Consider the following 288,358-nt stretch of genomic DNA (forward strand, 5'->3'; position numbering starts at 1 on the left):
TAATATAATATCCTATTAATAGGCATATTAGACTTAATCTACAGGGCAGGCCGCGAAGGACGATGGCCAACAGGAACGGTCCCTGTTAAATTGTAATTCTGGGCGAAAAACGAATCAGACAATAAGAATTAAAGGAAAGAGAATATTATTTTAAAATGAAAAGATAAATTAGGATAATAAGATTACAAATAAGATTTAAAATTAATCATTTTTTCCTGGAAAAAGCAAGGCGAGAAAATTGTGAATATGTTAATAATGTTATAAGTGTTTGAAATAAGTTTTCCCAAGTAGGTCTTTAAAATACTGAACAGATTTTCACTGAGTATTCGAAGATTCATACGATTAAGAAAATCAAAGGAGCCATAAAGCCTCCAGTCAAATAGATAACAATGACTTCAAACTTATTACATTGTTCTATATTACTTATATGTTTGCCTGCAATAACGGTCATAAGTTTGACAACTTCATTCATTATTATACTAGCTGTTACCCGCAACTTTACTCGGGTGTAAATTGATTACAAAATATTTAACAGACTAGTTTATAATATTATGTTTTTGTAAGACCTCTTTGTACACCATATTGTTTTAATAAAGTTTCGTGTTTCTAATATAAAAAATGATGGACTTAAAAAAACGTATAACCCCTATTTCAACACTTTAGGGGTGGAATTTTAAAAAATCCTTCCCTAAAAAGACCCTACTCACCAAGTTTCATGGTTCTTACTTTAATAGATTATCAGTCAGTCAGGACATGTTATCTATATATATATATAGAATTCTATCGAAAATACGATTTTATTTTGTTATTCAAAAACATGTTGAAAATTCCACTAAGAATCATATTGGCTGTAAAACCGTAAAAATTTAATACATATTTGTGCTAAAAGTTTGTTGGGAAACACAATTCTGAATCGCGCTAACGTTTGGTTCACCGCAATATATATAGGCTCTCGACTTTGGAAATATTGTATTGGTATTCTGGGAAAATTTGTTTTAATTCAATTACCGGTTACCACGCAGTACTAACAAGTGAGGGTGTAGAGCGTATGTGTGTTGTGTGTGTGCGAATGTGGCGGATGTGTTTTAATTTGATTCGTTAGTATACAATGGCACTTCTGTCGCTTCTTATTGCCATATCCCCTGTGATAGCAATAGGAAATGGTAGGTATACTAAAATAATAAGTGTTATTTGGCGTTAGAATCTATACTAATATTATAAATATGAAAGTAACTCTGTCTGACTGTTTGTCGTTCTTTCACCAAATTTCATGAAATTTGGTATGATGCCAAATTCAAGTTCAAGGAAGGGCATAGGCTTTTCTTGCCTAACACATGACAACCAATCCCCCAAAACGCGAGCGAACCCGCGAGTGATAACTAGTATCTGATAAATACGGACAAACGGAGAAATACAATTTAATTTATAGAATTTAACCGGCCTAAAAGTAATTCAAGGCTTAGGTAATCTTGTATTGAGTAATATGTCTTATTTCTTCATGTGTTCTTAACAAACTATGCATAGTATATAATTGTTATAGTACAAGTGTTTGCACGAACACGAGAGCACTATCTGTTTCCATAGTCATGATCCAAATGGCAAATCCAATGTGAACATAAAGTAAAAAGTAAAATAAAGTAACAGCCTGTAAATTTCCCACTGCTGGAATAAGGCAGAATTGGGATGAAATTAGACACATGCGGGTTTCCTCACGATGTTTTCCTTTACCGCCGAGCACGATATGCAACACAAATTAAGCACATATATATAGTGCTGCTTGCCTGGATTTGAACCCGCAATCATCGGTTAAGATGCACGCGTTCTAACCACTGCGCTATCTCAGCTATTGATGATTAATTGGAGTATAAATACCTTCCAATCTCACTTTAAGCTTTACATAGAGAAACCGAATTGATATACATATAATTGACATGGGCAGGAATGTGATTATTTTTACATAACATATGTACAAATATGCGGTCACAGCATTGAAGTACTTGACTATAAATGGTGACCCCATTGCCCATAAATATTGGTGCTTCATCACATCAACAATATACCACGAGTTTTGGGAACTAAGAGTTAATCTAGTAATTTTAGTTACACTGGCTCATTCACCCTTCAATTCAGAATATTGTGTTCTGGTTCATACTAAGTATTGCTGCGTAGTGTAGGCAATCTAACCAGAAAGCAAAAAGGCAAATAAAAATTATTTATATATAGGTATTTTTGACATGAGTCAAAAAACCTAGCCTCGCTTCGCAGCCAAAAAATGTATTTTAATTATAGCGACAAATGTGATCCAGTTTTTTAAAAAGTGGTCATTGTATTCCAGTGTCTTTTAAAAAATCTAAAGTTAAGAGTAATATTTTGATAAAAGCAGTTTGTAGTAATTTTTATTCATTACAAGAGACAGCTACATTATCCAGACTTTTTTAGTTTAGACTCAAGCGTAGTAAATCCACATTTAGTAAATTTAACCGATTAAAAAAATATATGGCTTCTCTAAAGGTTGTTAACTCTGTCATTTATCAAACGATTTGGGAAAATCTCTTTTCATTGGTTTTTTTCTTTATATTATATACTTTTGGCTTAGTCTTATTTATTTGAAGAAAACATACTACATCTAAAACCAAATAAGAGATGATTTTTATGGACTCCAATTTTATATACAATTCATTTTTGCTGACTATTATTTCGTAACAGCCCGTAAATTTCCCACTGCCAGGAAAGGCCTCCTCTTCCGTTAAAGAGAGGGTTTGGAACATATTCCACCACGCTGTTCAAATGCGGGTTGGTGGAATGCACATGTGGCAGAATTTCGATGAAATTAGACACATGCAGGTTTCCTCACGATGTTTTCCTTCACCGCCGAGCACGAGATGAATTATAAACACAAATTAAGCACATATATATAGTGGTGCTTGCCTGGATTTGAACTCGCGATCATCGGTTAAGATGCACGCGTTCTAACCACTGGGCCATCTCAGCTCAATTATTCACTATTATTTGATCTACCTATATATATTTTGTTCAACAACATTCAATCAACATTAATTTATTACATTTAAGTAAAGCATTAAAGACCCAGTAGTTACATCACGTGAATTTTAAGAAAGGCTTGAAACGAATAATAAAATTATTTACAAAACAAAAGCATTTGTTTTTATTTGCGGCAAAGGAAAAGTGTCATGCACATCTTGGGTGAACATCTGGCATATTCATATTTAAAAATTAGCCTTGAGGTCGTTTTGTGAGATAAATTTCAAGCATTCTTCTCAAAAAACAGGAGAGCAAGGGCAAATTAAGTGCAGATGATTAGTTAACATTTATTATATATTTAAATCATATATATTTAACTTTTAAAAGGTTGACTAATATTAGTTCGCCGCTGCATACACTTTGAATAAATTAAAATATAACTTTCATAGAAGGCATAAAACTTGCAAGAAAAAATATATAAATTTACCTGAAAAACTTTGTATCTCAAATATTGTAAAAGACTAATTACTGAATTCCTTACCTGCTCTTCTCGATGGATAATAATTAAATTTCTGTATTCCGGTTTCAAGCAAGAATGAGCTTGTGTTTCACACAATGGTAGGGCCGGATTTAGGGCAGGGCATCCAGGGCTACAAGTCGGAACTACAAGGCTGTCCCCCACACTAGAAATTTATAAAACAAACAAAATTCAGTTCTGACGAGAAAATACAATTTAATCTATTACATACATGTATTCTCGTATGTGATTATAGTGAATGGAACATTATGAACAAAAAGAGTGATATTTCTTTAAGAACTTTCGTACAAAACTTACAAAAAATAAATCCTCTAGTAAGGAGGTCTACAGAAAAAATAACCTATCTTAGTATAACACTTATATTACGTGTATGTATATCTTTATATCTCCAATGTTGGAAAAGAGTAAGTATTGACTTTAGTCTTGTTACTAATACTACTTTCAATTTTGGATTAATATTTTAATAAAAATAAATAATATATAAAAATATTCAAATATTTACCAAAAAATTAAACATTACATACGAAAACTCTATATTAGGTTCTACGAATTAATACGTAATTCAATATTTACATTTAGAATACATCCTGCATACTACAAATATCGTCGTAAACCAAGTAAATTACTTTATTTTATCTAAACAAACGTTTATTTAATACAGTTTTTTGTTTATTATGTAATTCTGAATACAAATGGACTGTATTATATGGTATCTGGACACAAAGTTAATTATTTACTACTCTATTTTAAGCTCTATGTAATTATTTGTTTATATTATAGGCAATGCAATATTCAATTTATGCCACATATAACGTTAAGTTATTAATTATTCTTATGAAATTTCATCAATATGTTTCTGTATTGGTTTTATACCGGTTATCGCTACACCATTGTGTATTTTGATAAAGGAATACAAAACAATAACGGTAATAAAACGTACGTTTAACGCACGTTCATAATACAATACGATCAGTAATTGTTTTTTGATGGAAATTATTGATACTAATCTGTGCTTACGGTTCAACGATTTTAGATACTCATCCGTTTACACGCTTATATTACGCCGGTGATTACAAACGGCTGTATTAAATGTCTACGAAATTGTGTAAGACATATTTATGAACGTAATATCTCAAAAGAAAAACATGACGAATTATAAAATTTAATTTGAATTTCGAATAATCAAGACGGGAAAAATAAGTCGGGGTAAACTTCGGGCGCTTTTGCCGTCAGTAGTAGTCGGGCGTTGGAGCCGTTCGCACGTGTTATTTACGATGCGGACACTAATATTCATATACTTCGCGTCTTTAGTGCACTGTGAATTTAAAAGTGATGTGAAACATTTAAGACATGCTCGAACTTTGATCAGGCATGGGAGGTCCAGGGTTCATTTCACGCGGCTACACACGAGGGCAAGAGATCTGGTCGCTCAGGTCATAGAAGCGGAAACCAGCAGCGAATTAGGTAAAATATTTTGAAATTTCGTTTAACGAAAATAAATTACTTCGGCTATTCATAAACTTTCTCATTTTCAAAGTAATTTTAAGAGCAAATTTTCCTCAACACGACAAAGCCTTATCTAAGAGAAGATAAATTGTCTCATAAAAAGTGGGTAGGTGTAAATAATTATACTATTTTGAAATTTTTGTGCTGTCTTGAAAAGTGTTAGAATTAATTTTTCCTGTCGCAAAGAATTACCATTTTAAAAAGTACTATACTTAAAATTCTAAATGTTAAAGATATTACACATTAAGTTAATAGCGATAATATTAATATAATTTTTCTAACGTATATTTATTTTAGTAAAATGAATTTGTTCAATTTGAATTAAAGTTGCAATATACTAGAGCAATTGTTATGATTTTTAAATAATACCTTATACACACAGATATTTAAAATAATTATATAAAACCTTTTTTGTAACTAAGTATTATTTGACGAAGTCATCAATACCTAATGGATCAGTGTAATGGTTCCGTTCATCAGATAAGGACTTTTGTTTTAGCCAAACCGATACCGGAAATGGAACAATAACAAAACGTAATTCGTCCCGAAATATTTTAATGTAAATACTCAAGGAAGCGTAGAATGTTTAAGATGAATTTCGTTGTATCTTATTTCAAGCAGCTAAGTGTAGACTTACTTACTACAAATATAATAATAAATATGTATAATTTTTTAATTCCTACCGTTTTATAAACTTCGATTGTTTGATGCTTTATTCTTAACCAATATCGAAGTGCACATTTACAGTGTTTGCTTGTGATTTCAAAATAGACTACAAATTTATATAGATAATATGCATTCTAAAGTTTCTACGGTGCCTAATATATCTTATGAAATTAATCCATTCATACTTATATCTTTAGAAAGTAGGAAACAAATTGTCACTTTTCGAATCTTGAGTACCGATATCTCGAAAAGAAGGCAAGTTGTCGAAAAATAACATTATCACTTGCGCATCCGAATTTTAAGATTTCTCAGATATATATTAATGATTACTATTTAGTTGAGATTTATAACTTTTATTAACCTCTTTTCGCGTTATTCGAAGATATTTTTCAAATGATAGCATTTAATTTTTTTTATGATTTTACAATAGAATCAAATAATACATTTGAATCGTCTTTGTTGCTACATTTAGAAAATAGTACAATGATGTTTGCATGCAAAATGGTTATTATACGAATTTAGGGTAACACGATATCTTCTAGTTGAAATAGCTTCACCAAAAAATTTAACTTCTTAGAAAATAAATGGGTACATCTTTCAAGCCGGTCGCAGTTCAAATCAATGAAAAAATATACGGCCTTATTAAAAATGTGAGGCCGTCACAGATTACTCAGCGAGCTGGAAATATGGGTTTTGGTTTCTGATAAATGATAATTGGTCTATTCAATAAAATTTTAAAATGACTGACTGTAAAACAGCGCATAAAATTCTACAAAAAATCGGTTGGTCTAACTAGATAAAATTTTGTAGTGAATTTTCTTTTTGAAAGTAGGTGAGTGCAAAGAAAGATTTCTGAAAAAATCGTCTTCTACGAAGGTTATATGGGGAAGAGGTTTTTTATCGAAAATTGCATAATATTGGTTATGTTTATAAGTGATTAAATTTTGTATTGAAGTTTGCCTTTATTTCAAAGTTTGAAATATATAAATCAGTGATTTTTCCTTATAATTTACTCACTTAAAGTTAAGTTTCATACTTAATTTAAGAGGGTAAATTAAGCCGACGTATTATAATATTATATAAAATATACGTATATCAAATGGTTTTTTTATGTTCTCATTTTGGAATTATTTTTTTATAAAAAAGTTAAAGTTTTGTAAGTCTAATAAACTTCATTAACATGTACAAAAATTTCAAATTATTGTACATATTAATGAAGTATAGTATAGTATACGCTACATGCTCATAAACTCTTTTCCAATCACACGAGGAGAAAAGCCAACGAAACAAAAATTGACATCGAATTGACACCTTATCAAAAATTTGAATTTTATTATTAAAGTTATTAATTTTGGAATATTTACCATGTTTTTAATTTTTATTCGGTGGAAATATTCCGAAATTAATAACTTTAATAATAAAAATAACCATGTTTATTTTAAATTTTGAATTTTCTCACGTTTTCGCTTATAACTTTTTAAATTTTAAGTTTATATGCTTATCACGAACTGACAGTAGTGTTGTGTGAGTGCTATGAGAAACTGTGTAGCCTAAAGCTAACGCTTGTTTATCTTCATTCTTCAATTATAATTCGAACAGCAGTGCGATTCTGTAAAAATTCTAATAAAGACCTTTGTATCTCACTTATGAAACGTTGACTAATGACTCGTAATGATATGCAACTTTGATACGTGTATCGCAAAAAAAAATATAATTCGTATACTCGATGATCTAGAGCCGAGGTGGCCCAGCCCTTAGCCCAGCAGTGGGAAATTTTGGAGCTGTTATTGTTGGTGTATACTCGATCAATATCTCTATTATATGTGTTATACCTACTTAAAACGCACCAACAGATGTTACAAATCTAAAATAAATTTTATTTTATTTTATTATTGTTACAAATATTTGAAATAGAATCATAAAATAAAATATATTTTTTAATACAATAAAACTAAACAGTCCACAAGATTAAATTAAATTTAGTATCATCCAAAAATAAAGTTACCATCGATTCGAAGTGCATATTTCGAATTGTTATAAACAGTTGTAAATTTCAAGTTACGCTTGCCTAAATTAATTAAGCTTATGAAAAAATTAATGGTACATTTCCGAACGATTCGCAATGTTGACAAACGGATAAAGCCGCTGTATTTTTCGTTTATAATAACCAATAAGCTATAAATAACTTGGCGTCTTAGGGGTAGCGTATTTTTTCACTTGAGGGATGATTTAATGGGCGTTCATTTCAAGAGGTTCCAGCGTTATATAAAAATATTGATTAAAATGTTTTTATTTTAAGCAATGTTATCACAAAAGTATATTTATATTATATAAATGTTTCTTTTTTTATATCTGATTTTAGTCCGATAATTGTCAGTATATGTGGTTATACGTGAACACTATCAAAACCGCTTGAAAGTTTAATTATTACGTAATACTAAAATTTATTATATAAATAAGATTAGATTCGTGTATAGAAATTGTACCTTTGTAGTGATTGCATTAACTTAATTTTATTATTACTTAACATACATTAATTATTTAACATTTTATGTGGTATTTCTTTAGTGTTCTATTTTCGAAATCGATAGTATCAGGCCAAAAATTATGTAGTTGTTTATATTTGCTAAACAAAACTAACATTTAAAATACAGTCAAGTAGACTCTTACATTCATTTTCAAATCACTGGTAAGGCGTTAAATAGTTTCTAAAGGTTTCTTTATTATAAACAACAGAACGCAGTATCGTTGTGTTCCGGTTTGAAGGGTGAGTGAGCCAGTGTAACTACAGGCACAAGAGACATATCATCTTAGTTCCCAAGGTTGGTGGCGCATTGACGATGTAGGGAATAGTTAATATTTCTTCCAGCGTCATTGTCTATGGGTGATGGTGACCATTCACCATCAGGTAGCCCATATGCTCGTCGATCATAAAAAAAAACAAAGCAAAAATAAATTTAAAAAAATAGTATTTGCAGCGGATTCGGAAATAGGCCACATAATATAGTCTAATCTTAAAATCACCAATGCGCTACCAATTAGTATCTAAAATGTTATATCCTTTATGCTTGTAGTTTTATTAGCCCATTTACCCTTCAAACCTGAACAAAACAACATTAACTATTACCCAGACAGACACAAACCTCAACCACCAAGTAAAGAAAGGTGAAGTGCAAAGAATAATTAAGGTGTTAAAAATAAACTAATCGATGTACCACTGTAAATAAAATATAAATCGTTTAAAATAAAACAAGACATTAGTATTGAGTATTGTCATAGAATATCTTGTATTTAAAACGAGATATTTATTATGTCTTTTATTTTAATTTGGTGGAGACTAGCCTCGTGAACAAGCTATTCATAGATAATATCGAGTTCCACCAAATGAAAATAAAAAACATTTTAAAAATACCGTGTTAAATATTTGTAGTAATAAAAATAACCATGTTACCTCAGCGAAAGCAATCCGTTTCGAATTAATAAAAAGAAATATGAATATTTTGAAATTTTACAAATTATTCTAACATCTACATTGTATTATGTTCGTGCCTTTATAAATGAAACAAATGTAATAATTGTTAATATGTAATAAAGCATCTGTAAGCGAAGTCTCTTATCCAATGTTACTCGTCGTTTGATTCTCGCTTGAAACAAATATTTATTTAGGTCTGGGATCTTATCCTTGTAGATGTAATATCTTTAAAGGCGGAACTCTTGATTGTTATCCCATATGTATGTTAATTTCATTTCATTCCAACGAGGAGATAGATTGAATTTAACGTTTATTGATTCACTAATAAACAATCAATTACAGCAAATAAAAATTATTCGAAGTAAAACTAGTTATAACCAGTTCAATCTGGATTAGAACAATTTTTACCGAATCCGTTTCGTTATTACAAGAGTTATTGTATTACACAGAAGTAATGAACAGTGGATAAATGTTTCTCTTACTCTTATGTTAAATGGCCGAGCCACATATTTTGACTAAAGTATAGAGTTTGCTAAGTTAGGCCTTGTAGAGTTAGGGCGTGTAGAATTAGAAGCTTGGCTCTACATTTGTAATTTGGTCTCGTTTTGGCAACATTTTACATGAAAGTGTCTATGTTGGGATTTTCTATATCGCTAACCGTCAATGTTATTTATTGCTATGTTCTTTTTTTATATTGGGAGAGTTAACCAGTATTGTTTATTAACAAGACGCATAATTAAAATATTGTTCCAATACTGGATAGTTTAGTTCCATAAAAAGTGAGATCTGAAAATGTCGAACGACTGGGGTAAGGGGTCTTTTTCCGTTGAGGACAAGGTTGGAAGCTAATTCTACAACGCTCACCTCAATGCGCATTGGTTACACATGGGTGGATTAAATACACATACAGGTTTCTTCGCGACATTTTACTTCACTGAAGACAATGAGGGGAAATATAAAAAAGCGGATGGAAATTCAGTGGTGCTTGCGTGGGTTTGAAACCTACAATCATAGGTTAAGATGCAAGCATTAACCTCTGGGTGTCAATAAACAACACACTGGCCCTATGGATACATAAATCTTTTCTTTTTTTCAAATGTCATACTGAATAATAACGTCGCGAATTGTGGAGAGATTAACGATTTTAACGTAATAAAAAACAGTTGAGCGGAAATGGTCATTATTTTACTCGGAACCATTGTCTACAAGCAACGGTAACGTAACGTTTTAAAATTGAAAACGTGATCGAGGTACCGCTCATTCAAGAAGTAACCCTTTTACAAGTAACTTGCATCATCATTTTACTAGAAAAAACCTACCAGATACTATTTACTGGCAACTAGTAATCTATACATTTTTGTATTATGCGATATTACGTATCTTTTAAGGGGTTGGCTGTCATGAGATAGGTAAAAAGAGTAGCCTATGTCTTTTCATAGAGTTCAAGGTTGCTTCACAACAAATTTTATCAAAGGTTCATTGGTTTGGTTGTAAAAGAGCAACAGGCAGATTTACTTTTACATTTATAATATTAGTATAGATTTTTTTTTCAAAATTATATACATTTTGAAATATTTTAACCAACATAGTTAAAAATATTTGCGATTTTAGAAATGTAAACCTGGCCCCAGGGAAACTGTATTGGTTTGAAAAATTAGAGACTTGGTGTTAAATAAATTTGCCTATAATATTCTTTAATCATTAATACAATGGTGGTCAGTGCTTTTTAAATTATCTTTGTAACTTATAAATAAAATAAATAAAATGAACAAAATTAAAATGATCAGCATACGATAACCTCTGTGGTCGAGGTGTGTGCACCAGTTTTCATGGGTACGCCACTCCGAGGTTCCGGGTTCGATACCGCATTTCTACTTTGAAAAAGTGAATTAGTTTTCTATGTTGTCTTGAATCTGGTTATGTAGTACCGTCGTTACTCCTGATTTTCTGATAACACAAGTGCTTTAGCTATTTACATCGGGATCAGAGTAACGTATGTGATGTTGTCCAATATTTATTTATTTAAAATAATATTTAAGCTCCTAAATATATTTATTACTCTAGGAAGCTTGCGGCTTCACTCGCCGTTCACGGGTTCTAAGGTTAGTTATAAAAGAATCATAATAATCATACTCGTATATTCTTTGTTAGGGTTCAATTTTGTTCCTTGAAATCTAATCACATCTGATTGAGGCATAGACTTGAAAGAGTAATAGATAAATGTTTTCGCATTTATATTGATGTAGATTTAAAACGACTGACGATCGTGTCGATTGACAAAGATGTAATACTCCACTTGAATTGAAATCTGTCTGCGGAAAATGAACTAGCCCTCAACGAAAGAGATCAGACGATATTCGTTTTTCATTATGTTTTTTTTTTCTTTGATACACAGCCTAAGCATTTCGATTGAGATGCGAGAACAAAAGAGCAATTCTAAGAGAGACTCAGGAAATAATCAGCTTAATTTAAAATGCTGTTGATCGATCTTACAGTTAAGATATTTTTAAACGATTGATGAATTGACAACAATTACGTACAGCCAGTATTGTTTGCTTAAATGGATTACATGAATGGAAATTGTGACTTTGTGAATATTTTTAAGATTTATATTTCGAACGAATTCGTCATTTATTTGGAAAGGTATTTTTATGATAAAGTTTTACAATTACTTTAAGATTATTCGATTAATAAATTAAAATCTCATTGATGAATTAACATTTTTAAAAGAACATTTGAATCGTAATATTTCACCATTAAAGTAACTGGTGCTTTAACATTATGATTTAATGACTTTGATTTTTAATTTTAAGTGACGTCAATGCGTATTTATATAAAAACGAAATTGTAGAAAATATTAAACGTTTATAGTAACAACCTGTAAATTTCCCGCTGCTGGGCTACGGCCTTCTCCCCCTTTGATGAGAAGGTTTGGAGCATATTCCACCACGCTGTTCCAATGCAAGTTAGTGTTACCACAGTTGTGGTTGAATTTCAATGAAAGTAGTCACATACAGGTTTCCTTGCGATGTTTTCACCGCCAAGCACGAGATGAATTATAAACACAAATTAAGCATACGGAAATTCAGTTACACTTGGATAGATTTGAACCCACAGCTATCGGTATATATGCACGCGTTCTAACAACTTGCCGTCTAAGCTCTTCCACGTTTATATTATTATTAATATTCAATTATTAGTTGAGAGAAATACATCATTAAATTGGACTTAAAACTAATAATTGCTAAGAGGTTCTATGAAGAGAACTCATACGTCACGTTCTCAACAATGTCCTCGAAACTTCATTATAATGTTCACTGTAATTAAATGCTATGAATTTAAGAAGCACGTGTATTCATGCTTCTCAAAATATGTATTTGTTAAGTAACAGTCTTATTGTTTGGATGCATTAGACGTATTCAGTAATAATTTCCCAATACTAAAAGACATTGTAAAGTATATTATATCTATGATTCAATGACTAATTCAATTACTAAGTATTCACAGTATGAACGCGCAAGAGATACATATTTGTCGCAGAACCGATAATCGTTGGGGAAGACGTGTTCTAGAGTGGAGATCGCGTTCCGGTAAACGTAGCGTAGGACGTCCTCGGGCACGGTGGAGTGATGATTTACGCAAGACGGCTGACAGGAGCTGGATGCGAGTAGCCCAAGAACGATCACAGTGGCCTGCAATTGGAGAGGCCTATGTTGCCAGCAGTTGAAGAATATGGGCTCTTGATCATGATGATGATGATGACGTGAGAGATTAGTGGACTGTATAATGTTGAATGAAAAGGGAGATCATTCACTTTCAAATCCGGGTTCTTGGTCTAGAAGACACTTTCTTCTTGGGAGCGCTCTCTTGATCTTCACACACTTGAAGAACATACGCTAAGGGATAGGTGATGTTATTGTAGGGCAGGAAAAGGATAAAGTTCGTTACACTAGCAAACTTTAAACGTGAGCAGCTTCAAGCAGGCACTAATTAATTTTTATATTTATAATTCATCCTATACAGAGGTAAACACTATGATAAGACTCACAAGTGTCAAATTTCAAAGTAATACTGCAAAATATATGTATATCTGCCAACCTGCATTGGAGCAGCTTAGTGGAATAAGTTCCAAACGTTATAAAAAGGGAGAGGAGACCTTAGTCCAAAAGTGGGGCATTGATGGTTATTTACTTTACTAATAACTATAATACAAAAGGAAAAATAGAAATAGTATTCTATATAAATTATGACTTATTATAGACTCTAGAAAAATAATTACTTAGCTTCTAAGCAAACGTCACGCCTTTGCCAATGTTGCATACAATATTATGGCATTTTACATTATGGATTGGATTTACATAAGCTATCGTATGACATAATATTCAAAATTATGAAAACTGTATCAAATTTGATACTTTAAAAAGGTCTTAAGTCACATCTTCCAAAATTTATTATTTATAATTATTATATCCAGTATTTACGATAGATATTAAGCGTATAAAATACCCTACTTTACAGCATTTACTTAACATATCTTGAAAACCCCGAACCCTGATAGATCCGAATCTTTATATGTTTTTCAAATAACAAATTTGATTAAAAGAATACTCGTACTACATTTCCAAGGTAAAATCTCTCAAATAAATAGTTACTCTATTAAATAGTTACTTTTATTTCATCAGCTTAGTAAATGGTGATTTCTTTATAGATAACTTTTCTTTATTTGATAAGTAACGCAGTGTGCGTACAGGCACATAGTAATGCACACCGAATAAAACAGCTTAAGTTAATTGATGTTAAACAAAACGCATCCATATTTGTACGTCGGCATTCTAAATAAACAAAAACTTTTTCCCCGTCAATACACTTTAAACGATTAATCTGACTAATCCCTATGAGTAAGAATCAAAGAAAAACATAGTGGTCGACAAATATTATGCAACATTTGAGGTTTGATTTGAAAAAAACTGCTTTTATTTTATTTCTTACATGACAGTTTACTCAAGATTTAATATAGTGAAATATTAAATTTACAATATATTAAGGGAAGGGATTGTAATTATTTCGTTTTTATAAAAAGCTTATCGACTAATTATAGCATTACTACAATATTTTTACGAGCTTATCTTGGGATCAATTCTATTCGAAAATATCACACCCTTTCAGAATTAAAACGTATTTATTTTATAAGTTTCCTTACGCTATTTCACGCAATGCCCGCTATGATTGACTTATAACATATAATAAATACTCTCAGATGTTCAACTTACGTTTGGTTTACTCTTTTGAATTATATACATACACCAACGTATATATTTGGGTTTAATAATGAGGTCAGTGTAATAATACTTTTTATATTGTGAATATTGATTGAATCTACTTTCGTTTTACGATCTATAGCGACATTATAATTAATCTGCTGAAATTAAGATTCTAAAGCTTATTCATTAGATATTTTATCCATGTTTAATGTTATATTATAAAACACATATGAAACCAGAAAAAAATAATTATTAAAGCTAAAACACTCGAAAATATTAAAAAGTTGTCAAATATAATTTAATTTCAATGAGTTTCACACAGTTACGTTCCGTTCAGTGAAATTACACTAAACAGTTTTTATTCCTAATAACCATCCATCCATTATATTTAAATTGTAAAAAAGCTTTAAATTATAAAGTGAGGTCTCAAAAAATTACTAGCTATTCAATTAATATACATTTGGACTAGGTGCGCTCTTAAGCTAAGCTTACAAGCTCACGTGTGTGGCTGTAGCCTTACATTCCGCCTCGCTTGATTCACGCACTACCTAAGGTTTCCATGTCGTATCGGTTCGGTAAAACCGCCAGCGAAGGCTGGTTCGACAAAGTGATTAGGCGAGGCAGAAAATGTCTAAGACATTGTTGTGGATCTTCGGATATCAAGGTGGTGCGGGTGAAACTTCAAATTTTGACGAGATGTCCGAAGGTTAATTTCAGCAGCCGGGATTAATCCGAACAATTCCTCGGAACATTCCCCTTGAAAATTCGATAGAACTTTATAATCTGACAAGATATATCACAAATCACTGTAAGTACTTTTTGCTAGCCTATTGTATACCTAATTATATGAAACGTGATTTCGCTGTCAACTAACGTCTGGGCGAAATGGATCGTGTAATGATATCTTTGTTTTTTTTCCTTTGATACTTTATCAGTCTTATTGTCCTTCTATTAGCGAATCAGATTCCATTATTTTTATTACGTAGATAAATTATTAAGAATAAAAAAATATGTATTCAGGAAAGACATGTATCATACAAGGTTAAAAGTACCTACGAGAAAAACTAAAAGAAAATATTTAGAGCAAAGAAAACAAAGGAAGTATAATATGATACAGATATAAATGCAATCTTATTATTCATGTGTATGCATTTGATGTGTCTTGAAAAAGTGTAACATTAAGCTTTTGTATGCTTGTGTATGTTGAGTTAGACCGTATTTAGACTGTCATTGATACAATTTGTGACTGAAGGTTTTACGAGCAGAAAATTAATTAATTAATGTTACTTTAATTTACACATTAATATTATACTCAAATTTTAATTATAATCCTGTCTGGTAATAAAATGATGCAGGAACACAAAAAAAACAACAATTCAAATTAAAAGTACACCAAGGCATGGACAACATAACCTTGGAGGAAAATGTGTTAATTTTTTTTATGAACAAATAATTTGAAAATTTACTTAAATTTATTAACAATAAGCCCATCAAACTTCTTCCGCTTAAAAGTAGTTAGCGTAACGTCTTATTTTGTATATAAGCCCTTCCCCTAATCGGATTTAACGTGAGAAGTTAAACATCTGCCCGTTGTTCTTTACTTAAAGGGATCAACATGAGCCGTAGTTTTAATCGACAATCTCGAGGTTTACGTACGTCCGATGAATACGTGATGACAATGTTAGTGTTACAATAAGTGCGTATGTGTGGGTAAACGTTCGAATACAGTATCAAAAACAATGAAGATTTATTTATAGTACGACACAACTTAGATGTAGCATCGGGAATATTCGTAAAACCGATAACATCCGAATCAAGTACGCTATCCCAAATTATCAACATTTATTTCTTATTTGAATATGATCGTTACACAAACGTTATAACTTATAATATCATATGACCTTCATCAATTTGACGGATTTCTCGGGTTATACTGACGCGAGAATCTATAGCGACGAATATCGTCGAATGGCGCGATGCAATTAAGAAGCGTGGTGGAATATGACCCAATCCTTCTCCTCAAAGGGAGAAAAGGCTTTAGCCTAGCTGTGGGAAATTGACGAGCTGTTGTTGAGCATGGATGTTAGCAATTTTCACGCTCTTACCCGAAAAGTTCGTAAATCCGTTCCTCGTACGCGGCCGACAATCTATCCAAACAGCCTTAACTCTTACAGACATGTCAGATTCCTCACTTTCATAATCCGTTGGTTTCACGTTTAAACTGTCTAGTAGCTATGAAATGCCGTCCTATGCAAGCTAGAACTATAACAACAAAGATATAGAGAGTGTAATTGTGTTTCGCATACATATTCTATCTAAGTCATGTTATGAAATTCTGTATGATTTTTATTTGTGATAAATATCAGTAAATTATTTAATATTGTCTTTGTTTTATGTTTTGTCAATTGTAAATGTGTTATATGTGTCAGTAGTGCAATGATACGGACTGTCTCATTATGCAAATAGAGATTCAATCCTGATCCCTTGAACTATTATCGTCTTTATTCCTACGAACGTTAACCTTTAATGATCGGATTAAAAGGAATATTAGTAATTCGTTAAAATGGAGCTGTACGAAAATTCTTTAAAGAAAATTATATGTTTTTTTTTTATATTTTGTGCGTGTAATATCGACGGAATGTCGATATTTGTTAACAGCATTTCTGCGTTTTAACGGCTGGATTCCATCCTTTTAAAACTTACGCTTTAAAAGCGGAAAAAGTTGAAGTATTTGAGCGTTCTATAAATTGTTTACAATTTATTTATACACCATAGATTTATAACATTTACTGTACATAGGCTTTTGAATATTCATTTTTATTTAGTGTTTTAATAGTAGAAATAAATTCGTAGCAAAATGTTCCATACTATTTCTTCGCGGTAAAATATAATCAATCAAAATAAACTTTATTCAAATAGACTTTTACAAGCACTTTTGAATCGTCATTTTACAATTAAGTGAAGCTACCACCGGTTCGGTACCACCGGAATCTACCAAAGTAGATTCTACCGAGAAGAACCGGCAAGAAACTCGGTAGTTAGTTAGTTAATTTTTTAAAGTTATTTAAATACAATTATTTAAATTAATATATCCTGCTTGGAAGTCAACAGGTAGTATGCCTTTTTTACCAATGTATTTTTATAAACAATTTGAATTTACAAAATGGCAGAGTTAAAAATGTCTGCGGATTTATATTATATATGTTATATATTTAATTTATGTCATATACATAATTTAAAAGTAAAGTAAGTAATGTACATATTCCAAATTCAAGTACACGAAATGTACTTCATTGAAGATTTTTCTGTGTCATCAAAGTTGTTCATCAATAAAGTATTTTCCATATTTTCCTGACCATTCGATAGACAGTCAAATTGTGGATGTAAATGGCTGTAAGTGTTCTAACCTCTGAAATATCAAGTTACCAAATATTAGTACGAATTATTTGCTTCAGCAACTAAAACGCTACACAAAGGAATTTATTCGTAGTCAATTTCTTAAATAAATGTAAGGAAAATTTATTCTAATGGCCCATCTGACAATAATAGAAGAGATTTTATCTAGAAATCTTGGAATTTTGCGAATGAAGGTTTTTGTTAGAATACTTACTTATTATAATGTACCGTGATAAGATCGTTTGCAGAAAGTTGAATGAGATACAACTGTCTGTATCTTTTAGTACTAGATTATAAACATTTGTAACGGTTAGCATTTATGTTCTAAATTTGAAAACTAAGTTTTTTTTTACGGAATAGTTTGGCGGACGAGCATATGGGCCACCTGATGGTAAGTGGTCGCCATCTTCCATAGACAATGACGCTGTTATAAACTATTACTTACAACGTCAATGCGCCACCAACCTTGGGAGCTAAGATGCTATGTCCCTTGTGCCTGTAGTTAGACTGGATAACTCACCATTCAAACCGGAACGCAACAATACTGTTGTTTAGCGGTAGAATATCTGATGAGTGGACGGTACCTACACCGGCGGGCTTGCAAAAAGCCTTGCCACCAAGTAAGATAAGATTTTGTTATGAATTTCACTCCTTTAATAATATATACATACATTGGATGGTAAGATATCGCTACCTACCTGCATTGGTGCTGTGAGAATATTTTACTATATTTTTCATCGCCAATGCCACCAATCTCGGAAACTAATATGTTATGTACCATGTGCCTGTAGTAGCCCTGACTCACTCATTCTTAAAACTGGAACAACAATGCTCAGTATGTATTTCAGCGTGGCAGTAAAAGTTATATGACTGGGTGGGTGGTCCTAGGCGGGCTTGCAAAGATATTTAATACCGTATTATGAACGTTCTTTTGCCATTTACGAGTCACGGTGTCTTATTTCGAAAACCAGTGACCCGCCCGGCTTCGCACGGGTGCGATGTTGATACTAAATATACTGCAGAATGTACAAAATTCATATTTAGCTTTGTTTCATTAGACAATACAAACACCTTATAATATTATCACTATGATAAATCCTGTAAGATTAGAAACTTCTAAAATTATACCCAAAAATCTTTCTCTGGAATCAATGTATTAAAAAACCACATCAAAATCTGTTTCGCAATTTTAAAGATCTAAGTACACAGACTATAAACTAAGTTTTATAATAAATTACAATATATCAAATATCTTTATTCATTCAATATACATCATAACACTTACTTATTTATTGTCAAATTAAAAGCTAGACTACCTCTAGCACTGGTTCGGTTTGTAAATGCTCTGACCAGAGAAGTACCGATGAAAAGAGATGGGTTAGTTTTTTACGTTTATCTATGTTGAAAAAGAGTAAACACTGAGTTTCTTGCCGGTTCTTCTCGGTAGAATCTACTTTCCGAACCGGTGGTAGCTTCACTTAATTGTTCATTGACGATTCAAAAGTGCTTGTAAAAGCCCACTTGAATAAAGTTTATTTTGACTTTATTCTTAATGGTTTATTATAATAAAACATCCTGTAAATTTCCCACTGCTCGGCTAATGGCCTCCTCTCCCATTAAGGTGAGGGCTTGGAACATATTCCACCACGATTTTCCAATGCGGGTTGGTGGAATGCACATGTGGCAGAATTTCGTTGAAATTAGATACATGCAGGTTTCCTCACGAAGTTTTCCTTCACCGCCGAGCACGAGATGAATTATAAACACAAATTAAGCACATACATATATATAGTGGTGCTTGCCTGGGTTTGAACACGAAATCATCGGTTAATATGCACGTGTTCTAACCACTGGGATATCTCAGCTCATTATAATGTAAGATATTCAATATAACAAAGAGATAGCCAAGATCGTTTCATTCGAGGTGTGTCACGAACAAAAGCATTCCCCCTATTTGCTAATAGCTACGCTGCGCGATTGTACTTCTTGGCTCTCGAACGGCGTAAGATGTTCGTTTACGATCTTGCATCGTTATTGGATGTCTTTGAGGAACATTTTCATGAAAGAATTTTCTAGATTAAAAAACGAAATAGACATTTGTTAATAGTAGTTTAAATTCATTGTTTTTTTTTATAATCTAATTTTTATTTATTTAAATGATGTTTTAAAAAAATCTTTTTTTTTTTAATTAAATTTGAAATTCGTATTTATCGAAATTTTAATTAGAAGGTGCTTTTTAGAATCTTCGCAATATATATTTTTTTTGATAGTTTTGGGTAGATTTACTAGCAAGTACATTGTAAGAAACATTGGCCATCCTTCATAGCAAGTTGCTACTAGCCTCGGGAACTAATCATTTATCATACTTTATGCATTAGTTACACTAAACTCACTTGATCTGGTCTTAATCGTATATATTAATAGCGTAAGCCGATTTTTGTCCAGTGTTATGGGACGACAACTGCTCATAGAAGATTGGCTATAGTCTCATTTTGAAGAGGTCCAACCGTAGATGTGCTGAAATAAAGAGGATTCTTGATTGACATGTATTAATTGTTATGATTTAACAGATAATTAATTTTCGAGAGCGGAAAAAAAGTTACTGGCCGAGTTGGGAGCGGAGCTATGGCTGTTTATAAAAAAAAAAACAAATGAAAATCGTGTGAACAGATGCCGCCAGTTTACAATAAAAATAAAAGCTGTCATAGGTTTTGAAATTTATAAAAATCTGTTGAATAAACGTGTTGTGATAACCATTAGTACAACATTGTTCCATAACACTGATTTATTATATGATACAAGCGGTGCCCGCGACCTTGTACGCGTTTGAATATAAGAAAAAAGAAATATTGTTGCCTAAGTTACTCCCTATAATATCAGGTATCTTCCAGTGAAAAACCCGTCAAAATCGGTCCAGTCGTTCAAGAGATTATTTTGGTATATGTACCATGTACAAATACATATGCATTGAGTAAAAAGGGTTATTTTAATATTACAACAGACACTCCAATATTATTATATGTATAAATTAATCAAAAATATTTTTCAGTTGTCTTCTCTAACTTTATTGTTAACTCTGCTTATCTTATGTATCAACTTAGCTCTTCAATTGTACTACCGATTGCACGATCAAGAGATCTTTAACGGGTGAATAATTTTACAAATTTTACGTGATCTAAGCGGAGCTAAAGATGGAAAGGCGAAATCGATATCACTCGAGTCAGGGACAAGGTGTAATATAACCGATTAACATAAATGTGTTCTGTCATATCCACAATTTTATGTAATCGTTTAATTTTAAAGGTCATATTATTATATCTTAGTTTTAAAAATAAGTACGAAGCAGCCGTTACTCAATGTATAGTAGTGTAAAGTATTTGATAGCTTTTTCATTAGCTGACGCCCGCGGCTTTGCTTGCGTTTTATCAGTTCCTCATCAAGTGCTAGCAAATGTCCCATCTGATGGTCAGTGGTCACCACCGCCAATGGACAATGATGCTGTAAGAAATATTAACCATTACGTACGTTGCAAATGCGCCACCAAACTTGGAAAATAAAAAGTTATGTTTCTTGTGCCTGTTGTTACACTGACTTGCTCACCGGAACACAATAGTACTGAGTACTGTGGTTCAAACTTGCACCATAACATTTTTCATCTAATTTAGTTTGAGAGTTCTGCCGTGGAAGAGTAACTGTAAGATACACAAAGAGAGACAGTTATACTCTCATTTATAAAATTAGTACAGAATAAAAATAAACTGTGAACTGTGACTTTTACTCTTTTACGCGAAACAAAAAAGTTGTGTGCGATAAGTGTAAAATTTTAATGTAGGATTTACGTGCGAGGAGCGTTGCATATTTCACCTTTTAGTGGAACTTTTGTCACGTCTGCCGGTTTGAACGTGCTTCGCTTGTTTATATCACAGTATAAGTATCCCAAAATAATCTGATATATTCGCCCAATACAACTTTAAAATCTAATATACTGTCGTAGTAATAAACCAATTATTATATTAAGACTTCTATTAAAAATTATTGTATGTTGTTGTAAGGTAACGATAAAATAGACATTGAAAGTAATTTTAAGCGAATAGTCTTCGTAAAAAAATCAAATTGCTTTATTAAAAAGACAAAAAGAGTTTGTTAGCCTGCAGCGAAGGATACGATTGCTGTACTATTATAATATTACGGTTTTTATTAATAATAATGAAACACTAAATGAGACAGTCATTCACAATTATCGAATTTATCGCGATTATTAAATACTCTAAAGGAAACCATAAAGGTACGACCATATATGTGTATTTAGATTATATTGAGATATATTTTCACCATTGTCTAATTTATTCTTGTTCTAACAATATTCCAAGCTAGAGTTTTCTTAAAAATTCGATTTCAAATCATCATAGTAATCGCAGTACCAGAAAAGAATTAAATATTTGCTACAATTATAGAGGATTCAACATTATTTGGAAAGGTTTATTTTATTTTTACTTATACGATGGAGTGTCAAAAATTCTACATGAAAACATTGTCTTGAGAAAATTATTATTATTAGAGTTTTCCATTTGTTTTCTTTCGCTTAGCCTTTATACTTGAATATATGGTTATTGGATTATCCCCCGGAATACATTTAGGGTGTCGTGCCCTAAGGAACCTTATCACTAAGCCCATGTTGGAAGTCTGCCTGTATGTCACAAGGAATCTTAATAATGCTAAAAGTGTAACTTTATGCTTAAACTAATATTACTGGCAAATGATTGAAGTTCAGTTACAATATTTTTTTAATCGACACTCACCTATCCTAAACTATTTAAGCAATAGTTCACCATTAATTATAAATACAATAAAATTGGAGTGTCTGTTTGTAATATTAAAATAATCGTTTTTTACTAAATCCATATGAAAATCTAACGCCAAGACAAGCAAGTGAATATCTGGAATCTTATATTTTCTGAAGTGGTAGTGCCACGCTGTATACCTTCGGGTTACAGCCGAATGGGCCGGCACGCCCGGGGAAGTACCACTCTCTCACTTAAAATCGGCGTAAAGTGGTAGCTATGCTACCGCGTTTCGTCCGGTAAGTGAGAGTTCCGGAGGCCCAATCCCCCTCCCCCCAAAAACTTGATGGTTGTGCAGAATATGGTTAAATTACCCCAGGAGGGTACCATCAGCGACAGCGGTGGAGAATCCCTCTCTGGGCATCCATGCTCAGGACGTACACCACCTGAGCAGGGATGCCCAGGCTGCCCTCCGAATTCTGGGGGGGGGGGGCAATTTTGCGCTCGCCACTGTTCGAGGCAAGCGGAGCAGGCATCATAAGGCAACCCCTACCACCCTCGCTGTGGGCTTCTGCAACATAAGGGGACTCAACTCTAACCTCAACGAGACCCAGATATCTTCTCCTGCCGATACGACTTTTCTTTCGTACCCTGGGTACAAATTGGAACATTCCTTTGTACCACGAGCTGGGGTATGCGTTTACGTCAGAGATGATATCTGTTCTCGACGCCTCGGCAGCCTTGAAGGACAGGACCTATCGATTATCTGGCTGCGTGTAGACTGCGATGACCATCCGCGAATTTATGCGTGCCTTTATAGGTCCCATAGCGGTAATGCCGAAACCGACCGACTGGTTGAGCACGTCCAATTGGCTACAGATTCCGTGCTACAGCAGATTCCATCCGCAGAGATCATTATTCTGGGCGACTTTAATGCCCACCACGCTGAATGGCTCGGCTCACGCACCACCGATCATGCGGGTAGATCTGTTCTGGACTTCGCTCTAGCATATGATCTGACACAACTGGTCAATTCGCCAACGCGAATACCGGATGTGGAGGATCATACACCTTCCCTGTTGGACCTTCTGCTGACTTCGCATCCGGATGGCTATCAGGTTACCGTCGATCCCCCTCTGGGCTCGTCGGACCACTGTCTCGTCCGGAGTACAGTGCCGGTTATGCGGTACTCTCGGGCTCGCTTTGTTGGTTGCCGCCGAGTATGGCACTACAAGTCAGCAGATTGGGATGGGATGCGGTCTTTTTTTGCATCTTACCCATGGGGGCAGATTTATTTCTCGCCGGATGATCCGAACGCTGCTGCTGACTCTGTTGCCGATGTGGTGCTTCAGGGTATGGAACTATTCATTCCTTACTTTGCAGTACCCATCGGTGGCAAGTCCCAGCCTTGGTTTGGTCGCTTCTGCAAAACGGCATCACGCCGAAAGTGGGAACGCTATCAAACCTGGGCTAATGCATCTGCGTCTCGTGATGTAAATACCAGCGCATTCAAAAAGGAATATAACTCTGCCTCTAGGTCCCTCAAAAACGTGATTGCTAGGGCAAAGACGGAGTACATTGGCAGAATTGGCGAAAGACTGGTGCGCCTCCCTTCAGGAACACGTGCGTTCTGGTCTCTCGCTAAGGCTGTCTTAGGGAATTTCTGTCAGCCTTCGTTTCCATCTCTGCACAGGGACGGTGAGTCATTGGCCCATACCGCGAAAGAGAAAGCTGATCTTTTAGGCTCTCTCTTCGCGTCGAACTCGACTCTGGATGACCAAGGAAAGTCTCCACCAACAATTCCGCGGTGTGATACCATGATGCCGGAGGTTAAATTCCGGCAAAGTGCAGTTCGCAAAGCACTTCTTTCCTTGGATATTCATAAGTCGAGTGGACCTGATGGCATCCCTCCAATCGTGCTACGGACATGTGCTCCCGAGTTGGCACCGGTCTTAACGCGTCTTTTCTGGCAATCCTACACATTAGGCGTCGTCCCGAACTCCTGGAAGACAGCTTTGGTGTACCCGATCCCTAAAAAAGGCAACCGCTCAGATCCGTCCAATTATAGGCCTATAGCCATCACCTCTTTGCTCTCCAAGGTAATGGAGTCCCTTATTAACTGCCAGCTCCTGCGGTATCTATAGGAGAACCAGCTGATTAGCGACCGCCAGTACGGTTTCCGTCGGGGGCGGTCGGCCGGTGATCTTCTAGTTTACCTTACTCATAGATGGGCTGAAGCAGTTGAGAGCAAGGGGGAGGCATTAGCAGCCAGCTTGGATATAGCGAAGGCCTTCGATCGTGTATGGCACAAAGCGCTTCTTTCGAAGCTTCCTTCCTATGGGCTTCCCGGGAAATTATGCAATTGGATTACCAGCTTTTTGGCAGATCGGAGCATCAAGGTCGTTGTCGCCGGTGCATGCTCCGACTTAAAATTCGTCATTGCTGGTGTTCCACAAGGCTGCGTTCTATCACCTACTCTGTTTCTTCTGCATATCAATGATTTGTTGCAGATCGGGAACATTCATTGCTATGCAGACGACAGTACCGTTGACACCTTATACACCGGCCGCGCTAATATCTCTCGGGAAAACGTCGAAGAGAACCGGAACAAACTTGTGTCTGAAATCGAATCTTCGTTAAACGAAGTCTCGAATTGGGGCCGACTAAATCTAGTCCATTTCAACCCCAAAAAGACGCAAGTTTGCGCGTTAACCGCTAAAAAAACACCATTTGTCGTATCTCCACAATTTGAGAACATATATATAGATAGCCGCTACAGGTAGTATCGGAATACTTGGCGTTGATATTTCGAGCCTCGTTCAGTTCCGCGGTTAATTGGAAGGCAAAGCCAAATTGGCTTCAAAAAAGCTGGGTGTGCTCAGCAAGGCGAGACAGTATTTCACGTCGGCCCATCGCCTAAAACTTTACAAGGCGCAAATTCGGCCTCACATGGAGTATTGCTCTCACCTCTGGGCGGGTGCTCCCCAGTACCAGCTCCTTCCATTTGACCGCATTCAACGTAGAGCGGCCCGAGTTATCGACGATCAAGCCCTTTCCGATCTCCTTGATCATTTGGCTTTGCGTAGGGATGTTGGATCACTCTGCATCTTCTACCGAATTTTTCACGGGGAATGTTCCGAGGAATTGTTCGGATTAATCCCGGCTGCTGGATTTCACCTTCGGACATCTCGCCAAAATTCTAAGTTTCACCCGCACCACCTTGATGTCCGAAAATCCACAACAGCGCGATTTCTCAGACATTTTCTGCCTCGCACAACTACTTTGTGGAACCAGCATTCGCCGGCGGTTTTTCCGAACCTATACGACATGGGAACCTTCAAGAAAAGAGCGTACTCCTTTCTTAAAGGCCGGCAACGCACCTGCAAGCCCCCTGGTGTTGCAGATGTCCATGGGCGGTGGTAGTCACTTTCCATCAGGTGAGCCTCCTGCTCGTTTGCCACCTATGCCATAAAAAAAAAGAAAAAATTAATTAAATCATTGTGTGATTATTTTGAGTTTATTATTTATAGCGTGTGTAGTATTACGGCAGATTTTCAATTCAACCCGCATGCATTAGATAAAAATCTGCTACATGCATATCCGTACTAGTTCCGTATAGTGGCTTAGGTTACAATTTCTCTTTGAGAAAGAAGTTAGCCTTTTTAAATGGCGCATGATAAGGCACCCGGTCAGATTACATGGTTTACATTTATCATGTTTACATATCATTTATCATTTAAAATATAAAAGTAGAATACTATAAAAGTCTGAGATGTTACTTAGAGTTTCTTAAATTTCGTACTAATTTTTAACTGATTGAATCCAGTAACTGAATATCTACAGCTTTAAGAAGTAGCTACTGAACTACCGGGGCAGTTAATACTCTACAGAGATTAACTGAGTCATTAGCTAAGCTGGTATAAAACTAAATGCTTTTAAGCGATTTTATAGTAAAGTGAACACTGATTTGTATTTCCACTTAAAATATTACGATCTTCCGGTCAATACATTTTATTTAACGATCGAATAATTTTTGACAAATATTGTAAAACAGTATCACAAACTCGAGATTAGTGGCAACTTCGGAGTAAAAATAAAACGAGTTACATCTACAAGAAATTATAACCATCTTTCTTTTTTAAAGCTAATATATTATTTTTACGATATAGTTTAGCGGACGAGCATATGGGCCAACTAATGGTAAGTGGTCACCATCACCCATAGACAATGACGCTGTAAGAAATATTATAATTCCTTACATCGTCAATGTGCCACCAACCTTGGGAACTAAGATGTCATGTCCCTTGTGCTTGTAGTTACACAGACTCACTTACCCTTCAAACCCGAATACAACAATACTGAGTACTGTTATTTGGCGGTAAAATAACTGATAAGTGGGTGGTACCTACCCAGACGGTCTTGCACAAAGCCCTACCAACAAATAAATACAATTAATTAAGTTATTAAATATAGATATGCAATTACTCTGAACATTCACTGGATATAATATCATCTTCGAATAATATTCAACAATTATATACAATATAAAATGATTTAAGAATGGCACATGTGAAATATATTTAACAAATGAGATACCTACAAGGCGTCACATTTGCTGAAAGCAAAGACACCCAATCAATAACATATGATCAGTGTATATATTCAATTGAATGAATAGCACACCTTTATAAAAGTCGCGTATTGAAGAATTTTTGAATCCTTTGGACTCTTCGCTTATTGCTTTAATAATTACTAATTTAATAAGGCTTTGGTACTAAACATTTATGAATTTTAACTGTATTAAATTTTGACCTAGCGCATAAGGTATTCAGGTTAAGGTATACGTGGACTTTTTCTGGCTCCTTACATTCTGTTTACGCATCTTTGATCAGATTGTCCCTCTAATCTTCTTAAGATCGTGTAACCATCTTTAATCTGTCTACATCTTGCTGTGTGGTTAACACTTTGATAAAATTTGTATCCATTTCGTTCTACTATCCCTTATCGTGATTTTATCCATTACTTGCACAACGAGAAATAGGACTATTTGTAAAAATTGGTATTTCTTAGATATAAAAATTAAGAATACTAACTAATAACCTTAATCATAAGTACACAAACAAAAGTAAAGTAACAGCCTGTAAATTTCCCACTGCTGGGTTACTTGCCTCCTCTCCCATAAAGGAGAGGGCTTGGAACATATTCCACCAAACTGTTCCAATGCGTGTTGCTGGAATGTACATATGGTAAAATTTCAATGAAATTAGACACATGCAGGTTTTCTCACGATGTTTTCCTTCACCGCCAAGCACGAGATGAATTACAAACACAAATTAAGCACATATATGTGTTACATAAATAACAAAGTATTATAAAATAGTGGTGCTTGCCTGGGTTTGAACCCGAAATCATCGGTTAAGATGCACGTGTTCTAACCACTGGGCCATCTTGTCTTTCCAAATAAATATTCTACAAAACTTTCCAATGACAATTTTATTGTTTCACTTTTAAAACTAATGTAACATACTTCTGATTGATTTGTCTCTATGTTACGATTTGTTAAAGGCTTCAAGCTACCTACTGTAAATCTCAAGCGTAAGTGCGAACGTAAGTGCATTCTCAATTCCCGATCTTATAATCCGATGAGACGACAAATCCAACATGGCCGGTTCAAGTGGAAGACCCATGACCTTATATATATATAGTCTCAGCACGGGAATGATAGCATCAATTTACAGATTCGTGGCTGCAGTGAATATCCGAAGTCCCAAGAAAGAAATTCTAATAATGTGATCAATGAAATCGACCATCAAATAACAGTACTGTACTGTACAGTATTGTTGTGTTCCAGTTTAAACGGTGAGTGAGTCAGAGTAACTACAGGCACAAAGGACATAACATATTAGTTCTCATGGTTGGTGGCAAATTAGTGGTTTAAGGAATTGTTAATGTTTCTTATATTGTCATATATATCAGTGTCTATATGCCGTGGTTACCACTTACCAGAATGTGGCTTATATGCTCGTCATATCACATCTAGCATAAAAGCTATTGCATGTATATCTCACCTATTACATATCATTGCTTACGTTAGAATATATGATGAGGGAAGAAATGAGGGAAGGGCCAAAACGTACCTACCTAACCAGGTGTACCACACCATACTATAAGAACACATAATATACGAACAGATCGAAATCAAAATATACCTTTAATCAAGTAGGGTCTTTACAAGCACCGTTGAGTCGTCATTTCATAGGATTAAATCTTTTGTAAAGCTTCCGGTTCGGAGTGTAGATTATAACCAAAAGGACTAATTAAATTAATTAATTAATTTTGATAGAATAAACGAAATGTTTTTCTAAACGAATATTACTATATATTATTACAGGATGTGGAAAGAATTAGGCACCGGAATACAATACGATGTGTATATTTTTAATTACATCACAAATAAAACAAATACTCGACCGTTACAAATAAATAAGATATTAATTAATTCCAGAGGATTTAAAGGCAGATTCCAGTTTCCAAATTTCGTTGTGGTAAATATAAATTTAATGACTGAGATTCTAGTTATATTAATTAAAAAAATATGAATTTTGAGACATTTAAATAACTACAAGAGCTCATATTTGACATGTAATAAATATATTTACAATCACATACCTATAATAAAATTGGAGTGTCTTGTTGTGGCATTAGAAAAGCCCTTTTTGACTCAATGTGTATACACGGTACATATACCAAAATAACATTTTTTACAATTTTCGTCTGTCTGCTTTTTCCGCCTTATCTCTGAAATGGACCGATTTTGACTGGATTTTCACTGGCAGATAACTGATAGAATAAGGAGTTACTTAGGCTGTTTTTTTATTAAATTCAAACGCGTACGATGTCGCGGGCACAGCTATGTTTTAAATAATTCTTTAATTGTCATATATGTTTCTTAAAGACCCGCTAGCGTTCTACAACTGTGTTATAGGTTTGGAGCTTACTCCAACATGTTCGAATACTTGTTGGTGCTGAATGTTAGATTATATTAATATTTAAACAAGCAAATATAAACTAAGATAAAAGTGGTAAAATACAAAATATTACATTCCGAAATACTAAACGAACTAATGTCTATATGACTAGAATATAATATATGTTGAAAACGATGATTACGGATAAAATGCTATCCATCTCATCTTTCTAATAATATTAGTCACCACTCCATTAAGTAGTTCCTCACCCATGATTTCAATTGACGTGCTAACGTAGTAAGTTAAGTAGATGCCATTATTAAATTTTGTAAATAGCTCGGTACTCAGGCTTACTTAATATAATTGTCGCAGAAATTATTAATTGTGCAGTGATACTGACAGTGTGTCCTGAGGTTATACATTATCTGGAAAATAATAAGCCAAATACAAAAAAGTAAGCCCTCCTTGATGACGACCTCCGTGATCCAGTAGTGTATACACCGGTTTTCATTGGTCACGCCACTCCAAGGTCCCGGTTTCGATTCCCGGCGACTGAATGTAGCAAAGTTCATCAGTTTTCTATGTCTTGGGTCTGAGTGTGTGTGTGGTACCGTCGTTACTTCAGATTTTAATAATACAAGTGCTTTAGTTACCTATATTGGAATCAGAGTAGAGTAGAATGTATGTGATGTTGTCCAATATTTATTTATTTACCTCAAACTCAAATTCCTTTATTAAACATAAAAACATCACTTACCTCACACAAGTTCAATGTAATCTCTGAATGGACAATATTTGGATTAAAAAAAATATAAGTAAAAGCATATTTTTTTTAGCTGTAGGGCGACACACAATTAATTGTTTTTATATACATGTAGACGTTATGAGTCATAGTTTGTATCAAGTTTATTGATACTAGGTGCATTTTAATGTATTTTAAATAATGTAAAGAAAAAATCTCATTTTTCATGGAAAGAAAATCGATTTGTTTTCAACTTACTCGTATTAAATATACATTCGGTACCAAATAATTCACACTCGAGTGGGTTTTCCTTCCCAAATGCCATTAAAACTTCTAACATTGAAGTGACATTCTGATTGGAAAATCGTGGCGAAGAAATTCTGATAATACGTACATAATATATTTGGATTTTAATCATATTCTCGATTTTTTATACTTTCTAATTATATTTTAGATATCATTTTCATTTAGTTGTTGTATGCCAATTTCGTTTACACAAATCAATTAAAAAATAATTCAAGCCATCTTCAAATTATAAACTTCCGCCGCTCTACCACTTTACTTGGTGGTAGGGCTTTGTGCAAGCCCGTCTGGGTAGGTACCACCCACTCATCAGTTATTGTACCGCCAAACAACAGTAGGTACTCAGTATTGTTGTGTTCCGGTTTGAAGGGCTGAGCCAGTGTAACTACAGACACAAGGGACATAATATCTTAGTTCCCAAGGTTGGTGGTGCATTGACGATTTAAGGAATAATTATATATTTCTTATAGCGTCATTGTCTTTGAGTAATGGTGACCACTTACCATCAGGTGGCCCATATGCTCGTCCTTCAACCTATACCATAAAAAAAACCACGACCAAACCGCTGAACCGAATTTAAAGAAATTTGGTATGAAGCAAACCAAAAATCCAAGAAAGGACATATGCTACTTTTTTGCGTAGCACATGAAGACCAACACCCTAAAGTGTGAGCAAAGCCGTGGGCGATTGCTAGTATTGTATATATTTCTGTATTATATTTGTGTTTTCATGTAAAGGTAATAAAATAATAATAAACACATATAAGCGATTAGTAGTGTGGTTTAATAAATTTGTTTTACCTGAAACTTAATAAAAGTTCAAGTATACAGATCACCAAGGTTTAACACAGTTAGTGCCTAACACAAAACACTAGGCTTAAAAGATACTCATACAGTAGCATCTACTTATTATTTAGTATATTACCATTTAAATTTATAAATAACCTCAGTGCTTCATAAATCTGATTCATGGCAGACAATTTCGCTCACTAGTAAAAGTTTCGGTGAACAGATATACCCATTGTCTTACAAATTCCTAATGTAAGTATGTAATATACTTACCCTGAAAGCATAACACTTTTTCCTTCGTAAGTTCAACGCGTGAGGCGAATATTAGTTGTGTTACGTAAAACAAAGTGTACATTAAAGTAATCACATCGTATAACGGGCTTACAACATAAATAATACTTCACACTAGAAATAAATTATACACATTTTCATTGTATTCGTTGGAACGAGGATTGTAATTTGTTTGAAACAAAACAATATTGTTTGACATCATTTCTCATGCAATTTATTTAAAAGGTACACCTGACAGTAAGTAGTATTTTTACCCTATAATTTTTAGCTGCTATACTTAACTTAGCACCTAGCGGCCTTATTTAGAAGACACAGTTGGTATAGATTTGTCTCTTTCCGTCATCATTAATTTGTGATATAAACGACAAAGATGGAATTTTGTTTGACTAATAATCTACTTAATTTTTTTTTAATTCGTTAGTTAATAAAAAATCCTTTTATAAAACGTTCCTGTTTGAAAAATAATGTACGCTGTTTTCAAGGCAGCAAGGTTCCTAAGGATAGTGGTGCGTTAGCGATGTAAAAATAGTTAACAGTATTTCTTTCAGCCCGGTGAGTGAGAAGTAAATAAATAAATAAAATAAATATGAGACAACATCACATACATTACTCTGATCCCAAAGTAAGTAGCTAAAGCACTTGTGTTATGGAAAATCAGAAGTAACGACGGTACCACAAACACCCAAACCCAAGACAACGTAGAAAACTAATGATAATCTACATTGACTCGGCCGGGAATCGAACCCGGGACCTCGGAGTGGCGAAACCATGAAAACCGGTGTAAGCACCACTCGACCACGGAGGTCGTCGAAGAAGAGGTGATTTCGTTTATAATATGGCCTGGTTTATAACGAAAAATAAATATCAGTTTCTTGGACTCATGTTCTATGTATGTGTTGGATATACAGACATAGAAGACATTTTCACATTCTTCAAATTAATTTATATTTTACGTCACATTCTGCAAACAAAATTTAAAATAAAAAGAAAAATTAAAATTGAACAATGTACCTATACAATTTTTAAAATTACAATGAATTATTATTGATAGTAAAACTAAAAATATTTAAAAGTTAAGTAAAAACTTTGGAAACCATCCAGGCGTGAGAAGAACAGACGAAACTCAGCGAAGACTTTTTGTCTATTTTTGTGATTGTTTACAATGTTCAATATCATAAAGAAATAGCAAAGAGGCATTACCCTCGTTTTTTATATTTATATAATAAACTTTAGCACACAAATATTTAATAGCCGAAATGGCTCAGTGGTTAGAGCGAGTACATCGTAACCGATGATTGCGGTTTCAAACCCAGGCAAGTGCCACTGAATTTTCATGTGCATTTGTATTACTTTTTATAATTCATCGCGGTGGCGAAGAAAAACATCGTTTGGAAACCTGCATGTGACTAATTTCAACGAAATTCTTCCACGTATGAATCCACCAACCCGCACTGGAGCAGTTTATGCTCCTAAACTTCTCCTCTAAGAGACAGGAAGTCTTAGCCCAGCAGTGTGAAAATTAACAGTCTGCTACTATTACACTAACAAATTTGTCAGATATATTTTGACCTTTACCTTGGACGCTTTCTTGTATTCTTACAGATCATACAACAATAGTTAACATTTCGTATGTTCTTTAATACTTGACAAGACTACTAACTATACTCAATCTTATTCAAATCAGTTCATAGATAGGAGATGGTCGTAAACTTCTACGGCATTGACGCTTTGATTAATTAGTCGTTATGATTGGATTAAATCTTAAAGCTTGAATTAAAGTTTAGCTCATCAACTATTATTTTGCGCTTAATTAGGCAAATACGGAGTATTTAATTTCAACACATCTAATTACTATTAGGCACGCGTTAAAATCAGTGTCTAAATTGTGCTTTGAAATTGTTAATAGGCATAATTAATTGTAATATACTCGTGTGTTCTCGTACGTGTGTAATGAATATAAAATATAAGTCGACATATGTTACACAATTATAGTAATTCTGTGGTATGGTTTTGTGAAAACCGACTCTTACTATATCTAATAATCCAATTATCATATATTCTATCGCTAAACAGCAATAATGTTGATCAGTTTCAGTTTAAATAGTCATGTAGCCAGTGAAACTTAGGTTTTAAAACGATTGATGATTCAAGAAATTATCCAGTTGGTGGCTCGCGTTGGATAATTATCATTTCCTTCAGAAATTTTTCAGTCAAGGGGAAAATTTTAAGAGAAAATCAAAATATGGAGGAAAGTTCTAGTGTCCAATTGTCCAAATCCTCATAGTCCGAATTGAAGACGATTTTATTAGGCGACACAATTACAAAGTCAGAGATAATATGATAGGTGGTTGGTGTTTTCTAACGTATGAGATTATAATGTTATCGACTTTCTAATTTCGAACGTATATAAGTTATAAAGGATTTTGAACAGAAAAATACAGAGTTTTGAATTTAGAACCTCTGCACCCAAACACACCAGTTTGATTAGATCAACAAGGTATACATCTATAATATCATTTACATGTATCATGGGAGTGTATATTATGGACATAGAAAAAACGCATCAAGGACTAACCCTTTTTTTAAATATATTCTGTAACTTATAATAAAGTGTTAAGTGATTAATATGCTGGCTGCATTGAACAAATATATTGTAGTTTATATAACTTAACGTAGAACACAAAGTGTAAGTAAGTCTGACTAAGTAAATAACGACTTTGACATAAATTTAACTTAGACACACGCGTTCCATTAGATGGATTATCTTAGTACATACTATAATTAATATTAGCACTATAGTGTAAGACTTTGACTTATAAGTAGTGAAACTTCTGTAATTACTGAGTGTATAATAATAGTATCTATATTTATTTATAGCAGATAAATTGAACGCGGTAATGTTTACAAAATAAGTTTTTGCAATTCAATTTAAATCAGATAGATGAAGTTCCGTAGTGTTGGCTAAGTTAGCATTTTGTTGACAAATTTAAATTGCCACGAGGTAGAGTTCTGTGCAAGCCCGGCTGGGTAAGTACAACTCATTAGACAATCAAACAGAAACACTTATTTTTGTTCTGTTTCGGTTTGAAGAGAGAGTAAGCCAGTGTAACTACTATCTCAAGAGATATAACATTTTGGTTCCAAGGTTGGTGGCGCATTGGCGATATAAGGAAACTAAACGATCAATTGTGCTGAAAATTGACGTTTTCTCTTAATGCAGATCTAATGTGGTTTAGTACAAATTATCACTACGCTATATAAACATTAAATAATTAGGATCAATTATTCTTTCTTAACTCGAAAAGCAGAAGTCCATTGGTACCACATTTTTCTACCAAGATAATTCAACGCCATCCTACTCTACACGACAGCAACAGGAGCAAAGAAAGTGCACTTATGTTTGCGAGCTCACACACAAATTAAAAACAGCTGCCATAGCTGATATAACAGAAGCACTTCGTCCTCAAATAAAACAAAACTTGTAAAGTATTACAGGAAGAAAAGCGTAAATTTATATTCTGAAGTATCATAAAGCCTGCGATAATTAATCCCTGTCGACGAAATGATTAACATAAAAAATTAGGTGGTTGAAAAACTCGTTAAAACGTTTTAACTTTATTTTAGAATACTCAGCAATTATCAAATTTGTTTATGTATGTTTTGATATAACAGCTATTTAATTATATGTTTAATAACTCGATTGAGTATAAAATTCTATAAGTCTAAAAGGAATTATGAATAGTTAAAGAAGAAGCGCAATTCCTCCGCAAATATGAAAGTGGAGTTCAAATACGTCTATGACTTAAAAGTGAAATAAAACATTTTCTAAACATTAAGGTAAACTAAGAATAATACTGGACTGGTTATATAATTAAATCTCAATCAATATTTATTCACGTAGTCCCATAAGAGCTATTAGAATCGTCAATTATAGTATAATTAAAAATAGGTTTATATTTAAAACTGATGGTTCTGAAAATAGATTCTTACGAGAAGAACTTACCTCTAGAACTAACTCTTTCAAATTTTCCAATGAGCAAATACTACGCTATTTTGTCTATGATATTAGCTTGTATAGAGTAATATGTCTTATTTATTTATTTTTTTACATAAATATTAAATGTATTAATAAACGAAGCTGGGGAATCTACTAGGTATTATTAGAAGACCTTAAATCCTCGTTCAACACAAAGACTGTTACTGGTTCCTTCAAAGATATATGTATTGTGAACATACATAATATTATTGTAAACATACTGTGAAGCAACTGTAAAGACGGGCACTTTATTAAAATCATTCTGAAGGATGGGAGTCGAGCTCCAAGATTATATGTAGACCGGTAAGCTCTTCTAATATATAATATACATAACTTTTGATGGATCTTCGTGTCTCTGAAGTTAGCAACTAATTTCTTTACATTATTCTTAAAACAGAAGCAATTGATAAATAATCAGATCACAAGGTATAATAAAGTCTTTTGTTCCACATTAAGATTTACATAAGAATTATTAACATTAAGTCTTTAAATATATATATTTCTGGAGTAGCAGTGCAAAAAGCTTCATTAACAGTATAATATAGCCTTATTGCCTTCTCTGTTTATAGTTGTGTTAATTTTTTGCCCAGAGGATCGTAATTGCGATTCAACGGGAAAATGTTGCTAGCATTCTTGCCACCATTTCACGCAGTCATGATTTATAGGGTAAATATTTTTGATTCATATCACTAAAATTAATTAAATGGCTTAAATTTTCTATTACGAATATATGCTAACCTAATCTGCAACTGCTTAACTTCAGTTTTAAAAGTATTAGTCGCATATATTGTTTTGTCGTTCTACATCCGTCTAACACTACTGGAACACTACTGTAAATTCCTGGCGCAAATATGTGCGTTTCCCTGCGTGGTAAAGCGTAGAGAAAAAAATTTAACTGCATATCAAATAACAATATATAATTTAATCAAAATATATTATTTAAACAAAATATAATTGATTAAGTAATATGACGGAAGCACGAATAATATAAATCCAAGCGAGTGGATCTGAATCTGAATCTTCTAAATGACGTTAAGTTTTAAAATTTCGAAATATTCAAATTACTTTAAATATAAATAAAAACTAAAATTATAAATTATTTTGTTTCAATAATAATAATATCTGTGTTTAAATTATATTTTCGATAGACGTCAATAATTTTTACTTCGAAATTGAGTATTATTATTGAAACATTTTACATCTTAATATACCAAGTGAAAAACGATTTTATTTTAACATTAATATTAAAATAACTTATTGTATATCACAAAGTTTTTCAACGGAAAATTGATTATCAAATCAAAATCTCAATTGAACTCAAAGAAAAAATTATGTATTTATAAAATAATAAAAAATAATGATCGTTTTTCGCAAGCGGGTCTAAAGCCTGAAGCCGGATACCATTCTATCGAATATAACATTCATATATAGTGCCCACAAGAGACATCTTCTAAAAATAACGAACCTAAGTCGCAGACACTCCCTAACCGGGACCCTCATTATTTCAAACTTTGAACGCCTTATCTTTTATATTTAGGAAAATAAGCGTAATATAAATATCTATAAGTCTTATGGGCGGTTTTTCTTTTACCGCCTCGTTGCGCCTCAACGCCTCATTTAGCTTTGAAAATATACAAAACAGGTTGTAGCATACATTTTTTTTTATCAGATAAATCTTTAATAATCTCATTTAAAATTTTGCTCGGACCTTCAACGGTTTAATCTTATCACATATGAACTCATATACAGATTTAATTTAAAGATATACATTTAGTTTACATATTAGTATAATTTATCTTGAAAAGAATTGGCCTGTAAATATTATATCACCGAGGAAAGTGCTCAGCTCTCTTCACTAGAGAGACTTTATGTAGAGCTTCATTCATATTACTGGATTAACACGAAAAAAATATTCAGTAATGATAAAGTGCACTTTTGTTTGATAAATAGTTAAATACAGATGCAAGATTTTATAATAAAAATTTATAACTGTACTTTACTTCAAAAATATTACAATTATTGGATGCTATTATGTTGTAATTTTCTTCAGATAGTTATTTGTAAAGAAAAGTAAAGTAACAGCCAGTAAATTTCCCACTGCTGGGATAAGGCCTCCTCTTCCATTAAGGAGAGGGTTTGGAACATATCCCTCCACGCTGTTCCAATGCAGGTTGGTGGAATACAAATGTGGCAGAATTTCGATGAAATTAGACACATACAGTTTTCCACACGATGTTTTCCTTCACCGCTGAGCACGAGATGAATTATAAACACAAATTTAGTACATATATAATATAGTGGTGCTTGCCTAGGTTTGAAGCCGCAATCATCGGTTAAGATGCACGCGTTGTAACCACTAGGCCATCTCAGCTCATAATTATTTGTACTCAATAATAATATATTCTTAAACATCAAAAAGGTTATTCGTGCCGTCTGCTCGTTGGTGACATTGATTCTTAAAAACCAGTTTTATCAGGTTTACGAATCAATAATAAATATTATTATTATAGTGTATTGTGTGTTTATCAGCATACGGAACCCTGAAAACTAGAGCAAATACATTCAATTGAAAATCATCCGACCACACTTCTGAAAAGTAAGTGGAAAACAAGAATCGTTTGAAAACGTATGAAGTTTCTGTTCATGACACATGGAGCGAGAAACTACTGTTACTCGTTTTAAAGAAACGTAAATATGAAACTCCTTGAGACGACGCTTAAACAAATCTTGATCTAGTTTCAAATGCAAAATAAGTACAATAGTGGAATATGGATTTGTGGAATGCAAAAATAGCGAGTTATGATAGAAAAAAAAAAACAAAAAATCTTAAGTGCATGTCAGACCCAAAACGTCACAAATTCAAACAGTGCAGCACCTGATATTTACTATTTCACAATCGAATAAATTTTACTTATACTAAATTAAGTAATACTTATAAAATTAATATTTTCATTTAATCATTATTAATTAAGGATTTAATTAAAGTTGAAGATTTTCCTCATTCAAATGGATTTCAATTATTTGGTCAAAATAATACAAGTTCTCCTGACAGCAGTAAGGCTACACGAAAAGGTGTTTTTCTCTTGAGCATATTTTTGCATGAGTAATAACTCCAAGGTCTATGAATTTCAATCGCAATTCCAAAAGGATGAATAGTGGCGCTGCTCGTTCGTTTCAGCATTGTCCGCGGCGAGAACGCAACGAGACGGGGCCAATATGAATATAGTGCTCTACAATAGAGCCCGTCTCCATTCCCCAGGAAAAATAGCTCAAAACATTTAGTGACAAAACTTTTTACGGCCATAACACGATGTAATATTCTAAATATTGATTGGTACACCGGTTTTAATGGGTAGGTCACTCCGAGATCCTGGGTTCGATTCTCAGCAAAGTCGATGAAGAAAAGTCATTAGTTTTGTATGTTGCCTTGTGTCTGGGTATTTGTGGTATCGTCGTTTCTTCTGATTTTCCATAACACAAGTGCTTTAGCTACTTACATCGGGATCAGAGTAATGTATGTGATGTTCCAATATTTATTATTTAAAGATTTGCAGCAGTTTCTTGGTAAATTAAACTTAGGAATTTTAAACGATCGATTGTTCCTATAAATAAAACAGAGACGGAGCTGATAACTTAGATAAGTTATTGAAATTCAAGATATGACTTTTACTTGATCTTGGTCGTTAGGTCTCAATTCTTTTACAACTACGTATATTAATATTGAACTCAGTCCCTTTGTATTCCCTTGCGTTCCCTTGTATTCCCATTTTTATTTTTGAACTTGTGTGGCAAAGTCTCACCAATCCTTGAGAAATTGTTCTTTTAGCTCATACTATTAGCAATAATCGACATTTGGTTTAACCTTTAGTTGAGGCAACATTTAAGCTGATAAAAACAATGTTAGGATTCTCTTTCACACTAATTTCTATGCTCTTCTAGTAATATTTTAAATAAATAAATAAAAAAATGGAAAGAGCTGAATCAGTAGTCGTATATTATCATCCTCCTCATCCTCCTGCCCTTATCCCAATTTTATTTGGGGTCGGCGCAGCATGTCATCTCATTCCATACTTCTCTGTCAGACGTCATCACAAGTAACATTCTTTCTAACCATATCGTCTTTCACATAATTCATCCATAGTTTCCTTGGTCGGAATTTGTAACGGAATTTCAACATAAGAAAATTAGCTAAGTTTGGAATTTAGAAACTACTGGAAAGCAACAACTTACTGTTAAGATCAAGAATAATAATTTATTAAATGGCAAATTAAGTGATTAGATGAGAAAACTTAGAGTTAATTGCCCGGAAACCGTATCCTTCGTTTAGATATCGCTACGAACGTTACTTAATGTTTTGCAAGACGTTTTTTACATAAGCTTCCCTTGGACGGCACGCACTCACTCGGACGCAGACGTGAGACCCTAATCACAGTATATTCCCCATACGTACAACGTATTCATTTATTTCTCTGTGTTGTGGATATTCCCATAGCATTCCCAAGGTCAAATACAAGAAGTAAGCATATAAATTCACCTTAAATATTTAGATCGGATTTCAGAACAATATAAATTACCAATGAATTCGCACGTTGCAAAAATTAAGTAAGATAGGTTGCAGTTTTTGAACGTGAATGGAATAGCATGTAACAAGCCCTAGTTATACGTTTCATTGGCAGTCAGTTGATTTATTTCAATATGTAGGTAGGCAGACTTGTAAATGGACTACCTGAAGGTAAGTGCATCTACAAACATTTGAGCTGTAAGAAAGATCACTCATCCTTCAATACTCAACCCAAAGTAAGCATTGCTGTTCAACGGTAGAATGTGATGAGTTGTCATTATTTCTCATATTCATGGTTATTTATAAATTATTATTTATATGAAAATACAAGTTCGCATTGAACGCTACGACCAATTATTCCTCATTGGTTTAGCGTTAGACATTTCTTGTTTTATTAATTATCTCTCTTGTCTTCGTGATATTTTGTTTCTATAAGATTAAGCTAAAAAAATCATAGTCATATAATGTTTTTTTTTTTTTTTTTGGTATAGGTTGGCGGACGAGCATATGGGCCACCTGATGGTAAGTGGTCACCATCACCCATAGACAATGACGCTGTGAGAAATATTAACTATTCCTTACATCGTCACTGCGCCACTAACCTTGGGAACTAAGATGTTATGTCCCTTGTGCCTGAAGTTACACTGGCTCACTCACCCTTCAAACCGGAACACAACAATACTGACTACTGTTATTTGGCGGTAGAATAACTGATGAGTGGGTGGTACCTACCCATTTGTGTGAATTTTATCGATTAAAATAACTTTATAAATCCCCCGAGAAGGGTTTTATAGAAATAAAGAATAATCCCCTAGTGGGAGAGAATAAGGGTTCAAAAGTTAAAAGGAACTTCGAAATTAGAATTACGTGACTCCAAGATTTTGGTAATGCGTTTGAATAGAAAACAAAAGCCGAAAATTTTATACGAAACTTTCGATAATAATATTAAGACAATGAAATGTAAAAATATAAATGTATTTTAATGGAAGAAAAAGTTGCCTATGTATATACAGTCGGGGTAAGAAGAGTTTCGTCACCTTAAGGAGTATTTTCATGTGCTCAGTATGAGTGATAATCTGCTTTACCGATCAAAAATGACATATTGCGTCACAATGATTTGATATTTAGATTCAAAAGGTTCTAAGAGCTTAAGACTAGGTAAAGGAATTAATTTGAAAACTGACGAAGGTTTTCTAACTCTGACTGTACTTATTTTCGTATATGAAAATAATTCCCTTTTTGGTTTGGTCACGCCAGAATTTGAGAATGACTTTATCCATTTTATTCATCTTCTTTTTAAAGTTATCTAATACTTTGTAGGAGGTTATTACGGGAAGAAAAGTGCGCAGAAAATTGGAAGTTTTCAGAAAGCTTAAGAGCGTTTGCGCCGCATTAGCAGCTTACATAGTTTTCTTTTTACGATTATTTATTCCAGTTCGAATCATAAGTCAATAAGTCAAAGCTAAGGCTGGGCCTATCAGGTCAGCTAGTATACATAATTATTGTATATAAATAGCAACATGAATATGAGATAAAATAGATTAACAGAACTGAAACGCGCCGTGCTTTCTGGGAAATGATTTTATTCTACTGGAATTACACAATAATACTATCTGATTACGTGTTTCAGAGGCAGATTATATGACTTGTTTAATACAAAATGCAACCATCAATCATCCCTGCTCCTCTCCATTACTTGGGGTTTGTGCAGCATGTCTTCTCCTTCCATACTCTGTCGGGCGTCATCTCACAAGAAACATTTTTTCTAATCATATCTTCTTTCACACAACCCATCCATCATCTTTGGTCATCCTCCACCTTTATATCTATCCTCAGCCATACTCAAGACCTTTCTTATAGTATGATCCTCATTCCTCCTTATAATATGTCCAAAGCATGACATCCAGTTTTGTCCATACCATGACAGCCAGTTTCCACATAGCTTCTCGATTAGCCGTTTCACTTTCAAACTGCCTCTTATCTACTCCTATTCGTTACTCTATTACTATTAAATGTAAACATCAATATTATGGTCAATTAACTTCTTAATAACTATTCAAAGTATTCCCCAAAGTAGTTATAGCTACATATTAATCATTAAAAAAAACAATTGAAAACAGACAAATTCGAAATGAGCCACCTAATGATAAGTGACAAACCGGGCACTGTAAGAAATGTTAGCCATTCTTTACATCATCAACTGCGCCATCAACTTTGGGTACTAAGATGTCATGTCCTTTGTGCCTGTTATACTTGTTTCTTCAACGTTGGAATCGGAATACAAAGCATTGTTTGACTGTACAAAATGTAAAGTACCTAAATAAATGTTTAACAGAGTTTAACTCAAATATATTTTTCTCGTCTTAATTGCGAATTTTCGAGACTTAAATAACAAGTAACAGGGAATGCAAATATAAATAAATCTCGATGTAGCTATTTTGTAAGCAAACTCAGATCTTAATTGTCATATATGTGTTTACTCGTGAATAACGAAATGACAAGTGAGCTTAATCTGAGAGCTCTTTAAACATCCCGTATACAGCGTGTCCTATATTCTATAGTGAATAATATATTTGTACAATAGCTGTCTTTTCTGATACATCGTGTTTGTGTAAACTTAATTCATATTCTTAGCGTGAAATAAATTTTACTTGAATTATTGTCCTATATTTAAAATGAATTGTACTGTAGCTAATACTTTACTTAATATAACATCTACGTGTATTTATGAGTTTGCGTATGATTATATTTATGAAATCGTATGTAGGTGTCGAGCATTTTCTTTTCTTTTTTGTAAAACGTTCTTATCTGTATATATTAATTTTTTATAAGCTTTTATTTAGATTTTATTGACAGTAAGTTAATATATATTATGTAGTTATGAAATTACTTTAATTTGATTTTTTTATTGTTTTTGATTTTTTTTTGTAGTTGTCTGGCATCAAATCATTTAATGATCAAGGTTTATAAATTACTTAAAACATAAGCAGAAAGTGAAATTATGGACAAACGTAAGAAAACAGTGCACTTGGTTTTCTTTGCAAACCCATTTGGATAAATACCACTCATGTACCAAACAATAATAGTACAGTATTGTTATGTTCCGGTTTGAGGATGAGTAACTCTAGTGTAATTACATAAGGGGACATAACATCTCAGCTCACAACGCTGGCAGTGCTTATCGGGAATGGGTTACGGTACTCACACTACAAATACATCTATGGGATGTAGTGACAATCACTATCAGGTGTCATATTTACCATTTATTGGTAAATATGACACCTGATACGATGGGTATCATTATGGCTACAAAATGGATATATTAGAAATATAATTTGTACAATGTAGGTAGTACTGTCTACAATACCTCAGAACGTAAACAATCGCCGAAAGCAAGCCAAAAATATTTAATCGAAAATTTGAACTACAATAATTTTTTTTTTTCTGGAGGCGATCATTTTATCTCCAAATGTTTTTATGTATATTATATTACTATAAAGTTAGTGATTGATAGAGTTGGCAAATTATTTATCAATAACATTAAAAAAAAAAATCGAATGCTTCGGGTTTTCAAAAAAGAAAATTATAATTTGAAATAAATTTCCCACTTTCTAATTTCCGTTTAAAAATTAATTCTGCATTAACCGTGAATCGTAGATTTGCATATTTAATTTATATCGAAAGAAAACATTTATCCTGCTCAGAATTGTTTCACTTCCCTTTAGTTATTATAATATCACCTTTCTTAAATGTGAAGTTTTATACAAAAAGGGAAATATAAATATACCTTCGTGTGTTCCAAAAGTTCACAGCTTTATTACTTCCCCGCTCTATTACAGAACGCGATATGCCGTGAGCAATGGTCCCTTTATGTAGTTGACATTCATTCTACTTACACGAAACGCTTCCGATCTACGTTCCTGATAAGAAGCGCAAAGATGTGGAAAGCTCTCTCTGTAACCTGCCGCGTATAGTTTCGGTATCTTCAAGATAAGAATGAATAACTGAATTGGTATTATATTACACAGATATACGTCGGTGAATGTGTTCAGTAACTTTATAACCATGTTTATTTACATGTTATTCAAATTTAAAGGATAATTTTGTTTATGCAGATTATTTGTATGTTTTTAAGACTTGTTATTCTATGACGTTTTTCTGTTTTGCAGTATATATGAAAATATGTCTATCTCTTTTCTTTCTACCAAGAAAGATAGTGCCGTGAATAGAAGCATATTTATGGAATTGTGGTCCAATATACTTGCATATAACGTTTTTAATCGATATAGAAATATCCAACTAATAAGTACAATGATATTATATATCGGTTTATAATTTATTTGCCGTTAAGATAAGGGTATCCGCTAAAACGTATGAAGCGGTTGTTCGCTCCAGACGTCAGAATCAGATCTTGGATCTGATGTCGCGGCGGCATTCAATAGATTTAGCTAAACAAGCCACTCGTCGCGCGTATGTAATCCCGTTTTGCACCCGTGCTATTTAGTGCTGCCTAAACTATTTCTCAATACAGACATGCGAGCTCAATATGCTATAGGAACCCATGCTAGTTATGTTTTAGAGCAATTATCTATACTAGCTTATTTACAAACAGCAACTTCCTTAATTGTTTATAGGTTTTTATTTCTAGTTTAAGTTGCAAACGAGAAGAGGCTCACCTGATGAAAATCGACTACCACCACTTATGGACATTTGGAACACCGGGGAGCTTACAGGTGCGTTGCTGGCTTACCTAAGGAAGATTATCATGAAGCATATCTTAAAGTGATGAATTTATATCGGATATGATACTATAGAGTATGAAATATGGATTATCTGAAAACAGCAGACTGCAGCTATCCACGAACCTTCTCTGCAACTGAATTGTGTAAAACAAATAATATGAAAGTGTAATATTTATTAAACCAATAGATTGCTTAGTATATACTTGTTAGTATAGTAGCTTTAACTCATTTAATTTAATATTAACATGAAGCGAATGGCGGGAAGTTAAAACCTTGTGTAAGAGAGTGACCCTAGCCTCCAATACGGTATTATGTCATTTAACTTTATATTATTAATTATATGACATTGTGAATTTATTATGAATATAACAGAAACTAATTAAATTATTTTATAACATATACAATTATTATTGTAAGTAATTGTATCAATACAATTGTACAAACAAAATAAACAGCCTGTAAAATTTCCCACTACTACTAAGCTAAGGCCTTCTCTCCCTTTGAGTAGAAGGTTCAGAATATAATATGATACAAATATAATTTGTACAACTTTAATAAGTATTATTTTATATGGCACAGTATTTAATACAGGCATATAACACTATTTCATACTTTAAAAATGATCGAGCTGTTATTAGAAAATAATTGGATGATTGCGGGGCACTGTAACAAAATACAGATAGATTGGAGCATCATTATAAAACGTAATTTTATTTTGCCATCCCGAACTACTGAAATTACAGCTGTTATACTTGAATTTTTTGGACTAAGCGAGCCTTAAATTTAAATGTTTTTCAATTCCCTTCGGCTTATATTATTAGTAGTGACAAATATATGTTACAAAAAACAACTAATACAAATTTCAATTTTTTTTTAATAATTTAAACACTGAAACTTTAAGTGGCAAGGAAAATGTCCGCGATTTAAAAAAAGTGTGTCGTAGTATCGATAACTGTCCCAAGTGACATGATATACGATCGCGATGACGTCATAAAATCGGACTACAGAATCGCATATGCTGTAAATTTATTTAAAAAATTGTTAACCGAAAATAATCTTCAATCGCGGAATCTTTATAGTTTTTTTTGTTTTCTTTTATTTTTTTATGATATAGTTTGGCGGACGAGCATATGGACCACCTGATTGTAAGTGGACATCATCACCCACAGACAATGACGCTGTAAGAAATATTACAATTCCTTACATCGTCAATGTGCCACCAACCTTGGGAACTAAGGTGTCATGTCCCTTGTGCCTGTAGTTACACTGGCTCACTCACCCTTCAAATCGGAACACAACAATACTGAGTACTGTTATTTGGCGGTAGAAGAACTGATGAGTGGGTGATACCTACCTTGACGGGCTTGCACAAAGCCCTACCACCAAGGAAATAGTTTAGAGGTTCTAAATTCAATCTTCCTGATGGACATGTAATAGGAACAATGATAATTCCAACAGTCTTTTTAAGCTGTTACGATGAATGTTATTTTTTTGTGTAATAAATCTGATTATTTATAAAGCTGCATCTGTTGTGGATACGAACCAAATGGGACCTGACAGGAAGACATTATTTTAAACCCACTCCACTTAACTTAGTTCATATATCCAAGCTTTCTAATACATGTACATACATGAAGCCTCGCAAAGGATATAAATTATTATCAATAAAAAATAAGATTATAACACATCGGATGGTATACTCTAGAATATTTGTCGATTTTATTTTTCGTTCTTATCATATCAATTTAACGAACTGATAATTGATTAATTACAATACAAAACATTGCGTGATTCTCTTATGCGATTACTGTGATAAACTTATTCTTCCAATAGAAGCAGTTACCCAAACTACTTATACTTGTCGAAGGATTATGCAAAGCCGTATTATTAGTGAACTGACCTTAAGCTCTTACTTTATGATTTTCCCGGACATGTTATTAATATTTCATTATCGTTACACTTAAAAGACGTATCATTTCGAATCAACACATCATTTTAAAAGTTAAAAGTAAGTTCTAACTTATCACAACTTGATGTAACTTTTTCAATAAATAAATAAATAACAATAATAATAACATTATGAGAATAAAATATTTGTAATATTTTGTAAGTGATCTACGCTATCAACGCCACAGAGATTACAATATCAAATTTATAAAGTGTAATCATTGACGGATACATTCCGAATGAACTGCGTGCAAACAATGATTACTATCGGGCGTTTGCGATGATTGCATCCGTAACGGAAACATGTTTCATGTTTAAATGTAAACTTTACGGTTGTATTAAAGGTGATGGTAGTAATGTTTGTAATAAAGTAACGTAGCGTGGGTTGACTCATCGTCAAACTTCTATGAACACAGGCTTTTTGCAATGGATTTTATTATAAGATGTGCTCGCGATTTGGGGCGCGTTTCAATTTGAAAAAAAGTGATTTTTGTAGCCTAAATTACGGGTTCTTACATCAGCGCGTTCCAGAGATTAGACAGACAGACAACTTTGTAAAAAATCTTATTTTGTAATATGCGCCGTATATACATACATATGAAGTCAGTTAAAAGCTTATTTTAATATTACAAATAGACACTACAATTTTATAACATGTATAAATTGAAAAAATTAAACCCAAAGAAATTTGCATGGTAATAGGTCTGCGTGCTAGCCAATCTTGGTAAGTATCACCAACACGTTTTCTACCGCCAAGCAACAATACTTAGGATAGTTGCAATCGGGTTTGAAGGGGGAGTGAGTCAGTGTAACTATAGACCCAATAAAACAACAACAACAGCCTGTAAATTCCCACAGCTGGGCTAAAGGCCTCCTCTCGCTCTCGAGGAGAAGGTTTTGGAACATATTCCACCACGCTGTTCCAATGCGATAGACCCAATATCACATCTCAATTCCGAGATTAAGGTTGGTGGCGATGTAAGGAAGCTCTAAAATTATATGCGGCGCAATTGCCTACGGAAAACAGTGACCACTTATCATCAGACCCATACCTATGCAATAGAAATAAAGTTATGGAGAAAAATACATCATCCCTCGGCTTATTAGCATCACATTTTACTAGCTACCCGTCCCGACTTCACGCGCATATATTGGGTCAACATAAAACGTTTATGTATTAATAGAAACAACGCTATTTCTATGCGCGACGCACGCTAATAATAATAATAATAATAAATACTCTTTATTGTACACCAATAATAAAAAACAAGGCAAATGGGTAAGATGTTGAGTAGATGTACAAAGGCGGTCTTATCGCTACGGTAGCAATTTCTTCCAGACAACCTTTGGGCATAGGACTGAAAAAATAAATGGAAGCGGTTTGGAGGCGTACAAAAGTTATAAATTAATTGACTAAAATATATTACATGCGAATCAATATATATCAATATGGAAAAAATATATAAATATATAATAATAGATATAAATGAAATATATACATACATACACATGCACATACATACACATACACATATATACATATACATATACATATACATATACATATACATATACATATACATATACATATACATATACATATACATATACATATACATATACATATACATCCATATTAACAAAAGTGTAAAATAAGTTATGACGTATTAAGCGACAAGTAATGTTCTTTTAAGTATTTTTTGAAACAGGTGTGGGATTGGGCTTTTCTAATGCTAATAGGAAGGGAGTTCCAAAGGCGTACTGCTTTTACTGTGAAGGAATTGGAATAGAAGGAAGATGAGTGAGAGGGGGTTTTTAAGGTAAGGGTATTGTTTGATCGGAGGGAACGTTCGTGGGTATCACAGAGGAACTCAAAGCGCTCTTTAAGGTAAAAAGGTGTGTCAGGATGAAAAAGTACACAGTAAAGTAAGGAAAGGATATGCGTATTCCTGCGAAAGCGAATTGGAAGCCACTTGAGCTTATTACGAAGTTCGGAGATGTGGTCATATTTGCGAAGACCAAATATGAACCGAATGCAAAGATTTTGAAGGCGCTCAAGTTTATTTAATTGCTTCTCTTTAAGATCGAGAAAGCAAGTATCAGCATAGTCAAGAATGGGTAATAGGAGAGTTTGTGCCAGTGCAATTTTAGTAGGCAATGGAAGAAAATACTGCAGCCGGCGAAGAGAACCCATGGCTGCAAATATTTTCCGACTAAGCTCGCCTACCTGCGGCGACCAAGAGAGATACCGGTCAAAGACGACGCCAAGGTTTTTTACCTTATCGCTAAAATTAATAGTCGTGTTGTTAAGTCTAACTGGTGGAACAAGTGACCAATCTATACGACAGACCATTTTGGGACTTCCAATTATTATGGCTTGACTTTTTGATGGGTTGATATTTAAACCAAAGGAGATACTCCATTTGTAGATGCCTTGCAAGTCATTGTTTAAATTTGTTATGGCCGTTGGTAAGTCAGTTAGTTTTGTGTGGGAGTAAATTTGGAGATCGTCTGCATACAAGTGGTAGGGAGAAGAGATATGTTGACTTATTGAATTGATAAAAATAGAAAACAGGAGGGGAGACAACACGCCACCTTGTGGGACGCCAGCAGTTACGTAAGACCAGTTTGAATATGAATCCTGGACACGCAACCGCTGCCGGCGCCCGTACAAGTAACTACGAAACCAATCAAATACTGATGGAGATATGTTAAGAGAACGTAGGATGGCCAAGAGAATATCAATGTCCACTGTGTTAAAGGCATTGCTAAAGTCAAGCAATGTTAACACCGTAAGCCTTTGATTATCCATTGCAAGTCTAATGTCATCTGTAATTTTAACAAGAGCAGTGGTCGTACTATGACCCTTGCGGAAGCCGGATTGGAGTGGATTTAGGAGATTATTCGATGAAAGGAACAAGGATAATTGTTGATGGACAAGACGCTCCAGTACTTTGGACAGGAAAGGAAGAATTGAAATAGGACGAAGATCAGTAAAGGCTAATGGATTAGACTTCTTAGGGAGAGGAATAATTTGGGCGTCTTTCCAACAGGAGGGAAAAGTACCGGATGAGAAGGAATGATTAAAAATGTGGGTTAAAATAGGAATAATAAGATCACAAATGGGAACGATCATGTTACGACTGAGGCAGTCACAGCCCACTGCATTAGAATTGACAGCAAGTAAGTTCTTCTTAACATCACATTCAGATAATTGAGAGAAATTAAAAGGGGAATATGTCATAGGAGTATTTATGGCTGAAAGAAAACTAAGAGTATTAGATTTTGTAGTATTATCAATAGTAGATGATGAGATGAAATATTTATTGAGTTCGTTAAGGTCGAACGTGCTTAGATTAAGGTTCTGTTTAACCTTGCCAACTCCCAAAGACTTAAGGAATTTCCACACTTTAGCGGAATCTTCTTCCTCAGTGACAGATTTGTGAATATGGCGTCGTTGTGCATCTCTACATGCCTTGTTGCAGCGATTCCGAATTTTTTTATAAATCTCCCTGTTACTTGAAGTCGGATCTCGTTTGTACTTTGCTCGAGCTTTATTTTTTAGGTCTTGTAACAACTTGATATCAGCGGTCAGCCAAGGAGCAGGCAAATGCTTAACACGCACAGGTCGTATCGGAGCATGTTTATCAAATAGCTGTGTCAAAAGCGAATTAAATATAGCTACCTTTTCATCCACCGCAGACGTGCTGAACACCACTGACCAGTCAATCTTAGCCGCATCATCACGTAAGCGGTTCAGATCCATGCCACCAAAATTGCGCTGCAGAAGAATTCTTGACTTTGCTTTTGGGGGTCTAATTTTGTAAGAAAGGAAAATTAAGTCGTGATATGAAAAAGCATCGGCAGAACATTGTCCATGTTTCTCAACATGATCGGGCGAGGAAACAAGAATAAGGTCAAGAAGGGAAGGAGTTGAGTTAGGAAAGGAATGCGTAGCATTTAGGGGGAGGATATGCATATTGGCCGAGTTTACAAGAGAGCAGAGGCGTGAAGACCTGCTGTCTTGCTTGAGCAGGCAAGTATTAAAATCGCCCATCAACACTGTATGACTATATTGGGGAGTATATAATTCCAGAAGATTTTCAAAGGAACCAAAATAGTCAACAGTTAGTGATGGGCTATAATAAACACCTAATAAAAGTTTTGTGTGAGAGAATATGATCTCAATGAAAAGATGTTCGGGGCCATGACCGTCACAAGAGACGGAAGTGTTAATAATGGTAAAGGGGATATGGGGTCGCAAGTAAATTGCAACACCACCCCCTGTTCGGCCAGTACGATCATTGCGGATAAGATGGAAACCAGGAAGAGAGTAGGAAGTTGAGGGTAGACAAGGTTTCAGCCAAGATTCTGATACTAAAATAGCGTGAATGTTTTTATTATGGAATGAAGATAACATATCGGGATAATGAGCAGGGATACTTTGCGCATTGATATGGATGATGTTAAAGGTTTTTGGTAGATCATGGAATTGGGAATCAAGAGTTTCGGAGAGGGAAGGAATACTGTGAAAACTTAAATCATCACTGATCACACCAGTCGAAGAAGAAAAAGAATGATAGATGTCGTTATTGTCGCTTGTCATAATAAATATAAATATATATATATATATATATAAAGAAAAGTATATAATATGTATGTAAAAAATAAAAAAAAAATGAATAAATAAATATAAATGTAATTAAAACGAAAATAAACTAAGATTAATATAAATGAGGTCTAATCTATATGTCGTCCATACACCCGCCAGCGTATGAAAAAAGAAAGCTTTACACTTTATACCCTAAAAAACCAACAATTTATAATAAGACAATGACAGCAAATACATCTTACAAAAATCTAGTAATACTCCTAGTCAGCGTAATTTCATTCCGAAATCATCATCATCATATGTAGAAGTGCTCCTCGGCAACTCTCGGATATATCTGTATGAAAATTCTTTTGATAGTTTTTGAGTTAGGTTTTACTTTATACTTATTAAACATCCGTATACATATAACATATTTACTTTATACTATACAAACCAAGAGAAATAAATACCACATGGATGTACCCTAAATAATAGAGGTGTAGAATTTTGATGACCTTATCGCTATATAGCGATCTCTTCCAGTTGTGGTTTTTTTGAAACTGGGGCAGTTGGAAAGAAAAATAAGGAAAAAAAGTAAAAGTAACAGCCTGTAAATTTCTCACTGCTGGGATAAGGCCTCCTCTTCCATTAAGGAGATTTTTTGGAACATATTCCACCACGCTGTTAAAATGCGGGTTGGTGGAATGCACATGTGGCAGAATTTCGATGAAATTAGATACATGCAGTTTTCCTCACGATGTTTTCCTTCACCGCCGAGCACGAAATGAATTATAAACACAAATTAAGCACATATGTATAGTGGTGCTCAGCCATCTCAGCTCTTAAAAATCATATCGCTCAGGAAAATAGGTACATGATGATAAATAAAGACCAAGTAACAACACTAAGTAAGGTGTCTGACAATCTATATTAATATTATAAATGTGAAAGTAAAAGTCTGTCGGTCGCTCTTTTACGACCAAACCACATAATCGATTTTGATTAAAATTTGGAATAAAGAAAACTTGAACTCTAAGAAAGGACATGACACAGGCTACTTTTTTGCCTAACACAACGAACACCAATCATTGTACGCCTTCTAACCACAATTTCATTACAACATACACACATGTATATATTGCACTCACAGCGAAATTATAAATATATATTTGGATAAAGTTTTCAAGTCATTATTTATTTTATCATATCTTGGATTTACTTCTGACGGTGTGGTTACGCTTCATATTAAAACTTTATCACACCGACGTAAAACGAATCTAATTTTCTTCGCTAACTTAAATGTTGTTTTAAAACCCATTAAATTATAAACGTTTCGTATGGTACGGAAATATATATTGGATATTATAATTATGTATATGTAATGTATATTTCTTCGATTTGATTTTATGGTGACAAAATATTTTTTAAGCTAAAAATTTATTACAAAACCTTTTTTTTATTGCTGGAAAAACGCTTTACGCGCTTCCCCCACGTGGTGGAAAATGGGGGGAGGGGGAATTCCCCGGAGCCCTGGACGCCGAGTGCGGCCAAGCACACCGGGTTTACCCACTAACAAACCAGCGGTACCCTCTCCGTCTTTCGGTGGACGCCACGGGATCGCTTACGCATGTTACCGCAACGCACGTAAATTTATTACAAAACCTGGACAATTGTAGAATTTTTAATTACATTTTTTTACAATTCTAAAATATCATCCTATCCATTGGTTGTAAAGCTTTATTTCGTATTAAAGTAAAATTGCTTATAATTATTTATAAATAATAAAATATAGTCTGATTATAATTATTGTAAATATAAAACGAAAGATAGAGTACACGAAACATTATAGTTAGTAATAAAAGCAAATACGAATTCCCGGTAGAGGGAAACGACGCCTTTTTTTCTTAGTAAATATATGAAAAGTGCTTTTATAATTATTAATTATTATTGATAAATAAAAAGACTCAAATTTCTATTCGCTTCAGTATAACCTTTCACGCGTTCCACCTGGCTTTAGTTTTATAAACTAATATTGTAATGTAAAGATAGTATATGTTTATGCTATAACTTTTTTTCTACACTATAAGCATGTGAATTGGTAGTACTCCATAATATCGTAAAGGTGAAAGAGCATGAGATCTGATCATAATATCTCTTATGGTTTACACTGATTCGTTCACTGAAGCTGAGATGGCAAGGACCATAGAGTACTCATGTGCTTAATTTGTGTTCATAGTTCATCTCGTGGTCGGCGGTAAAGGAAAACATCGTGAAGAAACCTGCATGTGTCTAATTACATAGAAATTCTGCTACATGTGTATTCCACCAACCCGCATTGGAACAGCGTGGTGGAATATGTTTCAAACCTTCTCCTCAAAGGGGAGAGGAGGCCTTAGCCCAACAGTGGGAAATTTACAGGCTGTTGTTGTTCACTTTACAAACCAGTAAGAAGTATTGATGCTCAATATAGAATGAAGATTAATTATTTTAAATAATCTAGCGTTCATTTTATTTAAATACTAGATTTTGTGGTCATTTAAACAAACGCAGCAAAATGAACGCTTTTGTGTAGCGTCCTAACCATCATCCAACGTCATATGTCTTATCTGATTCTCTACACGCGGCGCAATATACTACTCACTCATCCATAATACGCACTCATTACATCCATTGTACACTTGTTTAATAAATTTCCATTCATTTCATTAGGAGCAAAAAAGTAAATCTTTTCAAAATAAGTCACGTTGTAGGCAATCTTACTTTTTCATAATTTTTTGTAGAATTTTTACATCAATATTTTAATGAGAAATATGAGTGTTCAAAAACTTCTCTGATTCACCTTATTCATGTATATGACGTTTGTTAGATTTTTTTTTAATATCAAAGTTAAGAGGTCATCTTATAAATTCGGTTTTTTTTCATTTGAAACTTTCGACGACGTTTCTGGGAAATATATTAAGAGATGTTCTGACTTTGAATTAAATCGTTTTAGTACTTTTTAATTCTTTCTCGTTATTGACTTTAGAGCGTTACATATTATTTTAGAAACTTTTTTATTTGGAACGCAAGTAAGAGCTATGGTATAATTTATAAGTTTCCTGAATTATTCAATATCTTAGTATGAATTGTGAAATGTATGGATGAGTTTAATTGTTTGTAGTATGTTTTATATTGTTAAGTTTTTGACATTCTTACAAATGTAATAAATTAACTTTCGTATATCCGACGCAGTGATAACGAATGAGACAAGCGAAAAAGTTGCGTAGAACTGGCAAGTGAAAAAAGGCATCGGTGACTTCTCAACAATCGTTCTGAGGTCTTATAGAAAAATTATAATAATTTTGATGACGACTTCCGTGGTCGAGTAATGTTTTCATGGGTACGCCACTCCGAGGTTCCGGGTTCGATTCGATTCAATAGTTTTCTATGTTGTCTTGGATTTGGGTGCATGTGGTACTGTCGTTACTTCTGATTTTCCATAAAACAAGTGCTTTAGCTACTTACATTGAGATCAGAGTGATGTATGTGATGTTGTCCAATATTTGTTTATTTATATTTAATATTATGGAATCATACGTGGACAATGGAAGCTAATTCAATAATAGTCGGAAAAACTCTTTAGTTCGTCAGTGCAGAATCACACAAACTGGATTACACACACACATACATACATATAAACACACACATTAACAATAACAAGGTTCCTTTTAAAAATCTTTTAAACATAGAACGGCATATACACACTTATCTATTTCATATAATTGATTATTCCTGCTAAAATTAAAGCACTACACTTTTATGATTGTGTTAGTTCTACTTGCCCTTTAACTTTTCGGGTTCTGAATGAAGTCTACCCCGAGTGTATCTCCAATGAGATCGTGACGCCCAGGGCGTGACCGGGAGCGATGCACGCGCCTCTCTTCGCAGCACTTCGTACTAAACTTTTTCTGATGTTTTAAACGTTGTTTAACTTACCGGCCTTACATTTGGTACAGACGAGTAGTCAGGTACTTAATTACTCCTTGATATTTGAGATTCTTCAAAATAGATCTTAAGGTGACGAACAGTTTCTTACCCCGACTGTACATTAATAACAAATTAATAATTCAGTTTAAGTTCGGTTTTTCCGAACCGATATGACATGGGAACCTTCAAGAAAAGAACGTACTCCTTTCTTAAAGGCCGGCAACGCACCTGCAAGCCCCCTGGTGTTTCAGATGTCCATGGGCGGTGGTAGTCACTTTCCATCAGGTGAGCCTCCTGCTCGTTTGCCACCTATGTCAGAAAAAAAAACGAATTACAAGCTATCTTTAAAAGTACAAACGATATTTATTGATAAAATATTAAATATTTTTTTGTGCAAAGCTTTTAAAAACTAATTTATTTAACCTTTAAGTACCGACGTGCATTTTTTGTAACGTTAGTACCGACGTGAGGTCTGAGAGGCCGCCTATATAATATCAGTTTTTTATAACAAAAGTATGAGCTCGAAAATTTTCCTTAGCGTATGTTGAAAACTAAAGGGTTTTACGAAAAAATAAGAGTAGAAATAAATTCTATAAAATTGAAACATGTAATTATAACACAAAAATATTATTTGGCTTCAATTTCGGAAAAAATTTAGATCATTCGATATAAAAATCAAAACACAAAAAATACTCCTTTCAGAATAGCAAAAAATAGCATTTCTCACTTACGACTAATATAACTCTCAGATAAAAAATATTATATTGACATAAACCTTCTGAATAAAAAAACATCCACAGTCCAACTACTCCTTAAATTTTAAGCCCTGCCAGGTCACACTTGTTTAGCGCGCTACAAACAAACGCATTGATTATGCGAATAATATGTAAAGATCGATTTTCTTTTGAATTTAGGTTGGTGTGAAATATGTGTAAATATGAATCTGAGGAGACACAATTCTTGTCTTCCACAGCTTCAAGTACTCTTGCCATACTCATTCTACGCTTACGTGCAACCTTAGGCTACAAAATCTTTGCTTTATATGCTCTAATACTAACTTTTGACTTTCTTACAAATGTCTCTCTATCTCAATGTTTTCCCATATTAATATTATTTAAAAGATGAGAATTGACGAAACTAATATCTAAAATTCGATGAAAATTGTCATAGGCCACTGTCTTGCTCGGCGACTGCATGTTTATACTGTATAAAATTATTCATCTAAACCGCCTTACATAGAATTAGGAAAACTTATAATTTCTGGCTTTACTGTTTGTTTTGTCGTTATGAAGCATTAATTAAGTTAAAATGACTGCTTTTCCCTTATTCGGAAGACGAGACCAGATCGTTGAATCCTTTGTAAAAACCAAATAAAGTTTATTCTTATGTTAGTAGTCAAATACCCTGGGGGGTATTTTTATTTTTATTGAATTAGTTGCAAAGCTATTTACTTAATAGACGGAAGTCCCTATTGTATCTATAGTTCATAATATCTTTAAAAATAACATATTATTTAGAAAATAAATTAATACAAAAACTTACGTTAGTACCGACGTGAGGCCTGTGAGATCGCGTTGGAATTTCAAAAGGTGATTACTCACCAAATATGCCCGCTACAACAACATTGCCTGTTCCAATATCAATCAAGGTGCTAACCATGCAGCTACTGAAAAGCTGGATTCGATATTGTGCAGGGAAAGGGGTAAACTAGCAATTCGTATACCTGTCGGGGCCTGTGAGACCGCACGTCGGTACTTAAAGGTTAAAATGCCAATCTTACTAATATTATAAATGCGATAATTTTGATGAAAATATGTCTATTATTCAATCACACCGGAACGGATCTAAATGACAGAGAAATAGATTAAAGTATAGATTAGTACACGAGTTATTTCTTGTCCCGAGAAATGTATCTAACACCTGCGCATCCCTCCCACGTGGGCGGAGTCGTAGGCGGAAATAAGTTGAAGGAGAGATTAGTAAAAAGAGATTTGACATCAATCAACCAATGATCATGGTATTATGAAAATGTCATAAAACTAAAGTGCTTTCAATAACGTCAGTATGGCACGTTCACGGTAATCGTCATCATTACCATTACATAGTATAAAACAAAGTCGCTTACCGCTGTCTGTCCCTATGTATGCTTAGATCTTTAAAATTACGCTTTGAATTTTGATGCGGTTTTTTTTAATAGATAGACTGATTCGAGACAACTGTTTTTGTATGTCTTGCATAGACAATACGGTAAAGAAACAATACCAGAACCACCAAGTACCAGAATACCAGAATTGCACCCGTGCGAAGTCGGGGTGGGTCGCTAGTTTATTAAAAAAAAAATAGCGTAATGAAGGTAAACGAGGAAGCCCCGTCTAATCGACATCCGTAGGCGTAGGCTAACTCATATCACAATCGAGGAAAATAATAATAAAAAGGTATGATCATAACAACATTACAACAATTATTGTAACATAAATTTAGTAGCATCTACGAACGAAAACACATTTACTAATTCCTCAAGGAAAGATACTTGCAATAAAAATTCCGATAACAACGTAATTACCAAAATTCATGCAAATTTATATAAAATAAACTTCGAAATCGTTGTCGAAAAATCATAAAACGTTTTTTCCAAATCGACCAATTTGCCTTGAAAACAATACGTCTTTGATTTCACAACATTACCAGATACTTAGGGTCGTAAAACCGGTGCGTTTTACGACGGGAATTTATGACACCTGCCTTACATTCTTTTTTATTCGTCGAATTCTTGACAATATCTGATCTGGAATACGTTTTATCTAAATCGATTTCGGTAGGCTATATTTATTTTGTTACAAAAACATAGACTTGATATTTAAATAAAAAAAATCTTTGTGGCAAATGTTACTAACTAAAGATTAATAATAACGTCAAATAAATATAAGCCTAATAAAACGATAGCCTTCAGGCAGTCAGTCAGTAAATAATAAAATTTAATTTTAGATAACATTAAAACGATAAAATTTTGCTAAGTTGCTCTCGGCTATTCTTTTTAAGCCTTAGAGGTATTGTGTACAATAACTATGTACATCGTATACGTATTTGACATTCCTCATATATTTTTATATATTTAGTAGAAAGTCATATGGGCAAATATCAGCAATATTTGATGGATGTTGCTACCATATCCCATAGATATTCGTTCTAAAATAGATGTTGACTATTCCCTACACCAACAATGCCCCACCAACTGTGAAGGTGATATGTCTCTCGTGGTTCGGAACATATTCCACCACACTGTTCCAATGCGAGTTGGTAGAGTACCACTGTGGCAGAATTTCTTGAAATTAAACACATTCATTTTTCTTACGATGTTTTCCTTCACCGCCGAGCTCTAGATTAATTATAAACACAAAAGTTGCTTGGAGCTAGCAGATACTTATGGGGAAGTTTGCATATGTCCAGCAATTGACAAAAATGGGCTGATGATGTGATTGTACAACGCTCATCATCGTCTATATTTTTCATAGTATATTTTTATTTTGATTTATGTGAGTTGTAACCAAACAAATGGTTCTACAAGGCCCACCAGCACCAGTTAACTTGCAAAAATTACGTACGTATATTAGCTTTAGCTTGTTGACATAAGCAGTATGGTTTTAACGCTTAAAGTAAATTTAATTTTGTATCCATCTATGTATACTAATTCCTAAGACATCGCAAAACATCTGTTACGTATATGAAAGATTTTATCAGTTATTCCTAGTGGAAGGGAAGGGGGAAGGGATTAATAGTCGCGTATCTAAGGTGGTTTGTTTGTAATTTATTAGCTGTTTTCTACAATATCTTTCAAATTGTAATTTAAAACGATACTTTGTGTGATATAAAAACTTTCCTCATAAAAAATATGTGTGCACTGCATGTTTTTTTTTTTAAGTATTGCACAACATCACATAGTTTACTCTGCTTCCAGTGCACTATAGCACTTGTATTATGGAAAGTCAGAGACTACGAAGGTACCACAAACACCGAGACCCAAGACAAAATAGAAAACTAATTAACTTTTTCTACATCGACTCGGCCGGAGATCGAATCCGGGACCTCAGAGTGGCGTACCCATGAAAACCGGTATACATACTCCTTGACCATGGAGGTCGTCAATATGTCATATTATTATTGAATTCCATTAATATTAAACATCTATGTAATTAATTTATATACATTTTTATAAATAAGTAATTAATTGTTAGCCCATATCAATCCAATTCAGCAAACAGGAATTCCATCAAACCGCTCCGCAACTATTTTGCCTTCCATTTTCCTGTCTGGCCAAAAGTTTAGCTGATTTACATTTTATAATACGCATATTTAAGTCATCGTCCTTTCTTTCCTTCCTTTACGTGAATTTTGATAAAATAAAGGACGTCAAATGGGCTACCTGTTGGTAAGTGTTCATCACTGTCTATTGAAATTGACGCTGTAAGAAATATTAATCCTTCCTTTTGTCCCTTTTGGTTACGCTGACTCTCTCTAACTGGTAGAATAAGTTATGCGTGGATGGTACTTACCCAAAAAGGCTACCACAAAGTATTAAATTCCAACCAAATAAACATGAAAAGAAAGAAGCTCAGCACAGAACTATTATTTGACGTGAAACTTATATCATGTGTTACGTTCAATATAAATAAATATTGGACAACATCACATACATTACTCTGATCCCAAAGTAAGTGGCTAAACCTAAGTTATGGAAAATCATTAGTAACGACGGTACCACAAACACCCAAATCCCAGACAACATAGAAAACTACTTAACTTTTTCTATATCGACTCGGCCGAGAATCGAACCCATGAAAACCGGTGTACACACTACTCGACCGTGGAGGTCGTTAATGTGAAGCAAATATAATCAAGTATAAAATAATGGCGATAATTTTAATACAATATTAATGTAATAAAGGCTCTACAGGTGTTGCAGGATGATTACAGATAATTAAACTATACCTACATGTTACACCCCTTATCACTTGGGCTTGGATTATATCAATAGTTTGTCTCTGACGAACTAATTAATCACTCACACTTTAGATAGTTTAAATGTTGCTTGGTAACAACCAAGTGAGAGTGAGTGATTTTGTACAAACGCAACAGCGTTTGTACAAAAACTATTGTAATATTTGTAACAGAAAAGTAATGAACAATGGATAATTTTATCACCTTACGACTATGAATGTAGAGAAATGACCAAGCCACATATTTTGACTAAGTTTTACAGTTCGAGTTGGCCGTCCAGAGTTTTGGCGTGTAGAGCTAGACTCTACTTGAGATTTGATAACTTTCCGATAGTACGCGTCATATGGTCTCATTTTGGCTACATTTTACATGTTATGTTTTAGGTGGGATTGTATTTTTTAAATACAAGTATACTTCACAACGAACCCAAAGAGAATTGCCCATTGCTGTCAGCTTGAGGTCTTAGAAACTTTTTTTAGTCAAACCTACAAACATAACGCTAAGTACAAATTAATGAATCATATGCGAAAATGAGTTTCTAATTGTACACGACATATGCAGCAAAAATAAATTATTCATTTTTAAATTATACGCCATTGTTATGAAAAAATGCTCACTGATTTAAAATAAATAAATTTAAATGTTACTTCAGAGAAACGTGCTCCTACTCAATCCTTATCATAACAGCATTAAATTATATCTAAGATCTTTATTTTCCTTAAAATATCTTCTCGAAAGTATTTTCTGAAAGGCCTTATCCAAGATTAAAGTTTAATCGTAGTTTATTTGAGATTCAGATACGAAATGAATCTTTAAATCGGTCAAATTTCGACAAGTCAGAATTGTCACTCTTCGAGATAGCATTTTTAAAAGGAAAAAATAGTAATCATTTCAAATTTTAAACGAATTTTCTTATAAATAAATCATGATATATATTTAAACGAGCGACCCACCCGGGCTTCGCATGGATGCAATGCTGATAGTAAATAGTAAATACTACAGACAGACAGTTTTTCAGTCATTAGACAATACAATCCGCTACGTCATACTACAGCACTTTAGAATATAAATAATATGAGACAACATCACATACATTACTCTGATCCCAATGTAAGTAGCTGAAGCACTTGTGATGTGGAAATCAGAAGTAACGACGGTACCACAAACACCCAGACCCAAGACAAGATAGAAAACTAATGGTAATCTACATCGACTCGGCCAGGAATTGAACCCGGGACCTCAGAGTAGCGTTCCTATGAAAACCGGTGTGCACACCACTCGACCATGGAGGTCGTCAGAAACTCAGATTATCTGTTTTTCTCAATATATTGTGCATGTATTAAATATATAAACCATTCTTGAATCAATCTATGTATTAAAAATTGCTTCGAATTCCTTATGTATTGAATATAAGCATACCTAGGCACAGACAGCGGTAAGCGACTTTGTTTTACTTTGTTTTTTTATACTATGTAGCGATTAGACCTGTGTCACTTTTGTAATTAACTAGAGCATATTTATGATAGTGTATCTTTCAAGGGGCAAGAAAGCGATTAAATAGGTTTTGTAATTAATAATTTAAATTTGAAGTCTAAATATCCAGAGTTGAAAGCAAATACGTCTATGCTATCTCGACCGAAGATCGCAAACTCAATATTTATAACAAAAGAATGATTAATAGTAGCGGAGACAGGAGCTACGAGGAACGTTAAAGGTGGGAACGCGATTTGGAAATAATTACATTCGGGAATAAACGTACTAATGCTATAAATGCGGAAGTCACTTTTTTTTAAATGATATTTGACGTGGAGATAATTTGTGGCCCGGGAACTAAGGCCACTTTTTTTTAATTCTCTCCCTCGAGGGGGTAAAATGAGTGACGATTTGTGTTCTACTAGTAAAATTTTATAAATTTTGCACGAGAAAGGTAACTATATAAAATTGTAAATACCGTTAGATCATAATCTGTCTCGTGAGATAGATTATGATCTACAACCACTTTGTGGAACCAGCTTTTGCCGGCGGTTTTTCCGAACTGATTCGACATACCTACTCCTTTCTTAACGGCAGGCAACGCACCTGCAAGTCTCCTGGTGTTGCAGATGTCCATAGGCGGTGGTAGTCACTTTCCATCAGGTGAGCCTCCTGCTAGTTTGCCACCTATGTCATAAAAAAAGAGATGGCGAACTGTTAAAAAATTGTGAATCATAACATACTGCTTACAATCTAAGGTATATCGTAGATGTAATTTTTGTGTCACGCTATTTTATTCGAGTGAATATTTTATTTACGAAGGATATCAGCGATTCGAAATTACGTGCAATCAAATAAAAATGTTCATTGCAAAACGGTCCTTAGATTTATAAGTATACACTCTACACATTTTGATATACATATATTTGTAACAATATTATGAATAAATACAGTTTGTTTGTTCGTTTGTACGTAGGAAATAATCCTCGAAACTAATGAAGAAATTAAAAAGACTTCATTTAATGACAAAAGCTACATTAATCGAGATTTCATTAGGATGTAATATCAACCATACAGTGTTCTTTATTAGCAAATTTTGAAATAGAGGTGGTTCTTTAGAAGTACAATAAACATAGGATTTTAAACTAACATGGTTATTTTTATTATTAAAGTTATTAATTTCGGGATATTTACCATGTTTTTTATTTTTGTTCGGTGGAGCTCGATATTTCGACATTGTCTACGAAAGTCTCGTGAACAAGACATTCGTAGACAATGTCGAAATATCGAGCTCCACCGAACAAAAATAAAAAACATGGTAAATATCCCGAAATTAATAACTTTAATAATACAATAAACATATCGTAAATTAACGTAATTAACGTAAATTATTCGCTTATTTATAACACATTTAGGTATGAGCTGAGAAGGCCCAGTGGTCAGAACGCGTGCATCTTAACCGATGATTGAGGGTTCAAACCCGAAAGCACCACTATATATATGTATGTGCTTAATTTGTGTTTTTAAATCATCTCGTGTTCGGCGGTGAAGGAAAACATCGTGAGGAAACCTGCATGTGTCTAATTTCATCGAAATTCTGCCACCCTCTCCTTAATGGAAGAGGAGTCCTTATCCCAGCAATGGGAATTTTACAGACTGTTACTTTTTTTTACTTTAGATATGAATATTAATTAATACATGCAGCAAAACTTGCCATCACTTGTTACGAAAGTTGGGAGTATGAAATTTGGTACTGTTAAAGTTTGTAAGAAGGAGTTCAGAAAGTAAATATTTTATATAATATGAATTATATGATATTATGATATATGATATGGATGTACATGAAATAAAAATATTGATTGACATGACTGTTACATACACTACCATGATGACACGCACATATAAACAACTTTTTTAATTCACACTGGAATTGAAAAAATGGGGTTGGCATAGAAAAACAAAAGTCAGTCATTATATTAATTATTTTAATAAGATAACGAAAAATACGATACTATTATTATAAAAGAAAATGTAGACTTTTAATGAAAAATAATATAATTTTACTTTTACAAAATAAAATCAAAAATATATTTTAGATAATAAAACTTCATATTAAAAAAAAAAACACAAGAAACATAACAACAACAATGTATTGTTATTTTATAATTATTACGGAAGCTACTTTATATGTAAAAATTAATAAATTTAATGAACCTCAAGTAAAACGCATATAACAAATGACCGTTTTAAAGAGCAGTCATTAAAACGAACGGCTCCACGGAGCGTCACTGCGAAATAATTTCCAATTAAACATGTATTTATCTGAAAAGTCGATTTAAGCGATCAAAGTTATAATGATATGATAATCTGAAGAATTTTCTTACCGAGAATAAAATGTGAATTATTAATAATTTACTCATAACTTTTAAGTTTTCGGACTATTATGCTGAAAACTCGAGATAATAAAGTCAGTTTCGGAATAAATTTATACTGAGAAATGGTTGTCTGGCGCAGACTTGGGTTGCCGCTTGAAATAAACTGCTATAAAATTTATATTAGTGTATAATAATTGCAGATAATTACATTTGTGATGATAAATTACTTGACAATTTTTTGTATTATTTACTATAATTTTTAGGTGGTGTTATTGCGATATAGTACGACACAACTTAGGAGTAGCATCGGCAAAATTCGTAAAACCGATCATATCCGAATTAAGTACATTATCCCAAATTGTCAATATTTATATCTTCTGTGAATATGATCTTTTCGCAAACGTAATAACTAGTAATATCATCTCCTTATATATTCGTCAATTAGAAACGTCAATTTCACGAGAATCTATAGCGACGAATAGCGTCGACAGTTATTTCTGTTGATTGTATAAATAGGCAGTAATCGGTTTTATTGAATTTGCCGATGCTACATCTAAGTTGTGTAGTACTGTACCTGGTACTCTTGGTAAATTATTTTTAATGTATCCAGAGTATCAGGCGTACATCCTGTCTAGTATGTGATGGTAGCCGTGGTCGAAACTTAGTCCGGATATAACTACATTTTTACAAGCCGGATAATCTTCTTTAAACTAATTTTTAATTACATAACAAAAAAAATTATGTATACAATTATATTATCCTAAAAAAAACTAAAGTACCTAAAGGCCGGTAACGCAATGGCAAGCCCCTGTGTTGCAGATGACCAAAGGCGGTGGTAATCACTTTTTTCTAACAGGTGAGTCTCCAGCTCGTTTGCCACCTATAACATAAAAAGACGCTCGGAGCGCAATTTAAATTTTATCCGTCGCGTAAAAATATATGTGAATATTTTGATGTCGAACTAAGATTGGAAAATATTAAACACTTTTGGAACATCGATGCAGATGTCGCACTTGATATGAGAGTGTAGGTTGAATTACAATCTTATCTTTCTTTCAAGAATATTATTTTTACTGGCAGCTCGAGACAAAATTTCATTCAAATTTTAGAATAAAATAATATGAATTCCAATGGTCTTTCAGATTCTTGCTAGTATCCAAATATATCCTTTTATTTTATTTATTTGAAATTATTTTTTAAACAACCGTTTTTTAAGTGAATAAGCTATATTTACTTCAGATATATTATTTTATAAAAAATCCACAACTGAAATATTATGTATTATTCTTGCTTAAAAAAAATCTTGTAACTTTAATAACTTAAATGATTTTGATTGGATGATTTAATAGAAAATTTACGTAATCCTATCCTAACAAGCGACCTACCCCGGCTTTACACGGGTGCAATACTGATACTAATTCTACTACAACATTTGTTTATTTGCAACTCTTAAAGAATTTTTTTACCGTTTCTTTACTACATTGTACATGTATTATATATAAAAACCCTCCTCTCGAATAACTCTACCTAGTATAAAAACCGCATCTAAATCCTTTGCGTAATTTTAGAGATATAACACATAGGGACAGACAACGTAAGCGACTTTGTTGTGTACATAATATAAATGTACGGATTTAAATGCAATATTTATAAAATATGAATCAATAATCACAGCTTGTTTTTGTCATTTTAATTACGCAAATGACCTGAAAGCGAAGACTTAGAAACTAATAATGTACAAGATTAAACGTCACATCCAAGACTTGGACGAAGCCGGTAATCAAACAATATTACTTCTGGAAAACAAAAGGTAAAAACTTGATCCTTGCAACTTCTTCCACATTCAATATACTTGGTAAGTTTGTGCGATGGAATTGATTATACCGAAACATTTCGGAGTGGATCTCGTCATTAATTTGGAAGTTCTGCAACGGAAAGTCGAAGGGAAGTAAAATATAACCTTTAGTAAACAAGAGCAAGGTGGTCTGAACTAATTCTGATTGAGCTGTTAGTGAGGTTAATTGATTACTGTTGATATATACGTAGTGATAGATATATACGCTCTATTTTTTCATAATTTAGCAATAAGAAAGCAACTATAGCCAATAGCAAGAATACATTTATGATTCGGTCAATTTTAATGACACTTACACTGTTCCCTAAGTTAAATTAAAAATGATCGCCTCAATGCGATTTTGATTTATCTACAAATTCGTGCACAAACATACACTTATGAAATTAAGCACACGTGCTCAGAAGCCTGGATCATTATTCTCAATTATTTTTCAAATCTAACAATGTTATACGTACATGTCGAACGGATAACCTCCTTTTTATAGAAGTCGGTTAAAAAATTAAAATCCAATGCTATTTCCCGATACTGATTTGTATTTAAGAAATCTTTAAAAAGTCGATAATTACTTATTTAAGTGACAATACTTTCGAATGAATAACAAAAAGATACGGAAATTTGAATCCGCTTTTAATTTTGTATTCGTTATTGTTCTTGATAATATTTTCCGGAATTTATAAGATTCATCCTTTTTTGTTTTATAATCTGAGCGTATAATTTGACATTTTAAAAAGGTCATGTCTATATTTATTAATTGGTGGAAATAAGTACCTGCTAATTTTAAAGCAGATGGTGGCTTTACATTTAATATAATCCTGTAAAATGTTGATTCAAAAGTACTTTCAAGAGCCTACTTCAGCCAAGTGCGAGTATATTTTAATTTACGTGTCTAACATTGAATAAAATAAATATAATTTTATAAACAGGATAAATAAAAACACCTAATTAAGAAGCGGATTTGAGCTCAGAATCAGTAGGATTATTAATATAATCTTCGCTTTTAAAATGATTTTTCTTTTTAAAAAAGTTATAATTAAGAGAGATCGTCGATAAACACACCTTATTAACGTTCCTGAATTTCATTTTCATCGCTAATTTCATGAATTATTTTCTTCCTTTAATGAATTCATTACAACTAAATATATCTTTATTTATATTTGATGATTAATTACCTTGACTTCGTACATATTTTGAAAATATATATGAAATCAAAGGTGAATTTAAAACAGTACTTACGGAGAGCCTTTTCACTTTTATATTATAAGATGAAAATGAAGAATGATGACGCTGTAGTATTAAAACATTCGATTTTGTTCTTCAATTCTTCAAGAATTGCCTATTATTGATCACAATGACATTGAAAATAACGTTTATTGACACATTACAGATACAAGCAAAAATATTGTTGGTATTTGTGACATTGTTAAGAAATAATCGCAAGACCTCCCGAACATCGAGCGCTACCAAGAATTACCATACCGTGAGAAATAATCACACCATGCATTCCTTGAAGCTACCACCTGTTGCCAGCGTCGCTGCTTTGTTTCGCAAGACCTCCCGAACATCGAGCGCTACCAAGAATCACCATACCGTGGGGACCATTCAGTGATTTACCGATTTCGTATATAAATATGTAATTCAGACTACAGAACTTCACTTTTTGTTCTAACATCGAACAGACTGTCACGTATATTATAAATTAGAAATAATTAATTGTTAAATTAAATTATTCAAATAAACGTATAAGTTAAATTCGTTCGGTTTCATTCTGCATCCTCAACGGCAGCCCTACGTAATTGGCGCAGTCGGTAGGATGCTCGCGGAACGTTTCGCGTAGAAGATTTCCGTAATCGCGTGAAGCCCCGCCGTAGCTTGTCTAGCTGCTGCATCCGTAGCATCCGAATCTACGAGTAGTGCTGCACGAGAGGTATCCAGACATCGATAACGCAGAGAGACCGAAACATGTTCATGTGAGTACACTAGATTCTTTTTAGTGGTTGCTCAATCCTAGCCTAACTAACCTGTGTGTTAATAAAATTTGCCAAGATTTTTCATTTAAGAAAATCGAAGGAACCTAGGATAGTTATTAGTAGTAGGCAAACTTTCGTAGATAATAGAAGAGATATTAGTTTAAGTAGTATAGAAGAACAAACGGAAATGTCTGAGTTAGACACCATTTATAAAGCCTTAAGGTTGGTACCCGAGTTCGACGGGAACCCAAATGTACTTACTAGATTTTTAAAATTATGTGATCAATTGGTAGGACAGTTTTGTAGTGATAGTAGTAGTGAATTAAGTAGGTGTGCTCTTCTCAACGGAATTCTTAACAAAGTAACAGGCTCTGCTGCTCGCTTAATTAATTCTAATGGGATTCCATCCGACTGGCAAGGCATTCGAACTGCTTTAGTGAACAACTTCGCGGACCAACGAGATGAGACCGCTCTATATAACGATTTAGCTATTTTATCGCAAGGTTCAAAATCCGGGAACCCACCCCCTACGAACTACTTTAAATCTAAAGAAGTAAATTACAATAGTTTCATTGACAATTCTATATACGATGAATATGCCGATTATTACGATCCTTATTTAACAGAGCACCTATTGCAGGAATATATACTAGATCACCGTAAGCGAATGTTAAAGGTATACGAAATCATTAATGAAACCGCCCTTCAGCGTCGTACTGAAATAACCGAGAACATTAATAGAAATGGCATAAAAAATAAAACATATGCACCTGATCAACGAATCTATGTCAGAAATCCCCTAGCTAATAGACAGAAATTAGCTGCCCGCTATACGAACGATACGGTTGTAACAGATTTACCTATACATATTTATACAAAGAGAAAGAGAGGACCCGTACCCAAGTCGCGCCTGAAACGGGTACCTAATCTCCGGAAATTTAGATTATACGGACGCACTAAAGTACGAAAATGCCATTGCTATTCTACAAAAGAACGAAAATAACTTAGCCATTGAAATAAATCATCAAATAAGTTTAAGCAAGCAGTGGGCATCTCAGAGTTCAAATGTTACAGATAGGATAGTAGAAAACCAGAGGAAAATAGAGAACATTATTAAAACCATCTTAGATAATGATGTTAGGAAAGAAGAAGATGCAATTAAGTATTTTCATTTAGCCCAGCTACTTACAATACTAGGTGATGACATAGACAATTTGTCACAAGAGTTGTCAAAACTACAGAATCTATTGGCATTCATAAGAGCTAAAAGCATCCATTATTCCGTTCTCGATTACGACACTTATATAGTTATGTTAAATAAACTAAAAGGTTTATACAATTCAAATGTAGTGCTAGATATTAATTTTAGGGAATATTTAGATCTATTAAGATTAGGATATTATTATAAAGATAATGATATAATCTTGGTAATTAAGTTTCCAATCATGAATCCCAATAACTACATCCTTTACAAACTGTCCTTAGCCCCTAATAGTAATGATAAAATTATAATCCCTACCTATCCATACGTAGCAATTCACGAGAAAGATCTACTGTATATAGAGACAGAATGTCCGAAGTACAGTCACGGTCATCTTTGCGAGGACAACTTAAACCGACACTATGGAGAGCAAACGAGCTGCATTCAACATCTTATACTCCAGCAACATATCCATGAAACCTGTCGGGTTACTCCAGTAATCTTATCTTCTCAAGCCATGGAACAATTGGATGATCGTCACTATGTTCTGAGCTTTCCCAACTTAACGAAAGTTCATTTAACCTGTTCTCAAGATCAATACAAAAACCTTCTCGGAAGCTATCTAGCTGAAATACCTAAAGGGTGTGCTCTACAAACGTCCATCTTCACCATCACTAACCACCATGATCAAGTAAAAGGACAAGTTTTGAAAATGTTGAATATAGAATATAGTAATGAAGATCCATACAAAGCGACAGCGAAGAACATCTTGAAATTGAACAGTATAGATTTGACTCACTTACATTCAACCAATACCAGGATTGCCTCTCAAGAACCAGTGACTTTGGAATTGTCGAACTTAGACACGCTCTATCACACGACTATACCTGTCTACCTACTCATCGGTGCATCAGTACTCACTATTAGCATCGTCCTCATTCGTCGCAAATGTATGCATTTAAGAAATACCAACCAGAAGGACAATGAGGCAACCAGAACACAAGAAGTCCAGGACAGCCCCAGAGATCCTATGTCTCTATCAGCACTATTTTCGACAAAAGTCTCCAAATAGCTGCTGATCCTGCGGAGGGAGTTGTTAAGAAATAATCGCAAGACCTCCCGAACATCGAGCGCTACCAAGAATTACCATACCGTGAGAAATAATCACACCATGCATTCCTTGAAGCTACCACCTGTTGCCAGCGTCGCTGCTTTGTTTCGCAAGACCTCCCGAACATCGAGCGCTACCAAGAATCACCATACCGTGGGGACCATTCAGTGATTTACCGATTTCGTATATAAATATGTAATTCAGACTACAGAACTTCACTTTTTGTTCTAACATCGAACAGACTGTCACGTATATTATAAATTAGAAATAATTAATTGTTAAATTAAATTATTCAAATAAACGTATAAGTTAAATTCGTTCGGTTTCATTCTGCATCCTCAACGGCAGCCCTACGTAATTACATCGATTGCCAAATGATTACAATCGCTTATTTTTTCCGGATGAATAGAATATAAATAATGTCTAATATGTTATTCTTTATGGTACGGAATCTAACGAACAAAAAAACATTATAAGATCTCTTTTTCGTTCGTTCGATCGTCGTGTTGTCTTTCCGTTTTTTATGTGTTTGGCGTAGTCAACGTAACGGATACGTGAAACATCAAAATCCTTTGCGTAATTATTGTGTGAATTAAATATTATTCATGTATAAAGTATTAAAAAAGAGTCTAGATGGCCCAGTGGTTAGGCGTGCATCTTAATCGATGATTGCGGGTTTAAGTTCACCACTAAATATTCATGAGCTTTATTTATGTTTATAATTCATCTCGTACTCGGTGGTGAAGGAAGTGTTAGGAAACCTGCATGTGTTTAATTTCATAAAAATTCTACCACATGTGTATTCCACCAATGGCAGTTGTTATTGTTGTTGGTTTATATTTAACTTTTTTAGTAACTATACTAAAAAATATATATAAAACTTGAATACAAACAATCCGAATCAGAGCAGCGCAATATTTACCTCCAAGACTTTTTCTATAATTGAGGATCCCCAGCAGTGGGATTGTCATGTGCTGTTAATTTACCTTACGAATAAAAAACTATCAATGTCATTGACCTCTTCGAACCTGAACATTAAATATTAATTCAAAACTTAAAGTAAACATAAACAAAGTTCAAAACTCCAAGAATTTATTTCATCGTCGGCGAATGTATAAAAATAATTAATTGTTTACTTTGTAATTTATATAAAGAAAATAAAGTTATATTTGTTTATCCACAGTCTGCTTTAGTTTGTTTAACAGATCGTAGCTCTTAAAATATAAAGTACTGGCTTTTATTATCTTATTAATGTTATGAACGTGAAAGTTTTTATGTACGTTTGTAACTCAATCACGACTGAACAGCTGAACGGATTTCAACAAACTTTGGCGCAGGAATAGATTACCGCCAGGCGAGGCTGAGGCGGAAACAATTTACTAAAAAACTTTACAAAAGATATAAAAACTAAATTGACTGAAAAAAGTTATTACTTTGCTGTATTACTTGACAAATATGCTCTTGTTTCATTGACAAATGAGGGATAGACTGGCGAATGGGCCATCTGATAGGAACTTGTCACCCATAGAGATTGGCATTTCGAGATTAAATTTACATACCAATATGCCACTGACCTTGGGAATAATAAAAATAAACAAAACATACTAAATAACTTATACTATTACTATAAGTAACTATACTAACTATATTATATACTGAACTATACTAACTATATTATATACTGAACTATACTAACTCCCTTTAGAAATCATGCTCATTCACCATTTAGAACTGAACACAACAATTCCAAGAATTCGTATTTAATTGTAGAATTGATGAAGGTTAGTTAATTGCCCAGACGGGCTTACACAATACAATTATTTTGACATTACACTTATTTTATAATTAAAATTATTTCTCTGGTCTAGACGCTATCTTTTGAATAATAATCATGCGGAAAAAAGTATTGGCTAGCTTACAAAATTTAAATATCGAGCTAAGATCGAGTCATTAAAAAGTAATCGAGTTTTCTCTAAAGAATTTTTCAGTAGCGTTTCTGTTACAACTTTGGCAAACTAATGTCTGTAGTATTACGCTCGAACTCTTTCTAATGTGCCTGAGCTGTTTTTGGACATGTCCAACTGCCTCCCGATGTTAAGGCTTCTAAAAATAAATTCTTGTGTCTGCGTGTATCTTGCATGATGCACCATATAGCATAACTCAGGAAATACGTTTTGCGTTGTTGAATACAAGGCTGATGAAATGACAGATTTATTTTCGACCAAGTTTACTCACGATTTCCTTCACTGCCGAGTTTAGCACACGAAAACTCAGTAGATCTTATCCTGGATACTGGACCTTCTAACTTCTGCTATTGCTAGCAATACATAGGTTTAGCAATAGCATCGTTATGAGAAAACGTAAAACTAAGTTAGCTCAATACCTCCATTTAAAATAGCTAGTATAGAAATCATAGCCACGTGAAATGCTGGCAAGAATGCAAGTAACATTTTACCTTTGAATCGCAATCGTTATTATCTGGATGAAAAAGGAACCAGCCCTCCTGTCACCAGTTTTCAATGTATAAGAAAAGAACGTTCATGCCGTTTATTTAGTATTTACCAGTTTATATCGGCGCCTTGACGGTTCAATACAAAACATTATGTTATTTATGTTTAACAAGCTGTGCCCGCGACCTATTGATGATATTTTGGTATTTGTACCGTGTATACATATACATTGAGTAAAAAAGGGCTATTTTAATATTACAAAGAGACACTCCAATTTTATTATATTATGTATAGATGGTAAAATAAACGTCAGTTATAGTTGCGCAAAAAAATCAGGTTTATTACTTCAGAATATAACTGATAATTAAGGCAGGGTTTGACTTTATGTATATCAAAGATGTATCGTAATAAATAGATCCGATATCCCATGACTTGAGTTATGTTTAAGTTTCCATCAAATTCAATTTTAGTACGTACCCTTGATATTGAATATTATTACAAAAGCATATCAGCGAAACCAATACCCCGATAAGTGTTAGTTCAATTACGATAGCCTGTAAAAAATTTTGACCCGATTGACAAATTTTATACAACCTTATAAATCTAAGCATCCAATGCAATATCTTACAATAACTCTTTGTATTTTATTTTTTATTTTTATTTATAATTCTTTATTGCACACCACAAACAGAAACAAAAAAGTAACATAAAATTAATAAAATACAAAAAAAAGGATTAAAAAAAAAACAAAACAAAAGAAGTACATTAAAAGTGTTGTACAATGGGCGGACTTATGGCTTTTTAGCCATCTCTTCCAGACAACCCAATCAAAGGGAGAATCCAAAACCATCGGCGTAGGCGGTGCAGTCATAAACTTACATACAAATAGTTACACACTAATACTTATACTTCTTATATATATATAAATATATATACATATATATTATATATAAATAATATATATCTCTATCATACACTAATACATACTTAAGATAATAAAATGATATAAAAATACATAAAATTACATAATAAATGTTATATAAAATAATTAATTAAAGTCGTCTGAATTATTATTTAGGTAATAGTTTTTAACGGCTCTTTTAAAAACTGAAATAGATGGAGCCTTTTTAATGTTTACTGGAAGGGCATTCCATAACCTTATGGCCTGTACAGTAAACGATTTGTTTAGAAATTTAGTTTTGTGTACAGGCATTTTAAGTGTTAGGTACCGCTTAGATCTTAAAGACAAAGGATCACCAAGAAATTCAAATTTATCTTTTAAATATGTAGGAAAACTATAGTTAAATAGCGCACAGTACAGAAGAGAAAGAATATGTAAGTTCCGGCGAAGACGTATAGGAAGCCACTTGAGTTTTGAACGATATTCGGAGACATGGTCATATTTTCGTAGGCAAAATATGAATCGAATAGCAATATTTTGAAGTCGCTCAAGTTTATTCAGTTGGTCCTCGGTGAGATCAGGATAGCTTGCATCTGCGTAATCTAGAATTGATAAAAGGAGAGAGTTTGCTAGCATAATTTTGGTAGGAATTGGAAGTACAGATTGGAGTCGTCGCAATGAGCTCAACGCAGCGAATATTTTCCTACTGACCTCTTTTATTTGTACTGACCATGATAGCGTCTGGTCTAAATACACACCGAGATCTCTAACGTTAGAGTAGTAGGCTATTGTAGTACCTCTGTATTCCACAGATGGTAAATTTAATAAATCTACCCTAGAGATCATGCCTGGACTACCAATTATGATTGCCTGCGATTTACTTGGATTGATGTTAAGTCCGTATCGCTTGCTCCACTCAGAGATTGAAACAAGATCGTCATTAATAGCATCAATCGCTGCAGGAAGATCTTGAAGTGATGCATGTCGATAAATCTGGATATCGTCTGCATACATATGGTAGAGAGAAGAAATGCTTGAAGTGATAGAATTAATAAAAATTGAAAAGAGTAAAGGAGATAAGACGCCACCTTGAGGAACCCCTGCCTGAACATCACACCATGAGGAGAAAGACTCATTATGGCGAATACGATGTCGTCGGCCTTTGAGGTAACTTTGAAACCAATCTACCACTGATGGAGATATGTTAATAGAACTTAACAAACTCAAAAGGATGTCATGATCAACACAATTAAATGCGTTGCTAAAATCCAATAAAATTAAAATTGTGAGTTGTTTATTATCCATGGCTGCACGAATGTCATCAGTAACCTTCACCAGAGCAGAGACCGTACTATGACCCGCGCGGAAGCCCGATTGGAGAGAGTTGAGGATGGAGTGATTGTTAAGGAAAGTGTTTATTTGTTGAAAAACTATTTTTTCTAAAATTTTGGAAAGAAATGGAAGAATGGAAATCGGTCTGTAATCGGAGTTGTTAATAGGATTAGGTTTTTTGGGAAGTGGTATGATATGAGCACCTTTCCAAGCATCAGGGAATGTGCCACGGGTGATGGAGTAATTTAGGATGTGCACTAAAGTAGGAGCAATAATGTCAAGGATGGGAATAATCATTTTACGGCTTATGCAGTCAGTACCAACGGCATTCGAAGACGTGGATAATATGTTCTTCTTAACATCACATTCAGTGATAGAGGAAAATGTAAACGGTGGAAATATAGAAGTTGGTTGCGAGGAAAGAATATTAAGCGTGCAATGCTTATCAATACTATCAAGTACAGAATGTGAAGAGAAATGCTTATTTAAAAGCTCAACGTCAATTTTAATGGGAGAGTTATGTGCTGATTTATTTTAAAATATTGAAAAAGTAACTTCAGAGGTACTTGCCGGTGTTTGTTTCACTTAATATAGTTTGTTAAATGAGGATTCAAAAGTGCTTGTAAAAAAAGCTTTCTTGTTTAAATATAAATTTATTTTTATTTAGATTTGATATATTTTATTTAATTATCGTAATCGCTTCCAAACGCTTAGTTGAATAAATTTTATTTTGATTTTGATTTTATCGTATCAAGATCATCAATCGGATGCTATACGTCACTAGACAGCTAATATTATCAAATCAAATCAACGAAGAGAACATTGTTAACTTTTAGGTTATGAATATTTGATTATATAATTAACACGGCCGTTACGAAACAATTACCTACAATCTCTATAGAAAAAGAAATCATTTATAATCAAAAGAATCAATTTATCATCATCTGCGCGTGACTGTGGTTCATTTTTTCGGTATAGTAACGGTATGATGTATTGAAATGAGTCTAATTTCCATCTTTGCAATAAAGTTTATGTGTATGTATTGGATGTCGAGCGCGGCTGCGCTCGCGTTGATTGTTATGTGTTAGGCAAAAACATAGCCTTGTTCTTCCTTGAAGTTCAAGTTTGCTTCACACCAAATTTCATCAAATTCGGTTTATTGATTTGGTTGTGAAAAACCGATAGAGAGTAACTAACTAAACTAAAAATCTCTGCTCTATTATGCACTGTAAACAGTTCTTGATTAATATGTCTGTATTTTCAAAACAACACTATTATACTTAATCCCAACATAGTATAAAATGTTTGTCCCTGTGTATGCATAGATCTTTGAAATTACACAACGGAGTTTGATACGGTTTCTTCTAAATAGATAATGTATTTTAAATGAAACGCATATATGTATAAAACATGCTTAATATAGTAGGGAAATACTGATAAATTTAAGATCTAATGCACTTACATTGTACATGCATGCTGACCTCTACGAGACAGATCAAAATAGTATACTACAGTATTTTAAACCATTCATACTGAATGCAGCATTGCACCCGTGCGGAGCCGGGACGGGCGCTAGTTATTCAATAACATTAATTCTTCTTCCAAAATTCCGATATCAAATTATCTGTTATTCAAATTTTTTTCACAATAATATAATGAATACCATAAATTATTCAGGATGTCCTATTATATCGCGTCAATTCCATGTAAGTTAATTTGCTTTCGCTTCTCTTGTGATTGGAATGGGCCATAGATAATTTAATTTATATTCATGGCCACGCTTCATTGTGCAATAAACTGTATTGCTGCTAAAAGTATGGACCATTGTCACTTTCATCAAAGAAATATAGCTATTTTTAGAATTTTTCTGTATAAATTCCTTGACTGCCTATTTTTGGTCCTCCGGTGAACAGTCTACCTGTCGCCCACGTAATATATTCAAGCCTGGGACGGAAAACGGAACTCGTTTTATTTCCCAATTTAAATGCTTAATCAGGTGAATTTTCTTAATAAAAGTATCTTTATTCTAACTTTTTTTTATACAATTATTTATCATGAGTATAATTCATTTTATTAATTGTCATTTGAAGATTGCAATGCGCCAACAACGTTTAGAATTATACTTATAGATTTTCTGGCTCACTCATCTTCTAAACCGAAACACAATGAAAAATAATACGACTATTTATGTGAGAAGTACCCCCATCTTCAAACCAGACCGTATAACACTAAGGCGTATCATCAAGACTATTAATATAATAGTTTTCTGTAATTCTTAAATGATCTTACGATTCGACGACTCTTTATATAAATTTTTACACATCCAGCAGTATGCTACATTTCTATTGTTATTATTTTGACTGACATTTCTTCTCAATACAGGGGACGACTAAAGAAACGATGGATGGATTGTGTGAGAGGCGATATGGCTGGATGTTACTTATGAGACGATGTCAGACAGAGAAGTATGGAAAAATGCAGGCTACGGAGACTCCAAAAAAATTGTGAAAGGCGATAATGCCTGACATTACTACATATTTTCTTCTGTCGTATCGAGAGCTGACTGTGTATTCTTTATACTTATATACCAATAAGTCCGCGGAGATTTTTCTTGCATTTGTAACATAACTGAAAAGCTATTAGGACTAAATACGTACAAAAATATTTTACTAGAAAATACAGCGCGTTTCAGAGTTTCTCTTATATAAGACGTTTTAGACACCGTCTGGTAACTGTTTTGCTTTTATATTGACCTCCGTGGTCGAGTAGTGTGAACACCGTTTTTCATAGATACGCTATTCCGAGGTCCCGGAATAGATACCTTGCCGAATCTCTGTAGAAAAAAATCATTAGTGTTCTATTTTGTCTTGGGTCTGAATGTTCGTGTAACCGTCGTTACTTCTGAATTTCCAAAGCACAAGTGCTTTATCTACTAAGATTGGGATCAGAGTAATGTATGTGATATTGTCCAATATTGATATTTATATTGCATAACATAATATGAGTTAGTATGAAGCCCTTTTATGTTAAAATACAACATTTTAGTAAGACTATTATATGTATGTGTTTTAATTTCATTGTCACGACTCGTACGTGCATTAAATAAATGAAATGAAGCGTGAATTTGAAAATAGCGCTAGAAATATCTCCTTCGTATATTTGAAATTTATGTGACGAATGATCGTTCCTTTCGAAATTGCAAATTATGATAAATATGTTGAAATATAAAATCGAAATTGCTCAGTCCGCTCTGATAGAAAATTTAAATATAATTTTCACGTTAGGTGACTAGCATTTGAAAAATGTAGTTGTATTTTTTTAAAATTAAATGTTATTTACAATTACGTTTAAAAAATTACCTTAACTACACTTGATAGTATATACTTATAAGTATTTATTGTTATCCCATTTTAACCTTTCTTGTTTCCAGAATAAAACTACAATAATACTACCCGGTAAATACAACGAAGCCTTAAATCCACTGCAATTTATTTAATTTATGTTATTTTATTTTATAGATTTATGATTTCACATTGTAGATATTGACTGATTATTATGAGACTTCGCCGATATTTATTTTCATATTCTTTTTTTGTTTTTTTTAATGCAGTAAAATTATTTTTATACTATAAAAATATTATATTTATCACATACCACCACATTTACAAATAATCTGAAAAGTTATTACAGATATTATTACAATTGTTATTATTAAATAAATCAAAACTTTAAACAGCCCTTATATTGTATTGAAAAATATTTTTTATTGGGATCGTTAGACATTGATGCCTCAGTTACACAGCCGATCAGAAAATTTTGTATATACATCGGCAATAGTAAAAAAAAGGATCCAGGGTACCGGTATAATACATATACCATATCCTCCTTATTCAAATCACACTTGGGCAAGCTCATGGTCGAAAATTAGTTTTAATATAACAATTTCGTGTAAATTAATAAAATGTACACACGTTCCGTTTTAAATTTTGTAAACGAGTAAATCGCTCCTAACTACAATTTATTTTTAAATATAAAGACTTCGATGATGACTAGAATATACTGTAAGTTAATAATCCACAAATAGAAAACATAGTCAAATAACTACGTTGGCGAAATTAGAGAAATAATCGTTGTTATCTACATAACTTCGCGCTATATTAATACAAGCAAATTGTGTTTGTAATAAATGGTCGTAATTGTTGTTCACAAGCTTTAATTACTCATTGCAGTATATTATTAATATTAGTTATAGGTGAGATACCGATGGTTGCGGGTTCAAATCGAGCAAGTACAATCGAGTAGAATTTCAACGAGCTTTTTGTGTTTATAATTCTCAGCGGCGGTGAAAGAAAACATCGTAAGGAAAACAGCATGTGAATCCACTAATTCGCATTCCTTCTTTTCGCTTTAGTGAGATGTATGTATTGGATAAAATATGGGCACGTAAGAAATCATAATTTCTTACGTGCCCATATTTTATATTTATTTACAAAATATATTAAACCAATCCATACCAACGTTGAGGTCTACATTAATAAATTGCTTGTAAGTTTTAAGAGCTTGTTTTATCAAAATATTTATAACCCTCAATATGAAGAACAATAAATCTCATTGCATATGATATGTACAATTACCAGTTTTAATTTTTATTTCTTTATAATTGTCGCCTTAATACTTCTATTTTGCAAAAAAATAATGAAAGTTTCTTTGTAAATATATTTGAGTATCAGAAAGTTGACCAAACTGTTTTGGAGCCACGTGGTCAAGTGATTTTACAAGTTCTCCTAAGAAAAATAAAAGGATTTATCAAAGATATAAAAACTAAATATCAATTTCATGTACTTGAAGTTATGAACAAATAATTCGAACTTTTTAACTCAATTAGATATATGAATACAACAAAGTAAGTATCTACTTTAATACACAATCCATCACAAGTGTCAATACAAACTCAACATCTAGCAGATATTGCAAATTAGAGACAAGGGAAATCGAACTTTAACAACATAAAGTAAGATCGAATTTTCAATAATTTACTATAAAAGCAAAACGAAAGTCCAAGAAAACTTTCCAGTGGAATACTTGCAATACTGTGAACTAACGTAATAGGAATCAGAAGTTTTAGAACATGTGGCCGAAGCAGAAAGCAAGAAGTAAAATATCGCGGAATTTCAATCGAGAAATTGCAATAATCTCATATTTGAAAGGAAGTAGGTATATAAATTATGACAGAAACTAATATCTAGAAAATGTACGAAGTTTATATTTGGTTAACTTCCAAGCATATTGTGATATTGATCTTTTTTAAACATTTGGAGCCCGCAATATTAAGTTCGACATCAGGGTAGAATTTTTTCTATCGAAGTATTTATTGGGGAAATCTTACCACGATGCATTTATTATTCTACCTATATTTATATATTGAACCTTTTAGGTATCGTCTAATTAATATCATAATTGAGCTGGATTGTGGAGATAACAATTATTTCGAACCAAATCGTACACTATTTGGCTCGGATAACTTCAAATCCAATTGAAATTCCGTACATCGAATGACAAATGGCCGTCGGAAAACCATTGACTACAAGCTTCCGATTTCGAAGATTCGTATCTAAACGATTTTTCTCACCACTTCTGACACTGATCGATTTTTCACGTCTTTCAATTCGTACCGAACTTTTTTCATAAGACACTCAATATTTTACGTTCTACCCAATATTGAGTGTATTGATAAAATAAGCTATAAAGGGACAGGGTTTATTGACATCGTTTATCACTGGTGTTAGTATTTTAACTGGCTGTTTGATTTCGCGGTTAGATTTTATAGCTGCAGAACATAAGGTTCCAAGTTCTAATCCCAGATCGGGTCGATAATATGAATTGGGTTTTTTATTGACAAATTCACGTGGATTGCGATCCCATTGACTGATACACTAAGGAAATAGAGAATCCACCTGTGTGTTTGATATCTCTTTAGAGAATGACCACAGTCGGAACTTAATACTAAAAAACAGCACGTAAATATGCTGACAAATTATTATACGTCAAGCTTTAATATAAAAAAGGATAACGAGTAATTATATAGTTATAAAATAGGATTCATTTCTAATAAAACTGTCTGTAAAAATGTAAATCATGTGAAGACATTCTGTACATGTACTCTTTCAAAATGAATAAAAACATCTGATGAACACAATAAAACACATATTGATGTCAACTCGCAATATTATGAAGAATTTATACACTTTTATTGTAAAATAATCTAAAACCTTTATAATATATTTCCGTTTTTATAACTCGAGCGCTATTTAACTCGAAAATCAGATTCCATCGAACGATAGATATGATAGAGATGTATATTTCGCCTTTCAAGCATATGGAATACATCTTCACAATCCTTACCATATCCAGAAAATGAAACGTCACGAGCAGGAAAATACAGCATCCTGTGTGTACCGGAAGAAATTATGAAACGCGTACAACCCGGAAAGGAGTTCGGTGAATAGCGCATCTTCTCCTATTCTTTTGTAGAAAATATCAACCAATTGTTACAGTGTGGTATGTTCTCGAACTATTATTGGAAAACCACTTTACTTTAAAAATAGTACTTATCATCAATCATTCTCTTTCCGATACGAGAAGGGGCAATATCTTATTTTTATCAAAGAATATTGAAATATATATGTATCGTATCGAATATATGTATTGCCTTTATTCTATTTATAAAAGAAAAGATATAATCTGTAGAAGTAATTGAAATTTAACATTCAAAATGTATTCAACAACAACTTCTTTCGCCACAGGATAAACTGAGCGCGGATACACCCGCGTCATTGAAATTCCACCCATGAAATACGCTTTCAGAATTTCTCATGCGCGTTGCCAAAAATTGGGATATCGTTTCGGTGACTGTGTATTCTGAGTATAATAATCCGGGTACCTTGTAGGCAAGAGCGTCTCGATATTGTATGGTCCATGATAAAATATGTATCAATATCTTGTAACGCGTATATGTATATTGTGCGTTCGCGCACCGGTCGTCTGATTTCATTCGAATTTTTGTACCGTAGTGATTGTCTCTTTGGCATATTTTGCATAGTATGAACATATTAGTTGGTGTTGATGAATTCATATCTCAGTGTACAATTTCGGGCTAGTCTACACTAACACTTCTATTAAAAAGAGATAAAGTTTGTTTATATGTATATTGCAGTATCCTCAACTAACGATCTAATTCAAAAATTGAAATTCTGTGTACTAAAAAACGTATGTGTACTATGCTACTTTTTATTAATAAAATGCACCCGTGCGTCGCCGAGTTGGATCGCACGGGTGAATATTACCCAAATAAACCAAGAAACCAAGAATATATTTTTCATAAGGATATTCTGTTTGTATATCCTTATGAGGTGGTGTCGCTTTGAATACACTTTTCTTGGTTATATTATGTTGACGCTCGTGACTTCACTTACGTTTTAGAATTTGGTTGTCAGGTAATAGGTTTGTTTTCATACCAAATTTAATTAAACTCCATTGTGTGTTCGTAAAAAAGCAATACACAGACAAAGAGAGTTACTTTCGCATTAATAATATTAGTATTGATTCAAAGTCAAAAATCTTTATTCAAAATAGATGTGATGATACTTTCTTATTGAAAGTCAAAAATCTACCACCGGTTTGGAATTTTAAACCCCAGACCTGAGAAGAACCGGTGAAAGAAACTAAGCGGGATCATTTTTTTTTTTTCAATATCATGTTACATACAATATATATATATTTTAATAATATTGTTGTTTTTTTATATTAAAATATTTGCAATCGTAATTATGGATTTTTATTATTGTTATTACTCAACAGCGTACAGATAGAAATACTAATTATTTTGAAGGGCAATGTAGTTAATTCAACAAAAAAGATCTCAGAAAGCATAAAAAAGTCTCTGTTGTTAAATTAAAAAAAAAATGCAAAGGAACGCTTGTTTAGAAAATGTTATACAATTAGTGAGTTCATGGATGAGTTGACCTTTTGAATCAACCGATCGTTCCCTGGTTATTTCTTTGTTCTATTGGAAATTGTTGAAAAAAAAATTGACAAATAAAATCCGCTGAGTTTCGTTAGTCGTTTCTTCTCATGACGCCATTTCATTTTCCGAACCGGTCTTAGTGTGTACCTTGACTCATATAATTGAATTTGAAATTTGAATTTGTGGACCGGAAATTTACGATAATGTGATTTTTAAGGCATTTCTACCTCGCACAATCACGTTGTGTAAACAATTTTTCGAGTGGTTTTTCCAAAGGGAAATAAATTTGTAACCATCAAAAAAATGACACGCCCAAGTAGCCGGAAATGTACCTGCAAGACAAGTACTGCAGATGACGATGGGTGGTGATTGCGACTTTCCATTGAGTGAACCTATCAGATGCATTCATACGACCTTTAAAAAAATATAAAGTCGAATGTCACGAGTGTAATATAACTTGCAAAGATAAGGAATGTAATAAATGCAATGTACGAACGAGGAGCAACAAAGCCGAAGGAAAACCGACAAAGAGACGGATGAACTGAATGAAAAATGATACGCTCATATAAGTGAGGATCATATGACTATGAATAAAAGTGAAGGTAAGAAAAAAAAGGTATCAAAACAAATGATATAGGTACTAATATAATAACTATCATAGTAGAAATTTCATTTAAAGTAACAAAATCGTTTAAAGAAAACGAAGAAGTTTTACAAATCGACCAAGAAAAAAAGGAATTTCAAAAGTTTAGAGCAAACTTAGCAAACAAGTTGAGGCGGAACAAATAAGTTTTCGAATAAGTAGTTAAATTTTTTATCTTATCGCGTGCTCGTTTGGTGCCTTCTCAACTTGAAATTGTTTTACTCGACGAAATGTAAATCATATCGTTAATCTGGTAAAGCACATTCAAACTCTCGAACAGCTTCAAACCTCATTACGCTGGATTAAATGTATGAAATTTAAAGATAGGCGCGTATTAAATTAGCTCACTGTATTACCTTATATGAAAATTTAAACGTGACTTAACCTGATCGTGAAATTGAATTATTTCGTCCAGTTTGTCAGATCACGTTGACACTGTGTGATAATACGAGACATTGTTTATTCAATTATGACTTGGATTTGTATTTATGTATACAGAATTGCGTGTGGTCGGTAACAATGTAATATTAGAAGAGGAGTTAGAAGCCAATATCTGATTACAGATGGTGTAAAGCCGACTTAGGTAAACTGATGAAAGCAGGTTTCAGTAAAAGACAACCAAATCCTGCAATACGCTACCTATTAACTTGGTAGTATGGCTTTATTCAAGAAATATTATTCCTATGTTGCGGTTTGAAAGGTGAGTGAGCACTGTAACTAAAAGTACAAGGGACATAACATCTCAGGTCCCAGGAATGGTGGCTCATTGACAAGTAAGGGATGATATCTAACTATCTGTGGACGACATTCACGGTGACGGTCATTTAATACCTATACTATAAAAATAATTTTCTTTCTATAACACCATAATATATTTAATAACTATTTAAATAAAAACTAGTCAAACTTTTAAGCAAAAGTAATTACATCTGATCATAATATCGGGATTTAAATAGATTAGATCTGATCTCTGAGATGGAGGCGTAATGTCTGAAGCCATAAGCGGGAATAGGTTTAAGTCAGAAATGATTGATGTAAATTGAATGAATGTATGTTGGAAATTTAGGTAGAATCTTTTGCAATATTTAATTTTTTAAAAACAATGAATAAAATGGAATCTCTGTATGTTTGTCCTCTATACATTCCTAAACTATTCAAGCAATAGTTAATGAACAATTGGTGAGATATTTTTCGTACGCCAAAGAACAACTTGACTTATAAGTTTCGATATATTTTGGTTTCATCAATCGTATACAATAATATAGTCAACCGTATAAAATATTATTAACGACTCTTTATATCATGCCCATGTGAAGCCGGATCTGTTATAATTAATTCATAAAATAATTAGTTATAGAGTCAATTTCACTACCCATTTCTTAAAGTCGAATCTCACTACGTCCGAGATTGCTGTAAGAAATCACTATTAGTGGCAAGGCCTTTCCATTCTGCCAAGCAATCCCATTTTGCCGTAAAACTCGTTATTTTTGTAATTGGATGAATGGATTTAATTATAATTTTATTGCACTAAAATTTATAATTAAATTAATCCATCATATTCGATTTGGTGATGATCATTAGCGTTCTAAGCATAATCATCTCAAACCAACCTTTGCTTTCTTTTAAATTCAATATTGTAGCACTAAACAGCAGAAATAACATTAAATAACTTCTCCCATGGTGCATTGATGGTTTCGGTACCAATGACATCACTTGGGTTGGATTGGTCAGGTGACCTATATGCAATCAATTAATACTGGTCAGTGCTAATGACATCACCAAATTTGAGCAGAGTAGGAAATAACAATTCCCTCTCAATATATGAAAAAACCCGCCAAAAACAGTTATATTAAGCCCACTGTTTAATAATACAAATACTTAGCAATGCCAAAATAATGATACAAGGAAAAAATCGCAAAAGCAAAAGCATCCTCATCTCTCATTAGGCAAAATTCCCAGTCGAATATCTGCGGAATAATTTTTCTTGCTTGGTATGAGCAAGCGAGTGATAATACCGAATATTTGAAAGTTATAAGGAAGTTAAGCTACTATTCCTCGCTCATTCTTCTCTGACTGAATATTCCAAACTGGAAAACTTGGAATTCCGAGCTTTAAATATAATTAATTTTATTAAATTTAACGAAAAGTGCATTTAGTTCCTTTATGCTATTTGAATAAGAGTTTGACGCATTGTCATTAATAACGACATTTTGAGGCATCTTCAATGTATGTGAACGGGCAAATGAGCCAGCTGATGGTAAGTGGTCACCATCGCTCATGGACATTGGCGCTGTAAGAAATATTATCCATTACTTACATCTTAAAAGGGTCATCAAGTTTAGGAGTTATGATGTGTTTGCAGTTACACCGGTTTACTTAACCTTCAAACCGGAATGGACCAATACAAGTGTGAAAAACTGGTCAGCTCGCTCTTCGACTGCGATACGAATTTTTTAAGGAACTACTCAGAATTTCCGGCTTTTAATGAACAATATTGACTTATGACTATTTTAAAACAGATTTTCGTGTAGGTTACAGTTGAAAGCATAGATCTATCATAGAATAAGATTTTGACCAAAATCCTATAATATAATATGTATGTTTGATTTGTCTTTCGTTTGATAGGTCGGTATTTCGTATCAAGTTCTATACAGTATCACAGTCTTGTACAAGTTAAATTTAATTTGTAAATATTTGTATATCGAGGTCAATCCTATCTTGAGTTATCAAACTTCAAAGGAAACTAATCTAATTAATTCGATTACTATATCAACATGAAAATTGTCTGAGTGCGAATATATTATAATCAATTCAATACAGTGAAAATGTTATTTTTTTAATGTTTCCAGCGTTGCTATTCTGTAAAGGCTCACTTCGTATCCTAAGAAATGTTGAAATACGACTTACGATGACTTGTCATTTCGATGCGTGTAACCAGTTGAAATATTATAGTCAATTTCGCAATCATATAAAAGTCATCTTTTGAATGTTTTACTTGTTCTACAAATTGATACATATGAACCATAATGTAAACTTGTCATCTTCTTAGCTTCGAGCTATTACTGAGAATTCCTTCAACGTAAACTAAATATATTTTATCGTAATATAATCGCCTGCAGCTTCGTAAGATGGCTTCCGAAACTACGAGACAAGCTTTTTAATAGTATTCTACAGCGTAGACAGAATACTATAGAAATTGAAGGAAATAAAATTAGCGCTTAGTTTAATACTTCCGAGTTAACACTGTTTCTGAGGAATGCGCATCGGTAGCTAGCAAACTGAACACAACGAGTTAGCCGGAACAATTCTATTGAAAGCCGGATGCTGCTTAAGTGTTTGAACAAACGATAGCATTAGCGTATTTATAGTCAACTGCAAGGATTTATTTAAACTTGGACTGCATTTGTTTACAAATTGGCCTTTTATCCGGTTTTATTCAGCTAATTATTATTCGTATTCGCTTTTGTTTTACCGAAAATTCATTCCTTAGAATAGTTACCTATTTTATGCAGTGATGTTCCAAAGAAAGACTCTTTGAAAGAATTTAAAACACTTTGTTTTGAATAGTTATTTATTTCAACTTTCCCTGTGACAGTAAAACTTATAGGCCCTATTGTTATAAAGTTTAGTAGATGTGTGTTACTACACTTATGCCAAGAGACATTATAATCTTAATTGGAAGCTGAACACGCCATTTGATATTTTACGCAGAATCAATTACACCCAAAGGCGTTGTCAGATGTTCATAAACATATATTTATGGCTGAAATAATTTATAAATTAAATAATATACGATCGACTCTAGCCTAATATATCGTATTAAATTGTAACGTAACTTGGTATTATATTCATAAAATAAATTTTAATTTCAAGGCAAAATGACTTTGAAATTAATTATCTTAAGAGAACACATTGAAAAATAAAAAGTAAAGAATAAGATGGTTCATTAGTGAGAACAATACATTTCTATATTCTTCGGTAAATTCGAGTCAGACATCACAATTATGTTTTCTCCAATATTAGTAATAAAACAAAAGTAATTAAAGAAATTGATGTTTGTGACGGTTATTATATTCCATTTCTACACAAAAAGCCATCTTATTTCGGGTAAAACAAATAAAGTTTATCATTTGCCTTTATATAACTCTTAAAATTTAAACGAATATAAATTTTTTTTTTTAAATTTTGGACAATATCACATACATTACTCTGATCCCAATGTAAGAATCTAAAGCACTTGAGTTATGGAAAATCAGAAGTAGCGAAGGTACCACAAACACCCAAACCCAAGACGATATAAAAAACTAATAAATCTTCTACATCGACTCGGCCGGGAACGGAACCCGGGACGTCAGAGTGGCGTACCGTAAAACCGGTGTACATAAAATTGTTATCAAATATCTATATTTTCTATTTAAGGTTTTGAAGACATTATGATTCTTTACACATCATTTCTGGACGCACACGTAAATTTCAAACATGGCCGCCTATTGAGCTGTCATTGACTTTCATGGATTTGTAATCGAAAAATCTTGTTTATACGAATTATGCGGATATAATGTTGTCGAATAAAAAATCATTATTTTTTTAACGATCTTCAGTCGTGAATAGGTTTAAATTATAATATTTTATTCAATTTGATTTTGTTTATCGTCTTCTATGGCACTGATTCAGAGTCAATTTTATTAATTTAATTGCTGAGCACATTCGTTAGAATATTTGTCTGTTGCTTCCATCTTATCATTCGCGAATACGAGATGAATTTAATTTTTTATATCCGAAGACTCTCGAATCTTTACTGTATACTGTATACAAACTTTTTTTTTTTAATAAATAACCTTCTTTCTTCGTGATATGGATTTGCACAATCCCATTCGAATTCCTGTCGTCTACTTATCGCATACTTTCAATTAGCAGTATTTGTTATTATGGTTTGATGGATAAGTGAGTCAGTGTATATACGGTCGGTAGTGTAAAGATAACTGATGGATCACTTACAATCAAGGGACACCTGCGTATTTTATAGAATATTAATCGTATTTTATATAATAATAATTAATCTTTATTAATATTATAAATGTGCAATTAACTCTGTCTGCCTGTCTGATCAAACCTTACTTGGTGGTAGGGCTTAGTGCAAGCCCGTCTGGGTAGGTACCACCCACTTATCAGTTATTCTACCGCCAAATAATCGTATTCAGTATTGTTGTGTTGTTGTTTGAAGGGTGAGTGAACCAGTGTAACTACAGGCACAAAGGACAAAACATCTTAGTTCCTAAGGTTGGTGGCACATTGACGATGTAAGGAATAGTTAATATTACTTACAGCTTCATTATTAGTGGTCCATATGCTCGTCCGCCAACCTATAACATAAAAAAAGAAAGAAAGAAAACACCGCTGAAACGAATTTGATGATATATTTGGTATGAAACAAACTTGAACTTTAAGAAAGGGAGGCTTCTTTTTTGCCCACCACATGACAACCAACACCCTAAAACGCAACTGAAACCGCAGGCGAAAACGAATAATAGTATACATCTTTTCGAAGTAAATATAAGTGTTTTTGCTTCAAAGTCCGTGATAGTAGATGCAATTCAGGTTTTCAATCAAATCCATCTATTTCTGAATAATATAATTAAATATAATTACGAAGCAATTATGTTAAAGGTGTGCGGTATTTATTTGCATTATTGGAACACGTGTCGGCTGTCCGTGACAGCCATTTATATATAATTATTAATATTTGTCAAATTGTTAAATCATTATTAAAATAAAATATGACGATTTCATTAGGAAATCATCATTTCATGTTATAACATGCATATCGATATTAAAATATTAAACTAAAGCTTTGTCTACCTCGTATAAAAGCAAACCAGTAAAGAGAGAATAATAAAAATCTGAGTTTAACTAAAAATTGTGATATAATCACATCGAACGGACGATGTAACTTTTATATGTTGAAGGATTTATGACAAAAAAATCAATTAGTGTTTAGGTATCGCCCATTCATTATATATATGTACACTGCTAAATAGCAATACATAATATCTAAGCTCCGTAAGTTGGCGGCGTATTACTAAAACGAGAAATCATTTTTGGGAATTTTTTTTACTATCATTACTGCGTTACTATAAGCGTATTTTAATAGTTTTTGAGATAAAGCTTTTTGATACATGTCCCAACGAAATGCAATCTCCTAGTGATCGAATTAAAAAAAAAACAAATGTCAAAGCCTTTCATCAAAATTAAAATCAAAATAAACTTTATTCAAGTATGCAGTTATTATAAGTATGAAGTTACCACCGGTTCTGGCAACCAGCAAGAAACTTAGTAGTTACTCTTTTTCAACACTTAAAAATACAAAGTCATGTTAGTTAATACAATTATTTAAATTAATATATCCTGGAAATGAACACGTATTAATTCCACGCTTTTTTATCATCTACAAAATCTTGTATCGAATAATATGCCTTTTTTACCGATGTATTTTTTATAAACGATATGAATTTACGAAACGGCAAAGTTAAAAATGAAATTAACAACCGCTAAACAACAGCATGCAGTATTGTGGTGTTCCGGTTTGAAGGGTGAGTGAGCCAGTGAAATTACAGGCACGAGGGACATAGCATCTTAGTTCCCAAGATTGGTAGCGCATTGACGATTTAAGGAATAGTTAATATTTCTTACAGCGTCATTGTCTATGTGTAATGGTGACCATTTACCATCAGGTGGCCCATATGCTCGTCCACCAAACTATTCCATAAAAAATTTAAACTTGAGCTCATTTATCACCAAAGTTAATTACTACTTCATATCACACAGTGCAGCCATATATTACGTTGATATTTAATAGAACCACAAACTCGATAATAACAACAGCCCTGTTAACATTTAAGATATAGATCTCATGTATCGACAAGTTGCTAAAATATATTATAATGAACCAGCTGAATAATAGGCAAGCTATATAATGCGTCATTGAGCCGATAACAAATACATCTGCAGCAATAGCGCAGCGACCGCATCCATTTTAAACCTTCTCCAAATATTGCCAAGGATTTCTTGGTAATGACATGATAATCAAGTTTCATTATATTCTATTTATAAAAGTATTTTATTAACATAATAATTAATAACATTTAATGCTTAAATATATAAATATATGAACGAAAACTAGTTACTGTATAATTCTTTATAAAATATAATTTCTTGGTGGTAGGGTAGTAGTGCAAGCCCGCCTGGGTAGGTATCACCCACTCACCAGTTATTCTACCGCAAAATAATAGTACTCAGTATTGTTGTGTTCCGGTTTGAAGGGTGAGTGAGCAAGTGTAACTACAGGCACAAGGGACATAACATCTTAGTTCCCAAGGTTGGTGGCACACTGACGATGTAAGGAATAGTTAATATTTCTTACAGCGTCATTGTCCATGGGTGATGGTGACCACTTACCATCAGGTGGCCCGTATGCTCGTCGGTCAGCCTATACCATAAGTCAAGATAAGACAAAAATCTAGACCGCGTGGAATGGTGACAAGAATGCTAGCAGCATTTCCCCTTTGAATCGCAATTCCGATCCTCTGAGCAAAAAACGAACCAGCCTGTCACCAGTGGAGGTAATGAGACGAAATATATCATGTATTCTATTGAAAAACATGATATACAATAATATTTAGATAACAGTATGGACTGCTTTCCATAATGAGTATATCAATTATAATTTAAATCAATAATAATAATAGGTTTAATTTAAGTCGTGTGAATGTGACGCGTCTAATTATAATGATTAAAAGCTAATGACTTTCAGTAGCCTATTATTAATTTAATTATATATACATACCTATTTATAATTAAATTATTATTGTGTGTTGATAACAATATCATTAAATATATACGCGTGTATATAATTAGATGAATAAATGAAAATTCAGAATTTACTACTGAGATAAATCCAATGCACTAAATTATGACTTATAATACATTTTCTGAGATTCTGATAGAATATTCCACAAGATCAGAAACAACAATATATATTTTCTTCATGAGACGAAAATTTTCTAAAGATATTATATCCACTACAGATTATCTCCAATTCATTGTAGGAGGAAAATCTTCCACGACACCAGCGCTCCGGGATTCTTGTGTGAGTGCCGAAACTATTGCCATTTTCGTCTCGCAGTCATCTTCCGGCTCCCGAAAAACATGCCATTACGCTTCTTTCGACTATTCTTCTCAGTTCCGAGATGTAAATGAAGGCTAGGAGGGTGTCTTTGAGGATACTATGTACTTATACCGCATTGATAACAACAACAACTACAGCCTGTAAGTTCCCGCTGCTAGGCTAAACACCTCCTCTCCCTTTGAGGACAAGGTTTGGAACATATGCCACCACGCTGTTCCAATGGGGGTTGGTGGAATACACATGTGGCAGAATTTCTATGGAGTTTGTCACATGCAGGTTTCCTCACGATATTTTCCTTCACCGCTGAGCACATGATGAATTATAAAGACAAACTAAGCAGAGGAATCAGCGATGCTTGCCTGGGTTTGAACCCGCAATCATCGGTTAAGATGCACGCGTTCTAACTACTGGGCCATCTCGAACTTTATTGATAACGCCATGTCACTAACACTCTTGTCACCGTTGGCGCATTTAAAGCACACATTTTCACCACGCTGATTGAGGATACACGTCCGACACAAACCATAGCGTACGATTCACCCAAATTCCCAAAAGTATGCCATCTACTGTCTCATAAAATAGCATGTGATATTCCCGCAATATGCGGTTGGCCACTCTCCGGCTCCGCATTGAGCTATCCAATTTCAACCCATGAATATTCAAGTCCCGGTTGGGGAGACTTTTTGTTGAGCGCGTCCAACAATTGAACTCATAAGCGCCTTAACTACACCTATGATTTTGACACCCCAATCCTCTGAATAGTATTTAATCCTCAAAAAAAGTCGGTTGGCCGTAAATCTGTTAATCCTAATTTCATACAGTTACAGAAGACTACGTCGAAGTAAACAATTATATGAAAAAGTTGAAGAGTTTAAAAACTCTCTAAGCCCGAAAAAAATACTCTTAAAAATCCTAACTCAATATCGAAGTTAACACCGGTTCGGAACGTGGATTCGACTGAGAAAAACCGGCAATAAACTCAATAGACACTCTTTTTCTATGTTGTTGCTTTTTGTTATTAAGTAGCTCTACGTATATAATAAATACGGAGTTACACGAGCATAATTTTATCATTGATAGAATTAATATATTGCTTAAAATTAAGCAATATTGCATCTAAGGTTATGTACAATAGGTGCTTTTGTATTTATACTGGAATCTTGTTTACATTCGACCAAGCCAACGTCTAGTGATTAATTGATCGAGCTCTACGCTTCATGTAACTGAGACAAACAGATGAGGGAACAGATAGGAAGTATTATAAATGATCTTAAAAGGTTTTCCGGATACTGTTTGTGGTTAAATTATTGTTACTGAATAAATAACATCTGTTTAATCGAAGGGTGTATTCAATTCGTCATTCATTTGTTTTTGAATTTTGTACGTCGACATTGTCAATACACTTTCAGATGATGACTTTGATGATGATGTCATCATAAATTATTTAAGTTACAGTCGCCAATCTCAAGGGACGAGCCAACTTGGTAAGACATAATAGGGTGCAAATACAGGTACACTTATCCATTTCTTCACTCTTTATTGTTAAGAAGGCAAATCCTACACAATTGTTTTTAAATTTCGAACGTTAACATTGTCAATACTCTACACTTTAAGATTATGACTTTGATGATGGTGTCATCTTGAATTATTTAGGTTACAGTCGCCAATTTCAAGGGACGAGCCAGTTACGTAAGACATAATAGGGTGCAAACACAGGTACACTATCTATTTCTTCACTCTTCATTGATGAGAAGGCAAATCCAACACAATTGGAAAGGTTGCGTGCTTTAGATACGGATACACTCTTCCAACTTCCTGGAAGTTCGGAGCTGAGGATCGTTAGAAGGGATTTATGCAAGCCGCTTGTCATCAATTATTCTACCGTCAAACAGCAGGACGCAACATTGACGTGTTCTTGTTTGAAGGCTGAGTGAGCCAATATAACTACAGGCAGAGTAGCTACAGGCAGAGTAGCTTCCAAATTTGATGGTACATTGGCGATATTTCTTATTACGCAGCGGCAATTAATACCGTCAGGGTACCCCTCTTACATGTCCACCTGTCAAATCAAAATCAAATCAAAATAAACTTTATTCAAGTAGGCTTTTACAAGCAATCTTGAATCGTCATTTTACAATTAAGTGAAGCTATCACCGGTTCGGAAAATAGATTCTACCGAGAAGAACCGGCAAGAAACTCAGTAGTTAATCTTTTTTAACATTTAAAAAATACAAAGTCATGTTAGTTAAATACAATTATATAAATAAATCAAATCCAGCTTGGAAGTCAACAACTCCATGCTTATTTATCATCTATAAAATCTTGTGTCAAATAATATGCTATTTCTACCAATGTATTTTTAAATTAAATTATAATTAATGTAAGTAATTATGTACATAAAATTTAATTAATGTAAATGTAAATTTTTAAATTATAATTAAAATAATACTTAACATTACTATAACCCGGTTTGAAGAGTGAGTCCGCCAAAGTTTAGCTAATTCTCATGGTAAGTCTTGCGTGTGGGACAACAAAACAACAACTATAGATGCGCAATGAAACTTAGTAATCACTCAATCTAATAGTAATATTCAAATTTTATAGACAATGAATAAAAACGTATTCAAATTAATTTAAGTGGTTTACATTTATGAACTATGAATAAATGTAGTCCATCGCACGACTATGAAATATTTGAAAATAGAACAGAAAAATTGAGTCATGAAGATAAGACTTTTTTAAATATAATTCAAATGCAGATTAAAAATAAAGGATTATAGCAATTCTAAAATAAATCAGGTAAAAGGATCTCATCAGTTTCAACTAATCCCGAATTATATTAAACTAAAAGTATCGAACGCACTTGTCGAGGTAAATTATCAACCTTGAAAGGGAAAACTTTTTTAGAATTTCAGAATTCATTTAATCAAATTAACCTCTAATAAAAGTTTAAGGATAGATTAAAATGCGAGTAAAGCTGTCACGACGCGTCACTCTGCTAGCGTGACAATAATCCCATCGGACTATGGGAGCAAAAAATCAAGAGTGCTTCTTGTATTTTTGTCACTGTTAAGTAAAATTTTATAATAAAATCTACTCAGTTAACTGTCCTTTAAATTGATCACAATATCAGAATTCGATTAAGATTGTTATTGATGTGAAATATCAATTAGCTCACCTTGGAGATGAGGTCTACTCGTAAGTCGTGACGGCAAATGATATGATTTTATCTTTAGTGTTATCTATAATGTGAGCCGAGAAGGCCCAGTGGTTAGAACACACGTATCTTAACCGCTGATTTCGGGTTCAAACCCAGGCAAGCACCGCTACATATATATGTGTGCTTAATTTGTTTTTATAATTCATCTCGTGCTCGGCGGTGAAGGAAAACATCGTGAGGAATTCTACATGTGTCTAATTTCATCGAAATTCTGCCATATGTGTATTCCACTAACCCGCATTGGAACAGCCTGGTGGAATGTGTTCCAAAACCTCTCCTTAATGGCAGAGGAGACCTTAGCCCAGCAGTGGGAAATTTACAGGCCGTTACTTTTTACTTTTATCTATAATGTAATTATTATTAAAAATCCAGTTGAAAAAGAAAGTAATAAAAAAGGTCAATGTGCTTTCAACCTTTGGTTACAAGAAACTATCAAACAAAGGGCATCTAAAATGTTTCAAATATACGAGTATATAAATATGCCAATAAAACCAGTGTAATGAATCATTTCAAGTAATATGTTATAAATGAGATGAGAATGCCTTGAGGGTATATTGCACCAAACGTAAAAAGACCATCAAAATTAGTTGATTAGGAAAAAAAAACAGTATGTACATAATGATAATTTCGTATTCCATCAACCCGTATTGGAACAGCGTTGTGGAATATATTCCCAACCTTCTCCTCAGAGGGAAAGGAGGCCTTAACCTAGTAGTGTGATTTTTCCAGGCTGATGTTGTTACATAAAGTCTTATGAAACATTTCCTTGATTTATACAATACTCCTGTCATGAACGAGATGACGCATAATTTTATATTCTAATATATTATATATTCTGAAGACCTCCGTGGTCGAATTGTGTGTACACCGGTTTTCAGGGGAACGCCACTCCGAGGTCTCGGGTTCGATTCCCGGTCGAGTCGATGTAGAAAATTCATTAGTTTTCTATGTTTTCTTGGGTCTGGGTGTTTGTGGTACCATCATTACTTCTGATCTTCCATAAAACAACATTGGGATCAGAGTAATGTATGTGATGTCTAATATCATTAAAAAAAACCCACCACAGCATTGTGTTCTAATTTCAAATTAATATATTCTTCATAGTTAATGCCTCAGTCAAAGCTATTTTTTCAATAATTGAAATTAGAACTTTAAAAGTGATTTGGGGCCAATCATTTAAATTGCTCCCAAAACGAGTCTTTCATTACTAATTTACTACCAATTTCGTAATTTGAGGAATAATTTATATTTATACTGGCAGTCACACGCAGCTTCGCTCATATTTAAGGTATTGGTTGTCATGTTTTGGGCGAAAAAAGTAGCCTATGTCCTTTCTTGGAGTATAAGTTTGCTTCATACCAAATTTAATCAAATTCGGTTCAGAGGTTTGGTCGTGCAATAGCGACAGACAGACAAAGTTACTTTAACATTTACAATATTAATATAGATATAAGCAATTTAAAAATTCAACAACAAATAATAAAACATATCCAATCTCTATGTAATCTGACAGTTAATTGCGTTACATCGCAATTATGCTGTCAATCGCACCGCCTTCGTGGTTTATGAGTCCTTGAGTGCGTCGAAGTGTCGGCCGTTATGCGAAAATCGATTAAGGATTTCATTAGTTTTCGAGTTGTTAAATTAATTACTACTAATAACAGCTAAGAATAGTCGCATATTAAATCAACGATAAAAGCCCTGAAGTTGAGATCCATAATCCATAACTACCCTCGTCCAAGGACAGAGGAAAAACATTTCAAGAGTTTCTTGATTTTGGTTTTATTCATCAAAATTATTTGTCTGAACTGAAATTGTCTGAAAAAAAAATGTGTCTTGTTTTAATCAGACAGGCGAATGAGCCAGCGGTTAGTAAAGGGTCATGACTGCCCATAGGGATTGGTGCCGTAACTAATACTAACAATTCCTTAAATCACCAATGCGCTACCAAACCGGGAACTGAGATGTTATGTCCCTTGCGTCTGCTTGATGTAGTTACACTAGCTTACTTAAACTTTACACCGGATTACAAAAGCACTAAGATATTTGGTAATTTTGGTACTAAGCAAAAGCCTTACCACCATGTAACTATATTAAATATACAATCTTATTTATGGTTAGCTTTCGTTATCTTTACACAAGCTTTAATTTAGGTATATTGTTTTTGTTTACTATACCGTCTAGATACCATAAAATATACAACGTACTCTGATTTGCATATTAGTTTCTGTTGTTTCAATAAACTGCTCTGCTTAGAATACATATGTTCTGCCGAAATTATAATTATAATGTAAAGGACGCTTTTTTGTATAATTTAAAGTTTAGTGCAATAATGTACTGAAAATAAAAATTCTAATTAACTAAAACCTGTACATCTCCCACGTTTGGGCTAATATCTCCTCTTTTGAAGGAGGTCGTTGAACTTCACTATGCTGTTCCGATGTGGGTTCTGAATTGATGTTTCATGTCCCTGTTTGTTTCATGATTATGTCAACTAAAAAATAAGGTATAAACAAAAATAAGTGATATTAACACTTTCTAGTGCTTGCCCGGGTTCGAACCCAAAATCATTGATCCAGGTGTTTTTATCTTGGCGCTATAATTACTGGGCAACTTCGCCAATAAAATAAGTTTCGTTTACGCTAAGTTTCTTCCAACGCGTTTTAATTTCCTCAAAGAAGATAGCTGAACAAAGTCAGCTTCCCATTAAAACAAGTAAGAAGTACGAATCACTCGTAATTTCTGTCCGTCTGTCAATTCACTTTGGAATTTAAGGATTTAAGTTCCTTTGGACCAATTTTGTACAGACTAACACTATCTCACATTAAGCCGGAAAACAGCTAGATGAGTTAATGTTTAAAGGTACAATAAATCACATAAAAATTAAATGCGGAACTCATCGGAAACTATTCGGCATGTCTGTATTAGGTTTCCTTTAATAACATCGTTTCTGGTTATAAGCAGAAATAATTGTGTAGTCTAATTTATATGAGAACATTTGTCAGAGATACGACTAACATTTTCAAGTTCGCTTATAATATCGTCCTGACCGATTTCGGTAACGGCCGTCAATCTCATGAGAGTCCACCGCAAGACCTAAATATGTGCAGCAATCCAGATCCAGATATGTCGGCAAATCTTTTACGGCTGGAATAGAACACAAGAACAGGATCAAAAGCTCTACGTGCTTTTCGAGGCACAGGAATTTATACACTTCCAACTTCGAGACTCTGTGCAGATACCAAATTTTCTACGATAGAAAAACCCAATAACTTTTCTGTAGGATCTTGAACCTCAAACCTTGAGATTTGGAGTCAATTTACCTAATATATCCACTACACCAACAAAAACGTCCAGCATGTGTTATTACACTCAATTTAAAGTACACATTTTGCGCTGGCGTGTAACTTACTAATATTGCTTTAGTTTATAAAAAGGAACAAAGCAGATTGCGTTTAACTTCCCCCTAAATTACTTTAAAAGTTGATTGTGAACACGATAGTGAACGAAGAATTAGCATGTTACTCGTATATTGTTAGTGTTGTACGAACTTACTTTAATGAAGTACTTCCCGTTGTTTATATTTGCGGAAATTTCGACTGTGGTTTTTCTCTTAATTATTGTTAAATAATTTCCACTTTTGTTTTAGGGGTTGGTTATCAGGTATTATTTACATAAACTCTTTATAAATTATAGCTTTTGTGTTATTATGATGTATATATATTTAAAGGTTCCTTAATACATAGGGGCTAAGTAAGATCCAAATTGGTAATATATTCCTGGACATAATCTTCATCTAGGTCAAAAAACTTGAATAGCTCTAGTTTTAGTCTCTGATTTTATTGAACATAAGGCAGATGGTGCGCGTGGTACATAAAAGCGAATACAAATAATCCAAGGAGACCTGCAAAATACAACCAATGCCAGTGTAACAGTGTTTTGTTTTTCTTTTTTTCTTACGTAATAGGTATGCAGACAAGCAAATGACCCAGGCACCTATTGATAAATGGTCAGCACCACAGACATTGGCGTTATAAAAAACTAATATATCTTTCTTACATCATACTATTACACTACCAACCTTTAGAGCTAAGATATTATGATACACTTGTTTACTCCTCCTTTATACCAGAACACAACAATGTACTGGCTGTTTGGCGGTAGGATTTTTGATGAGTGGATGATACCTACCCAGACTGCGTTCACAGCCCTACCGATAAGTCCATGTTCTAATCAGTGAGTGTCGATTATTTTAGGTGTACGCAAAGAGCTCAAAGACTATATTGACTATATACTGCACTTGTAATTACTGAAGGAATACATCAAGACCCAATTGAATGGCTTTGATAGAAATTGCGACTTGGTGTTTGCTCAAACGCCCTCAGCGGCCAATTCCATGTTGGAGATATATTTGGATTAATCCTATTGCAGCCTTAGAATACAGTTAATCATATTTGTGAAATATTTTCTATTTTTATTCGTGCCTAGTGCACACAGCTAATCTAAAATAAAATAGTATACAGGTGTATTTATACTGTGCTATCATAATCAAATAAGATGGTATAACAGACATGGCTAAAAAAAATCAGGTGCGGAACCCACAGTTTAACGTGCTTTCTGAGGCACGTAAAAATATACGCTCCTAGATACAGATTGTCGCTGAGACATTTTTGACAAAAAATTCGGCCAGTTTTTTTATCTGCCCGATGCCTTGAATCTAGAACCGGGGGATCTGTAGCCTTATATATAACCACTTAACCAACGAGGCAATCTATTAACATAAAAAACACATGAAAATACTGAACGTTGAACCGCTTAAATGCGGAAATGTGAACGAGAAATTTTATTTGCAAATTTGGTTTGAAAATCATGTGTACTTCGAAATTGAACGACTTGTACAAACTAAAAGAATTCGTATGAATGTCATTATTTTGCAAGTTCGAACAAGCTGGAAAAGTGTTTTATATCTACCGATTAATTAAAGTAAATTAAAACATAGTGAAAAAAAAGCGTGAGTAAATTAATTGGAAAAGAGTGAAAGAGAGAGAGAGAGAGAACTATTAAGTATCTTACCAATTCTTCTAGCAATGTTGGTAAAACTTCTTCAGTTTTATTGTGATTTAAAACGCGTTGAAATCAAAATGAAGCACCAAATAAATTTACATTATCTTTTTCTTCTACCAATGTGTCTGTGAATTGCATACACATGAATTATTTCAAATATCTATACACACGGCGAGAAAATTTTGAAATTACCAAGTGTTGACACTTAAATTATCAAGTTTAATTTCATAGAGACTTAGCTACGACCTAAAATCCAAGCGGCTAAACCAACTAACATTATTCAGTATGGAAGAAAATTGCAAATCGCGTTTCACCCTAATGGAAGGTACTTCAAAATGCATTACGCTGGGAACGTGTTAATATTCTCATGATCATCCTGTGAGCCTTTGAGGGTTAAAGATATCATATATAATTCAGGATACCACTTAATAAGTAACGTATACGGCTTAACTGTTCGCTCTCGATGTATCAACGCAATAGGTCATTATTAATGCATTTTTTAATCATGGAATATAATATTACAGTTGAATCGAATTGTCGCTATTCGAATTACTTAATCTATACTATATTATAAATGTGAAAGTAGCTCTGTCTGTCTGTCTGACGCTCTTTCACAATCAAACCAATGAACCAAATTTGATGAAATTTAATGTGATTAAACATTAACTCCAAGGAAGGACATAGGATAGTCTTTTTGCCTGATTTATAACAATCAACCCTATTAAACGCGAACTAAGCCGCGGGCGGCAACTAGTATTTTTATATAGTAATATTATATTTGTATAAAAAATACTTAAATATCATACATACTTTTCTATGTATTGTGAGCCAAAACATCATAGAAATTTGACAACCTGTATTAGTCTTAAACTAAATTCGCAATGAAGGTTAAGAAACCTGCATATTGTTTCTGTCAAATATATATCGTATACGCTTTTTTTATGGTATAGGTTGGCATATTGGTCACCTGATGATAAGTGGTCACCATCACCCATAGACAATGACGCTGTAAGAAATATTAACTATTCCTTACATCGCCAATGCACCACCAACCTTGGGAACTAAAATGTCATGTCCCTTGTGACTTTATTTACACTGGCACTGGAAGCATTATAAATGTTGTCATAAGAAATAATAAGCGAAAAATTAAAAGTTATGGTTTCAGCTTTCTCCAGGAGAAAAAGTGGCCGTTTTTTAGCCCGGGTTCAATTTAAATCTAACATATGCCTTATTCATACTCGTAATGAGTTCAATTTGATCCTCTCCCTCATAACGTCTCATCAACGAAATGTTACTACAGCATGCAAAATTGGTTCACGTTTATGGTTAATTTTCTGCTCTCGGGTCTCTTTGGTTTAAGTAATAAAGTCTGTAATCTTCATCTAGGAACGATCCAACGCCAAAAGCATTATTCAAATTTGGCTGCTCGTTAGATTAATGCATACTTACAAACGTTCCACAAATAAAGCACACTCGACGTTATATGCATATAACAATAACAATGACGAGAGTCGTGAAAATATTTATTTTTATGTGATAAACAGTATTCAACAAAACTACAAAGGTTACTTTATATTACTTATAGTATATCATTTCAGAAATGAGAATATTAGATTATGATCCATATTACTACTACTTAGAATTATTTTTGCGAGTCACGATACTATAGGAGCTTAGGTGGCGCAGTGGTCATCTTAACTGATGATTTTTAGTTCAAACCAGAGCAAGCGACACTAAATTATCTTGTACTTCATTTGTGGAAAAATTTCAGTAAGTACTCGGTGGTAAAAGAAAATATCGGGAGAAAAACGGCATGTGTCTAATGTCATAGAAAACCTGCCACATACGATCTATGTATCCGAATTATCAGCGTGGTATGTGCTGCAAACCTTTTCCTCAAAGGTACGATAGGCTTTTCCCAGCAATCTTTTTCATTTTTTATCTTTTTAATTTGAATTACAAGACATTTGAGTGTCAAAATAATGAACCTAATTGCTTAAGCTTTCAGGAAAGATAAATGTTTTTATAGCAAACATTTTGTCTGAATTAAAACATACCTTTCGGTATAACCATGGCTATAGACGATGAAGGATTCGAAATTGTATAGACCGAGTAATTCCTTTAATATAGGGAATTGATTGAGGATAGGCGAATGGTCCACCTGATGCTAATAAGTCACCGTTTCTATTTACGCTGGAAGGTTGGCATGGACTTGATGAACTTGCACAAACCCCCCCCCCCCATACCACCAAATGATTAGTCCGCGACATAAAGAATAAAACAATTAGTAGTAGCAATTAAAACGTACGGCACGTTTTAATTGCTACTACGCAAAATTTGCGTGAGATTTCTTCGTAAATTTAAACCATACTGTGTTTTAAATAAAAAATCACAAAATTGTTCGATCTTAATTAGTTATGTAACACGCAATCCTATTTAATGGTTTTCGGTCGCAGCGATTAATCATTCGAATAGCTCAATCGATTCTCACATCGAATGTATGAATTGCTCTCGTTTGATTAACTCAAAAGTCTTAAAATAAGTACATCATTATGTATTCGAAATTTAAATTGAATTTATTACATTTAAGCTTAATGGTGTAGTGATGTAAACTGCCGCACAAATCCGGGTCTGCATGGAGTTTTAATGTACTTAATTTGTATTTATAATTCATCTCGTGGTAATGAAGGAAAATTCACATACAAATACGCACACATACGCATACACGCACACAGACTGTTGACATTTCAGTATCATCATATGTTAACTTCTGGTGTTAATCTATTAATAGAGGTTAACAAGTTTATCTATATTTAATTCATATAGTCATTATCATTGAATAATATAAAACAGAGTCGCTTACCGCCGTCTGTCGATATGTATGCTGAGATCTTTTAAATTAGACAGCGGATTTTGATCCGATATTTTTAGTACGGTTTTATTCTTAGTTCGTGGTTACGGGTAGTACCCGTGACCACGAACGCTGTAAAGTGCTCGAAACGTCGGGATGCCAAAAATAATTAATATACGCGATTCAAATCCGGTATAACAAGTTTTATTTAAATGTGTAATAATCGCGAAAATTTAAGACAATCTCTAGTATATTTAGTACCGACATTGGACCAGGGCGAAGCCGGGGCCGGGACGCTAGTTTACTATTAATCATATATATTTAAAGATAACACAGACTTCTAATATACCTTTTAAGAATGAAAACTTATATTTATTTATACAACAAGAAATATTTGATCTAAAATAAATTCTTAGACCTCGAAAAAAAGTTTTTACATCAATTCATTTACCTAAAAAAGTAATTTGTAAGTTTTACTGAACGGCAATATACGCCGCGTAAAATACATAAATAACTACTGTTAAGGTAAATTATTATTTCTACGACAAATGACACTTAGTAAATTACACTTTTTTTTGTTTAGTACAATGACGCAATTATTTTAGAACTAACAACAACTATTTTTTTAAACTTTTGTTATTTTTTACGTCTCCAATACGTCACCACGATTAGAGTCTAAATCATTACCCCTTATCTCTTATGCCAGTAGTTACACTGGCTCACTCACCCTTCAAACCGGAAACAGCACTACAAAGTATTTCTGTTTGGTAGAATAGGCGTATGATGCGTGGATGGCACTTACCCAGACAGGCTTGCGTACAGCTCGACCACCAACTATACATTTTTTGCAAAAGTTCAATTTTTTATTAAAGAAAATAATATAGACTTAAAAAGTAATAAGAATAAGGTAGCGATTTACTATTGTTTTTTTTATATAAGTTGTTCATCGTTCGTAGTTCCGATGGTTACCCTCTATATACAACAACAACAGCCTGTAAATTCCCACTGCTGGACTAAAAGTCTCCTCTCCCTCCCTACCATGCTGTTCCAATGCGGGTTGGTGGAACACTCATGTGGCAGATTTTTTATGAAATTTGTCACATGCAGGTTGTCTCACAATGTTTTCCTTCACCGCTGAGCACGAGATGAATTATAAAGACAAATTAAGCACATGAATCAGCGGTGCTTGCCTGGGTTTGAACCCGCAATTATCGGTAAAGATGCACGCGTCCTAAACACTGGGCCATCTTGACTCACTCCACCTCTATATACAAACAAACGAATTGGACAAATTTATAATATTAGTTTATACAGATTTTTATTTTATATTAGTTTATTAAAAATGAAGTTATATACATAAACATATTTATCTAATCTGGTATTATCTCATCACTAATTTGACACCTAATATCAATCCATCTAGATTGCTAATAGCCGCAGTCATATAAATACTGCTAATTGATTTGTTCCTTATAATTATTGTCACAAGACACACAACATCTTCGATACTCTGAATTACAACGCGCTGATAGTTCAAGAAGACACAAACTCTTGGTATATGTCTGAAAATCTCATAGAATACAATAATAATAATAATAATGGAATATTCTTTATTGTATATCAAAAGACTAAAGGAAACATTCATAGATTAATACATATTACAATTGATAATAATATATACAAAATGGGACAGGCCTTATCGCTAAGAGAGCCATCTCTTCCCGACAACCTTTGGATAAGGGACACGTGATTAATAAAATACCAAGGAGGTTTACATTTCGAAGGATACATACATATATTGTTTCCATATCACCTACATAAAGTTTCTCCTTATCTGGTTTAGTTTTGACAGAGTAATGCCCAGATGGGTTCACGCGATTGTATTGCTGTGATAAGCGAAAACATGAATACCTGAGAGACGAATTCTCCTTAAAGGGTGAACATAAGCTAACAATTTAATGTCATTGGTTTGAAGCATGGTTTTGCCGAGATGATCCAGTGGTTAGAACGCGTGCATGATGATTGCGGGTTCAAATCCAGGCAAGCACCACTATATATATGTGCTTAATTTGTGTTTATAATTCATCTCTTGCTCGGCAGTGGAGGAAAACATCATGAGGAAACCGGCATGTGTCTAATTTCATTGAAATTCTGCCAGATGTGAATTCCACCAACCCGCATTGGAACAGTGTCGTGGAATATATTCCAAAACCCTCTTCTTAATGGAAGAGGAGGCCCCAGCAGTGGGAAATTTACAGGCTGTTACATTACTTTATTTAATGGTTTTACCTACCTGATATACCTGCGAGCAATCGTATTGGCAATGTTCCACAACTCGGGTTCGATTTCTTTTGTGAGACCGCTATGATTTAGACGGTCGAGTAGGTACGGTAAAGGATCCTGCGGCGGACACGACGATGGCGTCTACGAGTACATAGCTCACCCGTTTGTCTTAAAAAATACTGTATGCATCAACTTGTTGTCTTTTTTTAAATAGGCAACATTATAAAAAAAACATTGTCGGGGAAAATTAAGGTTCTCGTCTGTAAACGCTGGGATCTAGAGCATTATAATTTAAACAAACATTACTGTGTATTTTTACATTCGTAATTAATTACTTACGAAATTGATACATTCGGCTTGCATCCCTAACAGCGATTTTATTTAACAAATAATTTTAGCTTCCAAACAAGAGTATACCTTATATTTAAATATTCATATAATACAGTCCAATAGTCACCAACTAGCATGAAAAATTTTGTTTTATATCGTTAAGAATCCCAATAAACCTTGTAACTTATTACAATGTAATTTATTATAATTTAAAATACTAAGGTCAAATAAAATAGCCTTGTGAAACAATCAAAAAACTCTACAAATATTTACCACGTACTGTTTTATACAAAGATTGAAATTAATTAATATTAAAAATATAATAAGCGTTTTAAAACGGAGCTAATAAGTCCTTCTGATTGGCAACTTATTAAAAAACGATTTATTTTCAGCTGATATCAAAGGAGAAGTTTAGCTTAGAGTTTATTAGTTTGACTATTTGATTTTGTATACGTTTATTAATAATCCTTGCTGATTAAGCTTTGTTACTGAATAATTATAATTAACTACGTGGGTTGATGAAAAAACTCTCTCATTCAATTTTCTGTAATTGTCCCTCGTTCGATCACAATAATGCGCGGTTATGATGATTATATAAAATTAAATCAAAAATAAACTCATAACGCACTTTTTAATCGCCTGTTACAGTATTAAACTTCGAAAGTAGATTATATCGGGAATAACCGGTAAAAAAGTCAGTATTACTCTTTTCGAACATTTAAATTTCGGAGTATATGTATAAGTAAATTACATTTAAATGCATATCCTATCCAGAAATTATTAAATTCTAAGTCCACAATTTTATCTATAATATAATCCTTTATGGAGTAAATACCTTATTTATTAAAGGTTTTTGTAATAAGCTTTAAAAATTCAAGAAACAATACGTTTTACGTCATGTATATGATTTATACAGCAGTTGTTTATGATTTCGATTTATATCTACGTCATGTAAATAAATACTTGATAAAAACATAATTGCTAAATATTTCTAACATTTCTTCTCATATTTTTGGTGCTATATTTGGAATCTCAATTAAACCATATTTTTATGGTATAGGTTGGCGAACGATCATCGTCAGTGTTCGTCAACCAACCTTGGGAACTAAGATATTATGTCCCTTGTGCCTGTAGTTACACTGACTCACTCACCCTTCAAACCGAAACACAACAATACTGAGTACTATTATTTGGCGGATGAGACGATTTAGAATAACTGATGAGTGGTTGGTACCTACCCAGAAGGGCACAAACACAAAGCCATCAAGTAAAAACAAGATTTTCTCCATTTACAACAAACGCTTATTAAAAACGTGAACTTAATTATTAATGCTAATTAATTATAGCATCTAATCATAATTCTATCTTCTGCGTTTACTCTCAGACTGATTTATTATCATTCTAGGTATTAAATGGAAGTTTGCAGTAGTAGCAAAGGTAAGCATTAACACTGCTTACCTTTGCTAGTATTGCTTACCTTAGCTACCTTTGCTACTAGCTCGTCCTATATAACAGTTCGATACGATTAAGCAAATGAAAAACTTTTGCATGCATTCCAATTATTTTATACTTATTTCAAAATAAAATGTATTTTATTACGACTAACAACGTCGCAAACATAGTTTTATTTTCGAAAAACACGTGAAAATAAAATATCGATCTAGATATATAATAAAATTGGAGTGTCTGTTTGTAGTATTAAAATAGACCTTTTTTATTAAATGCAAATGCCTGTACACGGTACATATACCAAAATAACATTTTTTACAAATTTTGTTGGTCTATCTGTCTGTATGTTCCGGCTAATCTCTGGAAAGGCTGGACCGATTTTCACAGGAACACTTTCACTGGCTGATAACTGATATAATAGGGAGTAACTTAGGCTACAATACTATATATTTTTTGTTAGTAAATAATAAATGTATCCAGACATATTCTTATCAATATAAAATAATGTAATAAATATAAAATATTATATAGTATCTAATATTATATAATATATAATTATCTATGTATCTGTTTATCACTTATGCATTTGACGAAGCATGCTTGAATCACAAGATCGAACATAGGATTATTTACCCATTAAGCAGTATAATTAAATTCAAGATGTTTTTTCTTCGGAACAACATTCCTTTTTTTTTAATTTTGCCATATAATATAGTTACTTAAATCTTTAATAGTAGCCTGTAATATCATGGCTGGACTAATTTCTCCTTTCCTTTTGAGATGCCAGATTAATTTAACAGTATTGATCCAATACTGAGCAGTGGAAATGCATGTGACAGATCACTCGACATACGGATTTAGCTTCAAGCCTATATGATTCGTCTCCGAGCTTCAAATGAAAGTACAAATTAAGCACCAGTTGGATTCACCAAGATTTCACTGATCGACAAACTCACAGAGACGATAATCTCACTGATTTTATTAATATTGTGAAACTGATTAAAAAAATGGTATAAAGTATTTAAAATGCGGTCTCCGCTTCAATTTGTAACGATCCGTTTAAAAACCACCGCGGTGTCGACGATTTTATGCTTAAATCGTCGAAATTCAAAGTTTTTAATGAAATGTATTCCGAATTGAATAATTTCAAGTGTCGATAATTGTAAACCATTTGCAATTTAAAATATTTCTACGAATTGTCTCTCTCGAAATGATTTTTAGGTTTAGATTTAAAGAATTTTATCATCAACAAAGACATACAGTCAATTATGTTATGACATCAATTTAAGTAACGATTTGATGTCGTTGCTATTTTATATATATAACGAGGAATCAGGCATCTGCTCGTTATAAGATATGGTGAGATTCAAAATTTAAGTCTAGTCGTTCACGTTCGTAATCTAATTCTTTCGATATTCTTCTATTCTATATTCTTCTATTCAAATATCCCTTTTTTCGCTTTCGACGTCATATTAACGTCGCCAGTATGTACGATAAGTAATTAATAAATCCTTATTAGACTTTTTGACGCTTCGACATAATTATATACACACAGACCGATATAATACAGTTTTGCTCGAAGTTGTCCCAAGGTTTATGATGGGTAAAATAATTTAAATATATAATAATTGTTATTTAAATGTACGAAATGAGTCAACATTTTTTATATGCTTTGACTGTTATGATGTGTCAGTATGATTAGGATTGTTTTGTTTTGATATCTATTGGAAATAAAATACACTGATTATTACTGATGATACAATTGATATGAAATTTTAACGTGGTAAGTCTTAAAAACTGGGAAAAATAGGTCTACTATTTAATGCCTCATTCTCAAAATCTAACTAAGCATCAATTTCACACGAGTTCAGGATTGGGTCTAACGACTACTAGCTTCTCAAGTGGCAAGTACTCAGTGCCAGCTTCTTAAGCCTAAGACTACATTCAATTTCTAAACAAAAACAACGTAACCCGGCCTAGAATTTGCTCCAAGATATCCAAATATGATTTTAGTCAATAGCAAGGTCTACTTAACTGCTTGCTTGCTTAACAGTATACTTATGTTGTAGCGTTTGGGTTGAGTGACGACACAAATGACCAACATTTTACTTTCCAACTTTGCTTTTCTTACAGCACCAATGTATGCGGTCATTGGTGACCAATTATTACCATTAGTTGGCCCAAATGCGTGCAGCCATCTCAAATGAAATTTTTAGATGGCTACTGTGATTATCATAATAAGGCTTGTGTTCCGATAACATTAACATTTTTATATAACATTTATATATAATTAATATTCTTTGTTTTCTTTGTTTGATAAATATAATACTATTTCCTTTATCTAATATTATTTGTTATTTAATGGTCTTATTAGATTTACTGTACGTCTTAATGTAACAGTGGAAACTTAGTTGGCTTATTTAAAACTTATATGGAAATCAAATGCTTGTGAAATATACTTTTTTCAAATTCCGAAAAATAAAATTCAATAAAATAATATCCAAAGTTTTTATGTACCTTTTACGTAATAAACCTGATACTTCCAATCATTTATAAATAGCATAATATTATTTATTTCGAAAGAAAGACGAGAGATAATTGATCAATTGAATATATTTACACGTAATTCGACTTCAGAGCGATCAATCATTACTGAGGTGACCTAGAGGCAAAATTACGTGTCACTGAACTTAATAAACTTAAGTTTATTCGTTGGAATTTATTGATTGAATATATAGTTTTCTTGAGAAATTCATAGTTGTCGCTGGAAACCAACTTAAACGTATCTAAATAGTAAATAAACCCTTATTTTCTATTTGCATCAGTTTCGCTTCATACGCTACTTTGTTCTATTAAAGTATAAGAGTTTAGATTACAAATAAGAGTTATACGTTATACTATATTGTAAAACTTTGATTTAATAGGAATAAATCTTAAAAAGCTAAATTTAGGTAAAACAAATATAACCTCCTTATAATAAGTAATAATTTACTACTAAATAGATCACTTTGGTTGTAAACGACAAAAATAAAATTACATATAAACTTTATATTTAATAGGGTAAATAAATCTGTTACAACTTATAACTTCGAGAATCTCTTGAGAAGTCCAATTATATGGAACCTAATAATTCTAAACCGATCTTGAAGTAGAAAAACATTTTAACGAGAAAACTTAATAAATTAACTTATTTCACAAACCGAATTCAATAAGTTATTATTGAATTATATATCCAAAATATTGTTAAAATTTTCAAGCAAAATTGTTGCTAAGATGAATAAATTATAATAGAAACGACGTTGGCGATATTTATTCAATTGCTAAGAGGATAAACGAATTATTCTATTGAAGTCAATTCTCCTAATAATTGGGTTTTGAGTGGACGTTATTTATTTTATAAGGATGAAGGGAGCGAGCGAGGAAGGTATGGCGCAATGGTCAACCAACTCCTTGCGTGGCCTTTTTGTTTATAACTACGACAAATAGGTCAGCTAATCGTATTTGGACATTACGGGCTACAGACATAAGCAGAAACAGATACGTAATTCGATCTAGATTATATACCTAATTAAATTGCTGTCAAACATGAGCTCAAGTTTTGTCCTTTCTATTTATTTACAACTCTATATTTTATTCAGGTTATGTATAAAAAGGCAACTCGGTTTTGCACCCAATCAATATATAAAGAATGATATATACAATTTACACCTTAAAGCGCTTGCGCTTTAAAATTTGCTTTTTTTTTTCTACCACAGACTACTTTTTTTTTATTTTAAAAAGATCTCTTATTACAAATAACCAGGATCTCGCGTATCTATAAACAGTAAAATACAAACATAATTGTTTGATACATGCAATTATAATAGGAAAGCAAATATTAGAACAACAAGAGGGTATGAGTGCTTCATAATAAACAATTTCCAGGAAAAAAAAGTCGTGAAAAAAAATACAGTCGCAATGAACAAGAACTCTGTAATTAAAGAAATTTAAATGCACTGTATAGCAAATTAACATACGCAGTGGTCTCAGCTCAATGTTGAGTATATCCTCTTTAATTTTCTTTATTACTGTATATTCTCATTTCAATTAAGTTTCCAGTGTTAAGCTCTAATAAATGGCAGTGGAAACTTCTCCTGTCTCGACGTGACTTTATGGTATACTCGCCAATACTCTGCCAGCTTTGGTAGGAACCAATCACTAATCTGATATTGTACTGCTAAATAATAGTGCTCAAAATTGTTGTGTTCTGGTTTGACGTTTTAAAGTTGATATAACATTGAAGCAAACATTAAATTCTTGCACATCATCTTATTCATGAAAGTTGCAAGATTAAATATAAAAAATGAAGGGATTGTTCAGAAATTACTGTAATGGAACTTGGAAAAATTTCAATCTAAATAAAAACAAATAATTTGTAATAAGTTCAATTTTTTAGTTCTATCAAACAGACCAAAACTACATGGAATCAGCGTTGTAGGAAAAGCTCTAAATACCTTAATAAAAGTCGAACTTCGCCTGCCAGTGGAAAATTTTCCATTTTAATTTTTGACTAACCTCAAGGTTTTAATTCTTAAAACTTGATTAATTTTATTATAAAACTCACACGCGTATGAAATATGTATTTTATGTACATATGTATACATACAACATAAATATCTTATTTATATATACATATGTACGACAGAGCGCTTTGTAATTTAACAAATTGTAACTAGCGACAGTAATTATTTTTACTATACTCTTGTTTAAGGAATCAAGATAGTTGGCCTACCGTTGTATAGAATATTTTTACTTTTGGATTTTCCATTTTTCTTCTATTTTCAATGTAAATATATAAGTTGAAATCTAATCTAAATAAATTTAAACACTCATTTAACATTAAGTTCAAAAACGAAATGAAGTAAAATTTGATTCTAATCGAATATGTAATACGTTTTCAATTCGGACAAAACCACGAAAAAGCGGTTATACCAAAACTCACATTCGTTTTTGAAAACTACGGAATTTTTCACTAGAAGTGAAATAAATTGAGCCGAACTAATCAATGTCTTGTTACATTCTAACGAGTTTCAAAAGTTTTTGAAACTGTTACATTTTTACTGTGAAAATTATATTCGTTTGAAACGGTGACAAGAACTCTACTAGCGAGCATTGAATCGAATTTCAGATTGTGTAAGCGAAAAATCAGCCAGTTCTTTATGAATATATTTGCATTTATTTTTCCATTCAATTTGCAATCGTTGGTACTAACTGCATTAAATAAATAATAGCTACCAATAAAATTATGCAATTTAAAAAAGGAAACTACATTTTTACTACAAATATTATGGATATGACATAGAAAACTCAATATCCGGGTGATAAAGAGAAGATATTTTTTTTTTAATTGGAGTCAGGATATAATGCGAGTAAGTAATATGAAATAGCGACGTAGAAAAATATCAACTTTAGTTCTAACCACTACCAAACCAAAAATAAGAAGTCATACGAATCCATTTTTTTATGGTATAGGTTAGCGGTAGAATAACTGATGAGTGGGTGGTACCTACACAGACGGGCTTGCACAAAGTCCTACCACCGAGTAAAATAATGATTTATTTAGGATTTCGCCAATGTTTCTGTGCCTCGCAAAGCGCGTAAAACAACAGTTTGAGAGTGAAAGAATTAGTAAGCGTGTGCTTGGTCAGACCTTTTTGTACACGATGGTATAGCTTTGTGCAAGACAATCCGATTACGTAACACAATTTCATCAGATATTTTAACGCCAAACAGCAATACTTAATAATGTCGTATCTGTTTGAAAGGTATATGAATTGTTAACTACATGCGTAGAGTCATAATATCTTAGTTTACAAAGCTGCTGCTCTGCTCACATTGGCGAAGCAAGAGATGCTTGCTTATTTAAGAAACTACACTACACGTAAATACAATGGAATAGCAAGCGGCATTGGAGGGGATCGACGGTATAAAAGAGGGAATCTAGGGATACAATTCGGTCTTACCCCAAAGGCACCGCAATAAATATTTCACATAAAAATATTATTATTTTCTTGACTGCCATAAAATTGTTTATATGATTATACAATCCTTTATCTATATGTATTTTGAACTAAGAAAACCCAGTATATAATATGTGTGGAACATGTCTCTGTATTTTCATCACTTGATTGTTTTTTATAATTCACGACGCTTGGCTCTGGGGAAAGAAACCTAAACATGTTAGATACAATTCTATGACATATATATATGTACGTCTATTTACGAAAACGTTGTGTACAAAAAAGTAAAAATACAGCCTGAATTGTTTTATTTAATCAGTTAAATAGTCGGCTATTGTCAAACGATCTTTGTATTAATTAAAGTAATTTACAAATTTATTACAGTTATAAAAAAAACCACAAAGGTTTGACCTCATTCAAATAATAAATGAAATGTGCTTATAATTAATATTTAATCTAAAACAAATATCAAAGACAATAACAAAAATATGAAATATAACTTATAATGTATCTACTAGTATATAGGTATTTATTACAAGAGCATTGAATTTATTTCTGCTAAACTTAAAAAAAGGTATAATGACATATATAATAACTAATAAAATAATAACTAACCTAACCTAATCATAATAAACAAGATACGTAGGCAGTATACTTGTAGCACGGCTATTAATAATACTATAATTATTTTCTAATTCGATCCTATTTCCAAAGAACGCTAACCATGCCGATCTTGGCCACCTTTCAACCATACTATACATGTCTTTATTAAAGTACCAGTCTCCTCATCACGGAGCGTCTTACAATTCACTTGCTTAAGCTTGATACTATTTCAAATATCAGATCAGATAGATTCCGAAATGCCAACAATGAGAGCTAAAGATTCATGTGGCCTCACGCCTTATTATGTTGGCCGTATCTGTCTTCAAATCAAGACACAGTAATACAGATGTTTAGCGGGCACCAACAATGTAAACGGTATTCATAAATTACAATATAGGTATTTTAATATATTTTTTACAACGTTCCGAAGTACGCTTCGTTTATTTCATAGAGTAAATATCAACCTTCCATATTCGTATATTCGCTGCGGTATTAAGGAAAACATCAAATTTATAAAAGGGACAACATTCTTCGGAATATGACAGATGATTTTACTGTTTCATTGTAAGGCACTCAAAGACCCTTTTGTTACGCAAAAATAAAGGATTATCTTGTAGCCTACTTTTGGAATAATTTTGGTAATCGTCTTTATTCTGCTGAAGTAATCGGTCTGAAGAATCATACTTTATATAATAGACCTTTTTTCCGTAATTGAACAATCAAACGTTCTCTTGGCTTCCGTCACGCGTTTTAAAGTCCCTTTGACACGTATTAAGCTCGACAAAAATTAACTTGTCAAAATCAGAAATGTACATTATTCAAAAAGCTCTTTTGAAACATTATTTTACTAGATAAATTAAATTTGAACGTACAAACGATTCAGAATGTATATGCTGAGAATAAGCAGAGAAAATTTCAGAAGTAACTTTTTATTCTCTTTCATGTACGTAATTGTTTTATGTACAACAAACCCTAACAATGCTGCTGTCAAAATGGATGAAAAACGCCTTAGCTTTAATATATAATAAGATATGTAATAACCCATAAAGTTCCATTTATCACAACGACCTCTTATCACGGACAGACACCGAGCCCAATCACTCATCGCGGATTGGCGGATATGCTTGTAATGTCCCTGAATTTTTTCGTCACATGCAGGTTTTCTCACGATATTTTTTCTTCACATCTCAAAATAAATCATAACTCATTGTTTTCACATGTATTGCGATTTGGTCAAGAATGGCTTGATAAATTTTCACTTATTATGTTACGCTTTGAGTTTACATCAGTAAGTTTTATAATGTTTACCGACCAAGTAGACGATTATTCTTGTGTTCTAGTATCAAGGGTGAGTAAGTCAGTATAATTAAACACATGAGACTAAACATTTTAATTCTCAAGATCAGTTGCAGTAAATTTATTAGTATCAAACAGCAATATTTAACGGCAGGATGACAACATAAAATTTCTAAAAAGCTACAAGCGCCTTCTGTTGCAGATTACACTGGTCGGTGGTAGTAGCTTTCCATCAGATAAGATTCCTGTTCGTTCGCCAGTATAAAAAAGATAGCCTTTAGTTACGCCCATGTGATACGTTCATAGAGAGAAGAAAATCTCTATATTAAGTAACAAAATTAAATTAGCTTAAATTTGAATATTTCAAAAGTTGGTCATGTTCATTCCACGAATTGTTGTGATCGATTGAACCAGTTCCCTGTTTCTAATTTCATATCCTAAAAATCCTTCTCTTATTCAGTCGATGAATTTCGACATTTTTTACTCCCATACAAATGGCTCGCAATTTTATGAAAAGATAACTGACAGCAGTTCGAACACTCCATTGTTTTTGCTGCAATTTATTACACCTAACTGTCCGCACAGAAGGGACAAATCAATTAAAACATGAATTATTAACAGGAAACAACAATAAAAATAATAATAACCCATCTGGTTAACCGCGTGAAATATTTAATTATGTTAAAGAGTTCCGCGCAGTGTATCTGTACTATTTCATAAATACCCCTGCTAATTGGGCATTCGAAAGCTGCGAGGACAATATTTGCTCTGTCACCGCAGAACCCAATCGAGTTGATTGTTTTCATTTTAATAACTGTTAATTTTACACGTGAAACAGTTGGGCAGGACTATTAAAACAAATTTTAATATTTTTAATATAGGTACATATAACGAATGGTCGACAGAATAAACGACGTAGTTTGTTTTTATTTGATAATTCTGTGAGGCAGATGACCAAACTAAATTCTACATTTTGTTAACTTTTTTGTCGGTAACTTGTGTTAGTTTTAATTCCGAAGATTGTTTAGAGTAAAGATCAATTCGAAATTCACAAGAATATACTGAATAAAATTTGCTAACAGCTTTGTTAATCATGAACTACAAACAGTTTTTAATCAATCTACCTATACTAATGGTTTAATGAGGAAAGGTTTGATTTTTTTGTTGTTTGTTAGGATTGAATAGGTACCGCAACTACTGAACGAATTAAAAAAATATTTCACCTTTACCAAGCTCTACTATTCCCGAGTGACATGGGCTATATTTCATTTTCAAAAAAAATAGGGAAGCTTTTAACATAATGTTTTGTCGATTGATAATGATTTGTTTTTTAAATTACTAAGCCCATACAAAAAGTTATTTTCAGACTAGACTCATTTGTTTATGTTGTACCTTTAGTTAATAAGTAATTTATATAGTTTTGTTTTTAACTTTCAATTTTTTTATATAGTAGGTAATAGTTGTAAGTTGTATTTGTAGGTAGTTAACAAACGTTAAATCTTTAGCTAATGATTTAGAGAAAAGGCATTATTTGGTCATTTTAAAATGCTTAAAAGATCAAAGTACAAGAAAATATATTCACAAAAAAAATAATAACATCTAAGTTTTTTGTTTTCAATTAATGATATTTTTTTAGAATTTTACTGGAAAACATAGTGTATTTTGTTTTAATATCAGTCGGCAGTCCTGCCCGTGCGAAGCCGGGATGGACTGCTAGTTTATTATATATAATTATATTCCACTTAACTATATTACATATAACTCCACGTCCATTTCGATTGCAAATACATATAACATTCGAAATTTCATATTTCTTCATTCCTTATATATAGCAGATTATTTTAGAATACGATGTATAATATCATGACAATTGAAGGTGCAATGATTTAGCAAAGGTAAGATTCCTATTATTGAAGAGTGGACACATGCCAATCAAGTATGTAATTTAAAACATATAACTGATTAAAAAAAACTGTTTGAGTTTATTTTAATTAATAGTATTTCATTCCTTTTATAGAAAATATAAAAAAATGTCTTGTACATATCTTACCTAGATTTTCAAATATGACAACATTAATGTATCATTGTTTTAATAAATAATTTAGAAATTCATTTAAAACATAGAAAAAAGATGATATATATTAGAAAAGGATTAAATCTTTAATATAGAACACTTACTGTTCCCAAGAGGTTTTCTCAGAAGTACCTTTCCAGGTTTACATTTCCTTGAATACTGTATTATGACCGTACAAAAGTGCTTAATGCTTATAAGAGGCAATTTAAATAAATACACATATACATTACTATAATCCCAATATAAGTTACTAAAGCACTTGTGTTATGGAAAACCTGAAGCAACGACAGTACTACAGACACCCAGACAACATAGAAAATCAATGAATTTTTAGCACATTGACTCGGCCGAGAATCGAACCTGGGAACTCGGAGTAGCGTACCGACTTAAACCGATGTACACACTACTCACCAAGGAACCGTCAAAATGAAAATTTTGAAATTTTCTTTTCAATTACGTTTAAATAAAAGCCTTTGTTCCTCATATTACAGATAATTTATGCTTGTACAGTCAATTCCCAAGTATTCAAACGCCACGCGTCAATGCATTTAATTAAAACGATATACAGCCGGAAGCTTGGAGACGAGTGAACTTAAAGGCGTGTAAAGGGAACATTTTAGTATTACACTTCATAGCCATGTAACAATTACGACACGCACGGTCTCTGATTTAATGATGCACATAAATTTAATTTCGTGTTGCGTTTGCTTCGCACCCTTGGACTCAAACACTCGACTAGTTTATCCTTCGTGTAACAATAAAGAACAATTACGGAACTTAACTTAGATTTAATTATTTTAACACACCATAAATGTTAGATTAACAGTCTGGAAAGTAAATATTCCAATGCTGGGTTAAGGCCTCATTTTCCTTTGAAGAAAAAGACTGGAGCTAAATCTAACACGCTACTCCAATGCAGATTGGTACACAAGTGGAAAATTTTACTTAAAATACACACGCAAGTTCCCACGTGACTTTATGAGATTCATTATAAAAATAAATTAACATGTAAATCCAATAGTGAATGCTTGGATTTGAACTCGCAGTAATCGCTTAAGACGTCCATTCATAATACATACTAGCCATTGGGCTGAATCTGCTCATATCAAGTAATTTTATATTATACTAGTAAATATATATTGACCTGCCTATATATACTATGTAAGTTAATTGTTTTTTTTTTAATACTGCAGCGCATTCTAGTGCTGATTCAAAAAAATGAGCACATTATAAAAACCTGCTACGTGAAAAAATCCATACATGTGCCGGCTTCCATGGTCATCGGTCAAATAGTGTCGAAGTCTATTAATCTTAAACAGATGTTACCGACGTTAACCAGACGATTCAAAATTACTTGAAAAAGTATATTTTAAGTAAAAGCATTATATGTATATAATATAGTGGCGTTAAGTGAACCCACAGCTATTATTGTTATAAGAAACAGTACCTCTTCCTTACATAGCCAATACGTCAACGAACTTAGAAGCTAATATTATGTCTTTTGTGGCTGTAGTCAAAATAGTAGTTCACCGGCTCGCTCACCCTTGAAATTGAAACATAACAACACTGAGTACTACTGTTTGGCGATAGAATATTTGATGAGTGGGTGGTACACATCCAGACGGGCTTACAGGAAACCCTCCAACGAGTTATTGATACTATACATGCAAGTACTGAAGTAATAAATGCCATCGATTTAATTTATCACTACAATATTAGTGTAAGTTATAAATTATTATTGAATATACTCACACACACAAAAGTAATAACTACATATGTATGTGTGTGTGTTTAATAATCGTTATTAATATGGCGATTGTGAATTGTTTATAGTACGAGCTGTCAAGTAACTTGCTCATTTCAAAGTATCCTTTAAATACGTTGGCTCTGGCGACGACACGAATTATGTAATTGCCAGAGCGAAAGCGAGAAATTAATGAGTTTGGCGTACAGGCGGCAATATAGACGAAGGGATATCAGACATTCTTGTACATTTCAATCTATTTTTAGTTCACTTATTAAATTGTACAAGCGTTTAACAACTTAATTATTTTTTATTCTGTATTGTTAAACAATTTTATTGCACTCACTTGAAGTAATTCAATGCGAATTGGAGGATAAATAAATATAAAAAATAATATTGGAAAACATCACATACATTACTCTGATCTCAATGTAAGTAGCTAAAGCACTTGTGTTATGGAAAATCAGAAGTAGTGATGATACCACAAACACCCAGACTCGAGGCAACCTATAAAAATTATGAACTTTTTCTACATCGAATCGGCCGGAAATCGTTGGCTCGGTGTGGTGTTCTTATGAAAACCGGTGTACACACTACTCGACCACGGAGGTTGTCGTATTAATGAATACTTGTTATAAACTTTGTTATTAAACAATTTTATTGCACTCAATTAAAGTATAACAAAAGTACAGCAAAGTAACTTCCAGTAAATTTCCCACTGGGTTTGAGTGTGCTCTTGTCTTGAGGTGAATTTTTAAATTTTTAATGCTGCGACACGCTGCTCCAATGCGAGTTACTTTTTTTTATGGTGTAGGTTGGTAGACGAGCATATGGGCCACCTGATGGTAAGTGGTCACCATTACCCATAGACAATGACGCTGTAAGAAATATTAACTACTCCTTAAATCGTCAATGCGCCACTAACCTTGGGAGCTAAGATATTATGCCACTCACTCTTCAAACCGGTACACAACAATACTGAGTACTGTTGTTTAGCGGTAGAATAAGTGGGTGGTACCTACCCAGACGGGCTTACACAAAGCCCTACCACCAAGTAAAACACGTTGAAAAACACGTGGTAGAAGTTAATTGACATTAGACCCATGTACTGTGCTTCAAGATATTTTCCGACCACGAGATTGATCATAAAATTAGGTATATGAATTTTTTTTACTATTAGCTTTTACAACAGTTCCAATATTTATTAAGAGATAATTATTACTCTGAGTGGTATTTAAAATATATACAAAATTTTAATTAAAAAGAATAGACTGGCTCACTCCACTTACCATGATTGCGTGGAACGGGAGCAAGAATTTCGCAGCTAGCACTAAAGCCGTTGGATCGCAATTCCAATTTTCTGGACGAAAAATTTACCAGCATTCTGTAACCAATGGAATGTTTATGTTCAAATCCTTTAGGCCCAAGTTTCAACTACAAACAGGACAGAGATATCATTTCGAATTAGAGATGAATATTTGCGCTGTTAATGTAGCGAATGAATGAATCTGGTGTCCCGCAAAGTCCATCAGCACAATTGCCGTCATAACAAATTATTCCAGAGAGCTCAATAAGAGTTAAAACGACGAAAGTGACTTTTGCTTATAATAATATTAATGATTTGATTTGAATTCTGATGAAAGATGTTACATTTTAGTGTCTAATATCATAGAATAAGTATTCTGTACAATGTGTTTATTTACGACATCTCATTAGAAATTCCAAAAATTATGTTTCTTTATTATATTGATTAAATAAAACATTATTTCAAACAAATTGATAAACTCCTCCTTTTTAAAGTCGGTTGATAACGAGCATTTGTTATAACTCCCAAGCCTCACTATGGATTAACAACCTTTATTTAATCTTCGTTAATTCTTTCTCAGAAAACAAGAGCAAGAGAAAAGACGAAACTGATTTTCCATACCGCGAACTCCAATGTAGTCACGGGCTCAACTGCTGATAATATTATATAGAAATGGAATTTCGAAATATTCTGACGTGTGAAACGTCAAATCCGAAGGTTTTCTCCGAAAAAAAATATCCTATATCAAATGTGTCACGGTGCTTGTGTCTGTTTCACGCTTCGAAGAACAAATACTGAATATCTAACGAGATCTATTCGTAATTTCATATAAAACTGAAAGTCGATTTCATATTACAGATACATAATCGATTATATTTAAATAAATTACTCGCTACGAAGAGAAAAATACAAACTAGAAACAAACAACAATATAACAAGAATAATTACTCACATAACAAATAACAAATTGGCATTTTATTTAGTTGTTATTTACTCTGTAATCTTATATGTTCTTAAGGGAAGAACAGCATTGTTAGCCGGTGGTAACTTTAGATTGAATTTAATCATAAATCGTGACGAATTCTGAAGTGTCTGTTTGAAAAATAAAATAGTTATTATTACCAGTTATGTATTTTCGTATCTCCGAAGGCACGTATAACTAGCAACTCGAATGAACTTTTCTGTAATCTTTTGTATTGGTACTGTACAACTCTTTCATACAAATTAAACTAAAAAAAAAGGATATCGGTTTACAAATACAAGAGGAAAAGGTACTGAACTGTTTTGTTTAAATTATTTTTCATTATTTGGTATAGTTGATAGAGATAATCGCGGTTAAATTATAAATGAACAAAGATATCAAAAATATAGAAAACAGTAGAATATATTTCGCTGCTGAGATATGACGTCATATCCTGTTAAGGACAAGATTTCTGGCTCCTTTCACAATATTACTCCTCTGTTTTCTTCGCCACCGAGCATAAATTATATATATTTTATCGCTCTTCCACATCAGTGATGGATTGAAATGAATACAATTTCCTTAAATAACGATTCAAAAGTATTTACATAAAACGTAGAAGAAATACTGTAGAAAGGAATGGTCATGTCTAAGTTACTACATTGCCTTAGTAAACGATCATAAAAAAATAATAAATAATAGTGATTACTTAGCCAGTTCTTCTCGGAAATTGTCCGTTAGTAATTTGAGGATCGATACGTGAGTAACATCTTAGCTATATAATTCAATATACAATAATTTAATAGAAAATAAAACACTAAAAAAAACCGAATATCAATAAAAAATAATTAATATTTGTTCACATATAACTCAATAAAATAATCAGGAAAATGCGGCATTAAATAAAAATCTATTTACACATTTGAATGAGGTACAAATATTCTGTCAGATTTTCACAAAAAAAGAATGTTTCGAAATGTCACGTCGCCAGAGTACAAACGTGACTTTCGTCATTTGTTACCTTTGAATAGATAACGAGACGATGGCTTGTTCTTTCAAAAATTGCATCTGTTTGAAATAGTCACTGGGAATTGATCATCACACACATTTTAAGATAATTTAATTGTCGTAGCATGCATATTGTCAATATAGATACAAGATTTTATAGATGATAAAAAAGCGCGAAGTTTATACCTGTTGACTTCCAAGCAGGATACATTAATTTGAATAATTGTATTAACTAACATGACCTTGTATTTTTTAAATATTGAAAAGAGTAACTACTGAGTTTCTTGACGGTTCTTCTCGGTATATACTTTCCGAACCGGTGGTAGCTTCACTTAATTGTAAGCAGACGATTCTAAAGCCTACTTGAACAAAGTTTATTTTGATTGATTGATTAATAGCTCGACTAATCAATCTGATCTTACAGTAACATTTCCATTCAGAAATTATAAAAATAGTAATGTATATCTGCATACATTGTTATATAGTATATAGTAATAAGTTCTAAGCAGACAAAAATATAATGGCTATTGACTGTTTACCAATTATTATTCTGAGTTAAATACTTCACATTCACGTACAAATACATTTTATTGTACCATTTTATAAAAAAAAAAAAAAAAACCGTTACAAATACAGCTGGCGAAGTTGTTATAAGACGGCCTTATCGATAGAAACCGATTTCTGATAGACTTTGGGTATAATACTCGGTGTAATAATAAAGGTTTGGAAGTATATATTTATTGAATATACCTTCATATTTCTATACATAATTTCTACGAACTAATTTATATTAGTGCAAATATATGGTGTATTAATGAATTGTTTTCAAGGAACTAAAATTGAATTTGATTATAATTGAGGTGAGCGATTTAATTAATCCTTCAGTATCAACTCGTGTTTGTTAATTCAATAATCGAAGATTTAGCTTATAGTCCTTAGAAATTATTAAACATTAATTATAATTAAACTTTGAATAATTATAATCAATATCTTTTGACGTGTTAACAGAATACTGAATATAGGCCAAAATTCATTGAATATATCTTAACCAGAGATTATATCAATAACATTCGTATCTATTGTTTTGACATAATCGGACAAAACGCTTATTTGAGCACGCTAATATTGATTCGATTACAAAATAAATGATATCGATGTCACAACTTATTTCAAAATCATTGGACTTGAAAAGGTTTTGATTAGGAGATTGATGAATTTTCTTTTACAGTATTGTAATGTTACAAATTGTAACATTATTGGTTGCGCGTGGTAATGCTCAGTTCTCCTCAGTCACTTATATACCTACTCGTATTAGGTCTCACGCTCGGTTTTTCTTTATCAATATTGTAATGTTACAAATTGTTATCTTATTGGTTGTGCACTTTGCACTTCTGAGTCTCATATTATATTAGAACTGTTTATTAGAAAATACAGCAGATGCTCCCGTTTGAAAAATCGCTTACATTTGAATTAATTTCGCCATTCGTATCAATCCGCATTGGTGGAGACAATGATCAAGGTAAAACAACCTCCAAGCTTGTTGGCTTTAACGAAGATATGACATTAACTGTTACTAGATTTTAGACTTCTGAATTTACGCAGAAGAAAGTGAATTTAAATGGCCATATTTTTTATTAAAACCGGTATATGTGTTTCATACCATTGATTTTTGTGGACATATTGTTTTAAACTGCAACATAATATAACTTACAAAATCAATTAACAAATAAATCTAGAATGTCAATGTACAAATAATTTGGCTCAAAATACAAGCATTTGGTTCCAATAACTTTATCTGTTGAGAAAGCCAACCAAATCTTTTTGGGTTTGTGAAATTCCGCAATGTCATTAAGGACGTCGAGTTTGGGCCCATTTACTGACAAAAGCATGTTAATAAGTTTTTAGAAACTTTAACTTTTCATTGTACTCGTCTTTTGAGTACTTGTGAAGCAACTTGCATACATTCAAACTTTTTTAAAGAAATGTACATCCACCTAAAAATAAAATAAAGAACAAATTTCAAGAAAAAAAGTCGATGTTACAAAACGTGAATCTTAATTGACAATTCTGAACTCAAACCGGAAGTAAACACTAGTTTCCAACAACTCGCATTTGAACAGCGTAGTGGAATATATCCCAAACCTTCGCCTAAAAGGGAGAAGTAGACTTAGTTGGAAATTTACTGGCTATTGTTGTTGTTGTTATAAAAACTAGTGTAATATTATCATCATCATCATCATATCCGCCGTAAGACGTCCACTGCTGAACACAAGCCGGTCCCAATGACATCCACCGTCCGGTTGTTGGTTGGTTGTCCGGTGAGTAGCGACCCCGCGGACTTGACTAAATCGTCCATTCATCTCGCGGGGGGATCATCGATAAACCCTCTCAAAAGGCTCCCTGCCATTGAGATAGCAGCAGCAACAGTGAGACATTAAGGCTATTACTAATTTACTGAATAATAATTTGTTCAACATTATTTTGTAATAAGATTGTAAACAGCCAATTATCCGTCCATATTACGTTTTGAGCATGTATACATATATAATAAATGTATACTAATTCTTCTCCCCTTCCAAATTCCTCACTGATTGACACATATACAAATTGTGGAATATCTAAAAGATTGAAATACTTAGGCAAGTAAAGAATATTTTATGTAGCTTACTAACTAGTTTACCTTCTTCAGCTTGGTTGAATAATCCATCTTAAAGGTTTCATAAGGGATGCTTTGTATTCGAATATCGAAGGTCTGTCTTACACTCGAGTGGCAACGCCTTTGAGAAATATCTGATAAGGCAATTGATTTTTTCATCAGAGTGACATCGAGAAAACATCAAACAACTTTATTGCTTTTCTAAAATCTTAATTTTTTTTCTTAGTTTGATATTACTTGAGAACGGTTTCAGGCTAAGAGATTCCATCAATCATCAGTGTATGTATCAAAATACTTTGTATTAAATCAAAACATTTTTTTGACTTTATTTAATATAGAAATCATACACTTATTTGTTGTACCACTATTCTTCACTCGTTCTTAAGTCAGTTAGTTAAGACAAAACTTTGACCTGAGCGAACTGGCGAAAGAAACTCAGTAGGCGTTTATTTTTTGCCAGCTATTGCCAGTAATTGTTTACATTTATTTGATACCACAAAAGAAATAATTAAGGTCTTAAACATATGCGAATAAGAATTAAAAATAGTTTCTGTATACATCTTGACCGCGTGGAATGCTGGTAACAATAATAGCAGGATTTTCCCGTTGAATCGCAATTCGGATCCTCTGGAAAAAACACACTAGATCTCCATTAGCGGCAATTAGGCGAGGTGTTTGTTTAATGAAGCTTTTTGCGCTACTATTCTAAGGGTCAAGTGTTTCAACAGGGGAAGTAATGTTCACAAGGTAAACTTTCTGCTAGATGCAGGAGCTCAAAACCACGCTCGGGAAATGGAATTTAAATCTGACGCCGTAGACCATCTAGTCATCAGTCGCAATTGTCAGTCTGACTGGTACATTTTTATGAAATTATCTTTTGAAACATACATACTCTATAAAATTCTCTCTTTGAAAACTTGTTGATTTATCAATAAAATAAACAAGAATTATGGGAAAGAAATAAAAAAACATGACGCATCAAATAATACAAAAAAAAGACGTTAAGAACCAAGAAAAACATCAACTTAAGTACACATGATTCCAAGCTCATCTTCAAAGGAATTTATCGGAGTGTGTTAATTTGTTTGGGACCAATTCTTGGTATTCCAAGATAGCAAGCCTTCAAAGAAGATTTACTTAAAACGAACCGTTGTAAAGGGTCGAAATCTGCGGGCTTGTGATGTACCTCAAAATAAACTTACAAATATTAAATTACGTTACATAAATATTTCGCTTAAGTGAAAGAAATTTTGGCAAACCTTTATAAGGTATACATCCACATAAGACATTATTATTATGAAAAAATATCTTCTCTATAAAAAATTTAAATAAGCGAAGACAACTTTTGTTTATTTTATTGCCAAAAAGTTTTAAACACAGTTGTTAAAAAAGATTTTATTCAAATTAAATATTTCGACCAGTTGGCGAATTTCAGTGGTCAGATAACCAGTTATTGGTGAGATACGTTATAAAACATCCTTAGAAAACTGATTTTATAATAGAAAATGATTAATTGCTTACTTACCTGGGCGAATTCGAAACGGCTTGAGTATATACTTGTCTGTCAAAACATTTTGTCAGTTCATCTCCGCCTCCTTTATCGTGATTGAAAGAATGTCGATTAGTTATTGAGTGTTGGAGAAAATATAATATTAAAGATTGCCAGCCAATGTCAAGATGGACTCTTGTAAAGCGTGGAACGGAACTTGTGACATTAATCTCACTAGTACTTATTTCTTGTCACAAACAATAAGAGGCTTGTGTGACACAAGCTTGAGCTCCTCTAGTGTAGCATCTCAGTATAATAGTAGATTGCTTGTATGATTGTTGAACATCTTCCAAATAGTTTTTATTCGTATTCATTTTCATAACTTACCTACTCCTTAACTTATACCGTTAAATAAGGAAAAGAAATTACGTAATCCACAAATTCAACTAGAAAATATGTTGCAATAAAATTGGTCTATATATCACAAGGTAAATTTTCTATTCAGGGTCAGATTTTGCAGCCGCAGGATCAATGGTTTGAACCTGCAATCATCGGTTATGATGTACACGTGCTCTAACCACTAGACCATATCGGTCCAGCGGTCACACTCATAATCCGATATACAAATCCTACATGAACGGAATGAGTTCACGCGCGGAGCCAAATCTTCTTATAATAATATGTTTTTTTGCTAAAAATCAAGAAATTTTTATTCATTAATATAATTTAAGCTACGCCAACAAGACATTCGAAATTTACAGTAATTAAACGTGAAACATGTAATAGTACATTTTATATAATCATCTGTATATTGTCAATTTAATCCCAAAGGAGGGTTAATGGCACAAAATCTGATAGCTCAGAATCAGGTCACACAACCCCCGCGGTCTAGCAGCTGTCACAAAGATTAAAGCTAGTTCATGCTGTAATACTTTGACTAATAACTTAAAACTTTATTAATATGAAACAAATACCTGAGTTTAATGACATCCTTAAATACCTCAATTTAATCATTGTAGTATTATAACTTCTACGATCATGCGTAGCATTAAATTTATCGTATTTTAATCGAACGGACCGTTTAAAAAATATCAACATTATTCAGGACTAGCTATACCCGCCCGCTTCGCTGGGCATTAGTCGTAGAAAAATATTTTTTTAATTTTTCATTTTGTAATTAATTACTGATACAATGTACAAATAATCAAGAAATATGCGAGATCTAATCAAATACTTAAAATTATTTCATTTAATATTCGTCAATGATGTTCTCGATAGGCTGCAGATTGGTCATAACACCTATAAACCTATTTATCAAGATCATATCTTCTTTTTTTTTGAATCCGGAAACAGATATGATTTATGAGAATGTTTTTGTTGGTGTAATTGGTACGATGAAATTTTAATTAAATTTCTATAGTCTAGAAAAGTTTGTATTACACCAAAAACGTCCTCTATTATCCGGTTCTATCAAATATCGATGTTATAACATTTACAACCTTGTCATCTGTAAGTATCTCGTAAATAAATGTACCCTTTAGCTCGAAGTTTTGATTGGTTGCATCGAATGTAGTTTAATCCTTCGTTCTCGACCATAGCGTACATGTCAACAATGAATTGTTAAAACAGTTGACGATACTTCAGAATATGGTTAGATTGATTATCTCTAATTATACGATACGCATAAAAATCAAACTCTTCGATGTCACAGTCGTGAGATTATTTTGATGCAGTCCGAGATGATATCCATCTTCTGCTCGCATAATCATAATTGGATAATCGTAATAATTGTCATACGATTGATATTTTTCAGCGACACCTTGATTGTTTTTGTGTCGCTTAGTGATAACAATACCTCGTTTTGTAATTTCTGTACCGACAATTACAGCTGTGACTTCAGGAGCTATGGAAGCTTCAATACGCCTTTTATGCTCTGCGTTCTATCTGCATTGATAATTACTTTGAATCATTTGTTGTTTCACTATCTAGAGCAGTTTTAGGCATAATCCTAAATTTAGCGATGATTTCTCGATTAGTTGTGGTACTGAACGTGCATCGAAGCTCAATCTTTTTCTACGTTGTCTGTGAAATAAATGTCCAGAAATTGGGGATTTTATTTAGATACTGGAAGAAGTGAACCAATCATATGATACACTTTAAACGTAGACGGGAAATTATTGTATTGTACAATATTTGTTACTCCAAAAGATATCATTTAAAAGCATGAATTGTAATTTCTAATATACTGAAGGAAATATTTAGACTCCTTAATAGTTCCCGTAACGTAGGTAAGAAGAGGTTCTGGTGGTTCAACCAGTTGTGGTAAATACATTTTACCAGTGGAGTAGCATATACCAGCAGTTTATTTAGTGTGACAATATGGGCATACTATATTCATTGAACCAATGATCACATCGGGAATCATCTTGTTATCATAACCTATATAGTAATTGAAGGCTGATTTTTTGAGATTGGTTCTAGTTCTTGACTTAGTCCTTTTTAATCATTCATCTTCCAGTAATTGGGCTTGTCAGGTTTATCAGTATCTCTTGATAAAGATGCTTGTTCGAAGATCTGGAACTTGATCATTTCGTTGACTAACTGTTTTGGCAGCTCTTAAAGTAGAAATTCGGATTCTATTTGTTTCTAAACGTATTTCTTGTTGGTGTGTTGTTTCCGTAGCTCTTTTGGATGACGCTACGCATATATTGTTGATATTCCGATCTTTTGTTTCTTCAATGGCATGGTGGTTTCTATTTAAATAAATAAGTTGTTTTTTTTTTGATTATGTGTCTTACGTTTACATTTTATACTAAAGATTCATGGTTGTTGGAGTTATGAGTATACTTACCAATTATGATTATTGTTTACTTTCTTATAATCAAAACAGCTAATCACTTGTTCCCATATATGTAATTTATAATAATTATCTCATTTTAAAATGACAATTATTATTGTTGTGGGAGTGACACGTGTTTTTGTGACTCAACCATAAAAGATAGGCATAGGCTGTCGTGGGATATTTTTTGTATAATTTTAAGGAGAACATTTCGTTAATACATGATTTCTGTGTAAATTTAACCATTAAGGCTAAACACGCGACGAAAGCTTAAAATATGGGGTAACTTTCCCGTTTTTCAGACATTTCCCTTCAGTGCTCTGCTTCTATGGACTCTAGCGTGATGAAAAGTATACTATAACCAGCTCAGGAGTATGAAAAATATTTGTACCAAGTTTCGTTAAAATCCGTCGAGTAGTTTTTGTTTCTATAACGGTTATATGGACAGACAGACAGACAGACAGACAAAAATTTTACTGGTTGCATTTTTGCCATCAGTATCGACCCCTGATCACCCCCTGATAGTTATTTTGTAAAAATATTTCATGTACAGAATTGACTTCCCTACAGATTTATTATAAGTATAGATTTAAAATTTTTAGTCATAAATACAATATTTTTGCCCTGTGCTACTATCACGTTTTTATCTATCTATCTATCTATCTATCACTTATTATTCAGCGTAATGTTTTAACAATGTTCAAACGTGAAATATGAAATACAAACCTGTCTAGATAAGCTGTTATTACAAGAGGATCCCAGAGACCAGACAGACAGGTTATTCGAGAACGATGAACTGAATCCGTAGTATTTAGTTTTGATATCGAATTTTAAGGGTTTCGGGATTAGAAGTCTGAATACTCGAGATAATAGTGAGAAAGCCTACCTTAAGCACCAATGATGCTTGAATAAATATTCGTTCGATTATATTTTTAGATCTAGTCACTTAAGAAGGATAGGCAAAGGTGCGCTTATCCACCCTAAATTATGATCGGTGTGCATTAGTATGAGTGAATGACGCTCCTAATAAGGTGTCGTAGTTTGTGAGATACGACTTTGGATAGAGTTGGTAAATAAATTATTAAAATTAAACCAACTTGAAGCTCCTGCTTATATGATGTCGTAGAGTGCGAGGGACATCAAAGTATATAGGTAAATAAATAATTTATAAAATATTAAACTGACTTCAAAATTAGAAATCCCTAGTGAACTAAAGATAAAAAATGTATCTATGAAACTTCTCTACCGATTTTAATGAAATATACACTGTTCATTCAGTTGAAGCATACATAGCTCAGATTAATAAATGATCAACACAATACGACTTTTAGTTTTTTAGATCATCATAATCAATCAAATAAATTCTAAGAATATTACATAAATACATGAAAAACGGATATGTTAACTGGTCTTATTATCTTTTTAGAAGTAGGTTAAAACGTACAACTCATATTATTTTTGTTATGTCTAATTTTTTTAAAAGAAATCATTGTTTATCATAAAGTCTTTAATAAACGTATTTTCAGCTCTTTTCATACCAGATTTCATCAAATTCGGTTCAGTGATTTGAACGTAACAAAAAAGACACATACATGCAGATAGAGTTACTCTTGTATTTCTAACATCAACATAGATTAATAATTTAACGTAGAGGCAGTTTAAAGTCTTCGTGAGTGAATCGATCCTTTATCTTTAGTTATTTCGATCTTTAGTTACTGTATGGTTCTTAGAAATGTCTTCACCAAAAATTGGTAAGGCTTTTGATCCTGATAATATTACAGGCATGTGATGATAATAAAACTCAAGGTAGTAAAATTTGTAAATATTATAATAAAACCTCATTATATCTTTGTATATGAATCGGTTCAAGTCGATAAAGTTAGGTATGTTTTAGAGAAAATAATGTATACATGTGTTTGTAGTAGTAAAGTAAAGTAAAGTAACAGCCTGTACATTTCCCACTCCTGAGATAAGGCCTCCTTTCCATTAAAGAGAGGGATTGGATTATATTCCACCACGCTGTTGCAATGCGTAAATTAGGTTTGCATGCACATGCAGGTTTCCTCACGATGTTTTCCTTCACTGCCGAGCACGAGATGAATTATAAACACAAATTAAGCACATATATATATAGTGGTGCTTGCCTGGGTTTTAACCTGCAATTATCGGTTAAGATACACGCGTTCTAACCACTGGGCCATCTCAGCTCATATAAATTTATAAATAAATTTTTGTAGCATTATGTATTGTGGCGTGGCAAATGAGCAAATAGGTTGCCCAATGGTCAGTGGCCAACAACGCCTTTTAACTAATTAATTAATAATCTATTGACAGTGTATTGTCAACATTGTGCAGTAAAGAAAAAAATATATTCCTTTAAATATACCGAGAAATATTATGCCTTCTATTTCCTGACAGCTCTTTCGTCTTTGTGTTCATTCGTATATTTATAAAATTTACATACAACATTCTTTTGTTGACTTATATGTTTTTCTATCTCACTCATTGTAACAAGATTATATGTGGTTGACAGTATTTCTACATAACACTTACATATGAGAAAGAAAAGAAAATAGTCTTCGCAAAGCTCGGAACTAAAACCTCTTTGTTCAGAACAAAAGCGAAAAACTATAGCAGATTAACCGCTTATACGTATTGACCATATGCTCAGCTTTGTAAAGATCACCGTGGAGCGTATAGCGCTTTGTAGTATGGATTTTTTTCCACATTGAAAATATCTTTATGTTTAAGATAACAAACACTATCAATACAGGTTCCGAAAAGTCGTTTTCTATTTTAGACTTTTCTTTAGTCCGGACAAATTGGCTACATGATGGTAAATCAGAGAATGGGGCTATAAGATATTTTAACCATTCCTTACATCTCCAATGCGCCACCGACCTTGGCAACTAAGTTACTATGTTCCTTGTGCCTTTAGTTATTCTGGCTCATCGTTCGAAACGGAACAAAATAATACAAAGTATAATTGCTTATAATGCTTACACAAAGTCCAACCACCAATTATATAAAAAGTAATAATTTATGTTATAATTTCATTCCATTTAATCAACAAATTCCAATTTGACTAAGAAGAAACGAACTTAATGTAAAATTATTTAAATTTTATTCATTTTAAATGAATAAATTCAAATCACTAGTCTCAGATTACATAAAAGGTAAATGAAGTCTTTTTGTTAATAAACCAAAGTGCTGTTATTGTAATTTCATTTATCATTGACGTTTTAACATATTGTTAATTACCATACGTACCGGTGGGCATTTGCATTTGATTTTGTATTCGCTTTTGTTGGTACAATATAATGTTTCGATAGCTACATCGAACAGTTACTATTGGATAATGATTTTAAAAATATTTACAATTTATCTCAACCAGAAATATGTGAAAAAACTGTATATTTTACTGATGATTTACACGAAACAATAATCAATTATCATATTATAATTAGGTAACTTCCAGCGACGCATGTAGCAAAGATAACAATTCCCTCAATAAAAGTTATTAATATTCATCGACGCCTTCGCATAGTGTGAACTGCATTTCACACAAACAATTTGTATTCGTATCTGAAAGATAAAAGTTTTTCCGGCTTTGCAACCGACCATACAATTCCACAATACGCTTCACAGATACGATTCAAGATGGACCAAGTTTTATAGATAGATTATCTTTTCAGCATTTCGATTCAAAATAAATAAGATATTTTATAATAACGTATCATGGATAAAGCATTGAAGAGCACTAAGCTTTTAATTTAATAACGGTTAACCAATAAAATTGAAGTCGGTGAAGAGGAAACGATTGTAATTAGAAATTCCCTAGAGTTGTGGCCACAAGAATGCTACTTACAGACTGGTAATAGTAAGCTGCTTTACATTATAGGAGGATATGTTCGTATACCATATTACGTCGTTTTCCAGGTTTACATTCGTCTGACCTAAAATATACGCTGAAACCGCAAACTTGCTTAACATCTGAACTTTGAGTACGTAGTTTAAAATACAAGAGGTCAAATTTTCGGTTTACCACGAAATTACTTTGTAAAGCTAAGTTTAAGTGAAATGCTATTGTTATATAATTAATAGTTTTCGTTGGAAATTTGTTGCCTTTTTTTGCTTAGTGTCTTTGCCAAAATAAGCTTAAGATAAGTTGTTAAAAATAAAGGTACCAAAATAAGTGAAGTATTTAATGTGCTTATACGTGACTATTATAATTGTCAAGACGAAAATAACTCGGTATGTCTGCCTGAAACGCTTTCATGTCTAAACCATTGAAGCGAATTTAATTAAATTTGAACACCAAAGAAATACTTAGGCTTCATTCTTTTACCTAAAATCTCTAAACTTCCCAATATGATGAGGGCGGGAACTGGTTCTATATATGGGGTTGCGTTCTCCTGACAACTTTTAACGATATTGGTCAGACATAATAGAAATCTGCATGTATGTATTCTTGACACTCTCCTCGTTTATTCTATACGACTATATACGATACGACCGGAAAAGTTTAGGTAGCCACTGAGAGCTAAGCGCCAAAAATATCGGATAACATTTCATCCCTGTCCTGGGCTTGAATTTAGCATGTCACGGTCTGCGGTCTTATAAGCTGTCTTATGAGACCGAAAAGGCAGTACTTATGTAATACGCAACGGCTCACCGAAACCCTTTTTTGGGTCAAATAAGTTTTAGTCATTGAATACTTCTGAGCAACGATCGTTATATGGACAAATGACTTTTCACACTTGGAGAAGCGATTTAACGTATTCTGTTCGATATTTTTACTCACCGTCGTATATATATTTAATATGACTAACAACCGAACTGTTCAGTAACTTTGGGACTCGAGTTAACAAGAAACATGATGCGGGAAGCACTAATACTTATACGTCTAGACGAGATCGAAGTTCGTTAGTTTCAAACTCGTGACTTGGCAGGCAAACTGAAATAGAACAAGTGATTGATTCTCAGTTCAAAGGAACCATCGGTCCTCTTTACGTCAATCATCTGGACCAATTTACGTCCAGGTCTCGGTTTATCTTAACACATGAAGAAATATCCTTAAATTAATAACGCTCCGGTGAATATTAGTAAAAGGTAAGGCCCGTGATTTATGTGTGTTCTGATAATGTTAGTTTTATTCAACAACGAAACTGATGAACCATATGAATTTTTCTTTTGTAAGTTTTGTGAGACAAAGTCGCGTCTTGTTAACCTTAAGGCTACGGTCTCTCATTAAAAGCTATACGTTACGTGTCCTACGTTTTTGTGGACTGTATTTTAGTTATTGGTCTTAGAATAGAACTTTTCGGTTCTTGGATAGAAGATTGATGATAATTTTATCTATATGTAAATATTGATAAAAATGATATTATTAAAGGCATATTATTCAATACAAGATTATACAGACGATAAAAAATAGAATTAATTATTTTTGACTTCCAAGCAGGATATATTACATACATACATAACTGTAATTAACTAATATGACTGTTTTTTTAAATGTTGAAAAAGAGTAACTAATGAGTTCCTTCTTGGTAGAATCTACTTTCTGAACAGGTGGTAGCTTCGCTTAATATAAAAAAAAAGTTGTTAAAGGACGATTCAAATTGCTTGTAAAAGCCGACTTGAATAAAGTATACTTCGATTTTAATTTTTGATTGATAATTATAAGTATTATGACTTTTAATCTATACTGTGAAACAAGCTTTTGATATAATCATCTGTTTTCAGCCATCAATTTTCCGTAGCGAAATATAATGACAGTGAACGTGAATATCTCATTATCGAATTCAAGCTCAGAGAATGTTATCTGTCAGCGTGCAGTCAGTACTAATTAAACTCGTCTCTTTAGATCTACACTAGCTTGTATTAATGTATTGAAGCACTATATAATTGACACATTTGCTTTTTTTTTATTGTATTCGGTAAGCGAAACAGAAAACAAGCCACCTGAAGTTAAGTGGTCACTACTATTTACATTCAAGGTGTCAGGCATGTCACTATTCCTTACTACGCCAATACAGCGTCAACCACGGGACCTAAGATGTTAAGTCGCTGTTTGTTGGCAGAAAACCTGATGAATGGGTGCCTAGCAAAACTGGATACTCAAACCCCTATTTTCAAGTTTTTATATACTATTGATCTATATACAAATTAAGTGTAGATGATAGTTTTCTGTAGAAATGACAATGTGTGAGCAGTATTATACTTTTTTGCATTATATTAATTGTTACTAATAACAAATTTTAAATGAAGGAACAAATAAATAAATGAAATATCATCTATACACCCATCCTTGATCGACATATATGTATGTATATATATATTCTTTTTGGAGAAGATTCAGCGTTCTTTAATTTCTTGTATGCACGTAGAGTAAAGATATAAAGTTTATTTCACTGATATATAATTTTATGACTTAAATACTGGATATTTAAGGAGGTGTTTCTTGTGCAACGGCTATTTTTATACGATATAACAAAAAGAAAAACCGACTTCAAACAAAACACTATTTTAAAACAAATAAAAATGCACTAAAAAGTAATAAAAATAATTGCATATTTAACATATTTTTTAGAGTCCTCCTAGGTAAAATGAAATGAAAAAGTATTAGACTACTAATTAGAAGTAGATTTACGATTATATAACGTAGTTATAGTTATTGTTATATTTGGAGCCGGTGTCAGCCACGGGCACACGGCTCAACAATCAAAAGAAAGAAGCGATAGCCCATTGATTCACCCAGTATATTATCTTATAAAAGGTAATTTGTAAAAAACATATTTTTTAAAGTATTATAAGTTTGTATATATTATTTTATAATAATACTCATCGCCGTGATACGTTCTCTCCACCGGCGTCATTAATTTCTTGGATGCTCGTGGAGTAAAGATATAAAGTATATTTCACTGATATATAATTTTATGACTTAAATACAGGATATTTAAGGAGGTGTTTCTTGTGCAACGGCTATTCTTATACGTTACTTCTCGGCTTCGCTCGTGTTTTGGGGTACCTATGTTCTTTTTTGGAGTGCAAGTTTGCTTCACATCAAAATAAATCAAATTCGTCATCGTGATAAAGCAACATATAGACAGACAGAGTTAGTCTGACATTTATATTACTAATATAGATTGTCACACATATTTTGATGACAAACAATATAATTATATCAACTCCGATCTAATTTCATACGATGCTTGTTAATGAGTAACACGTAATAGAATGGAGAGAGCATTGCTTAACGAAGGAGCAAATACGAGGTATAATAGCATAATTAATCAAGGTTTGCATAATTAATTAACTCATTCGTTAGCTATCTTATAAGGCATATACTGAGTTCTAGAGTTTAAACTCCGGTTGAACATTTTTTGGGTTTCCTTTAAGTAATGTAAGAAACGTTTTGGTACTATTCCTTAGATTACTAATGTTCCTCCTACCTTGCTGACTGCTCTTTTAAAGGAGAAAGCATTAACAAAAATTGCTGCCAAGAATATATGGTAAAGGGGAAAAAATCTTGCACTATTTTACTACTAATTTTGCTTTAACTTTTATTAAAAATAGGAAATGTGATTTAAGTAGAAGAAAACTGTTGGATCTATTATTTATAGATTTTATGTAGCTATCATTTGTTATCGTTAATCTCAAAAACTAATGGATCGGTTTGATGTTTGTTTTATTACTTTCGTGGTAAGATTTTATGCTATCAAGTCACAAAAGCAATTAATATGTTACGACATAAATGTCGAACTATGTCGTATAAAATGTGTCTGTTTTATGTTACCAATAACCTCAAAAAGTTATATATCCTAACGGGATTTTGTAAATTTAAACCTGTTAGCATCCCACTGCTGGACTAAAGACTTCTTTTGAGGAGAAGGTTTGGAACTTATTCCAACATGCTGCTCCAACGCGATGGTAGGTAGATAGTGAGATTTAAATTGGTTATTATATATCGAAAAGATGGAAAGAATACATTTAGAGACAAAATCTTTAGCTCAATACTTTTTATCACCTCTCCCGGTACTTAAAAGCACACCGAAAGAATTAATTAATTATGTGAAATAAATCATGCTTCAGCGTCGGATATATTAATATTACTTCAGGAATGGTTCGACTTATAAGAAATTAATTTCTACATTACTACGTGGAAATTTAAATTTTAAGGTAATTTTATTTTTAATAAATGTATTTACAATAGTTTTGATTACTTTCTTATTGCAAGTAATTATTTGAGAATATTTTAAGATTTAGAAGCAAAAAAAAAAGCGCTTAAATACATTTTAGTTTTTAGCATATCGCTAAAACTAAAAATGATTACTAAATTACAGCGGCTTAAAAAGCGCTTAAGAAGTAAAATTAGTAGTGAAATAAAAACAGCAGAATAGCGATAAAAAGCTTAAAATTTACAACATTCTATACCAGTTATAAAAAAGGTTAAATGTGAATTTCCAATAGTTTTAAGTATCAAGGTTTTAACGATATCTAAAGCAAAAATATATGTGTAATGGAACCTTCGGCTTATTTACTTGATGGTAGGGCTTTGTGCAAGCCCGTCTGGGCTAGATGGTATAATATATTATGAGTACCTATCACTCCTACTCATAATATATTAAATCTTCTATAATTGTAGTCTGTAGGTCAGAGAGTGTACGTAAATATCTGAGTTTGCAAATGAATGATGTAATTTTTATATAGTAAAAATTCATACGGCGCTAATGTCCATAAGCGATGGCAACTTACTGTTAGGTGACCCGTTTGAGTGTCCTAGTGTCTAAAAGGGCTATATTAAAATGGACTATATCCAAATCAAAAAGATGATAAAACAAATAAGTTATAAGAACACATACATACAAGTAAATCCTCCTCATTAAAAGTTATTTAATAACAAGACAAAAGTGTTTCATCGTGTAATTATATCGTATAATGTGGTATAAAATATATAATCGTTTAGTAAAATGACACGAGTTATTTGAAACAATTTGTAAATGTTACTTGAAAGTTTTAAACAATAAATCCGTTCATTTGTTAGAGGAGTTCCCTAACAAATGTAGTGTGAACCGCAAATGTTACTTCAACTCCAAAACGTATACTTTCAGTTCTGAGAGATTGGCATCGTTAGTCAAAGCCGCAAATAATGTATGCAAGGGGTTTTCACTCTATAAGAAAGCTTGGAGATTATCCAACGTTGCTGTCGATAACATAGATTTGTATACACTTGTTAACATACCATAGTACCAGATAGTTTATCTCTAAACAAAAATGCTGTATATTGTTTTTTTTATGACGTAGGTGGCAAACGAGCAAGAAGTTTATCCGATGGAAACCAGCCCTACTAACTGACTGACTGACTGACTGACTACTACCACCCATGGACATCTGCAACACCAGGGTCAGGGTCATGTCTTCAAGGAAGGAGCTACGCTCTTTTCTTGAAGGTTCCCACGTCGTATCGATTCGGAAAAACCGCCGGCGAAAGCTGGTTCCACAAAGTGGTTGTGCGAGGCAGAAAATGTCTAAGAAATCGCGCTGTTGTGGATTTGTATTTGGTATATTCCGGCTTGAAGAAAAGTGACTCTGGGTAGTTACCGGCACAAGAGACAAAATCTTAGCTCTCAGATTAGTTATGGTAATGTCTGTGTTGTGGATGAAAATATGCCACTATTTTACTGCACCTCAACAGCGTGGTGGAATATTCTCTAAAACCTCAAACAGATATGTAGGCATTTTGTCCAGCGTTGGTACATTTACTAGCTGTCATCTATTATTGTGCCAAAAATTCATATTTAAATCTTACTGAACGTTTTGACGGCATTTTAGTGATTGAAAATGTATCCATATAGTTATAGCTCCTTGTTGATTCATTGAGTTCAATTGACAGTACAAGTTACACAAATGTCCTTTGGCAGCTTCCAATAATGCTTTGCATTGTGGTATTCGAATTGTAATTGGTCGATGATGACGCTATAATTAACACCGATTGGTCACTAGTGTCAAGCTTACAGAACCAGACGTAACCGGATAATTTATACGTCGAAACGTTTAACAAGGACCTACTAAGTAAGATCACCTATATTGGTTATCATCCTGACAAGTAAACTTTTTACCAGTTCTGCTTACGTATTTTAACATATCAAAAAAAAGAACGTTATCAGCTTGGTTATTATTTGTTATTTCAGAACTCCGCAATTTAACCTGATAATCTTCCCATTTGGTCCCATTTAAATTTGATACAGAAAATATCGCACCTAAGGGTGGGAAAATACGGGATGTAATTTTTATGAGCTGTAATTTTATTTATCATTTATTTTTTCAGAGTATTTTATGATGCTAGAACCCAAAGTTTTCAGTCAGAAAATATATGTAAAATAATTTAATATACCAAATGTTGACTAAAAGTTAGTTTTATTAACATCATATTCATTTGCTGAACTGTATCTGGAACAAAACAATTCTTAGAATAACTTTAACGGTGGAATAAGTGAGGGATAGCTACTGAGACGTGTTTGCAGAAAGCCTACCACGCAAATAGAATAAATTTCTTCCAATAAACGAAATAGTAATTTATATCCTCTATTGGAGCAGAAAACAAAATCTGTCTATTTCATAATAGCAAGCATCACTAACTCGTTCGTATTCCCGAACATCATGAACGAAAAGAACGAACGAAAGTTGTTTTTCTTCGCGAAGCAATACATTCCTCCCGAAGTTTCATTGAATGATTTATTATACGTCATTCCGTTCATGTCTGTTTGATGGAATCTCGCAATTTCTCTTTTAAACAGATACTCTAGTGAATGTGTGGTGAATTGCAACGTTACCGAGAAATGATAGAACAGGGGTTGTTATTATGTTTCATTTCTAAAGGTATGATGATACGATGAAATCTGGTATCAGAGAGATGCCAACTGGTAATTGATTAACGGTCTGTTTATAATTACATTACGACCAAACCGTACCAGTGATCTTAATTAAATTTGCCGTAATGGTAGTCTGTCTGGAATTTGTATGAGGTCGTAGGCATATACAATACGGGAATTACGAGTTACGAATTCTCAAACTCAAATTACTTTATTCAATATAGAAGCATTACGCTTTCTTATTGATGGTCAAATGAAACAGTACCACCGGTTCGGAAAAGACAAACAAATTTAATTTTGACTGAAACTGAGTTTTTCGAATCAAATTATATTCGATTATAAAACAAATGAAATACGGGTTCTTTTAAAATCGAGCAGAAAATGCAACAATAATCAATCTGCAATATATATAGATACTGAAATATAATTCAATAACTGTTTGGCTTGACCATATTCCTCGGACCTCTAAATCTACATATCACCAAAAAATCAAGCTACAAAAAAGTATTGGTACAATAGATTATTTTTAATTCAAAAACGATTACGTGACTAATAAATCGAAATTGGAACACTGCGACCAATTCAATAAAGCGGAAAAATTTAATATAACTTATCTCTTGGCAGGAAACGAAGTAAATAAGCGTCAAACTTGTCAAGCGGCGGTCGAATCCGACATAGGGTCAAGCGCTCATCGAGAATTCAGAATATTCCCTGGAGACGGTCCTTAGGGCCGACAGCACACGAGTTTCAAATAAAGCGTACGTGAACACGTTACCGAAGTGGTTCGAACTATTTTTGGACACTGCTCTCGAAACTTGACACACAATTATTTATGATGTCTTCAATTTAGACCATAGAATTTCTATCTGTAGGTTGGTTATTGTGTTTTTTATTTCTTTTCGTAATTTATTTAATGACGTAGATCTCTGAAAGAACCAAAAAGGTTTTATTTAAAAATGTAATGAAAACAAACGGAATCACTAATTAAATGCAAATCTCTATTTTAATTTAATTGCAAATAATGACTACAAATTTCCGGAAACCGTATGAAAAACATAAATAATTCGTATAATTGGATAGAACATACTAATGTCCTTGTTATTTTAGCTAAATTGCTAATAATTCATAAAATTTACCAGAAACCGTATTACAATATAACTATTTATCCATGGAATATACTTATATCTCTGTTAGACCTTATAAGATTAGATGAAAAAAGTTTTGTAAAAGACATATTTCTTAAAGTATTCTCATAGATCTTTTGATATAATATATACTGTAGGGTTTTGTTGGCAGACACCGTTTCCAGATATAACAATAACTATGACTACGTTATATAATCGTAAATCGACTTTTAAGTAGTCTAATATTTTTCATTTCATTTTACTGAGAGGACTCTAAAAATATGTTGAAAACGCAATTATTGTTATTATTTTCAACCGACTTCAAAAAGGAGGAGGTTATCAATTCGTCTGTATTTTTTTTTTTTTTTTTTTTTTTATGTTTGTTACCTCATAACTTTTTACTGGGTGGACCGATTTTGATATTTTTTTTTTATTTGAAAGGTAGTGCTTCCCGTGGGGTCCCATTTTTTTTTAATTTTTTTCCGATGATGGTATCCGTATGAAAACGACATAAGTCTTAAATTTGCATTATGTATATGCGCGACAAATAGGTGAATAACTCAAAATCACGTAAACCAATTTCGATGATTCTTTTTTTATTATAAAGGATATACTTTAAGGGTAGTTTGGTGAAAGTTTGGTAAGGTTCTGAGCACAGGATCCATGACAAATGAAGGGAACGGGAGGGAACGGAACAATTCTGAGGAGCACGTTAGCAATACTCGGTCGAATCTTTTATTTATGGGTTACTTGGATATTTGAATCACCTTCCGGAACGTGGTTATGTTCATGTAATTGTCATAATCGAATATTATAATTAACTAGCGACCCGCCCCGACTTCTCACGGGTGCAATACTGATACTAAATGTACTAAAGAATTTGTTTATTTACGACATCACATTGCAAACTTCTAAAATTATCAGTGTTTCTTTACTATATTGTTCATTTATTATATACACAAACCTTCCCCTTGAATTACACTATCTATTAAAAAAAACGCATCAAAATCCGTTGCGTAGTTTTAAAGATATAGCGACAGAGAAAGCGACTTTGTTTTATACTATGTATTGACGGAACTCCTAAACGGCTTACAGTTAGGGTGCGATTTGGGGCAGAATGTCTTTCTGTCTTTCATTAAATTTTGTGTATATGATGTGATGTCATATGATGTATGACATAGCATACGAATAGCTCTTTTGCAAAGTTATTTTACTGAGGTCGATTACAGCTCATTGAAGGGTGGTACCTTGTAGTTTATGCCGCATGACGTATTCAAGCCGCATTTTCGAAAGTCTATTTTTGCTTTATTCGAAAGTTTCTTTTGAAATTGTTCCTGAAGTAGTTTCTGATTCATATAAACGGCACGCGTAATATATCCATATTAAGAAAAAAATGTTAGTCTACATCAGCCTCACTTAAAATCAAAAAATAAATAAAATTTTAACAAAAAGAAAAACCGACTTCAAACAAAACAGTATTTTAAAACAAATTAAAATGCACTAAAAAGTAATAAAAATAATTGCATATTTAAGATATTTTTGAGAGTCCTCCTAGGTAAAATGAAATGAAAAATATTAGACTACTTAAAAGTCGATTTACGATTATATAATGTAGTTATAATTATTGCTATACTTGGAGTCGGTGTCAGCCAACCCTATACTATACCTATCAAAAAACAATACGAGAATACTTTAAGAAATGTTTCTTACAAATTACCTTTTATACGATATTATACTGGGTCAATCAAGAGGCTCGTGTGCCTGTGGCTGACACCGGCTCCAAATATAACAATAACTATAACTACGTTATATAATCGTAAATCGACTTTTAAGTAGTCTAATATTTTTCATTTCATTTTACCTAGGAGGACTCTCAAAAATATCTTAAATATGCAATTATTTTTATTACTTTTTAGTGCATTTTAATTTGTTTTAAAATACTGTTTTGTTTGAAGTCGGTTTTTCTTTTTGTTAAAATTTTATTTATTTGTTGCATTTTTTTTTAAATAGTGTTTTGTTTGAAGTCGGTTTTCGGTCGGTCCCAGCGATTGTGGGACGATACATATAAAAATTCGGCTATAGTCTAATTTTGAAGATTCTTGATTGTAATTTATTAAATTGCTGTGAAATGACAAAGATTTCATATAAAAGAACGGAAAAAGTTACTGGTCAGTTAGAGAGCGATACTACAGCTGTATAATTAAATAAAATGAAAAACGTAAGCAAATTTTCTATAAATAAAACTCTAATTCTTTTATAAAAAACTCAAAATTTTACGGGAGACCCACTCGTATTTTATAAATAGTATGCTTATACTGTAAGTGATATTTTCTATCCAAAATACTAAAAATAGTTTTATTCAAATATTCAATAATAAAGGATAATACATTTTATAAGAACTTATTTCTTTTTATTTCCCTTTTACTTTTTCCAGTAGATAAAAGGACACGAGGCAAGAATATGGTCGTCCTTCTAAACTTCCTGAAATAAAGTTATGAAGACTCAGATATACATATTTATATTGAACCTAAAATTTATACAAAGCTGAGAAATAATATAACATATTGTTTTTACTTTGAATTTATCTATAACTATGTTATGAGTACATAGCATACTAGTTACTAAGAACATTTTAGAGGTTAACGAAATTCTATATTTAAAAAATGATTAATTTTACTCATTCTCTATATCGTCAATTCGCCGTTGGGTTGGGTTAGGTGCCTTCTGTCTGCAGTTACACTGGCTCAACCAAAAACCTTTATTCAAAATGGAAGTGTTTACACTTTCCTATTGATAGTCGAAAATCTACCGCCGGTTCATTGTCAAGCTCAGTCAATCTTCTAACCGGAACATAACAATACTAGGTATTGTTACTTGGCGGTACAATGTATTATGAGTGCCTGGTACCTAACCAGGTGCTTGCACAAAACCATCAAGTAAATGTTCTAAGTAAGTTCCTCACCACGGGTAGCCAATCAATGAGCAGAGATGGCCCAGTGGTTAGAACGTGTGCATCTTAAACGATGATTTCGGGTTCAAACTTAGGCAAGCACTACTATGTATAAAGATATATATTTTTAATTATCTTTATAATTCTTCTTGTGCTCAGCGGTGAAGGAAAACATCGTGAGGAAACCTGCATGTGTCTAATTTCATCGAAATTCTGCCACATGTGCATTCCACCAACCCGCATTGGAATATGTTCCAAGACCTCTCGTTAATGAGAGAGGAGGTCTTAGCCCAGGAATGAGAAAGTCACAGGTTGTTGTTGTTGTTGTTTTTTCTCACCAACTTAAAGTGGATATAGTGTGATTGGAGAGGTCTTAATTAACTGGTTAAAATAATTATGGTGGTGAGAACTTGAAGAATTTTGGGAAGAAAAACATTTTTATTAAAGTTATATTATAGTAATAATATGAATTCCCTAATTATTCAACGAATTAAGCAAACATTATATGTAATCTACGCTCTATTTAAATCCTCATATTAAATACCTTAGTTTTCTCTTTAAGAATTCTTGGTAGGATGAAGTTATTTATCAAGAAGTTAAAAAATACCTAATAAAAACTAGTTCTCAATAATTGCAGAAATAGTTGTAAAGGTTAACATAGGCCTACCAGAATAACTTGCATATAATCAACATTCTACTATCAAACTGACCTACATTTAAAATATAGAATGACAGCGAAGACGTTGTTATTAAAATCGATTACAAAAACCGTTTAGTCAATCGATTCGAACAAAAGAATAATTCGAAATTCAAAATTGAATACAACACGTGACTCGTTTCGACGATATTAGAAAAAAATCCATACACGCAGTCGCGAGTAGCTACTTGTATAACATGTATTACATAATGTATAAAGCTTCCTAACAAGGCGCTTAATAAACTTCAACGTCAGGTACCCATTTAAGTGAAATATGAACATGTTTCACAAGGTTTTCCTTAACAATGACTTTCTGATGAAAATTTATGAGAAAATGTGCGTAAAGAACACTTCACAGCTGACATAATAAGTGCTCGTGTAATTTATTTCCACCTTGTTGTCTGGAACCTTGATCCGATCCCTCGGTTTATAGTTTATGCCAAAGTTGTTAGATCAACTTTGGTCACGCTGTATTCATCTTTATTCAACTTAAATTGTGTTTAGAAATTGTGCATTATATAAATTTTCTCACTCTCGTAGTCCAAGTACGACGAGTACTCTATACTCTAACTAATACTTTCGTAGGACGAATATCAGGCTCAGTACTATAATAGCTTAACTGCCGACTCAAATTCCGTTTTCACTGCAGAAAAGAGAAAATAAGAATTCTTTGAACCTGACCTGCAAACTTATTATACAGAGTTATTGGCAATTTGACGTACATCCGCTAGGAGATCCCATTTTTGAGGAAAAAAAATTATATAGCCACAACGTGATGGCTTCTCTATATTTCTTTCTGTCTCTTTGTCTGTCTCTCTTTAATATAAGAGATAAAGAAAATGTTGAATCAATAAGCATAGTAGCAAATGTTATTTTACTAAAAATATATACCATCGAGTCACTGAAATACTATTTGCAATAAATAAAAGTCGTAAGAAATCGGAACGATTGTCCCGTCGTACAAACATCCAATAAGTCTATTCGTACCTTCTAGAAATAGTCAAAAATAGTCCGAGATCAAACGAACGAATCTTCGATGAGACTGTCTGTAGCCATTACGGAAATCACTTACGAATTCCCGTTTCAAAGGTCATTTAGCAAACAATCCAAGAACAAGTACAAGGTAAGACCAAAGTACTAATTGGAAAAACTTCTTCTGGAACCAAGTTTTGTGCCAAATAAATGCACGTGCAAGTAAATTATATTATAGAAATCGAACGTTGAACCGTTTAAGTAAATGTTTTTTCTCTGGTATTAAAGAGTCATTATTGTTTATAGATATTTGTAAAAACATGACATTGTCAATGCGCTACAAAGTTTAACAACTGAACTGAAGATTATGAAAGTGACTAGAAATAATCCTAGCAGTATTTATGTCCATGAGTTGTCGAAAAACAGGTTACAATCCTGAACATAGTTTGATTCACGTCTTCAAAGACTCATTTGTACAAACGCATGCATTATTGTAGCTAATCAGGAATAGAAGATGTTCCATGTTATAACATGGTTAAAATTATGAGTAAGGTGAGCTGTATCAGCAGTGACGTAGTAAATGAGCCAATTACTTGTTTAATTGATTTACATGCTAATGATTGTAATTTCATTGCAATTCCTCGTTTATCTAGCGGTGAACTTGTATGTCAAGGGCGGTTTACTTGATGGAAGGGTTCTTTGCAAGCGTCTATATTCAACCATCAAACAGCATACTTAGTAATGGTTAACTCACGGTACTAAGTTGACATGACATTAGTTCTTAAGGCTGGTGGCAGAGCGTCTGATAAATATCTATTATTTCTTACTGGACCAATGTCTGTGGATGTTTGTGTGTAATTCCTTGGTCTATTTTCCTACCCATATTTTGTATGAAAGGGTTTTTTTTTCAAGTAATACCAGTAAATTTATTTTCATGGAATAAAGACCGCAAAATGTATGAGTGGGTGGTATCGACACAGACGCACCTATACGCACAGACCTTACCACTAAATAAACCTGGCCACGAAATATTCCAGCTATTTAAACGTATTGCCCTTCAATCAACGAGAACTAGCACAGAAAATTACTAATAGTATGGAAATTGAGAATTGATAGGACTTTTAAATGTTATCACAAAAATATAGCTATAAATATCGAAATACAGTAACTAAACTGCTAAAAGTAATCTCAACATAATTTATAGTAGTCTTTTAGTCTGATCCAATTCCTACAAAATCCTATATAATTGGATTTATATTAAAGTGTCTAAAATCATAAGATTAAACGAAGTCTAAGTTTTAAACCGAACTCAATTTTCTAAGTAGTCTCAATTTGTCACGGCAAGACAACTTCATTTTAATAACTTAAAAGGTTCTTAATGATAAAGCAAAAAGTTAAAATGGAATAGATCTTAATAAATAATTTCGAACCGAGAAGATGGAAATACTTCGAGGCAAATATGATCGACTAAAAATAGAAGAATAAAAAAAATGTTCACGGTTTAAAATAAGTTATAAATATAAATAAATATAAAATCAATAATGATTGATAAAGTAAGTTATCTACTTATATTGATCGAAGTATTCACATTCACCAACATAGAGCTCTTTTTTCATTTATTAAATTTTTGGACTTCTCTGTGCCACCGCCTATCACAGTGTGTGAGGCAACAATGACATTTTGTAGGGTAAACACTACATACCCACGTGACACAGTGACGTAACGAAAACGATCGTAATGTCGATTAAAAAGTGCCACGAAAAAAACAGTTGCGATCTCATAGAAGACACTCTCAGGACGAACGTCACTCGAAGCCCGAAATACCCAAACTTCAAGGCCGAGTCTAGAACTCGTCATAACACCCGGTGACGGTGTAAAGCCAAAAGGACAACAGCAACAAAACAAACAGACACAAAAACATTTATAGTGAGTTAAATAAAGTGTTACTTAAAATATATATAAAGTTAAGTCAATAATCTTTATTCAATATGGAAGTGTTACACTTGCGTATTGGTAGATTTAGCAGTTCCCGAGCAACGTTGAGTTGCTAGCATTATCTTGAATCGTTATGAATTGCATTAGCTTGTCGATGTGAAAATGATTATCAGACAACATAACATATTCACACTGCAGTACTACCAGCTGTCTATCCATGTGTCAAATTCGCGACAGCCAGTTGAATCTTTTATTGCGGCACATGACTTAGCTTGGCATATTTTCGCAGCGATATCCCAATGTTCGATTCGATTGTTCGACCAACATTTACAATTAATAGTTACATAACATGATATACTTTTTATCTATGACAAAAAACACGATATAATTATATACGCGAAACAATTTCTTTGATCCTGTGCTCAAGCTATAGGTACAATATTGTCGATATAAAATGGTCTACGTGTATATAACTGAAATATCAATTTAAAGCAATATTTAAAACAATTTTCTTGGTCTTAGGAATTTGTGCTATCGGTGTAGGTAGGTTCCTTTTATTGCCAAAACGAAATGCTTAGTATTGTTGTATTTCGGTTTACAGGGTAAGTGAGCCAATGTAACTAAAGATACAAAAAACAAAACATTAGTATTCCACAGCTTGGTGTTGCTTTGATGTGAAGAATTATTGAATTTGTTTTACGAACAGTCTAGGGTCTGCAGTAACCACTTATCGTGATAATCTTGTTTGTCTACCTTACATAGGTAGACAAACAAGATGTATGTAATAAAATTTTCACTAACTAGCATCCATATATATCTCAATAACACTTGCCCATCACTTTTCGATGACTTCGTCTCATTTTTGATCCTGGATTCGTTCGTATATGTATTTCACATTACATGCATATATGTGAATGCTATGAACAAGATTCAGTGATATATATATAAGTATATAAGGGCGTATTTTAATAATATAAGTATAATAAATAAGTCTTTATTAATTTAGTAAGCGTACCTTGAAAAATAAATATTTTTCTCAGAGCAAAATAAATATGGACAGTCAATGCAAATATTAAGTTATTTGAACGCATTATATAACGGTGTCCTTTGAAATTGGCTTCATTATTAATATTTGTGTGAATGAAGAAAATAAATTATGCAAATACGATGTTACGATACGCTAAGTTAAGAGCTTTTGTTGAGGTCATATATTAATATTTTTCCAAATTATAAATTTATATAATGTATTTGTTTCCACTCGCGATTTTCTCATATAGGAGAGGGCCAAGTGTCGAGTACTTAAAGTTGTTTTTTTTTTAGACTACGTTTCTGTATCATTTGAAAAGTATATGCAAATTTTTTTTACTAAATGTTTATAATTAATAACGAAGCATTCCTCTTTATCGATAGAATATACGACACGGAGATGTTACCAATTAAAATACTACCTTAAATTTTTTATTTAATATAAAAACACTATCAAATATATGCAACTAAATAAACTAAATCAGAATAATATTACGTGCGGCTCCAGCACTAAGGTACTTTCAAATTTGAACCAGTTATACTTTGTGTAGAAAACCCTTTGATTTATAATGAGGGTTGAACTTACAACAAAAGCCATACTGCAACTACTAAAAGGGTTGTTTATTTCACTATTCGGCAAACGTCGCTCAAAGCGTTTTATTAGTGGAAAAATTAATTTAAATATGTAAGCCCAGTTTGTTTGGCGTGGAAAAATTCAAGCAGCTCTTATCGCGGCCGCCTTTCAAAGGCTTTGAGGGAGATTTTTTTTTTACTCATTTTACTCTTTATTAAGTAATTTCTAGTTTAACATTTGCAATAAATTGAAACCAGTTGAGTTTTTTTTGTGTTTGAATAGAAACTATTTAATCGTTACATTTTTAAAACGAGTAACTTATGAAGCAAATAATTATAGGTTACATTTATATTTAAAGTATATTAAGAACTAGTTGTTGCCTGCGTCTTCGCTCGCGTTTTAGGGGTTAGTTATCACGTGTTAGGCAAACAAGTAGCCTATGTCCTTCTTTGGAGATCGAGTTTGTTTCATTACAAATTACAAATTTAATCAAATTCAGTTCATTGGTTTGATAGTAAAAGAGCGACAGATAGACAAGCACAGTTACTTTCACATTTATAATATCAATGTAGATAGATAGAATAATAGTTCTTTATAGAGCCGTAGGTGGAACCGTACAATTATTATTTTAATAATGCCGATGATCCAAGCTACTTTAACATCTAGGTAATCAGAGTAATAAAACCTTCGTCAGTTTTCAAATCCATTCCTTTATCAACTCTTAAACTCTTAGTTCCTTTTGAATCTAAACATCGGTCATTGCGAGGCAATATGTCATTCTCGATCGGTAAAGCAGACTATCGCTTATACTGAGCACACGAAAATAGATCTTAAGGTGAATTTAGCCTTTTTTTACCCCGACTGTACAATTTTCCGCGCCAATTCAAATCAAAATATACTTTATTTAAGTAGGATTTTACAAGCAATTTTTAATAGTCATTTTATAGAACTATGTTAAAGTTACTACTTTTTCGAAATATAGATTCCAAGCAGAAATGACAAATAACTGAGTAGTTAGTATATACAAAACTACGAACGCCAATAAGGAAATTTTGTTTTTCAATGACAATACATGTGTTTATCAAAATAGATATAACAAAAGTTACAAGTATTTTTTATGCTTTTGGTTGGTGGAAGACCATATGAGCCACCCGTTGGTATGTGGTCACCATCGCCCAAAGAAATTGGCGCTGTAAGAAACCGTAACCATTACTTTCATCGCCAATCCGCCACCTACCTTAAACAAAGATGTTCCTTGTGCCTGTAGTTACACTGGCTCACTCACCCTTCAAACCGGAACACAACAATACCAAGTACTATTCTTTGGCGGTAGAATATCTGACCAGTGACACCATAATACACTTAAATAATACTTTGCACGAAGGTTGCACGAAGCCCTACCACCAAGTATTATTGAAGTGTATTATTTATTAAAGAATTTAATTTAGCACATATTTTCAATCACCAATGAATATAGAATTTTATGTATGTAAGTAATGCTTCCATTTTTAATGACGGAATTTTCATGGATTTTCATACTAACATTAAAAAGAGGTAAAATTAATTTATTTTGTAATATAATAACATAATCATTGCTTTATGCAAGCATGTATCGCATAGCAATAATACAGACAACGCTCCTCTTATAATTCCTCACGTATATTCGGAACAAGTGCTTTGTTTGTCTTCGTGTTCTAGATAAGCGGCAAGCTTGTTGACCAAGTCTCCAGCTATCGATTAGTTTGAGGATGATCGCACTAGAATAAAGGGAGATGTGCAGAGCATTAATCAGAATCTACTTATTTTAATTAACTGGAAAATGAATAGTTTTAAATATAGGCTGATTAAAGCCAAGATGGTTCGGTGGTAAGAGCACGTGCATCTTAACCGATGATTACGTATTTAAACACAGACAATAACCGGTGAATTCGTATATGATGAAGTGGTGTGTTTTCATCATGATAAAATCTGCATGTGTATAAATTTAGTTAAATGTTGCCACATGCGAATAAGCACAGCTTATTGTCTAAGGCCTCAGTCCAACATTGGATTTATACAGACTGTTTCTTTACCTATTTCATACATTCAACCATCCAACCACTACTGTAAAAAGTAATTTATTGTTGTATATAGTTTTTTATTTTTTATTTCAGAGATAATTAGAAGAAACTTATAACTTTGTTAATATTAAGCTAAGAACATAATATACATATAACATATTTATGTGATTAGTAAGGCGGCCGAGCAAATAAGATGCGTTATGAGCGATCACCTTCGCGCTGACTGTAAGAAGTATAAATCACTTCTTTCGTCGTAATTTGTGCTACCTATGGCATACTAATATCCTTGTTATATCTAAATATTACAATTAATATCACTAAGATTTTTGGCGGTATAATGTTCATCCGTTATCATCATTTTAAAAAAAAATAACCTGTGTCCCGTGCGACAGAAGTGATAACTTAAGCTATTTAGTATTGAAATTGTTATTACTAATGTTTTACGTGTATTTATATGATAACGTAAGGGTAAAATTAGAATTTGTGTATGTATATCATATTTCTTTTTATATTTTCTTTTCTTTTTCGTTGTGTTTTTTTGTAGATTAATATATATTAAAGTTTATTTATTTTAAATTTTATTTAAACTTTTTTTGCTTTTATAGTCGTGTCGTGCCTTCAATAAAATTTCCTGTCCTTCTTTTTCTTTACTTCCTACAATTTATTAATTATATTCAAACATTTCGAATGCTTTCGTTAGCTGAACTTAATTTGATCTACACTCAGATTGCACACGTAGTTTAAAACTGACTTCCAATTAATATATGATTAAGTTCAGAACTGACTTAAATTGTATGGCAAAATTAGTGACTAATTTGTTAAACAAACGACATCATCGAGGCTTAACAAAACCCGCTTCACATGTCATACTTAATTATGTTATATGTATTAATGAACGCTGTCTGTATCGGCTTCACAAGTGTATTGAAGTTTTATACACGCTCCGTGAAACGGGCCATTGTAGCGAACAGCTTATTTTTATAGCAGTTTTTTTATAGAGGTATTAATAAAATTGTTTACCTCTTTTGCAAACTTAACCTTAATCCTTTATGTGTATATATTACAATAAATTGTTTTTTTGGGTCATTCATATTTTGAAAATGAGTTGAGACAACAGTGTAAGTGAGATGACAGATTCGTATTATTTAATTACAATGCATAATCAATTTGTTAATTTTCATTACTTAGTATAAAACAAAGTCGCTTACCGCTATCTGTCCCTATGTATGCTTAGATGTTTCAAATTACGACGGATTTTGATATGGTTTTTTCAATAGATAGATTGATTCGAGAGGAAGGTTTTTCTATGTAGTACATAGACAATAACGTAATGATACAAAAAAAAAGTAGTATACTTAAAATCAGCATTGCACCAGCTAGTTATAGATAAAATGCACAAATTTACTAAAAAAAATAGCATGTATATTTTAGGCAAAATAGACATTCTTAAAAATATTTACCATTCTTATTATCATTTTTATAAAATCAATTTTGATCATTATATAAACGTGAAAAATAAAAATAAGCAGAAGACACCAAGATTCCGACTCCGGAAAGTCAATAAATCCCTCAAAGGCGGGGAAGATATACGTTTCAATTATAAAATTCCGATGTTATTTTTAAATTTTGCCAATTATAAATTGTAAACAAAGATTAATTTAAATCAGAATATCAGAACAAAGAAAAAAATCATTACTTGATAAAAATGCTTTGTGTTAGCCCGTCTGGGTACCTATTCAGATATTCTGCCCTAAACAGCATTGGGCACTGTGGCATTCCGGTTTTAAGGATGAGTGAACCAGTGTAAAGAAACAAGTGACATAATATCTTAGTTCCCAAGTTTGGTGGTGGATGCGCGATGTTGTGGTAAATATTTCTGACAACGCCAACATATTTAAGCGCTTGTGACCATTTGACGTCAAGTGGGCCATATTCAGGTCCATACTGCTACGAATTACTGATAAAAAAGATGTGAGTCTAATAAATACCACTATTGCCACTATAAGGAATGTTATGTATGTATGTATCAGATCTTGTTACCGATTCTTCTCAATATAATATCCATACCGGCCCAATAGTGGCTTAGCACTAAAACTAATCTTCTAAAATTACTATTGAAAGGTGTGAGTTAAGCATTCAATAAACTGTTTACGATTTTTTACTCCTGATTCAAAAATGCTCGAGCCTTCTTGAATAAGATTTGTAGTATAAATATTTTCACAACCGTAGTCTGGAATGCCATTCATGTTGCATTTATACGAATGATTGGAAAACATTATTTTCGCCGCCCAAAACGCAATTTATAGCCGAGTCGAGGCTTTAGAAGGTAAATATAAAAGTATCAGATTGTTGGAGAATTGATTGTAAGGAGTATGGAAATGTAGGGGAACATAAATTTGTTCAAGGAAGATAATAAAATCGTAACCACAAATGCGTACATTAGATATATTGAGAGTGTTCATTCCTCAGTATTTTATTAGATGGAAAGACTACCGCGTTTGTTTAGTAGCCTGCTTATATAAAGTCGACCATGAGCTTACGCTTACACAATAGTACCTCGAATAGCACGTACCCTGACAGTTTATTGCGTGTTAGATTGGTCGTTTTACTGGATTGTGAGTGATGGAATACAGATGTCATATTATATACTAGTAATGGTTCCCGCGACTTTATTCGCGATTAAATTTAACAAAAAAAGTTATTGTTGTAGCCTAAGCTACACCTGATTACAAGATATATCTACCAGTGAAAATCCCGGTCCGGCTGTCTTTGAAATTAGCCAGAACAAACATCTTTTTGTTCCGCCTGTCCCCCTAGAAAGTCAGACAATATTATACCATAAATTATACCCAAATCAAATTATATGGTAAATATTAGCACGATTGATACGTGGGAAACACGTCTAAATATAATTTGCCAGATATGACAGTTTTTTGTCATATATAATCACTTTTTGCAAATTATTTTCTTGTGTTTGAAATTTACCCTGAACGTATTTCGATAAGCGCCTTTAGTAAATTTATAGGTCGAAATAAAATAAGACAACGTTGATTTATTAAGCATTTTAGAAGACCGCTTCATCATACAATTAGACCGTTATATCATAATCACAGAGACATTCAGACTCAATTTTTTATTCACAGAATTATTGTTCCTCACGCAGAACAGTCTCAAATTGCTTTCAATAAATAATGCTGCCCCATCAATTGCCTCGCCTCGTAATGAAAGTCGCAATTTGTTGTTCTCATAAACAAAATCCTCCTTTACAAGGCGAGATAGCTGATTTTACAAGCCCGTTGCTCCGACTAAATCCCCTTTATAGGAAAACCGTCTTTACATATATCTTCGTCGGTTCTACTAAATAAAAGATTCACTTTTTTAATAAAGTTAAATATCGCATAAATATCGCCGGTTACTTAAATGGCTGTTCTACTTTCAATTACTTTAAAATAAAATGTTTAAATTTTATATATGCATGCCGAGTGAGATTAAATATTTTCATGGAATATTGCGTATCAAAAAAATCATATCCTTCGAATATGTATTCCATTTTTAAGCTGTATTTTAATCGGTACTTTTAAAATATATGTTCCATATTTTCTGCAATAGAAATAAATTCTACAAAATGTCATTTAGTCTTAACTTGCTTTCAAGAAATAAAAGTAATACAATTTTTATTATTGTTACAGAGAGCATCGATAAATCCGGTGAAGATCCAGTCGTATCAGCCCTCAGGCCTTATGGAGCTCCAGACGAAGACGGATATAAAGAAACAACACCAGATATGTTTCAGAAATATTTCGGGAATTACTCGGGAAACATAATTCCTAGAGACACAACAAACGATGTCTCGTTGTTAGACCATTTTATAAATGTAGAACATAGTTATGACAACGATACACAAAGGATGTCGTCAGATGACATAAATCCAGAGGCGAACGTCAAAGACAGTATAGTTAATGATACAAATAATTCGGAGAATGTGACAGTTGTGAGACCGAGTGTACACGAAGACGTTGTAACGAAATTTCTAAGATTAATAGAAACACAGCATTTGTTAGGCGAGAATTGCACTGCTGGGACTCATCTCAATTTAGGCGAGGGAGTCGTAGATAGATACGCTCAAGAAAGATTTCGAATAGAAGCTGATGTAGCTGTTAATAGAGCGAATATGCTGACCAGGCTATGGAAGTACGCGGGGCCGACAGTGATGCATAACGAATATTTGCTTCACGCGAGCGTATTTTCGATGGTCGAATTTGATGATGACGTTTTCGCTGCTGGCAATTGTTACGATCAATATCAATACAAGGACTATCAACTTTTTTGTCCATTTGCGTATCGGTTACCCGAAGGTCCGATATTGGCGAAGGATCTGGCTGTCGAATACAAATATTTGAGCAACACCTCCGAATGGTTTTACATAGCCCGCAAGAATGCCGAGCGCGTGATTCGAAACCACAATCAGTTTAGGAGAGGTCAGTATAAGTTATAAGAGCCAGCGTTTTAATTATAAATGTCAATTTGTTGTTTTGATGGAATTTATTATTTAAAGTGTTTTAATATAACTTTTTAATTCGTAACTTTAATGGTGCAATTCAGTATTTAATGAAACAAGATTTTTTTTAATTCATAAAAAAAATAATAGGTACCAATAACACAAGCACTTTAAATATATTGACAAAGAAGCGGCTAACATGCGTATATTATTTCCGAGTTTCAAATTAATGTTATTAAACTGGCAGAGAGGCGGGCTAAATATAAAATTTTCTAATGTTAGACTTTTTACCGCATTTAATGCATCTGTTCAAAATCGAACAATAATCCAAATGTTACACTTAGTAATTATTAATAACTAGTATTAATTAAATTCGAGATAAGATTAATCAAATGCTTAAGTAAGAGTAAACATCATATCTTTAGATCATTTAATGACAATTTAATAATACCTTCGCTTAGTAATGATGATTTTTTTATGTAATATATTCAGTTATTTCTAAACATAGGCCATCTGATGATATGTCAACGTTGCCCATAGACGTTGATACTAAAAATCACGTTAACCATCCAACCAATTGGAAATTCATGCGTTATATCCCTTGGACTTGCCGAAATTGGCTCATTCGCCTTCGAACTAGATAACAATAGTCATTATTGCTGTTTGCTGAGAGATATAAGTGAGTAGTCAAATATTTGTCCAAAATACATGTTCTATTTAAATTTATTATCTTGAGCTATTACGCTCTTGTAGACGATTCAAATATCTATAAAGTTTATTTATTAAAATTATATAACAAATTATGTTTCAAATTTAATTTTATGCATTTGACTTAAAGCATCTTAGTGACCTCTCGTAATCAGCTGGCGTTAGTAGCCCTCAGGGGCACCTAATTAAATTTCTCTTTGAAAGTAAATGTATTTAAAATTTTGCACAAGATTTTCTTTTTTTCTTGTATTTCACTTTATAAAAATGTGATGCTTGATTTTTATGACAAAGTTATTTTTGTCTGACTTTTAGTATTTTCGTTTAAGGCAAAAAGTCAACACAATGTCACGATGTACAAATCATTTTATAGAGAAGATAATATGGTCATATTTCACTCACTCGAAAGTGCAATACAATAATACAAAGTAAAGATCTTTGGTTATTCTGATGAGAAGCAAATTAAGTCAATTTACTTTTCATATTAGATTTAAGAAAAAATACCGATAACTAAAATTGTTGAAGTAAAAAGTGTGTACTTTATTCAAGCAGGCCTTTACAAACTTTCTTGAATATCGTTTAACAAGATTATTTAATTGTAAATCGTTACGAGATGTAAATTCTACTGAATCATCGACGAGGAATTCGATATTTTTTTTTTAAACAAATAATGTAATTTACTAGGTGGTAGGTTTTGTGCAAGCCCGCCTGGGTAGGTACCACTCACTCATCAGATATTCTACCGCTACACAACAGTACGCAGTATTGTTGTGTTCCGGTTTGAAAGATGAGTGAGCCAGTGTAACTACAGGCACAAGGTACATAGCATTTTAGTAGCCAAGGTAGTTGGTGGCTCGTTGACGATGTAAGGAATAGTTAATATTTCTTATAGCGTCATTGTCTATGGGTGATGGTGACCACTTACCATCAGGTGGCCCATATGCTCGCCCAACCTATTCCATAAAAAAAGGATCACCTGATCAACGATTAACCATTGATTGCACTAAGACATTGGCGCCATACGAAATATTTACCATTACTTAGAACATAAATGCGCCACCAACCTAAGAAATTAGATGCTATGTTCCTGTAGTTACGTTATGACCCTTTAAATTTTGCCTCAGAATATGTAATAAGAGGATATTACCTATCCAGCTTGTATGAAGCCCTACCATTAAACGCTTTCCAACTACAAAATTTCTATTAACATTAAATTTTATCGATACGTAATACAAACACTCCGCGCTTCTTTATTAGCTGTGCAAGTTTCTCTTAATATTTCGTATATGTAACAAAATATTTCAATTTATTAATTGGCAACGTTAAAAATATCTGCGGAATTTTATTACAGAAATGTGTACCGTAAGAATTTTATTGTTCGCGGAGGCGGAAATTCGATCTGTATGTATTTCAAACATTATTTATTAACCATATAAAATTGGTTCACTTAAAACGTATACCTAAATAAAATATAGCGACGACCTCCATGGTCGAGTGGTATGTACACCGGTTTTCATGGGTACGCCACTCTGAGGTCCTGGGTTCGATTCCCGGCCGAGTCGATGTAGATTACCATTAGTTTTCTATGTTGTCTTGGGTCTGGGTGTTTGTGGTACCGTCGTTACTTCTGATTTCCATAACACAAGTGCTTCAGCTACTTACTTTGGGATCAGAGTAATGTATGTGATGTTGTCTCATATTTATTTATTATATTTATATTTATATAGTATGATATGTGGAACAATCAAATTGCTCTGTTGTGTTTCGCAAAATATATTTCAGTGCGTCTCATAATACTTTATATTTATGTTCTTAAATCTAAAGTATGAGTGATCTTGAATCAGGAACATATTTGATCGTCGATGACTGTCTGCCTTCTAAATAGTATAAAATATACATAAAAAGTAAAATTCATCATTTTTTCTGGTTCACAGCTATTATTTTAATGATAAAAATAATAATTTGTTTTATTTGAGTATATTCTGAGGAGCATGAACCTTCATCTTGTAATATTATATCAAATATAAATTTACCACTGATTAGTATTGAAGTTCTACCGAGAACAACAGTATTTTTATGGAGATGTTTAACTTTAATACAATCGCAACATACATCAAATAATCATCTTTACCTGCCTTTAACTTAATAATATTCCAATCTTTAACTATAACACAGGGAGGTAAAGTAAAAAAAGTGGTTTATTTCTTGAACTAAATTTCATCAAAATCAGTTTAATGGCTGGTAAAAGAGTTAAAGTCAGACAGCCAGTGTAACTTTGGCATTTATAATAATAACTTATACGAGCATATAATACAATATAATAACATATATAAAGATAAATTTGAAGTTTATACCTACTCAAATTTTATTTGATTTGATAACAAGTTATGAGAATTCCATTTAAACTTTGTAAGAAAAGTAGTTCCTTGAAACACAGTTACACTAAGTTAGTTTAAAATAAAGTTTAAACGCTGTTGTTTTAAATTAGGTGCGGTAAACACAATATACATTTTGTTCAAAAACTAATATTTCATCCAACTTCGTATCTTTGATAATATTGCACTTACACAGCTGACGTTAGTTTTTATTCTTTTTAAATTAAAAAAAATTACAAATATCATAACAATACTTTTAACATAAGCTGTTTTTACTTTGATATAAATCACAATAAATAAGAGGTGCGGTGGATTTCGGGAGAATATTTTTGTAAATTCTGATTTGTAAAATCAATATTCATTTATTTCATCACAAACTAAAATGGAAATCAATAAACTTAGAGCTAACGAAAATGCGAAGTTCTATTAATTGAATAGCATTATACACGACTAGTGTGTTCTAGTATAACATATTGGAACAGTATTTTTTTAATTATACGTTACAAAAAAATCATGTATCATTTGTTTTGTATAGATAACGAAGTATAAAATGACACAACTTAGATATAGCATCGGCAAAATAAAACCCTATCACTTCCGAATTAAGTACGCTATCCCAAATTATCAATATTTATTTCTTGTTGAAAATGATCTTTACACAACGTAATAATTTAAATAAAACTAGTTATAACGGATTGTAATCTCGTATATTAATTATTTTGGACATCCCAAAGTTTCGAGCACTTTACAGCGTTCGTGGTCACGGGTAGACTCTTTAGTTTTATTTAAATGTGTAATAATCGCGAAAATTTAAGACTACGTAATAAGTTGTAATATCATATGACCTAATATATTCTTCAATTTGACACGCCGATTTACATGCACTTGCTTTCTCGGGTTGAACTGATGCGAGAATCTATAGCGATGAATAGCGTCGAATGGCGCGATAGGGATATATTTCTACTGGTTGTATAAATCGACAGTAACCGGTTTTATTGAATTTGCTGATGCTATATCTAAGTTCTATCGCTTTACACTCAAATATAAATGTATATAATCTTACAAACAATTTTCCGAAACATAAATTATGTCTGCGACTCATCGGGGCACGTAATTATCCTTCTTTATAATCTTATTTATTCGAAAGCATTTACAAAAAACCCTTCGGCTTAATTTCTAACGACACCATTAGCGCCGTCGTTTCCTTTGTAATCTTAACCTGATCTAGGATTTCTTTCGTATTATCGTCAAGCCCAGCTTCATCGTAATCGTCTCTATTTATAACACTAAAGGTGAAGATTGTGTCGACTCGTCTAGTGTTTTTAATTTTTATTTAAACTGCCGACGACATTACATTAGAAACTTCTAAAATTATCAGCGTTTCTTTACTATATTGCCCATGTATTATATACAAAACCTTTCCTCTCGAATCACTCTATCTATCAAAAAAAAAACCGCATCAAAATCCGTTGTATAATATTAAAGGCAGACAGACAGCGATAAGCTTGTTTATTTGTTTTGTTTAGATAGGATTGTTTCATACAATTTAATAACGATACTTATGAATGTAAAATACATATCCGATTGGCTAGAACTTGAAACTTTTTATAAGATTTGGTAACTTAGTTCCCTACTATTTGGTTAGGTACCACCCACTTATCACTGGTGCTTTGTATTGTTTTATTCCGGTTTCAAAGGAGGCGGTGACCACTTAACATGAGATTTCCCACTTAATTCACCTACTCATACCTATATCAGTAAAAAAATATAATAATTACAAACAGTTGCAAACACAGACTACCCTACATATCCTACAATAGGTAGGGTAGATTGCAAGCCGTTGCCTTTTTGAAAGCTTTATATTGTAAAATTCAATAAACAAATTTTAATTTAAAAACTGTAACAACATTTGTTCGCAACGACGTATTTATTTCCACAACGTTTTGATAACGAACAATGCGAAAATTCGTGACGAGATTATTTTTAGTATTTTTTCGGTTTCCTATAGTTCGGCCTTCTCTTGCCTGGAAACCATCGTTCTGCGATACTCTGAAACAAGTTTAGCTTAAACCCAATATATTTTTCTCTAAGTGATTTCGAAACATTTTATTAACATTACTTCAATTTAAATCGGGTTGTGCTTGCAAACATTTTTAAAATATTAATTAATACCCACCCCACCTTCAAAAAAAGAGCATACCTACTCCTTTCTTAAAGGCCAGCAATGCACCTGCAAGCCCCTCGGTGTTACAGATGTACATGGACGGCGGTAATCACTTTCCATCTGGTGAGCTTCTGCTCGTTTGCCTCCTATAAAATAAAAAAAATATACACGAAAATTCATCTTATAAAAACCCATTTAATCTCAAAGTATATACGATAAACTATTTTCGTAGATTGCCATGAAATCAATGAGAAAGTGCATATACATTTATTTGCAGTATAAATTTGCCATTATTCTCAACTTTACTGAGAGCCGTTCTGAAATGTGCTCGAATACAATAAAAAAACTGAAGCAACTCAGAATGAAAATGAAATTCAAAGAGCTTCCAGCTTTTAATTTCAAGGCTGAATGTAAGCTAGAAACTGTTCAATAAGGTATTAGTGAAGGAAATGGCGGAGCTGGGCTAGTCGATAATGGAAAAGAAATAGTAGCTGCACGTTAAGCTGTGATTATTAAGGAAATCACCAAACATACTTCCAGCATTGTATTTTATTTCTTCGTACAATACTTTATCTATTAAATAAATATGATTTAAGGAAAATCGTTTATTACAAATGCAAAGCGTTAACTGAGATTATTTTGTTTTTGATTTCATTTATAAAATAACTTTCATTCTGGCTGACTGATTCCCTATCCCCTAGTGTAAACTGTTAAATTACAAGCTATTGAAAGTTTTTATGTTATTGTATATTAATTTAAAATAAGTAGATACGTATTTTAGTGTTTATTTAGAATAATGAAATGAAATACTCCTTTAGGGGGTGAAATGTATTTTATTTCATTTGTTGTGTACACGAATGTGATCTCAACTTAAAATTTTTAGTTGATTTGTATATATATTTAACTTCAATGTGAGCAAAGCTGCAGGCAACAGCTAGTCCTGTATATTTTATCTTAGAAAATATTGAAATACATTTTATGGTGGATTTAAGGATGAAACGAAGGATTAACGTCGAATGTTTCTTGTTTTCACTTTTTCTATATTTCCGTTGAAAATATTCGATTCTCATTAAAATATTTACGTAACAACTTCACTTCTTTCCAAACAAAATGATAGAAATGTTTCGAAATATTTAATTGAAAATACAGTTTTGTTTAAGACAACGTTAGAACGGGAAAGATGAATAAAATAATTAAACAAACTAAGTAAATTGTTGCTTTGTAAAACATTGCTTTGGAATTAATATTTTTATTTTCTTAACATTTTTTTTAATAACTGACTGTTATGTCAGTGTGTTAAAAAATTGTTCAGAAATTCGTAATTAAGCGAAGGTGAGCACCAGCTTTTCAAAATTTATCTTCTAACGAGTTTTAATGATTAGATGGTCGGTACGACAATTTCTTCGCCAGATATATAGAAATCAGTACTTGAACATTTATTCATTCAAAGACAGTTGTTTTTCGATATTTTTCATTTTATAAATTACAAATTCGGTATGCAGGCTTCCATGTAGCATCCAGCATCCAAAAGGAGTTTTGGGGGTGAAATTTCTAAAGAAATTAGATTTTTTTAATGTTAGAATTATTGGTGTGAGCTTTTATTAATAAGTAAACAAGCTATTACCCACCCGTATCGCTTTCGCTTCAGACAAAAAAGATTCGACTATACATAGCCGTGTATGGTGTGTACCTGTACGTGTACCTTCAGTAGTTTTCACGTGATTAAGGACAGGCATTTCATCATTCATCCCTTAAGATTTTGTAATTAGGGTTGGGTTACACATGTATTGGGAAATGACCAAATTAAAATGTATTGGAATCTCAGATTCTAATAAACGGTTTGTTCTTGCATAATATTGACACGGCTACCGAGTTTACATAGGTTATGGCCATATGGGCTGTATATTAATATATTTACATTATTTTAATAACTCTATATGAAAACCTAAGCAAAGTTTACGTTGTAAATATTGGTTTATTACTAGTCGCAAAATATTTGCGGTTGTGTCACTAGGATCTTCATCAAAAATAGACTTGGTTGTATAAGCATGATGCCAAGTCATAAAGAATCTATCGATAGAATATAAATTCTACATCAGCTGTTGGTTAATATTTAATTCAATACTATTACATGATGTTGGAAAGGACTTTAATCAGACTATTTGAATTAAGAACGTTTTGTTCTTTCAAATTTATTTAAACCGCAGAGTTTGAAATTTATTAAAATACGAATAAAGCATAGATCTGTGACCCTTAATCAGATTTAAACCCAAAATATTTACTGTTAAGTTTTATTAAACCTAGGACGTTTTTTTCCTAAGACGTAAAGTCTTCTTCATAGAAGCTTAATAGTTTATTTAATCTTATTTATGACGTTGAAATCCTAATCGTTATTTTCCTTTTGATAAAAAACAACCTGAGCTTGTTTCAATTTTGATTAAAAAAATGTAAATGTATGTTTTTGGCACAGGTTACAACACATACACATATAACGACACCGCACACACAGAACGGGAGCCGGACGAAATCCTGTCGGTCACGTATGAGGACGGGAAATGGTCGAAGCCCTATTACGATTGCGGTGGAGGCAATATCTGGATGCTTACCTACACCGTACCCTTCTTCGGTTACAACAATGGAACGTACTTTTTCAAGTAAGTCTGATAATTAAATTTCTGACCACGTTACAGTTTAGTCTATAATAAAAAGGAAATTTATATAATCGCTTGATATAAAATATTGAGGTAATTTAAATGTTTTTTTTTATATATCTATGTGACAGTCCGTCTGTCATAGTGTATAATGCGAATCCATTGGATATAAAAAGACTACTCGGTACATAGGTTTCACATACCTAAAACGGTAACAAATTATTTCTAAATGTGTTAAAAAAATTGTATGAAATAAGAGTCTAATGTTAAAAAGAATCTACGTAATTTATTTATTTTAATAATGAACTTAATTTATGCTACATTTTGTTACGAAAACCATTTGTAGGCAATCACAAATAGACTTCACTTCTCTCAAATACTCAAGACTCAACGCGATACTAATTAAAAGTGTATTTAATTTTTTTTATCGTATTCCTTTGATTATTTATATGCCTACATAGAATGTAACATATGCCAAGATAAACTGACCGTGTAGCCACAGTACACGCACCCTGGAAAAGTAAGGCGTTTGGTGTCGAGCGTAGCTGTCACGCACACTAAGATAATAATGTCACATTTGTTTAAGTCTTTTGTATCCGACACTATACCTAGATATATGTATAATTAATATATAGCCTATTTTAATGGAAGTAGGAATAACAACAACAATAACAGCCTGTAAATTCCCACTGCTGGGCTATTAGCCTCCTCTTCCTTTGAGGAGAAGGTTTGGAACATATTCCACCACGCTGTTCCAATGCGGGTTGGTGGAATGCACATGTGGCAGATTTCAATATAATTTGTCACATGGTTTCCTCACGATGTTTTCCTTCACTGCTAAGCACGAGATGAATTATAAAGACAAATTAAACACATATATATAGTGGTGCTTGCCTGGATTTGAACCCGCAATCATCGGTTAAGATGCACGCGTTCTAACCACTGGGCCATCTCGACTCGACTAGTAGTAGTAGTAGGAATAAAAATAAACAAATTTTGAATTTACGTACTTCATGCAATTTGTTACTAACTCAGTTCATATTTATTTATAATACAACATTTTAATTCCAAAATTACTATAACAGTTTTGTTAACGTTGTTAAAGTTAAATATTATATTTTAATCAATCTCTTGTCCAATGTTACCGAGTCTACTAGCTGTGAAATGTTATTTATTCGGCTTTTCTTGTCTTATGGTCCGAGTAGAATATAAATTGTGTACAATATTAAGAATATAAATATTTAATTTATGAAAATGAATCAATAAGATTAATATATTATTAATATATAAAAAAAATCACAATTGTGAATTATGTTCGTCTATATTTTTGTATTTATGAAATGATTTTCCATATCACCTAACATTACACGGCAATAAAATTTATTATATAATGATACCTTTGTATAAAATATAGCCAGTAGCCTGTACAATATAAAACTTTTGGTAAACACTTAAATAATTTATTCAAGTTGTTCTGATGAACCAACACTTCTGATTCGTCTTTTACAAGATCTTAATAAACATAAATATACAAAACAGTTCTGAATATTCTAGGGAGGAGTACAAATATTCTGACTTGTAATATTTGTATATTTATCTATATACAATAGTATCTATGTATATATAAATCATTATATTAATTATTAACCGTCCGACTTAAAGTTTTTGCGTTAATTTTATGCAAATGAATACGCAAAGTGTTTTGATTAAAATAATTAATATCGATTATAATTTACGTTACGATTATTGTAAATATATTATAATATCGTAACCGAAATATTTTGATTTATACTTCAAATCAAAAATCTAAATCAAAGTATTCTCTATTAAAATAGGCTCTTAAACTTTTGAATCGTCAACTAACAGAAATGAATTAAATATAAAGCTACCAACGTTTCGGAAAGAAGATTCTACCGAGAAACGGCAAGAAACTCAGTAGATACTATTTTCTTCCGTTTAATTACAGTGTAATTAAGTACAATGAAATCTATACTATCCCTGGAAACAAATACAAAGTTCTCGCTTTATATAATAATATGTGAATTTTCCAATGCCTTTTCACATTATTTCTATATTTTTATTCATTACATAAGAGTAGCTTAATATTTAATATTACTATGTGTATAGTCTGTATCCTAATTTATTATTTCATTGTTACACATATAGAAAATACCACTGTCATAAACGTTAAAGTAAATAAAATTAAGTACTATGGAAGATAAATTAAATGGTATGCAGCGTCCTAATACAGCGTAACAAAGTAGAAGAATTCTTGGTATTTGTTCTGTTTAAAATTTGTAGGAGACAAGAAAATTGCGTTGCACTGATAAGATTTTTTTTAATGTAAGTACAACAGTAAATGTATTTCAACGAACTGTAACTATAAAACGTTTCCTACATATCAACAGTAAAACAAGTGAATATTGATTTGAGTTAACAAAATTCGAGTCCAAATAATATTTCATCCTGTACTTTTCAACCCTAATGGGAGATTTTCCTTTAAATTTAAATGTGAGCAAATCGGAAGTCCCAAATAAAAAAAGATTTTCCAATTTGTTCCAAATAACGACGGAGTTCCGGGGTAACAGATATTTAAAAGAAATACAACCGAATTGACTACCTCCTTCGTTCTTTTTTGAAGTTGAAAATGATATATTACCGTTATTTCATATTGTAGCGTTTGTTAAATGCATGTAATGTTTGCCTACGTATATAACTTGTTTTATTTATTAATATACATATTCACATTCATTTTACAAATTATTTAATGCATTAAATAGTTTTATTAGGTAACCGCACAATTTGATAAATGTATAAACAAAGCTTAAGCTTCTACTTTATTAACACAGAAAATAGAATAGAAAAAAAACACAGATTTGATAAGCAATGACAGCAATCGTGACCCAAATAAATGTACTTTGAAATCTTTTTAATAAAACCCGTTGTTAATGCGATTGATCCAATGTTCAAAAGTAAAGTCGCCATTGAAGTTGACCAATCAATAAAAAATACTGAAACTGAGGAGACCGGTCGGGAGATATAGGCTTAATCCAATCCATTGGACATTGGCTTCGAAGTAATAATGGAGATTAGGTCATAGATACTCTGGTTGGGGGAAATGGATTATACAAGAATTCCTGATAACATTCACTGACCGTTCCAACTTTCATGCGAACTATACAAATGTTGGACATGGAAAACAGTAATTGAATTAAAAACCTCTTTGAATAAAACCTTCGTGATGCGGAAAATGTACGAATACGGCTTTGATAAAATATTGTGTGTACATAATACATTCAGTTTTGTTTGCAATTTATTTCTTTTTTACGTTTTATCATAATCATTTAGCCAGCCATAGTCTAAGCCTAATTTGGAAATCCACCTCAAAACTTTGAGTCATAAATCATGACATTATTAATGCAAAGGGAACTTTGTGTGTCTTCCACTCTTTCTCAACCTAACCACAAGACATAATTTAATGAGATTTGATATGAAACGTAATTGGACTCATAGTTTCCCACTGCTGAGCTAAGGCCTCCTCTCCCACTAAGGAGAAGGTTTGGATCACAATCCATCACGCTGTTCCAATTCGAGTTGGTGGAATGCACATGTGGCAGAATTTCGATGAAATTAGACACATGCAGGTTTCCTCACGATGTTTTCCTTCACCGCCTAGCATGTGATGAATTATAAACACAATTAAGCACATATATATAGTGGTACTTTCCTGGGCTTAAAATCGCAATTATCCCTTAAGATGCACGCGTCTCTTCTTTCTTCTTAGAACTCATAAAAAGGATGCGAAAAAGCAAAATCGCAGGCAAAACAACAGTTTTTTATGTAATAAACCTTATTAGTCTAAATTCGTTTGTTTATATGAGGAAGGTAATCTCCGAAATTACTTATGCTATCCTTATTTTCTTTTACTTGTAGAAAGATATAGTGTATATATTTTAATGATATTATATCATTTTCTTTACTAATAAATCGCTTCCGTTCAAAGCAGGGGCCGATCGCTATTATTATGACATAAATTTAAAGTAACGATCCAAGTTTAAAAGCTTACCATCGTACAATAAAATTAAATATAAAATTGCAATAACAATGCAATCCATCTTTTTGCTAAAATAATAATATTATTTTCAACCGCTATAATTTCTGTATCGCTTAACCAAGAAAAAATGTATCAGTTTATATTAAACCGAACATACTAACAGATCTATTCACTCTCAAAAAACCCCAAGTTAAATGGTTAGATTTTAAAGAATAAAAATTTACTAAATTTCAAATAATTTCTATTTTTTTGCTGACTCTACTCTTAGTCATCTAACGCACACTAAGAGATCTTGTAAGCACGAACGTCACTCATTCACACTAATGCAAGCAGATAATAATTTAAAGAGTAAAGGCGTGCCTTCGTGAGTGAATAGAACTATAGTCGAAACGTTTTGCATTAAAAAATAAATATTTTTGACAACAATTATGCAACGCCTATTTGAATAAATGAGATCAAAATATATGTTTCTATATTTAAAGCCTCAAGTAATTATGCGTTAAAAACATTAACACCGTGTATTATAAATGCACTAACCCTGAAACTAAGATATCTCGTTCATTATACATGTGTGTGTAACTCACTCACACTACAAGTCGGAATATATAGTACTGTTGTTTCGTGCGACACGCTTTCACAAATCACTATCACTATTTGAAACATATGACTTATGACTGGTTCAGGATCTCTCCCTTAACCGATACTTTAACGTCTAAAGAATTTATTAAGAGCCGAGGTGGCCTATTCGTTAGAAGGCATGCATCTTAACCGATGATTGCGGGTTCAAACCCAGGCAAACACCGCTGAACATTCATGTGCTTAATTTGTGTTTATTATTTATCTCGAGCTCGGCGGTGAAGGAAAACATCGTAAGGAAACCTGTATGTGTCTAGTCTGTTGTTGTATTTATTCTCGACTTTGAAAATAAATCATCATGTTATATGCGTATGTATTTAATCAAGTAATGGTCAGCTGGGGTTAAAAAGCTAATACGACAAAAAGTATGAAAATATGAGAAACTTCTTCGTGATACAATGTAACTTTCTTGCTTATTGGTAAAAATATTACCCAAAAACAAATATGTATCATATGATTAAAAGGGGTTTGATTTGATTACTTATTACTTACTAAGACTTGACCGTACCCTTAATACAAATTTATGTTGATCAGTGGATAAGGGCAGTGGGTCTAACCCGATCGGACAGTGACGAGTAAACTTTTTTTGGCAAACGGCCTTTGCAATGTATCTAAATAAAATAGCTTTTCGGCGTGTGACCCCGTGAGCGAGCGTACAACAATATGCGTTGCGATTGATTCGCCACTGGTCACACCAAAAAAGTTACTGTACGAAATAAGGGTATTCGATATTGAAATGTATGACATCTTCATGCTTAACAAATACTGACATTATGACGTCACAACTTTTCGCAGTCCATTTAGCAGTATTTTGCACATGTGAATGATTTTACTACATCACTACATAGTATAAAACAAAGTTCCTTTTTGTGTCCCTATATCTCTATGTATGCTTAAATTTAAAACTACGCATCGTATTTTAATACCTTATTTTAATAGATAAAGTGATTGGAGAGGAATCTTTTTATATATTAAACATGGATAATTTACTGAAATCCTGATAATTTTAGAAGTTTCTATTATGATATCATAAGATTGTATCCGTGCGAAGCCGGGGCGGATGGCTAATACTGAATAACTACCCTCTGTCACACACCCACCATCCTTAGTCACATTTCTGTATAGCACGCCAAATCTAAATGATTATCAACTAGACAATCTCAATATTTCTAATATTACATGTCTCTTTTCTCCATGAGTCTTACTATGTTTATTATTTAAACAAAATCCCACCACCTTGATGTCCGAAAATCCACAACAGCGCGATTTTTAAGACATTTTCTACATCGCACAACCACTCTGTAGAACCAGCTTTCCGAACCGATACGATTTGGGAATCTTCAAAAAAAGAGCGTACTCATTCCTTAAAGGCCGGCAACGCACCTGCAAGCCCCCTGATGTTGCAGATGTCCATGGGTGGCGGTGATCGCTTTCCATCAGGTTTACCTCTTGCTCGTTTGCCTCCTATAACATAAAAAAAATCCTGCATAACAATCATGAACAAATACGCCTCATGTTTATGAACGTTTCAATCGATCCGAGTCTACTTTCAGATTATATCCATCGCTATGATTTCTTTGTAATAATTTCACTGTTCACGCTGTCAGAATGAATCAAGCTCCATATATCAGAGGCTTCACCGAAGCTCAATTAAAAATGCAAAATGTTTCTTAACTTATTACTATCTGTTCATATAGCAGTAAGTATCTGTTATTATTTTAGTTCACTTTTAGTAACGGATTAATAATTATATAATTTATTTCGATAAATATTCATAACATATTTATATAACATTTATATAATATATTAATGTGTGTATAATTTAAACTCTCTCTCTCTCTCTTATTGTAGTAAAACCCGTCATACTTTCTTAATTGTATGCTTAGATATTTTAAATTAGGAAACAGATTATGATGCGTGTTAGTGTTTTCAAGGAAAGGTTTATATGTGTAATAAAGTAGAGAAAAAATGATAGTATGAATGAAAAACGTCGTATGATGTCGTAAATATGGACATTTTTTGTGCTTACATTCCAAACACTGATTGATAAATGAAAATGCAGCACAATATTGTACAGCTTAAAAAGGTCTACAAAAAATACGCTATGGTATATGTCTATCTCTTACGGACAACCCACAATAACCATTTTTTATCCTTTACTTTTTACGAGAAATAATGGCTTATTTTCGAAGCGATTTTAAGCAATAAAGCATTAATCCTTATCCGATAAAGTACATACATTTACATTATATATTATAGGTTTAAAACGCAGATACATAGCGGTTTGAATTGTCTAATGATAAAATATGTGAATGAATATAATAAGTAATAACATTCTGTAGTATATTTAGTATCTATATTGGACACGTGCAAAGCCGAGCCGGGATGCTATTACACTATATAAAACAAAGTACATCTTGCCATCGAGATGTAGAAATATTAAAGATTTTATTATAAGTGACATCAAATTTTTTATAAGTACTATGATCATATCATCCATTACATTACATACACATATAATTGTATTTAACTAATATGATTGTATTTTTTAAATGTTAAAAAAGAGTAACTACTGAGTTTCTTGCCGATTTTTTCGGTAGAATCTACTTTCCAAACCGGTGGTAGCTTCACTCAAATGACGATTTAAAAGTGCCTGTAAGAGCCCACTTGAATAAAGTTTATTTTGATTTTGATAGGAACTGGTTACCTGGCTATTTACGTTGACTGGTAAATAACGCATTTTGTTTTACCAAAACTCATTTTCACACTTTATAAAAGTATTATATTATAATAATTTTCAATAATATAATATTGGTTATCACTCCAGCTGGTTATCAGCAATGGCTTAAAGAGTAAATTAATTAAGAAAAAAGTCTGTGAGATCGCTGTTTCGCTCTTAACTTTTGCCGTAATATTTGAATGGACTCGGCAGAAAAACCACTGGGGAGTGATTCTGACTTATTCCATCTGTTAAAAGTCTGCTACGTTTGTTATTTTAATTTATATAAAAGTATTTTTAAATAATGAATAAGGCAAAAGTTTTGAAGTATTGTCTTTGTTGCTAAGTTAATGTTACTATATAATATTATGAGCGAATCGGTAAAATGAAAAATGAAAATTTAATGTCTTGTGAACTAACTACTACTATCATTGTCACAGTGTATAAAAAGCTGAGAATGAACATTTAAATCATCTAGATAATTCATATAATTTGTATGCCTGTCTACGGAAAATGAAGTTAACATTAATGTTCTTTATTTTTCTTATATTACATACCACAACATCAGCCTGTAAATTTCCCACTGCTGGGTTAAGGCCTCCTCTCCCTTTGAGCAAAAGGTTTGGAGCACATTCCACCACGCTGTTCCAATGCAAGTTGTTGGAATACACATGTGACAGGATTTCTTTGAAATTAGACATATACAGATTTCCTCACGATGTTTGTCTTCACCACCGACCACAAAATTAATTACATACACAAATTAAGCACATGAATATTCAGTGCCGCTTACCTGGATTTGAACCCGCAATCATCGGTTAAGATGCACGCGTTCTAACCACTAGGCCATCTTGGTTCTTATTACGTATTTAATGCTAAATATGCCCACTTAGTATTCAATTTCACATTCAATCCGCCGAATCAATTTGTTGATATTCATCGTTCTCTACTTACGATTCAATCGAGAGCTCACAAATTCGTTTCGTTTTGGTACCGACGGCAAAGTAAAAAGTGGAATCTTAATCATTGAATTAACAATAGGAAAAAAGTATAAAGGATATTGAGTGAAGAAGTGCCTCTTGTGAAGGAAAATAATTCTTATACGAATCTTATGTTCTATTGAGAACAATTTCTTAAGAATAGCTTCTAATTGTTTCCAACGAGTTCTAACTCTAGAAACTTCTCGACCAAGAAAAAGGATTTTTGATTTTGGTTTGTGAAAGCCTTTTCTCAAAAGAACTCTTAATTGCTATGTTAAGTATTTTACTAGTTAAACAAACTAAGACTCGAAAAAAAAGCTAAGTTGTATAAAAATATTTGTAATAGTTTATTAAGTTATGTATTGTATGGCGGATGAATATATGTAGAATACGTACCCATATATGGTTATACAAGGCCTTACCACAGAGTAAATAATAAGTTATTACTATTTACTCTGTGATGTTTTACCAATAAAACATTTTCAACCGACTTCCAAAAGGAGGAGGTTATCAATTCGTCTGTTTTTTTTTTTTTTTTTTTTTTTTTTTTTATGTTTGTTACCTCATAACTTTTTACTGGGTGGACCGATTTTGATAATTTTTTTTTGTTTGAAAGGTAGTGCTTCCTTGGGGTCCCATTTTTTTTATTTTTTTTTCCGATGATGGTATCCATGTGAAAACGACATAAGTCTTAAATTTGCATTATGTATATGCGCGACAAATAGGTGAATAACTGAAAATCACGTTAACCAATTTTGATAATTCTTTTTTTATTATAAAATATATACTTCAAGGGTAATTTGGTGAAAGTTTGGTAAGATTCTGAGCACAGGGTCCATGACAAAGTAACGGAACGGAAGGGAACGGAACAATTCTGAGGAGCACGTTAACGATACTCGGTCGAATCTTTTATTTATAGGTTATTTGGATATTTGAGTCACCTTCCGTAATGTGGTTATGTTTATGTAATTATCATAGTCGAATATTATAATCAACTAGCTACCCACCCCGGCTTCGCACGGGTGCAAGAGTGATACTAAATATACTACAGAATTTGTTTATATACGACATCACATCGCAAACTTCTAAAATTATCAGTGTTTCTTTACTATATTGTTCATGTTTTATATACACAAACCTTCCCCTTGAATCACACTATCTTTTAAAAAAAACCGCATCAAAATCCGTTGCGTAGATTTAAAGATATAGGGACAGAGAAAGCGACTTTGTTTTATACTATGTAGTGATGGAACTCCTATACGGCTCGCAGTTAGGGTGCGATATGGGGCAGAATTTCTTACTATCTTTAATCAAATTTTGTGTATGTGATGTGATGTCATATGATGTACGAAATATAGTTGGTCTTTTTCAAAGTTTTTTTGCTGAGTTCGATTACAGCTCTTTCGAGAGATCCTTGTAGTTTACGCCGCGTGACGTATTAAATCCGCATTTTCGAAAGTCTATTTTTGCTTTATTCGCAAGTTTCCTTTGAAATTGTCCTCGAAGTAGTTTCTGACTCATATAAACGGAACGCTTATCTATAATCTATCCATATTAAAAAAAATTAGTTAGTCAACATCAGCTTCACTTAAAATCAAAAAATAAATAAAATTTTAACAAAAAGAAAAACCGACTTCAAACAAAACACTATTTTAAAACAAATGAATATGCACGAAAAAGTAATAAAAATAATTGCGTATTCAACATATTTTTTAGAGTCTTCCTAAGTTAAATGAAATGAAAAATATTAGACTACTTAAAAGTCGATTAACGATTATATCATGTAGTTATAATTATTGTTATATTTGGAGTCGGTGTCAGCCAATAAAAAGTACAAAAGCCCTACAGTATATCTATCAAAAAACAATACGAGAATACTTTAACAAATATGTTTTTTACAAATTACCTTTTACACAATAATATACTGGATCAATCAAGGGGCTCGTATCGCTTCTTTCTTTTGATTGTTGGGGCAAGGGCACCGTGGCTGACACCGGCTCCAAATATACCAATAACTATAACTACATGATATAATCGTTAATCGACTTTTAAGTAGTCTAATATTTTTCATTTCATTTAACTTAGGAAGACTCTAAAAAATATGTTGAATACGCAATTATTTTTATTACTTTTTCGTGCATATTCATTTGTTTTAAAATAGTGTTTTGTTTGAAGTCGGTTTTTCTTTTTGTTAAAATTTTATTTATTGTAACTATGATGAACGCGATGCATATGTAAATATAACCAACAAACTTATTTATTACCCAAGAGTAAATAAACCCAATGTAAGGCTGAGCTACAAGCATGCTCCTAAAATCGAGTCTCGGCTGCAACTGAATTGAATTATTCGCTCTTAAATTGTCTTCTTAACATTTAGAATGAATAGTTTTGTACTTAAAGCATTTAGAAAAAGGTTTTTTATAAGAAAATTTTCTAGCAAATGGCACTTATTTCGACAAATTTTACAAAGCAACACAATATATCCCAATGTAAGTTATAACATAGCAAATGAAAGCAAATATTTTCTTGTTAAAGGATCATTTTTTTATTAACATTTGATGAAAAACAAAAGGGAATGTTTTATAATTATAAGGTTTATAATATCCGTCGTCTCCACTCACCGTTGCCGAAATTTACATAATCTGTCAGAGAAACAGGCCGTTCGCATAGATTTTAACGCGATCTTAGTATGGCACAAGTCACAAGCTTCACAAATTATATATAAGCATTACAAATGAAGTTGTTTCGCACGTGACCTTGGCGAAATAAAAGCAAAATAAATTGAAGTTCCTTTTTTTTGAGGTGGAAATTACAAATAAAAATAAATCAAATCAAACCAAAATTAAATTATTCAAGTTGGCTTTTACAAGCAAGAAGTGAAGTGAAGTGAAGCTACCACCGGTTCGGAAAGTAGATTCTACCGAGAAGAACCGACAAGAAACTCGGTAGTTAACCTTTGAGAGTATTTCAATGAAAAGACTCGTTTTTTTTCAATAAAAATACCGTAAGTGAAAAAAGAGTAAGCCGCGTATAAGATTATCGCTAAAAAATTTAAGCATTCCGATCACTTAACCAGACCAATTTTGGTTTTAAACTCAAAACATCGGTAACGGTGATCGTATAGCAAGGTGCACACTGACATCCTGTCCTATTAATAAACATTAGTTATAGCATTGGAATATTTATAATAAATCTGTTTATTTGGTAAAAGTAAATTAATATTACCAAGAACGAAAGTCACGATTGTTACGTTAATAGTATAAAAACATGTTGTCAGCACAAAAACAGGAAGCAACTTCTTTATTATTAATTTATTCAATTATTCTTTTTCAATTCTATTAGATATGTTATCGTTATTTTTCATTTTAATTAAATAAAGAAGGCTTAGATGCAAAAAGACAAAAAAAATATAATGCAAAGATTGTGCGTCAGTCAGATTATTTAATGATATATTAGAAAAAAATATTCACACTATGTTATAAGAACTCTCAGTATTATTATTCGCCATCCGAGTAACAATATTGAGTGAAAAATTTGTTTTAGAATTGACAGTTGAAAAGTAATGGCAAAGTCCTGCAATACTTTTGAACCGATTATTTAGCATTTGCATAGCAATGCAAGCTACTAACGTCCTTTTTTATTAGTAAAACTGTAAATAAATCCAAATTGAAGTGTTTGTAATGAATAAGAATTTCATTTAGCATTCTAAACACAGTACTGAAAATATGGAAGATAAAATAGGCTTTGTTTCCTAAAATACATTTACCCAACTGTTGTATTCGAGACCGCTACAGCGCTGAAACAACAATTACGTAAGCAACAGATGCAATCCGAATCCGAATCACTTATACAAATCAGGATCGTGCAGCGCTTAAATCATAAAGTGATGAGATTTTATTTTAATTGGAAAAACTACATGCATTTGCGTATAAATTATTTTTAGGATTACTTAGAATATTGAGCCGAGAGAGTCCGGTGGTTAGACCGCGTGCATCTTAACCGATGATTGTGGGATCAAACCCAGGCAACTGAATATTCATGTGCTTAATTTGAGTTTATAGTCCATCTACGTCATCATCAAAACATTGTGAGGAAACCTGCGTGAGTCAAATGTCATAGAAATTCTGCCACATGTGTATTCCACCAACCCGCATTAAAACACCGTGTGGAATATGTTCCAAATCTTCTCCTCAAAGGGTGTGAAGGCCTTATCCCAGCAATGGGAAATTTACAGGCTGTTATTGTTGTTGAGAATAATAACAGTCTGCTTAGATCTGTAATCCAGATTTATTTTCAGAAGACGTCGTGGTAAATGAGACAACGTTCCAAAAACAACACCTTATTTTCAAATAGGCATAAATAATCATAAATTATATTATACACTAAGCAGTCCCCAAGCAAGTAATGTCGGGGGTCGGGGCCATCGTTGACTAAGCAGGTAGCAGCCACCTGGTGTGTTTCGCTTCCGGTGATAAATTATAAAGGACTCCTTACAATGTCTGAATTTATGACGATACATTAAGTATAGCAATTAGTCAATAATCTGGTATCAGACATTCCTATTATTTAAATACACTTCGAACCACTTAATCATATCCTAAATCAGTAATCGCGAAGAGCTTGAATCGTAAGGTACTGACAAATTTATCTTTACATACAAAATACTTGCGTATAATTTCTTTTTACCTAGAACATTATGCGTGTCTACTTAGTTCTATAATCCGGATTTGTTAGTATAATATTTTAAGTAGACAATCGGCCATCCTTAGTGCTTTTAAATAAATATAAATTTAAATAAATAGGAATTTAGTCTACAAAGTTCCAATACACTTCAACTTTGCTGCCCACCTATCTGGGCTTAGTGATTATTTTACAAAGCAATTTACATGTTTCTGGAACTAATAACGATATTAATAGACTTAGGTACCTAAAGTATGGAATACGGCCTTGTTCGCGCAATTTTTTAATGAAATATTTAGCACGAGTAAAAGGGCCAGATTAAAATTACTAACAGCAATTATTGTTGGATTAATACAACATGTGGCTGAGGTATTTCAGAATCGGTGTTAAATTACAGACAATCAATGAATGAATAAAGAATGTCAATTATGTGAACTCCTAGAAATATTTTCTTCGCTTTCGTAAAAGAAAATTTCATTAGTGTTTGTCTAAAGCAAAAGGAGGATAAATACTTTCTGCAGGACTGTTGCAGTTTCTTGTTGACTGTCTCCGTCTGGCTTTTCAAGTTAGACGCTTGACGTTATGAGCTTGCTTTAACATTAGCTCCTAAAAACAAGAGTATAAACGTTTTAACGTTCTTTGTTTTCCATAAAAAGTCAAAAATACTTAACGTTACTTAATGGTTGTGGATGTCGCTGGCTTTGCACACTCATTTTACCGTCAAGTAGAAATTAGCCTTTAAATTTTCCACTACTAGGCTAAGACCTCATATTCAAGAGTATATTCCACCATGCTGTTCCAATGCAGATTGGTGAATTCATGTAGCACAATTTCATTTAAACTAATTTCCTTCGCCGCCGAGTTGTGACCAAGTAAAATAATGGTGGCCCAAGTAGCCTACAACCTACTGAGGCTCTAAAAAAAGAACACAATAACAGCCAACCTCACTACCACTCCACTTGAATTTTCATCACACTGCATCACACAAGTTTGGTTTTTCTCACAAAGCCCACAAAGTATTTCTTAACGAAAGCGAATTAAAATTTCAACATTTTTAACAGAACAGAGAAAAGTGTTATTAAAACATTTGAGAATTTATATTAAATGATTTTTTGAATCAACCAATTTTGTGAATCAACATCGCTATTTACCTAACATCAATTATTTGTAAAAGATACGCAAATATTTGCTCCAATCTAAACGTTTTCAATTAAACCGAGCTATTTGCTTCCACATTCATGTATTTACAAAATATTATATAGAATTTTTTTAAAAGATATGTACTGGATTTTAAAAATTTTGGTGTCACGGGACGTCCAATATCAAACAATGAAATTGATTGTTATTTAAAATATTCAGTATTAGAAAATACCAATCAGTAAATATGTTTAGGTTTAAAATTGATTTAGGCTTCACATTCCGTCACTGTACACGAATTATTGTAAAAACAGCTTTGTAAATCTGTTTATTTGAAAAGAGCAACTATGTGAATTTCTTCCCGTTTCTTCTCGCTGGAGGCTATACGAAACGTTGGCAGTATTTAAACATTGACGATTCAAAAACGCTTTATTGTTAAGTTTACTTGAATAAAATAGATTTTATTTGTTTTTTTTTTTTATTGTGTCTAGATATTATGTCTGGCTTTTCTCACGTAGAATATAAATATATTTACAAATTATCTTAAAATATTACGTTAATAATTGGTATACAAAAGGGTGTATCTCTTTGTTTCCAAAATAATAGCCTATTTCCTTTCTCAGGCTCTAGACTATTTTTGTACCAAATTTCTGTAGATTAGGCGTGAAAGCGAGACAGGCAGACAGAGTTACTTTCGATTTTATAATATTAGTATGGATAATCAATACTAAATATTGAAATGATATGTTATTATAAGAGATCGTCATACGATTTTTCACACTTATAATATTAAACCATTTTCGTCAACAGAGGAACGAGCGGTATAGACATCGATCTGAGACGAGTTGACATCGACCAATGTCCTCTCAAGCCGGGATCGACGCAGCTGAACATATTCGCGGGAACCGACAAGTGTAAGAAGACAACTACAGAGGTGAGTCATCTTTTTTGTACAAAAACTAGTCTTACAGGATCTATCATTTCACCTAATGCGTACCATCTGATGCTAACAATGGCAAGGCGCGCGCCCATTGGTCGGGTTAAATAGCGTGTTTCCCGAGCTTCCTGTTGTACATTTCCGTACCTTTTCTCGAAAACCCTCTCATGGTTTGTAGGAAAGTGAGGGGAAAATGTTACACATCAATCATTAAAGAAATACATAGCTTCATAACTTGCAAGGTTCCTTCTAAAAGAAACGGGTCATCCTTCAGTGAAACCTTGTAAACGTAACACTATACATGGTTGATGAGAACGACGATATTGTCACACATTTATTTAACGAGAAATTTTGTGAGCAAATTAATAAAAATGAAATGTGAAATTCAATCTATGAAAGATTTTCATGTAATCCGTTTCGTTGCTTCATTTTGATTAATACTGTTTTCAGTTGATTAACCCGTGTTAACACTGTTTAATAACGGTCAAACTTGTGCTCATAAATAAACGAATATTCAAAATTACCACAAATAACCTTGAAAAACCAAAAGTACTCCTTCTTATTTTATTTGTTGAATAGAAAATACATGTACACCTTACCCAGTTTTGTCACGTATTTAGTGCCGTTTAATTAAAAGAATAACACTCACTATAATTCTTATTTTTTTTTATCTCGAAAACTCCGAAACAAATACCATGTGCAGGAAAATTAATTTCGAACATAGATGCCGCAAATTCCGAACACCGGGTCAAGCCACGTAGCCAGATTTAGGCCAAAGTCTAGAGTTACACTTTTGTGTCTTGGAAGGCACATAAAACCGATAATATTGCGCAAAAATCCTTTCAAGTCATGCCATAAGTGTAAGGCATTTCTAACAACAAATTTTCAACAATCTTTGGATATAAAAATCTGTTCTGTCAACTATGACAATAGATGCATATTAAAATATTAATTTTATTATTTTTTGTATGTATGTTCAAGTCTAGTTGTCGCCCACCCTCAATCCCGTTTTAGGGGCCCGTTTGTCATTTGTTAGGCAAAAAAGTAGCCTATGTCTTTCTTTGGGGTTTAAATTTGCTTCATACCAATTTTAATCAAATTTGGTCGAGAGGTTTGCAAGTGAAAGAGCGACACACAGATTTATGGTATTAGTGTAGATTGGTCAATCCCTTTTTTTTTCCTTATTTCAAACGATAAAATAGTTGTAATTATTCCGATTTGATTCAATTTGAATACTCGGAGTAAAGTACAATACTGCAATCTCGAAAACTTTTCACTGATAGCAGTTATTTAAAAAGTTGTGTAAAGGCTTTCACGCTTCGTCGACTTAAGAACTTTTCACTCAGTGGAATCCTTTGTAGAGATTGAGAAGGGTCTTTTTCGATATGATGCTCAGCGGAGCAATCAGGGCACGAAACATCGATCTCGTCAACTGCACTTATTTCTTTCACTTTGTACAGCTTTTGCCATTCTCGCCAGGTTTATTTGAAGTAGAATAAGAGGCTAAATACTCGTTATCTAAAAAACTTTTTATTTTTTAAGTAATTCAACTCGTATTCTCAATAAGTCTTTTTATTTTTTTTTATACCCTTATTGTGGGAGAGCATTAAAAATATTTTTTCCACCATCTTGGGTACGCCGAAGTGATGATCAAACTGAACGAGTATACAAAATCAGTTCAAACAGTTAAAATAACTGCTTCTGAATTGAGTATCAAGATTTCACACGTAAATTCTTTCATTGCGAGTTAAAATGCTGAAATGAAAGTAATCAAATTGTAATGGATGTTAACAAAGAACTGCCATCGACTTCCAACGCACGCAATCAGTTCGTGACGAGAGGACAAGAACTTCTACTGAAACTTCGAACAAAATAATCTTAATAAGTACATACGTGATACTTATTAAGATTATTTTGTTCAATCAAAGCTTGAATATAATATTTGTAATTGACAACACACTTTTTACTCCTCGAATGTTATAATTGTGAATGTACAAGAACAAATAATCTCTCCACTTGAATCCCATTTTCCCACACTATTTTAAGGGATCTTATTACTGTATATATTTGTTATAATCTCATTTTGTATAAACTCCAACCGTAGATATGCAGAAAATTTAAGTGCACAATGAACATTTTGTTTATGATGTACCCGTATTTAACAATTAATTTTCTAAATTATTACAATTTAACAAATAATTAATTTTAGACAGCGGAAAAAAGGTTTTGGGAAAAATTAGATAGCGATACCACGACTATTTCCGGAAAAAAATGAAAATGATTGAAAGAGAATGATTAATTTAAATAAGATTCATTTAAATAAAGTTTCATTACTTTGGCGCTAAATATAGATGAGTGACTTGCGGTTTGCACGCGTTTACACTGAAATTGAATCAATGCAAAACCTGTCCTAGGTTTAAAAATTCTTAAAAAATCTTTTGAATAGATGTGAAGTTCCGTAGAATAATAGTTATTTATACCTAGTGGTGCATTTATAAAGTCCACAAAATGTTTTGTTACATTATTTTAAATACTGACTCGTACAAATTATTAAATAATATCTTCAATCTTAATTAATAAATAAAATATAATCCAAAGAATATTAAATAAAATTTACCTATTAAGCTGAACAGTTATAACAATTACAAACGCATACAACCTTTATTTGTAAAGCAACAGAGTACCGCGAGAGCACGGCGGCCGAGTATTCATCGGAGTCGGTGCATGCGCTGGCTTCGAAATGAAACTATTATTATGCAAATGAATGTCGAGCATATGACCTTTTTTAAAACATAAGCTTTGTAATCTCGTCGCGAATGGCATTTCTGTGGCGATATTTATACAGCTCGTGCTGATGTAATCAGCTTAAAACTTATACGCCACGAATTCTATCGACGTTACAACTTTTGAATTCAAGTACTTAGGAATTAACGATATATTATTACATATTGAAAAGTGTCGTATTTATTCGAGCAAACTGTAACACCATTTTCAGAATTCAGAATCAGTTCAAAAGTGTTCCAAACTTTGAAACTATGTCATTTCTCGGATATAATATTGTTCAGCCCATTATTAGCAATTAGATTAAACAGGTAATGTTTTACGAGGAAGTAAACAACTACATTATTATAATTAAATAAAATGGAAAAATCGCAGAAACAAATTACAAGAGCGGATAGAGTGTGCCTATGCATACTCAGTATAGTGAAGCAATAAATGCGAATACAAAATCAGAAACGAAAGCATATCAAGGCGATTTATATATATATATATATATTTGCACAAGTGATTTATTCCGACTTCACACGGATCCAATTTTTTGTCGCCTTGATATGCTCTTATATATATATATATATATATATATATATATATATATATATATATATATATATATATATATATATATTAAAATTGGAGTGTCTGTTTGTAATATTAAAATAGCCCTGTTTTACACAATGCATAAATGTATGGATACAAGGTACATATGAATATTAAAATAATATTTTTTAAACTTTTTGTCGGTCTGTCTGTCTGTCTGTTTTATTCCGGCTAATCTCTGGAATACAATAATATTTTTCAAACTTATATAAGGAAGCGGGCACATCTAGTAAATAAATAAAAAGCGCTGAGTTTGTGTTATAGCTTTCTATATAGGATTTATTTGTTCAATCACTCATATTATAATTGTAATAGTTGACTATGTCTTCCTTGATATTGTTTTTCAATCAAAAGAAAGATTACCTACCGATTTTTTATGTTCTTCGCAATTATCATTTCAAATCGATTCGAAAGCGGTTACTGACATCTCAAAGGAGCTTCTAAGAGCCTACTTGAATAGATAATACTCTGATTTAACGCGAAATGGAAAACATTTTATGGAATTGTCAATACAGTCAGTTTATTACAGACGTGTTGTTGTTACTTGGTGTTGAGACTTTCTGCTAGTCCGTCCGTGTAGGTAACATTCACCTATCAGGTATTCCAACGCCAAACAGCAATACTGATATTGTTGTGTTCTAACTTGAAGGGTGCGTGAGCCAGTATAACTACAGACACAAAGGAAATAACATCTCAGTTCCTAATGCTGAACACTCACCATCAGGCCTATTTACCTTCTAACTATAAAAAATATACAAATAGGTGGTGACGAATTAAATACTAAATCCAAGGTTGTATTTTAGCCACGTCTATCTAACTACCACGATTAAAAAAAAATATGTCATATATTTGATTACATTATCAAACATATTCTTAAATCAAAAAGACGATCGTTTTCGTTTGGGTACACCCAAAGCTTTAAAGAAATCTGGTCCTGAATTTTATTCAAAGGAGAATCACTCCAATATAACAGATGTTAACCGAGATGGATCTTACTTACTTTAAGAGGCCAATCGATAGAAACTGTTTTAGGTACTTTGGAAATAAAGGACCATTTTATTGAGTGCTCAGAGACTTTTGCTCATTCCGTAATTTAGATTAAGTGGTGCTTATAATGAGCATACTTTTACTTTATTTGTTTTAAAACTATGATTATAAGTCACTTCTTTTTACTTTCTTATTCATTCATCAGTGTTGACGAGATTCGATACAAATTACTATTGAGCACTCATGTGTTTAATTTATACATACAAATATTATTCGTAATGATAAAGCAAAACAGAGTCAAAAGAAGTAAATTTGCCACATATGTATCAAGCTCCATTGGAGCAGCATGGTGGAGTCAACACCAATCTTATATCTGAAAGATGACAAATGCTTTAAATATAACAATTAAATATGTAAGCAATCTGAGTTGTCATCAATCCAAGGACATTGGCGCTGTAAGAAATATTATCCATTTCTTAAAAGTCAGCAACGCACCTGATACGGCCCTACGTATTTCAGAGGTCCATGGGCAATAGTAGTCAGTTTCGATGGAGGTGCAGTGATGGAGTCAGAATTATGCTCTGCTGCCATTAGAAACTAAAATATTAAAACATTTATGTAAAACACTAACTAAAACCTTTCAAACTGGATCACATCTGCTAATATATCTGATGAGTGGGTACAAACAACACAATTTTCTTCTGGCTTTGTGCAAGCCCGTCTGAGTAGATACCACCACATCTGATATTCTACCGCCAAACAAAAGTATTCAGTATTGTTGTGTTCCGGTTTGAATGGTGAGTGAGCTTGTGTAACTACAGGCACAAGAGCCTAATGATTTAGTTCCCAAGGTTGGTGACGTATTGGTGATCTAAGGAATGGTTAATATTTCTTACAGCGCCATTGTCTATGGGCGGTGGTGACCACTTACCATCAGGTGGCCTATATTATACACGTCTTACAACCTATAGCATAATAAAACCGTACCATCTGTGATTATTATATTATTAATGAATGCTTATTAATGAGATGTAATAAACTGGGCGGTTATCTAGCATTGTACATTCGCATACATTTTACATAATATTATACTCAAATTTTAGTTGCGATCGTATATATTTTTTTATCTCTCTCGACGTTTCAACACACTGACACCCGTCATGGTAACGAGCTGACTGAAATAAAATATGATCACGGAAATACGCATAAATCCGAACATACAGATCGGGTATTTTTTATGATGCGAAAATTTGAAATGTCAAAATCAAATTCTAATCCATAAACACACCTGGCGAATTCGACACGCATCTCACTCGTGAAATATTGACAGCCAACTGACGGTGATACGGTATTCTGAAATGGGTATCTTTATAATTGTTACAGTCAATGTCCTATGTCAAATTATGACAGTTGACAAACGTGCTCTGCGGTGAGTTCCTCCTTCTTACAAAAAAACCTTTATAGGTCACATTTTTTTCGTATTTTATTGATGTTACTAAATTTCTTATTTTTATTGTTTTGATATGTATTTTAAGGTACTATTTATTTAATAGAAAGCAATGAGCACCGTTACGTTATTTTTGTATTATCGAGACACCCCAGCTACCCGAGAGTGCCTTTGATTAATAATTGAAATAAGATAATAGGAACTTAATTTATATACTTTCACTCAGGAATGATATTAGTTTTAGAGTAATGCTTCTTTATATATCAAAGCCATTATATGGAATCATTATATTTATAAAGTAGCACATCATTTTTTCAAGCTTTAATCTTACAGCATATTATAATGTATACTAATATAATAAAAAACTAACTCTGTCTATTTATTTTTCTTTCACGAACAAACCACTGAACCAAAAACGATGAACCTTATAACTATAGTTTTATCAGTAATAAGGATAAAACAGACTTAATAAAAATGATCTGAACATTGTTACAAAATTCAAAATAACAATTCATAATTTCAGCGCGAAATGGGCCTTGACTAGGCCCACATTAAGACCCAACGTAACCATTCGTTTGTCAAGATTAAATAGCTTAGTATTACTCCCCGTTAGGCTATTAGAATTTGGTAACAAGATTTCCTCTTTGCAGTAAACATGAAATATTCTCATATTTCACAGATACCATGACTACCAAAAATAGTATTTGCGTATAGTATGAACTGATCGAGAATATAATGCCAAATTTTACATTATCTACTTGAAGCATATCTCTACATATTATAAAACATTGCTTTCTCGCAACTGATTTTGTTGCGGTTTTTTTAATAGATAGTGTGATTCGAGAGGAAGTTTTTCATATATAATACATACATGGAAAATATAGTAAAGAAACTTTGATAATTTTAGAAGTTTGTAATGTGATGTCGTAAATTAAAAAATCTGTTGTATATTTAGTATTGTACCCGTGCGAGGCCGGGGCGGATAGCTAATTTTTAGATAAATTTGGAATTATGATCAAAAATACAATTATTATGAAAGGATATTTAATAGATTATCAGATGAGTTATCTACTGCAATACTTGTACTGAGATTATTATTGTAAGTCAGTACAAAGCATTATTTAGAAATAAAATTCTTACTTTTAACAAAAAAATGTAATCAATTTACAGGTTAAGTATGAACAATGCTCAAATTTTGAAAATAAACAAATTCTTTTCGTGATCTGTATAGTTTATTCAGTCATTTTAATTCTTATATTTTTTATCTATACTTATAATAAATCTGTAGGGAAGTCAATTCTGTACATGAAATATTTTTACAAAATAACTATCAGGGGGTGATCAGGGGTCGATACTGATAGCAAAAATGCAATCAGTAAAATTTTTGTCTGTCTGTCTGTCTGTCCATATAACCATTATAGAAACAAAAACTACTCGACGGATTTTAAGGAAACTTGGTACAATTATTTTTCATACTCCTGAGCTGGTTATAGTATACTTTTCATCACGCTAAAGTCCATAGGAGCAGAGCACTGAAGGGAAATGTCTGAAAAACGGGAAAGTTACCCCATATTTTGAGCTTCCATCGCGTGTTTAACCTTAATGGTTAAAGCTACACAGAAATCATGTAATACGGAAATGTTCTCCTTAAAATTATACAAAAAATATCCCATGACAGCCTATGTCTACCTTTTATGGTTGACTCACAATAACACGTGTCTCTCCCAATAGCTTAGTAGTTCGAAGCTTTCTGATTATATTTGTCTATTCCTACGTTTGTAACACTCTCAATCATCCCAAATTACAAAAGTTAACAGTATTAACTATTCCATAAAAAAAATCATAGAAATCGGTAAAGAAACACCAAAGTTATTCTTAAAATACGCTAATAATAAAGCTATCGCACGTGAGTACTAAATCTATACTATTATATAAATCACTAGAGTCTGTCTGTACACTTATTTTTGTCGTAATTCGTCATGTGTTCTTTGACTGACTTAATTTTTACCATTTTTGAAATTTTTGTGTGTCTGTATCATTATAAAAATTGGCATACAGGAAAAACATGTACTTGCGCAAATCATTGGCTATCTATACATACAAAAGTATATGTAGATAGCCAAAAGGATGTGTTTGCATGTATGTCATCGATAAACTCAGAAACAATTTGATCGTTCATTATAAAAATTGGTATGTTTATCTATTGTTTTATGGAGAAAGTAATTATTTCATCCGTATCATTAAAAATAACCAACAGATGGCCCCTATGTGTATCACAATACATTTATATTCCGATCAACCGATAATTATAAAATATGAAATAAAAAATGAACATCTATAAAAAAAGCATAACAACTAACTTAATTTCCGTCATATGCCAATAAACATAAAATAATCACAACAATAATAATTGTCATTTTAAAATGAGATTGAGATGAGATTATTATAAATTACATATATGGGAAGAAGTGATTAGCTGTTTTGATTATAAGAAAGAAAACAATAATCATAATTGGTAAGTATACTCATAACTCCAATGACAATGAATCTTTAGTATAAAATGTAAACGTAAGACACATAACAAAAAAAAAACAACTTATTTATATAAATAGAAACCACCATGCCATTGAAGAAACAAAAGATCGGAATATCAACACTATATGCGTAGCGTCATCCAAAAGAGCTACGGAATCAACACACCGACAAGAAATACGTTTAGAAACAAATAAAATCCGAATTTCTACTTTAAGAGCTGCCAAAACAGTTAGTCAACGAAATGATCAAGTTCCAGATCTTCGAACAAGCATCTTTATCAAGAGATACTGATAAACCTGACAAGCCCAATTACTGGATGATGAATGATCAAAAAAGATTAATTCAAGAACTAGAACCAATCTCAATAAATCAGCCTTCAATTACTATATAGGTTATGATAGCAAGATGAATCCCGATGTGATCATTGGGTCAATGAATATAGTATGCCCATATTGTCACACTAAATAAACTGCTGGTATATGCTACTCCACTGGTAAAATGTATTTACCACAACGGGAACTATTAAGGAGTCTAAATATTTCCTTCAGTATATTAGAAATTACAATTCATGCTTTTAAATGACATCTGTTGTAAGTAACAAATATTGTACAATACAATAATTTCGCGTCTACGTTTAAAATGTATCATATGATTGGTTCACTTTTTCCAGTATATAAATAAAATCCCCAATTTCTGGACATTTATTTCACGGACAACGTAGAAAAAGATTGATCTTTGATGCATGTTCAGTACCACAACTAATCGAGAAATCATTGCTAAATTTAGGATTATGCCCAAAACTGCTCTAGATAGTGAAACAACAAATGATTCAAAGTAATTATCAATGCAGATAGAATGCAGAGCATAAAAGGCGTATTAAAGCTTATAATAGCTCCTGATGTCACAGCTGTAATTGTCGGTACAGAAATTACAAAACGAGGTATTGTTATCACTAAGCCACACAAAAAAAATCAAGGTGTCGCTGAAAAATATCAATCGTATGACAATTATTACGATTATCCAATTATGATTATGCGAGCAGAAGATGGATATCATCTCGGACTGTATCAAAATAACCTCACGACTGGCTCTGTGACATCGAAGAGTTTGATTTTTATGCGTATCGTATAATTAGAGATAATCAATCTAACCATATACTGAAGTATCGTCAACTGTTTTAACAATTCATTGTTGACATGTACGCTATAGTCGAGAACGAAGGATTCGATGCAACCAATCAAAACTTCGAGCCAAAGGGTACATTTATTTACGAGATACATACAGATGACAAGGTTGTAAATGTTATATCATCGATATTTGATAGAACCGGATAATAGAGGACGTTTTTGGTGTTTTCTAGACTATAGAAATTTAATTAAAATTATCATCGTACCAACTTTACATAGAGATTACACAAACAAAAACATTTTCATAAATTATATGTGTTTCCGGATTCAAAAAAAAAGAAGATATGATCTTAATAAATAAGTTTATGGGTGTTATGACCAATCTGCAGCCTATCGAGAACATCATTGACGAATATTAAATGAAATAATTTTAAGTATTTGATTAGATCTCGCATATTTCTTGATTATTTGTACATTGTATCGTTAATTAATTACAAAATGAAAAATTAAAAAATATTTTTCTACGACTAATGCCCAGCGAAGCGGGCGGGTATAGCTAGTATTTAAATAAACCCTGATATAAATTGCGAAATCATAATCAATAGTCAAAACTATTAATTATTAAAACTTATAATATTTAGACGGTATAACATGGCGGCTTATTTGGAAGTAATTTCATTGATTGTTGATATAGGATAATATATATATATATACCCAAAATTAATAAAGCTCTGAAGGTTCAAATTCCCAAAGCAAAAACATTGAATATAATATTTTTTTTATAATAACACCAACAACAAAAGCCTGTAAATTTCCCATTGCTGGGCTAAGGCCTCCTCTTCCTTTGAGAAGAAAGTTTGAAACCACCACGCTGTTCCAATGCCGTTTGGTGGAATACACATGTGGCAGAATTTCGATGAAACTAGACACATGCAGGTTTCCGCACGATGTTTTCTTTCACCTGGTCAGCAAATTAAGCACCTGAAAATTCAGTTGTGCTTGCCTGGGTTTGAACCCGCAATCATCGGCACGCTTTCCAACAACTAGGCCATCTTGGCTCTTTATGATTTGTTTATAATCAAACGAAAAGGAAACAAAATGTTACTAATTTCGTGAATATCCTGACATTACATTTTTATTCTTCCGTCATTTATCTAGATTCTAGAAACCGTGAATGCTCACTGAAATTGGTTTTGGGTATTTCGTGACTCGCCGGCCTTAGTCATGCGAAAGAAAGCCGTCCATAATATTGAATGGAAAATGTTTAAGAGTTATTTTATATATTTCAGACTTACAATTCTTCGTACATTTATTAGCTGTAAGCACAGGCTATGGTTTACTTAATAATAATGAAATATTTTAACTATCCCTAACTGTTTAACTTAGATTAAATATTATATATGAATTTCCCAGAAAGTATATTGCGTATGGAATAGATTTATTTGAATCGGTCGATTTCCGAGTAATGTTTACACAGACTTACGGGGAATAATGATTTGTTTTAATAAAGTTTTAGTTATTTAAATTATGATTTATGATTGGTTTTAAAGTTAAGTCAACATTAAAAAAATAATTACCATTATTTAAATTCAAAGTTCTAAATTTAAATTTAATAAGAAAATAAGGGTCAATAAACAGTCGCTAACTAGAGTAATAAATTGTACTAAAGCTGATACTGACAACGCTGAAAAGTCACATAAAGAATGTTTAAGAATCTTGTAAATAAATAAGTAAACATTTTAAGCAACCGCGATATTAAGATTCAAAAGAGCTTGTAAAAGCCCATCTGAATAAATCATTTCTTGGCTGGAACGTCTAAAATCTTTTTTAACATTCAGTCAACGTTCAGCGATATTAAACTATATACCTAATTTAAGCCTAATACTTCCACGTGATGAATGAGCTGAGATGGCCCAGTGGTTAGAACGCGTGCATCTTAACCGATGATTTCGGGTTCAAGCCCAGGCAAGCACCACTATATATAATCGTATGTGCTTAATTTGTGTTTATAATTCATCTCGTGCTGAAACCTGAAAACCTGCATGTGTCTAATTTCAATTTCATCGAAATTCTGCCACATGTGCATTCAACCAACCCGTAGTGGAACAGCGTGGTGGAATGTATTCCAAATCTTCTCCTCAAGAGGAGAGGAGGCTTTAGCTCAGCATTGGGAAATTTACGGGCCATTGTTTTTGTTGTTGTGTACTTCCACGGGAATACAACAGATATTCTACATTAAAATTCATGTCCTTTTGAATTGTCGAAGCTTGAATTTAGGCGGAAAACTTAGTCCTAACGCAAATGTGTATTCGTTCCGAATTTACGCAATATCTGCAAGCAAATATCGACGTAGTATTATTTGGTTTGGGAACCATTGATTGGGAAATATTTCAGTCATGTATTTAGATGCCATGTTTGTTACGTTCGATAGTCAAATATTATATTTCATATCATTCATCGCCATGGAGACAGACGTTTTAGTTATACGGGGAAGCTGTATTATTATAATGACTCGCTTGGTGGTGCAGATGTTTTAACATTCCCTCCCTAATTAAGATTTAAGCTATTACTATAATGTGTTCATAAATTATTTTCCGTCATAAAAAAAGCCTTATTACAAATTTGATACGCCATTACGTAAAAGCCTACCATATATAAGGGATATGAAATTACTTCGCGGTTGTACATCGGGACAGAAATATATGAAATTTAAAATAAAAACGAAAGTAGAACTTATTTTATTAGAAGACGGCTGTAGCTGTGTTATTTGGTTTATTGCAAGAGTTAGTGGTCTAGAGGTCAAGTCAAGGGCGTCGGTCGCATCAAAAGATCAGATCTACACAATACGGTAGGCACTGTTTTGTAGAACGCCAGAACTGACATAAGTATGCAAATCGACGGACGGCCCTTAAACGAGATCGTTGGCTTTTTAGACACAGTAATAGTTTTGGTGAAAATACTCAGCATATTTTACAAAGCTGGATTAGAGACGAAATGTTGAATAATTTTGAAGGCGAAAAAACGTTACTAATGTAATTTATGTTACACAAATTAACAATAAATTGAAAGAAAACTTTGTTAGTTTGTGTGTGTATTTTTTATTTATATTTGTGTGTGTTTAGTTTGTTTTATATGGTAGCCATTTTATTTTGTCCAATTTTTTTAAATTTATATTCACCATTTACTATAATGGTTATAACATCCAAAACTTAATTTGAGATCCTCTTAATGGTTTGTACCGCTCAGATTGTAAATCTCGTATCCAGATCAAAAGCACTAATAATATTAATGATTTAAATTCTTTATTACACATTTTCGCCTATACTAATATTATAAATGTGAAAGAACGACAGACAGGGTTGCCTGTCTGTCGTTCTTTCACGACCAAACCGCTGAACCTAATTTGATGAAATTAGGTATGAAGCAAACTAAGGACAAAGGCTTCTTTTTTTGCCTGACACTGACAACCAACGCCCTAAAATACAAGCGAAGCCGCATTGATATGAATATGTAACTTTACACCGCTGGGATAAAGCCTCCCCTCCATTTGAGGAGTAGGTTTGGAGCTTATTCCACCACGCTGCTCCAATACGGATTGATGGATACATACGTGGCAGAATTTTAATGAAACTAATCACAAGCAAGTCACCGACCGAACCGAATTTGATGATTTTGGTGTGGAGCAAACTTGAACTCCAAGAAAGAACAGGACAAGGCTAGTTTTATTCGTCTAACAGATTATAACCAACCTCTTAAACGCGAGCGAAACCGCGGATAAAAACTAGTTTCAATATAAATCTGTAACAAATACAATTAATACATAGAAAACGTCGAACAAAACAAGACATATCACTAAAACAATTATTCTGTTGACGCTACAATTTTATGTGAACTTTCAACGCGGCAATAAATTCCCGTTTCTGCAGCAACAAAATCTTTTACTCTCATTGCTCGAATGATGGCACGTCCGTTTTATAAATGGCCTTTCGGCCGCATCCGTTTATTTTATAACAGTGTCTCTCTATTTTTCGTCAGTACCGTCATAAAAATCGAGCCATCAATCCCTGTTCAAATTCCAATACAGAGATATGTATGATGTTCTAGAGATATTTTAACTTTGCCGTTTCATAAATTAAAATCATTTTTAAAAAGTACATTGGTAAATAAGGCATTCTATACAAGATTATATCGATGGTAAAAAGTGTGAAATTAATAGACTTGTTGGCTTCCTTCTTAATAGGCAGGATGTATTACATAAGTAATGGTATTTTATTAACATGACTTTGTATTTTTAAATTTTGAAAAAGAGTAACTTCTGATTTTCTTACTGGTTCTTCTCGCTAGAATCTACTTTCCGAACCTGGTAGATTTACTTAATATAATTTGTTTAATGACGATTCAAAAGTGCTTGTTAAAGCCTACTCGATTGACTATATTTTGATTTTTTTTATTAAGTCAATATTTTTTTTCAACTATATATTTTCATAATTGAAGTGTTTAATCTGTTTCACCTAACACTCATTGTGCGAATAACAAATTGTATGTAATATAAGTGATACTATTAATTAGATCAATGAACTGTTGTTAGCATTGAGGACCACTTAGTCACTTGTAAAACTTCTAATAAGACTGGCTATAATAATATAGTTGTTGTTTTGACCTATTTCGACTCAAGCGAGAGTCTCGCTAAGTATGTGAGCAAGCAAAATTACCTCTATTCCTTCACTCTGATAATGGAGTGCGACGGTAAATCTGACATGACCGGAAAGAGTTCAGGTGGAGCTCCAAAGGTTTTACACTGTTGATACGACTCGACAGAAAATTCCAATAACATTGGCACGATTCAACTTTTATACATATAATACCGACCCGGCCTCGCACGTTTGCAATTAAATTAAAAAGTAAAGTAACAGCCTGTACATTTCCCACTGCTGAGATAAGGCCTCCTCTTCCATTAAGGAGAGGGTTTGGAACATATTCCACCACGCTGTTCTAATGCGGGTTGGTGGAATATTACTTTACGTTTGCAATACTGAAACTAAATATACAGCAGACTGTTTTACAATGTTCAAAGTTTTTCATTAATTCTGCACTATATTGTGCACATATAATATATAGACCTTCCTCTTGAATAAGTCTATCTATTATAAAAAACCTGTTAAAAATCCGTTGCATAATTGTAAAGATCTAAGCATACATAGGGACAGACAGCAGTAAACGACTTTGTTTTATACTATGTAATGACACGATCTTATAAACTAATCGCTAAGCCAGTATATTTATTTTTATAATAAAAGATAAGTCACTCCAAAAATACATCGTAATTGGTTAAGTTTATTTCAAACATTGAGTTACTTTGTCCCGCAAACAAGGTCGACCTTGAGTTTAAAACTTTACCGTGTCAATCGTTGTGTCACCGTTCCCTCGTCCCTAACACCGATCCATCCGAATTTTCGTTGCCTGTAAACGAGATTCTCTCGATGTTAACGATTTAACGATTTCATTATTTACAACATCATTTTTAGCATCCATTATGTTTAGATATATTTTTAGAACCAGAAGTAGGAAGTAGGTTAACCTCTAAAACAATTATCTTTAAAACAAAATAACAATCAATCTATCACAACAGAAAAATATTTAGTCTACAACACAAATAACCATCAATAATCACATTACACCGTAATAATTATATTCGCGATCTCAATGTGTCAACCACGAATCTCCCGCCTTTTTTTTTAAGGGAAGTTGTGTGATTTGACGCATATGTTGCTTGTTTATTCCAACAATATAGTAATAGCTGTGTCCGTGACCTTGTACGCCTTTAAATTTAACAAAAAAAAAAACATATCATTGTAGCCTAAGTTACTCCTTATTATATGAGTTATCTGCCAGTGAAAGTCCCGTCAAAATCGGTCCAGCCGTTCCAGAGAGTAGCCGGAACAAACAAAAATTGTAAAAAAAGTTATTTTGGTATAATTATGTCCCGTGTTGTATAAACGGGACATATACATGTGCATTGAGTAAAATAGAGCAGTTTTAATATTACAAACAGAAACTCCAATTTTATTATATGTAAAGGTAAAACAAAGTCGCTTTCTCTGTTCCTATATCCTTTAATATTTAAAACTATTCAATAGTTTTTGACGCGTTTTTTTAATAGATAGAGTGATTCAAGAGGAAAGTTTTTGTATATAATCTTTGGACGATATATTAATGAAACTCTGATAATTTTAGAAGCTACTGTGATGTCGTAAATAAACAAATTCTGTAGTACATTAAGTAACAGCTTTGCACTCGAGCCTGGGCGGGCCGTTAGTAGAGAATAAAAATAGTTTACATAAATAGACGGGAAATTACCACCTTATGATAAGTGACCTGTAAAAAGATATTTCTTAGATAAACAATGTGCATTTAACCTTAGAAACGGCTATATTGGAATGTCCCTTGTGGCAGAAGTTACACTGGCTCACTCATCCTTGAAACCGAAGTAGGTACACTATGTATTGCTGCGTAGCGGTAGAATATATTATGGTGAATAGTCGGTGTCCAGAAGGGCTGGCACGAAACCCTATTGCTAACAATAAAGTTAAATCTTACAAATATTGTTATTAATAATATTGAATTTTGATGATTGTAAGTCAATCGAGATTATACAACTGGGCGAACTTTTAATAGATTTGTCATAGATGAATTAACAGATGTTCGACGACGTGTTCACCTGTTTTCATCGGTACACCACGCCGAGCTCCCGGGTTCGATTCCCGGCCGAGTCGGTGTTATCATTTAGTTTTCTATAATCTCTTGGCTCTGGGTGTTTGTGGTACCGTCGGTACTTCTGAATTTCCATAACGCATGTACTTTAGCTACTTACATTGGGATCAGAGTAATGTATGTGATGTTGTCTCATATTTATTTATTATTATTTATTAGATGTATGATGATGACTATAACGTCCTGATAATATTTTCCAAGCTCTTGGTTACAGCTTAATGATTTATATTTTGTAAATAAAATAAAGCGAGAAAGATCACTTTTTAATAACGTATTACAATATTAATTTTTAAAATGGTAAGATTTTTTCGTAATGCTAAAAGTACTCCGATTGATGGTAATGGAATATTCATAAATTTTATTTCTTCAACATCGAAATGGGCTACGAGGCTGATTACTTACTTTAAGTACATTTTGTAAACATAGACGAAGGGATAAATCCAATTTGACTACGGTTGTATAACAGATTCTCGAAAATTTCGAACAAAATATTTGTAGAAGTCTTAAATCCTACTAATATTATAATGTCGAAAGTTTGGATGGATAGCTGTTTGTTACTTATCATGCCAGATCCGCTGAACGAATCTTGATGAAATTTGACACAGAGGTTACTCTGTATCACAGACTTTAAAATTATATAAAAAATCTCAACAGCATATTCACACAAAGTCATAACAGTTATAACGATTTATTCAATCTTGAGAAGACAATACGTTAACCATTTTATTATATCTTCAGGTCATAAGTGAAGTAATAATTTTAGTTTACTCAACAATTTTTTCCAGTCACTTTTGGGCTCATATATTTAAAAAAGCACTCGAGAACAAAGTCATGAATATAGTCTACTAAGATACTGATATTCGGAGAATTCCAAATCGAAGTAAGCTGAATAACTTTTCGATCTGATAGGGCTTCGATTGCGTCATAGTTTAAGCTGGAATGATTCACTAATTCCATTCGGCCCAATGAGATCTTCATATAGATTTTCAGTGTCAAAGCACGGTCAGTTGAGGTTTGACCCGATGAAGCGTAGATCACTATAGTACCTCAGAATAAGGTCAGTAGAAATGGAAGTGGCATATCGGAATTTATGTTACGGAAATTTGGCCTACTGACAAATGGGTTACACTTTTCACTTATATAAAGAAATATGCCCATAATAACCAATTTATGTCTTTAATTGGTAATTATTTTTATGCTCGGTTGCTATAGGTTGCTCGGTTTGTAAGACTAAAGTGGTTTACGTGCTAAGGTACGTAGGTAATGAAAACAGTAAAAATTTACAAACATTGGACATTTGATATGCCTGCTTTGATGGAATAAAGTTATTAATAGTAGATTGAACTAGCAGGTATCGTAACAAAAAAAGACCTATCTTTCTCTCTGTCTCTTTTCTTCTTTACGTGGTTTTTTTTAAACTTATTTTTGTTATCGTTTTAATTCACCGGAGATTTTACTAACCACTCCGATTATTTGTGTTTATTATTTAATACAAAATATACCCCATATGTCTTACGACACCTTACAGTTTTTTTTGTAATTTCGATCTGTCACTTCTAAAGTTCAACCTGTTCTAAGTATAAAATGCAGTAACATTATTCACCCGTATTACGAATCGACTCAAACGGTTCGATGAAGTTTAAATCCGCCATTATTTTATACGAGCAGACCCCAATTCCGTGAATTGAACATGGAAACACGGGGTTTTGATTAATTAGCAAACGAGATGGACCTTCTTTGGGATACAATTTTATTTGAATAATGTAATTTAGCAGACGTTCATATGGGCCACCTGATGGCAAATGGTTACCACGTTTTTTAGAGATTTTCACTGTAAATATTAACCATTTCTCAGAACAATTTTTCGTCACCACAAATCAAACTTTGTTCGTCTTAATCTGATCCGGTGGAGATTGTAGTTAATAATCACTATTTCATTTCGGCTTTCCAATACTTATTAATTCGACTCTTAAGATTTGCTCATCGTATATTGACCTCATTGCGTTTAAATGATATTTATCAGTAAAATCGATGACCTAAAACGTAACACTTTACTAGTTGTGAAACTATGTATACAATCTTGGTCGATTCAATTAACTCACTAGATTTTCAATGTCAAGATACAGTCTATGGTGAGGTCAAACTCGAGGGACCCGAGAAGTTTAATTTAATAGTTGGATGCACACAGACTCCAACAAGCTGACCGCCTTCCATCAGATTGTGCAATGCATAATATTTTTAAAATTATTTTCACTCCGGAAACTCAACAAAAGTTAAAAAACGCTTCAAATTAATAAAAGTAAAATGTTAAATATATTTCACAATACTTTTATTTTCGTTTCGTAGGTATGAAGTTTATTTTCAGCTGTTGCAAATGGAAGCTTTACAAACATATTAACATCACAACAAGAAAACAAAATACGATCACCTGCATATTTTAAGATATTGAAATTTTGAAAAAGAGATTTCATATGATTTTCTCTTCCTTGGTAATTTGATCCAATTTTATATTAACATTATTATTATTAGTTATTCAATGAAGGAGTTCAAGTCATTTTGGCTACGTTTCACACAAGTGATAGATTAACTTTATCAATAACAAATTTTATTTTAATATTCTCAGCCAAGAATTAAGATTATTAAGATTTACAATTCGAAGCATATCTTATTTGGAATAAAGTTGATTTGATTAATATCAATAATGATATTTATAGTTTTGTAAGATTGGATCATATTATTGCATAGTAACTTTTAGTCAAAAAATGTTATGGATATTTCGTTTAAGGAGATCTGTTCCAATTTTCAGCTCTATATGAATTATTATTAATTGAAATGCCATTTTATAGCAAGTTAAATGAAATAAAATATTTGAGGTACTAAAAAAATATTCAACGAAAACATTAGAGCGCGTTTTAATATACAAGTTCGACTTGGTAATCTGACTGGTCACAGGTGAAGAGATTCAGGTCAATTTAAAAGGCTGACTTTATTTTAATATTTGTCAATGTATTTTAAAAATGAACTAAATTGTAGTAAAGTTGGAGAGAGCTATATTTTATATTGATTCATTGAATAAGATTTTAGTTCTGACGCTGATTTTATAAACTAAAGTAATTAATTTCCTAATAAAACCAAGAACCATCTGGAAGTGACGTTCGTTTCGAATAATTTAAATAAATTTAACTTAAATAAGTTTTGTTGATTAACAAATAATTTATCAGTAATTGGAATGTCCATTAAAGAACTATACAAGAAGTATTTTCACATAGTGCTGATGTTTCGTTTACTATTTTAGTTTTAAATTAGTTTTTTCCTAGTTTTATAATATATTAAAATTGTTTCTTTGAGATATAATTACAAAGCCATCTCTGAGCTCATCATTAATAAAGAAAGAACCGCATCAGCGCGTCTGACCCAACATCGTACCCTCTATATATATTAAATATCCTAACAATGCTTTATATTAATATTCATTCTTGTAATTGTGAATCTAATTTTAGATATAGCTGAGGTCAAAACTGATTACTGAGTTGATAACGTACTGATAATACAAAAATGGCTTATTTTTTATACAATACGACTATAAATTTTTAATGGATAAAAGTAATGACCAACCATTAGTTGAATGATTTTCTGCTGCGTTGCTGACATCAATAGAAAAAACATAAGGCTTTGTGTCCAACGTCATTGGTTATTTTAAATAAATTGATAGTAATTGTATTGAATTAACATACAAATTAAGAATTACTTGGAACTTTACCCTAAGATCATCTATAAATCTGAGGAACATTTCAATCTTTCAATAGGAGTAAAAGTTAGAAGGACATTTTCATTTAATAGTTTTCAAACACGGGAATGTATCTAGGCCAAAAATATACGTTGATTGGAAAATGCATGACAGTGAGGCAAAGATGACGGCTAAACATTTTTTTTTACCTATAGTACTGTTACAACAACAACAACAGCCTGTAAATTCCCACTGCTGGGCTAAAGGCCTCCTCTCCCTTTGAGGAGAAGGTTTGGAACATATTCCACCACGCTGTTCCAATGCGGGTTGGTGGAATACACATGTAGCAGAATTTCTATGAAATTTTTCACATGCAGGTTTCCTCACGATGTTTTCCTTCACCGCTGAGCACGAGATGAATTATGAACACAAATAAAGCACATGAATCAGCGGTGCTTGCCTGGGTTTGAACCCGCAATTATCGCTTAAGATGCACGCGTTCTAACCACTGGGCCGTCTCGACTCATCAGTACTGTTATAGTAAAGCTTATTTTGGTTACTCTTTATGATATGTGTGAGACCAAGAAAATCTTTAACATTCTTTTGAAGTGGTATCAAAACCACTAAGAGAAAATAGAAATGGGTAAGCTCCGTTACAAAATGATTTTCTTTAGAAGGCTATAATTACGTTGCTAAGATTATGTTACGAGGCTATTCCTGTATGTGTTGACAGTTTAAGTTGATCAATAAGAAAGTGTAATGTTCCTACATTGAATAATTGTAATTTGAGTTTGAGTGGTTCAGGAGAAATAGCTGATCTTTTCAGGGAACTCTTTAATGCCAAGTCACCACTTAGTTGGAACTTCGCATTCGATACTTAATGCATAGTCTGTTCAAAATTTTGGGTATCTATTACACTGACAAAGAAATGAGTCAACATGTGTCTAAGCCACTCACATTTACCTTCAGTTATAATAAAGTTGTAGTCTTATAAGCACTTAAAAATGCGATGGCTGATATTTCAGACAGAAGTAATTCTGAGCCTTTCTCTCTGTCTGCAGTTATCTGATAATATTTTGATATTGAGCACTATCAAAATATTACCAGAAGTCACAAGTGGATTCTTACGTTCAACCTCAAGCAAGCTTTAAGATACCATACGAGCCGTAAGACTTATCCACGTCCTCGACCTTACAAAGGCTTGACCTATGGCATTTTTTGAAATAAACTAGAAACCATTAAATAACCATCAGAACTCATTAACATCTAAGTAAGTTAAAATGTGGGGCTAGAAAAGGGGATTGTCCACGTCAATTCTGTTTAACCTTTACATTAATGACTAGATTGTCGCACTCAGTGGCACCTGTATCGATTGTTATATAGATGAAGTAAGTGTCAACAATATAAGTTACTCTAATGACATAATGGGATTATTGCCCTATTGTGAAGTATACGCTGAACTTTAAGGCCTAAAATGAAATGCGAGGCAAAATGCGGTCATGGTCTTTGAAGCCAAATGTTAAATTCAATAGAACGGTACTAAGTAAGGTGCAAAAACTTAAATATCTAGGACCTCTAACCTCAAGGAAGATAGCGATAAAAAACAAGATCAAAGGGCGCTGGTATATACTCTTGAAATAACTACTCTGATCAAATCGTACTATGTATATACATATATATGTATATATAGTTCACTTGGTGGTAGGGCTTTGTCCGCCTGGGTACACCCACTCATCACATACTCTACCGCTAAACAACAATACGCAGTATTGTTGAGTTCCGGTTTGAAGGGTGAGTGAGCCATTGTAACTACAGGCACAAGGGACATAGCATCTTAGTTCCCAAGGTTGGTGGCGCATTGACGCTGTAAGGAATAGTTATTACGGCGTCATTGTCTATGAGTGATGGTGAACACTTACCACCAGGTGGGACATATGCTCATCCGTCAACCTATTCCATAAAAAAAATTACATTTCTTTTGCAAAAAAAATCGAGAGGCAATACTAAAACTACAAAATGTAGTAAATATTTGTACTGAAAGTTTGTATAAAAAATAGTTTCTGAATCGCGCCAACTTCTGGTTTAGCAAAATATAATATTGATATATTTAGAACGTTTTGTTTAATTGAAATTCCCACGTGGGAACCAGGGTTTTTTTTCGTTTTTGAGTGTTAAAACCAAACGTGACTGTTTTGTATTGCACCAAAACTTAAGTCCAAAATTTTATGTGCTACAAATTCATTTCACAATTCATTAAGATTTGACCTACTAAGTTGTTCCTGCTAAGGTTTAAATAAGGTGTAAATTAATTAAATAAATGCTAGAGGATGCTTAGAACGGCTACATCTATTTAAAGGATGTATGAAATCCTCCATCTCGAAATGTAAAAGTGGTACATCAATTCATCTGGATTATAAGTTTAGCCGGATCCTGACAGACAAGGAAATAACCGGAAAATGAGAAAAGTTGAACCATCTCCATTCATTGCAAGATTATTAGATGTCAATCACGGTATATGAGTTTCGAGAAACTTTTGACACCAATCTTCTATAGCTTGCTATGCTTGCTTGCATTAATATTACTATGAATACAAAAAAAATCTTAAATATGGAAACTTGGAAAGCAAAAGTGTTTCTTTCGCTTCTCAATATTTTTTTGAACTTTACAATGTTCTCAAAAATAAATCTGTTTATGGACAATGAATAATCAAGCATATACTAAACAAAATGTATATCTGGTCATACTTAACATATTTAATTTATTTTAAAAACTATTCTGTCTCACAGTGTGTTCCTGTACCTGGATTGGGGTTCAGAAGAGGGTCATATCGATGCGTCTGTCGTCGTGGGTTTTATTTTCCAAACACAACCGCTGAAAATAGATTTTATAATGGAAGTGATATCGAAGAAGAATATGAGAAGAATCTGTCGGTAAGCTTATCAATTAATTATTTATATTCACCAAAAATCTTAGTCATTTTAAGAGCGAGCAAAAATATATATTTTTTAAGAATAGAATAATTGAGTATTCTAATTATGCACGGCTGCCATAAGAAGATAAAAAAACAGTTATTATATAAGAAAAATTATGAATTTTGCTGACGGTATTAGTAAGAAATTTTGGCACTCAGATATGTGAATAGTAATAATAGCTTCTGAACTACGTTGATAAATTAATTACCAGTAAGCAAAACGTTTCTCGAATATAATCAAAGCAAATACCTAATATTTTTTCTATTAATTATGATGTTAATTGCTAATATACGTTTTTATTTCATTCCACAAGTTTATTTTAGAGCTAATTTAATTTATATGGTTTAAAAAGCAAGTCACAATTTTATACTCCACATTAAATACTCGTTACTACTCGTAATTCTTTACTTTATTTACACGACACTAAAAGCTTTTGCGCAACTTCAACTAATTGACGCTATAAATACTTCTATTAAGGCAATTAACAACGGAAAAGACGATAAGTTAAAAAAATCTAAAAAAACTTCTTTATTTTCGTTAGTACCATGTTAACTTATTTGTTCCTACTATAAAATAACTTCGAATAGGCTTAGAGCTTATGCCACCACGATGGATTATTTTGTTTTGATCTTACTGGAAAATCGCGCATTTACGCTTCGGAATAGCCGCTAACTAATTGTATTCCCCCATTTCTTTGAAAGACATCACGTTTGATTGCTTAAGTATGCCACTTTGATACCACAAACTACATACTAAAGGGTTTCCAAAGTTATGAAAATCTCCTTACTCCCAATGAAGCTTCCGGTGAGGTAGTAAAGATGCGCCAACGACATCATCCCATTTTTCTTCTGTGTAGTGAGTCCGTGGAGGCACTCACACATTCCCACTTTTTCTGCAAGATAATACTTTCGCAGAAAAACAACCATCTCCACTTTACCAAATTAACAATCAGCTGGATCAGATCGCCTACATTGTGAACTGTCGATCTTAGCTCCTAGAAGAATTAAGTTATTCTCTAATCTGTGAATCAGAACTCGTGTGGTTAAAGCCCTGTTTCGCCCTGGACCGCGACGGTCGCCATTGCTTTAACCCGAGAACCTCTGCTTCGAATTTCTAAGTTGGATCGCAAGAGAAGATTCGGTATTTATTAATCACGTATTGCCCTTAGTGCAATGACTAAATAGTGTTATTCTCATTCACAAATGTGAAATTGTTATTCTCATTCACAAATGTGAATGAGAATAAAAATCCATAAACATGCACCATATAGAACACGCTGACCTAGTGTGGGTTAGTGGTTTCGGTCTACGCAAATTTTCATTCGACTTGCTTTGACTTGCTCATGATGTTTTCCTTTCTGTAGTAATTGGTATGAATTATTATAAATACCTGATAATTCAGGATTTTTAGTCCGAAAATTTATGTGGATTTTTTGGTTATGTCCCATTTACCCAAATTGCCAAACCATTTCATACCCCCTGAGTCATATTAGCTTTTATATTTTTCATTATTGCAGCGTGGCAGGATAAGCACCGAACCTTTTCATTGAGGGCTTTGCTTTTCCTTATGATATTTATAAATGACGATAGTGCACACTGTGTTCGTTAAGATATTATCATGTTATATCAGGAAGAATATAGCATATAGTTTTCTAATAATATTTTTTCTAATTTATTGCTTCGTAGGATCAATACAGCCTGTACTCTATAGGAACAGCATTCGAATGCTTACCCTGTGCGGAAGGTTGCGAAGCGTGTATAGATGGATCGCCATGCGTGGCTGCCTTGAACTGGGTGGTTAGGACAACCATTTTCGCACTGGCCTGTTTCGTCATCTCCTGTCTACCATTTATCGTGTACTTCACTATCAAATATGGGCATGTTAGGGTAAGTATTCAAACAATTAATTTTTAAAGCAACTGGTATTTGGAAACAGATTACTTCTATAGAACTGGAATGGTCAGTTCTGCAAAATCACTCAAAGGCAGACCATTAAGTGCTCATTTAATGTCGCAAAATTTAATTAAACGCTCAATTAGCTTAATAAAAATTGAAATCTATATTTTTTTACATATTGTAATATGAACAAATTATATTATTTAAAAATATAATAAGACAATTCTTTACCAAAAATCGGAACTAAGTAAGCACTAAATTATTAAATACATTACTAAGTAATTAAGAAGGTAGTAAAAAAGTTAGGAAATTACTAGTTATTTTTATTTGAATTTTAAGTCATTTATGTTTTTTTTACGTTTAATGCAACAGGTCGTTCGTGCGGCTAGTCCAGCTCTTCTGAGGGTGATAGTTCTTGGAGCTCTCCTAATTTACTCCACAACCTTGGTTATGTATGGGAGACCAACAGTCTTCACTTGTACTGCGAGAGTTTGGCTTCGGGAGGTGGGATTCTGTTTAACATATGGGGCGCTGATGCTAAAAACTTGGAGGTAATTTAATCCTATATTTAGCGATACATAAGAGTCGAATGGTTTTTGCAAGACATGACTTAGACAAATCCGTTTTTAAGCAAAGTCAATATTTTTTTGGTAAGATGAAAGTGAACTGTTTAACTGTTTACCCTAAAAGCAGAAAATCATTATTAATTTTAGGTCTCTTCAAATCTCACTCATTCAATCACGATAATTATTTTTCTCCTACTATCGCAAGCATAAAATTGTCAAATCATCATTGAGTATTGATTACACTGTAAAAAATATTTATATCTCCTATAGGTTTGAATTTAAATTAATACACAAATTATTGAGGTATTAACGTAGAGCCATCAAGGTTTACATAATCAAATTCGACCTTGAGCGGCATCTTAGTCTAATTGCCTTAAAGTTCATTTTACAACCAAAATATCTGAAGTCTCAACACCGCACACTGTCATCTTAAGTAATCACTTAGTAGCAAATTATATACCTCATAAGGTTTAACTAAAATGGTTTTACGTCGACCGTAAAGGTTGCAGATGACTTTTCTCATTTATATTGTACAGTATTTTAAATTAATAGAGAGTTTGTAACTAATGTAGAAATTGCTAAAGATAGCGTTGTTATAACATATTCATATACATAATTACCGTTTGAAGATTCAGAGACAGTAATAATAAACCAAAGGACAATTCTATAATTAGCAGCGATAAATGAAGTGTAAAATGATAATGAAGTATAAACAGCCCATATTAGCAAGTGATCGGAACGTGTTGTCCATAAAATTATAAACATTAAATATCTCAACATACTTCAATGTATTTTAGAGCATCTGAGCAATATATTTACTGTTAACTCGTGCTATCGCTTCACATATCCTTATTTCAGTATGCTTGAACTTTCCTGATTTTTTATGAAGTAGTATATTAAGAGTAAAATCTGAGATGGCATAGTTAATTACTGAATGCGTGCATTTTAACCGAGATGATGATTGGAAGTTCAAAGCCAGATATGGACAAATGAATTTACATACGCTTAATTTGTGTTTGTAATTTTACTTGAAAACAAAGTGTTGTTGCTTGTGTCTAATTTCAATGAAATTATACCGTATCCAGGCCACATGGCATCAGCATGATGGACTACTCTCAAAACGAGAGTAGACCTTAGCCAAGCAGTAGAGCTTTTTGGTGCTGTTACTATAGTTGTTTTTTTTTTAATTTAAAGGTAATGCCATATCCTAGCTCTTTCATAAGGAAAGGAAAAAGTTACCAGCCTTACAAATTATGTTCAATTTAAATCAGACCCAAAATTCAATTCTCAATATGTGTCATACACAAGCCAAATTAAACGTCGCCGTTTTGTGAACATTTGCACGAGTCTCGGTGAACCCTTTGATCTCATGAAACAGCTGTGGCTTCGAGATTTATTCCACTTACCTAATAAAACCCTCGATTCTAAAAGGATTCTATCCAATTTCCGCGTGGATCAGATATAACGGTCTTCATAAAGGAATGTATTATGTAGATAGAAAATATTTGATGGTAGTGTTTCAATGTTCCGAGTAAAACAAATTTCATTAATTTAATTGTGATAAATATTGAACCAACTGTACAATATTTGTCACAATAAACATCTTTTTACTTTTTTAATATAATTGTATATAAGGCACAAAATTTCGGAAAGCGTTCAAAATGCTACACTTGCCAAATAAATAAAACCAATGCTTTGAAAGGCTTGCAAAGGAATGCTTGTGCGCGAAAGGTTACATTTTTTTTTTATGATACATTTTGAACATAAGAATCACTTACATTTAGGCTTTAATTAGGTACAAATAAAGATTAAAATTTGTGACTGGATAATTATAAACATGTAGAATTCTTTCAAGTATGCCACCAGCTTTTCTCGGTTGATTTTTCTCCGTTTGGACAAAAAAGTGAATCAATCCTTGTATTACCAGAGAATGCAATAAGGCGAGACGTTATACTCTTAATAAAGGTTTTGCACTATTATCCCAAGTTTTTCAACTGCAAATGGGAAAATACATTTGGAATAAAGTAATAACGCATGTCATGTTAAGTTTCCACTTGCTATCTGCTTTTTGTCAACTTTACTATTTTAATGACGTACAATGGTTCTGTTGTTGTTTTAGTTAGGAAACAAAAGATAAATGCACGTTTTAACAGTTTATAAATGATTAATAACTTTTGACGTTGTTTTTATTTGTTTGTGTCGTATTAAAAATAACAGGAATATAGAATGGAAATCATTTTAAGTAAGTTATAGAATAAAAATAAGTATTAAAAGGGATCAAACCATAAGCTAATCGGACTATATTTATATTTTTTACACCTTATCTAGGCGCTACTTCTTCCTTATTTCTTACAGCATCAATGTCGACAAACACGGTGATCAGATAATCCATTTACCAGTCCCTCTTCCTGTATTATAAAATATTGAACGTTTTTAATTTCAAACATAGAACACAGCTCCACGATTTTACATAAAATCTGAATACCTCATTCTAAATCTCAATCGTTCAACAGAATTTCCGTCATCTTTCAAGTTCGTTCCGCCAAAGCTGTCAAAATATCGGATATGTATCTGCTGCGGCGCATCGGGGTGATAGTTGGGGTTGCCTGTGTGCTGCTCTCGATACGGACCCTCGTCGCGCCACCAGCGGTTATAGTTGGAAGGACGAGGGAAGACCTGAAAGCGTACTTGTGTAATACGGACTGGTGGGATCACTCTTTCACAACTTGTAAGTATTCCATTTTCAATTTGACTATAACTTAACTTTTTTTTTTAAATATTTATACCGTCTGTCTGATAGGGAATATGTGAGAACTGATAAAATTACTAACATCGACATTGCCGTTGCGTTACCAAATATGTCATGTAATATGTAATTTTTCTTGTTCTTGTAATTACACTGGCTCACTCTCCCTTCAAGCCTGGAAATAATAACACTAGCTATAATATATTTAAGTTGAAAATTCATAATGATAAGTAAATGAAAACTATATAAATAAAAACGGGTTTAATTTACGTACTTACAAGAAAAACATAATAGTTAAAAAAAGATGTAGTTATAAACATAATAAACATTTCTTTCTATCTTTCTTTCTTTATATACGTATGTTATTTCACAATTAAAAATGAGTGTGCGTAATAATAACTATGAATATTTATGAACCTTTGTTGTGTCTGTACCTCGATATAAAGTTATTTTTAGTCTACAGTCTAATATTTCATCATTATTATATAATATTATTATGTTTAGAATTAATAGTTGGATTCAAATAAAGAATTTGTTGCCGACCGATGTCTTTTTTATAAAATCAAAAACAAGTATATCGAGCACGAGATGAATTAAAAAAACAAATGCGTTTAGCTTGAAAAATTATTGGGTCCTGTCTAGATTTGAATTTCGATCATCGTTTAATAAAATCACATTTGCTAACTACTGTACCATCACGACTCGTGTTTTATAAACAGCTGGTTTATTTAAACTTTTATGTTATTTGTGACGTTACAGTTTTACAATTTCAAAACGAGTATGTATAAAGTTCACAATAAATTTTCATTTTAAGCATTTTAAATATTCAACATAGAAGCCAACACTTGAATCATGATTTAATCTGAGAATGATATACAAAACGAATGTTTGCCAACAATACTTTTAAAAATAACGAAAATATTAAATTTGTATACGTTACTGCGATTTTATTCGTCAAATCATTTACGAGAAAAATATGCACTATAATTTTTTGAATATTTTTTACAAATATTTTTCTTAAATATAATATTCGTATGAAACAGTATTTAATTCGAATTAAATAAAATTAATTATGTACAATTTCGTATCAATCGCTTAAAATGGTATGAGGGATGAGTGAGATGATAGGTGGTCACGGTCAACAATAGAAATTGGTACTTTTTTAAATATTAATCAAGTAATGGTTAAATATCGTCAACTAACCTTGACAACTAATATGTAATCTCTTGTGCTAAGTCAATACTTATCTGCTAGGTGGTAGAATGTCTGACGAATGAATGGTACCTAGATTAACTAGCACAGACTCAGAAAAATCTATATTTTAATATAGTTTAATAGACTAGTACATAAGAAGATTAATTATGAGATTCTCCTAGAAGGGTTTTCAAGCGTCGAGCGCGGTATTCTAGTACCGAATACCTATAGTCTCAGTTATTAAATTAGAAATGTAATACCTTAGACTATATTATACGCTTCAGAAAGTCCTTGATTATCTTCTTTTTTATTTATAACTAGCTACCCGCCCCGGTTTCACACGGGTGCAATGATATGACATCACCGTAGAAACATCTTTTAAAGATTTAAGCGTGCATATTGATATAGGAACAGAAAAAGCGACTTTGTTTTATACTATGTAATGAAACAAAAGTTATAATTTCAATACTTTAATTTTAAAACCAAAAGTTCCGATAAGTTAAATTTTAAAAGTCATAATGAATATCATAAATTATTCAATCTTTCAACCAATGATACCGTTGCAATTCGATATAAATGTTGTTTAGTTACATTTCATCCGATTGTGGTTGAAATAGGCTATGTATGTTAAAACGATAAATTAATAATCATACATATTATACAAACGAGATATTCCAGTGGTTAGAACGCGTGAATATTAACTAATGATTGCATGTTTAATACTCGCAGGCAGGATATATTATTTAGAGTTAGTAATTAATTATATAACTTTGTATTTCAACTGTTTGAATACAGTAACTAAAAGAGCCCTCTATCTCTTGCCTATATATTAAAATTACATTAATTTTATACCGTAACATTACTTTTTAAAATTATTTTAATAAACCTCCTTGGACATTTTTTTTTAATTTAGTGTAAATTCTGTTGGCTAAAATGATATTTTCTTTCAGTGGAAGTAATATTCCTGATGTGGGGTATTCGTCTGTGCATCATGGTACGGAAGGCGCCCTCCGAGTTCAACGAGAGTCGTTTCATCTCCATGGCTATATATAACGAGTTTCTGCTATCCGTGTTCCTTAATATATCCATGTAAGTAACATATATTTAAGTACGTAGCATACCTTTAAGACAGACATGCGTCCCTAAATCGCGGCACGTAGCAGCGCTATTATTGGTACACGATGACGTTATAAATTCAAAGCACCAATCAATATCTTATGTCACGTCATCTAGCTTCATTGTTATTGGTTCCTCGTAAAATATTAATTTTCGGGGAACCAATCAAGTAACCCACACACAAAAATACATTCTTATAATTTGTGAGAAAGATTGAAACAGCAATCAACTCTCGACTGTATATTATAAAACACATTAATTTTTTTTTATATTTATCATATTATATTATATTATGCTGAGGGATTTGAGTTAGATCAAAACAAATCAAGTATTTTGATAAACAATTAAAATTATAACACTTTATAAAACAAATCCCCTTCCTGTTGAAAACTTCAACCTAAATTAATATCTGCAGTACAATAAATTATAAAATAAAAACTCGTCCCAATCCATTTGCGTGATTAAATCTAAAATTGTATTATGTAATTAACAAAATGTAATTAAAATAATGACGCTATAAATAACGCGAGACATTTCTGTGTGAATAAAGAGATATGAAAATTTAATCTTATTTAGGCATAATTAAATTCGAAAATTAAGTATTATTACTTCACAATATAACGAGAATGAGTTGAATAATTTTGTATCTGTGGTAAATTTCGTTATATTAAACAGCTATATTTTTATTTATTTTTCCAATTGAACGTAAAGGCTACGGGTTCGTACGATAATAATAGTCCAAGGGTTCGAGATCAAATCCAAAGGCGATACGTCTACCGTATTAACATATTAGTTACACTAATAGTCCATATATTAGGTAGGGATATCCTTTAGCATTGTACCGAAGACATACCACTAATTAATAAGGGAAGGTTCAAAGTTCAATGAATTGTTAATGGATTTTTCTTGCAAAGAGTTATCAGCAAATATCCCGTTTCCGTCTGAAAGTTGTAAGTGTGTTCCGTACCTTGGAAAGTAAGTAAAGCACTTTACAGTAAACAAAACGCGTAATAACAAAGTCCTTCTAATTATCGCGCGGTTGAGAGTTATTTATTTCTCAACTCTTTGGGTTACAAATGATTTTAAATGCAGTACAATTCGGCATAATCTCACACATACAATCGAATGGAAGCCTCAGAATAATATTCTTGTTTACCCCTACCTCACCATAATTTCGCACCCCCACATCTCGTATCCCTTTGGGGGTAAAAATTACAATCCGGTACTAACCTAGTCCAACTATCCATTTATATTGGATATGAAAGAAATATTAACCATTCCTTACGTCGCCCATTTTACACCAACCTCGCGAACTAAGATTTTATGCCCTTGTGACTGTATTTACACAGGCTCACTCACCCTTCACACCAAATCACCATAATGGTAAGTATAGCTGTTTATCAATAGAATACCTGATCTGTGATTGGTACCTACCTAGACAGATGAACATAAATTACAAGATACTGTGTTCTATGGGATACAAATCAGATAACATGCTTTTCAATAACTTCCAACTAGACTGAACAGGAGTTAGCTAGCTTTTTTTATTTACTCAAAGGAAACCTTCAACAACAATCCCTTAATAAAGGAACCGGGTTATTCTTATCCAATAAAAAGACTGCGATGACCCGGTCTTCAGTGTGGATCCGAGAGTTTGTGGGATCCTATACGTACGATGATTGGTACACTATACGTGGCTTGATGTTCTATTCCCTCAGGGGGTAAAGGAGATCTCGCCCCTACATTTCTTGCTACTGCAAACGATAGCTTAAAGATATACCAGCAACCCTTCTCCGTTGAAATAGCTAGCTAATTAGACAATAATTGTTAAATAATACATTAAAAAATCTTTGTAGAAACTGACTAATAAGCAAACGGCTAACACCTTTCTTTAACACGCTGTATAGATTAAAAACCCTTTCCATTCAAAACACTCGTCAGCGTATAATTTAAACGCCGGAATTGAAAAGGTGCTGAAAATTTAACGGCTCTCGTGAATTTCAATTTGCGAGCCTTACTAAATTTATTTCTGCCTAAACATTTTAAAGTATCATTGGAGGGAATAAGCACGAAAATTTGTTTTAATTACCCGTGGTCCGCTATTAATTACATTTTTTCGTCTTTCTTGATATAATGAAAAGAATTCGTTACTTGATTTAGACGTATATAATGAGATTATAAATACATTTTATCCTATTAATCTGTATTTAGGTATTTGTTTCCTACTTGCAAATTTAATTTCATTAAAATAAAATTACTTTATAACCGGTTCGAAATTAAAAAAAAGAATAATCATAATCATAAAGAAACTCGGTTACTACCAATTATATTATCTATGTCTATTAATTATATAATTTAATTTAAGCGTCAATAACGCAATGGTTTACTGGCTGAATAGGAATGTAAAAAGTCTCAGGATCGATCTTGACCCCTTTGCCTATATTGTCATCCCCGCTGCTAAAAAGAGCAATAACCTTAAAAGAGGTGTAAATATGAGTATCAAGCTCAATCAAATCAGCAATTCCTTTATTAATTGGCATTGCTATAATTCCATAAAGATATAAGATTAACTAAACATTAAAAAAAAGGAAACAAAGTAACAAAGGTTAAGTTAAATAAGGACAAAAAATATTACGAAATTCAGCAAGCTCTTCAAGTGACAGTTCATTTTTTTAAAACCGTGACACCCTAAGATCCGCCCTTTCGCGCCAATTCATCTGAACCGGTGACGTCATCGTCTTGACCGCGTCACTCAGTTTTCTTTGAACAATATTTTAATACAATAACATGAAATTCATTCTAATTTCAAAAGGGCGAAGGGCAACTACTATTAAAAAATGTTTTATTAAAAACTTCAAAACGCGCTACATCTTCTTGTAGAAGTTTTATGACGACCTCCGTGGTCGAGTGGTGTGTATACCGGTTTTCATGGGTATGCCACTCCGAGGTCCTGGGTTCGATTCCCAGCTAAGTCAATGTAGATTATCATTAGTTTTCTATGTTGTCTTGGGTCTGGGTCTTTGTACCGTCGTTACTTCTGATTTTTCATAACACAAGTGCTTTAGCTACTTACATTGGGATCAGAGTAATGTATGTGATGTTGTCTCATATATATTTATTATTTATTTTATATATAATTTTTACCTTTTATTTCATTTGGGCCACTAATATATATACAAGAAATTTATTTAAAACTGTGAATTTATAAATGTAATTATATTAGTATATATTTCATTCAGTAATCTGATATAAACCATATCAGATTACACAGTGAAATAATAAATGAACAGTTCAAATATCGTTAACTAATTGGTAAAACTAAACGTATTTTTGGTATTTCGTTATCGAAGCCGATCTTGATCGAGCATGAAATGGCCTTGAAGATGGAAATTTATTACAAGTTTAGGTCGATTTATCATATTTATGTAATAGTTGTGACTTATACGTAAATTGTTAAGAATATAAAACCAGTGTAACTTTATAAAAATATTCTGATGGGTCCGAAAAACACTTGTAGCTGTGAGTCATGCAAGCTTTATAAATTTGTAAACCAGTAACATAGCTATATAGTACTATATTATGTATGTATTATACAGACATAACTTCATCTTTAACCACTGTATATATTTTTTAAAAAAAGCGTCAATGTTCGTTCGGTAATTTTAAACATCTAAGCATAGACAGGGATAGACAGACAGCGGTAAGTGACTTTGTTTTATACAGTGTAATGATTATATAACCCATAGTCGGGTTACAGTTACTTTGTTTCAAAATAAGTTTAGAAAATTGTTAATTCTAAACAGCGAAAACAATTGAAAACAACAAAGTTATATTAAACAAAAAACAATGAGAAATATGTGACGTTGTTAGTACATCGCATAGAAAACGTAGGAGTAGTTTACATAGTTTGAATAAAATATTTTAAACTCGACTTTATACAGACAGAGTAATGCTGAAGTTATGCATTTGTCAAGAAAACTTAGTCGCCGGGGTATACCACACTGTTATTACAAGTATGTCATACTCTTCCATATTTCTAGTAACAAACTTTTCGTTTATACATAGTTTGCATTTACTTTCAAAGGTTTTTCAAACGTTGTTAAGAGCCGTGACGACTCACTGGACACGTGAGTATAAGCGATGGTTCTGATTTCCAACCCAGGTATACACCAGCAAATTTTCATGTGTAGGAATTATAATTAAATATTGGAATAAAGCGGTATAGGAAAATTTCATGAGGTACTTGAGATTCGTCTGCGTGTAGCCAAATTGAAGCATCATATTGGAGATTTACAAAATTTCTCCTTAGTAAGACTTTCTCCACTTTTCCACAATAAACTTACTAAGCTTGCTTATTTTTTTATATATAATAAGTATATATAATAGTACTAAAACACTGATTACAAAATTTTGCGTGTGTGTTTGTATGTGTAAAATTGAAACAACACTTAAATGGGAGTCATTGTTATTTGATATAAAATAAATGACCAAATCTCATTTTCGTAAAATATTTTTCAATTCATATTTTATTACATATTTTCATATTGATATAAGCTAGTGGTTGTATATATAAATAAACATTTGATAAATATCAAACAAATTTTCATTTCATATTATATTTAAATTGAAAATATCATTTGACAATATTATTGAAACATACGTTCCATATCGTTCGAACATTATTTTTAAAAATTAAAAGATAGCATCAAGTACGATGCTAATTGTTTGCTGTTTGTTAAATTATCTTACAAGATAAAGTAATTTGATTAATATCCAAAAGGTTTTTGAGTGAAATAATCATTTGCCACACGTTTTTTTCTAACAACATACACAAGGTACGTAGCATTTTAGTTCTCAAGATCGGTGGCGCATTGGCGATGTAGACAATGATTACTATCTCTTAAAGCACCGATGTGGTACACCTATCATTCTAAATTAAATGTCCTAAATAATAATAACTATATAATATTCTGAATCACTAAAGTAACATGTGTAAAATTTTATCCGCGTAACCCCGTTTTATCATCTTAGACTTAAAAATCATAAAATCCCTTCTTAAAAGGGATCCAATAAGGTAAATGCCAAATTGCAGGTTATCAATAGTATATATTGATATATTTCCGTCAATAACTGGAGATTGTCTAGCCTACATTATTAATTATGCTCGATATTCTTTTTGAAGAGAAGGGTTACATCGTACGTATATTGACTTAGGACGAAAGCTACGCTGAGTTTCTATATAAATTATAACATCTACATTAATCTTATATAATTTTTCTGTTGTATTAAATATTAATTCCTGACTTCATATAAATGTAACACAATATTTTTTTATCTCATTCTCAAAGTATGATGTTACGACAGAAGTCAATTGCTAAAGTTATTAATTTCGGAATATTTACCATGTTTTTTATTTTTTATTCGGTTTTATTCTTGAACAAGATATTCGTAGATAATGTCGAAATATCGAGCTCCACCGAATAAAAATAAAAAAACATGATAAATATCCCGAAATTAATAACTTTAGTAATAAAAATAACCATGTTAATTTAAATTCATGTAGTTTAATTAATATAATGATTATGGCTAAAAAGCAACTATATTTTCCAAAATCCTTTCAAATTCACTAATTATATTACATAATGACCTACAAAAATGTATTCAACTGACATTCCTATTTAATTTATAAATATAAAAGTGTAACTGAGCTCTTTACTGATTCTTACACTGGTTTTTAGTTCATCTGGTTCTAATTCCTTCACATTTTATAAAATGTAATATATAGAAAATGAGTTGGCCCAGTGGTTAGAAAGCGTGCATCTTAACCGATGATTTCGGGTTAGAACCCAGGCAAGCACCACTATATATGTGTGCTTAATTTGTATTATAATTCATCTTGTGCTCGGCGGTGAAAGAAAACATCGTGAGGAAGCCTGCTTGTGTCTAATTTCGAAATTCTGCCACATTAGTAAATTCCACCAACTCGAATTGAAACAGCGTGGCAGAATATGTTCCAAATCCTCTCCTTGACGGGAGAGGAGGCATTATCCCAGCAGTGGGAAATTTACAGGCTGTTTCTTTACTTTACTTTTATTACTTTATATTAAAAAAAATTGCGTTATGCAAATGCTTGCAAAAGTCGAACGAATGAATCAAACAAATTAAATTTTGAATTTCGCAGAATAAATCAAGTAGACAAATTCCATGCCTAAAATAAAAACGTATATTAGAATAAAAACGATTCTAAAAATATTTAATTTAAAAAGTCTAGACCCGGTTACTAGCGATGGCCTGAAAACGCGATTTATACACGAACTTTTTCAGCAGCAACCGAATGCTCGAGGAAAAAAAAATTAATAATACGAACATTTACGAATTTCACTTGAAAATAATATACCGAGTCTTGTTATTGCGCACTATTAATTAAAACCCGCTTTAATTACCAATTTACGCTTTTGAGGCTCACTTTACAACTCTATATTTTCGTTTAATTTAATAAAATTACACTCGATTTTAAATTCGTCAAAATTTCATCTGAGTTAATTAAGAGTTTGAACGAAATTACCATCATTGAAAGATATTAATTAGATTACTATCTATTCAGGTTTTTGACAAAATTAAATTTTACAAAATTGGAATGTCATTTTCATTTCTGGTATACGGTAGTTATGTATGTTATCTTTTACTAGCTTTGTGCTAGCCTGTTTGAATGTGTACTGAGTCTTCCGGCACATATTAATAATTAATATGATGAGTGTTTATGTGAGAAATAATTAACCTTAATATATAGATAATATCTATCTATAATAAAAAAAAAGAATTATAAAACGAGGTGTTATAGAGTTGATTTAAATAATAATTGATATGTTTTCTTGCAGGCTATTTCTACAGTCACCAGCTAACCCAGATCTTCTGTACATAATATTCTTCTGTCACACCCAACTGACTGTCACTCTTCTACTTTGTTTCATCTTCGGTAGCAAGGTAAGTTATTTATACATGTTTCAAAGTTAATTTGCTTAGAAATATTTAATGTGTTTTTGTCTCTTGATAATCGTATAAAAAAGTGCTGTTTTTTTTTAAATCGCAAGTCGAATCCAAAGCAAACTTTTACATAAAAATTTTACCACTAATTTAAGCCAACGCAACTAGAGTAACGCGTGTCTGTTTTTGAAAATTTAATGTATTATATAGGAGTACAGTATAGTATATATACTTCTTGTAAAGAAGAAGACTTATCATACTTTAATGCGAATCTTTATTATTTTTACTCGGGTAAGAAGTTTATCAGGTCAGTTTATCAGGACAACATGCAGGTGTCCCAAAAATATCCACATAAAAATTAAAAATATTTTTCTGTTTCGTGCCAGGCGTACATGGTGTTCAGAGGGCATGGAAAAGATGACAGGGAAAAAACTGGAAAATTTAGATCAAGACCAGCTGAATCTACGTACACTATGACCACGAACCGCAGTACTCGCTTCTGTGATAACATGACTGAAAGAGATTTGGAGGTAAAATATGATAACATCTATTTACTACAGATCTTTTCAATAAAACACACAGTATCTTAAAATGGTGGTAGGGCTTTGTGCAAGCCCGTCTGGGTAGGTACCACCCACTCATTAGTTATTCTACCGCCAAATAACAGTACTCAGTATTGTTGTATTCCGGTTTGAAGGGTGAGTGAGCCAGTGTAACTACAGGCACAAGAGACATAACATCTTAGTTCCCAGAGTTGGTGGCACATTGAAGATGTAAGGAATAGTTAATATTTGTTATATCTTCATTGTCTATGGGTGATGGTGACCACTTACCATCAGGTGGCCCATATGCTCGTCCGTCAACCTATACCATAAAAAAATAAAAATAAAAAATTGACTGCATGTTAATTTTCATGTTATAAACTATAATAATACTAATATAATACTAATCTCGTAACACATATTATCTTAGGCTATAAGATTAACTCGCTTTATGTAACCGTAACCTTCATCCTTTGTATAGGAGGAGTTTAAAAAAATATGCAATCAGCTTGAAAAACTTCGAGAGCGTTGTGGATCTGGTGCTCACCTTGGAAAAATTATCGCTACCATGCAAGATGCTGCCACATCACATGAACGAAAACCAGGAGTGTCTGAATCAGCACCATTAAAATTAAACACAGTGTTCAGTGCAGTTGCTGGTAGACTAATGTGTACAGTAACGCCGGGTGAGGAATCAAGTAGCAGTGGCAGAGATTTACCCTTTGAAGCTCCACCAGCATACAGACAGAAAAATTTCACACCAACCAAAAGCGCAGAAAACAGTAACGCAGAACAAAGCCAAACAGATATCACAACAGATTCTCCTAAACGTAAAACAGATACAGCTGAGGAAGTAAAAGATGAAAAACAAAATGGAGTTTTTAAAATATCTGGTGAAGCCGGCTGCAGTGATATTCGACCGCCGGAAATGACAGCAAGAAATGGTATCAAAAGTGATAGAAATGAAGTTAGATCCAGTCCAAGTAGTACGGAAACAATAAGAGGAGTGAGATCAGGTCATGCAAGGACTCATGCTATAGTTATAAATTTAGACGACAAGAGTCGTTTTACTGAAGAAGTGACAGTTTAACACTCAAGAAGACTGTACTTACATTCCATAAATCCAATGGTTAGATGTGTTTAAATAGTCTTTTTCTTCTGCCATATTAGATATTTTGTTTATAATTAATTTTTATTGGTAATTAATATTTATGTTTTATTGTTGTTGACGATAATATTAAGTTTATAATCAGAGTCAAAGAATCTTAAGGAAAACATAATTTCGTTTCTAAATAATTTCATAAATAAATCTGTTTATAAACTTAGTTCAGATGAAAGTATATAAATAGTGTTTTAAGTAAACACATTATAACTTGAGATTCTCTTTTTTTACATTTGTTATATTTTGTTTAACTATAAATCACCTATGTTATGTTTAGTTAAAATCGGTTCCAGCATATAAAGATTTCTTTGTAAATGCTAGTCTGTACTGTGATTCATAGTTTATAATCTAGTCTAAATAATTTTTTAAGACGTTCGATAGTTCTAAAAATGCATATCAATGTTACTTCCTGCAAATATTTTACGGTATATAGTTTAAATTTGCGATGTAAATAGACATAATTATTCAAAAGTTGTTCTCGCTTTGAGTTTATCTTTAAACTGCCAAGTTTGCTAACGGATAGCTGTTATATTTACCTAAGCTGAGCTTCTGTTAATTTTGCGTTTCTCCGTTTGATAAAACGACACAATTCCTGCTAACTATTCTTGGTAATGATCACTTTTTATCTCTTAAATGTTACCTTAATGTTTCTGTTTTTTTAATACTTTCTTTCACAGAACTTTAAAGTAAAGACTTAATTAAGGTTTTATTAAAAGCATATTCCACGGCTCCATTTAATATTCTTAAAAAATTTTTTTATTCATTTGTTGTTTTGTTGTTGTTTGAATGTTAGCCTCTTTTTGATGTTATTGTTTCCATACTTTTAAAGACATATTGATGTTGTTTTATACTTGTAAATAGCAAAAGCGAAAAACCTAGAACCTAATCACTTAACATATTTAAATCATTGGTCGCTGTATGTATTTGTAGATATTCTCTATTATACATACTTTGATGATATATCTAAAATCAAATGTATATTGATCCTATATCTCAAAAGGTGTTTTTATTGTATTTTAGAAGTATTTTTGTTTTATTTATTGGTATAAATATTGTTGTATAATGTGAAAACAGAAAACCACCGACTTCAAAATAAAATTATCTACTAGAGTTACCGTAAGACAGTTCTCTGAATATTATTTCTGAATTTAAATCTATTTACGAATATCATTTTTGACATCGCTGACTTTGACATGTGAAATTCTTTAGAAATTAAAAGGTAAGTTGGCAAGAAAATTGCAGTCATTTTGAAAAGTGAACTCCACCGCAATAGGAGGAGGAAGAATGCCTTTGTTTCGCCGCATAATGATTATAGTCTAAGAGACACAATCTTCCCCCTCCCCCCTTCTAAAACCTTCCATAAAAGACAAAAGACATAATCTCGTTTCTTTTAAGTAAAAAAGATATATACATATATTCCCTTAAAAAGCTTTCTTTTTATTTATTATTTTTAAATATTTTCATTAATATATTGTATGATATATAATTGTATATACGTTTTAGATATATTCATGCTTTAACTTTAACTGGTGCTCAATATGTGAATATAACTCAAAATATGTATTTTTTAAAATTCAAGTTGATAAAACTTTGCAGTTTTTTTAATGACAGTATTATGTGTTAATTATTGCATGTATAATATGCTTATCTTAACCAAAATAGATACACTCAATGTTTGGCGATCAGCGCTTAGACTATGTCTTGGTTCTTGCAGTTTTCATACTAAAAGTTTTACTGCATATTAATTTCATCGCAATTTAAGCAAACTTCGTTTTTATTTACTTTGAATTTCAATCGGAAACGATTTAATTAATAAGTTTATATCTACAAACAAACTAATATAATATTTAATTATTAACGAAAATGTCTCCAAAATGAAATATAGAAAATAAGATAATAAATATTGTAAATTGTTTTAAAAGCGTTGTTCATTGCACATAAATAATACTTACTATAGTAACATAAATTAATGTGTAATAGTATCCAATTTTGATCTGAACTCTTAATAAAATAGGTTTATTCGCAAAAACCATATCACGAAAAGTAAAGGACAAAAAATTAAAAATTGTTTTTAAAAATAGAATATAAAATATTGTTATCTAAGAAGCCAAAGAATGACATTGTGTTTTAAATGACACGTCTATAAATAAAGTAGCTTTCAATTTTCAACCAATCACAGGCTTTGCCCGATTGTCAAAGGTACAAGATTATTCAGCCAAGTTATATAAATAATATAGATGTAAAATATAATTTTGTCAATACATCTCTAAGATATATTTATGTATTAAACCAAAATTTAACTTTAATAAATTCAGTATTTTAAGCGTAAACAGGTATCGATTGTAGTAATTTTCGTGAATTTTTCAATTACGTTTCTTTCTTTGAATTTATTTATATGTATGTTTTATATATCTGATGATTTATTTCAAACTGCTATGTGTATGTATCCGAGTATAGAATAAATACAATCTAAAAACTGCGGTTATAAATAATAGTATTAATAATATTTATTATTAAAGCTATTAATTTTGGGATATTTACCATGTTTTTTATTTTGTCTTTTCGTAGAGGATGTCGATCAAAACACACCGAACAAAAAAAAAAACATGGTAAAGATCCCGAAATTAATAACTTTAATAATAAAAATAACCAAAATAATATTTTAAAATCTAATAGTACTTATTCCACAAAATCATTTATTTATTTATTTATACAGTTGAACTAGAACAAAAAAATCTGATCTTGCCAGTTAAAAACAGTCAAATGTAAATTTTTAAGCCATACGAAAATTTTGCAATTTTCCAATTATACACTTCATTTACAAAAAAAAATCCATGTCATCTCTCCTCATATGATCTCCGAATCGTATTGTCATATTTTCTTAAATAGACGTTATATTTAAAACACGATGTCACATTACCTAACACCAATGTTAATTTAAAATGTTAATAATATTTAGTTATTAAGTTTTAATCTAGTGTATATTCATTCCACATCTTTAAATACTGATATTGTAAATTAAGAAAGAATGAAAGACGTTTAGTGACAATTATTGTATATAATATTGATATTAATGTACAGTAAGTGAATTCTTTGTATTATAAATAATTGCTTCCTCGAGATTGTTGACATTTTTTCATACGATCTATTCCAAGCGAGTTTGTGTAATATAAGCAAATTAATATTGATTGACTTTGATCAGACTAGATAGGTCGAAACTAATATAAACGTTATCTTAAGACTAATATGTTCTCCTGAGATGTCACTTTTGGAGTTCAATTCGCCGTCACTTCCATTATTCAATTTCAATGATTATTAGACAAATATTAGGTACATTTTCAGCCATTTTGTACTGGTTATATCACGATAACTACAATCACTAATAATAAGAAAATTTAGTTATTTTAGTCCAAATTCTAAATTCTGAGTCATCTCGGATTATGCGTATATAATAAATCGTACCGAATATCAACTTCGTGATAGGAATTTCTGTTAAATTAAATCCGTTTGGTGCAAAGGCCAGGGACACGTAATTAAAAAAAAAGTATTACGACGTAAAACAAATTGACGAATTAAACGAACACAAAATTATTGATATCATTCTCGATAAATCTCAACAACGATTAGTAAACTGTGCATAATTTATTACAATGATGATTTAAAGGCCGGCAACGCACCTGCTAGTCACTTTCTATCAGGTGAGTCTCCTGCTCATTTGCCAACTATCACATAAAAATGATGTGTTCATTCATGAAATTTAAATTTAGAACGTTTATAAAACTTCATATAATGAAAATTACAAATAACTGCCTGAATACAAACTCGTATCGACATATGTCTCCTTGGACAGGCCGTTAGTGACTATCTCTTCCGGCTATCGGAGATGCAATACGATCTCGTATATAATGGAGAAAGCAGTTCAATTGGTATCGAATTGTTTATACTGTATACGAATTAGCTTGGAATGGGAAATATGATGATGAACCAAAGATAGTTATTGTTGAATCGCTGATTTATTCGATAAAATATACGGATTTAGTGACGTCATTTGAAATAAATATTTTATTATAGTTTTAATGGAAATGAAATATCATTGAAATTCTTGTAGCCTTCAAGTATCGTATCCTATAAGTATATATTATTGTTTAAAAATTACCCAATAAAATTTAATAATTCTTTATCCATTTAAATTTCGAATCTCCAATATCCAGATTAGAAGTATAATGTGATCGAATACTATAATTTAACAAAACTATTGAATTTTCTATATCAGAGTCACTCATAGAGTCTTAACTAAGCGTTTTCGTCTTACCACTTGAAGTACTTGGAATAATAGTGTAAAAATGATGAAAAAGGTAAAACGCCCGACCGATATAAAAATGTAATAGTCTCCCCAGATTTCGCAAAGTGAATCAGGATCGAGGATCAAAAGGGAAATTTTGTTAGCATTATTATTAGTCTACGCTGACGGGCTTGGTACAGTAGCTATTTTTATCTTGGATTATATTTTTTGATTATATTTTTTCTTTCTATGAAATCAAAAATAAAAATCAAAATATGATTTATTCAAGAAGGCTTTTACAGAGACTTTTAAATCGTCATTTAACGAACTATGTTAAGTGAAGCTACAACCGGTTCGAAAAGTAGATTCTACCGAAAATATCCGGCAAGAAACTCAGTAATTCTTTTTCAAAATTTAAAAATACAAAGTCGTGTTAAATAAATACAATTATATATGTATGTAATATTTCCTCCCAATAAGTATTAATACCACGCATTTTTACGTTGTTTTCGTATGTCCAAAAATTTATAAGTATTTTTTTATTGATAGTCTTACAACTCTTCTTCATATTTGGTAATCTTAACGTTCCAGTTTCTTTATAATAAGTAAATATATATATTTTTTAAATAAAACAAAATACTTATATCGTTGAAATACTCATCAGGAATTCACAATTTTATAAAAATAAAAAAGGATTGCAGGAATACATGTTAGGACATAGGACAAAGCAATAACGACGGAATAAATTGTATATTAAAAATTTACTTACAACAACAAACAACAAACATATAATTTAAAGCGATTGATTTTCGCTACATTATATTACAAAAGAACTACTTAAAAATACTTCTGGTAACATTTCATATATTTGTACAATGCAAGTAAACTTAAAGATCTAGAATACAAGGCTCTTTCGTAACATTTTCTGTATTGCTTTCTTTTGTTTCAAACCTTGTATAAACGCTAAGGCTAAATCCTTCTCTTTATTGCGGCGAGTTTTGCTCAGTTGTGGTACTAACGAGCGGTTACTTTATTTTATTGTTTATTTAATTTTACGTCTCTACTTATAAGATTACATTATGTAATACTAGAGACCCTTGAGAGAACCTGGGCTACGCACGGGTGCATATTACTAAATATACTACAGAATTTGTTTATTTACGAAATCAAATTAGAAACTTCTAAAATTAACAGTATTTCTTGACTATATTGTTCATGTATTCCATACAAAAATCTGCCTTTCGAATCACTCTATCCATTAAAAAAAACCACATCAAAATCCCTTGCGTAATTCAGCCATATTAAAATAATAAAACTTCTCGATAATTTCAAAAACATTTTCTATATTATAGTTTGTTACAAATCGCCTTCATCCGAGTCCATCTGTCTCTACGTATAAAACAAAATCACTTCCCGCCGTCTGTACGATTAGATATTTCAAAAGTATGCAACGGATTTTAATGCGGTTTCCATCAATAAACAGAATGACTCAACTACCCTGATTTTTCTTCAACATTTAAATGTCAGGAATTCCAATTATCCTTTCTAGAAGAGAGTAACAATTTATCTTTTAATATTTTTGTTCTTCAACATGGCTACATCGTCTAGTTCATGACTGTACTGGTCGTCTTCACATTTGAACTCGTTGTCGCTTCCCATCAGTCGGACTGGAGTCATATATCTATTCATTTAATATAAAAAAAATAAGAACCGACTACTCTTATATATGTATGTCACCGTAACATTACAAAATTCGTCAGATATTCGTCGTCTGACGGGACAGATTGTATTCTGTCGAAATATAATGAACCGTGAAATATGATTACAATTTAACGTATTATTTTTCGCTATATTGTAATCTAGCTGAACTCCTTCTAAAGTAGTAAATTCATTTTATCGGATTTTTTTTATATAAACACTCGAAAGTTTACATTAGATAAGTTAGGTGGCGCTGTGATCGGAATATAAATAGTTCAACCGCACAAAGTCTAAGGGGACGAGCAGTTAGCACTCTATAAGTATGACAAGTATTTCTCGTTTCTCATCACGAAACGACTATAAACTTGAAACAATTTACCAATGTTGTCTACGAAGGGACACTGGGAGTTATGGTGCAGAAGTTATGTAATAACTCGGAGCATTGTACTTGCGATTTATTGAATAACTTTGTAATATTCACTTTAGAATGTGTTTCTTATAAAATGCTTAGTCTCAGGTCTTTATCTGCTTTACATTATTTGGAATGATTACAATTAATACTCGTTTAGGTTCTTACTTTCTTAGTAATCTATTTCGTTGTATTTATATCATCAAAGATTTTTATTATCAAAGACCTCGATCGATATTAAATACAGAAGAGTTGCACTTGCTTAGTAACTGTCAAAATTCTATAACCAGTTCGGAAATAAATATATCGAACCTGAGAATCGGTGATAGAAACTCAGGATTTTTTTTGTATCATATTTTACAAATTATTATAAATAATAAACTTTCATTATTTTAAATAGCCTCGGGGCGATTATCTCAGCCTCAAGGGCAAACAACTAAGAAGTAATTATTAGTTTTGTGATATTATTTAGCACCCAAACGCTCAGTAATGCTGGATTTACTTTAAAGCGAAATAACGTATACATTGTCCAATAATAGAGCTATTAACGCTGTACTAAGCCCTAATGCATAAAAGAGTAAAATGCAATCACAAAACAGTATATAAAAATAGTTACTACGCAAACTTGACCGCGTGAAACGGTGGAAAGAATGCTGTCATTTCCTCGTAAAATCAATTCCAATTATCTGGACAAAAAATTGAACCACATCTACCAACAACAGTCACCAAGGGAGTCGTATTCGATCACAAGAGCACGAGACATTTTGTTTTGTGACTACGATGACTTATTCTAAAATATGTTTTATGTATAACAAATTTTACCTCCTTAGTATCTCAGCTAGATTCGTACCTACATTATTAAGTTTTACTTTGTATTTTGTACACGCAATAATCCCATACAAAATATTAATTATCATTGAAAAATAATATATCATAAAACTCCTTAAAACGTAATAATAATAATAATTCAGATGACGTCACTAAAATCTTTAATTGTAAATAAAAGTGCTTGAAAAAAAAATCGCAATAAAATAATATAATAAGTAAATTAAAAGTACAGTGGTAGAAGAAACTTCAAAACAAAAGAAATCGTTCGACACAAACGAAAGTAGCTTCAAAGAGACAAAAACAGTTTCCTCGCTCACTGTACGATGTTTCAAAGGACATGTTGTACTGTCGATATAAAGAAAGCAATATTGACAATCTCAATAAAAGAGTTTCCAATGAAATGAGTATTTTATTGATTCTTTTGTCACGTTGTTATAATTGAATCACCGTTGAATTGTTACAGTTTATTATTAACTGAAGCCTGGTATATAAGCGTCGTTTAGGGGGTGATTAATTAAACATGTTGTCTTTTTCTTTCATATACTACAGTATTGTGATAGAAAAAGAAAAATCTGTGTTTATCAAAACAGTCACTAAGCAACATTTATAAATGAGGTCGTATAGATCTACAATTTGTATGTAAGCTAAGAAAAAGTTCACTATATATGTTTAGTTAAAACAAGCTATTGTTCTATTAACAATAGCTTTTTTGGGCAATTAGCTGTATTTCGAATTTATCTGCCATCCCATCAACCTCGAGATATAAGACGTATATCAACTTAAAAATTTAACGATAATCTTTTAAATTAAATACTTTTTTACAATACCAATTAAATAGACAGTCACAATAGAATATTGAAATAACAATATAATGAATGGCCTTTTTACTCTTAACCCGAGAGAAATCACTATTCTTATGCCTCTTATTCGTAGCATAAATCTGCCAGCTGTAAATCACTGGTAGCCAGAATTCAAGAAACAAGGAAAATCATAACAATATACTTATTTAACAATTACCTTTTCATTGAATGTATTTAGCATTCAAAGTATCTACTTACCCTAGTAATTTGCTTACAAAAAGTTTTGTCACAATCGTCCAGGTTTTGAAAAAATATCAGCCAATTTTCCTTTTGTGGAATCGCAGCTTGCTTGGTAAGTAACATTAATAGCACTAAAATTAAACCCATAATAATTAACACAAAACATGACAATAAATGTATCACACAAGTTAGTTTGAAAATACAAGTAGATTTTTATTTCCTTATTCTCATAAGGCAATAAGTAATTTGATAGAACTAGGAAGTATTGCAATTGAGAACCAACATTTACGTGTAAATACTATAGAGTGTAGCCAATAGCGAACATCGGGTATCCCTAAAACGCATGTTATTGACATTTACTAATCACTATTTTAGAACTAATAGCCCGCAGGCACGCTGACCGTTGGGTCACACCCATTATCTGTCGGTTACGACTCGGCCACACTTACTCACCTAGCTGAAATAAGGGTTCGTGACCGCTTGCTGTGTGAATGCGACCAAGATGAAGGTTGCGCAACCCATATCCTGTTCCCTCGTCCTAAGCCTCATCCCATTTACGACATTCTTTCTCCAAAATTCCCTCGCCATATAAATGTAGAATGTTTATTGACGTTTGTGTTTAGTAACTAATGTTATAAAATTAAGTTGTAAATAGTTTCAGTATTACTTCACGATTAATTCCTTTTGCTTGTGTTGTTCTATTACAAAGATTAACAAGGAAATGACTACTATAATCGTACAATTACAGACTTGTCCTCAAAATTTAATTGACTTGGTTATCTCAACCGTGCCGATCAATCTCATTGTCTCTCCAGTCTACGTGACATTGGCGAAATAATCTCTGCCCTGTCGGCACAACTAGAAGCCATTACACCAAAATTGAATTGAATTAAAACATATAGTATACGAAACACTAGTAATACCAAAATCATCCATAATAAGTAATCGTCACTTGTTGCAATACATTTTACAGTTTTTTACGAAATGTATATTTTATAAATTGTATGATAATAAATGCAGATTGAAATGTAAAGCCGCATCGAAACCTTTAACCGCTACACTGAGTGTACCACTCAACTTAACTCGAGACTACTGAAAATATCTTAACAGAAAATCTTGACGGCATTTGTGCTCAGAACCCAGGTTCTCGAGAATAATAAGTGCTAACATTATGTTCCTACATTTTCTTTTATTTATAAAATAATTTTAAAACGAAGTAAAATTCACAAGAAAGATAAAATGATGTACGGAAATTTGCCTTAAAAATATATACCTAATAGTGCACATAGCAGTATCGTTTATTCATTTCTTAAAACAATGGAAATTAAAAAGTCGTAATTATCGACCCTTTCGATCTCTTTTGCTTGGGTATATTTATATTTTCCAGCATGTTAAATGTTTACTAATTACAAGAGTCTGATTTACATTGTAATTTTCAATACTAATTCAAGAGACATAAGTTTTATAATCAAATGCAAATACCTTATTAAATTTGGAAAGCTTCAACAGTTTTGTTTGATGATCTTCAAAAGGAATGTCAAATAAAGTGAATTAAAGACTAAAGTCAGCCAGATTCTAAGAACAATTTTCTTGTCAAGTATATTGTATTATAGAGTATAGCTATGTATAAATTTTAAATGTCTCGAGAAATATTTAAATATACATATGTATTGGATCTTTTGGCAATGAGAAATTCGATCGATTTGCCAAACAGGTCTGTTGGGGAAATAATTAATATGTTACCTTTCTATAGAGGTTATCTTTATTTTATAAATGATAAATTTGAAAAACGTGGAAAGCCTTAAGAAAAACCTTCCTATTGTTCTTTGGTAGAAAAATGTGATTTGAAACGTGAAGATATTGTGATGGCGTTGAGACTCCGTTCCCGACCTCATTTCATTAAATAAGTTTGGATATGTAATGAAGAAAGTTTCTTCACCCAGTTGTCATGATTGCGACACTGTAGAGGATGTACCACATTTTAATGGAGTATGTTATTAGCGAACTCTATCACAAATAATTGATAGATCGATGGGAATATATTTTATTTATCCTGCAAATCCTACTTTATAGCTAGCCAAATATTATGTATAAGATAATATAGTATAATGAACGTAAAACTAAGATTTTGTAACCTACTACAGCAATGATGACCCAAGTGACTCAGATCTTAAAATGTAAAAAAAAGAATACACAACATTATTAAAAATATACTGAGAAGCGACAGTAATTATTTAAAAAAAAAAGGATTTATAATAGATCCTTGTGATGGAAAACCCCTAGGGGACATCCCAGGGTTGTCTTTCCATTTACATCAAACCCGAGTCCGATTGCTCACATAGAAAATCAGAAGATAGAGTGCATTGTCAAGTTCTAACGTAACAACGTAAAAAATACAATAGTGTGTCTTAACCGCCATCAACGCACCTGAAATCCTGAAGGTGTTCCAAATGTTCATGGATCATATTTCATTGGTTGAGCGTCTTAAAGAATCGCACTGCATGATAACAATACTAAATATGTATATATCGAGACACCTGAATATAAAACTATTAACTAATTTACTTCGAGCAGCTATTGCGCTCTACAATTAATAAAATCCCAGTCAGTTTTGCTGACGATAACTTCAGATTTACATTATGCTGATCCGCAGATAAAAAATGAACCGTCTGTATTAAAATTCAGACAATTGGTCAGAAAATATACTCCACCGTAAGGTAATAAAAGTGTGTACCTACTTATGTACGTTATTGTTAAAACGTTTAAATGTGTGAAACAAATCCTTTCATATATAGAACACAAAAAAAACACAATATCATCCTGCAACAAAGTATATATATAACACGTGCGATTAGAGAGACTACGACTACTTATTTTTTCACGCTCGTACTAAACGGTCGTCTAGCTGTCGACAGTTAATTAGAGTAAATAAAGTTATTGCTAAATTATCTTTTCAACCGACTTCAAAAAGGAGGAGGTTATCAATTCGTCTGTATTTTTTTTTCATAACTTTTTACTGGGTGAACGGATTTTAAAAGAAAAGCCTAGTATATCTATCAATTCTTTTGATTCAAACTCAAACTCAATCATCTTTATTCAATATAAAAGCATTACACTTTCTTATTGACGGTCAATTGTAACACTACCACCGGTTCGGAAAAGAAAATACCTTGACCTGAGAAGAATCGGCGAAAGAAACTCAGCGGGTTTTTTTTTGTTTGTCTCATATATTATATAAATAAACAATTTAATATGAGATGAAATAGCCAGGAGGCGATCATTTCATTCCCAAGGTGTGCTATCGATCATAAACTCATTAATTGTATAACAACCTTTTGCACACAAGCGTTCCTTATCCGTATTTTTTTTTTTAATTTGGCAACAGTGGCATTTTTAACGCTTTTTGGGATCCTGTTGTAAAACCGTATACATTGCCCCACAAAGGAGTTACTGACTCTATGCAGTCGAGTAAAAGGGGTAACAAGTTTGTGTTTGTTCCTTGTACCAATGTTATGAGTATCACATTTTCTCATGAAATCATTAATATTTTTTCGTACATACATAACATTGCAGAACATTTATTGAGAAGCAACAGTCAATATTTTGATTTCTTTAAATTTATTCCTTAACGATTCTTTAGCTCCTAGGTTAATTGTTGAGGCGCGTGCCACTGGATGACACCGGCTCCAAATACTATAACTACGTTATATAATCGTAAATCGATTTTTAAGTAGTCTAATATTTTTCATTTCATTTTACTTAGGAGGACTCTAAAAAATATGTTGAATACGCAATTATTTTTATTACTTTTTACTGCATATTTATTTGTATTAAAATAGTGTTTTGTTTGAAGTCGGTTTTTCTTTTTGTTAAATTCTTTATATATTCAATATTTTTATTTATTTATTTATTTATTTTTATTTATTCAATAAAAAATAAATAAAGAGTGATTTATCGGTAATTTTATTTTTAATAAATTTTACCATTTCTGATACTGATAATACCTACTATAATTTTTCACATTCAAAAATCACTTTTCTGTAGTGGAAAAAAGGTCCTTGTTTATACCAAATTCAAATTTTTCGGCACAAGTCAGTAAACCGTTCGATCCCATGATCCTGACGTGAAGAGTTAATGCCAGTTAGTACAGACTATTGGCAACAACCCAAGTTCAGTAAACGCCGTCACCCATAACCGCCTTCGATCAAGCTGTTCGCTAATTCGTCCTGTTTTTGTTGCAATTACAGTAAAGTTCCGAAAATTGGGAAAATGATAACTTAATTGTGTAAATTAAAATAAATTTTACATATTTTCAACCGACTTCCAAAAGGAGGAGGTTATCAATTCGTCTGTACTTTTCTTTTTTTTTTTTTTTTTTTTTTTTTTTTTTTTTTTTTTTTATGTTTGTTACCTCATAACTTTTCACTGGGTGGACCGATTTTGATAATTTTTTTTTTGTTTGAAAGGTAGTGCTTCCCGTGGGGTCCAATTTTTTTATTTTTTTTTCCGATGATGGTATCCATGTGAAAACGACATAAGTCTTAAATTGGCATTATGTATATGCGCGACAAATAGGTGAATAACTGAAAATCACGTTAACCAATTTTGATAATTCTTTTTTTATTATAAAATATATACTTCAAGGGTAATTTGATGAAAGTTTGGTAAGGTTCTGAGCACAGGATCCATGACAAAGTAACGGAACGGAAGGGAACGGAACAATTCTGAGGAGCACGTTAGCGATACTCAGTCGAATCTTTTATTTATAGGTTATTTGGATATTTGAGTCACCTTCCGTGATGTGGTTATGTTTATGTAATTATCATAGTCGAATATTATAATCAACTAGCTACCCACCCCGGCTTCGCACGGGTGCAATACTGATACTAAATATACTACAGAATTTGTTTATATACGACATCACATCGCAAACTTCTAAAATTATCAGTGTTTCTTTACTATATTGTTCATGTATTATATACACAAACCTTCCCCTTGAATCACACTATCTATTAAAAAAAACCGCATCAAAATCCGTTGCGTAGATTTAAAGATATAGGGACAGAGAAAGCGACTTTGTTTTATACTATGTAGTGATGGAACTCCTATACGGCTCGCAGTTAGGGTGCGATATGGGGCAGAATTTCTTACTATCTTTAATCAAATTTTGTGTATGTGATGTGATGTCATATGATGTCCGAAATATAGTTGGTCTTTTTCAAAGTTTTTTTGCTGAGTTCGATTACAGCTCTTTCGAGGGATCCTTGTAGTTTACGCCGCGTGACGTATTAAATCCGCATTTTCGAAAGTCTATTTTTGCTTTATTCGCAAGTTTCCTATGAAATTGTCCTCGAAGTAGTTTCTTACTCATATAAACGGAATGCTTAATCTATCCATATTAAAAAAAATTAGTTAGTCAACATCAGCTTCACTTAAAATCAAAAAATAAATAAAATTTTAACAAAAAGAAAAACCGACTTCAAACAAAACACTATTTTAAAACAAATGAATATGCACGAAAAAGTAATAAAAATAATTGCGTATTCAACATATTTTTTAGAGTCTTCCTAAGTTAAATGAAATGAAAAATATTAGACTACTTAAAAGTCGATTAACGATTATATCATGTAGTTATAATTATTGTTATATTTGGAGTCGGTGTCAGCCAATAAAACCCAACAGTATATCTATCAAAAAACAATACGAGAATACTTTAACAAATATGTTTTTTACAAATTACCTTTTACACAATAATATACTGGATCAATCAAGGGGCTCGTATCGCTTCTTTCTTTTGATTGTTGGGACAAGAGCACCGTGGCTAGGTATTATTCCTATTTTAACCCACATTTTTAATCATTCCTTCTCATCCGGTACTTTTCCCTCCTGTTGGAAAGACGCCCAAATTATTCCTCTCCCTAAGAAGTCTAATCCATTAGCCTTTACTGATCTTCGTCCTATTTCAATTCTTCCTTTCCTGTCCAAAGTACTGGAGCGTCTTGTCCATCAACAATTATCCTTGTTCCTTTCATCGAATAATCTCCTAAATCCATTCCAATCCGGCTTCCGCAAGGGTCACAGTACGACCACTGCTCTTGTTAAAATTTCAGATGACATTAGACTTGCAATGGATAATCAAAGGCTTACGGTGTTAACATTGCTTGACTTTAGCAATGCCTTTAACACAGTGGACATTGATATTCTCTTGGCCATCCTACGTTCTCTTAACATATCTCCATCAGTAATTGATTGGTTTCGTAGTTACTTGTACGGGCGCCGGCAGCGGTTGCGTGTCCAGGATTCATATTCAAACTGGTCTTACGTAACTGCTGGCGTCCCACAAGGTGGCGTGTTGTCTCCCCTCCTGTTTTCTATTTTTATCAATTCAATAAGTCAACATATCTCTTCTCCCTACCACTTGTATGCAGACGATCTCCAAATTTACTCCGAATACTTTAAACGATTTGGAAAAAAAGACTAACAGGCAAACAATAACAATAACCTTGGCATTTACGACTGTCTAAATTCGAATCTAAAAGACGTTGGCACATCATGATTTACGTTTCATAATCAAAATTAATATCCATATTTCTCATTTATCACTCATGATATCTATTACATATTATAAAATTAGATGCCTATATGTCATGAGTGAAATAACATATTTTTCAATTTTTGTCTGTCTGTCTGTTTTTTCCAAATAATCTCTGGAACGATGAGTACGATGTCGCGGGCATTTCATAAACTAATAAATAAAAAGACGTTATAAAATAAAAACGTTTAAAATGTTTTTGCCGATCGCAGTTCTCATTTTCTTTATTTATAAAAATCAAAATCAAAATATAGTTTATTAAAGTGGGCTTTTACAAGTACATTATTTGATCCTGAGTCATTAAAATACATCCAATTCAGAAGATATAGTAGAAGCTTCGTGTAAACGTTTTACACGAACTTTACAAACGAATTTGACCTTGGAAATTTGTTTACATAAGTTCGAGATTGTCTTGTTCATAACTCGAAAAGTATTGCTTGGAATCTCAACATTTCAATACACAATTACTGAAACGACTTTATAAAATTGACAAAATTCCCGAATTTCGTTACAGTGATTATAGTTACAATATTTTCGCGTTTCGCATCCGATTGATGGGAAAAGTTGTTGAACTTGGACGCTTCTTTGCAATTACATAACATTAAATCAATCGTGATAAGTACGGAATCGATCTTCATAAAATTATCCTTAATATTATACAAAGTTTCCGTAATACAAGAGTATAATCTATATTTAATATTATAAATATGATAGTACCTCTGTCTGTCTGCCACGCTTTCGCGACCAAACGAATGAACCAAATTCAATGAAATTTGATGTGAAGCGAACTTGAACTACAAGGAAGAACATATGCTCCAATTTTTGCCTAACACGTGACAACCAACACTCTAACGGCCTGGCCACGGGGATCGGCGGCGCGAACGGCGGCGGTGCGAATTGCGAATCGACAATTCGCGCGGCGCCGTTTGCAGGCCACGGGCAGAGGCGTTCGCCGCCGCGACTAGTAAGGACGTCCGACGGCAAAATGTCTTTATCGAAATTATCTCGATATTGTTTAGATAGTAATCGTTTTTTTGGTTCAAGACCTAATATTTGGAAGAGATTGTGGAGTACATGGCTTAAATAAAAATCGGGGTATAGACGGGGAATTCCACAAGAAATACGAAAATTCGCCGCGACTGCCGCCGACTCCGTGGTTTACGCCGTACTGATTCATAGTTTTCGTGTAGCTCGCCGGCCGCGCCGCAGATCGCGCGCGCGATTCGCTCGTTACAATTCGCCGGTCGCTTCGCCGGTCGCCGTTCGCACCGCGCGAATATTCGCCTAGGCGAATTTTCCATGGCCAGGCGGTAACTTTTAATCAGTCATTAACATAAATTTCAATTATTGTTATTATAATATTATAATAGTCAAAAAATATATATTATTGTAGCTTAAGTTACTCCTTATTATATCAGTTATCTGTCAGTGAAAGTCTCGTCAAAATCGGTCCAGCCGTTCCAAAGAATAGTCGGAACAAACAAAAAAATTGTAAAAAAAAAAATTTTTGTATGCATACATATGTATGTATACAAGGTACATGTATCATGTACTGTGTATATATACATGCATTGAGTAAAAAAATACTATTTTAATATTACAAACAGACACTCCAATTTTATTATATGTATAGATGGCAGACAGTCGAGCCGAGCGTACGTAGGTACCGAATACTATGCCTACATAAATATTTCGGTACACATTCAGAAAGGCATATTTTATAATCAGAACGTAATCTTTGGAATATATAACATAATCCATCAAAATTATCAAAACCTGATGTGTAGTTTAATGACGAATTGACGTTACATCATTAATTATTTTATTATATGTACCTAAATAAATAAAAACAAAAAAAATAAAATTTTCGTGTGTGTGAAGGTGTGATTGTGTGTGAAGGTGTGTGTGAAGGAAGGATTGTGGACCTTCACAATCAGAAAATTTTATTTTTATTTCTTCCCACAACCTCTTCACCTACATGTTTAAATTAATGCTGTGGATGACCAGATGTCCAAATATAAATATAAATATATGGTGGTCTAGCTAATATTTCAGCAATATTAAAGTTTCGGTATACATTTTTCGCCGCGAAAAAAACTAAACTCTTTTGATCCCAACGCGAATTCGCCGCGACTGCCGCCGACTACGTGATTTGCGCCGTCTGATTCATAGTTTTCGTTTAGCTCGCCGGCCGCGCCGCAGATCGCGCGCGCGATTCGCGCGTTCACAATTCGCCGGTCGCTTCGCCGGTCGCCGCTGCGCGTGGAATGCTCAGTACATTGCTATACGTTTGTTTCATTTGCAAGACACTTCGCCGTTCGCACCGCGCGAATATTCGCGTCCGCGAATTTCCCGTGGCCAGGCGGTCAAACACGAGCAAAGCTGGCGACAACGAATAATAGAATATTTCCTTCAAGTTGGCGGAAACAACAACAACAACAACAGCCTGTAAATTCCCACTGCTGGGCTAAAGGCCTCCTCTCCCTTTGAAGAGAAGGTTTTGGAACATATTCCACCACGCTGTTCAAATGAGGGTTGATGGAATACACATGTGGCAGAATTTCTATGAAATTTTTCACATGCAGGTTTCCTCACGATGTTTTCCTTCACCTCTGAGCACGAGGTGAATTATAAAGACAAATTAAGCACATGTATCAGCGGTGCTTGCCTGGGTTTGAACCCGCAATCAACGGTTAAGACGCACGCGTTCTAACCACTGGGCCATCTCGACGGAAAATCGACCGTAAAACCACCGTTTGGTTGTTCATGAGTCCTGTAATATATACGAATAAACTGGTGAGAAATTGCAAGTCTAATGATTTGCCGACCAAATTAACTGAGTACAAGAAAGTAAATACTCAAAGAGTTTCCGCGCTTCCATTAAACAAACCACTAATTATAAAACCTTTATAGGATTTTCCTCAGAAATTCCAATTAAATTTCTTTCACTAGGGACTCGCGGAATTCATTCAATGTCGGTTAATTGTTTGAGAAATTTACAATCTCTTGAAGTTATTTAATGAACCATAAAATTAAATATAATTATTATTTCAGTTTTCACTTCGTTTTTTGCAAGCGCCTATCAGCGGATATTCTAGCCTCAACATGATTGCTTCTTAGAGGCAGGCCAAGTGATTACGAGAGGTGATCTCGTAATCCGTATAAATAACTATTAAAAAAGCAAGTCAATAAAAGACTACACATTAAAAAATAATTCACATTTTGAAAAGAACATCACAAATTTCATTAATAAATAAAATTGTACAAGATATATTAAATGATAGATAGATAGATAGATATATTTAATGAAATCACTTACATATTTTTAGGCGAAACGTAAATTCAAAGCTACATAATATTATATTCGATTGGATTTTAAGTAGTATTACTTTTAGTTATGCTTTCATTTAAATTGTGGATGATTTTTTTTAAGTGATATTGATAACTGGAAATAAGAAAAAATAAGAAAGAATTTTTAGAGAGGAGGACTCTCAAAAATATGTTAAATATGCATTTATTTTTATAACTTTTTAGTGCATTTTTATTTGTTTTAAAATAGTGTTTTGTTTGAAGTCGGTTTTTCTTTTTGTTAAAATTTTATTTATTTTTTTATTTTAATTGAAGCTGATGTAGACTAACTAATTTTTCTTAATATGGATAGATTAAGCGTGCCGTTTATATGAATCAGAAACTACTTCGGGGACAATTTCAAAAGAAACTTTCGAATAAAGCAAAAATAGACTTTCGAAAATGCGGCTTTAATACGTCGTGCGGCATAAACTACGAGGTACCACCCTCGAAAGAGCTGTAATCGACCTCAGTAAAAAAACTTTGCAAAATCATATGGCATCACATCATATACACAAAATTTGATTAAAGACAGTAAGTGATACTGCCCCATATTGCACCCTAACTGTAATACGTTTAGGAGTTCCATCACTACATAGTATAAAATAAATAAAATTTTAACAAAAAGAAAATGACTTCAAACAAAACACTATTTTAAAACAAATAAAAATGTACTAAAAAGTAATAAAAATAATTGCATATTTAACATATTTTTGAAAGTCCTCCTAGGTAAAATGAAATGAAAAATATTAGACTACTTAAAAGTCGATTTACGATTATATAACGTAGTTATAGTTATTGTTATATTTGGAGCCGGATGCCGGAGAAAAATTAAAAAAAAATGGGACCCCACGGGAAGCACTACCTTTCAAACAAAAAGAAAATTATCAAAATCGGTCCACCCAGTAAAAAGTTATGCGGTAACAAACATAAAAAAAAAAAAAAAAAAAAAAAAAAATACAGACGAATTGATAACCTCCTCCTTTTTGAAGTCGGTTGACAAAGTCGCTTTCTCTGTTCCTATATCTTTAAATCTACGCAACGGATTTTTATGCGGTTTTCTTTAATAGATAGTGTGATTCAAGGGGAAGGTTTGTGTATATAATACAAGAACAATATAGTAAAGAAATACTGATAATTTTAGAAGTTTGCAATGTGATGTCGAAAATAAACAAATTCTGTAGTATATTTAGTATCAGTATTGCACCCGTGCGAAGCCGGGGTGGGTAGCTAGTTGATTTTATATTCGACTATGATAATTATATAAACATAACCACATTACGGAAGGTGACTTAAATATCCAAACAACATATAAATAAAAGATTCGACCGAGTATCGCTAACGTACTCCTCAGAATTGTTCCGTTCCCTTCCGTTTCGTTACTTTGTCATGGATCCTATGCTCAGAACCTTACCAAACTTTCACAAAACTACCCTTAAAGTATATCCTTTATAAGAAAAAAAAATCATCAAAATTGGTTGACGTGATTTTCAGTTATTCACCTATTTGTCGCGCACATACATAATGCAAATTTAAGACTTATGTCGTTTTCATACGGATACCTTCATCGGAAAAAAATAAAATTAAAATGGGACCCCACGGGAAGCACTACCTTTCAAACAAAAAAAAATATCAAAATCGGTCCACCCAGTAAAAAGTTATGAGGTAACAATTATAAAAAAAAAAAAAATCAAAATCGGTCCACCCAGTAAAAAGTTATGAGGTAACAAATATAAAAAAAAAAAAAAAAAATACAGACGAATTGATAACCTCCTCCTTTTGGAAGTCGGTTGAAAACTCGCCCGGCCGCGTCTGTCTGTCGATATGTTCGCGATAAACTCCAAAAGTACTGACCAGATTTTCATCAGGTTTTCACTTAAAGATAGAGAGATTCATAAGAAAGGTTTAGGTATATAAATTATAAAGGGTTTTCGGAACTGAGATGGCCCAGTGGTTAGAACGCATGCATCTTAACCGACGATTGCGGGTTCAAACCCAGGCAAGCACCGCTGATTCATGTGCTTAATTTGTCTTTATAATTCATTTCATGCTCAGCGGTGAAGGAAAACATCGTGAGGAAACCTGCATGTGACAAATTTCAGAGAAATTCTGCCACATGTGCATTCCACCAACCCGCATTGGCACAGCGTGGTGGAATATGTTCCAAACCCTCTCCTTAATGGGAGAGGAGGCCTTATCTCAGCAGTGGGAAATTTACAGGCCATACCTACCTTACCTTAAAGGTTTTTGGGTAAATAAGTTGAAAAAGAACGACAATTATATTAAACATATCGGAAAAACAACAACTTAGTCCACCCGTGCGAAGCCGGGACGGGTCGCTAGAATATATAAGGAATAATATCTATCATATACAAAAAATTGATAAAATGTTTGAAAAAAAATAAATAAACTGTTTGATTCAAATCGACGCAAAATCATGGCCAAATGAATTCAAATGAAATTGACACACAAACGTCAAATCTATTCGTGCAAAATATCAAATCAATTGTGTGCGTAAAATGAAAATAAAAAACCCGTTCATTCTTTGATGTTCAAGCGATATTCCTGAAAATGGATGAAATATTCCGACAACAATGTTGTTTAACGCCCCGGGAGCCGGTCAGTTCACATTCAAATAATATTTCATTTGGAGACAGAAAATTTTTTCTTCATTCTTCAATGTTTATGTTATTTAGATTGAAATTTTTATTACATTTCCCCATTGAACAATGTTGGGAGATGAATAGACGAAAAGCAATTTCATAAAACCTATAGCAATACTTTAAACAAATAGTCGTAATACTTTTTTTCAATATTCTCAAATATCGGATAGTAAAATCTAAATCGTTATGTAATATTGTACCAACCATTAAATTCCTTTCCAGATTCTTTAATCTTACTAATATTTATTTTGAAAAGATAACGAATGTTTTATTCAAATTATATAAAACCTCCTTAAACTTTTTACGAATTCCAACAAAAGAAAATCCACCTGTTAATAAAACATACGCTTAAAGTATTAAGTTTATGTAATTTATTACTGTTTAAAATTTCGCTTGTTAGAGATAAGAAAGAGTATTCTGGGTAGGTACCACCTATTCATCAGTTATTCTACCGCCAAATAACGCTACTCAGTACTGTTGTGTTCCGGTTTGAGGGGTGAGTTAACCAGTGAAACACAAGGGACATAACATCTTAGTTCCCAAGGTTGGTGGCACATTGACGATGGAAGGAATAGTTAATATTTCTTACAGCGTCATTGTCTATGGGTGATGGTGACCACTTACCATCAGGTGGCCTATATAACATATTATACCATTTTTTTCTCGAACATTCCAGAAAACCGCTTGTTGAAAAGGAATTTGTTAAACTCTCTACTGTTGACAACAAGAGTGATTGAAGGTGTAGCAAGAGATATGTACGGTGCCAACAATTGCCAGTGGCAAAAGACTATTCTTGGACACACGGTTGAACCTTTTATTATTTTTAGTACATAATTAATTTTTATTTTTATCTTTAATAGAAAATTCATCGGAAATTGATCTGGATTTAATTCCGATACTAATTCATAATAACTTTTGTTCATTCGTCAAGTGTAATGCTTCGTATAATGTGTAATACCTCGTGTACAACAGGATTTAAAAGACTAATATAAAAAAGCCAGATTTTAAGACTAATTGAGAGGGCCGAGATGGCCCAGTGGTTAGAAGGCGTGCATCTGAACCGATGATCGCGGGTTCAAACCCAGACAAGCACAGCTGAATATCCATGTGCTTAAATTTTGTTTAAAATTCATCTGGGCTTATTCATTCATTCATTCAAGCTCTGCGGAGAAAGAAAACATCGTGAGGAAACGTGCACGTCTCTAATTTATAATAGAAATTCTGCCACACGTGTATTCCACATACCCGCATTATAACAGCGTGGTGGAATATGTTCCAAACCTTCTCAAAAGGAAAAGAGGCCTTAACTCAGCAGTAAGAAGTTTTCAGGCTGTTGTTATTGTTGTTGTTGTTGTATGAGACTAAGATAACTACAAGTTTTCCAAAATGAAGGACTAGAGGGTTCACTTGTATTTGCACCACATTTGCTCAATAATATTTATATCCTTCCCAATTTGTCAGAAAGACTCATACCAAGTTTTTCTGATGGAGCTCTGAAGTTTTTCTTTTAATATTATGACAGCTTACAATGTCTCGCGGAGCCTGTTTGGAAGCCTGCGACAGTGGCACTAAGAATGCTCTTACAGCGTTTAGATCCTGGCTTCAAGCTCACGAAGAAGCTCAGGTACTCGTTTCTGCTATCTAAGTAGTATAATAATTTAACTTTTCTTAAAAACCAATGAGATACACCTTTGTTCCGAATATTTAATAAAAAATATATATATCTTCTTTATTCATAAGAGTTATTTTTTATCTTTATTAAAAGTATTAATTGACCAGTATTAATGCTGATTTTGATTTTTTTTTAAATGTAATGGCTTACATATTACTTTTAGTGCATACAATATTTATTTTGGAACAGTTATTAGTTAAAAGTATATTTTGATAACCTGCATGAAAAAAATTATGAACACTCAAAAGTGTGGTAAAGTTTATTCTTTGGCCCGGTTCCCAGTACAAGATAGTTCATTTTAGTCCAAGAGTTTACAATTGAATTAGAACTTGATTTTTATTTGTATTGCGACCGAATGTTTTCGTCATCTGGTGCGTTAAGGAATTCTTTCATATGGGTGAGAAAACTTTATGGAGAGCAATTGTAAAATTAGAAAAGAAAAGCTGAATTTTATTATGATCTGTTTAAAGATTTATTCGTTTTAATCGTTGTATTATAATTAAAACTAGCGAACCGCCCCGGCTTCACATGGGTGCAGTAATATGACATAACAGTGGAAACTTCTAAAATTATCAGTGTTTCTTTATTGAATTGTCCATGTATTGTATATAAAAACCTTCTTCTCGAATCATTCTAACCTTTAAAAAAACCCGCATCAAAGTATGTTGCGTAGTTTTAAAGATTTAAGCATACATAGAGATATAGGGACACAGAAAGCGACTTTGTTTTATAATATGTAGTGACTAGTGATAAGGAATAATAAACACCTATGAAGCCGATAAAGTATACAGCAGTTGTACTGCTTTTCAACCGACTTCAAAAAGGAGGAGGTTATCAATTCGTCTGTATTTTTTTTTTTTTTTTTTATGTTTGTTACCTCATAACTTTTTACTGGGTGGCCCGATTTTGATATTTTTTTTTTGTTTGAAAGGTAGTGCTTCCCGTGGGGTCCCATTTTTTTTTTATTTTTTTCCGATGATGGTATCCGTATGAAAACGACATAAGTCTTAAATTTGCATTATGTATGTGCGCGATAAATAGGTGAATAACTCAAAATTGGTTGGCACAATTTTGATGATTCTTTTAAAATTATAAAGGGCATACTTTAAGGGTAGTTTGGTGAAAGTTTGGTAAGGTTCTGAGTATAGGATCCATGACAAATTAAGGGAACGGGAGGGAACGGAACAATTCTGAGGAGCACGTTAGCAATACTCGGTCGAATCTTTTATTTACGGGTTACTTGGATATTTAAATCATCTTCCGGAACGTGGTTATGTTCATGTAATTGTCATAATCGAATATTATAATTAACTAGCGACCCGCCCCGACTTCTCACGGGTGCAAAACTGATACTAAATATACTAAAGAATTTGTTTATTTACGACATCACATTGCAAACTTCTAAAATTGTCAGTGTTTCTTTACTATATTGTTCATTTATTATATACACAAACCTTCCCCTTGAATCACACTATCTATTAAAAAAAACCGCATCAAAATCCGTAGCGTAGTTTTAAAGATATAGGGACAGAGAAAGCGACTTTGTTTTATACTATGTATTGACGGAAGCGATTTGGTGCAGAATTTCTAACTGTCTTTAATCAAATTTTGTGTATATGATGTGATGTCATATGATGTACGACATAGCATACGAATAGCTCTTTTGCAAAGTTTTTTTACTGAGGTCGATTACAGCTCATTCGAGGGTATATCCCTTTTACTTATTGTTTTTATCAAGCTATCCTTTTTACTTGTAACGAAATGTAAAATAAACAGTCACACATTGTTCTGTTGTTTAGTATGGATATAACATATCTGTTTATTAGAATATCATTGGTTTTATACTATAATATAATGCAATAAACGTATATTTTTATTATGCAAGGTAATGATTGCCAGTATTTTGGTGGTGGTTGGTCTGTGGTGGCTCGTCCGGACTGTACTGGCGCTCGTGATAAACCTCATCTGTCCCGTTTTCGTTGTGCTACTCGCTGTGGTGACTACTTGATTCCATTATTAATAATACCGTAATCTAAGTAGCATAAATTCTTAAAATATTTCTGGTGGATAATTTCTTTTCTATTTAAAATTAGATTAATTGATAATATCTTAAGTAACAGTCTGTAATGGTACATTAATAAATGCAGGTCTGCTTAGCCCCAAGTGTAGAGTCCCAAGCAACCCGGGTGAGGATCGTTGGGGAGCTTAAATATAGATTTTGGAAGCAGGGCAGATTGCCAAAATACTATTTTCACCCAGTTGCTTGATGTTCTTAAGACGAGCAAGGCTGGAAGAAACTTCTTCCTAAGGAAATGGTTTTATCACGATTTCATTACTCTATTCCAGCGCGTACTAGTAAATGTGCACACCATGTAGCCGAATGTTATCCTCTACGTATAGGTTTCCTCACGAATTTTATAAATAACATGAATAGACACAAGTTAGGCAAATAAAAATACAATAGTTATTTATTTTTTATTATATAAAATATACACATTTTATTTAAATATATATTATTAATATAAATAAAATATTACAATATGTTCAACTATGCAGTTAAATCACAACTCATAAATAATTAAATAATCATTAAATAATAAATATGATATTGTTCTTTACAGGTTTGTATTCCTCAACTCCGTGCACCCTTACTCGGTCAAAATTACCCTCTTCTGGCGAACATTCTGAGGGACATACTATTGAAAATGGCCGACAATATTAAATCCTAGCAAAGGATACTATGTAATATAAGTTTTTTTTTAAAAGTTCTATAAATATTCACGTCATTAAAGGTCAACAGTAACATATGTTTCTCATTGTAAACCAGACACGTAAAAATTATAAGCAAGGGAAGATAAAAACGTCCTACCGGTAAGTAAGATGTCTTGTATGTGTGTATCCTTTCTTACAGCTCGATTATTGTCTGAATATACTTAATGTTTGATTGATCAAATTAATTTTTGTAAATTAAAGTTTATTTATATACAGAACAAGAGCCTTGACGATCCGGTGGTTAAAACGCGTGCACCTTAACCGATGATTACGAGTTCAAACCCAGGCAAGCACCACGTGCTTTATTTGTGTTTATAATTCATTGTGCTCGGCGGAGAAGGAAAACAACGTGAAATCTGCATGTATCTAATTTCAACGAAACCACTAACCCACATTGGAGCAACGTGGTGTAATATGCTCTAAGCCTTTGCCTGAGAGGAAAAGGACGCCTTAGCCCAGGAATGGGAAATTTATAGGCTGTTTTTGTCAATAGATACTTTTATTTGGGTAAGACTGTGAAGTTCATCAAATAGAAATTATAACTGTTATTATTTTTATAATAAAAATATTTGAACCTTTAGGTACGTATGGTGAAAATTCATAAGATATAAATGTCTCATATTAAAACAATGATAGCTGTAATTAAAATTGTGTTCCATTGTTAAAGATAATTACAGTTTGCATAATAAGCAATATCTAAGCACATTTTATACGAGTTTCATATATATTCCTTTGAAGCTTGGACAAGAGGACCTCGTAGCTTACATTTTGATTAGTCCCTTTTCATTGACCCAGAATATAAATCATGCTGAGTATGAAATCTCTGACATTTTATCAGGCTAATATAAACCTCACTTGTTACGTCATCACGATTGAATAGATTAACCAATCGTAATGAAATTGGAAGTAAACTACAGTCCTGGTAGTTTATACTTGTTTACATTAATTTGTTTTACATTTGTGCGAGCCTATCTGGGTAAAATATAAAAAATATAAAATTAAATATTGGACAACATCACATACAATCAAATCAAATCAAAATAAACTTTATTCAAGTAGGCTTTTACAAGCACTTTTGAATCGTCATTTTACAATTAAGTGAAGTAGGTTCTACCGGAAAGTAGATTCTACCGAGAAGAATCGGAAAGAAATTCAGTAGTTACTCTTTTTCAACATTTAAAAAATACAAAGTCATGTTAGTTAATACAATTATTTAAATTAATATATCCTGCTTGGAACTCAACAGGTATTAACTCCACGCTTTTTTATCATCTATAAAATCATTACTCTGATCACAATTTAAGTTTTGTTATGGAAAACCGGCGTACACACGGCGTACTTGACCACAGAGGTCGTCCTAGTACCTACTTGTTATGTATTCTACCAATAATAGCAATACTTTGTTTTTTTTTGAGTTCCATATTGAAGGGCCATTTCCAAAGGTTAGTATCGTCTTGGCGATGTAAGGAATCGCTAAAATACCAATTACCTTTGCCAATACCTTACGCTACCAATGTATATGTGAAGTCATAACCACTAAACATCAGGTGGCATATCCAAATCCTCTTACATTATCTATAAAACAAAACGTTTTAGGACTTAGTACAAAATAAAACAAGTATGACATAAAATTAGAGGCAAAGAAAGTCGCAAAAACTGCTGTTATAATCATCTCGTCGTAATATCTTGGTATGGAAGCAAGATAATTTAAGTGCAGGACCAGTGGCTCTCAATCAGCAGCGCATAAAGTGGCAAAGAGTGTTACTTTTTTTTTTCAGAGAAAACGGAAAGTTGACTTTTTTTTTAATAGAGCTAAATGCTTAAGCCAGAAAAAGACATCGGTTTTTATCTCCCTAATATGCGAAATGTAATCCGGAAAAAGTGTTTTTAATAGGTTTAATCAAAATTTTATGCATTCTTAATTCCCTATCACGGTTTTACGGGAATTGCCAGCAAATAACCTAATTAATCCGAATCCATAATTTTATTTCACAAATCGTTTGAGGTAAAAGCTGAAATATGCATGTTTAAGGAGAGTTTCTAAGAGCCGCCAGCCCTCAGAATGCTAAGTGCACTCAGGAGTCGGGTAGTAAGAACGCCTTTACCGAGCTGTATTTAGGACAAAAAACGGTCAAAATGGCGCTATAAACATTTTTGCACTAGCATTCGTGAGAGGTTACGTTACTCAAATACATGAATGGGAAACTTTAGCCCGTGGCTTTACTCATCAAGAATTTAATTTTTATAGTATCCATCGGTGTATCTTTATAAAATAAAAATATACGAGTTATATCGTGGGGTATCCTGTTAGATCGAAGTTGTTTTCGCTCTATATAATTGATTAAACAACAGATATTATAATAAATAAAAAATGTTTGGTAAGAAATAACGATAATAATTACATCTTTATTAAATTTCTGTGTGGATTACAGTTGAACAAAAAATACTTTAAATATCATACATAATAGAAAGAAACAATGAGAAAGAAAGGAAGAAAGGGAAAGACAAGAGGAAGAAATGAAGAGGCCATAACGGTCATTCTTCTTTAAGCCGCAAAAAAGAACTACAATCCAAGAAAACCGTACTACTTCAATTTTTTCGGCCATATATTGAAAATTATTCAATCAATCAATCACGCTTGCCTACATTTAAATATCCAACCCAACTACAAGCTGTTTATCTAAATAATACTGTATCTTCGATGTATAAAATACACCCATTTCAGCATTATAATTAACGGTTCATACGTAAGTAAATAGCTTGTTCGAGATAACTGTTTAAATATTAAATAATTATTACCTGTCACGAAAAAATGGTTTATGACCTCCACACTTGCATTAGCTGCAAAGCCACAGAAGGACAGCAAATCATATCAATGGTGTCGCAGTCGACCGTTAGTTACACTAAAGTCGCAACTTACAGTCAGATGTATGCTGTTTCTTGGATAATTGTTTCGAACTTTTTTTTATACTATAACCTGCCCCGGCCTCCCACGGGCACAATGTGCAATTTATTTTATAATTTGATGATATATCGATATAAGTGAGTTTTGTTTGTCCACTGTTTAAAAGCTGTTTGACGTCAATGTATGACGCCTTCTTAAAGATTAAGTATCAAGTATAAAGGCTTTATTAACATATTTCCAAAATATAACTAATATTTGCTCATTTCTTTGGTCGAATTAACTCGGTAATTGGATAAAACTTATAAAATCACGTAAAACTTTTCTGAGCGCGATTAGGTCTAGATCTAGGTCGTCTGGTTTTAGTTTTTAAACTTTTACTGAATGGTGGATTGTCTGAAATTATACGCTTCGTAGAACAAATTAGTCTTATTTTATTCAAATACTTCGACTTTGATTTTGTAAATATCATATTAAAATTGTTGCAGTTATGTGTACCTACAGATAAGCTACTAACGGCCTTTTAATCATGATCATCATGTAAAACAAAATCGCTTACCGCTATCTGTCCCTATGTATGCTTAGATCTTTTAAGTTGCGCAACGATTTTGATACGGTTTCAGCCATTTTTTATCCTTTATTGATTCTTCTGTAGTACATTTAGTATCAGTACTGCACCAGTACGAAGTCGGCGGGTCGCTAGTATTTAATAGAGCAATTCAATGCATTCTGATTGAAAGCAATCTGTGAGACGGCAAGATTCATGACATTTGACCACCAAACGCAGTAAGGTTGCTTAGGTATGCTTCGAAAATTTGGCAAATTCTCGTCTCTGTAGATATTAAAGTCGCTCGGAGGTGTGACTAGAAGTTAGACATTCAGGTGTCGAAACCATTTTTAGTACGATTATGTATTTTGGACATCTTATATAGTCATTAATATTAATTAATTTTGTTTATCTTTTTTCTTTCTATTTGAGTATATAGGTAAAACCTTTTCTTTCAAACAGATGACCGATAGGACTGCAAGGCTCAACGCATTGATTATGTACAGTCAGCTTTAAATAAAATAACAGATAAATTTCCCAAAAAAATACATCCGCTCAAAAATAGTCATACAACCAAAGTCATGTATCTTAATCTTTCCTGCTTGACGTCATATCCGGTTATACATTGAGAGGAATTGAATACCCAAACCATTCCTTACGGAACGTCATTCGCTAGTTTATTCTACGGATTCTGTTGCCAATGTCAACCATAGTAACAGAAATAAAAGAAGGATGTCGCTATAAGTCGAATAGTAAAAAATATGCATAACATGGTATGTTATTACTTTCCGCTTCAATTAAAAGTCAAGTCCGAGAAAAGTCTGACTCGTGGTTGATCATATGTTAAATATCAAGTTGTAAACAATTTACTTTTTAATTAAAAACAAAAATACGTATCCCGTACTGTGCAACTGAATAAGAATACAAAAGATCTTATCTCGGACCCCATATGCGCCGTAAATGAGTGTGGCTTTCCATAACTCATAATTAATGCTCAAGTGACGCAGGTAATCGGTAAAGGTTAAAATAAAATATTTCATAGGCGCAGATGTGGGCGTAGCTTTAAAGTCGATTCCACGATGCGGTTGCCTTTATTCTGCTCGGCTGCGCAGGTGTGTTCATTCCAGCACAATTTGCATCAGTAATTTGTAGATTACCTTGACACTTAGTCTAAGCTACTAAACACTCTTTCCTGACTTATTTAATTCACCCGGTAATAAAGTCAGTATGTAAACAATTTTTAGATTAGAAACTTTCCTTTTTGTACGTAATTTGAATGAAAGTACATAATTTGGCAATATCAAGATGATCTGATAACGGAGCTTGGGTTGGATTAATGGATGGCTTCATCGAGTTAAGGTTTACGTTGTTAGTTGACAAAACCTCTTACCTGCTCTTTGTAGCTCATTAAATTGACAAAGTTTCATTTATACAGGATTAATAATTTAAACAAAAATAAGCATGTAAAATGAATTAATTGGCCAATGGTAAGTGATCACCTATGTCAGCGATCATTTACATACCGAACATGTCACTAAAATAATGATACCATATTGTAGATAATATTAATTTCAATAATTTAATTTAGCTAACATTACTTTGTATTTTTTAAATGTTAAAAAAGAGTAACTAATGAGTTTCTTGCCGGTTCTTCTCGGTAGAATCTACATTTCGAACCGGTGGTAACTTCACTTAATTGTTAAATGACGATTCAAAAGCCTACTTGAAAATAAATTTATTTTTATTTCATTTGATTTGTAGTGACATAAATCAATATATAAGAGACATGAAAGGACCAGCCAAACCTAGGGTAAGGTAACCGCAAACACGTACAATGCATAACATACGAATTGTATTATTGCCGTCTAATACTTTATACACCAATTATTAATAGTAATTATTATTGTCTATGTTTTTATTAAGAAAAATAATTTTAAGTTGTCCTTAATAGATTAGTGCCAGCTAGCGCCACCAACATTGGGAAAATGAGTCTATTGTAATTTCAGTAGTTCGAGATGGCCAAAATAATATTATCGTTTTACAATGATGCTACAATCTCTCTATCTTTTGTTAGAATCCCACGCTATCGTCCAATTGATTTCTAATGACTGAATGAATGAAAATGTATAAATAAATAGTGTTACATGCCAGTATTCAATGCTATGCCATATAAAATTTTACCATTAGTTTTCTATGTTGTCTTGGGTCTGGGTGTTTGTGGTGCCGTCGTTACTTCTGATTTTCATAACACAAGTGCTTCAGCTACTTACATTGGGATCAGAGTAATGTATGTGATGTTGTCTCATATTTATTATTTATTTATTTATTATTATAAAATAATATTAATTACAGTTTTACAAATTATTGATCAATTAAATACAATAATAATTGTTAATAATGAAGTAAATTCAATAGCCCCTGCTTCATTCATAATATGCAATATTAATATGATATAAGTTATGATATTGAATCAAATGTCATAACACCGTATTGAAGGCTAAGATTACTCTCGTAACACTATGTTTCGACATCTTAAAGTACCTGAGATCAATAGTGAAACATTTCAATATAATTCGTGGCGTATAATTTTTAAGCGAAATAGCGAAAAGCGAAATGCGTATAAGTTTGCAGAGCTGAGTTGGCCCAGTGGTTAGAACGCGTGCGTCATAACCGATGATTCCGGGTTCAAACCCAGGCAAGCACCACTATATGTGCCTAATTTGTGTTTATAATTCATCTCGTGCTCGGCGGTGAAGGAAAATATTGTGATGAAACCTGCATGTGTCTAATTCCATCGAAATTCTGCCACATGTGTATTCCACCAACCCGCATTGGAACAGCGTGGTGGAATATGTTCCAAACCCTGTCCTTGATGGAAGAGGAGCCCTTTTCCCAGCAGTCGGAAATGTACTGGCTGTTACTTTACTTTACTTTTTTACTTAAGTTTTAAGCTGATTACAGCAGCACGAGCTGTATAAATATCGCCACAGAAATGCCATTCGCGACGAGATTACAAAGCTTATGTTTTAAAAAAGGTCATATGCTCGAAATTCATTTGCATAATAATAGTTTCATTTCGAGGCAGCGCATGCACCGACTCCGATGAATACTCGGCCGCCGTGCTCTCGCGGTACTCTGTTGCTTTACAAATAAAGCCTTATGAAACTTCTGTTTTAAAATTTTGTATGCGTTTGTAATTGTTATACCTGTATTTTCAGCTTAAAGGTAAATAAAAATTATAATTCCGTGGACATATAAATCCTCCTACATTTTCTATAAAACGAAACGTTTTAGGACTTGTATAAAATAAAACAAGTATGACATAAAATTAGAGGCAAATAAAGTCGCAAAAACTTCTGTTTTAATGCTCTCATCGTATAATCTCTTGGTATGGAAGCAAGAGAATTTAAGTGCAGGACCAGTGGCTCTCAATCAGTAGCGCATAAAGTGGCAAAGAGTGTTACTTTATTTTTCCTTTTTTTCAGATAAAACGGAATGATGTCAACTTTTTTTTAATGGAGTTAATACTTAAGCCAGGCAAAGACATCAGTTTATATCTCACTAATATGCAAAATGTAATCCGGAAAAAGGAGTCTACAGTGTCTTTAATCGTTTAATCAAAATTTTATGCATTCTTAATTCCCTATCACGGTTTCACGGGAATTACCAGCGAATAACCTAATTAATCCGAATCCATAATTTTATTTCACAAATCGTTTGAGGTAAAATCTGAAATATGCATGTTTAAGGAGAGTTTCTAAGAGCCGCCAGCCCTCAGAATGCTAAGTGCACTCAGGAGTCGGGTAGTAAGAACGCCTTTACCGAGCTGTATTTAGGACAAAAAACGGTCAAAATGGCGCTATAAACATTTTTGCACTACAATTCTTGAGAGGTTACGTTACTCAAATACATGAATGGCAAACTTTAGCCCGTTGAATTACTCATCTAGAATTTGATTTGAAAAAAAATTGATAAAACAAAATTATACGAGTGGTTTCGTAGCCTACACTGTTAGAAAGAAGTTATTTTTGCTATATATTATTAATTAAATAACAGACATCGTAATTAATTAACAATGTTCGATAATAAATGATAATAAATACATTATTGGTAAACTCCTACATGGATCAAAGCAAAACAAAAGAAAGTTTAAATACCATAAATATAAGAAAGAGGCAATGAGAAAGAGAGGAAGAGTATAGAGTAGTAGTAAGTATAGTGGAGTATAGAGAGTAGAGAGGGAGCATAACGGTTTTCGTTACGTGACGTTTTCTGTCAGTTCATTCTTCTGTTTTGCTTCCATTTATGTGATCACATTTTGATAATTATTTCATACAAATAATCATGCTTTTATAAATTTAACTACCCGACCTAACCACAAGCTGTTTACCTAAATAATATCCGTATCTTCGATGTATAAAATACAGCTAGTCAGCATTATAATTAACGGTTCACACGTAAGTAAATAGCTTATTCGAGTTAACTGTTTAAATATTAAATAGTTATTACCTGTCACGAGAAAATGGTTTATGACCTCCGCACTTGCATTAGCTGCAAAGCCAGAGAAGGACAGCAAATCATATCAATGGTGTCGCACACGACCGTTACTTACACTGAAATCACAACATACAGTCAGATTTTTGCTGTTATATGGATAATTGTTTCGATCTCGCACACGCACGGGTGTAATGTGCAATTTAAGCGCAAAAAATTTTAAGACACCACTTTAAAACTTCTAAAATTATCAGTATTTCTCTAATATATTGTGCACAAATTATAATTATTAACCTTCCTCTTAAATTACACGTACAATTTAAGCGCAAAAAATGTTTGAGACATTACTTGAAAACTTCTAATATTATCAGTATTTCTCTAATATATTGTGTACATATTATAATTATAACCTTCCTCTTAAGTTACACAAAAAACTGCCTCAAAATACGTTGCGTAATTTGGAAAATCTAAGCATACGAGTACATAGGGACAGACAGCAATAAGCGACTTTGTTTTATACTATGTAATGATGATATACTTCTTGTACAAGAAGTATGTTTATCTGCGCGTAAGTACTACTTATTATGATACGATAATATATCCATATAAAGAGCATTGATTGTCCACTGGTTAAAAAGCCATTTGAGGTTAATGCATAACATTCTTAAGGCCATGAGGTTCTATGTTTTTGAATTAACCGTATTGAGTATCAACTTTAAAGGCTTTATTAACATATTTCCAATATATATAATATAAAATATAACTAATATTTGCTCATTTCTTTGCTCGAATTAACTCGGTAATTGGATAAAACTTATAAAATCACGTAAAACTTTTCTGAGCGCGATTAGGTCTAGATCTAGGTCGTCTGGTTTTAGTTTTTAAACTTTTACTGAATGGTGGATTGTCTGAATTTATACGCTTCGTAGAACTGATTAGTCTTATTTTATTCAAATACTTCGACTTTGATTTTGTAAATATCATATTAAAATTGTTGCAGTTATGTGTACCTACAGATAAGCTACTAACGGCCTTTTAATCATGATCATCATATAAAACAAAATCGCTTACCGCTATCTGTCCCTATGTATGCTTAGATATTTTAAGTTACGCAACGATTTTGATACGGTTTCAGCCATTTTTTATCCTTTATTGATTCTTCTGTAGTACATTTAGTGTCAGTACTGCACCAGTACGAAGTCGGCGGGTCGCTAGTATTTAATAGAGCAATGCAATGCATTCTGATTGAAAGCAATCTGTGAGACGGCAAGATTCATGACATTTGACCACCAAACGCAGTAAGGTTGCTTAGGTATGCTTCGAAAATTTGGCAAATTCTCGTCTCTGTAGATATTAAAGTTGCTCGGAGGTGTGACTAGAAGGTAGACATTGAGGTGTCGAAACCATTTTTAGTACGATTATGTATTTTGGACATCTTATATAGTCATTCATATAAATTAATTTTGTTTATCTTTTTTCTTTCTATTTGAGTGTATAGGTAAAACCTTTTCTCTCAAACAGATGACCGATAGGACTGAAAGGCTCAACGCATTGATTATGTACAGTCAGCTTTAAATAAAATAACAGATAAATTTCCCAAAAAAATACATCCGCTCAAAAATAGTCATACAACCAAAGTCATGTATCTTAATCTTTCCTGCTTGACGTCATATCCGGTTATACATTGAGAGGAATTGAATACCCAAACCATTCCTTACGGAACGTCATTCGCTAGTTTATTCTACGGATTCTGTTGCCAATGGCAACCATAGTAACAGAAAGAAGTACTATTCGACTTATAGGATGTCGCTATAAGTCGAATAGTAAAAAATATGCATAACATGGTATGTTATTACCTTCCGCTTCAATCAATAGTCACATCATACAGTTTTCAAAAGTCAAGTCCGAGAAAAGTCTGACTCGTGGTTGATCATATGTTAAATATCAAGTTGTAAACAATTTACTTTTTAATTAAAAACAAAAATACGTATCCCGTACTGTGCAACTGAATAAGAATACAAAAGATCTTATCTCGGACCCCATATGCGCCGTAAATGAGTGTGGCTTTCCATAACTCATAATTAATGCTCAAGTGACGCAGGTAATCGGTAAAGGTTAAAATAAAATATTTCATAGGCGCAGATGTGGGCGTAGCTTTAAAGTCGATTCCACGATGCGGTTGCCTTTATTCTGCTCGGCTGCGCAGGTGTGTTCATTCCAGCACAATTTGCATCAGTAATTTGTAGATTACCGTGACACTTAGTCTAAGCTACTAAACACTCTTTCCTGACTTATTTAATTCATCCGGTAATAAAGTCAGTATGTAAACAATTTTTAGATTAGAAACTTTCCTTTTTGTACGTAATTTGAATGAAAGTACATAATTTAGCAATATCAAGATGATCTGATAACGGAGCTTGGGTTGGATTAATGGATGGCATCTAAGCCTCATCGAGTTAAGGTTTACGTTGTTTGTTGACAAAACCTCTTACCTGCTCTTTGTAGCTCATTAAATTGACAATTTATACAGGATGAATTATTTAAATAAAAACAAGCATGTTAAATGAATTAATTGGCCAATGGTAAGTGATCACCTATGTCAGCGATCATTTACATACCGAACATGTCACTAAAATAATGATACCATATTGTAGATAATATTAATTTCAATAATTTAATTTAGCTAACATTACTTTGTATTTTTTAAATGTTAAAAAAGAGTAACTAATGAGTTTCTTGCCGGTTCTTCTCGGTAGAATCTACATTTCGAACCGGTGGTAACTTCACTTAATTGTTAAATGACGATTCAAAAGTGCTTGTAAAAGCCTACTTGAAAATAAATTTATTTATTTCATTTGATTTGTAGTGACATAAATCAATATATAAGAGACATGAAAGGACCAGCCAAACCTAGGGTAAGGTAACCGTAAACACGTACAATGCATAACATACGAATTGTATTATTGCCGTCTAATACTTTATACACCAATTATTAATAGTAATTATTATTGTCTATGTTTTTATTAAGAAAAATAATTTTAAGTTGTCCTTAATAGATTAGTGCCAGCTAGCGCCACCAACATTGGGAAAATGAGTCTATTGTAATTTCAGTAGTTCGAGATGGCCAAAATAATATTATCGTTTTACAATGATGCTCCAATCTCTCTATCTTTTGTTAGAATCCCACGCTATCGTCCAATTGATTTCTAATGACTGAATGAATGAAAATGTATAAATAAATAGTGTTACATGCCAGTATTCAATGCTATGCCATATAAAATTTTACCATTAGTTTTCTATGTTGTCTTGGGTCTGGGAGTTTGTGGTGCCGTCGTTACTTCTGATTTTCATAACACAAGTGCTTCAGCTACTTACATTGGGATCAGAGTAATGTATGTGATGTTGTCTCATATTTACTATTTATTTATTTATTATTATAAAATAATATTAATTACAGTTTTACAAATTATTGATCAATTAAATACAATAATAATTGTTAATAATGAAGTAAATTCAATAGCCCCTGCTTCATTCATAATATGCAATATTAATATGATATAAGTTATGATATTGAATCAAATGTCATAACACCGTATTGAAGGCTAAGATTACTCTCGTAACACTATGTTTCGACATCTTAAAGTACCTGAGATCAATAGTGAAACATTTCAATATAATTCGTGGCGTATAATTTTTAAGCGAAATAGCGAAAAGCGAAATGCGTATAAGTTTGCAGAGCTGAGTTGGCCCAGTGGTTAGAACGCGTGCGTCATAACCGATGATTCTGGGTTCAAACCCAGGCAAGCACCACTATATGTGCCTAATTTGTGTTTATAATTCATCTCGTGCTCGGCGGTGAAGGAAAATATTGTGAGGAAACCTGCATGTGTCTAATTCCATCGAAATTCTGCCACATGTGTATTCCACCAACCCGCATTGGAACAGCGTGGTGGAATATGTTCCATACCCTCTCCTTGATGGAAGAGGAGCCCTTTTCCCAGCAGTCAGAAATGTACTGGCTGTTACTTTACTTTACTTTTTTACTTAAGTTTTAAGCTGATTACAGAAGCACGAGCTGTATAAATATCGCCACAGAAATGCCATTCGCGACGAGATTACAAAGCTTATGTTTTAAAAAAGGTCATGTGCTCGAAATTCATTTGCATAATAATAGTTTCATTTCGAAGCCAGCGCATGCACCGACTCCGATGAATACTCGGCCGCCGCGCTCTCGCGGTACTCTGTTGCTCTACAAATAAAGCCTTATGAAACTTCTGTTTTAAAATTTTGTATGCGTTTGTAATTGTTATACCTGTTTTTCAGCTTAATAGGTTAGTAAAATTTATAATTTCATGGATTGGAGTTTGCTTATTATTTTAGATTGAAAATATCAGTCATTGGTTCGTAAGGAAATCGTAATTATTTTGTATAATATAGTGAAATGAGAAAACAAAAATTAAGGCATTTCAGCGAAGTTCATGATGAAAGTAATTGTAGTCCATTCGACTACAAGAAAACAAAAGACAAAAGTAAAAAAAAACAACAATTGACGCGATCATTGGTCGACAGCTTGAATATTGTATGACATCTGTTATGGATTTGCGTAGAAGTGACTAGCTAAACCTCGACTACAGTGTACAATTAAAGTGGATGTAAGTTAATCGGTGGTAGTGTTATTTTATTTTATTTTATTTTTATTTATTAAAATACACCATCGACTTATCATAATAACTAACACAATATTATAATGCACTAAATATACAATCCAGTATGATTTGCCTTTACAGGTGTATACAACATTGTTGGCATTTGTTTCTGTGCGATTACATGATGCTATTAAGGTATCATCTAAATAGTATAAAACTAAAACAAAACAAAACAAAATAAAGCTAGGTGCAAACAAAGTTAAAAATTAAGAATTAAATTAATAACAATATTAATCCACTTAATCTAGATGAGATAGAGAAGAAAAGTGCAACAAATAATTATTAACTATACAATCATTCTTCGTCATAAATAACATCTAAACACTTTCTAACAAATTTGGCACAATCTTGAGGGTGAAAGATATCGATGTCACCCTTAGACGAAAATTCGTTATATGTTGCCATGAGTCTGTTCAAAGGAGAATATTTCCCTACATTGGTCCTGGAACTTTTCAGATTAAAAATATTCGTAATAGGGTATCTTGGAATAGATCTTGGGACATTTTTTGGGATCTGCTGGAGAATATCAGAACATAATATTTGACCATGGAAGAGCTTGTAAAGTATTTTAATGTCACTAATTTTTCGTCGTATCTCAAGAGAATCGAGCTTAAAGTAAGATAACCTGGTACGATAATCGGCACGGTAGGGACAATTGCGATCTTTATAAGCCAAGAAACGAGTGAAGCTACGTTGGACGCGTTCGATTCTATTAATGTGAACATTGTAGTAGGGGTTCCAGATAGGAGATGCATATTCGAGGTTACTGCGAATTAGTGCTTTGTACAGGGTCAAGATAGAGGCAGGATTATTAAAATCTTTACAAATCCTTTTAACTAGTCCAGTTATCTTCCAGGCTCGTAATGTTATTTGGTCAATGTGTTCTACGAAACTTAATTTTTTGTCTAATAGGACACCTAGGTCTCTTACCGATGTGGGCGCACTAAGCGTTACATTATTAACTGAGTACTGAGAATACAAAACGTGTTTTTTTTAGTAAATCTTACATGATGGCACTTGGTTGCATTTAAATCCATTTTGTTGATTCTACACCAGTGGGAGATTGAATCTAGGTCTGCTTGTAAAAATTTAATATCGTCCATGGAGTCTATTGTATGATACAACTTTAAGTCGTCTGCGAATATAGAACATTTGCTATACTTAATATGGTTATTAATATCGTTAATGAACACCAGGAAAAGAATTGGGCCTAAATGTGAGCCTTGCGGTACTCCAGAGGTAGGAAAATATGCAAATGACTTGTATCCCTGCATAGTTACTCGTTGTGTTCTGTTGTACAAGTAAGACTTCACCCAGTTCAGAAGGTTTTCATGTATCCCGTAATATTTTAGTTTAGCCAATAGAATATTATGATTAACAGTATCGAAGGCACTACTGAAATCTGTGTAAATCGAGTCGATTACTTTATTACTATCGATACCATTTGCTAGATCAGTAGTATAGTTCAGAAGGTTTGTGACGGTGAATTTTTTAGAACAGAACCCATGTTGTTGACGTGATATCACGGTAGAAAAATGATTAGTCATTATTGGACAAATTATTCTTTCCAATAGTTTGGAAAATAAATTTAAAATAGAAATTGGGCGATAATTTTTTATATTTGATTTGTCACCTTTTTTATAGATGGGAACTACATTCGCGACTTTCCATTCACTGGGAAAGGTTGCTGTATTAAGTGATTTTTCAAATAAGATTTTTAAAGGTAGGGTTAAATATTTATATAATGTTGTCTTAAATTTAAAAATAATTAATATACGCGATTCATCCGTTATAATTAGTTTTATTTAAATTAAATATTTATAATTTTTTTTAATAAAAAAAGCTGGTATCCCATCTGGTCCTGCTCCTTTACTCGGATTTAATGATTTTATTGCTCTTCGAACGTCTTGTTCAGTAATATCTACTTTATTAAGTGAAAGCTGGGGAAAACAGTCCCCCAAATCTGATTGTGCAGAGTTATCGGTAGAAGAGAAAATGGAGGAGAATTGTCTGGCAAATAAATCACAGATTTCTTCTCCTTTACATGCCACCTTGTCGTTCAAAAACATTTCACCTGGGAGGTTGGAAGACATTCCTCGTTGTTGATTACTAAAAGACCAAAATTTGTTGGGATTTAATCTTAATGATAATTCTGTATTTGTAACGTAACGCGAGTAACAAGTTGTAGTTAAAGAGTCTACACGTTTGTTTAGTAGCCGAAGTTCAATTTCGTCTCGGGGATTTAAATATATTTTATATCTTTTGCGAATTTTTTCCCTTTCTCCTATCATTCTAATTAAGTTACGTGAAAACCAAGAGGGAAATCTACTATGATGCAATCTAAATTTTGGGATAGTTAAGTCTATTGCGGAGTATAGTATTTCGTAAAATTTGGAAACGGCAAGATCGACATCAGTAATTATTGACAATTCTTTATGCCAGTCAATTTTACTTAAACAAGACTGTAACAGAGAATAGTCTGCTTTTTTAAAATTATACCGAACTTGTATATTATTTCTTATATATTTCATTTTATTTATTTTAATATCTATGTCTATAGGGGGATGATGCAAATCGATTTTACTTATTGGAGTTTTGCTCTTCAGAATAGAAATACCATCAAAATTAGAGAGAATTAGATCAAGAACGCGGTCGTTATAATTTTTAATATGATTTATTTGTTTGAGATCATTTAGTGACATAAAGTCCACTAAGAGGTATCCCAAGTTACAATCATAGTTCGTAGGGCTCAAGCCGGGATACATGCTCTCATCGTAGACCCAATCTATGAAACTAAGATTGAAGTCACCTAGCAGTACAACGTTCTTAAAATTTGAGAGAAATACTTTATTGCAGTTTTCTAGAAGACCATCTAATACTGTAACAGTGACTGGTGGAGGGATGTAGATTGCACCAAATAAAGTCTCACCAACATCGTTATCTTCTAGTTTAACGGAAACCCATAGATCTTCAAAAGGACTTTCAAACCGTTGGATTCTCTTGGAGTGAAATCTTGTGGAAACAGCTATGACAACTCCGCCACCAATTTTATCTGCCAGCATTGTTGAGTTTCGATCCCTGCGATAGACGTTATAGTTGGAATTGAATAATTCACTATCGCAGACACTATCGTCTAACCATGTTTCGGTGCCCACAATCATATCAAAATCTGTTGTTAATAAAGCCAATCTTATTTCTTTAGTTTTTGTTTTAAGACCTCTGAAATTCTGATAATATATTCTAAAATCAGCCATTGTGAAGGTGTTATATTCAGGATGATATAGAATCTTATAGTTTGTCTAACGTCTCATAAGACTTTATCTGTTTCGCTGGCGAATGTTCGTTTTTACGGACAAAAATACGCCCGCTTCGAATCCAAACAAACTCATAAGATTTTTCCCGGGCTACTTGTCTTGTTCGAGCGTGTAAAGCTTTGTAGTGCGGCGATAAATGTTCTGATACATAGACTGGTGTTTTAGTTCCGGTAAAACCCAAGTGCGTTGTATTTAATTTTTCGTTTGGGTTCTTTTTATTAAATTTGCTAACTGCTGCTAGAACTTCATCTCTAGACTTGACAGACAAAAGTTTTACTATGATAGCACGCGGTCTGCTGGTAGTATCATTCATCTTTCTTACGCGCGTACAAGAAGCTGCTTCAACGACCTGACTGGGAATCGAGATGACGCTGCACAACTGCTTTGCGATATTATTTAAATTCTCAGTTTTGCCCTCGGGTATACCATTAATTTCAATATTCGTCTCTCTTGCATGCTGTTCGATCAAGTTAAGTCTCTGTGAAAGTTCTCCTACCTTGATTAGAAGAGAATTGTTGCTGTTTGTTAAGAGTTTGACCTTCTCTTCTGATGTTTTAAGTTCGGTTTTCATGCGATCGTATTCATCACTCAAGAACTCTATTCCTGTCTTAAGATCTTTTAAAGTATTTAATTCAATTTTTATGGCTTCAAATTCTTTTTTAAGAGCTGATACAATAACAGTTTTCAGTGATCTGTCTATTGAAGATTGTATTTCCAACCGTATAGTTGACAACAACGACTCGTCAATATGACTTGGAGAAGAATCAGTGGAGACAGATGTCTGTAATTTTTTACGCTGAGTAACTTGGTCAACAGTGTTGGATTCCGTTTCATCTGGGGAAGAAGAGAAATCACGGCGATTTCGTTTCTGTCCTAACTTAGGAATAATGGGAGTGTTCGTATTGTCACTTTTCTTTTTTTTATTGTAACATTTAGGACACGTCCATTTGTCTTTTCTGTCTTTACTCATTGTAGTAAATAGTTGGAAATTAATATTTGCGCAGTCCAAGTCATACGTATCACTACAAAGATAGCAAGACAAATAATTCCCATTAGTTATTCTTTTCAAGCATCCGGCGCATGATTTCGTTTTTGGGTTCATTTTGGGATCACTGTGGCTATTAATTTATATTTTTTTATTTGCATCCCATTTTCTAAATAAATATGAAGATTTTTTTTTTATTACAATTATTTATTTATGTTTTTTTTTTAATTTAGAGAAAAAAAAAATATTTATTTATGTAAACGTTTTTAACATTTATATTCTTGTTTTTTTTTATTGTTTTTTTTGTTTGCAACACAAATGTTTGGTAGCTTTTCAGAACACTGCAGTGGCAACACTGCGTCAACTTTCTTCTGTTGGCAAGCCTGTTATTTATTGCATTAATTGTGCGAACTTCACTTGTTATGATAATGACTTGTCAATTCTTTTATTGTTTTGAATGAAATACGTTAATAATATAGTTATGTATTTTCTTACTTGGAACGAAATAACTTCTTCTTTGTTACTTATGGTGACATGTGATGTATGATCTTCCTGATTTGGTTGTGGATTCTTGATCTTATGTTTAGTTGTAATTACTACAAGTGAATTATTGAGAAGCGCACTTAAACACGTCTGTTGTCTATGAATATTTATTTATTTTATAAATAAATAAATATTAATCAAGTAGTTTTGACTGTGTATTATATAGCTGAATCGTTAGTCTTCATGAATAAGTATAAATCCTCTGTCCGGTCTGTGCTATCGCTGTTTAAGATACCTCAATCTAAAAGTGTATCTACAACTGCAAGTGACAAAGAACACACACATGCGCGCACACACAAACTCAATACGCACAACTCACACATACACACAAACTCGCAACTACAAGAAAGCTTCTTCTAGAAGTAGTAGTATCTTCCTATAAAATATGTAATGATTTTAACGGTTTTATAATAACATATTTGATAATTATAAAAAATACAAAATGTAAGCTGATATTAATTTAATTATAATAATTAAATACGAATACCTGTAATTAATAGGATTAAGCGTATTTAGAGACGATGCTGTCAGGATTGTTAGGCTGGGCCATTATCACCAACTGCAGATTTGTGCTAATTGTAGCTAGTTCGGGTTAAGCTGAGAGGAAAGCAGTGCAGTGGTACGTAATCACTTAAGACGTCAGTTTGCATTGCGTACATTGAGATACGATTGTGTTAATTTACAATTATTACACAGTTTCTGATATAAGCATATAATAAAACTACTAACACAACATTAATTTATGTCACTATATTAATTTACCAATCAATACATATATTATTTATCCGCTTATTGTACATAATTATATCCTTTTACCGCCCATCCACGAATGTATCTTTCTTCTGCCCTGCCCGTTCAAAATCTACCGCCTTTTGTTTTTCTCGTGCCAGGCAGTACCAGTCGCCGCACCACGCCACGAGAGGAAGTGACGGGAGTCCCACAATGAGGTGTCGATAACTGAATCAATAATTATACTTATAAATGTTATTATTATAATTAAAATTAAATAATTATATTTAAAAAAAATCATGACAAGCATACTTATCATTTGTTTGTTGGATCTATTCAAGAAATGCAGAATTTTCATGTGATTAATTCATATTTTTTCGTCTCGTAACATTCAACAAAATAATCGTGATACAATCTACGCATGTAACAGTTTGAATGAACCATACCGCCACATGTTGAAGTAAAGAAACAAGAATAAGCCCTACGGTCTATAATATAACAGGCTGTCATAACAGACTGTTTCTTTTAAGTAAACTCTTATTAAAACATCTGTAATACATCTTTACATACTAGTAGAGCTGGAACATAAAAATATGTATTTTCTGATTTCAACCACAGTAGTAATAGATTTAAATCAAAAACAAACACATTCAACAACAAACAACAACAACAGCCTGTAAATTCCCACCGCTGGGCTAAAGGCCTTCTCTCCTTTTGAGGAGAAGGTTTGGAACTTATTCCACCACGCTGTTCCAGTGCGGGTTGGTGGAATACACATGTGGCAGAATTTCTATGAAATTTGTCACATGCAGGTTGTCCTCACGATGTTTTCCTTCACCGCTGAGCACGAGATGAATTATAAAGACAAATTATGCACATGAATCAGCGGTGCTTGCCTGAGTTTGAACCCGTAACCATCGGTTAAGATGCACGCGTTCTAACCACTGGGCCATCTCGACTCAAAACACTTTCGGTATAGTGGATTAATTAGTGTCTTCAATATTAATATGTGTTAATAATAAAAAACATAAAATAAATGAAATAAAAAACGAAAGGAACGAAGACAACAAAATACATAATATGTTATTTAAAAACATTTATATTGTGTACGTCAAATTAATAATAGGTTGGGGAAAAAGTTTCTTCGTATTTTATATGAAAATTCAAAAAGTTTTTTTATAGTTTATTTACATTTGACTGAAGTATGTAGGTGCCATTTTGTTCCATAACTTTTTGCCATCTTGTTGGTAGTGACATGATCCCATTGCTGTAAAAATTATGGGGCTTCTGATCGAAAAACTGCGACAAGTGGTTTTGGCAGTCCTCTCGTGATGTTAACCTGACACTGCCTAAGGAATTCTGCAGAGACCGAAACAGATGAAAATCTGAAGGTGCAGGACTATACGGCGGATGCATTAATACCTCCCAGCCAAACTCTCGTAATTTTTGTTGAGTGGCTAAAGATGTGTGAGGTCTAGCGTTGTCATGGTGAAAAACCACACCCCTTCTGTTGATCAATTCTGGCCGCTTTCTCTCAATTTCTTGCTTCAATCTCATCAATTGTTCGCAATACAGTTCTGAATCGATGGTCCTGCCGGGCGGTAACAGCTCATAATGAATGATGCCCTTCCAATTCCACCATACACACAGCATTACCTTGTTGCGAGTTAATCCGGGTTTTGCCACAGTCTGTGAAGCTTGACCGGCCTTTGACCACGATCTTTTTCGAATGTTCTTGTCGTATGTGATCCACTTTTCATCACCAGTTATCAGCTTCTTCAAAAATGGTTCGGTTTCATTACGTCGTAATAAAGAATCACAAATGAGTACACGGTTCATTAGGTTTCTTTCAGTGAGTTCATGAGGCACCCATATATCGAGCTTTTTTGTGTACCCAGCTTTATTCAAATGAGTCAAAACCGTTTTGTGGTCAATTGCCAGTTCTTCAGCTACATCGTAACTACTAATATGCCGATCTTGATAAACTTTTTCAAAAATGGCATCAATTTTGTCCGTAACAGGGCGACCAGAGCGAGATGCATCTTTGATATCAAAATTTCCGGCTTGAAAACGCTTAAACCAAACCTGCGCTACACTCACAGATACTGCATTAGGTCCATAAACATCACAAATTTTTTTCGCGGCTTGAGTTGCATTTTTACCTTTTTTATAGTAAAATTTTAAAATGTATCGAATTTCTTCTTTAGATTCACTCATTTTAACAACAACAAAAACAAATGAAAATCACACAAATTCCTAATTTGAATTTGGAAGTGCCTTCTTTAAAATTAAAACTTTTTAATGATACCAAAACCAGCCAGATACAAATGGTATAGCCAAAGAGATTTTATTACAAGTTCATACATATTATATGCGAAAAGACTTTTTCCCCAACCTAATATATCACGTGTCTAAGACTCTTTTTGTTCCACTAAAAAGGAGAATTCATACAATTAAACCAAGAGTCTAAGGAAGTTTATATTTATAAAAGAAATACGTTACCGTTATTAATACTTTTGATATAGAATTAAAAGCAATTGTTTTGATGTTGTTTATTCATAAATATAGAACAACACTGTACAAACATCCAAACGGACTCTGAATGGAACAAAACAAGATTGGTTCTGGACGTCGATTGAGACAAATGTGATTGGAATGCATTCGTAAATAAAACAGAGAAAATATCGTAAAAAATTTCGAGCAATATTTTATACTTTATAACTTTGATTATTTATATTTGATATATACTGCGAAAGCGTGGAACGCATCAAAAGTATACATGCACACTAGTAAAATAGTATGACGTGTCAAGTGTCACGCACACTACGATAATAACGTAGCCAACATTTCAAGTTATTTGAGAGTGCGAATTTCTATCCGAATATGTTAATAATCTAAGCTTTATATGAGAATGCTATATTTATTAAAACTTCAACAAAAAGTGTCTGATCTGAAGCGTATGTTTTTTTTATGCATATTTATATATTGAAAAGGAGCAGATAGATTTCAATGATTAAAACTTTAAATTATACGTAGTTTTTTTAATTTTTAATATAATAATATTTTTATCTTTTTTATTAAGATTAAAATTCAAAATAACAGTTCGACAATTTGATGCTTTTTAGTGTATATTATTCTTCCAATCATCAATAAATAATTCTTTATTTTTTTCTATTTAATCTCCATTAAAGAAAACAAAATTTTCTGTAAACTGTACCAGGGAAAACGCCGTCATATAATATTGATCTTCGTTGAAAACCAATAAGAATTCAAACCTAGTAGACGTTAGAAAAACCGTTCGTTGGCTTTGTCATGTCAATTAAAAAATAAATCTTCAAAACAAACACGTTTTCCCGACCCTCCTTCGGTCTGTTTGGAATAATAAGCGATACAAAGTGAGTCGAGCTTCATATAACGTTACGTCGGTTACGTCGCACGCTGACAGATGTTCTGCGATGTGTTTTTGATGGCGTCTTCATGATGCTTTAAGAATAATTTTTGGGTCCAAATTGATGCAAAAGTATTATTTACTAAAAACTCTGAGTATTATAATTCGACTTAAAATTTATAAGTCATGCTCAGAATTGAGCTGAAATGTCCCAGTGATTAGAACGCGTGCATCTTAACCTATGATGATTCAAACACAGACAAATACCACTGAATTTTCATGTGCTTAATTTAAGTGTATAATTGTCGATATGAATTATAAACATAAATTCGGCTCGGCAGTCTCAGAATTGAGCTGAAATGTCTCAGTGATTAGAACGCGTGCATCTTAACCTATAATGATTCAAACACAGACAAATACCACTGAATTTTCATGTGCTTAATTTAAGTGTATAATTGTCGATATGAATTATAAACATAAATTCGGCTCGGCAGTCTCAGAATTGAGCTGAAATGTCTCGATGATTAGAACGCGTGCATCTTAACCTATAATGATTCAAACACAGACAAATACCACTGAATTTTCATGTGCTTAATTTAAGTGTATAATTGTCGATATGAATTATAAACATAAATTCGGCTCGGCAGTGAAGAAAAACATCACGAGCAAAGCTGCTTGTCACTAATTTCAAGGATATTCTGCCAAATAGGAATTCACAAACCAAAAAAAAAAAAATTGTAAGAAATAACTTTGTAGTAATAATACCTTGCACCAAGAACAGGACCATTAAATTATCCAGGAGTGAGTGACACAGAGTTTATTCGAAATTTAGAAACGTCGTATTATCAGTTTTAAGTAACGGTCCTGGATACTTTAAAAATGTAGTGAACATTATTTATTATTGGTATTTTAATGAACTGAGATGGCCCAGTGGTTAGAACGCGTGCATCTTAACTGATGATTGTGGGTTCAAGTCCAGGCCAGCACCATTATATATATGTGCTTAATTTATGTTTATAATACATCTCGTGCTCGGCGGTGAAGGAAAACATCGTGAGGAAACCTGCATGTGTCTAATTCTATCGAAATTTTGCCACATGTGCATTCCGCCAACCCGCATTGGAACAGCGTGATGGAATATGTTCCACAAACCCTCTCCTTAATGGAAGAGGAGTCCTTATCCCAGCAGTGGGAAATTTACAGGCTGTTACTTTACTTTTACTTTTTTTTATTTTAATAACGCTCAGACTTTTTCTCGTCCTTTTAGGATAATGATGCCTTCACTGCCCATAAAAAATTTCCACCATTGACACAGACCGCGAATGCTGCTAGTGTAAATCCAGTTGTTGGCGTATTGGTAATGTGAATATTACCAGTGTGCTAACATATATGTGAAAATAGGAATATACCTAAGGAGAATTAAAGGCTATTATTTCTTACATTAACGATGACTTTAAGAAATTATGTGACCATTTACATCTGATATACCAATTTTTTAAAAACAAATATTCGGCGAGTGAAACCACGAGCTACTGTTAGTATCACATAAGTATTTGTTATCAAAATGGAACACTATTATACAATACAACGCTATTGTAACGCAATCTGCTTGGAACTGGTTCTATTGAAATCGAAATACAATGTTTCGAAGCTAATCTTGGAGAATTTACGTGCTGTCATCTATTTGGTTAAACAATGCATTCAGCGACGATACGATCAGTAAGCTAGACTTGATACTGAAATTACAGTAGGTTCCATTTTATAATTTTAAGAAATTGCTTAATTATAACTTAAGATAACAAATTTTGCTTTAAGTAGTAAAGTAACAGACTGTAAATTTCCCACTGCTTGGATAAGGCCTCCTCTTCCATTAAGGAGAGGCTATGGAACATATTCCATCACGCTGTTCCAATGCGGATTGGTGAATGCACACGTGGCAGAATTGCTATGAAGTTAGACACATGCAGGTTTCCTCGCGATGTTTTCCTCCACCGCCGAGCACGAGATGAATTATAAACACAAATTAAGCACATATATATAGTGGTGCTTGCCTGGATTTGAACCCGCAACCATCGGTTAAGATGCATGCGTTCTAACCCCTGGGCCATCTCAGCTCAATATTGCTTACGTAACAATTATAATCACTTTTTTTAAATATAATCTTTATTAATATTTTAATTTAAAAAAAGAGAGAATTCTAATTGGTCAATATGTCAATATATTTATTTAAGGTAAGGTTAGTGAGTGCACAAAATTAAAGTATAAATAATATTAAATATATACTATAAATTATATTAATTGCGTATGAGGTAGCTTTTGTGACATTAAGTTGTTGGTTGTATTTAGACATTGAATATAAAAGTAGCCTAAGTTGCCTAAATGTTATTTTGGTATACTTATGTACCGTGTTATATATTCATAAAATCCTTTTAGTAAAAATTTATTTTGATGTACAAACAGACATTGAAATTTTTTAATGAAATTTTTTATATGCATCTCTAAAGAGATGCATATAAAAAATTGCAATGTCTGTTTAATTCTGTTTTAATTCTACATCTTTATGTAGACAAACAAAATCTATATATAGTCGGCAGATGGCGGGATCTGTAAACTTTGGTGTTGTGGAAAAGCCTATGTCCAGTAGAGGACAAAGATTTTCCAACTACGATTGCTAAGCTATAAAATCAAGTATAAAAAGAATCAGATTAAACCCTAATCTTCATTCAATCTTTAGTCAAAGCCACTCGGCCCTTAACGCCTCGATCGTTACGTGCTGTATCTCATGTTATCAAGAAAATAAATAAAAAAAAAACAAGCAACCAGCTAATTATGAATTCAAGTCAAATTGAATTTATTTTGATAAATTTAATAAATTATCTATCACGAACAAAAATTTACCAATATTGATGATTTTATTTATGACGCTTGATAGAATTAAGACGAAAGCTTATGTAATTACAGTAGTTCGGGATGGCCAAAATAATGTTATCGTTTTACAATGATGCTTCAATGTCTCTATCTTTTGTTAGAATGCCCTACGCTATAGTCCAATTGTTTTTCAATGACAGCTCAATCATATTTAAAATAAGAAATAGTGTTACATGCCAGTATTAAATGCTATGCCATATAAAATAATATTAATTACAGTTTTACAAATTATTGATCAATTAATTACAATAATAATTGTATATAATAAAGTAAATTCAATAGCTCTTGTTATATTAATAATATGCAAGAATAATGTGATATAAATTATGATATAGAATCAAATGTCATAACATCGTATTGAAGGCTAAGGTTACTCTCGTAACACTTATTTAAAAGACTAGCTGTAATCCAATAAACTATAGGAGGAGATCAGGTAAAGTCTACGCTTTCGACGGAATGCAATGCTAGTATCACAACTATGAACAGATCGTTAAAATTTGCTGACGCAAAACTGGTCTTCATTTTTTGGGTCTTTCATTTGGTCCAACCAAAACCAAAGCTTTAAAATGTGTAGACTACAGTCAATTTTTTATGTCATTTAGATATGACATATAGATTTTACTTGGTGGTAGAGCTTTTTGCACGCGCGTCTGGATAGGTACCACCCACTCATCAGTTATTCTACCGCCAAACAACAGAACTCAGTATTTTTGTGTTCCGGTTTGAAGGGTGAGTGAGCCAGTGTAACTACAGGCACAAGGGACATAACATCTTAGTTCCCAAGATTAGCGGCGCATTGACGATTTAAGGAATAGTTAATATTTCTTACAGCGTCATTGTCTATGGGTGATGGTGTTCACTTACCATCAGGTGGCCCATATGCTCGTCCAACAACCTATACCGTAAAAAAAGATGATCTGCCTAATATAAATTGATCATCACTATTCCAAGACAATGATATTGTAAGAAATTTTTATTCAAATCAAATCAAAATAAACATTATTCAAGTAGGCTTTTACAAGCACTTTTGAATCGACATTGTACAATTAAGTGAACTTACCACCGGTTCGGTAAGTAGATTCTACCGAGAAGAACCAACAAGAATCTAAGTATTTACTCTTTTTTAACATTTAAAAAATACAAAGTCATGTTAGTTAAATACAATTATTTAAATTAATATCATTATCCTTCAAATCAGCACTGCGCCATTGAACTTTGGTCAAGATGTTATGTTTGTTGTGCCTGTAGATACATTATCTCACGTAATTAAAAACGGAATACAAAAACATCTTTCAATGAGTTTCTGGATTAAGCAGACATGATATATAAGATTAAAGTTACAATTTCTGCGATTAGGTCAAACTTTCTCTAGTTTTTTACAGTATCATACTTCTTACAGTCTGTGAATGGTTGTGACTACAGACCATGAGTGACACCTTTTGTCATATCACTTACTATTTCAAAAGAAACTCTTGTTCTATCCACGTAGAATAGCACCAAACAATTGTTTTGACTAACAAGGGAATATGACACCACTGAAAAAACACAATCTGTTAGTAATTTACTGGGTCATGAAAATCCCATCAATTCTAAATATAACATATTATTGTAGTACTAAAACTTAGTGACATGGTCAAAGATGTGACGAAGATGTAGCAAAAGCAAGATGCATCTTAGTTTGTCACGGTGGTAACAAATTTATGACTGTCGATTGCGTTCTTGATGAATTTCGTAATATTTTACTGGTATTAGGTACATAACTGAAACTTTGACAATCAGTGTCCGTTGATATTTATTAAATGTTTCAGTAAATAGTCGATTATAAGATATATAAATGACAACTGCAAAAAAATTCCAGTGATAATAGGTAACTGTTAGGCAAGCCTCGAAACTCGCACCCCGACTTCCTCCGGCTAGTCAGAAAGAGCCCTCACTTTATATTAGATCCACGAGGTGGCATTTAATCTAACCCTTAGCCTACCGCCATAACGGCTAATGAGAATTTATTTGACAAGGTAACTGCGTTATAAACCAGTGATATATTATTGTGTACCTTAATAATATTTACGTTATGTTTTTACGAGCATATGCTTGTTTTTATTATGGTAGTAGAAGTAGTTATATCCAATAATTGCTACACAGTAATTTATACATTAATATAGAGGAAATGAAAATCAAACAGATTTTGTCTATTTTCTTTACATAAATCTTCCCAAAAGTACAATTTCTTCAATTCCACTAACGACATGAAAACTCGTTAGACACCAATTCGTATGGTTAGAATTTAAACCTGCAATCGTCCTTAAGATCCACGGGATCTCTCCCTGGGGCCATCTTGGACATATAAATCTATCAGATTGTTGATATAATTAATGAGAATGTAATTATACGTCGATGGAGTCGCGATGAACAGATGCTATACCAATAAATCATTTCGACTAATTATTGCTAAGTATAACACGATAACTATTAAACCGAAAAGTTACTTTAAATATCTATATTGTTTGAAGCTTCACATTTAATCCAATCCTGTTAAACGAGAATTCAAATGCTTTTAAAAACCTAAACTATATACATATTTTTCGATTTTAATTAAAAGGAAGTAATTCGTTTAAATTAATATTTAAACGAATGTAAGTACTCTGATGTTTTGAAGATCTTTAAGACCATGACCAGACCTGCCGTTCTATATGGATCAGAGTGTTGGTCAAAAGGGATGACTGAAAGACAGTTCAGTTTGGAATCAGTTTAGATTTTTGGTAGGCTTGATTTGTTTTTAGGCATCATTAGATTGATCTTTGATGGGTTTTGATATGGTTAGCAAAAAAAATATAATAAATTGATTTAGAAAATATTAATTATTGAATACATCTCTTTTTAAAATTATAGTTAAAGACTTTGGGCTAGAGGTAGTAAGAAAAGCGATCAAAGAGGCGGAGAGGTTACCCGCTGGTTTTTTGTGGGTGAATACCCACGCCACACCCAATATGGAGTATCGGGGCGCACTAGGCGTCTCGGTGAGTTAGAAATAAAGCAAAACATTTAAAACAACACGACATTAAACCCTTATGTTAACTGTACAAGGGCGGGACTGGAAGCGATTATATAATAAAATTATAAAAAAACAAAGCCATACATAGCTGAACCATTTTTATATACGAAAATATTTATGAGTGCTTTTGCTAAACGCTGAAATGCTAAATAAAATAGAAATGGAATTTCGCTGAATCGCCGCACAATTAATTAACATTGAAATTAGGTTAATGGTAAGATGCAAATGATTTAATATTTGCTACACTCAGTGGTAGGTAGTACGATTAAGTATGGGTGGTACCTTCAGAGACTTTTTATGTGCTATAATTTATACTCTTTGTAATTATTCTACTTGGTAATTTTGTATTCTGGTTTGGAATGTGAGGATGAATAAAAACTGTAATACAAGGGACATCGATTAGAGGTACATTGGATATGTACGGAATGGTTAATATTTGTTACATTGTCTATAAGCTTTGGTGACAACTTACCATCAAATCGTCCATTTGCTCGTCCGCCTATATCATAAAACATATATGTACTCGCGTTCTTATTTATTGTATAACCTTTGTCTATTAATTTTAGAAAGATGTATCGTCTTTACAGACAGGGGCGGAGAAGGTCTAAATTTTATGTGAGCGCGGCTGTCTTATTCTGGGGCCCTAAATCTTTTACGACCTTTTTTATATAACAACATTTATATTACATGATGATATGTAAGTACGCATAAAATAATCTTTCTTCTTTTTGTGCTTTACAAGCGACCGCTTTAACTTTATCCATGCCCTTCTTTCTACGTGATCGTCAAGTTTCTAGTGTCTATAATGAATATCACCAATTATGTATATCTAATTTAAATACGTAATGATATCATTAAGAGTATTAGGACGTAAATGCAAATTTCCTTCTTTATTAAAACTATCCAAGCTCCAAAAGTATGATATACAGTTTATGTATCTTTGTACTTTATAGTTTCAGGTTCGACATAAAACATATATAATTGGATATTTTATAATGACACAGATGGCTATCACTACATATTCTAAGTTCCTCGACCGCGTCTGTCTGTCTGTATATTCGTAATTAACACCTTAAATACTAAACAGATTTTCATGCGGTCTTAGCTAAGAGATAGAGGGATTCATTAGGAAGGTTAAAGTATATAATTTATTAAGGTTTTTGTGTAAGTATGTAATAGAACGTCAATTGATAAACATGTCGGAAAAAAAAGCAAAAAAAAAGGTAAAAATATTTTAAAAAAACTTATGTCCACCCGAGAAAAGCCGGGACGGACCGCTAGTTACAATTAAAACAATATTCGTAAAGAGATGAATGTCGTACGAGAACTTATTACTTTTTGACATCAGTGAATAAGATAGCATTTTGGTTCATAAATAATATCGGGTAAAAGTATTGCCTGAAAATTTTCGATATTCTCTCTGTTTTATTTACGAATGCATTCCAATCACATTTGTCTCAATCGTCGCCCAGAAGCAATCTTGTTTTGTTCGATTCAGATTCCGTTTAAATATTTGCGCGATGTGACCTACATTAGGAATGTACAAAATAATTTCATGAAAATCATTACTCAACAAAAGACGTTTTAGTAATAATCATTTAAACTTTCACTCAATCTGTTTCACTTTTGAAGTTTCCACGTAATAAGTAAATATTGAGAATCCATTCGACACGCTATTACTATTTGGTCATATCTCATCCCATGCACATGTGAATGATAACATTGGAAGGAAACCTGCAAGTTATGGATGATAATTCACACACGAATACCACATCGTGACGAATTTGCATTGGATCAACGTGGCTCCACTACGCTCCAAAACAAGCAGTGTGACATTTACAGTCCGTTAGGGAATTTACTGGCTACTAGAAATGTTTAATGACCTAAATATGATTCCTATATGGTACGCAATTAATCGACTAATTCGTGTCCATTACAATATTTAGATATAAAAATAAATTCCCTTATTGGTGCAAACCTTGCTGCAGCATCAAATACACAATCAACAACAACATCCTGTTCCCACTTCTGGGCTAAGGCCTCCTCTCTCTGTTGAGGAGAAGGTTTTGGAACATATAACACGCTGTTCAATGCAGGTTGGTGGAATACACATGTGGCAGAATGACTTATGAAATTAGACAAATGCAGGTTTCCTCGCGATGATTTCCTTCACCGCCGAGCACGAGATGAATTATAAACACAAATTAAGCACATGAATATTCAGTGGCGCTTGTCTGGGTTTGAACCCCCATCATCATCGGGTAAGATGCACGCGTTCTAACCATTGGGCCATCTCGCCTCAAGTATTCAAATAAACAATGAAATGAAACTTAAAAGTTTAGTATAATCAAAATTCAACAAAATGGATATCAAATAATCATAGTAATTTATCTATCTATGAGTCAAATATTAACCAGTGACCTATCCAATAAACCGAGAGTTCTTGTAAATAACAAATCGTGCCTTCTTAATTATTAATGTACTGTAGAAATCGAGATAAACGAGCCCCTCAGATGATGAACGACTTGTTTCTGACTTTACATCATTAGTGCGGCTGTGAGAATTAATTAAGATTAAACTTTGCATAGATAGCACTGTTTGCGTTACACGTTTTTTATGAGATCTCTTATAAGCGCTGGAGATCTAAGGCTATCTGAGTTAGGCTTAATGACAAAAGTTTTTGATGTACATAAATATCATTTAGTTTGATTTTACTTCTATTAAATTTGCTAGCTTCACTAATTACTAGGCTTAAAAATAACGTACTAATTACTGAGAACATTTTACAAGAGTCAGTTCCTAATTTTCAAAGAGAAAATTTATTTTCTTTTTATATATTTTTTTTTATATCAAGTTACTTAACTTACCTGATTGCCAGTAGTTGCCATTACCATTTGCACATTACACATCCTACTCGCTCATCCATTCCACGATTTTATAATAAAGAAGCATATTTATTTATTTATGTACCAACAGAGTATACAGAAAATTATGCAAATGAAAAATGTGTACAAAGGGATATCTTATCTCTAACAAGAGATCTCTTCCAGAAACCCTGAATCTAGTGGAGATTATTTTTAATACATATTTATGGTGTAGGTACAATATTAATTATTTTCAACCGACTTCAAAAAGGAGGAGGTTATCAATTCGTCTGTATTTTTTTTTTTTTTTTTTTATGTTTGTTACCTCATAACTTTTCACTGGGTGGACCGATTTTGATAATTTTTTTTTTGTTTGAAAGGTAGTGCTTCCCGTGGGGTCCCATTTTTTTTATTTTTTTTTCCGATGATGGTATCCATGTGAAAACGACATAAGTCTTAAATTTGCATTATGTATATGCGCGACAAATAGGTGAATAACTGAAAATCACGTTAACCAATTTTGATAATTCTTTTTTTATTATAAAATATATACTTCAAGGGTAATTTGGTGAAAGTTTGGTAAGGTTCTGAGCACAGGATCCATGACAAAGTAACGGAACGGAAGGGAACGGAACAATTCTGAGGAGCACGTTAGCGATACTCAGTCGAATCTTTTATTTATAGGGTATTTGGATATTTGAGTCACCTTCCGTAATGTGGTTATGTTTATGTAATTATCATAGTCGAATATAATAATCAACTAGCTACCCACCCCGGCTTCGCACGGGTGAAATAGTGATACTAAATATACTACAGAATTTGTTTATATACGACATCACATCGCAAACTTCTAAAATTATCAGTGTTTCTTTACTATATTGTTCATGTATTATATACACAAACCTTCCCCTTGAATTACACTATCTTTAAAAAAAAAACGCATCAAAATCCGTTGCGTAGTTTTAAAGATATAGGGACAGAGAAAGCGACTTTGTTTTATACTATGTATTGACGGAACTCCTAAACGGCTTACAGTTAGGGTGCGATTTGGGGCAGAATTTCTTTCTGTCTTTCATTAAATTTTGTGTATATGATGTGATGTCATATGATGTACGACATAGCATACGAATAGCTCTTTTGCAAAGTTATTTTACTGAGGTCGATTACAGCTCATTGAAGGGTGGTACCTTGTAGTTTATGCCGCACGACGTATTCAAGCCGCATTTTCGAAAGTCTATTTTTGCTTTATTCGAAAGTTTCTTTTGAAATTGTTCCTGAAGTAGTTTCTGATTCATATAAACGGCACGCTTAATATATATATCCATATTAAGAAAAAAATGTTAGTCTACATCAGCCTCACTTAAAATCAAAAAATAAATAAAATTTTAACAAAAAGAAAAACCGACTTCAAACAAAACAGTATTTTAAAACAAATTAAAATGCACTAAAAAGTAATAAAAATAATTGCATATTTAAGATATTTTTGAGAGTCCTCCTAGGTAAAATGAAATGAAAAATATTAGACTACTTAAAAGTCGATTTACGATTATATAATGTAGTTATAATTATTGCTATACTTGGAGTCGGTGTCAGCCAACCCTATACTATACCTATCAAAAAACAATACGAGAATACTTTAAGAAATGTTTCTTACAAATTACCTTTTATACGATATTATACTGGGTCAATCAAAAGGCTCGTATCGCTTCTTTCTTTTGATTGTTGAAGCGTGTGCCTGTGGCTGACGCCGGCTCCAAATATAACAATAACTATAACTACGTTATATAATCGTAAATCGACTTTTAAGTAGTCTAATATTTTTCATTTCATTTTACCTAGGAGGACTCTCAAAAATATCTTAAATATGCAATTATTTTTATTACTTTTTAGTGCATTTTAATTTGTTTTAACATACTGTTTTGTTTGAAGTCGGTTTTTCTTTTTGTTAAAATTTTATTTATATATTATAAAATTGAAGTAGACTTAACGATAAATGAATATATTACACACTAAATACAAATAAATACATTAATATATACATTATCTATAATATATATACATTCAACTTACATAGATACAAAAAAATATATATACATACATATAAAATAAATTCAACTTAAGTGGAAAGAAAGTGTTGCTTAACTCTGATTTTAAACGATCTTTTTGTAACATTATTATGGAAAATATTATCTGGAAGAGAGTTCCATAGGCGAGCGGCAACAACGGAAAACGAGTTAGTTATGCTTCTTTATAATAAAATCGTGGAATCATGGAAATCTTTTAAAATTCAGATACTTATTGGAGTAAGCCATAAGCGCGGTTCACTAAATGTAGGATGTAACGCAGGGTATTGCTAAATTAAATCATGTTTTTTTTAGCCATATAAAACAGATGTCATTTATCTATATAAAATAATTTTTGGACTGATTAATTATATTTCAATTCCACTAATTACCTAAATACAAATGTTTATTGTTTATAACGCTATTTAAATATTAAAACGTCTAATTACTTTTTACATTCTATTCCGTATTTCATTTTAGGACATCAAAGAAGATTTCTTTTGTGAGTACTTTGGGCTCGAAGCAATATTTACGGAACGAAAAAGAGAAAAAAGTGATTATTTTGGGTGAAAGCCGGCTATCAAATAACCGTTTCTGAAGCTGGTATTTGAACACAAGCAAACATAGGGTAGCAAATATTTGAACGTTGCACTAACTGAAAATACAGTTGTTATAAATATATCGTGTTTATAACTTGTATAGTATTATAAAATTTGAATACAAATCGGTGCTGCCAAATACAATTAAAGATTCTCCTGATATATTTGCGTAAAGATATTACAATTTTCTGCCAGAAAATAAACAAATGTTATAAAAATATATCAATAAAAAAATAGCGAATACTGGCCATAATAACAACTCCTATAGCAGTCAAATTACTATAATAGTACAATTAATTTATTTCTAATAAACCAAACTATATAACAAATTATTAAAATTTATCAAAAAATATATCAAATTATCAAAAGTAATCGAATAATTATTAACTAAGAAATCTTAATATTTATCCCTACTAACGTTGGGACACTATACCAATTATAAACTATACTTTAAAGTTAAAAATAATATCAAAATGTAATCCTCTTTGGTAATACGTTGAAGACATTTTATCTAGACCGCGACCGATGGAGAATATTTAATATCGGCCTTGATTTGACTTCCATATCCAGTGAAAATATGTAAGCTTCGATAAAGGCCTGAAGTACCCGGGGATCGAACTTGGGTTCACCGCGTCTCGTGTCGTGTAAGCTACCGTTGGACCAACGCAAGCGTTCAATGATAACTGAAATAATCCTACCTAACCTATGCGCTACATGTTACGTTATAATATTCTAGTGTACATTATAAAATGTATTTATATACTTTTCTTCTTAATGTAAATAATATAACACCATTTTATCATTTACATAGTATCTTATTTGCTTTGGTTATAAAATACAAAGGTATTCGTACAGTTATTATTGTAAGTAATCTATTTTTAAAGAAATAAATTGTATTTTTTTCCATATATTTTGTAATAAAATTTTATATTGTATAATTTTATAACTATTTTCCTTAAAATTATAAAGCGAAAAATTTATTCCCTAGTTCACTATCACTCGCACTTGTTTTTCCCATCGTATATTACGTTCCGCAGGTTTGTGCGAAATTAAAATAGTCGGGCGTAAATTTATTGTGTGAATTTCGAGTTTAAAAACAGTTTTACTAGTTGCATTTGTGGCGTTTTTTTACATAACGGCTAGGTGCCGATCTGAAGTTAATTTGAAAAGCCGTTAATGTTTGTATCGTTGAATAAATTGAATAACGTTAATTACTCAACGCAGTATTAATATTTGTATTTTTCGAAGTATTTATTTTACTTTAATTGGTTTACTCCTTTTAAAATAAAATAGCAATTATACACATAAACACAATATTGCTTTTATTTTTTTCCTTATATTATTGAGTTTTGATTTTGATGGAGTTATAAACTAATCCACACTTTTACATATTCCTGCTAACTTGCTGGCACATTAGGGCGTAACGTCATTTCCTACATTACCTGCATAGTGCATTCTGAATGATAAATCCTCGAAGAAAATGCCCGCCGTCTACGTGCCGCCGGAGTAAGAATTTCCGCCTCGACATTGGAAGCGAATTCCTAAGCTATCGAAGGCTGCTATTATGATCGAGCATCTTTTTGCACATGTTATAGTGATCTCTAATATAAGGTTACTTAAGTGTAACTTAGTACTTGGTAATAAATTAATAGACGTTTTTTTTTGTAATGCCTAATTGAAAAATTTAAAAGACAATATTTCTAAAAAATACATCATAAGACGCACTACGCGTTTCGGAGGAGGTATTAGTGTATTAAAATTAACTACGCTTTGAGTAACACTCTAAAAATAAACTAATAACCTAACAAAAATGTATTTCTTATTATTGTATATTTATAAAGAAATACTTATACCAAATAAAAAAAAATCATGGTCATTTGTAATTGGTATCATAATTTTACTTACTCTCTCAAGTGTTATTAATTTTTTCTTATTTTCGTTTGTATTACAACATTTTTAGTTTATCCATATGTTGCACAGAGACTTTCAGTCAAAGACCAGCTATCTGCGCAAGAGATATTGCTCTTATAATCCAATGGCATAGATCGAATTTCAAAACGCCCGGAGGGACATCAGAAGTAGAACGAAATTTACGTGGTTTTAGAGGCATAGACTGTATTACTAACAAATGACTAGATCTAAATTTTAATAGCAAACACACGAGATCAAGTCTCATGTTGGAATAATATTAAATGTTTATCCAAAGTACGTTCGTAAATATTACAAAATTCTTGTAATAAATCGTTAGAAAATACGAAAGCGATAGATTGATTTGGAGAGTCGAGATGGCCCAGTGGTTAGAACGCGTGCACCTTAACCGATGATTGCGGGTTCAAGCCCAGACAAGCACCGCTGATTCATGTGCTTAATTTGTCTTTATAATTCATCTCGTGCTCAGCGGTGAAGGAAAACATCGTGAGGAAACCTACATGTGACAAATTTCATAGAAATTCTGCCACATGTGTATTCCACCAACCCGCATTGGAACAGCGTGGTGGAATATATTCTAAACCTTCTCCTCAAAAGGGCGAGGAGGCCTTTAGCCCAGCAGTGGGAATTTACAGGCTGTTGTTGTTGTTGTTGTAGATTGATTTGTGGTAAATAAAACTAATTACTTAAATATTCTATAGTTGAATTTAACTATAACAGGAAAAGTTAAGCAGCGATAAATTAAACGATATAGTTTTTACACACATATATTTTCACAAGCACAGAAGGTATATACAAGAAAGATATAGCGAAGGTACAGTTATAGCGTTTAAGTAAGAAAATAGAATAACTAAGAAATATAAGAAGAATTAAGCGTAATAACAAAAACGTTGCATAGCAACGAGTATCAAAAGGTGCGCACACAGCCTCTCGGCGTCGGTATCAGAAAACGACTGACGAACGGGGTAAAGTCGACGTCACGCATAGCGGTGCTTTGACCAACTATGCATGAAGCGAGTAATGCGTTTATTCAACGCTACATCAGCCCCCCCGGAGACCGTTAAGGTTGAAAAACGTCGGGAAAACGTACTCTTCGACCTGATCGAGTACGGCGATCTTCATTACTTCTAACTGTATTCTCTGTCTGTTTCATCCCAACTTCCGTGCGCGGCGCTTGATCACTCAGTATGTACGCTGGTTTTAATCTGTCTATCGAAACGGTGGTAGGTTTCCCTCGAATGTCGATCTTGAAGAATTTGTCTCCTCGTTTGATGACGGTATATGGTCCAGCGTACGGTGCCTGTAAAGGCTTGCGAACAAAATCTTGCCGTATAAAAACTTGTAGTGCAGATCGCAAGTCCTTGCTGATGAAAACAGGAGTCTTGCCATGGTGAACTACTGGTGTAGATTTAAGTTTTCGGATGTTCGCTCGTAGTCGTGCGAGAAAATCTGTGCAATCCACGATTTCAGTGGGAGAGTTGTTGAAAAATGCGCCAGGTAATCGTAAGGTCTCTCCATACACTAGTTCAGCTGATGACGTGCTTATGTCCTCCTTCCATGCTGAACGAATTCCTAAAAGGACTAGCGGAAGTACTTCAACCCAGTTTTCGTCATTGTGGCACATTATCGCCGCCTTGAGTTGCCGATGGAACCGTTCCACCATTCCATTCGCAGCGGGATGGTATGCTGTGGTCTGTATATGATTGACACCTATCAGCTTCGAAAGCTCCTTAAATAAAAATGCCTCAAATTGTTTTCCTCGATCCGTTGTTATCTTCTCGGGACAGCCAAAACGTGAAATCCAACCAGCAACAAAAGCATTTGCCACTGTGTCAGCTTTGATGTCGGAGAGTGGTATTACCTCTGGCCAACGAGTGAATCTGTCCACGGCTGTAAGACAATACTTATATTCTTGTGAGGCTGGCAGAGGTCCGATAAGATCAATGTGTATATGGCTGAATCTGTTCGACGGAGGAACAAAATTCTGTACAGGAGATCGAGTGTGTCTGGAAACTTTCGAGCGTTGACATGACAGACAGCTACGAGTCCAATCGGCACAGTCCTTTTTAATATTAGGCCATACGTAGTTTTGCGTGACCAGTCTGATTGTTGCTTTAACACCTGGGTGACTCAATCCGTGAAAGCAGTCGAACGCTTGTCGGCGGAACTCTGGAGTCAGATAAGGACGTGGTGATAAGCAGGACATATCGCAGTAAATCGTCTTACCGGAACCAGAAATGTCTAATCTCTGGAGGTCCAGACCAGAAGTATTGCTTCTTAAAATTCCTTGGAGCTCGTCGTCATTCGCTTGCGATAAAGCTAATGCGTCCAAGTCGATGGCGGTGGTGATTGCATCCGTGCGTGAGAGAGCATCGGCTACCACATTGTCTTCACCTGCGACATATTTAATATTAGTTGTGAATTGCGACACAAAATCAAAATACCGAAATTGGCGTGGTGAGCAATTCTGTGAGGCCTTTCTGAACGCCGATACTATTGGTTTGTGATCGGTATATATGGAGAAGTCTTTCCCTTCTACCATATGACGGAAATGTTTAACACCTTCGTAGATAGCTAGTAGTTCTCTGTCGAATGGACTATATTTTCTTTGTGATCTACTGAGCTTTTTGGAGAAGAAAGCAAGCGGTTGCCACACGGAGTCTATTTTCTGCTGTAGTACAGCGCCGATCGCGTTGTCTGAAGCATCTGTCCACAGAGTTAGTTCAGCTGTTGGATGCGGGTGTGCTAAAAGTGTAGCTTGAGCTAGACTTGCCTTACACGCTTCGAATGCCTTCTGAAGCTCGGTTGACCAAACAATAGGTGTACTGGCTTTGATAGCTGGACCAGACAGTAGCTCGTGCAATGGGGCTTGTATCCTTGCCGCGCTAGGAACAAAACGACGGTAAAAATTTGTCATACCCAGAAATCTTCGTAGTTAACTAATGGTCTTGGGTTGCGAGAATTTTTGTATAGCTTCCACCTTTTGAGGATGCGGCCTTGTACCTTCTGCAGAGACGACGTACCCCAGAAACTCCACCTGTGGCTCCCCTAATACGGTTTTCGAAGCGTTGATCACGACACCGTGGTCCTGTAAACGCCGAAAGATTTGCTTCAGGTGTTCTCGGTGCTGCGTCTCGTCCTGGGAGGCCACAAGGATGTCATCAATATAGGGAAAACAGAAGTCCAAACCTTTGAGTATTTCATCTATGAAGCGTTGGAATGTTTGAGCAGCATTGCGTAGACCAAAACTCATATATGGAAACTCCAACATTCCGAACGGAGTAGTTATAGCAGTCTTAGGTATATCAGCAATGTTGACCGGGATCTGATTATACGCCCGGATTAGGTCAATTTTACTAAATACTGTGCAGCCGGCAAGATTATGTGCTATATCACCTATATGGCGGACTGGGTATCGGTCAGGTATTGTGCGCGCGTTAAGTGCACGGTAATCTCCGCATGGCCGCCACTCATTGTTTTTCTTAGGCACGAGATGTAACGGGGACGACCACGGGCTATCGGATCGCCTTGCGATACCTGCTCTTACCATATCCTCAAACTCCTTGATAGCAATCCGGAGTCTATCCGGTGCTAAACGACGAGGACGGCTGTATACTGGAGGTCCGGAAGTCGTGCATATGTAGTGGAGTGTGTTGTGCTTGACCTCACGCGGAGACAGGTCTCCAGCGGGTCTAGTAATGTCCGGAAACTGCGAAAATAGGTCATGGTATCGCGAAGTACCTGTAAAAGATTTAAATTGGCACACAACATGTGATGCAGGTTTAGCAAGAGCACTTAGTGAGGTAATATTGTCTATTAAGCGATGGTGTCTAGCGTCCACAAGCAAATTATAATGCGATAAAAAGTCTATGCCTATAATAGGTTTAGTGACGTCAGCTATGACAAAACGCCACGTAAAAGCACGCCTGAGTCCAAAGTCTAAGGAAAGGTTCACCCAGCCGAAAGTATTTATTGTGGACCCATTGGCTGCGAACAGCTGATAGTCTGTCTTTATACGCTTCCTATCTCGAATATACTTATGTGGATATACACAAAGGTCAGAACCTGTATCTATTAAATACTGCACTTTAGTCTTACAGTCCGTTACGAAAACGCGGCCACCAGCTACACTATCACAGTCACGCGTTGCCGCCTTCACTGACTGCTTGGTTCGTTTCCCGAGTGAAACGAACACGGGGAGCGGCACTTCGTCGACTGGTTGCCGAAACGCCGATGGTACCAGCCATGCCCCGAGCCAGCATTAGAGCGGCTCCGGGACCGTCGACGCCAACGAGGAGATCGCGCTCGACTTCTCGAACGCGAGCGGGACCTGATGGATAGCTCCGCAACTTGCCGTGACAGGTCGTCGACTCGCTGAACAAGCTTTTCTATGAGTGACATCCTGACGGTGTTGAAGTCGACGTCGATGTTGCTGCTACCTGAGGTTGCAGAGATACCTCGTGGATCTTATCTACAATTTGCGCCACCGTGTCGAGAGGGAGGTCGGCTTGAGCTGCAATAATCGCCTGAACGTGACTAGGCAATCGGTTCGTCCACAGCGAACGTATGAATTCGTCCGGTACCTCAGCTCCAGCTAAGCTTCGCAGATGTCGAAGAAATTGAGAGGGTTTCCGATCTCCTAACTCTTCGTGGGTAAGTAATTGTCTTACCCTTTGCTCCTGCGACGCCGACAACCGCGAAATTAATTCTGTTTTTATTTTTTCGTATTTATTTTCTGCCGGCGGATTCGTGATTACATCTTTTACCTCGCATACATATTTGTAGTCCAAATTGGCGATAACGTGATAGAACTTCGTGCCATCCGCCGTTATATTAGACAAGGCAAATTGTCCTTCTAATTGTACAAACCACAATGCCGGTTCGTTCGGCCAAAATGGCGGCACCTTGACGCCAACGCGGCACACTTCTTCCTGCGCGCCATTGTTTGCCATTTTAACTTATTACTGTTAATTGCAACGTAGGTAACACAGTCTAAAATGGTGCGAGTGTTCGTACGGGTCACCACTTATAGTTGAATTTAACTATAACAGGAAAAGTTAAGCAGCGATAAATTAAACGATATAGTTTTTACACACATATATTTTCACAAGCACAGAAGGTATATACAAGAAAGATATAGCGAAGGTACAGTTATAGCGTTTAAGTAAGAAAATAGAATAACTAAGAAATATAAGAAGAATTAAGCGTAATAACAAAAACGTTGCATAGCAACGAGTATCAAAAGGTGCGCACACAGCCTCTCGGCGTCGGTATCAGAAAACGACTGACGAACGGGGTAAAGTCGACGTCACGCATAGCGGTGCTTTGACCAACTATGCATGAAGCGAGTAATGCGTTTATTCAACGCTACAGTTCAAATTGGCTAAACAGACTGTTGCCAGTAATCGAGAAGAAAACTTAGGATGATATCAATATTTGTTTATATTTCTTATGTAGCTTAAATTATTATCTCGAAGTACTATTGATAATCGTATAGTAATATTCGTATTTATCAAAAGAAACATATTATAACTCATTTACATACTTTTTATAAACAGGACTTTTGAAGTAATTCATCTTTCACGTGTCCATCACTATAAAAACAATTGCTAACCTAATCCAACAGCGTCTCATAAATCAAATAATATGAAAGTAATCATTATATGGATGTATATCGCGCGACTTCGTTCGAAAATATTATCGTCATAGATATTTTTCTCTGTACCGTCTGGAGAATTTATATAAAAGTAATTTTTAACGCTAATTCGTTTTATATATAAGGATACTAATGTATGACAATAAAACGACGACGACCTCCGTGGTCAAGTAGTGTGTACACCGGTTTTCATGGGTACGCTACACCGAGGTCCCGGGTTCGATTCCCGGCCGAGTCGTTGTAGAAAAGTTATTAGTTTTCTGTGTCATCTCGAGTCTGGGTGTTTGGTACCGTCGTTACATCTTCCATAACGCAAATGCTTTAGCTACTTACATTGGGACCAGAGTAATGTATGTGATGTTGTTTGTTTAATAAAAAACTTCCAAAAGATTCTGCACTACACTTATAGCAGTAGAGACATATGAGATATATTTTTAAAAATTGAACTTTCGACCTATATTTCCATAACAATATCCACACCTATTAATCTTGTCTGACGATATTTTATGTACAGACAATTTCCTGTTACAGTTTCATTTTATGTACAGATGATAGATGATGGAGTTCAGGCGTGTGTTCAATGTATACAAATTACATAGAAAACGTGTAATAAAAAAAAAACTTAATAATACACATCATTTTTTATCTCAGCTTGAATTTCAGCGCTTTTTTATTGTTCTCGTACAAAGTGTTGCCAACGCAAATGATTCAAAGCAATTTTGCGAACTACAGGGATGCGGGGAGGCACTATGGACGGAAGCTTTGGTCAACTTCAAAATAAAAAAAAACCCTTACAGTGCTCTTTGAAAGAATTTTTATCTAGTAGCTTGATCGCGTGGCCTGAACCAACTTTAGTAATAACAAAAATGAAACTTATATTAAAATTTTAAATATACATTATTCAAATAGGCTTTTACGAAAACTTTTGAATCGTAATGAGATCATCAACTTCCATATTTCTTATGAATATTATTGCATTACAGATTTTTAGAAAATTGGCATGCTTAAAGGAGTACCACAAGATCGAATGGCCATACTCAGGTTCATATACGGAATTGTGCATGATATGAACTATTAAGGCTTCTACAACTGTAAAGTAACAGCCCATTAATTTCCCACTGCTGGGCTAAGGCCTCCTCTCCCATTGAGGAGAGAGTTTGGAACATATTCCACCACGCTGTTCCAATGTGGGTTAGTAGAATTTCGATGAAATTTGACACATGTTGGTTTCCTCACGATGATTTCCTTCACCGCCGAGCACGAGATGAATTATAAACACAAATAAGCACATAGGTATATATATAGGTGCTTGCCTGGGTTTGAACCCGAAATCATCGGTTAAGATGCACGAGTTCTAACCACTGGGCCATCTCAGCTCTACTCTCTACAACTGTATTATTTATTAATAATATCAATAAATAACATCAGTTCACATAACAATTATTAAAAATGTGTAAATAGCTTGATGGAAAGTATAACACTTCGCCTTATCGCTTCCACGAGTAAATGCTGCTAGCATTCTTACTTGAAGCTCCGATCCATATTTCTCAAGAGAAATCCAAGAAATGTGGCACTAAATTAAATAATATAAATGTTATTAAATACAGTGAACATACTAAAGAATACTGACACAGATGCAGAGATGGTTCCCTAAAAATACTTTAAAAAGAGGTTTTGTAAACGTCCACTTCCGTGCTCTTATTGGAAACCTGATGATGTTAAGAGACCTGACTAATTGGCGGACGGATTGGGTCACCATTCTACGCGATCATGATATATAATAAAAATGCTAATTTTTAATTGTAAGCCTTATAGAAAAGCCCCAATATTATCTTGAGTTATAATAATTATAAATTTACACTTTCAGTACAAAGGAGTTAAAAATAAATACGAACTATTTTAAAATTATTATTTAAAAATAAGCTCCAAGAATTTCCTTATTCGAGCTGAAGATTTAAGATTATTTTCACCTTTTGTTTCAGACTGCAGTTAAGCGCCATGAATTGTCGACTTTCATGGTCGAGGCGCAATTTTTGGGGGAAATGCACGAACTTTATCATTGTTTGTGAAATGAATGTTCCTTTACATAATGATAATGAGAACGAAAATGCAATAAGTATTCAAGTTATGGACATTATATACGGCATATATTTTAAATATTGCGTCATATGTACATTTATAAGTATTTATGGTTTTTTTTTCACGTTATAGCCTGAAGCTTTTATTGAGATTAAGTTTTAAGACAATAATTTTTTGGGTCTCGTTTCTCAAATTAATTAATTGAGTTCTGTTATTATGATTTTTAAATTTTGTCTAAAATGTTAGAAGTTTTTTATAATCTATGATAAACACGTGATCAATTTGATTTGGTGAGATTGACGATTATAATATGATATTGTTTCTTCATAAACATAATGTTGGCATATTTTTTTTACTATATTTTATATATAGGTACAACCGACGTTTTATCCGTACTATTTTAGTACCTTTTTTTGTTTAAATATGCCTGCAATATTTTTTGCGTAGTAACAATATAATCTAACAAAAATTTAGATTATATTGTATTGTAAATTGTTGATATCTATATATCTATAAAAACATGTATTTTGCACCTATTCATCATTCAGAGACACAAAGCGAAACCTCTAAAAAAAATTGTGTACTGAATGTATAAACGTTACGAACTTTTATTTTCAGGTTTTAGGTATTGTAAAGACTCTTTATTGAACAAAGAGTATGACATAAACTTGTACGAAATCTCTGTGAATATTAAATATTCTGTGCATTTGCAACATGTCAGATACGAGCTCATATAATACCGTTTATTAAGAGAATTATCTCGCGACATGAAACAAGTTTCATAAAATATCGAATTACATTGAAATTCTTTGTTTTCTGAAATTTATTCAATACGTAAATAATAGCGACCATTTCAAACTAACAATTCATCATGAAATACATACATCAAAAACAAACAAAGATGATAGTTTTTTGCTATCATTAATCAAAAATGCAACCCGAGGCAAATTTCAAAACCCGTAAATTAATTCAATTAATGCAAGCAAAGTTTGGAATTAATGGTTGAAATTTGTAAGGGTTCGATTTAGGGCTATAAATAAGGCTTGTTTCAATTATACCTGAAACTTAAACAAACAAGTTTAGGGAAAACTTCTGAGTAAGGGGTCAATCACCTCCGAATTATTACCGTTAAAGAACTATACTTGCACGTTTAAATAAATAAAATGTTATTACACTAATGTTCACGAGTGTTTTGTTTTTTGTCAGGTGAGTGATTTAAATTATAATTAAAATATAATTATCTGAATCAATTTATGCGATGTAAGTGTTATATAGACTCGAATTTAAACATCACAAGCATACTCACGACGTGGAATTCCTTTTTTACTCTCACTAAAGTCGTCTGCAAATAAAACCACATACATAAGAGAATCTATACATAATATAAAACAAATTCGCTTACCCCTGTCTGTCCCTATATATGCTTATATCTTTAAAATTACGCAACGATTTTTGATGTGGATTGTTTTAATAGATAGAGTAATTCGAGAGGTAGGTTTTGGTATATAATACATGGACAATATAGTGATGAAACAAAAAAAAACTGTAGTATATTTAGTATCAGCATTTCGCCCGTGCGAAGCCGGGGTGGGTCGTTAGTATATGAAAACGTTAACGAGCTTGTACAAAAACCTACCAAGTGAACATTAGGTATCAAAAAATCATCATTTTGTGAGTAAATACGTCAAATACAAATAACAAAAATAGCACTCGAAAGCAAGCGTTATATTTTCGTTTTTTTTTTTTATATATATATAAAAATTATTACGAAAGTACCATGGAAGATGTTCAATCAGAAATGCGTTTGATCCATTTCCTTCTCTCTTTCCGAAATTACAAAACGTCAAAATCAGATTCCGTATTTGGTAAACTCAATTCAACTTTACTGAACAAGGAACGAGTAGGTATTATGACATAGGTATATTCATCCTTAAGCTGTGATCACATATTACGGGATCAATTTATTTTTCATAAATAATAATGCGTAGACTCGGATGATTGTGTCTCAATCGCGTCAGCTAAACGCAATCGAATGAAATGTGGCACAGAGATAGGATGGCCCGAAATAGCACATAGGTTGGTTTTACCCCCTTGTGCAGTTTTTTTTTATGTTATAGGTTGGCGGGCGAGCATATGGGCCACCTGATGGTAAGTGG

General features: G+C 32.8%; 3 protein-coding genes across 3 annotated transcripts; 2 read left to right on the plus strand and 1 right to left on the minus strand.

Moving 5' to 3' along the window:
• Positions 1–4,774: 4,774 nt before the first annotated feature.
• Positions 4,775–218,193, plus strand: LOC124532922 (probable G-protein coupled receptor 158). Its single transcript, XM_047108051.1, has 12 exons — positions 4,775–4,984; positions 155,125–155,913; positions 163,648–163,831; positions 178,845–178,968; positions 201,730–201,873; positions 203,601–203,801; positions 204,183–204,361; positions 206,890–207,104; positions 209,267–209,405; positions 216,311–216,416; positions 216,803–216,946; positions 217,440–218,193. The coding sequence occupies exons 1-12, from the start codon at positions 4,795–4,797 to the stop codon at positions 218,046–218,048; spliced, it is 3,024 nt and encodes a 1,007-aa protein (XP_046964007.1). The 5' UTR covers positions 4,775–4,794; the 3' UTR covers positions 218,049–218,193.
• Positions 218,194–238,801: 20,608 nt separating this feature from the next.
• Positions 238,802–243,443, plus strand: LOC124534688. The gene is made up of 5 exons (XM_047110671.1): positions 238,802–238,936; positions 239,657–239,784; positions 240,503–240,604; positions 242,538–242,648; positions 243,274–243,443. Exons 1-5 carry the CDS (start codon positions 238,912–238,914, stop codon positions 243,379–243,381), a joined length of 474 nt encoding a protein of 157 aa, XP_046966627.1. The 5' UTR covers positions 238,802–238,911; the 3' UTR covers positions 243,382–243,443.
• Positions 243,444–259,361: 15,918 nt separating this feature from the next.
• Positions 259,362–260,357, minus strand: LOC124539212. Its single transcript, XM_047116543.1, has one exon. It carries the CDS (start codon positions 260,355–260,357, stop codon positions 259,362–259,364), a length of 996 nt encoding a protein of 331 aa, XP_046972499.1.
• Between the last annotated feature and the right edge of the window lie 28,001 nt (positions 260,358–288,358).

This window comes from Vanessa cardui, chromosome 1 (genome assembly GCF_905220365.1).
Source record: "Vanessa cardui chromosome 1, ilVanCard2.1, whole genome shotgun sequence".
In the NCBI taxonomy this organism is placed as follows: Eukaryota; Metazoa; Arthropoda; class Insecta; order Lepidoptera; family Nymphalidae; genus Vanessa; species Vanessa cardui.

Excerpts from the sequence above, each read along its gene's own strand:
- LOC124532922 (XM_047108051.1), top strand. The coding sequence starts at position 4,795 with ATGCGGACACTAATATTCATATACTTCGCGTCTTTAGTGCACTGTGAA. Across the intron at positions 203,802-204,182 it reads TCAAATATGGGCATGTTAGG|GTCGTTCGTGCGGCTAGTCC; the intron begins GTAAGTATTCAA and ends TTAATGCAACAG. Across the intron at positions 204,362-206,889 it reads CTGATGCTAAAAACTTGGAG|AATTTCCGTCATCTTTCAAG; the intron begins GTAATTTAATCC and ends ATCGTTCAACAG.
- LOC124534688 (XM_047110671.1), top strand. The coding sequence starts at position 238,912 with ATGTTGTTTAACGCCCCGGGAGCCG. Across the intron at positions 238,937-239,656 it reads GTTTAACGCCCCGGGAGCCG|AAAACCGCTTGTTGAAAAGG; the intron begins GTCAGTTCACAT and ends CGAACATTCCAG. Across the intron at positions 242,649-243,273 it reads TCGTTGTGCTACTCGCTGTG|GTTTGTATTCCTCAACTCCG; the intron begins GTGACTACTTGA and ends TGTTCTTTACAG.
- LOC124539212 (XM_047116543.1), bottom strand. The coding sequence starts at position 260,357 with ATGAGTAAAGACAGAAAAGACAAATGGACGTGTCCTAAATGTTACAAT.